General features: G+C 36.0%; 40 protein-coding genes and 1 pseudogene across 70 annotated transcripts in view; 17 read left to right on the forward strand and 24 right to left on the reverse strand.

Moving 5' to 3' along the window:
* LOC109712997 (vacuolar protein sorting-associated protein 62-like) lies at positions 915–4,153 on the forward strand. The gene is made up of 2 exons (XM_020236900.1): positions 915–1,223; positions 2,247–4,153. Exons 1-2 carry the CDS (start codon positions 1,112–1,114, stop codon positions 3,821–3,823), a joined length of 1,689 nt encoding a protein of 562 aa, XP_020092489.1. The 5' UTR covers positions 915–1,111; the 3' UTR covers positions 3,824–4,153.
* LOC109712462 (vicilin-like seed storage protein At2g18540) lies at positions 5,359–11,145 on the reverse strand. Its single transcript, XM_020236033.1, has 2 exons — positions 10,690–11,145; positions 5,359–6,304 (listed from the first exon to the last, which is right to left on the reverse strand). Exons 1-2 carry the CDS (start codon positions 11,132–11,134, stop codon positions 6,060–6,062), a joined length of 690 nt encoding a protein of 229 aa, XP_020091622.1. The 5' UTR covers positions 11,135–11,145; the 3' UTR covers positions 5,359–6,059.
* On the reverse strand, positions 19,023–29,390 carry LOC109712835. 3 transcript variants are annotated; one of them, XM_020236606.1, is made up of 16 exons: positions 29,136–29,390; positions 28,610–28,742; positions 26,862–27,011; positions 26,175–26,291; positions 26,024–26,108; positions 24,940–25,048; positions 24,722–24,789; positions 24,084–24,209; positions 23,835–24,000; positions 23,153–23,732; positions 21,810–22,013; positions 21,322–21,382; positions 20,663–20,776; positions 19,989–20,102; positions 19,812–19,901; positions 19,023–19,411 (listed from the first exon to the last, which is right to left on the reverse strand). In XM_020236606.1, the coding sequence occupies exons 2-16, from the start codon at positions 28,717–28,719 to the stop codon at positions 19,406–19,408; spliced, it is 2,100 nt and encodes a 699-aa protein (XP_020092195.1). In that variant the 5' UTR covers positions 28,720–28,742; positions 29,136–29,390; the 3' UTR covers positions 19,023–19,405. The 3 variants fall into 3 exon arrangements, with proteins under 3 accessions (XP_020092195.1, XP_020092194.1, XP_020092196.1); XM_020236605.1 differs by having other exon boundaries at positions 26,862–27,020; XM_020236607.1 differs by lacking the exons at positions 19,023–19,411; positions 19,812–19,901; positions 19,989–20,102 and having other exon boundaries at positions 21,851–22,013; positions 26,862–27,020.
* Positions 30,752–33,326, reverse strand: LOC109713411 (60S ribosomal protein L37-3-like). Its single transcript, XM_020237474.1, has 4 exons — positions 33,186–33,326; positions 32,942–33,077; positions 32,163–32,264; positions 30,752–31,007 (listed from the first exon to the last, which is right to left on the reverse strand). The coding sequence occupies exons 1-4, from the start codon at positions 33,186–33,188 to the stop codon at positions 30,943–30,945; spliced, it is 306 nt and encodes a 101-aa protein (XP_020093063.1). The 5' UTR covers positions 33,189–33,326; the 3' UTR covers positions 30,752–30,942.
* Positions 35,827–47,230, reverse strand: LOC109713479 (tuberculostearic acid methyltransferase UfaA1-like). Of its 2 annotated transcripts, XM_020237580.1 has the most exons (24): positions 46,843–47,230; positions 42,423–42,640; positions 41,489–41,594; positions 41,294–41,395; positions 41,035–41,094; positions 40,827–40,905; positions 40,461–40,608; positions 40,149–40,272; positions 39,732–39,912; positions 39,619–39,647; positions 39,290–39,438; positions 38,964–39,066; positions 38,782–38,877; positions 38,645–38,700; positions 38,421–38,544; positions 38,153–38,215; positions 38,001–38,060; positions 37,741–37,902; positions 37,546–37,619; positions 37,370–37,463; positions 37,139–37,275; positions 36,779–36,859; positions 36,419–36,524; positions 35,827–36,223 (listed from the first exon to the last, which is right to left on the reverse strand). In XM_020237580.1, the coding sequence occupies exons 1-24, from the start codon at positions 47,026–47,028 to the stop codon at positions 36,155–36,157; spliced, it is 2,607 nt and encodes an 868-aa protein (XP_020093169.1). In that variant the 5' UTR covers positions 47,029–47,230; the 3' UTR covers positions 35,827–36,154. The 2 variants fall into 2 exon arrangements, with proteins under 2 accessions (XP_020093169.1, XP_020093171.1); XM_020237582.1 differs by lacking the exons at positions 41,294–41,395; positions 41,489–41,594; positions 42,423–42,640; positions 46,843–47,230 and having other exon boundaries at positions 40,827–40,929; positions 41,035–41,084.
* LOC109713480 lies at positions 53,198–65,170 on the reverse strand. The gene is made up of 24 exons (XM_020237583.1): positions 64,971–65,170; positions 59,340–59,557; positions 59,007–59,112; positions 58,808–58,909; positions 58,589–58,648; positions 58,388–58,466; positions 57,993–58,140; positions 57,721–57,844; positions 57,297–57,477; positions 57,169–57,197; positions 56,837–56,985; positions 56,284–56,386; positions 56,070–56,165; positions 55,927–55,982; positions 55,709–55,832; positions 55,451–55,513; positions 55,302–55,361; positions 55,026–55,187; positions 54,824–54,897; positions 54,648–54,741; positions 54,424–54,560; positions 53,964–54,044; positions 53,565–53,670; positions 53,198–53,410 (listed from the first exon to the last, which is right to left on the reverse strand). The coding sequence occupies exons 1-24, from the start codon at positions 65,154–65,156 to the stop codon at positions 53,342–53,344; spliced, it is 2,607 nt and encodes an 868-aa protein (XP_020093172.1). The 5' UTR covers positions 65,157–65,170; the 3' UTR covers positions 53,198–53,341.
* LOC109713271 lies at positions 69,139–72,474 on the reverse strand (annotated as a pseudogene).
* LOC109713272 (pentatricopeptide repeat-containing protein At2g13600-like) lies at positions 72,372–75,006 on the reverse strand. The gene is made up of 2 exons (XM_020237273.1): positions 72,957–75,006; positions 72,372–72,463 (listed from the first exon to the last, which is right to left on the reverse strand). The coding sequence occupies exon 1, from the start codon at positions 75,004–75,006 to the stop codon at positions 73,027–73,029; it is 1,980 nt and encodes a 659-aa protein (XP_020092862.1). The 3' UTR covers positions 72,372–72,463; positions 72,957–73,026.
* LOC109713481 lies at positions 75,155–83,581 on the reverse strand. 4 transcript variants are annotated; one of them, XM_020237584.1, is made up of 17 exons: positions 83,385–83,578; positions 82,295–82,396; positions 81,175–81,282; positions 80,607–80,763; positions 80,386–80,524; positions 79,906–79,999; positions 79,221–79,358; positions 78,714–78,814; positions 78,111–78,224; positions 77,528–77,748; positions 77,220–77,278; positions 76,955–77,140; positions 76,749–76,872; positions 76,589–76,644; positions 76,138–76,283; positions 75,876–76,043; positions 75,155–75,674 (listed from the first exon to the last, which is right to left on the reverse strand). In XM_020237584.1, the coding sequence occupies exons 1-17, from the start codon at positions 83,446–83,448 to the stop codon at positions 75,384–75,386; spliced, it is 2,268 nt and encodes a 755-aa protein (XP_020093173.1). In that variant the 5' UTR covers positions 83,449–83,578; the 3' UTR covers positions 75,155–75,383. The 4 variants fall into 4 exon arrangements, with proteins under 4 accessions (XP_020093173.1, XP_020093174.1, XP_020093175.1 ...); XM_020237585.1 differs by having other exon boundaries at positions 81,175–81,272; positions 82,291–82,396; XM_020237586.1 differs by lacking the exon at positions 83,385–83,578 and having other exon boundaries at positions 82,291–82,396.
* LOC109712635 (syntaxin-132-like) lies at positions 93,415–96,951 on the reverse strand. Its single transcript, XM_020236322.1, has 13 exons — positions 96,840–96,951; positions 96,347–96,454; positions 95,687–95,743; positions 95,554–95,602; positions 95,360–95,448; positions 95,164–95,237; positions 94,882–94,924; positions 94,714–94,774; positions 94,593–94,618; positions 94,450–94,527; positions 94,286–94,366; positions 94,131–94,196; positions 93,415–93,706 (listed from the first exon to the last, which is right to left on the reverse strand). The coding sequence occupies exons 1-13, from the start codon at positions 96,855–96,857 to the stop codon at positions 93,539–93,541; spliced, it is 918 nt and encodes a 305-aa protein (XP_020091911.1). The 5' UTR covers positions 96,858–96,951; the 3' UTR covers positions 93,415–93,538.
* Positions 100,463–101,291, forward strand: LOC109712636 (basic blue protein-like). Its single transcript, XM_020236323.1, has 2 exons — positions 100,463–100,718; positions 100,847–101,291. The coding sequence occupies exons 1-2, from the start codon at positions 100,538–100,540 to the stop codon at positions 101,050–101,052; spliced, it is 387 nt and encodes a 128-aa protein (XP_020091912.1). The 5' UTR covers positions 100,463–100,537; the 3' UTR covers positions 101,053–101,291.
* On the forward strand, positions 102,543–108,932 carry LOC109712634 (serine/threonine-protein kinase tricorner-like). Of its 2 annotated transcripts, none has more exons than XM_020236321.1 (13): positions 102,543–103,183; positions 103,823–103,997; positions 104,427–104,510; positions 104,595–104,836; positions 105,209–105,386; positions 105,777–105,856; positions 105,975–106,059; positions 106,589–106,720; positions 106,814–106,927; positions 107,894–107,941; positions 108,246–108,330; positions 108,429–108,482; positions 108,583–108,932. In XM_020236321.1, exons 1-13 carry the CDS (start codon positions 102,972–102,974, stop codon positions 108,690–108,692), a joined length of 1,599 nt encoding a protein of 532 aa, XP_020091910.1. In that variant the 5' UTR covers positions 102,543–102,971; the 3' UTR covers positions 108,693–108,932. The 2 variants fall into 2 exon arrangements, with proteins under 2 accessions (XP_020091910.1, XP_020091909.1); XM_020236320.1 differs by having other exon boundaries at positions 102,545–103,183; positions 105,176–105,386.
* On the forward strand, positions 109,641–117,196 carry LOC109712633 (diphthine--ammonia ligase). 8 transcript variants are annotated; one of them, XM_020236311.1, is made up of 12 exons: positions 109,641–109,807; positions 109,917–109,988; positions 110,654–110,733; positions 111,355–111,580; positions 111,723–111,755; positions 111,828–111,910; positions 112,769–112,841; positions 114,074–114,404; positions 114,777–115,108; positions 115,230–115,558; positions 115,988–116,309; positions 116,834–117,196. In XM_020236311.1, the coding sequence occupies exons 1-12, from the start codon at positions 109,730–109,732 to the stop codon at positions 117,044–117,046; spliced, it is 2,172 nt and encodes a 723-aa protein (XP_020091900.1). In that variant the 5' UTR covers positions 109,641–109,729; the 3' UTR covers positions 117,047–117,196. The 8 variants fall into 8 exon arrangements, with proteins under 8 accessions (XP_020091900.1, XP_020091901.1, XP_020091907.1 ...); XM_020236312.1 differs by having other exon boundaries at positions 111,355–111,516; positions 111,698–111,755; XM_020236313.1 differs by having other exon boundaries at positions 109,654–109,818.
* LOC109713324 (lysine-specific demethylase JMJ703) lies at positions 119,016–127,641 on the forward strand. 3 transcript variants are annotated; one of them, XM_020237347.1, is made up of 12 exons: positions 119,016–119,169; positions 120,563–120,850; positions 121,300–121,371; positions 121,479–121,556; positions 121,668–122,141; positions 122,841–123,068; positions 123,229–123,390; positions 123,873–124,241; positions 124,715–125,873; positions 126,020–126,123; positions 126,612–126,809; positions 127,076–127,641. In XM_020237347.1, the coding sequence occupies exons 2-12, from the start codon at positions 120,569–120,571 to the stop codon at positions 127,388–127,390; spliced, it is 3,441 nt and encodes a 1,146-aa protein (XP_020092936.1). In that variant the 5' UTR covers positions 119,016–119,169; positions 120,563–120,568; the 3' UTR covers positions 127,391–127,641. The 3 variants fall into 3 exon arrangements, with proteins under 3 accessions (XP_020092936.1, XP_020092938.1, XP_020092937.1); XM_020237349.1 differs by lacking the exon at positions 119,016–119,169 and adding an exon at positions 119,260–119,478; XM_020237348.1 differs by lacking the exon at positions 119,016–119,169 and adding an exon at positions 119,818–119,995.
* LOC109713326 (protein tas) lies at positions 128,212–133,636 on the reverse strand. Of its 2 annotated transcripts, XM_020237351.1 has the most exons (9): positions 133,300–133,351; positions 132,749–132,832; positions 132,492–132,587; positions 132,113–132,196; positions 131,576–131,736; positions 130,832–130,949; positions 129,938–130,073; positions 129,177–129,355; positions 128,212–128,576 (listed from the first exon to the last, which is right to left on the reverse strand). In XM_020237351.1, exons 3-9 carry the CDS (start codon positions 132,585–132,587, stop codon positions 128,337–128,339), a joined length of 1,014 nt encoding a protein of 337 aa, XP_020092940.1. In that variant the 5' UTR covers positions 132,749–132,832; positions 133,300–133,351; the 3' UTR covers positions 128,212–128,336. The 2 variants fall into 2 exon arrangements, with proteins under 2 accessions (XP_020092940.1, XP_020092939.1); XM_020237350.1 differs by lacking the exon at positions 132,749–132,832 and having other exon boundaries at positions 133,300–133,636.
* LOC109712913 (glutamate--tRNA ligase, cytoplasmic-like) lies at positions 134,284–138,152 on the reverse strand. The gene is made up of 6 exons (XM_020236718.1): positions 137,887–138,152; positions 137,323–137,419; positions 137,014–137,167; positions 135,803–136,926; positions 135,265–135,729; positions 134,284–134,769 (listed from the first exon to the last, which is right to left on the reverse strand). Exons 1-6 carry the CDS (start codon positions 138,021–138,023, stop codon positions 134,551–134,553), a joined length of 2,196 nt encoding a protein of 731 aa, XP_020092307.1. The 5' UTR covers positions 138,024–138,152; the 3' UTR covers positions 134,284–134,550.
* Positions 138,811–141,498, reverse strand: LOC109712389. The gene is made up of 4 exons (XM_020235940.1): positions 141,256–141,498; positions 140,115–140,226; positions 139,469–139,519; positions 138,811–139,385 (listed from the first exon to the last, which is right to left on the reverse strand). The coding sequence occupies exons 1-4, from the start codon at positions 141,414–141,416 to the stop codon at positions 139,284–139,286; spliced, it is 426 nt and encodes a 141-aa protein (XP_020091529.1). The 5' UTR covers positions 141,417–141,498; the 3' UTR covers positions 138,811–139,283.
* LOC109712607 (serine/threonine-protein kinase GRIK1-like) lies at positions 142,057–150,231 on the reverse strand. Its single transcript, XM_020236258.1, has 13 exons — positions 150,067–150,231; positions 149,789–149,886; positions 149,322–149,658; positions 147,223–147,297; positions 147,106–147,150; positions 146,246–146,320; positions 144,883–144,970; positions 144,609–144,733; positions 143,871–143,966; positions 143,524–143,590; positions 142,892–143,007; positions 142,489–142,567; positions 142,057–142,396 (listed from the first exon to the last, which is right to left on the reverse strand). Exons 3-13 carry the CDS (start codon positions 149,649–149,651, stop codon positions 142,230–142,232), a joined length of 1,263 nt encoding a protein of 420 aa, XP_020091847.1. The 5' UTR covers positions 149,652–149,658; positions 149,789–149,886; positions 150,067–150,231; the 3' UTR covers positions 142,057–142,229.
* Positions 152,758–159,377, forward strand: LOC109712609 (rhomboid-like protein 19). 2 transcript variants are annotated; one of them, XR_002216917.1, is made up of 9 exons: positions 152,758–152,969; positions 154,527–154,648; positions 155,620–155,680; positions 156,565–156,731; positions 157,858–157,957; positions 158,055–158,257; positions 158,364–158,504; positions 158,802–158,960; positions 159,087–159,346. XR_002216917.1 is itself a non-coding variant. In XM_020236259.1 (8 exons), exons 1-8 carry the CDS (start codon positions 152,781–152,783, stop codon positions 158,905–158,907), a joined length of 1,089 nt encoding a protein of 362 aa, XP_020091848.1. In that variant the 5' UTR covers positions 152,758–152,780; the 3' UTR covers positions 158,908–159,377. The 2 variants fall into 2 exon arrangements, 1 of the variants encoding a protein (XP_020091848.1); XM_020236259.1 differs by having other exon boundaries at positions 158,802–159,377.
* On the forward strand, positions 160,868–165,547 carry LOC109713138. Its single transcript, XM_020237108.1, has 7 exons — positions 160,868–161,028; positions 161,124–161,302; positions 161,391–161,446; positions 162,672–162,786; positions 163,465–163,587; positions 164,367–164,538; positions 165,337–165,547. The coding sequence occupies exons 1-7, from the start codon at positions 160,936–160,938 to the stop codon at positions 165,520–165,522; spliced, it is 924 nt and encodes a 307-aa protein (XP_020092697.1). The 5' UTR covers positions 160,868–160,935; the 3' UTR covers positions 165,523–165,547.
* Positions 166,440–169,228, reverse strand: LOC109713139 (upstream activation factor subunit spp27-like). Its single transcript, XM_020237110.1, has 2 exons — positions 168,917–169,228; positions 166,440–166,772 (listed from the first exon to the last, which is right to left on the reverse strand). Exons 1-2 carry the CDS (start codon positions 169,151–169,153, stop codon positions 166,647–166,649), a joined length of 363 nt encoding a protein of 120 aa, XP_020092699.1. The 5' UTR covers positions 169,154–169,228; the 3' UTR covers positions 166,440–166,646.
* LOC109712697 lies at positions 173,503–174,311 on the reverse strand. Its single transcript, XM_020236431.1, has one exon. It carries the CDS (start codon positions 174,125–174,127, stop codon positions 173,807–173,809), a length of 321 nt encoding a protein of 106 aa, XP_020092020.1. The 5' UTR covers positions 174,128–174,311; the 3' UTR covers positions 173,503–173,806.
* LOC109712326 lies at positions 175,490–181,106 on the reverse strand. Its single transcript, XM_020235830.1, is given in 8 exon segments — positions 175,490–176,394; positions 177,061–177,154; positions 177,660–177,742; positions 178,230–178,281; positions 178,386–178,543; positions 178,683–178,773; positions 179,253–180,570; positions 180,572–181,106. Coding segments are annotated over 8 exon segments (2,991 nt in total). The 5' UTR covers positions 181,099–181,106; the 3' UTR covers positions 175,490–175,726.
* Positions 182,126–185,859, forward strand: LOC109713406 (peptidyl-prolyl cis-trans isomerase CYP20-1-like). The gene is made up of 7 exons (XM_020237467.1): positions 182,126–182,288; positions 183,302–183,380; positions 183,707–183,754; positions 183,908–183,931; positions 184,240–184,422; positions 184,773–184,848; positions 185,301–185,859. The coding sequence occupies exons 1-7, from the start codon at positions 182,202–182,204 to the stop codon at positions 185,437–185,439; spliced, it is 636 nt and encodes a 211-aa protein (XP_020093056.1). The 5' UTR covers positions 182,126–182,201; the 3' UTR covers positions 185,440–185,859.
* Positions 186,672–189,929, forward strand: LOC109712314. Its single transcript, XM_020235810.1, has 2 exons — positions 186,672–187,038; positions 189,280–189,929. The coding sequence occupies exons 1-2, from the start codon at positions 186,805–186,807 to the stop codon at positions 189,523–189,525; spliced, it is 480 nt and encodes a 159-aa protein (XP_020091399.1). The 5' UTR covers positions 186,672–186,804; the 3' UTR covers positions 189,526–189,929.
* On the reverse strand, positions 190,549–191,307 carry LOC109713387 (putative invertase inhibitor). The gene has a single exon (XM_020237446.1). It carries the CDS (start codon positions 191,298–191,300, stop codon positions 190,728–190,730), a length of 573 nt encoding a protein of 190 aa, XP_020093035.1. The 5' UTR covers positions 191,301–191,307; the 3' UTR covers positions 190,549–190,727.
* LOC109713341 (protein TRIGALACTOSYLDIACYLGLYCEROL 4, chloroplastic) lies at positions 192,141–195,570 on the forward strand. The gene is made up of 5 exons (XM_020237371.1): positions 192,141–192,498; positions 193,363–193,612; positions 193,771–194,152; positions 194,421–194,764; positions 195,219–195,570. Exons 1-5 carry the CDS (start codon positions 192,218–192,220, stop codon positions 195,414–195,416), a joined length of 1,455 nt encoding a protein of 484 aa, XP_020092960.1. The 5' UTR covers positions 192,141–192,217; the 3' UTR covers positions 195,417–195,570.
* On the reverse strand, positions 196,014–202,004 carry LOC109713273 (stomatin-like protein 2, mitochondrial). The gene is made up of 11 exons (XM_020237274.1): positions 201,995–202,004; positions 201,379–201,556; positions 201,076–201,316; positions 200,846–200,995; positions 199,843–199,900; positions 199,620–199,712; positions 199,252–199,350; positions 197,256–197,347; positions 196,719–196,778; positions 196,520–196,634; positions 196,014–196,444 (listed from the first exon to the last, which is right to left on the reverse strand). Exons 1-11 carry the CDS (start codon positions 202,002–202,004, stop codon positions 196,275–196,277), a joined length of 1,266 nt encoding a protein of 421 aa, XP_020092863.1. The 3' UTR covers positions 196,014–196,274.
* LOC109712639 (NAC domain-containing protein 14-like) lies at positions 206,682–212,456 on the forward strand. The gene is made up of 8 exons (XM_020236329.1): positions 206,682–206,760; positions 206,869–207,333; positions 208,067–208,344; positions 209,175–209,531; positions 209,994–210,350; positions 210,752–211,432; positions 211,703–211,793; positions 211,892–212,456. Exons 2-8 carry the CDS (start codon positions 207,165–207,167, stop codon positions 212,104–212,106), a joined length of 2,148 nt encoding a protein of 715 aa, XP_020091918.1. The 5' UTR covers positions 206,682–206,760; positions 206,869–207,164; the 3' UTR covers positions 212,107–212,456.
* Positions 213,157–216,425, reverse strand: LOC109712984 (zinc finger CCCH domain-containing protein 56). 2 transcript variants are annotated; one of them, XM_020236884.1, is made up of 2 exons: positions 214,949–216,425; positions 213,157–214,098 (listed from the first exon to the last, which is right to left on the reverse strand). In XM_020236884.1, the coding sequence occupies exons 1-2, from the start codon at positions 215,724–215,726 to the stop codon at positions 213,812–213,814; spliced, it is 1,065 nt and encodes a 354-aa protein (XP_020092473.1). In that variant the 5' UTR covers positions 215,727–216,425; the 3' UTR covers positions 213,157–213,811. The 2 variants fall into 2 exon arrangements, with proteins under 2 accessions (XP_020092473.1, XP_020092472.1); XM_020236883.1 differs by having other exon boundaries at positions 214,940–216,425.
* Positions 221,918–226,257, forward strand: LOC109713438. The gene is made up of 2 exons (XM_020237518.1): positions 221,918–222,124; positions 225,049–226,257. Exons 1-2 carry the CDS (start codon positions 221,994–221,996, stop codon positions 225,518–225,520), a joined length of 603 nt encoding a protein of 200 aa, XP_020093107.1. The 5' UTR covers positions 221,918–221,993; the 3' UTR covers positions 225,521–226,257.
* LOC109713274 (probable xyloglucan endotransglucosylase/hydrolase protein 30) lies at positions 226,766–229,047 on the reverse strand. The gene is made up of 4 exons (XM_020237275.1): positions 228,716–229,047; positions 228,489–228,589; positions 227,475–227,683; positions 226,766–227,321 (listed from the first exon to the last, which is right to left on the reverse strand). Exons 1-4 carry the CDS (start codon positions 228,897–228,899, stop codon positions 226,766–226,768), a joined length of 1,050 nt encoding a protein of 349 aa, XP_020092864.1. The 5' UTR covers positions 228,900–229,047.
* On the forward strand, positions 229,948–232,806 carry LOC109712400. The gene is made up of 4 exons (XM_020235949.1): positions 229,948–230,212; positions 230,348–230,417; positions 231,589–231,678; positions 232,389–232,806. Exons 1-4 carry the CDS (start codon positions 230,048–230,050, stop codon positions 232,451–232,453), a joined length of 390 nt encoding a protein of 129 aa, XP_020091538.1. The 5' UTR covers positions 229,948–230,047; the 3' UTR covers positions 232,454–232,806.
* On the forward strand, positions 237,151–245,800 carry LOC109712679 (cyclin-dependent kinase F-4-like). 5 transcript variants are annotated; one of them, XM_020236405.1, is made up of 19 exons: positions 237,151–237,275; positions 239,906–240,590; positions 240,700–240,748; positions 240,842–240,906; positions 240,996–241,086; positions 241,313–241,381; positions 241,464–241,553; positions 241,671–241,809; positions 242,581–242,683; positions 242,783–242,835; positions 242,928–242,994; positions 243,668–243,776; positions 243,897–243,962; positions 244,244–244,312; positions 244,403–244,472; positions 244,582–244,704; positions 244,894–244,925; positions 245,012–245,093; positions 245,365–245,800. In XM_020236405.1, the coding sequence occupies exons 4-19, from the start codon at positions 240,899–240,901 to the stop codon at positions 245,613–245,615; spliced, it is 1,422 nt and encodes a 473-aa protein (XP_020091994.1). In that variant the 5' UTR covers positions 237,151–237,275; positions 239,906–240,590; positions 240,700–240,748; positions 240,842–240,898; the 3' UTR covers positions 245,616–245,800. The 5 variants fall into 5 exon arrangements, with proteins under 5 accessions (XP_020091994.1, XP_020091991.1, XP_020091990.1 ...); XM_020236402.1 differs by having other exon boundaries at positions 239,906–240,314; positions 240,399–240,590; positions 240,700–240,906; XM_020236401.1 differs by having other exon boundaries at positions 240,700–240,906.
* LOC109713113 (MOB kinase activator-like 1A) lies at positions 247,397–254,970 on the forward strand. The gene is made up of 7 exons (XM_020237079.1): positions 247,397–247,581; positions 252,461–252,509; positions 252,883–252,991; positions 253,531–253,624; positions 253,872–254,005; positions 254,078–254,241; positions 254,678–254,970. The coding sequence occupies exons 1-7, from the start codon at positions 247,559–247,561 to the stop codon at positions 254,750–254,752; spliced, it is 648 nt and encodes a 215-aa protein (XP_020092668.1). The 5' UTR covers positions 247,397–247,558; the 3' UTR covers positions 254,753–254,970.
* Positions 255,470–259,014, reverse strand: LOC109713048. 6 transcript variants are annotated; one of them, XM_020236995.1, is made up of 5 exons: positions 258,791–259,014; positions 257,668–257,840; positions 257,474–257,578; positions 256,996–257,073; positions 255,470–256,670 (listed from the first exon to the last, which is right to left on the reverse strand). In XM_020236995.1, exons 1-5 carry the CDS (start codon positions 258,793–258,795, stop codon positions 256,030–256,032), a joined length of 1,002 nt encoding a protein of 333 aa, XP_020092584.1. In that variant the 5' UTR covers positions 258,796–259,014; the 3' UTR covers positions 255,470–256,029. The 6 variants fall into 6 exon arrangements, with proteins under 6 accessions (XP_020092584.1, XP_020092583.1, XP_020092585.1 ...); XM_020236994.1 differs by having other exon boundaries at positions 257,668–257,902; positions 258,759–259,014; XM_020236996.1 differs by having other exon boundaries at positions 255,470–256,661; positions 257,668–257,902; positions 258,791–259,013.
* LOC109712819 (multiple organellar RNA editing factor 2, chloroplastic-like) lies at positions 259,943–263,857 on the forward strand. The gene is made up of 4 exons (XM_020236586.1): positions 259,943–260,517; positions 261,027–261,124; positions 261,266–261,331; positions 263,287–263,857. The coding sequence occupies exons 1-4, from the start codon at positions 260,075–260,077 to the stop codon at positions 263,427–263,429; spliced, it is 750 nt and encodes a 249-aa protein (XP_020092175.1). The 5' UTR covers positions 259,943–260,074; the 3' UTR covers positions 263,430–263,857.
* Positions 263,952–267,182, reverse strand: LOC109712817 (protein LOW PSII ACCUMULATION 3, chloroplastic). The gene is made up of 9 exons (XM_020236585.1): positions 267,066–267,182; positions 266,762–266,950; positions 265,896–265,943; positions 265,779–265,818; positions 265,545–265,645; positions 265,204–265,396; positions 265,010–265,108; positions 264,608–264,725; positions 263,952–264,294 (listed from the first exon to the last, which is right to left on the reverse strand). Exons 1-9 carry the CDS (start codon positions 267,123–267,125, stop codon positions 264,168–264,170), a joined length of 975 nt encoding a protein of 324 aa, XP_020092174.1. The 5' UTR covers positions 267,126–267,182; the 3' UTR covers positions 263,952–264,167.
* On the forward strand, positions 268,317–271,170 carry LOC109713169 (protein C2-DOMAIN ABA-RELATED 5-like). Of its 2 annotated transcripts, XM_020237156.1 has the most exons (3): positions 268,320–268,517; positions 269,024–269,119; positions 270,768–271,170. In XM_020237156.1, the coding sequence occupies exons 1-3, from the start codon at positions 268,407–268,409 to the stop codon at positions 271,053–271,055; spliced, it is 495 nt and encodes a 164-aa protein (XP_020092745.1). In that variant the 5' UTR covers positions 268,320–268,406; the 3' UTR covers positions 271,056–271,170. The 2 variants fall into 2 exon arrangements, with proteins under 2 accessions (XP_020092746.1, XP_020092745.1); XM_020237157.1 differs by lacking the exon at positions 269,024–269,119 and having other exon boundaries at positions 268,317–268,517.
* Positions 271,226–274,481, reverse strand: LOC109713167 (elongation factor 1-gamma 2-like). The gene is made up of 8 exons (XM_020237155.1): positions 274,344–274,481; positions 274,172–274,214; positions 273,162–273,311; positions 273,001–273,061; positions 272,863–272,915; positions 272,684–272,785; positions 272,076–272,592; positions 271,226–271,822 (listed from the first exon to the last, which is right to left on the reverse strand). The coding sequence occupies exons 2-8, from the start codon at positions 274,178–274,180 to the stop codon at positions 271,443–271,445; spliced, it is 1,272 nt and encodes a 423-aa protein (XP_020092744.1). The 5' UTR covers positions 274,181–274,214; positions 274,344–274,481; the 3' UTR covers positions 271,226–271,442.
* LOC109712693 (glutamate--glyoxylate aminotransferase 2) overlaps positions 275,448–277,677 on the reverse strand; it is a 6,845-nt gene continuing 4,615 nt past the window's right edge. For both annotated transcript variants that reach the window (XM_020236425.1, XM_020236427.1), the window contains exons 10-14: positions 277,565–277,630; positions 277,418–277,482; positions 277,083–277,174; positions 276,232–276,388; positions 275,448–275,835 (exon numbers count right to left, since the gene is read on the reverse strand). In XM_020236425.1, the coding sequence (XP_020092014.1) occupies positions 275,706–275,835; positions 276,232–276,388; positions 277,083–277,174; positions 277,418–277,482; positions 277,565–277,630 (510 nt within the window). In that variant the 3' untranslated portion in view covers positions 275,448–275,705. The remainder of the gene's footprint in view (positions 275,836–276,231; positions 276,389–277,082; positions 277,175–277,417; positions 277,483–277,564; positions 277,631–277,677) is intronic.

The raw sequence follows: 277,677 nt of genomic DNA on the forward strand, positions 1-277,677 counted from the left end.
GATAAATAATATCGAAAAATCATAAAATTTATTTTCTAAATATTTCATATATACTAGATTAAGTTTATCGGAGCTGATTATCGATTTGAAAGCTCCATTATCGAAAACGGCTCAGGAGCACGAAGACCTCCGTACTCCTAATAACACACAAGACCTACTATATATATATATATATATATATATATATNGGAATTCACTGTCCCATCATAATTTTTTTTAAAAAATATTTTTATTATATTTCTCTTTTAAAAAAATATATGATTGGTATAATATTAGATGATTTAATGTGACTATTATATTGTAGACTTCCTTCTTATACGGGCATAGTTTACTATGCAGGTATTAATCCTCTAACTGCAGTTCCAAAAACTACTGTATTTTATAAATTATAGGGAAAACTTCAAAAACCCCCCTGTGGTTTCGTGCTTTCTCACTTTAGTACCCTGTAATTTAAAACGTATCAATTTGCCCCCCGGTGGTTTCGTTTTTCTCTTTTTGTTATCAATTTTATTATTATTTTTTTCTTAAATCAGTGACAAAGTTAAAAATTAAAGGATACTAAAGTGAATATTCGATAAATATAGATGGTTATCTGAAATTTTTTGTATATAATTTAATAAAATATTAACGAAAAAGCTTCTGAAAAGATAAAAATAAAACCACAGGGGGGCAAATTGATACGTTTTAAACCACAGGGTACTAAAGTGAGAATGCACGAAACCACAGGGGGGTTTTTTGAAGTTTTCCCATTATTATAACAAATCAAATAAAATTTTTAGATTTGTCCATACTTGTACTAGTAATTCAATCTAAGATCAAATATTCATATACATTATTATATAATACCCTTAAAATTTTTTTATCTAGATTTGGGTCGGATACAAATAAAATTCATATCCGAACCCAACACTTTGTATAAATCCAATCCGTAACCCACGTTAATAATTTAGTCCCTAATTAGTCCCTAATCCAATAACAACCACACAAATCCCATCGCCATCGCCATTAATGAAGCTCCGAATCCACGCGGCGTCGCCAATGTCGAAACCCTCGATCGGGGAGGGATCGAATCGGGGTTGCGCCGAGAAATTAGGGTTTCGATAGGGCGGAGATGGATTGGTGGAGGTGCTTATGGGAGGGGCGAGAAGGGCGCTCCTCGAATCCTCCGCTTCGCGAGCCCGAGCCCTTCTCCCTCCCCTCCCCGATCCCGCATTGGCCTCGAGGTGCGATTTTTCGATTCAAAATTTGAAGTAATTACTGCGAATTTTAATTAGTTTTTCTTTTGATTTGCTTTGTAGCTTAGTATTTGACCAATTTGCATTATATTTTTTGATGATCGCATGATTCTTTTGGTTCAATCGTGTAGAATTTCTTGGGCATATTTTTGGTTGTTTTTTAATATCTAATTTACTCTTTGGAGAGGTGAATGATTAGAGGATTAGATTTTAGATTTATAGGTATTGAAATCAAATGGTATTTATTGTAAAAAAATTTTTAAAAAAAACTTAAGCTACTAGAAAATAAAGCTTCGATCATTTGTACTTAGACACTTCCACTCGGTTATAGAGGGATTTTAATAACAAGCAAAAACATGCAAAATTTTTAAAATAATAATAATTAGAAGCATAAATTACAGTTTTGGTCCTCAAACTATGAGGCTCTTGACACTTTAGTTCTCGAACTTTAATTTGTTGCAAGTTCTAGTTTGAACTATGAGGTGCGTGACACTTCGGTCCTTAAACTTTAATTAGTTGCAATTTCTGGCTCAAACTATGACGAATGTGATATTTTAGTTCTCGAAACTTTCTAAATTGTAACAATATCTTACTTAATGATGCAAAGATAAGTAAAATTCTATATTACTTCGATATTAGTAATTTATCAATAATTGTTCAAAACAATTGAGTTGTGGGAGTTGATTGTAACAATTTAGAAAGTTCGAGAATTAAAATATCACGAGCCATATAATTCGAGTCAGAAATTACAACTAATTAAAGTTCGAGTACTAGAGTGTCACGAACCTCGTAGTTCGAATCATAAATTATAATTAATTAAAGTTTAAGGGCTAAAGTGTCACGCGCCTCATAGTTTGAGGACCAAAAGTGTATTCCCTAATTAGAAAGGAATTAAATGCTACTAAACATCTGGTTGGACATGTCTATGTATAAAATTTGCACATATTAAAATATTTGATATTAGAGAAATATAGAACTAGAAAGCTAAAAAAATCAATGCGCACATCTTAGATGGGGGCTTTGCGCAAGGAATTATATGCATTGGCGATCTTGAAGTTGTTAAAATAACGAAGTTTGAGCGCGTTTGGAGCTACCGCTCGTCGAAGCTGGAGAGCAAAGGAGCAGCATTGTACAAACCGATCGAAATACCCGAAGGATTCTTCGTCCTCGGTCATTACGGCCAACTAAATGATCGACTTTTGCATGGTTTCGTTCTTGTCGCGAGAGAAACTTTTTCCTCAAAAGAAGTAGATCTACCGGCGCTTCAGAGACCCCAGGACTACACGTTTGTTTGGAGTTCAAATGATTTGCAAGAAGATAACTATGAGGGAGAAAGCGGCTATTTTTGGCTCCCTTGTCCTCAAGAAGGCTATAAAGCCGTGGGCTTTTTGGTCACGAGAGAACCAAATAAGCCCTCGCTCGATGAAGTCAGATGTGTTCGATCTGATCTCACTGATAAATGTGAAGCTCACAGTTTGATCCTTAGTGTTCAATCGGAGTCTTCCGACCTCCCTTTTCGAGTATGGAGCACAAGACCTTCCGAAAGAGGAATGTGGGCGAAAGGTGTCCCGGTAGGATCATTCTCATGTAGTACTTCTGAAGAGGACCTAACAATTGCTTGCTTAAACAACATTCACTTGAATCTATCCGCGATGCCTAAACTCGACCAAATCAATTCATTGATCAAGCATTATGGTCCAACCGTGTTCTTCCACCCTAAAGAGCTTTACTTACCTTCGTCAGTTTCGTGGTTCTTCAAGAATGGAGCTACTCTTCATAAGAAAGGGGAAGATACAAAAGGAGAGGCCATCGAACAGGATGGCACAAACCTCCCACGAGGTGGGGATAATGATGGAGAATACTGGATAGATTTACCCAATGATGATCGGAGTACTTATCTTAAGCTCGGCAACCTCGAAAGTGCGGAGCTTTATGTTCATGTTAAGCCCGCTTTAGGCGGTACTTTTACCGATATCGCGATGTGGGTATTTTGCCCCTTCAATGGCCCTGCGACCCTAAAGATCGGCGTTATGAATTTTCCTTTAGGCAAGATTGGACAACATGTAGGTGATTGGGAACACTTCACTTTGAGAATAAGTAATTTCTCGGGCGAGCTATGGAGTTTATACTTCTCACAGCACAGTGGAGGGGCATGGGTGGATACCCCTAACTTGGAGTATGTTGAAGGAAACAAAGCTGTTGTGTATTCATCGAAGAGTGGGCATGCTAGTTTCCCGCACCGCGGCAACTACCTGCAAGGGTCTCGAAAGCTCGGAATCGGTATAAGGAATGATGCAGTTCGAAGTAATCTTACCGTGGATTCGAGTGTTAAGCATCGAATTGTCGCAGCTGAGTACCTTGGAGATGTTATAGATGAGCCTTGTTGGTTGCAGTTTATGCGAGAGTGGGGGCCGAAGATCGTGTACAATTCGAGGACGGAGCTTGAGAAGATACTTAGCTACTTTCCTTTCAATCTTAGGTACAAGATGGAGAGGATGTTTAATAAGCTTCCACCCGAGTTGTATGGGGAGGAAGGGCCAACAGGTCCTAAGGAGAAGAACAATTGGGTTGGTGATGAAAGAGGATAGATTTGTTGCTCTCTTTCTCACATTGATTTTTTGATGCATTTGAGTATTACATCAGCATCCCCATATTGGAGATGGGACATTAACCATTTTAGTGCATAGTAAGAGCTAGAACTGCTTCACATATCGGGATGGGAATCGGAGAATCGGAGATCGGTTTTCTCGAATGATATTGTATATAATTCTGATTTTCTTGTTGGCTGTGAAGCAGTGAATATAGATATTGTAAAACTGGATTTATGTACTTCCACATTCCATTAATTAGTTTTGTTATTGTACACTACAAAGAGATCTTCTGAATTATATTGAGAGGGTGACAAATTTAGGAATTTAGGATTTATTGTTGAGTAGATATAAAAATCAAGTCTCCTCATTGCTTTTGTACAATTGAGGATTTATAGGTGTCAATTTGTCTGAATAAAGTTGAACTCTTTAAGCAGCAGATGTTAGAATACAGGGGAGGACTTTTTTCTTTAAAACTTTTTGAGAAGAGAGGACAGATTGTTACTCTTTTAATTGTTATACTAGTTAAGCTGTATACTGTAATGAAATCAATTAGTGTTGAACTTAAATTTAGGGAGATTGTGTAAATAATTGAGTCCAGTTAAAGTACTTTCGGAAGCACGAAGGCTTTCGTTCTTCCAAATTATTTTTGGTGATACGGTATCTGAATTAATGATCGAGTCTGTAAAACATAATTTACACTATTGAGAGTATCTAGAAATCAAAATTTAAGATTTTTTTGGCATACTTAGCTAGTGGTTGAAAGGTTGTGACACGCTTATAAATTTAACAGTTTAAAACAATTTAAATCAGGTAAAAGTTTTATATTCCCAGTATTTAGAGCAAGATTAGTGCTTCTGTTTTGAAATTAAAGTCTTGTTTCATTATTTTTAATATATTTTTATTTTTAACTATTTATTTTGTGACTACTCATTCACTTAGTAAATGATGTAGAAAAATCATAATTTTGATTTTTACATATTTTCAATTATGTAAATTTTGTTTATAAAAGTAGATCATCAATTCGGACAACCCATCACCAAAAATAATATAAAAATAAGTAATTCTATTATTAGGTGTAATGGGCTGGGCCCCCAATCATAGTTTGAGGCCCAAAGAGAATAACACACCTTAATGGACCTTCCCAAGATGTTGTATCCATGTATGTTACCACAACTAATATTTAGTGATTCATTATGTCTTTAAATTAAGAAAAAAAAAAGGAGAAAAATCTAATCTGATATATGTAATCTATTATCTATACTATCTAAAATGCCTACGTACAAAAACATTATGAGGTGTTTAATAACCTACTTTTAAGGTATCAAGTAGTCTCAATAATAAACAGTAATGTAAGAGCCACATTGTTTTAAAACCATAGAACACATTAAATTACTGTGGGATTTGTAACCTATTAAACGTTTATAGTGATGATATAAACAAAGGCAAATAGGCTTAGCGCAGCTATGATACCATGTATGTGACCTTAAAGATCAATTTCTGAATTAATTTTTTCTTTTTTATTTGTTCTTTCCTTTGGCTCCATGAAACATATTTCTTGCATCATGATTAATCAATAAGAAAGTTTTTCTACTACACAGTGCCTGGGTCATAGCTTATTTGCTTCATTCTACAATATCAGGAAATGCTCAACCTTCCATATTCTTCTCTAATAATCTACAGAAATGTAGTGACCACACAAATACATATATAGTATTGATCTCTTAGGCCAAGTTCGGAAATTCGTTCCCCAAATTCAACTGATTTGATATTCTCAGAGCCTTCAAGAGAAATTCGAAAGTGCTTTAAAGCTCTGCTCCAACAATGTTACGAAATAAGGCGATAGTAGGACCAGAGAAACATCCCCCGATTATTCCTATTGCAATGTTCAGTTTTAAGTATTGTTATACAGCTCCCAAAATGCTGTACTTACGAACCACTGATAGTCTCGACAGCTTTGATTAGTTCGTGCATGCAGTTCAAAGTGTCAGATGGGATGATCGGCACACCAACAGCCTACGAAAGGCTGTATGCGGGGTGTCAAAAGCATTTTCGTTCTAGCATTCGATCGAGGAGCAGAGCTTCAAAACAATCGAATTTTTCAGAGACGCGACAGTATCCAAAACAGTTGCATCGGAAGAATGCGAACTCAAAACTAGGCCTCAGAAGCACTTCTTCCCTCTTCTTTTCGTTTCATTTCCGCGCCCGCCCCCCCCCCGCCCCCTTACTTTTCTTTTCACATGCGTAGGCCCCTGGAAAGAGACCTTCTAGTGCCTCTATGGTTCCTTTTACTGTAGCTGAGAATTCTCAGGCTCTGCCTGAGGATATCAATCTCCCTGTCCCTTCTCACCCCCTCTTTCTCCATTGATGATATCTTAAGCCTGAGAAATTCCACTGTCTCATCTCTGGCTTTTAGCTCCCTCTGCAGTGCTTCTATCACTCCTTGCTGTTGTTCTGCTGCACCCCAGCAGAATCTCTCCCCTGTCAAAGTTTAGTTATGCTTCAATGAATGAGGGAATGATTGCATGCACAAACACATGGAATCTAATCTGAAATGTAGTACACTTCATTGTACCTTTTGAAGTGGATGCATCAATTTGAAAAAGATTAAAAGTTTAATCGTATAATATTCCAACCTTTCATTACTGCTCTTGGCTCCTGATTTTTCTTTTTGTTTGTCAAAATTTTAGTTAGCTAAAGATTCGATGGTCGGTATCCGACATCTCATTTTCAAAGCCTAATTACTTCACAAGCAAGTGTCCAAGCAGAATTGAACCGACGAACTCTCCCTTACAAGGGAGGTGTTTTACGACCCATACCAACGAGACTATTAGCGGTACACTGTATGTTTTTATGGATACTTTTAATGAGAGTTATAAAAGTATATATGAAATAAACACCAAGTGGACTAAATGGTCCCCCAACTCTCTCTAAGTCCCAAAAACTTGAAAGAGAAAATAGTGAAATACCCAACATCTCTTACTTAATGAGTGAGGTTCACAAGTGACATTGTTGTTGGCCCACTAGTAGATTAGAATTTACCATTCACAAATCAGTTCATTGAATTCATAGTTTCTGTTTGCTTAGTAAATGTGATATAAAATTAGTAAAAATAAGGATAAACTTCAATTTGGTTTAGTTCATTTTTACTTTCATCTGTGGCTCAGAAAACTGCACTTAGGTTGTTTTGTGATTTTATCTTTATTTTTAAGTAATTCTTTTTTTCAATAGTTATATAATAGTTAAGTGCAAATTTTTAAACCACGGAATGGCAAAGCGAAATTGAGCTAAACCTCAGGGTATTTAAAGACAACTTTGCAAACCACTGGTTGAGAAAATGAAAATGAGCTAAAATACATGAGAGCAAATTGAAGTTTACCTAAAAATAACTCCAAATATTTAATACTAGATAACAGAAAGAATTTCAGCCTGTATATAACATGAAGGTATCTCCACGTATTAGCTTAAACTTTTGGATTAATTTCGACTCCTTTCAATGAGCCCCAGATCTCAATGATTCAAAATTATAATTGATTATGAATTAATAATTAAGATGTTATATCACATCACATCAGTGATATGCCAATATTTAGTCAACTAAATTAGATTGTGAAACTCTATTGTAATAATTCTGAAAGCTCGAGCCAAAATTTGAAAACCTAAGTGTCAAACGTACAATTTACCGTAAAGTAAATTAGTTAAAATTTGGTAGATCCATATGGTTAAAAGTTTTTAACAAATAACACACACTTCTCCTCAACTTGGTGGATAAGTTTAGTAAAAGCACTACAAGATAAGGACAAAGTCATATAAGGATAGTACTACTGAATACCATCTGGTCCCCAAGGATTGTACTAGCGAACACCATCTGGTCCCCCTATATATTAATGTTGTTGAAATCCTCTATATATATATATATATATAGTCCGGCTGTGATACTATCGATAGCACCAAGCGCTAGGTACTATCGAGTTTTCTGCCGTTAGATTTAACTCTTTGACTATTTTTATCCGTTATATTATACTATTCAATTAATAACTCACTCAACACTAGGAGGTCCGCATCATTTTAACCGTACATTTTTTCATTTAAGAGCTGAAAATCTAATAACATCAATAGCTTGGTGCTATTGACAGTATTCTAGTTTAGTTCTATTTAGAACAAGATCTATACTCTCGATCTTGATTATAAGATTCATATCATCACTTTTTATAGAATATTCATTCTCAGCCGTTCATTTTTGTGTCCACTTGATGGACAAGATAATAATATCGGAAAAATATGAAATTTGATTTCTAGATGATTCAAGTAGTATAGATCATATTCAACAGTGACGATCATCAATTTGGTGGCTTCATCATCGAAAACAAATGGATGGTAACGGAGCCCGTTTGCTACCGATAATATTCTAGCTCAACTCTCTCTCTCTCTCTCTCTCTCTCTCTCTCTCTCTCTCTCTATATATATATATATATATGACAAAGTAATTTTTTGACCATATATTCATCAATATATGGTCAGAGAAACAAACAATTTTTTTTGTCACGGTTAGAAACAGCATCATTGGATCGTCCGTAAAAGCCGTGTGCTTTTTCCTCGTTTTTTTTTCTTTTGGAATTTCGAGCACTCTTTGTTGGTCTATTATTGTAAATATGTAATGTAACTGTGAAAATGATTTAATTTAATTTAAATCCTATAGTTTGAGATATGTAGTTGGGCTCCTCTGTTTTGTGTTATTTACTAATTGTTTTTTTTTTTTTTAAGAATTACAATATTTTCCAACATTTGTCCAGGATTTTATTTTTAACCTAATCCTTTAAATTTTTACAATTTTATTTCTATTTTTTTTTTTNAACTTATAACCCACTATTTTATGGGCATTATATTTATACTAATTATAACTAAAATATGTTGATCAAATTTTTTTGAGAGAGAGATAGGTAGCACGGTACCTGCTTCGTTTATTTTATTTAGAAATAAACTTAGCTGAAAATGTGAATCAATTAGGATTCGAATTTAGGTCTCGGATACCAACCACTAAGTCCTTTGCCACTTGCTCTAGGGACGGTCGGTATTTTATTTCTAATATTTACTATTGGTTTTAAGCAAATAGATACCCAAAACAAATAACTAATATTCTTCTATTTTGACTAAATATGTAACACCCAATATTGGCAATTAACTGATATATGTATTTTTTTAAGAAAATCCTTCTATATTAATATTATCAAAAATTAATTATTAGCACTTTTAAATAAGCATAGAATGAAATGTTAAATTATCGTGCCCTTTGAAATAACAAATCAAATTTACAAAATTTTATTTTATTTTCGAAAATAAAAATTTATTAACATATTTTATTTTTATTCTATTTTTTATTTTTAAGTTTTATTCTATACAAAATATCAAAAAAAAAATTATCACTAAATTGTAGATTCATTTGTACATACTAAATCAAACAAACTATATAAGATTAAGTAGAAAAAATCGAACTTGCAAATTTTAAATACCTGTTTCAAAATGCAGAATAATTCAAATAATTTTGTTGCATTTTTACCTAAAATAATAAATAACTAAAAAAAAATCTCTTTATCGTGGTGATGAGGTCATCACCCTCGGCTTCAATGGCAACGTACTAAAGTCAAAATATCATTAAATTCTAATTTATAGGTACCAAAGCAATAAATTGTAATAGCAAGTACATAAATCAAAATGTGTAAAGTTTATGTACTTCTTTTCAAAATGGTATAGTTTTAATAATGTTAATGCATTTTTATCTTTTAAAAAAATAGTTAAATTACACCTTTTGGTACTTAAACTATAGGAAAAACTTCAAAAACCCTCCTTGTGGTCTTAATTTTTTTCACTTTAGTACCCTGTGGTTTAAAATGTATCAAGTTAGTACATTGTGGTTTCTCACTTTATCACTTTAGTACCCTGTGGTTTAAAGTGTATCAAGTTAGTACCCTGTGGTTTTGCATTTTATCACTTTAGTATCATGTGGTTTTGATTTTGTATCAAATTAGTACCCTGTGGTTTTTTAAACTATAGGGTACTAAAGTGATAAAGTGTGAAACCACAGGGTACTAAAGTGATAAAGTGCAAAACCACAGGGTACTAACTTGATACACTTTAAACCACAGGGTACTAAAATAAAAAAGTGTAGAACCACAGAGGGGGTTTTTGAAGTTTTCCCTAAACTATAATAAGGTGAGCGCGTAAATTTTTATTCAGTTTATATCACAAAATTTATAAAATATTGTAATTAAATCTCACATTTTATCTTAATTGATTGAATAATAACGTATTGCTGATACGATAAAAATATAATATTTTAATTATTATTAGGCCATCAATTAAGATATTATTTTATAAATAGTACATCACCTATTTAGTTAACTAAATTATACCAGGCCAATTCGAGTTTTAAATAAATTATAAAAAAAATAAAAAAAACATATAAAAATTATAGAAATAATGAATCATTTTGAGTTAGCTACTAAATGTTTCAAAACTTTAATTTTACGATCCAACATTTCTTTGTTTGATTTGAGTGCGTCACTTGAATGCGTCGTTTTTTTTTTACATGATTTTAGTTAATATATACTCCACATAATAATTTTTATAATGATTTAATTAATTTAAAATTTTAAAGTCAAAGTTCTGTCGAACCACTCCGACCAAACGAACTTAAAAAAAATGGAATTGCCAGATCAAAATAGTTCATAGTTTAGACAAGTTCGTTCTGTTTGAGGACCAAAAATTCCTAGATCTTCATTGTCAGAGAATCAGAAGAGAAATTCAGCAGCTCAAGAAGAAGAAGAAGAAGAAGAAGAAGAAGAAGAAGAGGTGAAGTAAGTTGATACCTTGGTGATGGGTTCTCTGGATGAGATCATCAAGCTCGGCTTTAATGGCGAGGTAGAGCTGCTTCCACTTCTCGACGGCCTCCTCCCTCCTCCGCTGCTCCTCCTTCATCCTCTCCACCATCGCCAGCTGCTCCTGCCGCTGCCGCAGCTGCCGCTGCTCTTCTTCCAATTCTCTCATCCTTTTTTCTCCTTCTACGACTACTACTACTGCTTCTCCTTCTTCTTGCACATTAGAACGAGTTGTTTTCTTCTTCTCCTCGCCCTGCAGCTCCTTGACGCGGCTGCGCAGCCGCGCCGCCTCCAGGAGGAGCCGCCGCCGCTCGCGCCGCCATTCCTCCTCCCGCCCCGCGAACGCCCGCGCCTCCGCCTCCCTCGCCTTCCTCTCCCCCTCCCTCTCCCCCTCCAATTCTCTCATCTTCGTCTCCAGCTCCCTACTCCTCCCCATCACCTGCCCCATGATCTCCCCCCCCCTCTCTCTCTCTCTCCTCTTCGTCTTCGTCTTCTTTGTAGGCGTAGGTTTTATGGAGGAGGGAGTGGAGGAGAGTACGGGGAATGTGGGAATGTGGGAGTGGGGAGAAGGGCGTAATAAATAAATGAGAGTCTCGTGTGGAGAAGGGAAATGCCCTCCAATGCTACGTGCTTTTGAGACCGAACTGTTTAATGACATACTCGCCGGACTTGGTCCGCCGAGTCCTACAAATATGTAAAAAATAAACAGCTTTCTCAACAAAAAAAAATCATTAAGCAGAATTATCTAAGACTAGAACTCTTAATCCGACTTAAGTATTTTGGGTGATGGCACGACCAAAAAAGTTAAGAGAGTTAAGAATGCTAAAACGAGAGTAGTCTTAGGACGGATGATCTCCTGAAAAATTGGGGCGTCACATACAATACATCATTATCTCTCTATTTCTAAGATCGGTCATAATCAGATTTGCTAGATATATAGTTGTTATTTTATTGTGAATATAAATAATTCATGGGGTTCATGGATGATGATGTGGTGGGAATGATCTAGTGGGTTCTCCTTGTGACTGCAAAGGATCCACCCTTTTTTTTGCCATTTAAGTTTGGTGATAAAATTTAGGTGGCAAGATGTGTGACTCCTCACACTTTCCATCCCAGGTCAGAGGAAAGAGAAACTCTCAAGAGTGAGAGAATTAAAAGAAAGGGGGTGGTGGGTGGGGCTGCAGACACACAAACATACATAACATAACATCTTTTTACAGGGGTGGGGGGAGTAAACTGTTGTTTTTCTTCTCCTTTGACTGCCAGTGGCAGTTACTGCTTTTCTGCTGTAAGATGATGTAGTAATGTTAGATAATAATAATGTATATTTTTTTTATTTAATTTATGTAATAATATTAACTAGGAAATAATCATGTTCCAATCTTGTTAAACAGAAATCAGAAATAGAATCTCTATGATCAAATATGAAAACGTATAGAAGATATCTGAACTATAAATAATTTTGATACGAGTATTCAGTCTTTAAAAATTTTGACTAGTTTTAGAATTTTCGTTCCTGCCAAAATCCTGCAAAAGTAAAAAAGTTTCTCCCTGTCCCCGCCGGGACCCCTATCTCCACCGGACCCCTCGGGTTTTAAAAAATACACAACATTAATTTTCCAAAAAAATTAATAAAATTAATTTTTAATTTAATTCAAATTTGCATAAATTTTATCTAATTAGTAAGTTTATTTTTTTTGGCAATATAAAGTTATTAAGTATGACTCATCAAATTACTAAAAATATATAGCAATTAAATATTATTTAACTACTACGTTGTGTTGTATAAAGAACTAAATTTATTCCAAATATTTAATTATATTTAAAATATAATAAAAATATAAAAAATTAGCTATCTATATTTATAAATGTTTTAATATTATATAATTATATATATTATATTTTGCGGGGATCAGGAATTTTGCAGAGCGGAGAGTAACATCCCCACCTGCACTCCCGCCCCTGCCTCGTCCCCGTTCCTACGAGCACGAAAAATTAAAATTTTCTCCCGTCGCCATCCCCGCAGGGACAAAATCCTTTCCATCAACATCAATTCCTAAAGAATCCGAAGCAATTGCTTGTATATCCATGTAAAGTTTTCCACTTTCATATTTATATTTATTCGTTAAAAATTAATTTTTTTTACAATATGCTCTTTTATTCTCAAATATGTCCTTTAAAAAACTCAAACTCTTTCCAACAAACCCTTAAAATAAGAACTCAAACTCTTTCCAATAAACCCTTAAAATAAGAATATGTAAGAAAGAAAAAGAATTTTTTTTTCAAGGGTACATGTGAAATGAAGGATAAATATAAAAATTTTGCAACTTTATAACAGTACAGGTGTAATTTGCTCTAAAAGTAAATATAACAATATATATATAATATTTTATTGGACCTCCCTTTGTATTAACCCTTGTTATAATAGTCAAGGACAGGAATTACTACAGACCAATCATTTTTAGTGATAACCCACTACATTAAAATTCCCAACGGCTCCTGCAGTTTATTATTATGGCTAGGGCTACTATACTCTTATGAGTATAGAACTCTTTATACTCATAAGTTCTCAATCGTTAGATGAAGAGATGTGCGTTTAGAATGATAGTAATTTCCGATTAGAATGATAGTAATCCTCTATAGTTGAGTGGATGGTTGGTTAAAAAGTATGATCTAATAGATGAAAATGATCAACGAGGTAGATCTAACGATCAAAAACTCATGAGTATAAAGAGATTTATACTCGGTCGGACTCTTATTATTATTATTATTATTGTTGTTGTTGTTGTTGTTGTTGTTATCCACAATCCGAGATAGTTTTTTACATTATTGTTATTCTTATCAGCAATTTCAGATATCAACCAATTGCGCTAGACATTCGTGTGTTGATTTGAGACAAGATTATATAAGTGTTTTCTTTCCTAATGAAATATTTTTATATGTGCAGAGCTACTATACTATCGGAAGCATAGAGAACTCGATACTTTCGACTTTTTAGTCCTTGAATTAAGAATTGTACCCCCTTAAGATTGAGCGGTTTCCATGGGGTAATAATATTAATCTAAATATTAGAAATGATTAAAAATATTGATCTAAAAACTAAAAAGTGAAAAGCACCATGTTCTCTATGCTTTTGATAGCATAGTAGCTCTACTCATCTTAATACTTGTTCTAATCTTATTAGAATTACAAGTCTTATATTGGATATTAATCATAATCAAATTATATTATTATTCTATTTATATATGAAATAACAAACTTTTTTTTTTATTACTGTTTATAGTTGACTTCAAACTATTCATAACTAATTAACACAACTAATCCATCTCCCATGGAAGGAATCCTAATCAACTATTTTAATGCCATCACAACACACATGGTTTCTAAGTCCACTCCTGAGACTTTTCATGTGATATTTGTGTAACCTTTTATGACAATCAACAGGGGAAAAAAAAAAAAGAAAAAAAAACTTCTAAATTCCCTTCTCTTTTCTGTGGATTTTGTTTTATTTTGGTGTCAACCATTAAACAGGTAACGAAATACTATATTTTACTACAAATCATGGCTTGATAAAATAGAGCACTTTATTACTCACCATATTTCCTTTTTTTTTTTTAATAGTTATACATCCTTATAATATATATATATAGAATTGAGCTAGAATACTCTCGATAGTAAACGGGGCGTTTTACTATCGAGTTGTTTTCGATGATAGAGCTTCCAAATTAACGATCAGCTCTGTTAAATATGATCTAAACCATTTAAACTATCTAGAAATCAAATTTCACACACTTTCGATATTGTTCTTTTATCCATCTAGTGAACAAAAAATGAATGGCTGAAAATGAATATTCTTTAAAAAATGATGATAGGAGTCTTGTAATCAAGATCAAAAGTATAGATCTTGTTTTAAATAGTTTGTAGAATTTTCTAACAAAAATTCAATTGATTTGGATATCTTTACACCGTTAAACGAGAAAACGTCTCTTATCCACCATTAAAATTATAAATTTTGAAACCCTTTGATCATTAAGCAAATGATGTCGGAAAGATTTTGAAATTTAATTTCTAAACACTTCAAGTGGTATAGAGCATAGTTCAACGGAGCGATCGTCAATTTGGAAGCTCTATCATCGAAACAATCGCTACGATAGTAAAACGCTCGTTTACTATCGAGGAGTATTCTAGCTCAACTCTATATATATATATATATATCTGAAACCACAAAGAAAAGTACACTATTTATACCACGGAAAAAAAACTGCTAAAATGTTCTACCACAGGAAAGCTTTTCTGTTATAGGAGGCTTAATTACACTATAATCCACTTTACTTTAGGTGTTTTTTTTTTCATTTTCTATCCTGTACTTTTTTTTTTTTTTCCAACAACACACTGAACTATCATTTTTTTTTTGGTTAATTTAAATGGAAACTAACCAATGCATCTTAATGGAGTTATATTCAGTTTCCTTTTAAAATAATAGATCTGTTGATAGTGGTGTAGATATTGGAACAAAAACTATAATATAACGACGTCTTCGAGAAAATACATAGAACAACAACAAACAAAAATAAATCTAAAATACAGTATAGAAATTCATAAGAAAATGGCAGTTTTTAGTAGTGTCTTTCAAAAAAGAAAAAAAAAAGAAGAGAGCAAAGTACAGTAATGCAATTAAGCCTTTACATAAATTTGTTAACTACCTGACCCTCATTCTCTGCCATAGACAATAACAAAACAGTCTAATGATATCAACAATTGAGCCTCAAAAGGACTGCATGCTGAGCTGATGCAACACCTCTCTGTCATGTCAAAAAATTAAGTTCCCAAGGAATGAGAAACTGGAACACTCCCCAACATGAATACAAAACAAATTTGTTGCACACTTTTCAATGCATTATTACCATGACCACCCTCCCTAAAGTCTATGATGTTTCCTTGATGTGTAGCATTTCAACCCCAGAAATGATAGATACCAAACCTGCTAATTTCCTTATTCATTTATCTTCTTTTTTTTCTTTTTTTTTTTTTGTTATTTTTGGGTGAGAAAGTCATAAGCAATTCTCTTAGACATGGACCCATTTGGTTCTTGTAATTTACCTCTCCCCCCTTTGGATTCCTTCAATGAAAGAGACTCATCCTTGTTTCTTATTTAAAAACCCAAACACAACTGTTTTTTTGGCAGGGTAGGAGCCCCCACAAACCCCTTTAGATGGGAGAATGGAAGTCTTAGGATAAGATGGCAATTTGGCTTCATATGGCTCTAGTTTCACCAAAGGCCCTTCTTTTCTCTTTCATTTCATTTTACTTTTTTCTTTATTTTTTGCCCTCTTTCTTTTTGCGTGACTGAAATGTCATGTCTGCAAAAATGCTGTTCGATAAGAACTATTGAAAGAATCACAAACAGCTATTTCGTCGAAATTTTCCGCAATACAGTTTCACGCTATAATAGAACCAAAAGTTTCTAATTAGAGTTCCTGTTTTCTAAATCCATACTCCGATTTTCGAGTATAGAAGAGGCTCTACATAACACCTATCTATTGAAAGAAATCCAACACTCTGTATCTCCCTCGCCACCCACCTCTCTTCGCGAGAAGCAGAAGCAGCAGCAGTGGCGGCAGCAACAACAACAACTATTAGTCTTTTCGAACTGATATAGAAAAAGCTTTATACAACACCGATCTATTGAAAGAAATCCCTCCCTCAATCGTCCACCTCTCTTCGCGAGAAGCAGAAGCAGCAGCAGTAGTAGCAGCAGCAACAACAATTACTAGTCTTCTCGAACTGATATATAAAAGGCTCTATATAACACCTATCTATTGAAAGAAATCCGACAGGCTCTGTCTCTCCCTCACCGTCCAGTCGTCCACCCCTCTTCACGAGAAGCAGAAGCAGTAGCAGTAGCAGCAGCAGCAGCAGCAGCGGCAACAACAGCAACTACCAGTCTATTCAAACCGACATGATCGGACTAACGCGACCTATCGTAATGGGTTGATGGATGGGACCAGTTGCTCAGATTCAATTTGGATCCAAGTTTGTGTTTGGCTCATGTCGAACAAAATACAAATTGCATCCCTACTGCCGAGAATAAATCGCTGTTGTTGCGATCTCAGCATAATGGTTGCCATGTGAGTAACTGTGTAAGAGGAGCTCTATTGTGAATGTGGTCCCTTCCCTACATTAATTAACTGGTCCCTCACAACCCCATGATGATGTGACAAAATAACAATCAATAAGGACTTAATTGTAGTCTTGCCTCACTAGCAACAAGGGAGAAATCAAGATAATAAATAATTGGAATTAGTCACCCGAAAAATTCGGTCTGTACCCGTAACTCACGGGTCAAATAGTAATAAATGTGACACAATTTTGCCATGTTACAATCTTTAATTCTATTTGGACAGCTAGATCGAATAAAAATGCAAGTTCAGAGCGATTGGAGCTTCTGCAAAAGTGCTTCTGGAGTACATGGGAGCGGTTTGGCTAAGAATGTTCATGCTACGATGAAATACAGAAAAATTACGACGGTACACTACTTTCAACAGTCCTGACCGAACAATCTACTTCTGCCGGAAGTGCAAGGGCATATGCAAAAGCTGGGCCAAAGAAGAGCTAAAATTGACATCTCACTCTAAAATCAAGTTAAAACTTCATTCCAGATCTCTCTCTCTCTCTCTCTCTCTCTCTCTCTTTTTCTCTCATATACTCATGATGTTTGCCGCCACCTACCACCCTCCTCACTACTCATATGGAGATGCACATTATGTACAGCCCCATGCACAAAATCTCTCTCGCTAGCCATCCAACACCATCCTCTCTGTACTCTACTCATCAAGAGCCCCACATTACTTAGAAACAAATCCCGTATGCAGAAAAATCTTGCACACAATCTTACAATAAGGCGCCAAATCTTGCAAACAATCTTGCAATAAGGCGCCAGTCCCATGCCGCCACCCTCTCCCTCTCTCCCCCCTCCCCCACAATACTCATGATGTTGCCACCACCTACCACCCTCTCTCTCTACTCATTAGGAGAGGCACATTTCGTACAACCCCATGTGTAGAATCTCTATCACTCTCTCTCTCTCTCTCTCTCTCTCTCTCTCTCTCTCTAGCCACCTAACACCTTCCTTTCTCTTCTCATAAAGACTCGCACGATATGTACAAACAGCTTCATGCGCAAAAAAATTTGGTGCACGATGCTGCAATAAGACGCTAGCCCATGCCAACACAGTTCTCTCTCTCTCTCTCTCTCTCTCTCTCTCCACCCATTATTATTCAACTTTTCTTCTACAAATGGAGACACACCAACAAAAAAAGCTATGCACTCATTCTAATCTATCATATATATGATAATAAAAAGCACAATAATGGAAGCGACTAATCTACTCATGATTCTAATTACAAACTAAATGTGCTAAAAAATCCAGCCATTCTTTTTTATCACTTCAAATCACTCTCCACTTAAAGAGATTTTACGATTGAAGGGATTATTCCGGGACAAAAGAAGAGCATATGAAATTCCAATAACAGATATTGTATCAAAGAACCTTTTGGGAATAAATCAAAATGCGCCTAAATTTAGTAATAAATTAATCACCATAATCAGAACAAGATAGGTTGGAGTGTGGGCATACACCATTATTGCATTCCTTTTATTTAGTAGTAACCTTTAGGAGTAAAGGACCACAAAAAGGAGAGGGGGTAAAATTAGAAAAAACAAAACGAAAATACGAATTGTCTCATGGCACACATGAGATCACACAGTAAACACATTCGAGTTTCCGTTGTCCCACGAACAAAAAGCCTACGAAAAAGTTAACACATAATCCTTGCTGGTCCTTTTCATGCACCCAATGAAAATTTCATCAATCCATCCCTTACGTACAATAATAAACTAAAATAAAACAAAATAGGTAATAATAATGCACTTTTTAAAAGCCGCTACAGCACATTCTGAATATAGACCCTCCACGTATAGGCCGTTTAGAAAATAACCAAATTTTAAACCCCCATGGGTGTTTAACAATAGGTTAATTTAGCCTCCTGCTTCTTAGGGACTCAAAATTAGTGACTAGTCTCGGGTTTTTTTCAAATGAGACCTAAAACTAGTCAAAAGAAAATTGTTATTACTAGCGCCTTCAGTTTCATTTATTTTCATTTAAATTATTTAAGCTAATTAAATTGTGAGGAATATATTAAAATTGATGGTAGCAATTAACTTAACGAAAATCCATACTTCCTTAAACTGAAATATAGTCAAAGCTATGAAATTTGACGGAGTTACTAAGAATTCAACAAAATTTAGAATTTAATTGACTGAAATAATTCAAATAAGAAAAGGTCTATTTCAAAATGGACCATAGTTGAGAGGGTCTCCATTAGTTTTTACATAAAACGTATTCAAAGCAACACTGCAGATCCTCAAATATGCAATTATTACCTATTGCAAACCTAAAACACAGCAGAAAAAAAATTATGGGAATTTCACTAACCACGTAAAAGAAAAGCGCAACAATGGGCATGCAAAGAGGCAGTGAATCATGATATTGCCAAGAACTAGTTGTAACTTAAATTTGATTTTAAAATACACTGTTCAATTGAGGCCACAGGTAATCAGATATAAAAGTTTTCTAAGGTTACAAATGAAGAAATTAAAACCTGGTCGATTGTCGACGAGCCTTCTCGGAAACTTTCTTCAATCTGGCTCAAACCTGTTGAAAATTTAACTAACCAAATATTATTATCTTCCGATCTTCCATAATAGAGAGAGAGAGAGAGAGAGAGAGAGAGAGAGAGCAAACATGATTACAATAAACTAAAAAAAAGCATGAGTCGTAAACAAGTCGAGATTATACCAACAACCACCTAAAATTTGGGCATACTCTTCTGAATATGCATTCAATATGTATTCCTAGAAGGGCCAGACCAACCAGGTCGACAAATCAGGGTCAAATTAGCACTTGGTTAGTATGTCGAACTATCAACTAATGTGTAGATTATGCCTAATTAAAAGGAATGAGACCTACCGATAGTAAAGAAAAAGAAAAGAACGCAAACTATAAAAACTTTAAGAACTACACAGTGAAAGGATAGAAAACCAGAGACAAATACCACGAGCATATTTTCCTCCACGGAAGAATTTGCCGTCGTGGGGGATCCATCCTGTGGGCCATCATACTGAAGAATTCTCAGCTTGCCTTCCTACATTTTATCATTGGAATATATATAAGAAGTTTATATAAAACATATAGGTCCGTAGGGAATGAGAACTCAATAGTAATTACTTGCCTTGGTTCCATATACAAGACCGCCTCCAGGTAAAGGATGAAAGCACGCAACGTTTACCTCATCTTCAGCACTTGGAAGAACTCCTACAAGCTCCATATCAGAAACTCTATAGACCTGGAATCAAACAAGATTTAGTGCCACGGATTTTAATTTTTTATGGTCATATAGGGGGAAAATTGGGAAGTAAAAGAGGGCATGGAGGACTTTATATATAATTTTAAGACAATCGTACTTAAGGCCTTAATTGTGATTATTGTCTAACCTTCAATTTAATGCCTTCTGTGAACATTATTGCATTTGCACCCACATTCCAAAAAGAATATAATATTTTTGTTTGTAAAAATACAAGCATCCTCGTCTCTAAAATTTTGGCGATCTAAGAGCACTGCTCCTTTTATTTAGGTAGTAAGTAAGCCCATCCTGAGTTTATTGTTTCCAACTAAAATCAAGATCGTGACACTAGCTAGGTAAATCAAGTTTTATGAATAGAAGATATTGCATAATATGGTAAACTCTATGTAAAATGACCATAAGATATACATAATTCGCAGTTGAAATCAATAGAACATAGAGAGACAAATATCAAACTAAAGAAAACGTGTTATTGCCCACAAAAATGACAAATATTAATTACATGATATAAACAAGTGAAAAAAGTAAGCAAATCCAGCTACCTCCAAAATTGTATATATAGGTATTGTCATCTCCCTGTCGATCACAATGCTTCTAAGAAGTGACTCATGCCGCCGACCATATGCTAATAGTATGTGTTCTGATGTGGAAGAGAACTGAGAGAGAACACGGAAAGGAGATTAAGAGAGAAGGGAATCAAAATAACACATAGAGCCAGTAATTAACAAACGCCACCAAATGCGTAATACTACTACCAAGACCCACTAGAATATACTACTGTTCTACACCTATTTACGCCTCAATAGATATTCAAACTTGCTATTGTAATCCTGAATAGCACAGGAGATTTTTCTAGTTCATTAGTACTGGCAGATTTTCGTGGAACTGGCAAATCTGGTCAACTTAATTCACCTGTACAAAAACATTGCTGGGCAAAGCCCTATCTTTTATTCTAAACTTTCTGCTGAATCTATGTGGGAGTATGATACTTACCATTTGTGGCGAGCAACAAAAAGTTAGTTTTCTGGAGCTTATTTTCATTCTGAGCAATGTACAAATTATCTAATGATTCCGAAAATGAACAAAAAGACACTAATATTGTTCAGTTGGAAAAGACACCAAAAGCAAATAATAGTGTAAGCTGCAGCCAAATTAGAGGCTCGAATTGGTTGGTATGTTTAGAACTATAGGAGTAGCCGACCTGAATAGAAGTCAAGCAATGAGCAGCTCTAATTGCTCTCGAAGCTAGCACATTTCCAAACCTGCAGTTGACCACAAATAAAAATCACATGGAACAATTTCCGCATAAAAATTCACTCTTTTTTAAACAAACAAATGAAATTTTACATGTGTCTCCATGTAACATTATCTATCATACATATGGTGTTGTAGAATCGGAATTTTTTCATGTATCCAACAAAAGTGCAGCTTTCTATGTAGTATTGTTGTCTCAAGTTAGAGAGTCATCCAATTCATAGGAAAAACTGATGTCATTTAACTAAAAAGTACTTTAGATGGGTTTTTTAAAAAAAACGTACAAGGACATACAAGCAAGAAATTACGACCTTGAAGAGCATATATCATATAAGAAAATTCGAATTTTACAAGGAGACATTTAAATAAATAATTTTTCAGGAGTGTATATGACTATATGTAAATATCTCTAACAAAATGCAGAAGTTAGCTTACGTTTCCTCTTCAAGAGAATAGATGCGAAGCTCATATATTACTTGGTGAGTGGAAAATGGGTGGCGTGTAGGAGATGTTGCAGCCCATGCAGCATCAAGTTGCATGCTTGATCGCGTTCCAGGATCAGATTCCGTATGAGGCAGCAAACAGGCAACACAAGCCACCAAATATCGGCCACATGGAGAAAAGTGGGCGCCCATTTCACTGTCCATATTGTAGACATTTATCATTCATCTTAGACTGTCACCAATAACCAAAAACAACACTGCTACATCATCTCAAAACATTTTTAGCAAACTATTCCATCACCTTGAAGAGATGATTCAATAACCGATTCTAGATTGGTAATCACGTCATGTCCATAGTTTAGTTAATTCGGATTCGGCAAAAATTCGGTACGGATATAATACACATAAAATTCATTTTCTAATTTTTAAATTCGTTTTCGGCTTAAAAAACGAATTCGGTATAAAGTATAAAATATAAATGAATTCGGTATAAAGTATAAAATATAAGATAATTTATATTTAAAAGTAAAAATTATAAGTTTTTTATTCATGTTTTCAATAATTTGGGAATAATTTGCGAATAATTCGGCTGGCCCAAAAATTCGCGAATAATTCTTTTTCTTTGGAAAAAATTCGTAAACAGACCGTTTCATTCGGATTTTCAATAATTCGCGAATAATTAACGAATTAACTAGCTAGGGTTATGTCTAAGATGACATGATAACTGAATTGCTGCTTTGTTGGCTTGTTTACTAAATTACACAAAGTTTAATAAAGTGATCCATTTGAAATAGAAATTGAAGCTCAATGTCTCAATTGAAACAAATTAAAGTTTTGTTTACTATTGTATTATTTGATTGTGTACTCGAATTCTGTTAGAACTTAACTATCTCTGATGGAATATTCCATAATTCATCAAATATTCTATTTTTTCGCTGGAATAGCCTGCAACTTTTTGTATCAAAACAACTAAATCTAATGGAAACTAACTAAAATCAAACAGTGGATTCAAGGGCTCAAGTTGAAACAATGAACACCATGAGCCTGTTCCCAAATCACCTATAATTGAGGGGATGTACATACAACTTAAGCGAACATCATCTATTAAACTGATTGTTTGTACTATGAAATTAATAGCAGAGTAAAATATCTACTAAAACAAGAAGACTTAAGTCGGGCTATATGTAAAATGAACTAAGCTCCAGCAAATCGCCAAAGTCGAGGAAGAATATATAATATTGCAAACCTTTTTCAGAAAATTACACGTAAAGTAAGCGTTGCAAAGCATGCAAGAAAGAAAGTGATAGCCTCTCTGATAGAATAGAGCGAGTGTACCTGCAAAGGACAGCATGTGATATAGTTAGCCGGCATGTGTCTGGGTCTAACGGGGCACATGGATCTTGTATATTGTGCGGCCATATTCTGAGCTTCACGGTACAAGGAATTTCAGTAACTCCTGCTGAAGCCAATGATGTGGGAAGTCCAGATTCAATACTGATAGAACGAAGATGATCTGATTCAGGTTGTCCGCTGGTAATGGAATTCCCAACAGCAGTTGCAACCAATGGGGGAGCCCCTTGTGCTTCCGCATTACGTCTGTAAAGTGATTCAGGTCTCAAGCTTTCTAATTCGGTTGCATGATGAGCATGGTTTTGACCCATCAACCAACCCTGCAAAAATGGATGGTCCCAGCATGATGGATCATTGAAAGAGATAAATTGATGAAGGTGCGGGGCCTCTGCATCTCTCAAAAGCATTTGAAGGTCATTACTGCCGTTAGTGGTAGGAAAACTCATAGAAGCACCAGCTACACCAGGCCTAGATTGGGTAAAAGGTATCATAAAAGACACTCCATTGTAGTGAAAATTGACAGTGGAGGTGGTTTGCTGCGACATCGACTGCCCTTCAGTTGTTTCTGTAATTCCAATAGCAGAAAAATAGGTAAACACTTTCATTCCCGTTTGTGACGAAGAAAGAGATGCATCTTTCACTATACTATTCGAAGCAGAAGGTTCACCTGTAGATATATCCATGGGAGAAGGCGTACGAGGTTCGTTAGACTCTGTGCATGATAGGAGACTTGGGTTTGTATTTGCAAAATAGTAAGTTGGAGGAGGGTAGTGCAGATAGCCAGAAGATGTTGCGAGTGTCAATGGGGGATCCGATGAATCAATACTATTAACCTGCAAAATAAGCTTCTACATGAGTTGCTAGCAATCAAAAGAGAGTATCTAGAGAAATTAGAAATGCCAAAAAAAGAGAATACCTCGGCCGTTAGTAGGAAAGGAGCAGCACAGGGATGAAAATGCACTGCTCGCAATGATCGTCGAGTTTTCAATACAATTGTTGGGGAAGAAGCCTCCCCTCTCTTGTTGTAGTTCCATATGAACAACTGGACCATAAATTTTTTTTAAGTAAGAGCATAACTACCAAATGAGGCAAATGAAGACAAATGATCAAACAGTTTCAACCAGGAATAAATACACTAGATCACTATGAACTATCATGCTTTTGCAAATGGCCATTGGAAGTTTCCAAAAGTTAAGAAAAGCAACTCGCCCATTTCTATCAACTGCCTATCCCTTCTCTCCATCATCTTTTCTTGTCAACTGTAAATCACATGAAATACAAATGACTCAAATGCCCCTAAAATCATAAAGACATAGAAAAAAAAAAGAGGGACAGGATATGAGAACTTTTAAGGGTTATCTGACTGTCACGTGCTAATGGTCAGTGCAGAGAATCGATAGATTAAGCACTGGTCGTTGATTGAAATACCAAATTGTTCAGGAACTTTATATTAACAGTCCAAAGTACAGATGGCCATCTGTAGAAGCTCACAAGTCAATGGATACCAGTGCATTTTTCCTTCGTCAAACATTGCGAGTCTCAGAAATAATTCACCTTGTGACCTGAAGCTACAGCAAGAATTTCTCCTTTTGCATGAAAAGCAATAGAGGCAATTGGACGATCTGCAAGTAGAAAAAAGGGGGAATGACGCGTGCATTGGACACTCCTAATGAAGGTCAGAAGTAACAAATTACTTAAAACAGCAAAAATCAGAACACTGTTTCTTCGAAATTGTTATTAAAAAACAAAATGAATTATGCAAGAAATATTACAGAAATTGCGTGACCCAATACAATCTGCAGTACGGGCATCCCAAAGACGAACTTCATGATCCAAGCTACCGCTAGCAAGTATTTCAGAACACAAAGGATGGAATCTAACCTGCACATAATCAGTCAGATAGTACATTTCTTCCAAAACAACAAAATGAAAGCAATTAAAAAGTTAAAATGTCACCTTTCTATGATATCCCAAGTCAGAAAGCCAATAAACAAACACAACGAAATGATATCAAATCATCATCAATAGCTTGACACTATTTTTGAGCTAGGTTAATAATTCAAAATCTCACCAGAAAGTCTCGAAACTCAGTTGAATCGATCTGACTACTTAGGTTTTAGAGTTAACACAGTTGTGACTTGGGGTGTATAAGACTGGTATCTAACTATGCCGAGTCAACGAAGTAGTTGGAAGCTTAGACAATCCAAGTCAATGAACTTGGTCGAATCGAGATCAATCAGGGAAAAACTCTATATAGTCCGCAAAAAATCAGAACTTGGAAACCAATGAAGCACTTCGAACGCTTATATATTTAAAAGTTAAAGGTGCTACGGTACGTTGCCGAAGAAAACTAAACAATATCAAGTATATGATCAATAATTACAATAGAGATAAAATAACAATTTGTGACATCTCTTTCTATAATTGTAGTTGCATCTATAAAATGTCTAAAAACTTTATTACAAATAGTATGAATCAACAACGTCGACTGATTCTGAAAGCACAATATATTCCACTTTTTAACTGATCAAACAACAACGTACTGCTCTTCACATAATATTAATAGCTCCAAGCCTCTTGAATCGAAATAATACAGGCTTCTATTACATCAGAAAGGTCAAACAAATCTACTCCATCAGCGAGTATAAAGAATAATGAAGTTAGTCATCTTGAACATGAATCTCAAGATCCACTCAATACAGTAATAAAGTTGAAATAACCTAATAATTACTGTTTTCCTACCCGAAAAAGAGAGACAAATAAAGTACATGTCTCATGCAAGAAACTAAATTTGAGCAATAAATCAAACAAAATCAATGACACAAATCCAAGAAGAAAATACAGATGCAGACATACCACCCAGGGTGTGCGCCGATGACCGCTCAACACCTTCAGACAGTTTCCAGTTTGGCAGTCAATTATCTTCACAGTGTGATCACCACTGAAAACATATTCAATTAGTCCAAAGATATATTACACAAAAGCTAGAGAAGGTGTATCAACTTACTGCGTTGAAGCAAGTGTCCTTCCATCAGAACTGAATGCAGCTGCAATTGTGGATCTAGGAGGTGGCAGAAGGGGACAGTATTTCGCTGTCAAATGGCGCAATGATTCTGATTCCACCCTACCAAAGTGATGCTTCAAAGAATCAGCACTTTATAATTAATGAAATATATTTACATTAATTATACTCCTGAAAATTAACTACTTAAAAATGTAACCAGCAAAATCTGAAATTTCATATGTCCCTTCAAAAAAATAATTTCTTGCTTATACACTTTGTACTAAGAAAATTCTCTTTTGAAGAAGCTTCCGACACAAAACTGAGTTTCCCCATGACAATGGATGACTAACTTATGGGTAGAGAAACTGCACTTTTCAGAAATACGAAAGAACTCCGTACTCTACAGGAGCATATAAGCAAATAAGTAATTTAGCAAGGATGTATATGTAGAAGCCACCTATAATTATCGTTAATATACAATCACAAAATTAAGCATATCTAACACGGCACACAAAACGAAGGGAGCCAATTCAGCAATATGAAAGAGAGGAAGTTGAGAAATTGAGCTTATTTTGTGCGCCCACCCCACCCCACCCCACCCCACCCCCCAAAATAATAATAATAATAAAAAAAATAAAAATAAAAATCAAAGACTGCAAATGTAACATGCAAAGAAGAAAAGTTCTTTACCAGGAATAAAGAGCATGTTTTGCGTCTATCACTCCAAATTTAAGCCTGGTAGAATCAACTCCACCATCTGAAGTTTTTCCCCACCGCCTTTTGGAATATCGTTTTGCACGAGGAGAAATCTCCCTCAAAGCTAACAAGCGGACAACATTCCTATCACCACTATAAAAAAAAATTACACTGTATTTCAACAAGTGATGATTAATAATAAAAAGACTTTATTTAAAAAATTACTGATCGTTCAACATGCAATGACACATTGAGTAAAAGTTAAATACAAGAATCTCATAATTGGCAAGTAAATTCTTCTGCACCAGAGCAGCAGATTAAACCAGAGGTTGACGTGCTATGCAAATGAGTTCATGAGAAGCATTTCAACAAACAAAGAAACCAACTGAACAACATTAATATTAATATAGGGTAATAATAGTAAGAAAGGTAACGCACAGCAAAAGTAGCCCGCTGTCCGCCGAAATTCAAAATTGAAGGGAATCAATAACTCAAATCTGATATTGTAGCTTAAGGTCTAAAACTAAGTGACTCCTTGATTCTCAGCTACATTTTGCAGATCATAAATATAGAAGGTCCTATCCATTTGGATTTCAAGTTATCAACTCATAAAATTTAAAAGTCTGTAACGCTTCCCCTGAATGTTGCAACTGCATTTATTGGCGTTCATACGACATACAAGGCATCACGCTTATAAAAGCTCTGTTGGTTTACTCTTCGTCAATCTATTCGCACAATCTACCCTTCTATGTACATGCATATATCTTTCACTCCGTTAGGAAGATGATTATGTATTGAAGTTTCTTTCTCTGCAAACTCATGACCACTGAAAAGACTCAGCTGATAAGTACGAGGCCTCTATAATCTTCAACTCATAAATCTCCAAGATTCTTTCATAATTGAAGCACTTGAACAAATTATGATGAACAACTTTGCCAATTTTGATTAAGCATCTCATTTGACTGGCCATAGGCCTAAAGGGAACTAGTCGTCAGAGAAGATTCATGCAGAAGACTGAAAATTTTTAAGTACTCCTATCACTACCGCACCATGAATAAAACGAAGCCATTCTTTCCTTCCTCAATTCAATCAACACAAAGATCTCTACATTAAACAACTAGAAGTGAGTGCTTTCATTTTCTTTAGCAGCAACCTCATGTATTAATGTCTAGCTTATCTAGACAATCATAATCCTCTTTTAATAAATGCAAAAAAGGCATCTTTCTTCTGGTCTTAAGATCCTAATTTGGTAAGTTGTCCTTATCATTTCCTTCTTTCTGGCAGTCCTTTAATAAGTTCCAGTAAACATCATTTTCATAACTAAACTGTCCCCATAAAATATCCTAAAGAAGAGGATTGATCTTCTATTATGTTCAGAAGATTAGAATGGAAAAGCATACACAGTGTCCTTGTTAATGCCAATGATCTCTACGATTTGGAAGTACAACCAAACTTTGACATGATCTTCTCAAGAACTAACAAAACAGAGGGATTATAATTTTTCTGTAGTTAATTTTCAACCTTCTACTCTTTGTTAAAGGAAAAAAAGCAAAATTTACATCCTTATTTTCCTGAAACCGACAACTCATCCCCAGCGACAATTAAATGTCGCCTTCAAGATAAGCAGCATTGCTTAGTTACACCAGAGAGAGAGAGAGAGAGAGAGAGAGAGGGGAAGTGGCACAACCAAACAAGTTATAATAACACCAAAATGATAGCAAGTGATATGATGGGAGTGACACCTGCATCTCAAGTTTGCACATTGCGAAGATTGCGGACACACGGGATGAGAACTAGATGGCAAACCGGACGCCGCGAATGATTTTGCATTATCCTCCCAGGATTGAGTCATCTCATACTTTTAACATGCTGCACCTGAAATATATTTTAAACAAAAAGAGAAAAAGAAAATAAAAGATCAAGGCGCATGTCCAAGAATCCATAAAGAACATAAATTTCCAAACTGTGAACCTATAATCCCAACCAAGATAACATCTTTCGACTTTATAATTCAAAAGAAATCATACAACTGATGATGCAATTGCTATCGGTTATTGCACATAACATGATTCGACATGAAAAATTCAATTTTGAAGCACGGAGATCAACGAACAGAGTAACAAAAGTGAGATCAACGCGACAATACCAAAAAAGATTCTACCTTTCCCAATAATTCGCGCGATTCCAATGGAAAATTCACAATAAACGACCATTAAAACCAATATTTAATCATAAAAATGGGGAAATTCGGGAAATTCGATGCATTACCCGAAGCAAACTGGATCATTGCCGCCGAATCGCGAGGAACGAGATCGGAATCCAAAGATTTCGCCCTAACTGATCGAATTACACGAGAGAGATCGACGTGATTGGTAGGGACATATATATATGTATATCTACACACGCACACGGGGAGGATCCGAGAGAAGCTACGGTTTCGGCTTCTCCGGGGCGAGAACGGCTTCTAGGGTTTCGACTGGTGTTACAGAGATGCTTTTGCGAAAAAAAAAAAAACAAAAAACAAAAAAAACGAGTGGTTTGTAAAGTTCAAAAATCTCTCCATTTTAAAAGGTTTGTTCGGAAAGAATCTGGGCCGTTAATGGGCTGGATATTAAAGGCCCATTGGGGCCCATTTTTGAATTGGTGTTTTGGTCCTGAAAAAAAAAAAAAGGAATTTTTGCATACATGCCCCTTGAAGTGTATTTTTAGGGCTTTTTTTGCGAATAGCCCCCCGAACAATTTTTATTTTAAAAATAGCCCTATTAAAATTAAAATTGCAAAAATGGCCCTGTCCATGCCACGCAGGCGCCACGTCAGCGCCACGCGAGCAAGTCTGGGACCAGGGTATTAAGTTGAACATGGTAAATCATTCACCGTGTCTAAACACGATGAATGGTTCACCGTGTTTCTTACGTATTTTTTGTATATTGAAAAGTGGAATAAGGAGTAGGGATGTCAATAGGTATGGATATCCGAAATATTATCCGAATCCAAACCCGAATAAATTATATATATATATATATATAATTTATTCAGGTTTGAATTCATATAATATTTCGGATATACATACCTATTGACATCCCTACTCCTTATTCCACTTTTCAATATACAAAAAATACGTAACTCCTTATTCCACTTTTCAATATACATAAAATACGTAACAAAAAATACGTACTAAACATGGTGAACCATTTACCGTGTTTGAACACGGTGAATGGTTCACCGTGTTCAACTTAACATACAGGCCCAGACCTGCCCGCGTGGTGCTGACGTGGCACCTGCGTGGCAGGTCCAGGGCCATTTTTGCAAATTAAATTTTGACAGGACTATTTTTAAAATAAAAATTTGTCGGGGGTCTAAATGCAAAAAAAGCCCGTATTTTTAACATTAATAATATTTTTGTTATTTATTTTACAACAAGTGTTTTGAAGGATAATAAAAAACTAAACTTATGGTGTAAGCTTGTTGAATTTGTACTTCCATTTGTAAAATCATGGTGTAAGTTTCAAAGAAAAAAATTATTTTCTTAGTGAGTCACAATTTGCGTTAAATCATACAATCGATTCAAATTTTATACTAGAAAAATTGTTCCAGAAGCCAAATAAGCTGCAGTAGAATTTCCTAAGTTAAAATTGTTGGTGGAATAAATTTTTTCAGGGTTTCTAGAAACTATAAAATTGAGATACCATTTATTGGACTCTATATAGTGCTATTTTCAAATAGTACATCAGTTCTCCAAATTTCAAAACAAATTTATCACTTAAGACAATATCTCTAACTTTTGATAGAAACCAACAATACATCCCAACATAACTTAAAAAAAATTGAAATCAAAAGCAATGAAAGCTGAAACACTAAAGAACAGGTATTTTTAAGATGATGAAAAAACTCAAATTGGGCTAGTCGTAATAGATAAAATCCAAAAACTGCAATAAATTGTAAAACAACAAAACCACAAAATAAGCTCTCCCTCAATCTTAATTTGGAAACACACAAACCAAGATGTTACAATAAAAAAAAAACACTACTAAATTGATTGATAGGTCCAAGCTAATAATTGCTTAAAAATCATCCATTAACTTGTAGCAGCAGCAGCAGCAGCAGCAGCTCCTCTCTTCTTCTTCGAAACAGCCTCAGCTCCTGAGCAAAATGTTAACAAAAATCGTTATAACCTCGCTACATTTAAAAAGGAAGAAATTGAGAGTTGCTAATAATCTTGATCAGAAATCGAGGCTAAGAAGCTAGATGGAATAATGCTCTTAAAAAAAAGTTCAGCCCTGGATAGAATAAAGTTGTCCAACAACTGGGGCCCAAAGATTAACTAAGGTTAAATAAAATATAGAGGCAAAAGCTAAAACCAGCAATTTAATAGAACAAGTACATGCAAAATTGGGGGAATTATCAAAAAAAAAAGAAAAAGAAAAAGAAAAAAGGAGATGACTATAGTAATACATAAGAATTTATGACTTAATCCACATAAAGAACTTATGATTTAATCCCATGATAGTTAATTTGAAGTAATGTTGCGATGCCTCAGACATCCAAGGAAGGAACAGTTAAGCAGCATAAGCTCTCAAGCCTGGCGAGGCGAAAGCACTCAGGCGGCCACTGCGAATGTTTTGAGAAACAAGCCTTAAGAGTTTCGCATCATTGGCATCAATCAATGCAGACCAGTACAAAACAAATCAAGCTTTTTTTAATAAATTAGGTAAAAGAGGCATTTCATACACAAATCCGAAAAGCAATCTCTAGCAAGAAAAACTGTTAAAAAGGACTGAAAAAGGGCAGTCTCAGACATCCAAGGAAGGAAGAGTTAAGCAGCATATGCTCTCAAGCCCGGCGAGGCGAAAGCTCTCAGGCAGCCACTGCGAATGTATTTTGAGAAACAAGCCTTAATGTTTTGCATCATTGACTGCATCAACATCTTGAAAGATTTGGAAAACACAAACTAAAGCAACAACATGTACATCACAAAGGAAAGAAAAATACCGCATTCCGCCCTACATCTGATTAACAGCCAAGAAGCTACTAAATACATGGGGAGAAGATAAAATTTGCACCAAGGTTGAGTTAGAAGACAAAAAGAAGAATTCATTTAAGCAGGCATTTCCCCAATCTTTTTTCAAAAGTTCAAATGATAGGTAGAGATAAATAGAATGTACAGAGTACCAAAAACTTGTCCAAACCTTACTTGCATATAAATAAGTAGTGCAGTAAACGAAAACTAACTACACGACTCTATTCGATGACCAATAATTTAGGGAAATTTAACAAGGAATAAGGAACAAGAGATACCTTCTCTGAAGTTGCTCTTGAATCTCTGAGGCACATGACGGAGGTACCTCATCCTCCCAGTGCCTGTTGTCTTCCTCCTGATTGCCTTCACACTCCAGTTATCTGTTTCATAGTTTGCAAAGAATGGTACCGATATAGAACAAACTATCACAAACAAGGTCATCATAATACAGGGAATAACATCAAGTGCATCAAGAAGTGTTTCAACTATCATAAATGAGTAATCATAGATTACTGTAATACCAAGAGCATGAAGAAACACATTTAGCTTCAAGAAGAATACACAATGACACCAACCTCCATACATCAGTAAGTGATCACACCACCCCAAAAAAAACCATTTTTCCAACATGTTAAGATCAACAACATAGTAAAAGGTGATGTCCAGGAAAAAATTGACTTCGTTAACCATATAAAGGTAAAGAGTTTTACTTAATCTTACAGAGGGAGGAGAACACCTATTACTACACTCATGATCAGAGCAAAAAATCATAAATTACTAAACCAAACAAGTACTTCGGCTATCAAAGAAGAGACGATAACTTAAAATTGCTCAATCAAACACATCAAGGAGCAAATTTCGCTTCCGCAAGAACATATACTGAGAAAAATCTCCATCCCAACAGTTAAAGAGATCACACCAAAAACCAATTTTTTTCAACAAATCAAGATCACCAGCAGAGTAAACGGTAAATGCTCAGAAAATCTTTGACATCAATGACCATATACAACAAAAAATTAAACTTTCTTTTTCTTAGTCTAGGATTTGGGGGGCATACACTTGCGGATGCGAGCGGCGGGGTATCCGCACGAGGCACAGGTGCTCTTCTGGATGTGGAAGCTCCTGCGCCCGCACCTCACGCAGAGGGTGTGGGTCTTGTTCCTCCGCTTCCCGAAGCTCCCCGTGCCCTTGCCCTACAACACGAGGACGACGAAACAGGGGGGTTAGGGTTAGGATTTCGAATCCGAAGAGCCACAGAAGAGGGTAAAAGGGCTAGGGTTTGGGGATCGGGGAGGGATTACCATCTCGGAGCGGCTCCTCTTCTCTGTAGAATCTCACGTTGCGGCGAGCGACGAAGAGGACGAAACCCTAGGGTTTATGAGGAGAGCATTTATAGGCGCATCGAAGGCATGTATCGAAATTACCAAATTGCCCTCACGTGCTGGACAAGTGCGGTGTAGGCGGTAAATTCACCTGATGCTGATGAGCGGCTGTGATCTACCGATCAAGATTCAGCGCTTGTTTCAGGAATTTTATATTTTTATTTTATTTCTCTCTTATTATAGTTGAGAGAACAAAAAAAAAAAAAAAAACTTTTAATACTATACATAATTTTTTTCTTTTTTCAAATAAAAATCTTGTCTATAACATACACGTGCAAGTAGAGACGTCAACAGGTCGGATTCGGAGCAAATTTTAAAAAATTCGAACTCAAACTCGAATTCGAATCCAAACCCGAACTCGAACCCAAAACCGGCGGATTTTAAAAATCCATATTCAAACCGAACCTGACCAAAAACCCAAAATCCGAACCCGAAAATGCAAACCCAAAATAATTATTTTTCTTTTCAATATTTCAAAATATCTATTATCTATTATCTGTTAACATATATGATTTCTCAATAATCTTGCTGAAGTGGCACAACCACATTACTTTAGAAGTTTTTTTTTTTTTAACTCAGCCCATATTCCCTTATCTTAACTCCCACCCCTCCATCTTCTCCTTGCAATGTATACTTTATCTTCATCTTCTCTTAATTAAGAATAAACTTCCACCCCTCCATCTTCTTCTTGCAATAAATCTAATAATTTCACAAACTTCTATTAATTAATTAACATATATGATTTCTTCCCCTTGGCTTAACTTCAACCTATCCATCTTCTCCTTGCAACGTGTACCTTACCTTCCCCCTCTCTTAAGCATAAACTTCCACCCCTCAATCTTCTTCTTGCATCAAATCTATTAATTTCACAAACTTATTACTTTATCAAGTTAGTGCATATCAACATAACCAGGGTTAGCAACTTCCTAATAAAATATTTTTAAAGAGTTAATTTTATATTAGAGGACCGGAGGGCAATGGGAGATGCGGCGCCGGGGAGGCGGGGCTGCATTGAGGCTGAGGGCGGTGCTACTGCCGACAATGACTATGGCGACAACGACCGCGTCCTCAGTGGTGGCAGTCCCCGTGGTGGTGATTTTATTTATTTATTTATTTACTTATTTATTTTGAGCTTTTTAGAATTTGATAGCTCTTTTCACTAGAATTTTCGTGCTCAAAATATGATAAGAATTGGATTATTTTTTTGGCCCATTATTTATAAGTGGCAATAGTTATTTACGGACTGATTAGAGCTAAAAAACAAATAATTGGAATAACTAATTATATATATATATTTTTAATTTGATATAAAATATATGTAAGATTCAAAATATATAAATATGAAAAAATATCAAGCTAGCCGAAATTGGATCGTGCTCTTCTCTTCCATTCTCTTTGTAGGTTCTGAGTATACATCTAATTTTTCTTATAAGAAAAAAAAAATATTAGAAGCAATTCCTAAGACTGATCTGACGCAACCTACTTACGCCTCTACTTTTTATTTATTTTATAATGTGAATATAGCATTTCATATAATTCACATTAACGTCTGTAGGTTTCCTAAGCCACAGAAGCTCAAACCCTTGAATCTGTGATTTCAAGTCAAGTATTTTATCCACCTATCCTAAGGTGTATTAGTAGCTCAATTAATTTGCTTAAAAATTAGATCGAAAGTGGTCATATTTCATGCTGTAACTTTACTTTCTTGATATGATAAAATTCTTTTCATTGTGTCTACTTCAGTTAATAAATTACCTGCTTTTTTTTAGGATACAGAAAAAAAAGTATAAACCACCTCACCAAGAAAGCAACGAGTCAGGTAATGGTTTGTTGGAAATGCTATTGCAGTAGTTATAGTAGCTTTGCGTTATTGTTGCTCTTTTACTAATTTGATTCTTGCTGATTATTTAAATTAATATTCTTCATTTTATAGTTAGAGTAATATTTTTTACATATTTGATGAATTGTATATTTCAGGTTTATTTTTTCAGGCTATCATCGATGATCAATGATAATAAATAAAATAATCATTTCAATAATATCTACCCGCTGCATCGCGCAGGTAACTACACTAGTATTTCATTAAATATAAAATTTTAAAATATAAATTCAAATATAATATCAAATTTAAATTCGGATTCAGGTTGGGTTCAGATCGAGTTCGGGTTCGGGTCAAGTACAATCAAAATTCACATCCGAATTCATATCTGTCGGGTTTTTATTTTCGATATTCATATTCAAAACCATATCCGTTTAGCATCGAATAAATCCACTCCGTTTGGATTTGGATTCAAATAAAATTTTGGGTATCCGTATCCACCGACATCTCTACATGTAGGAGATCCAATCTCATATTTTCATATGGCAATTCAAAAATCAATCACTACGCAAACTAGATACAGCTCTTTGTAGCTGGAATCGAGATTATCGACCTAATCAAAGATAGAATGATAATTTAAAATTTAGAAATAGGATAAAAAATGAGAATTAATTGTTTCCAAAAGTTCATTCACCTTAATTTGTATCACATTAGCGGTTCCATTACTTTAATTCGCCATGCTTCTCAAAATGAAATACAGTTATATAAAAAGTAAGGCCAAACAGGCACTTAATGATAAGAGTACATGAAATTTGAATAAGAAAAATCTTCCAAATGAGAAAAGTTATTATTCTAGAAATGATTTCACATTGCGACGAAGTTATTAGCACAACGCAATATAATGAATCGAAAGGAAAAGCAATCTCTCAAGGCAAATTTTAAAAAAATTACAGCAGTGATCCAAAAAATCAATCGAAAATTGCGTAGAGAATCGGCAAATTGTGGACTATACGAACCATTTGGATCAATTGAGGCTTCTTATTATCCAAAACTTGTGGAGATATCACCGCTAAGCTGATGGATAGCTCGCGTATGGATCGCTGAAGGCTTTCAGGTTAGCAGGGCGCGAGAACACCATCTGCATAAACCAGTGACACAATTCACACAGGTTTAAGTAAATGCCAATAATTGAACTATAAAACATGTGAAATGTAAGAAAACTAGACAGTAACACCAAGCAAATTGTTTAGACATCAAATTTTGAGTTGCATTTTAGCTGGCAGAAATGTTGATCAGAAAATGTAAAGTAGCGTAAACTTGTTTCAGATGTCACCTGATAGTTTCCCAGTGTACGCGATTTGAAACCGGCAGCACAGTAGAGAAAGTAGTACTCCCACATTCTGACGAACTTGTCGTCGAACCCCAGAGCGAGAATTATCCTAACAACCGAGGACGAAAACTTTAGACCGAAAAGTCACACAGTAGAACTTAAGATCTATGGGCCACACCACATTATTTTTATGCGACCAATCAAATTTGCTCTTGTCCCTTATTGTTTAAAATTCAAATCTGTCGAAACAACTGATACTGTTTAATGAGCCTGCCATTGCTGAAACTAAAAACAATTTCATGATGCTTATTTAGTTAGGAAAGATAATCATAAACATCTACAACAAGAAAAAGGGATTCGTACTGTTTATTCGCCGCAAAATTGCTCCTCCAGTATCGCAACGTCTGATAATAATGGATGCCGATGTTTTCAAGTTGCTCGACACTACAATAAAGAAAAACTTCAGTGAATTAAGTAAAAAGAATGAAGGTAAAAGTTATATCGAGATCCCCCGTGCTATAGGCCATTCAAAATAGTTGACAAACTGGATCATTTCTGCGTAACATCTCCTCAACTTATTTTGGTTTAGCTTATTTCTTTTGGTTTAATTGGCGATTGCATTAAAAGTAGTAGTTGTGGTAGCTTTCGCATCAGTAAAACAAAATCTCTGACTCTCTGATAGAAACTAAATTTTATGCTTGCAAATTTGATGTATGTAGTTACCATAATCTAGAAGCGGCGGCCATTGCCGATGTTATTCTACTCAAAGAAGGAAGACATCCTCCAGAGAAAATGTATTCCTTTATGAAGTCAGAGCTTCTCCTGTTCTCGTCGTATCTTTCATCCGGTATTGAAATGAACTGCATTCATTGCAATCAAAACATAAAATTTTTAAGATAAACCAACCAAAATGTTTACTATTAATGCAGTAATCAGATAAAAGTTAGTAACCACCTGGAGGACGAATACGCCATCTTCAGCAAGAACGGATTCGCAGCAGCCAAAGAATTCCTCCATGTATTCATGACCAACTCCTTCAATCATCTCACTGAAAGATACTAACATCAGAATTGTAGTTTATATACATATAATATTAGCGAGTCACTCGAAAATAGGGAGCTAACGAGTACCATGATATAATCCTGTCATATTTGCGCGAACGTGGGAGTTGGCGGTAATCGCATAACAAGAATGTAATGCGGTCCTAGAAATGGATTAAAACGAACCAAGTAACGTAAACCGAAGAAAGAGTTTGAAAATTACTGTTCGTACTGTGCGGTATTTTACTCGCTAAATTGAGTTTCAAGTTAGTTATAAACAAGGACCTGTAGACCAGCTTCTTTCACTTTTTTTGTCGCATACTTAAGTTGTTCTTCAGATAATGTGATTCCTGTGTATTTGCAACCGGTGCGCTTCACGACTTCTATTGCTAGGCTTCCCCATCCGCTACCAATCTCAAGAACGTCGTGCTTGCCATCGATTCTAGCCTTCATGTTTTACAAGACAAATAGCAGCGCAAAAGCATGAAAAAGGGAATGAAAATGAGAAAAGAGGTTAAGCTGCTAGCTAGTTGTAAAACTTTTACCTTTTCAATAAGAAGATGTATTTTTCGTAGCTGCGCAACTTTTAAGTCTTCGTTCGCTGACTGTAAGATAAATTTGATTTCAGAGAGATTTTAGATCTTGACAGTAGAAAGATTGACGGCAAAAGAGTGATAATACAGATTTAGTAATAAACCTTAAAAATTGCAGAAGAGTACGTCATCGTATCGTCCAAAAATAGCGAGAAAAAATCGTTGCTCTATATGCACAAAAGTACTTAAGTTAGCCAAATTTCCATCACAAATCAACAAAGAAGATTTGATTTTCAGCAGAGGTAAGAGTTTCAATAAATTAGTTTACAATTTGGAGTTCACCGCAACTCCATATGCACAGTGAAAAGAGAATAAAGATCGATACTATAAATATGCTGAAGCACACTAAAATTTAATTCCAATACTACTAACCAGATCATAGTGGCGGGAGATGTTTCGACGAGCTTGTGTTATAGTGTTCTGCCTAGAAATGTGGCGGAAAAAGTATCTGGCGGATGCGAGTCCAGCTGACAGAAGTAATGGCGTCCACCAACCCCTTTCCATTGTAAAAGAAACCAAAGCTAGTGAGGAACTACCTTCGATTCGTAGATATGAATGGACATGAATATTAAATTAGCAATAAATATTAAACATACCTTTTAACAATTACATTGTGAGAAGTACTCCTCAGATCGCGGTTAGCAATCAGAATCTGCAACAGAAGTGCGGCAAATGTTATGAATTAAAACATATAAATCATGTCTTGTGTAAAAATTGTTAAATTTTTGCTTACTAGGAAAAGATTCTGAAGGCCTTCTTGCTCATCAACAAAGGAGAAATACCCATTTATATATGCATCTGCTAAGCCTAAATCAGCTTCTGTCGCAATCTGGCAGCGAGAAAAAGAGAAAAAAAAAAAGAATTTGAGCTAATTGGTAAAATAAGCAAAAATGATTTGATAGTAATTGGAAGAACCTTCCAGTAGAATAAGGGATTGTGTATTCTCAAAACGGAATTCGCATGACACTTCTTTTCGGCTTGTCCGAAACTGAAAATAGTGCCTCCTTCTTCAAGCAACCTGAATTTCATAACATGGCAAAATAAATTTAATGTTGATGCCAGACACTACATTGTACAATGATGCACATAACTTAAATCTAAAACAAAATGGAAACTGAGATTCAAATTATATATATATATATATATATATATATTTTGTTAGAGAAAATTTGATATTTCAAAAAAAGAGTTTTATGTAAGGCGCAGTTTCTAACACCGACATTTCGAGACATGTAACTTACGTTAGATTACCGGTAGAGATGAACCGATTGAGAAATCTTGTAACTAGAAACCGTGCTCCAGTTTCCGTCAGTGAAGGCACCATATGTTTTGGGTTCTCCAGGAGAGCACACTCCTTTCCGAGCAACCCGTACGCAGCGGCTAGTCCGGCCTGCAAAATATCGTAAAATTTCAGTAGTAATCCCTGATGTGATTTATTTTTTAGGAGAAAATATATAACTAGGCAAATACAAAATTATGAACTTCCATAAGAAACTATAAACTTTGTGAAATGTAATACTAAAAATGTGATAGGTAAGTAGAACTGAAATTTATTTGGTTCTAATCTGACCTTGAGTCCATCCTCGTGGAAACCGTAACCTGTAAATATTCACACAAATGGAATTCATACTTCAAATTAAACTATTGATACTAAATTTGATACTAAATTTAAGTGAAATTTACCTTGATATGCCCCACAAAACCATATTCCTCTTTTGCCCTGAATTTGATTCAGCTCAAGAGAAGCTTTTGAGGCCGCAACTGATGGAACAGGATGTCCAGTGCGCCATTTAAGTAAGATGTTATCCGGAAGGTGAGGAGGATTCAATGTCACCAAAAAAGGTTGGGTGGTGGAACCAAGATTCTACAGAAACATACGGCAATGATGATTAACATTATTCAAGATAAAAAAGAAATCAAAGGATTGGAATATTTACAAATGTATACCGCTTTTATACACGCCCTTCACGTCCTAAATCTCTTATGCATCCGTAGAGATAAATTAGAAGATTTATAGCATAGACACTTTGTAAAACAAATCATGTTAAAATAGGTAATAACACTACATACCTGGTTAAAATAGGTAATAACACTACATACCTGAAGCACATTCAACCAATACGTAACGCATACGCCATTTTTTGTGGTTCCAAGAAAATTCCAGGCACTCCATGCTGATGGATTTTGCGGCATTAGAGTTTTGTCACAATGAAGATATATGTCACTGCACATTAAGAAACACAATACGAAGTTTCAACTAATACGTTATTTGAGATACTAAAATAGAATTGCAGCACATGTTTACGCTTAAGCTTAAGCTTCATCACTAAATAAGATTAGCTACTTAGTAGCAGTAGTTATTACTTGAGAGGGTCCTATCAAATTTTTAGGAGAAAATGCAACAAAGAGTACCTGTTTACATATTGAAAAGCGCCAAGTACTCTCAATTCCTCATATGTTGCTTGCGTTCCCAAAATCTTTAAAGCATCCGGTGCATGTGCACAAATTATGCAACTGTCGTATGTCTCGTCTGAATCGTCTATCCCCAACACACGACAGCCTATCATAAACTATTATTTTAGCAAACACAATCTATGTAAATTACTAAAAACATAGACTTCAAAACAGTGTGCAAAATAAAGGATGCTTGTAGATTTATGCAATGTTTGTTTCAGTTATTGTAGATTTCTCTACTTTGCGGCCGTCGAAATAGTTAATGTTGTGTTCGACATTTACTCGAAGAAAAACTAACTAAAATTTACTAGAGAGAGTGCATACCTCCGTCAATACTTACGACTGATTCAACTGCACAGCTTGTTTTAATTTGACAGCCCATGTTTTCTAGTTCTTTTGTTATCTATAAACACACACACATATATCACTAAAGACATAGCGTCAGAAAACGAAAAAAAAAAGTGGCAAATTACTACTAGATTATCGAAGATCACTACTCTCTTCTGAGGGAACAAAGCGAAGTATTGTTTACCTTATTCACGTATGAATGTGATCGGCATTTGACAGTGAGCCATTGCGGACGGCCGAAGAGCTAAAACAAATTGGAAGGCAAATGCAGCATATATATTAGCGTCAGCTTTACAACAGCGTTGGTTGATAACAGCGAAGAAAGAGCAAACAAAATGGAGTTAAGCTTATCTAAAATAAATTTTTGCATAAACAATAAAATTAAGTAGAAAATGTTGTCCATCATATCATCTGGGAGGAAGCATAACTAAGTGCAGAAGTACCTGCAGAATATGATGGTTGCGGCAGAATGAAAGCACAGAAAATGCTGAGAAGCTCATCACTCCTTCCGAAGGACACGACCATACACAAGCGCAGATTGGAATCTGCAACATTTCAAGATTTCTAAATTAGCACAGAGCATAAGCTTTCTGAAAGACTTGAAGATGATAGTTGATTAAATGCAGGAAAAATCTCACAAGATAAGCTTTCTGAAATAATTGAGAGTATCCATGTGATGTAATGAATTGCTCCAAAGTCTCGTTGCGATCGAGATCAGGATTATTCTCATGTTCCTCAAGGTACCTTTCAAAGAAACAACATATGTCTCAGTTCCTAATGTTGAGTAGAAACCATAGAATCAAAAAATAAAGAGCAAATGCATGCATTGAATTGTTTCCTTCACTTTTCCAAACATTCAGCTGCTCTTATACTTGGTCAATGATGAGAGCAAATTCAAGCATGTAACTTCACTGGTACATAAAATTAACATGCAAAACTATTCAAATTCCATTTCCCTTTAGTCTTTTACTAGATCACAAGTTGGTTATTTATACAAAATTGAAAATAAACATAATTGTGCACTCCAATCAGAGATGAGGACAAAAGCATATCACATACTATTTGTCAAGCAACAAAATCAAATGGTCTCTAAAACTAAGATTAGACTCAGTTAAGGCATAACAAAATGGTCTATAAATCGAATATAACTACATGTTCTTCCTCGAGCAGCATAAACAATTCACAACAAATAGTCTCTAAATTAAGTAACATGACTCACTAAGATTCTGCCTATATGCATGAACAACTTATTCAACGTATCTTTTTCATTTACTTAAGAAGCATGAAGTACTTAGGAGACGAGGAGTGTGATACAATATCTAGAATGAATATCATATTCGACCTTTAAACTATTTATTCAAAGTAAGATAAATCTCCATGAAGGGGATTGTCCCTAAACTTGATAGTCTCTCTAAGCATACATAACAATGGTTTTGAAATTTAGTAAAAAGTAAAACTATATATATACTCTTTCTCAATTGGCCTAAAAACTAGCAAATGGTCTATATAAACCAGCTAACACTACAACAATTCACAACAAATGATCACTGAACAAAGTAAGAAAAGACTCACTTGAGAACATCCTCCTTAAACTTGATAATCTCTTTGAGCATTCTCCAGAAGTAAGGATTGAATGCATTGCTTTTCTGAGCAAACAAGCCGGAGAAGCCGCTTCGGCTCCCCCATTCACAGCCTTTGCCACCATCCAAGCTCACAGAGAAGGACATGTCTGACCTCTCCATCTCAACTCCCAAACTCTCAAACAATTCCATCATGTTGGGGTATGTTACCTGCATATATATGCATGAGAACATGTAGTTTGGAAACATGCAGCACTGCTAGACCAAATTATAGAGAGATGATCATATCTAGAAATTTGATGTTACATGTTTAAGAATGTAAATGATCATTTATCTTTTTAAACTTAAGTCGCCGCAAAACGATATTTATAATACTTATATTCAATACTCTTCCTTGTGTCTGGCCTAGCGACTTTCTGATTGGCCCATATTAAATAATGTGAAATAATATATTATCTCTAAAAGCTTAGATCATTAGAAAATTATATTTTTAATTCTTATATGTAACAAAGTAAGAACTCATCTCCCATCGAGGTACAAAGACAATGATTCCTCAGGTTACTTTTACATCAAGTGCTTATTTGGGTTGCCTTGTGTGCTGTGCGTTTAGTATGCTATCTCCTTCAAACATTATAAATTTAATATTTTTTAATTATTTTTTATAAACAAAATTGAAATAATTACTGGCTAGTAGTGAGGAAGGTCACTTTGGGCTTCACTCAGGTTCAATTCGAGCTCGAGCACATTTCGATCTTGCTCGACCTAACTTCGAGCTAGCTCGAGTTTGACTCGTTAGATCCGATGCAGACCGAGTGGGACCGTCGGCAAGATCAAATCAGTTTGCCTAGTTAGTCATCTTCGACGGAAATAGAGATGGTTGACGTGCTAAAATTTTTATAAACAACACTTTTATAGACATAAAATATCCTTCTTAAGTCCGCAAAAATAAACGACATATTTACATTTTAAAGTTAATTAGTCATTAATTGGTTTAAATTAGATAAATTAAAGATTAGACAATAAAATTAGAAGTTTAAAGATTATATAGTTAAAAATGGGCAGTATTTGAGATAAGTTATGAGTAAAAACGTGCAGAATTTATCTAAATTACAGACCATTTTAAGTTGAGCATCCAATTTTTCAAAATTTTAATTTTATCATTTAATATTTCAATTCATTTGATTTGAGTCAATCTATAATTCTTTGACTTTAAAATTTAAGTTAATTACTAACAACAGTACTATATTTAAAGTTGAGAAGTGCATTAAAGTATTCTAACTAAATCCATAGAGATAAATAAATGAAGTCAAAACACTGATGACTAACTCAAATTAGATAAACTGACAAACTGAATAATAACATAAAAATTTTAAAAAATTAAAAAATCAACTCAAAATAATTAAATAAATCTCTACGTTTTCACTTAGGTTGTGTACATACTATATAGTACTCCGTAAAACCATACGATTTTTTTTTTTTCACTTAAACAATTACTTTTTGATGTTTGATTGCTCGTATAACAATTATCGCAAAAACCAAATTTTACGGATTCTAAAAAAACTGAAAGTTTCGAGCGGAAAACAAAATCTTCTTATATATATATTATATATATATTATTATAAAACATTTTTATATGTAAAAATATGTTATTATAAAATATTTTATGTATACATATTATTTATAAATATGTAGTAATTTCTTTTATAGTATTAAATATATATATACTATCATATATCATATTACGTATTTATTATATAATATATTTAAAATATATTTTATTTATAGATATGTTATAATAATAATATATATAGTATGATAATTATTATATAATAATAATATATAATATATAGGGATAAGACTACTATACTCTTATGAGTATATATCTTTTTATACTCAGAAATTTTCAACTGTTTGATGAAGGAACGTGCGGTTAGAATTATAGTAGCCTGTTTCCTTAGGTTGAGTGGGTGGTTGGTTGAATAATATGATCTAACGGATAGAAATAATTATAAGAATAGATTTAACGGCTGAAAATTTATGAATATAAAAGGATATGTACTAATAAGAGTACAATAGCGAGACTCAATATATAGAATAAATAGTTACATATAATAATTTTCTATCTGTATCTTTTTCTTTGAATCAGATAACCTTAACGAAAAAGTATTTTTTTCCTACACGTCAAATACTAAAAAGCGTAAAACTTATGTTTTACCAACTTTTTCTTTTTTTGGGACAATTGCTTTTATACCCATGAAAAGTTCCTGACTTTCCGATTTACCCCTCTTAGAAGGCTAATATTAAAAATATCATTTCTACGTTCCAACCTATTTCTAATATACCCCTAGAGTTACTGACCGTCCTTAGAACAAGTGGCAAAGGATTTGGTGGTTGGTACTCGAGACCCAAGTTCGAATCCTAGTTGATTCACATTTCTAGCTAAGTTTATTTCTAAATAAAATAAACGAAGTGGGTAGCGTACTATCTATCTCTCTCAAAAAAAAATATATCCCTAGAGTTAAAATATGTTAATTAACTCTGTTATCTCTGTAAAATTATTATTTTGCCCTTTCAAATATGCCCTTCCATCATCATTGACTTTCTTATTTGCCCTTAAAGTCAGAGGCACAAAAAGTATTTTGACTTTTGGTCTTTTCCAATATACCTCTCTACCGTTGACAACATTTCTTATTTGACCTTAAGTTAAGGACAAAATTGGTATTTTATTTATTTTAACTGTGGTATATATTTAACTCATATTTAATCCAAGTTAACTTAATAGGCGATAATTGTAAGGGTATTTTGTAATAATGGTGGAACATATAGGAAATATTTTAGAAAAAAAAAGAAGAAAAATAAATCGAATATTTTCAAACATAGGAGAGATATATAGGTAAATTTTTTTTTTATAGTTTTACATGAAAACAAACACATCCTTAACGAACTGCTATAAATACTGACATGTGAGCTACCAAAAAAGGATTAGAACGAGCACGTGACTATCGTGTACGAAGATGGTATTGTGGACCCCACCCAACAAGACATGATCAAACCAAAATATCTAGTCTAGTACATTAAGGTCAAAATATATATTGCATAAGTTTAAATGTGATTTGAAACATGCACTTTTCGACTTTGGGGGGTTAAAAAGCCTATGAACAAATTTTTTTTAAAAAAAAAAGAAAAAAAAAAAAGAAATGCATGAGACTTCTCTTTTTCGAAATGAATATTATTTTTAGAATTAAGTGATTTCAGCCAGGTAAATTAAAATCTTGATAAAATATATTAGCGTTTACTTCATTATATAGTTTTTTTTATTCAAATAAAAAATTTTGAATTTCTAAACTTAGGAGATACGACAAAATTTGTTCATTTCCGATCAAATGTAATTGTTACGTAATTTCAAACAGACCATTAATACTGATTTAGAAGTAAAAGTCGAATTAGACCGGCGCTAATTACCCTTGATTTTTTTTAAAAAAAAAAGTGTAAATAACATTCATCAAAATATAAAATTGATGGGGCCCAAATATATAAAGAAGAAGTGTGGTCATTGTACCTGTCAATTAATGGGCCAGATCCAACCATTATTAATCATTGGACCTTTCTCTAGATACATCTAGAGATTTTTTTTTTTTTTTTTTTGTACTTTTGAACTTTTATTTGGAGGATGTATACAATTTTTTTGATCTATGGCTATAAGAAGTGGCTGTGGAGATAAGCTGGTTAGAGAGTGACTACACTACACCACACAATCAAGTTTATATTATAGATTTTGAGTAGGTACGTAGTGGTTGTATAAAAATACGTGCTCACATTATATATATATATATATATATATATATATATATATATATATATACATACATACATACATATATATAGAGTTAAACTTATGTAACTTTTAAAAATTCAGGAGTAGTTGTACTTATGATTTTTTAGCCCTCGCATCGCTTTAAGATCTGTGCAGCACTATTAATGATTTATCATGTTAAATCTCTTTTATTAGTACTATATGGATCTTGTAACAATCCGACAAATAAAAAAATCACAAATATGTTGAATTTGTGTGCTTATAAACACATATAAACTCAATTTATATGTATATATATATAGAGAGAGAGAGAGAGAGAGTACAGCTAGCTACTATACTATCAATAGTACTGATTACTTGGTGTTAACAAGTTTTTCACTGTTAAATCTACCCCATCGGTTATTTTCATCTCTTAAATTATACTATTCCACCAATCACTGACTAAATCCTATAAAACCACAATCATCCTAACTGTATAATCCTCATCCAAAGATAAAAAATCTAATAACACCAATGACTTAGTACTATTAATAGTACAGTGATACAATTACACATATACAATATATAGATATATATACACACACGTACACGTACTAACCCGATTGAAGACCATGAAGCCAAGGTCGACGTCGACGCCGTCGACGGCGACGGTCTTCGCGTGGCCGCCCAAGTAATCCTCCTTCTCGTAAACCACGACCTCCGCGCCGGCCTTGGCAAGCGCATACGCCGCCGCCATTCCGCTTATCCCCGCCCCGACCACCGCCACCCGCTGCCGCCGCCGCATTCTCTCCCTCTCTCTCTCTCTCTCAAAAGAGAAAAAAAAAAGTAACAAACAACTAAAAAAAGACCAACTATATATATATAAAAATAACTAGATGAATCTAAACATAAATGATTTAGAAAATGGAGAATAATAGAAATATTTATTATATAAAAAATGTTTACAGGGGGAGGGGGAGGGGGAGGGGGTTTTGAGAGAGTAGAGGCAAAGTGATCGATAGGAGAGGAATTGAAGCTACTACCACTTCCCGGGCTCTTGAGCGTTTTAAAAGGATAAGATATCATTGTTAACAAAATTAAATAAATAAATAAATATGCATTAATTTATTAGCTCTCCGTGGTTTTGCACTTTCTTACTTTAGTACATTGTGGTTTAAAGTGTATCAAGTTAGTATTCTGTGGTTTCACTTTTAACTTTTCGTCAGCTTTTTCGTTAATATTTCGTTAAATTATATACAAAAAAACTTTAGATACCCTACCTAGGCTTATTGAATATTTTACTTTACTACCTTCTAGTTTTAACTTTGTCACTGATTTAACAAAAAAATTAGTGGCCAATAATAAAAAAATAAAAATAAAATTACAGGACACTAAATTAATACACTTTAAATTATAGAATACTAAAGTTAGAAAGTGTGAAATCATAGGATGATGTTTAAAGGTTTTTCATAATAATAATAATAATAATAATAATAATAATAGCAATGTTAATGTTACATACATGGTTACGTGTACACAAAGGGGCCACGATTGAAAGGGCAAACAATTGGTACAAATTGGATGAGATCCCCTCGACTATAGAAGGGTTTAAAAGTGGCCCCTCGAGCTTTTTGGAATTGAATCATTATAGTTAGTTTAGTTCCTCCTAAAAAAAATTATAGTATATTTTGTTGGAAATCCATTAGCTTTTATTAGTTAATAAGTGATTAAAATTATTAAATTTGGTGAAATTTACAATTTTATATTAAAAGTTTATTGGATCCCAATCAGAAAACTCAAAGTTGAGGGGCCTATTTCAAAGTAGCCTATTGTTGAGTTTGAGTTGATGAATAATAATTAGAAGTAATAAATCAAATCCATCACCGCTAAATTTGTATCACTTAATAATATTTTTCTAATTAAAATATCGTAAATTAAGTTTTATCATTTGTATTTTTTTATAAAACTAATTTGTAAAGTTCGGGTAGCTACGTGCAATTAAGCATTATTTACAAATTGAAATGATGGTTGTGTTAATCAAGGTAAATTTACCATTCTACCCTCCATAATTAAAAAACAGGCTAACACTTTGGTACACTTTTGTGGCAGTGTGGTAATAAAAAGCAACTTCATTATAAAAATCACAAATTGCACCTTATGAAAATTACAAATTGCAGTTTGTTTATGTACACTCATTATTTTAAGTATTTTAAAAGGTCACCCAAACATATAAATATTAGAAGGGTGAAAATGTATGGAGACCCCCTCAACTGTAGGCCATTTCGAAATAGATCTCTCAGCTCTAAACCTTTTTGTTAAACCCTGATCTTTAGCTTCTAATTTTTCTAAATCAAAATTTTACAGTAATTAGCTTAATTTTTTTTAAAAAAATTTACGGCTTAATTAGCTATTACTGTTTAATTAATCCAGTCTCGCCCACTGTGAAGTAGTTTAAACGATTAAATTTGGTAAAATTTCCATGGCTAGAATCACTGGATTTCAAAAAGTAAAACATATAAGGGGCGTCGACATATTTTTACCTTAAAAAAGTTTATAATAATTAGTAAAAATTAATTACTAAAAATAAGGGTTAATTACATACAGCTTTCTGTAAAAATATCAAATAGTAAATATATCTCTACAAAGTTAAACTTTTTCATATTTATTCCTACAAAAGTTCAAATATTTTTAATACACTTATTATTGTTAGAATCCGTAGAAAAATATACTTAACCATAGGTAAAATACCTAATCTTGATCAGCGAATGAGGTAAATTGACCTTTTTACCCCTCTTATATTATTTGTAATGGTAAAAAGAAGAAGATGACCGTCGAAATTTTTTTTATAGGACATTTTTGTATAATTCTAACAATTGAGACTCTAGAAAGAATATATTTATTATGATAAAAATATTATTTAAAAAATAAGTATTATTTTAACAGTAACAAAATAGAAGGGCAAATGTGAATATCACTGGACTTTTATAAGGATAAATATGAAAAGTTGAACTTTGTGGGGATGTATTTGCTATTCGATATATTTATAGAAAGCTACATGCAATTAACTCTAAAAATAAAATTTGTTGGGTGGAGGGGACAGGGGACATCGTGGGTACGCTTAGATCCACAGGATGGGTTTTTGGTACATAGTGCATGTACCATTGGGACACGTGGCACGATTCCCATCATGCGTAGCTGTAAAGGTCCCAGACACTGCACGATTCCAATCACATTGTTTACTGCAAAAAGTTCTAACAATTTCGTAACCCCGTTTGGGGGCTATCACCCCTTTAACCCCAAAGAAAAAATTTATGGGGCAAAAGAACTATTCCGGAATAGCTCATTTGGGATAATATTAGCTAATTCCATTCCATTTCAGAAATTGGGATGGGACAAAGTTAATTCTAATCCTATTTAATTTTTTAATATAAATTTAAATTTAAATTTTAAAATTTAAAATTTAAAAATTTATATATTTAAATTTTAAAATTAACATTTATTTTTTAAAATTTAAAATTTAAAATTTAAAATTATTATTTTTAATTATTTAAAATTTAAATTTGATAATTTATATTTGTAACTTTAAATTTTTAAATTTGAGATTTAAAAATATAGATTTTAATTTTAAATTTTAAATTTTAAATTTAGATTTATTATTTTTAATTATTTAAATTTTAAATTTAAATTAAAATATAAAAATTAGGGCAAAATTATTATTTTTTATTTATAATAACCCACTATCCTTCTTATCCCACCCACTCCAACCAAACACTATTTTACTTATACCTGAACTAAACTCAATTCTCAACCAAACACAAAATTACTCTAACCCCACCTTAACCCTGAACTTAACCCTATTTCTGGAATAGCTAGTTTTTACTTAACCCCGAACCAAATGAAGTCTTAAAAAATTTTCGCCTTTCTAATTTATTCCTCCTAGAAGGTTAATATTGAAAATACTTTTTTTTTACGTTCCAACCGATTTCAAAAAATGAAAAGGTGACTTTTTTTTAATGAATTGAAATCTCAAAAAAATTCTCCAAAAACTATTTTTTTTTTAGAAATTAAACGTTCTAAAAATACTTTTCTGGTTTCTAAATATTTTCAAAAGAAAGAAAAAGTATTAATAATAGTGTGTCTTCCTTTAATGCTCTTTTTTTTTTTTTTTTTTTTTTTTTGAAGAAAATGGTTGTTTCGTACTATTTTTAACATTCTTTTCTCTTCTTTAATGTTTGTTTATAAAATATTTTTGTTCATCCCACCGAATTGCATCACAAGGTATCAAATAGAAACATGGCATATAGTTGAGGGATACATTTTTTGCATTTCTTTTTTTTTTTTTAATATGAACACAATATTGAATTTACAAATGCTCATTGGCCAATTTTTTTCTCAATTATTATATACTTAATGCAGAAGCTCCAAAATAAAAGATGCTTCAAAATCAAAATATTATTTTATATGGGTTGAAAAGCTAGAAGGTATCTTTCTATGGACCCGTTTGGCCTAGTTTCTGAAAAAGTGATTTAGGTTAAAAGCTGTAGAGCGTTTGGCTGAATTTAGATAGAAGCGATTTTTCTGAAGTGATTTTGAAAAATTGTTTGGCAAAATTTTTTTATATTTGCATAAATTAATTATTTTATTAAATTTTATTTTAAAATAATTTTTGAGATACTTTTACCAAACACTTTATTGAGCCTAAAAGTAATTTTCAGCCGAAAATCACTTTGAAATAGCTAAGCCAAACAGTGCGGCTATTTCACCATTTTGTCACTTTGTCCTGATCCAAAATGGTGAAATAGCCGCACTGTTCGGATCCACTTTTTTGGATCAGAACAAAATGGTGTTTCTGTTTTTTGGATCACTTTGAAATAGCTATCCACTTTATTCTGTTTGGTTCGCCACCTGAATCGGAATGGGAATGAGCCATTCCCATTGTCGATGTTTGGTTCAGATAGATATTTAGAAATATAATTAAATTAATATGCCAATTTTATCTTTATAATATATTAGTCTAAATTCAAATTGAAAATTAAATATTAAAGATTTGCGTGAAAATTTTAAAACGATGTCAAAATTTTTAATATATTTTTTAAAAAAATTAAAATTTGAAATTGAACGGATAATTCAAAATATAAAACTAAATTTTGATTTATTCAAATCCAAACTTAAAAATATAATTTAAATTTTAATTTGAATTCATAAATTAAATTTAAATTTTAAATAATATTTGAATAAAACTTTAGATTTTAAATTAAACTCAAATTTAAATTCAAATTTATAAATTAGATTCGAAATGGTTGATTGAATTTTAATTTTTAATTTAAGTTCAAATTAAAATTAAAATTTATAAATATAAATTTTAAGTTAAATTTATATTTTAATTAAAAAATAGGATTAAAAAATTAAATTTAATCCAAACAAATTCATTCCGCCCGGATTGAAAAAAGGTGTAATTAGGGAGATTCTCATTCATCCGGGAATCGGAATCAGAATGAAAATTTCGCATGCCAAACATGAACAAATGGGTTTGTCCATTCCGATTCCGATTTCAGGGTGAAAAATGGGCGAACCAAACACGCCCTAAGAACATATCCGCTAGGTATATATACTAATTATTTATACAAGTACATAGAGCAGTTGGTTGATATCCTCTGTGATTTCATGTGGGCCAATGGGTTTACTCCACATCACCGCGTAAGTAAAGATTTGTGGGCCTGATGAATAGGAGTTGGGCCTGGACCGTAGCCCAAATAGCCCGAGAGAGTGTGTCGAATGAGAACAACTTCACCCGCTCCGTTTCGGTGAAATAAACATACCCTAAGTCAAGAACCAATTTCTGTGTGTTGTCTCGTGCTGAGAAGTATGTACATTCGCAGGCGAAAGCATCTCTCTATAAGTCGATATGGTTTTCACTAATGTAGTTCGTAGTAGGGGTGTCAACAAGCCGAACACAAGCGAGCTGGGGCTGGCTCGTGTTCGGCTCGTTTATAAACAAGCCGAACATGAGCCGGCTCGTTAAAGTATCGACCCGAAAAGTTCAACTCGATAATAGCTCACGAGCTGGCCAACGAACAATAAGTTAAAAAAATTATATTAGATATATATAAACAATAAAAGCTAAAATACATAAAACTTTCCTGTCAAAACCCGATTTTTCACTTTCCTCACCTGTCATTTAAAAACCTACACTTTGCCCCTTTATAAAATGAAAAATAAAAAATAATCACTTCACCCCCTGCCGTTAGTAATCCATTAGGGTTCCATTTATAAAATATTATTTTTTTTATGCCAAAAATGCACTCAGCCTTCTCTCCTGTGAACATGATGAGGGGTAAAATGATGAGAGGCTAAATGGTCATTTTATCATCACAGTTCACACCGTACTCCCCTGTGAACATTTTTTATTTTACAAGGGGACAAAGTGTAGGTTTTTAAATGACATGGGAGAAAGTGAAAAATTAGGTTTTGACAGAAGGATTTTCTGTAATTTAGCCAAAAATAAATTTATAAAATCTTATCGATTCGACTTTGATCTAATAATTGAAACTTTACATATAAATGAGTCTTTTTATAATTGAGCTGGTCTTTATTATTATTATTTTTTGCTAAAAATCAAATAATAAAAATATATATTATATATATAATTATTTATTTATATATAAATATAAATTAAATAAATTATATAAATATAAAATATATGTATTCGAGCTGTTATCGAGCCGAACACGAACGAGCNTGAGCCCAACACGAGTTGGCTCGCGAACAGCGAGCTGAATTGCCACCCCTAGTTCATAGTACATAAAATAATAATGTTGCGATTTCTCTTACTTTGGCCAAAATGTAATAACTGAAAGAAACCAACCAACCAACCATCGATTTATCCGAAATGAAAATCTAATCAAAGTCAAAATGATAATTTGAAAAATGAAATATACGAAAATATTGGGGCAAAGTGAGAGCCAAACAAGCACTTAACAGTTCCAAATGAAAAATTATATTCTTCTAGAAATGATTTCAGATTGCGCTGCATATTCAACAGCATAGTTTAGAAAAACAAAAGGAAACTCATGTCTCAAGCAATAGTAGTACACTAACAAACCAATCGAAAGTTACCACTAAGCCGACGGATAACTCGTGAACGGATCGTTGAAGACTTTTAGGTTACCAGGCCGCGAGAATACCATCTACAAATATCAGTAACACAATTGTTACGAAACATACGAAATGTAAGAAACACTGAGCAAATTGTTCGGAAATTAAACTTTGAGATGCATTTTAGCTGGAAAAAAGCATTGATCAGAAAATGCAAAGAAGCATAGACTTGTTTCAGATGTTTACCTGATAGTCGGCCAGTGTGCGGGATTTAAAACCGGCCGCACAGTAAATAAAGTAGTACTCCCACATTCGGATAAACTTTTCATCGAATCCCAGAGAGAGAATTTTTCTGAAAACCAAGACAAAAAGTTTAGATCAAAAAGCCTCAATGTAGAACTTCAGATGACCTGTCGACGAACTGTTAGTTTCTTTCTCATATACCTTGTTATTTTACCGAAAGATGTTGTGAATTTTGTTTTTTCTTCATTTGTTATCGTCTCTTAATTTCTGCTTAAATTTCTAATCTGCTGGAACTACTGATAGTGTTCGAATTGAAACTCTAGTTTTATATAAGCTCTCATGATGGTTATCTAGTTAGGAAAGATGATCATAAACATCTAAAATAAGAAAAGGGATGCGTACTGTTTATTTGCCAGCAAATTGCTCCTCCAGCATTGCAATGTCTGATAATAATGAATGCCAATATTTTCCAGGTGCTCAACACTACATTAGAGAAAAACTACAATGAACTTACATAAATAGAGATGAAGGTAAGATTAATTCAACTGGATCATTTTTGAATTACACCTCCTAAACTTGTTTTGATTTAACTCATTTCTTTCAGTTTCATTGGTAATTGCAGTAAAATTAACACAGCTCTGGCAGTTTTAATGTTAACTAAAAATTGGGCAGAACCATTAATAAAACAAGATCTCTGATTCTCTGACAGAACTTAAGTCGAAACGAGCAAAAGTTGAGATAATTAGCAACAGTTGAGAATAAAAAGAACAAGAAAAATAAGTTTGTGGCCCTAGTTGCAAAGGCACTAGCTGAGGGGCACTTTTAACAGAAATCAATAGATATTGCACCATAAGTTTATTACCATAATCTAGAAGTGGCGGCCATTGCTGATGTTATTCTACTCAAAGAAGGAAGACATCCTCCAGGGAAAATGTATTCCTTTATGAAGTCAGAGCTTCTCCTGTACTCGTCGTATCTTTCTTCTGGTATTGACATGAACTGCATTCATTGCAACCAAAATATATAATTTTCTAAATAAACTAACCAAAATGTTTAATAAGTAATTAGATGATTGTTAATAGGCACCTGGAGGATTAATATGCCATCTTCAGCGAGAACAGATTCACAACAGCCAAAAAATTCCTCCATGTATTCATGGCCGACTCCTTCAATCATCCCACTGAACAATAGTATCATCATCACAATTATAGTGCGTATGCAAATAAGTATGACAGAGTCACTGGAAATTGAGTTAACAATACCATGATATAATCCTGTCATATTTGTGTGATTTTGGGAGTTGGCGGTAATCGCATAACAAGAACGTAATGCGGTCCTGGAAACAGATTAAAATGAGTAACATAAACTGAAGAAAGAGAATTCGTTTAAAATTTATTGTTCATATTGCGCAGTATTTTAGTTGCTGAATTGAGTTTCAAGTGAGTTAAAGTAGAAAAAAGGGACCTGTAAACCAGCTTCTTTCACTTTTTTTGTAGCATACTTAAGTTGTTGTTCAGACAAGGTGATTCCTGTGTATTTGCAACTGGTGCGCTTCGCGACTTCTATTGCTAGGCTTCCCCATCCACAACCAATGTCGAGAACTTCCTGCTTGCCATCGATTCTAGCCTTGATTTTTCAGAGGACGAATAACATTGTAAGAACACAAGAAAAGAAAATGTTAACAAAAAAAAAGAAAAAAAGAAAGAAAGAGATTAAGCTACTACTTTGAAAAACTTTTACCTTTTCAATAAGGAGATGTAATTTCCGTAACTGCGCAACTTTTAAGTCCTCTTTCTTTGTCTGTAAATTTTAAATTCAGAGTGATTTTCAGATCCTTTGTGTATGAAGATAAACGGTGAGGGGATGCTAATAAAGTTACAGTAATGAACCTTAAAAATTGCACAAGAGTATGTCATCGTCTCGTCCAAAAAGAGAGAGAACAAATCATTGCTCTATACATACAAAAACAAAAATATAAGGTAGCGAATAGTTCCTTAACTGATCAACACAGAAGATTAGTCAGCATCATTTGGTTTAAACTTTAAACAACAATAGCCATACTAATTACTATAACAAGAGTGTGCTTCGCGAAAACTGAATAAAGATCGATCATATAAAGTACACTAAAAATTAACTCCAATGCTAACCAGATCATAGTGGCGAGATATGTTTCGACGAGCTTGCGTTACAGTATTCTGCCTCAAAATGTGCCGGAAAAAGTATCCGGCAGATGCGGGTCCAGCTGTCAGAAGTAACGGCGTCCACCAACCCCTATCCATTATAGAAGTAAATAAAAGCTAGTAAGGAAATGCTTTTGATTTGGAGATGTGAATGGATATGTACATTAAACTAGCATTAAACATACCTCTTAATAATTGCGGTGTTAGAAGTACTCCTCAGATCCCTGTTAGCAATCAGAATCTGCAGCAGAAGTGTGACAAATAATACGAACTTAAACATATGAATCAAGTTGGCTTGAAATTAAGATCACTGAATCTGTTTTCTTACCAGAAAAAAATCCAGGAGGCCTTCTTGCTCATTAACGAAGGAAATATAACCATTTATATATGCATCTGCGAACCCCAAATCAACTTCTGTCGCAATCTAGACTCAGGAAAAAGAAAACAAAAGAAAAAGAATACGAGTTAATCAATAAACTATACCAGAACCCTGAAGGAAGTCATGTAGAATGGCAAAAATGATTGACAGTAATTAGAAGAACCTTCCAGTAGAACAAGGGATCGCGTATTCTCAAAACAGATTTTAAGGAACATTTCTCATTGGTTTGTCCAAAACTGAAGATAGTGCCTCCTTCTTCCAGCAGCCTGCATTTCAAAGCAACGCAAGATGAATTTAACGTAGACGTAGGACACCGCATTGTACAACGACGAATGTCATGTAGTCTGGAACATAATGAAAATGGCATAAGCTACATATCTTTCACGAAAGCGAAAATTTGACCATGACTTTGCTAAAGAAGATTCACTATTTTGTTAGAGCCCGTCAGGTATTGATGCCCATAGGTCATAGGTAAACAATGGAGTTGGAGCGAAAGCATATAGGAGTATGCTTGTACCGAGGACTAAGCCTAGAACATCCCACAATAGAGTGCGTGATATCATTGTTTCGTAAGAAGCGAGAACACATACGGGTATATATTTACCATATATGTTGGACTGTCTAAGACTATATAAGCAAGCATAACTACAAGACACAAATAGGACAATAAGTTTTGCATAAGACACAGTATCTGATCAAGAAATCATGTAACTTACGTTAAATTACCAATAGAGATAAACCGATCAAGAAATCTTGTAACTAGAAATCTTGCGCCTCTTTCCATCAACGAAGGTGCAAAATGTTTTGGGTTCTCCAAAAGAGCACACTCTTTTCCGAGTAGCCCAGATGCAGCAGCTAGTCCAGCCTACAAGATATCCCAAAATTTCAGTAGTGATCCCCTATTCGTCAGAAGAACATGCATAACTAGGCAGATACAAAAGTATGAACTTTCATAAGAAACTATAAACTTTGTGAAGTATAATACTGAAATCATGATAGATATTTGCTGACGTAAGTAGAATTGAAATTTATTTGGTTCTAATCTGACCTTTAGTCCATCCTCGTGGAAACCGTGACCTATAAATATTTCACACAAATGGATATCATACTTCAAATTAAGAAACTGTTATTAAACTATTTATACTAAATTTTCAAATTAATACCAGTGAAATTTACCTTGATATGCTCCGCAAAACCATATTCCTCTTTTGCCTTGAATTTGATTAAGCTCAAGAGAAGCTTTTGAGGCTGCTACTGATGGAACAGAATGTCCAGTGCGCCATTTAAGTAAGGTGTGATCTGGAACGCGAGGAGGATTCAGGGTCACAAGAAAGGGGAGACCGGTTGAGCCAAGATTCTACAGAAACATATGGCAATGTTGATTGATAACCCATTTCATACATGTTGTTCAAGAAGTCAATTTACTTACAATCCTCTTATACAAAGACAACCTCCTTTCATAATTTGGATGATTGCTCAGCTTAAGATTAGACAATTTCATAAGAAATTGTACATTAGAAGGGTATATTAAATAGAGAATTTTGCAGGGATATATGTATGCAAAATCTCAAAGAAGTTTTGCATAGAGAATACGACATGCCTGAAGCACATTCAGCCAATATGTGACACAAACACCATTTTGTGTGGTTCCGAGAAAATTCAGAGCACTCCATGCTGATAGATTTTGCGGCATTAGAGTTTTGTCGTGATGAAGATATATGTCACTGCACATTAAGAAACACAACAAAAGTTTCAATGAATATGTTGTACTGAAATATAACTCATCAGATGATATAGAACTTCTAAAGGGGATCAAATAACTACCTCAATATGATGTCTAAAATTTCTACAAGAAAAGGCGACCAAAAATACCTGTTTACAAACTGAAATGCACCGAGTATTCTTATTTCGTCGTATGTTGCTTGAGTTCCCAAAATCTTTATAGCATCTGGTGCATGTATACAGATTACGCAACTGTCGTATATCTCATCCGAATGGTCTATCGTCAGCACATGACAACCTGTCAAAAACTCTTTTTTCAGTAAGGACGATGGGCGCAAATTTCTAAAAACATAGCCTTCAAAATGATAGAGCAAAATGAAAAAATACTTGTTGCATTACTTATTTAATTCTAGTTATTACATTGATGATGACAAACTTAGAGACCACAAACTGTTCTCCATTTTGCAGCCATTGAAATTTTTAATGATGTATTCAACATTTTTTCGAGTAAGCGCTAACTAAAATTTTCTAGAGAGATCGCGCACCTCCGTCAATACTTGTGACTGACTCAACTGCACAACTGGTTCTAATTTGACAGCCCATTCTTTTCAGCTCTTCTCTCATCTGTAAATTCACATAAATGTCACTAAAAGCATAGCATCTGAAAAGAAAGGGAAAAAGAAGGAAAATTAATACTAGATTAACAAAGATCACTACTCTACTATGAGTAGACAAAGCTTGTTTACCTTATTCACATAAGATTGTGATCGGCATTTGACGGTAAGCCATTGCGAATGGCCAAAAAGCTAAAACATATTGAAAGGCAAATAAGAGCAACCATCAATTGATAATGGCGAAGAATCGGCTAAAGCTTATCTAAAGGAAATATTGCATAAAAAGTCATAAAGAAGAATATAATCTTGTCCCATATCACCTAGTAGAAAGCATAATTAAAGGCAAAATACCTGAAGAAAATGATAATTACGACAAAACGAAAGCACGGCAAAAGCCGAGAAGCTCATCACTCCTTCCAAAGGACACGGCCATATACAAGCGCAGATCGGAATCTGCAAAGTTTCAAGATTTCTAAATTAGCACAGGGCATAAGCTTTCTGAAAGACTTGAGGATGATAATTGATTAAATGCAGAGAAAAAAAATCTCACAAGATAAGCTTTCTGAAATAATTGAGAGTATCCATGCGATGTAATGAATTGCTCCAAAGTCTCGTCGCGATCGAGATCAGGATTGTTCTCATGCTCCTCAAGGTACCTTTCAAAGAAACAACATATGTCTCAGTTCCGAATGCCGAGTAGAAACCGCAAAATCAAAAAATAAAGAGCAAATGCATGTATTGAACTGTTTCCTTCACTTTTCCAAACATTCAACTGCTCTTATACAGTTATAATCGGTCAATGAGAGCAAATGCAAGCATGTAACTACACTGGTACGTAAAATTAACAGCAAATGATCACTGAACAAAGTAAGAAAAGACTCACTTGAGAACATCCTCCTTGAACTTGATAATCTCTTTGAGCATTCTCCAGAAGTGAGGATTGAATGCATTGCTTTTCTGAGCAAACAAGCCGGAGAAGCCGCTTCGGCTCCCCCATTCACAGCCTTTGCCACCATCCAAGCTCACAGAGAAGGACATGTCTGACCTCTCCATCTCAACACCCAAACTCTCAAACAATTCCATCATGTTGGGGTATGTTACCTGCATATATATGCATGAGAACATGTAGTTTGGAAACATGCAGTATCACGTGAAACATTCGCTGTACTCTAAGAACTTAATCTGATAGAGAATGATGTTTAAATATTTTTATATTTAATACTTTTCCTCACGTCTGAGCTCGAGACTTTTTGTAGGTCCATGACATGGACTTGAATTTAATAGAAGGAAATTAATAATATTAGGACCCTAACATGACTCGAACTTAGAATCTCCTGCTCTAATACCAGGTGAAACAATTGCTGTACTCTAAAAGCTTAAGACGATAGAAAACGATGTTTAAATATTTTTATACTTAATATATTAGACCGGATTATAAAAAGATGATCGTTGATATCTGAAAACTTAAGCTGCTACAAAATAGTATTTTTGATACTTATATTCAGTACTCTTCCTCATATGTAGCCTCACGTCTTTCTGATTGGCCCACATTAAATAATGTGAACTAATCATTTATCTCTACGTACAAGCTTGGACCATTAGAGAAATTATATTTTTAGTATTTAAATTTAACAAAATAAGAACTCGTCTCCTATCAAGTACAAAGACAAATGATTCCCCAGGTTACTTGTAAGTCAAGTGCTTATTTGGCCGGACTTTTCTGCTCTATGTTTGGTATATGTTCCCCTTCAAACATTATAAATTTAATTATTTTTAATTATTTTTTATAAATAAAATTGAAATACTTAGTGGCTGGTAGTGAGGAAGGCCACTTTGAGCTTCACTCAAGTTCAATTCGAGCTCGGGCACATTTCGATATTACTTAATCTAATTTCGATCAAAGCGGTTTGCGGAGTTAGTCGTCTTTGACGAAAATGGAGATGGTTGACGTGCTAAAATTCTTATATAAACAACACTTTTATGAAAACTCCCGTTGAACTAAACGATACATATTAAAAATACATGGAAAACAGATGGGGTTTATTTGGAGGTAAAAATATATAAAACTTGCTCGAACTATAGACCATTTGAATTCGACTGACTATTCAATTTTTAAAAATTTTAATTTTAAAAGAAAATTCTTCTAATTTGTCTAAGGTAAGTCATTTGATTGGTTCTTCCACTGCAAAATTTAAGGCAACTGCTCATTAATAAATTTATAACTGCATAAATAACATAAAATATGCTACTTAAGTCGGTCTACGATACTTTGACTTCAAAAATTTATCTTCCAGCTTTGACCATTTGGACCATTAATATTTGAGTTGAACTTATCATCCAACTGTTCAATTTTATTTGATTTGAGCCGGTCTACGATACTTTGACTTTAAATTTAAGTTAATTGCTAACATCAGTAAAAATATTGTTGCGAGAAGTACATAAAATATGCTAAACAACCGACATATTCAAATCAAATTCAAAATACTGCTGATCAACTCAAATTACACAGATTGACAAATCGGTTAGTAAAATAAAATTTCAAAAAAAATTAAATAGCCCACTCAAAATAATTAATAATTTTAAAAACATTTGTATGTTTTTACGTGACCTACTACTACAACCTAGTCCTACAAATAGTGTCATGTGTGCTTCCAAAAAGGTTAAAACGACCACATGAATGTTGTGTACGAAGATGGTCCTGTGGACCTAGGGATGTAAAACGGGCCGGGCCGCACGTGGGCCACCCGGCCTGACACAGCCTTGGGCCGGGCTACAGCATGGCACGAATACTGTAGTACTATTGCCTGGCCAGCCCGGTCCAATCCTCTGGGCCGTGCTGGGCCCATCCCTTTGGCCGAACAGTTCGGCACGGCACGGGCATAGCCCGAGACAGGCCTAGGCCGTGCCGAAGTGAGGAGAGGGGGGTGGCTCGACACAGCACGGCCTACTTGGGCCGAGCCAGCTAGGCCGGCACGGTCCGGACCCTAAGGCCCGAGGCAAGTTACTGCCCGCTTGGACCAAAGAATTTTGGTCTATTGGACCAAAAACCCATCTTACTTTTTTTTCAAAAAAATAATATAATTTTTTTTTATTTTTTTAAAAACTAAATATTTATTTTATTATAATTTTTTTATAAATTTTTAATAATTTTATCAAAATATAAATTTATTATTTATATTTTAAATTTTATACTAAAAATGTTTAAAAAAATTTTAAAAATAAATATTTTAAAAGGCCGGTTCGAAGCACGGCTCGTGCCTTCCAGGCCGAAGGGCCGTGCTGGGCCATAGGCTAGGCAGCTTGGGCCCAGCACGGCATGACCCCAAAATGAAGTTGGGTCGGGCCAACCCCTAGCCCGTTTCGGCCTGGCTAATGTGGGCTGTGCCGGCCGGGCACGGCCCGCATTACACCTTCATATATATATATAATATATATATATATATATATATAATATATATATATGAAGAGAGGAAATAAAAAATTATATATATATTTTATATTTTTATTATATAGTGTTCAGTATGATAATTATTATTATTATAATATATGATATATGGAATATTAAAAAAAATATATAATTTTTATTATTTTTTTACTTTTTTCCTTCAAACCAAACAATTGTGCGGAAAACTACTTTTCATTTTCTACCAACCAAATACTAAATAGCGAAAATTTTTTTCTATCACAAAAATTTTTCCACAAAAGTATTTTCATTTTACGTAGAATCAAACAACTTAAAAGTTTCGTGCTATTAATAATATAGTAACAGACGCTAAGTATATATATATTAATATATATAATAGGAAGAGAGAGAGAGAGAGAGAGAGAGAGTCCGGCTATGGTGCTTGTACAAGCCAAGCAGTTGGTGCTTATAAATTTTTCACCGTTAGATTTATGTCTTTGATCATTTTTATTCGTTAGATTATAGCTATTCAACAACCACCCAGTCAACCCTGGGGGACCCAAATCATCCTAACACACATCCCTTAATCCAAGGGCCAAAAACTAAAGCATCAATGACTTGATACTTTAAAAGTTAGGAGCTTAAGTGTGGGTCGGCGCACCCTAGCCCGTTCGGCTTGCTAATGTGGGGGCTGTGTTCGGCTTCGCGGCACGGCCCGCATTTACACCGCTATATATATATATCATATAATATATATATATTATATAAATATATATATATAATATTGAGAGAGCAGGAGAATAAAAAATTATTATATATTCTTTATATTCTTTAATTAATGTTAGTGTTACAGTATGAAATTATTATATATTAATTAATATATGATATAGATATTAAAAAAAAATTAATTTTTATTTAATTGTTACTTATTTTTCCTTCCAACAAACAATTGTGACCGGAAAACTACTTTTCCATTTTCCAGACAATACTAAATAGCGCTAAAATTTGTTTCATCACTAAAAATTTTTTCCCAAAAAGTATTTTTCACAATTTTACGTAGAAGTTCAAACAATTAAAAGTTTTCTGTGACTATTAATAAGATATAGTTAACAGCGCTAAGTAATAATATATACTATATATAGTAAGAGAGAAGAAGACGGAGAGATGAGACGAGACGAGAGACGAGAGCAGGCAGTCCGGCTATGGGCTGGTGGGATTGTACAAGCACCAAGCGTTCGGTGCCTTATAAATTTTTCACCGTTAGATTATGTCTTTGATCATTTTTATTCGTATAGATTTATACTATTCAACAACACCATGTCACCCTGTGAGACCGACCCAAATCATCTACACACATCCTTTATCAAGTTGCGCCAAAAAACTTAACAGCATCAATGACTTGATACTTTTAAAAGTTATAGGAGCTCTTCTCTCTCTCTTCTCTCTCTCTCTACTTTCTCTCTCTCTCTCTCTCTCTCTCGTATACTAATATATAATATATAGATATATTGTTCTGAGTATATGGCTCTTTGTATTTATAAGAATTTACTCACCGCTCTAGAATTTATCATCTGATCATTTTTCTTGTCTAAATCAATATTCAATTAACACCTCACTCAATCATGGAATCATATTATCCTAACCACACATTACTTCAACTCAGAATGACTTCGAAAACTTACCGAGTACAAAGGAATCTATAGTCATGAAGAATATAATTAACTACTCGGCCTATATATAAAGATGCGACTACTTATATATATTTTTTTTTTTAAGAGATAAGATTTAGCATGCTATCCTCTTCATATTTTTTAATAGAAAATAAAATCTAGGGCTTGATGTTTGGTTCCGACCTGTAACTATGGCAAAAAAAATTTTGGTAAAAAAAAATTTTACAGTCAGTTTTATGTTTGGTTTTTAATTTAATATTATAAATAAATTTATATATATTTATAAATAAACATTAGTATAATAATATATTTTATAAAAAATAAATAAAATAAAATTATATAAGATATACTATATAATAAATATATATATTATACTAGCGAGTCCGGCTACTATACTATTATGAGTACGATCGCCCTCGCTACTATAAGTTGTTTTCGATGATAGAGCTTCGATCGACGATCACCCACGGTTAAACGGTTATTTACGAGATTAAAACTCTAGAAAGCAAATTTATAATTTTCGAACATCATTTACTTACGATCAAGAGGTCAGCAAATTTCGACAATTTTTACGGCCGGCGTACGGAGATACTTTGCTTAGTTTTAACGGTGTGTAAAAGAATCGGAAATTTGTGTATTTTTGATAGAATTATTCACTACATAGAATAAATATCAATAATCTGATCTTGAATTGAAGATTCCGATCATCTTTTTAGTACGCTCGCTTCAGATTTGACGTTAATTTTTATGCCATTGATGGACGTTATTCATGATTATCGAAATTTACGAATTTATTTTTTCTAAAAATTGGTCTAATACTTAGATCATATTGTACGGGAGTGATCGTCGATTCGGAAGCCGTCCATCATTGAAAACAATTATGAGGACCGAAGCGTCTCCAATACTCATAATATAGGTATGCTATATATATATATATATTATAATATATATATATATATATATATATATATATATATATATATATATATATATATTATAATTAAAAAGGGAGAGAGAGCTAGGTTCACTGCTCTCTCTCTCTCTCTCTCTCTCGGTCCACGAGGTGAAGAACACCTCGTGGATCGCGTACAAAAGGCAGCACATCAGCCACGCCATGTGAGCCCCGTGTTTTTCACTATAGCTTTTCGTTTTCCGCTTCGTCGGAGCGAAAAACAAAAACGCTAGTTTTCTGCATTTTCGTAAAAAAAAATTTTTGAGAAAATTTTTTTACACAAAACCAAACAATGGAAAAAAATTTTCAACTGAAAAAAATTTTCGGACTGCTTTTACATGGATCCAAACACGTCCTTAGCTGAAAATGTGAATCACCTAGGATTTAAATTTGGGACCTCGGGTACCAACCACGAAACCTTTTAGCACTTGCGCCGGGGACAGTCTGTACTATATATAAAATTTTCCCTTGAGGGATTGATGGACCAACCCGATTGAAGAGCATGAAGCCAAGGTCGACGTCGACGCTGTCGACGGCGACGGTCTTCGCGTGGCCGCCCAAGAAATCCTCCTTCTCGTAAACCACGACCTCCGCGCCGGCCTTGGCAAGCGCATACGCCGCAGCCATTCCGCTTATCCCCGCCCCGACCACCGCCACCCGCTGCCGCCGCCGCATTCTCTCTCTCTCTCTCTCTCTCTCTCTCTCTCTCACACACACACACTCAAAAGAGAGAGAAAAAAAAAAAAGAGTAACAAACAACTAAAAACAGACCAGCTAAACAACTAGATGAATGTTTTAGAAAATGGAGACTAATAGAAAGAGATCTATAAAAGAAAAAATTTTGAAAAAAAAAAAGTTTGTAGTGGAGAGAGAGGGGGTTTTGAGAGAGAGGCAACGTGATAGGAGAGGAAGCTGCCCCTTCCCGGGCTCTTGGGCGTTTTAAATTTAAAAGGAAAAAAAATCATTAATTGTTAGCAGAAATAAATAAATAAATAAATATGTATTAACCCAACCCTACAATAATAATAACAATAATAATAATAATAATAATAATAATAATTGTATTAATGTTACAACCAGTGAATGCACTAATGCGTTGCTATTGGTCGGTTCCATAAAAATAAATAAATAAATAAAAATAAAAAATAAAAAAAAAGATTTAAAGGAAAAAGAAAAGAATATAAATAAAAGAAATTGAAGAATAAGCAGTAGTTGTTACAGTAAAAATATAAGAATAAAAATATAAGAATGATAAAAAATATTATAAAAATAATAAATTATGTTTATAGTAGTAGTAAAAATTGAGGTTTAAAATATCATATATCTCATAATTCGAGTCAAAAACTGCGATTAATAAAGTTTTGGAGATTAAAGTATTACGTTCCTCATACTTTAAGTAAGAAAATGTAACACATTGAATTTCGAGGACTATAATGCTGTCAAGGGTACATCTTATAATTTGAAAGCGAAAATTATTATTATTCCAGATGAAGACAAAGTTGAGTATTAATCAGTTTCGCTCAATTAATTTCATTCGAGAAAATAATATGTTAAACTATCTAATAAATTTTAGAATATCTAATTGTTAAAATTAAAAGTCGATTAATTATATTTTCGACATTCTAAAAAATTTTAAACTTGAAATTGATCGTTCATCAGACTATAAATATGAAATTAAAAATTGATATTAAAATTAAAATAAAATCATATAAAATTTTTCAGAACTAGTAACCATTTCGAGACATTTATCCAACCTTTCAAAATTTCGTTTTTTACCATCCAACCACTCTATATGTTAGATTTGAGTTAGTCAATAATATTTGACTTCAAAATTTGAATGCGTCGTTTAGCTTACAGATTTACTTTATATAATTCTCGCAACTAAATTTATTAAAATAAATAGTTAATTTAAACTCTAATCTATCTTTTATTTTTATTGTGCAATCTATATTCAAGTGATTAATAGTATAGCATAAAAATTTATATTTAATATATACAATCTAAATTATCTAAAATTTATCTGTAAAAAAGTATACATTTTAAATTCTTATAATGAAGAATTAAATTAAATTTAAAAAAAAGCACAATCTCTCATATCTAAATTGGTGAAGGAAAAAAATAAAATAAAAAAATAAAAATGCTGGGCCCACCTCCTTCCGACTGGGCTCCCCACTAGGTACAATCTAAATTATTTAAAATTCACCTGTAAAAAATTATATAATTTAAAGTGTTAATTACATATAGATCCCTGCAAATATAATGAATTATAGATATATTTCTACAAAGTTTAACTTTCATATATTTTTTCTACAAAAGTCTTGATGTTTTCAAATTTATATCTTTGCCGCTAGAATCCGTTAGAAAAATTTAGTTAACCATAAAATAAATAGTTGATCCTGGTTAGTTAATAACGTGAATTGACCTTCTTATCTATGTTCAATTAACTTTTGAAAGAACAAATATATGATGACAAAAAAGTCAATTCACTTATAAAATAGATATTATTTTAATGGTAACAAACCAAAAAGAGATATTTGAAAATATTAAAACTTTTGTGGGAATAATATATGAAAATTAAACTTTAGAGAAATATATTTACAGTTTATTATGTTTGCATCGACCTATATAAAACTAATCCTATTTTAAATTTTTATAATAAAAGGCTGGGCTCACGCCCACCTGCAACTCCCACACCCCGTCCTTCGTCCGTCACGTTGGCCGACAGGACTGGAAGGATAGAAAATTCATTATATAAAATAGATATATTTGAAAACATTAAGGCTTTTATACAAATAATATATAAAAGTTGAACTTTAGAGAGATATATTTACAATTTACTATATTTGCAGTGATGTGTGTAAAATTAACTTTATTTTAAATTTTTGGAAAAACTTCAAATATCCTCCTCGTGGTTCCACACTTTCTCACTTTAGTACCCATGTAGTTTAAAGTGCATCAAGTTAGTACCATGTGGTTTCGCACTTTCTCACTTTAGTACTCTGTGGTTTCAAGTGCATCAAGTTAGTACCCTGTGGTTTCGCACTTTCTCACTTTAGTACCATGTGGTTTAATATTTTGTTAAATTATATACCCCGAAATGGATAATAAAAAAAAAAAAAGAAACCGTAGGATACTAACTTGACACACTTGAAACCACAGAATACTAAAGTAAGAAAGTGCGAAACTACAAGATATTAATTTGATACATTTGAAATTAAAGAGTACTAAAATGAAAAGTTACGAAACCATAAGGGGGTATTTGAAGTTTTTCCTAAATTTTTATAATAAAAGGCTGGACTCACACCCACCTGCAACCCCCACACCCCGTCCCCAGTCCGCCACGTTGGGCCTGTCAGGACTGGGAATCCATTGTGTACTTCATTATGTGCAATAGACAATACAGCCAGGGTTGCGTGTACATCAAAAGTGGCAGCGTGATTCCATCTGCGGTTACTGTACATTCTTTATTTTATGTTCTGACATAAATTAAAGTGCTGACATAAAAAGATTCATCCAACAATTTTATATCCATATACAGAGGCGTCAACTAGACGAAAACGAGCAAGCGGGTGCCAGCTCGTGTCCGATTCGTTTTATAAACAAGTCGAATACGATCCAACTTGTTAAAATATTAAATTAAAAAATTTAATTCGTGTTCGACTCGTTAACAAAAAGCAAGCTCACGAGTTGGACAACGAATAATAAATTAAAACGATTAGATTGGGTATATATAAAAAATATATTTATAAAATCTTACCCATTAGGTTTTATTTAATGATTGAAACTTTACATATAACCGAGTCTTCTTATAATTCAGTTTGACTTTATATTTTGATTTTGCTAAAAATTAAATAATAAAAATGTATATCACATATAAAATTATTCATATATATATAAAAGTATATTATAAAATATATATTTTCGAGTTGGTATCAAGTCGAACACGAGCGTACTACTGATCCAAGCTCGTGTTTGGTTAGTTTATTAAACGAGTTGAAAAACTCGACTCCCTAGCCAGATCTGGCAGCGGCGAGGATCGTGCCGCGAATCCCGGCTGGAGGTCGGAGAGACCGCGGATCCCGGCAGGGAGATCGGACGGCGGATCGCGGAGAGAGAAAAAGAGGGGGGGACAGCGCGGAGGGGAAAAAACAAAAGCGAAAGATCGCGCCGCGTATCCCGGCGAATCGGCGTGGGGAGATCGGAGAGAGAGAGCGAGAGGCGGGGAGCCAGGTCACCCGTGCCGGCGCCGGCTCGCGCCCGGCCCGCGCCGACTCGCGCCAGCACCGGCGCCCGCTCGCGCCCCGGCTCGCGCCCGCGCCCGTCCGCGCCGGCGCCTCCGCTCCTCGCTGGTGGGCCCCACCGGAACCCCCGAAACGCGGGGAGTCTCCGTACACTCCCCTTTCATTATTTGTATAGATATAGATAGATGGTTCGTTGTCCAGAATATAATGATGTAACAATTTTTCTTACTTTAGCCAAAATATAATAAGTGAAAGAGACCAAACAATCACCGATTTATCGGAGTATTTCACATGTGATTTACGCCCAATGAGCGACGTGGGAATAGAAATCTAATAAAAAGCGAAATGATAATTTGAAAAATAAAATATAGGAAACAAGAAAAAAGAAAAAGAAAAAGAAAAAAACATTTATGCACATTTAGACGAGATAGAAATATTTGGTTGGATAGTGCTATTCCATTGGTTCACTGCCCGGGATGTATTAAACAAAATGTAGCATTATTTATACACACAAAGTGAGGCCAAACAAGCACTTAATATATATACTTGTGTAGCATTACTTCCCCTTATTTATCTAAAGCCTATGGGAATATCACCACTAAGCCGATGGATAACTCGCGAAGGGATCGTTGAAGAATTTTAGGTTACCAGGCCGCGAGAATACCATCTACAAATACCAGTAACACAATTAAACATAGTTTTGAGTCAATGACTTTGTATCAAGGATAAATATCTATTCTTTTAACTGCGAAACATACGAAATGTAAGAAACAGTGAGCAAATTGTTCGGAAATTAAATTTCGAGTCGCATTATAGCTGGAGAAAACATTGATCAGAAAATGCAAAGAAGCATAGACTTGTTTCAGCTGTTTAACCTGATAGTCGGTCACTGTGCGCGATTTGAAACCGGCCGCACAGTAGATTAAGTAGTACTCCCACATTCGCACAAACTTTTCATCAAACCCCAGAGAGAGAATTTTTCTGAAAATCGGACAAAAAGTTTAGATCAAAAAGCCTCATTGTAGAACTTTAATGACCTATCGATGAACTGTTAACTTTTTTCTTATGTACCTTGTCTTTTACTATTTAAATTTCTAATCTGTTAGAACTACTGATAGTGTTTAAATCGAAACTCTATAACTAATATATGTATAAGCTCTCATGATGCTTATCTAGTTAGGAAAGATGATCATAAACATCTAAAATAAGAAAAGGGATGCATACTGTTTATTCGCCGTAAAATTGCTCCTCCAGCATTGCAATGTCTGATAATAATGAATGCCAATATTTTCCAGGTGCTCAACACTACATTAGAGAAAAACTACAATGAAGTTACAAAAATAAAGATGAAGGTAAGATTAATTCAACTGGATCATTTTTGAATTACACCTCCTAAACTTGTTTTGACATAACTCTTTTTTTTTTTTAGTTTCATTGGCAACTGCAGTAAAATTAACGGCTCTGGCAGTTTTAAGGTCAGCTAAAAATTGGACAGAACCGTTAAATAAAACAAGATCTCTGATGCTCTGATGAAAATTAAGTCGAAATGAGCAGAAGTTGAGAAAAAAAAGAGCAGGAAAAAGAAGTTTGTGGCCCTATTTGCAATGACGCTAGTCGAGGGGGTCTTCATACACTTTAAAAGAAATGAATAGATATTGCCCCAAAAGTTTGATGCATATTATTACCATAATCTAGATGCAGTGGCCATTGCCGATGTTATTCTACTCAAAGAAGGAACACATGCTCCAGGGAAAATGTATTCCTTTATGAAGTCAGAGCTCCTCCTGTACTCGTCGTATCTTTTATCTGGTACGGACGAGAACTGCATTCATCGCAACCAAAATATATAAATTTCTAGATAAACTAACTAACATGTTAATTCAGTAATTGGATGAATGTAAATAAGCACCTGGAGGATTAATACACCGTCTTCAGAGAGAATAGATTCACCGATTCACGACAGCCAAAAAATTTCTCCATGTATTCATGGCCGACTCCTTCAAACATCCCACTGAAAAATAGTATCAACATCACAATTATAGCACGTATGCAAATAAGTATGAGACAGTCACTAGAAAATTGAGTTAACAGTACCATGATATAATCCTGCCATATTTGTGTGATTTTGGGAGTTGGCAGTAATCGCATAACAAGAATGTAATGCAGTCCTGAAAATAGATTAAAATGAACCAAGTAACATAAACTGAAGAAAGAGAATTTTTTAAAAAATTTATTGTTCATACTGTGCTGTATTTTAGTCGCTGAATTGAGTTTCAAGTGAGTTAAAGAAAAAAAAAGGACCTGTAAACCAGCTTCTTTCACTTTTTTTGTCGCATACTTAAGTTGTTCTTCAGACAAGGTGATTCCTGTGTATTTGCAATTGGTGCGCTCGCGACTTCTATTGCTAGGCTTCCCTATCCACAACCAATGTCGAGAACTTCCTGCTTTCCATCGATCCTAGCCTTGATCTTTTAGAGAACGAATAACATTGTAAGAACACAAGAAAAGAAAATGTTAACAAAAAAAAAAAGAAAAAAAGAAAGAAAGAGATTAAGCTACTACTTTGAAAAACTTTTACCTTTTCAAGAAGGAGATGTAATTTCCGTAACTGCGCAACTTTAAGTCCTCTTTCTCTGTCTGTAAATTTTAAATTCAGAGTGATTTTCAGATTTTTTGTGTGAGAAGATAAATGGTGAGGGGGTGATAATAAAGTTACAGTATTGAACCTTAAAAATTGCACAAGAGTATGTCGTCATCTCGTCCAAAAAGAGAGAAAAAATCGTTGCTCTATACATACAAAAACAAAAATATAAGGTACTGAAGAGTTCCATAACTAATCAACACAGAAGATTAGTCTTTGAGCAGAGGTAAGAGTTTTCAAAAGGTTAGTTAACAAATTGGAGTTTGCCACAACCCTGTATGCATTTAGTAAACTTGCAGCATCATTTGGTTTAAACTTTAAACAACAATAGCCATACTAATTACTATAACAAGCAAGTGCTTGGCGAAAAGAGAATAAAGATCGATCATATAAAGTACACTAAAAATTAACTCCAATCCTAACCAGATCATAGTGGCGAGATATGTTCTGAAGAGCTTGTGTTACAGTATTCTGCCTCAAAAATGTGCCAGAAAAAGTATCTGGCAGATGCGGGTCCAGCTGTCAGAAGTAACGGGGTCCACCAACCCCTATCCATTATAAAAGTAAATAAAAGCTAGTAAGGAAATACCTTTGATTTGGAGATGTGAATGGATATGTACATTAAACTAGCATTAAACATACCTCTTAATAATTGCACTGTTAGAAGTACTCCTCAGATCCCTGTTAGCAATCAGAATCTGCAGCAGAAGTGTGGCAAATAATATGAACTAAAACATATGAATCAAGTTGGCTTGAAAGATCACTAAACATGTTTTCTTACCAGAAAAAAGATATCCTGAAGTCCTTGCTCGTTAACGAAGGAAATATAACCATGTATATATGCATCTGCTAACCCTAAATGAGCTTCTGTCGCAATCTGGCCTCAGGGAAAAAAAAGAGAAAAGAAAAGTAAAAGAATATGAGCTAATCAATAAACTATACCAGAACCCCGAAGGAAGTCATGTAGAATGGCAAAAATGATTGATAGTAATTAGAAGAACCTTCCAGTAGAACAAGGGATCGTGTATTCTCAAAACAGATTTAAAGAACATTTCTCATTGGCTTGTCCAAAACTGAAGATACCTCCTTCTTCCAGCAGCCTGCATTTCATAGCAATGCAAGATGAATTTAACGTAGACATAAGACACCGCATGCATTGTACAACGACGAATGTAATGTAGTCTGGAACATAATGAAAATGGCATAAGCTACATATCTTTCACAAAAGCGAAAATTTGACCATGATTTTGCTAAAGAAGATTCACTGTTTTGTTAGGCCCCGTCAGGTATTGATGCCCATCTAACGGTAATAGGCAAACAATGGAGTTGGAGCGAAAGCATATAGGGGTATGCTTGTATCGAGGAGTAAGCCTAGAACATCCCACAATAGAGTGGGTGGTATCAATGTTGTTTCGTAAGAAGAGAGAACGCATACAGATATATATTTACATATATGTTGGACTGTCTAGACTATATAAGCAAGCATAACTACAAACGCCGCAACAGTTGTAGAAGCGTAAAATTAGAGCTTATACATTTGGAATTTGAAAGTCGTTAGGAAAAGTTCCCAACATTTTGCTAGCTAATACTTACTACAGCTGAAAGAAGAGAAGTTGTTCGTAAAGCCCAGTCCTCCTAGCACAAAATATCTTTCCTAATTACATCAACTAGTTTGAACTTGGCTTTGGCCAGGCCCTTGGACTCCACTATGCTTCCTCCACTCCTCCCTAACTTTATAGACCTCGTCCCACATTTCGGCGGCCGCATAGAGATTCGATACCGCGACATACGTATCAGAAGTCTGCTGCTTTTTCTCTATCATCTTTACAGCTACCTTTCTTCCAATTTCCACATTCTCATGTAATTTACAACCCCCGAGCAACGCACCAAAAATAGAATCACCCTCTTGAGAGTTTTTCTCTTTGTTATAGTTCTCCACAAACTTCCAACCCTCTTCGAGCCTCCCTGCTCGCCCTAACATATCAACCATGCAAGTGTAGTGATCAATAGTTGGATTAATACCATATCTCTCCCTCATCAAGTCAAAATACTGCATTCCTTGCTCAACAAACCCACAATGGCTACAAGCACTAAGAACAGCAATAAAAGTAACCTCATTTGGTTCGTAGCCTGCATTTATCATTTTCTCTAACAAATCAATTGCTTCTAGCCCTAATCCATGAGATGAATAGCCGGTAATCATCGAAGTCCAAGAAACCACATTCTTATCTCTCATCTGATCAAATACTCTCCTTGCGTAGTTCAAATTTCCTGACTTTGAATACATATCAACAAGAGCAGTTTCCACAACCAACTCATTGGATTGGCCGCCAAGTAGCGTTCTAAGCGCCTGAGTATGAATTTGTTTACCAAAATCTAACGCGGCCATACAACTACAGGCATCGAGAGCAGTAGCAAAAGTGACACTGTTAGCTTGAACCGACCCATCTTCACTATACAATCTTCTTAATAATGTCAACCCCTCATGCGGCAATCCATGCTGAATATAACCCGAAATCATCGACGTCCATGAGATAACGTTTTTCTCGGGCATCTCGTCAAACATACGGCGCGCATCGTCGACCAAACCATTATAGATAAATCCTGTGATCATCGAGTTCCAATGTGAGACATGCTTTTGCTCTAAACTACTGAAAATTAACCAGGCTTTGTTTATGCTCCGGCACTTGCAATACATGTCAATCAAAGCACTGCCGAGAATAGCACTATCTCCATTAGAACCATTCCGATTCCAATAAATACCAAGTGTGAGAGCGAGACCGTGGACTCGCTTCCCAAGCCCCAGCGACCCGAGACGAGCACAAGCTGATAAGATCAAAACAACTACACTTGTATCCATCAACGCGAGCTCCACGAGACTGCAAACATGACGACGTAAACAATTTAAGGCATCAATATACCTCTCATTAAAGATGTAACCTTTAATCATCATAAGAGCAGAGCCCACACTCCTACATTCGGCCTTCCCCTCCATCGCTCTCTCCGCCGAGCTCACGCCTCCGCACCTGAAATACAAGTTGGCGGTGGCATTCGCAATTGCGTTGTCCGAATCAAACCCGACAACTACAAAGAATCCGTGAATTTGCGCGCCCGATCTCAAATCGCCGAGCCCGGCGCATGCTGCCAAAGCGCTCGAGATCGAGAACTCGTCAACTCCGACAACAAGGTGACACCTCATACGGTAGAAGAGATCGAGCGCGGGGGCGAACGACCCCGCGTTCGAGTATGCGGCGAGCATGGCGTTGTAAGTGACGGTGTTTCTGAGGGGCATTTCGTCGAACACCTTGCGGGAGGGGACGAGGGCGCCACATTTGGAGTACATGTGGAGGAGGGAGGTGGCGACGACGACGTTGGTGAGGAGGCCGCGGCGGAGGGCCTGGGCGTGGATGGAGGGGGCGGCGGCGAGGTCGCCGGAGGAGGCGGCGGCGGCGGCGGCGGCGGAGAAGAGGAGCGCAGTGAGGAGGATGGGGTCGCGGGAGCGCGGGGGCACGCGGGAGAAGAGGTGGTCGGCGTAGGATAGCGAGGGAGGGGCGCGGAGGCTAGCGTACGCCGCGAGGAGCTTCGTGGCGACGACGGGATCCCCGTCCAAGCCCAGCTTCAGGAGCCGCGCGTGCGAATTCATAATCCACAAAAACCGGCGCCGTATTCTCACACTGCCATTTGTAGTCGCCGCCGACTTCTATAGAAAGCTCTCGGTTGCACAGAAAAGCACGAAAATCATGAAAAAAAAATATTCCCTAACAAAAAAGAAAAAATAAATAAAATTACTATTTCTCTACCAAATTTGGAAAATACTTTATTGCCATCTAAGTTTCTCTATGATACAGACTTTTCCCCCAAAAAAAAAAAAAAAAAAAACTGAAAAGAAGATGTTACTACTAGTTGCTAAACTTCTGCCACCATATCAAGGAATGAACTTCACCCAGAATGATAGTCTAAAAAATGCAAACCATAATAAACCAACAATGTTTTACAACAACGAAACATAGAATGCACAATTCATTCGAGAGCTACATTAATATGAACGCCGGAGTTCGTAAAAACCGTCTCCTTATTCGTCTCGGCGGCTGGGTGGTCGCCACACTCGAGTCTCAGTCTGAGGTGCAGCGGTTTCATGAAGATTATATCGCTCGCATCCCCACAGGTTTCCGCGAGCAATTCCACGATCGCACGCTCTAGTTTCCCGCTTGGATTCGGTTGATCGAGAATCCTCATAGCTAATGCTTTGTGATCTTCTTTGTTTTCTTGCAGCTTCTTTATTTTGAGATAGAGAACAGCTGAGACAACAACCTACACAAATATTTGTTGTATTAGTGATAACTTGTTTGTGTTTTGTTGCATATTAGAACCAATCCATCCGTATCAAGGATCGAATTTGCGAGTTTGCTCAGAAGCTTGAAGCAAGAGAGGTAGTGAGATGTCAACTATGTAGAAACAAACCAGAAAATCCCATACACAATATCTCGACAAAATACGTAATGAAGAACATACCTCACTTGTCCCCGGACTGATGTTGACGGCACAATCGACATGAACTCTGTTCTTATCCCGGAAGTTTCTATCTGAAAGTTCCTCCTCGCCTTGAACCTCAGATTCCTCCTCAGGGCGTGTAAAAGCAAGATTATCTAACTCATCAAACCACTGTTGCGCGATCCCAACCTTATTTGCGAGCGAAGAAACTAGTATTAGTATAAGCGGCAAAGATTAGCGAAATGGGCAAAATGGAAAATGATTTATTTTGATAGGATGACACCTTTTCTTTATCATCGGCTGGCCCCTCTAGTCCAGCGAGTAAAGAAACGGATCCTCTAGCTTGGCGCCACACACTACTCTCCTCCAAGGGTGCTGCTAATTCAGTACTAACTGGGATGTCTATATGTACTCTTATGTCACATCTTCCTGTTTCATAATGTAGAATGCGTTAAGAAAAAAAAATTTAGAATAAAGAGTGGCTAAGATTACCGAGTTCGGCGGTTCTATTAATAGAATGGCCGGTATCTGAGGGTGCATTTTTACAATGCTACCAATGATAAATATAGGGAAACGGTTAGAAAGCCCGAAGAGCAATCGTATCATTTTCAATGATAAGTTAAGATTGAAATATAATGGGCTTCATTCATGTTGGTGCAAAAACATGATTAAATATTCGAATTAGTATAAAGAACTTTTGAATTGATAAAAATGAGTAGGATGTTATCAAGTACCAGGAAGCACATTTACAGAATGGATATGCTCTTTCCACGGTCTAGTAGCATACCCGCTGCAAAAACCATAGAAAGTTGTCAACGAACGAAGAGTTTTAAAAGCAACAAAACTCATGCTCGATGTTAAAACTGAAGACTATGGAAAAGCAGGCCATCTCACCTGTTGAAAACTCTCTCAAGAGGACAAACTAACCAATATGGTAAACCAATAACGCCAAAGTTCGAAAACCTAATGCACGATACGTCCATAGTGTTCCCATGCTGCTTCAAAACCCTTTGACCAGCTTGAAAAGAAGGAAAACGTAAGTCAAAAGAAGAGTCGGTCTTATATCCTACTTCTGTACCAATAATAGCTAGCATACTAACCAGCATCACAAAATATGATGTTATCCTGAAATCTTGCAATTGATGAGACAAAACCAGCACAAGGAACACCCTCTAGAGAAAGGCGGTCCTCCACTGTCTTCAATGGCCATTTCTTGTTCATATCCTTTAGTAGAGAGAGTTTCTCCATTATTGTTTGCCGAGACAACTCAATAACATTTCGGGCACCTATGCAGAATCCTCATGCTTTAGTACAGGTCACTGTTGCTATATATGCAGCAAATGCAAGAGGAATTAAAAAACAAACCTCTTACAACTTCTCTTATCTCACCAGTTTCCATACTTATGATCCATGATGTTTCAAAACTGCAGAATTCCACAACAGAAAAAGATATAAAGATCATTTTTTCTGTTCATTATCATTTGTATATATAATATATATAAAAAGGTCTGACCATACAATAAAAGCATTTAAGACAAATAATAAGAACAAAAGAGTTCAGGAAGGTTAGAGATTATAGCAGAAATAGGGGAAAGAGAAAGTGGCATGGATATACCTCTCTTTAAAAAGAAAAAGGAAGAAAGGAGCATAAAAAGAGTGAGAGGCAGAAGTACCTGCGGTTTATAACCATCAGGTCATTCTCCCCCATCTTTATCAAATGCCATGGAAATGTAAAAGAGTCTGCATCGAACTCCTTAGATTTAGGACCCTTTTCTCTCGCAACTCCAAGCTTATCCAAGATCCAGCTCCATATACCATGGGCTTCAGGAACACAAACTGGATAAATTGTCTCTACGACCCTCCGTTCCAAATCAGCCCTCCTAATAGCATGATTCTATCAAGTTCGCAAACAAAACAAGCGAGAAACATAAGATGGCAATCCACTTGAAAGTATGAAGGTAAGAGCATGTGCATGTGTTGTGATTGCTTGTTAGCAGTTCAATTTCAATTTGCAAGTTCAAATTAAAAAATTCTTGGATTGACAGAGTGGCCATTACTTTATTGAGATATTTACAGATATATACCAAAAACCCCATCCTAAAAACTTGTTCTAGTACAGAACCAAACGCCCCGTGAATTGGATGATTCCCCAACTTACATGTATTTTTGTAAGAAACTACATTTAGAGGGAAATATAGTAAAATTGAGATTTTATTAAGCAATATATAGATAGACTAAATCAAAACAATACTGTACCTCAGAGTCCACAATGTATAAGCAATCTTCAGCAGCATCATAATATGATGCAGCAGGACGCAATAACTTAGTGTATTCAAATTCACCATCCTCAAAACCAGGGGAAGAACCAATCTGCAAAAAAGTATGCAGTTTAGTACTATTTGATCATGAATGATAACAGTTATTCCACAATTATTACAAGGATCAATTCAATAGAAACAAAACAAGACTAGCCGGATGTTACATACATGATCATAAAACACTTCACCATTTACTTACCATAAAGTACATAACTTCTCACTGCAATATTGGAATACGGATACATAAAATTATATTGAACACTCAATCAGAAAAGGTAGAAAATTTAAAGGTAAAATAAAATGAAAGCTACTCTATGGATTTTGCTGGATATCTACAAAGGTAACCAGCAAATACATTTTTAATCACTAAAAGGTACTGGGAAAAGTAAACCAAATTACTAAGGGCAACTTGTAGAGCTACTTCAACCAGACGGCAAACCAACTTAATGGAAGGTTCCATCTGTCACTATACAAAAGGCTCATATAAATAAAGCTTAAAAAAGAAGTTGATTCATCATGCTATAGGAAACAGCATACTTACGCAATCTAATATCTTCCCGTCACCATCAATTATAATGATCCGATGGTGATTACTGTCGGATATGAATATGCGGTTTCCATTTTCATCTACAGAAACACACCCTGGTATAGTAGAATAGAAGTATTTTAATTCTCAATGACCAATCTTCAGTAGCGGAAAAAAAAAAATCACAGTACAACTTACAGTTAGTGCATAAACAACAACGCAAGTGTCAGATAATTTTCCTTGGGTACAATTTTTAATCATTACATTTTACTATTAATAAGCTAAAAAATGGGCATTGCTCGTATAGTCATATAATAGAAAACCCCAAAAAGATATAGAACGCAACTTTGAAGTTAATTAACATTCAAAAACTACATAATAGATTAAAAAAAAACCTTAAGCTTCTTTTCATATCCAGAAATGGTGAAATGATTGTCGCTTCTGCCACTCTAACAAAGCCAAACATCTACATATCCAGATATACTAATGGTTCATTACAAATGTACTAGAAATAACAAGTACCTGGATAATTAAGAAATAAATTTCTGAAAGAACCAACATCTGGTTCCTTTATAGCCTCATGTTGTCTCTGCCAACCTGATTTCGAATCTTGAACAGTACCAGAACTATCTGCTCCCAACACATTAAATGTCTCGATCACTGCATACAAATTATGAACAAACTAATATAATTACTAACTTGAATGAATGCATTTTAGTTGAGTACATACTTCCAGCAGACAACTGGAGAATATACAAGATGAAAGGCAAATTATCACACAATAATATAAAATCTTAAATGAGATATCCAACAAAGAAAATGAAGTATGAATCTAAATAATCAGACACCCATGACTAGACCCATTCATATCACATGCAGATATATGTTTTCAGCACCCTGTTCGCCTGCACATTAAATTTTCCAATCACTTCAAGCATTCCAGACTTGATTAGGAACTATTGCTGAGGTTCTGTCAGATACAGTAGCTTTGATGCCAAAATACAAAGCCTCAAGTTCCAAACTCTTGTTCATTTGTGTTTACTATTATTATTATATTTTTAAACTTTTATTCATCTCTACCAAGGGACTCGAAGGAGTTGAATGCAGTCAACAGAGTCTTGGCAAATTTATTGTTTGAAACACAACTACACGAGTGCTCCATGTGTGTTGAGTGTGCCCATGCACCGGTCTATGTGTTTTGTTTTACCTTTGACTATGGCTTCAGGCTCCTTGTCCCACCTTAAACAGCGCAAGTGATTTGTAGAACTTTCGAATAGGAAGTAGCAAGAACCATTTGTCATCTGAAAACAGACAGAAGAAAGGCAATATAACAAGTCACATATAAAATAGAGTTTAGATCGAGAAATATTATACACTTTCAATGAACTTCGTAGAATTGAATGAGTTATAATATACGGTTGGACATGGTAGGGTCCTTCATGTAAACGGATAGATAAATTAATTAATTAGTATGAATAAAGCAATCTTAACTTCTTAAGTAAGAACAGAATAAATTAAGCGTCATACAGGATTACAGCAAACAAAATACCCAAGAATAATTGATTTTGTAATTGGTCTTAATGTTAATAAATAAACATTATAGAGGTTCGCTTGCAACTACATGCAATAAAAGCAAAACAATTAATAACTGCAAGAAATCACTAATTATAACGGTGGTGTGCCTTACATCCATAAAATCATTGTCTGATATTAATATAGGGTATGTGATGTACTCGTCCATGATTGTCTGAAGCAACCGAGCACCAGTAGCAACTGAATTGGCTGAACATCCACAGTGTACAGCAAAAACATTCAGTTCTGGGAACCTGCAGTGAAAATCTGAATAAAATAATTACCTCCAATGTCAAAACTGTTTTACTTCAAAAAGCGATCCATAAACACAACAACCTTTGCTGAAGCAATTTTAGCCTTTCAAACTGAATTGAAAGTTCGCGATATCTAGCAGAATATTCAGCCGCCGAATACATAAGCGATAAGAATAGTCCTTCTTGATTGAAATATTTTCTACTGCCGTTAGTGTTGTTCAACCAACAATAATTTGGTCCTGCAAGGCAAAGGCAAAGTAAGGATATAGAAATTGCTGTAAACAAAATTATGACTTCTTTTTCCTCAAACTTTCCAGCAACATGTTACTAAGCTGACCTGATAAATAACATGACAAAGTGAATAAAAAAATTTTGTTTTTAAATAATTGCATCATAAAGTAAAGTAATTCATTGAGCAATGATCCATCAAATCAAAAATCATAATAAAAGAAAGAAAAAAGGTGCAATTGACACGTAAAAGACACAACCTACTTTGGTAACTGACAACCATCATTCTGCAGGAAAAGAATTCAATAGATGATAATCAATCATTCAAAGGGGAAGAACAAAGATGATCAAACTCTCATAAATTCAAATTAGCAAGAGAACGCCTGGTGAGAGATTTTGACAGAGAAACCTGATATAATTACCTTCAAGTTCATTAAATGTTGACTTGATAAAGGCCAAAGTCTCAGCCTGTAAAGCCAAATTATCATTTGCTTCTGTTGTCACTGTTGCCGTTGAGCTCCTGAAAGCAACTGTTATTTGTAATTCAGGATTTAGAACAATTATTATGAAAAGATCAGTGGAACAAGAGAGTAACTATGCACATAGAAACTGCTCCATGTGGCATGCATGTACATCGAAACCTCAAAACTTATAGAAAATGCTCCATGGAGTAGTTTGAGTATGAATGAATGTAAAGACAAGCATGCATGTCACAAGTTTGCAGTTAAAATTTTAAACTGAGTACCGTTTTACAAGGCAGTAGTAACAAAACTTCAATGTCATTTTTCAAAGAAAAATGAAACAACAGATGCTGTATCTTTCATGCTGAGTCTATGACAATTAAATATTAGTCAAACTTGCATACATTGGAGAACACCAGTATTTCTCTATATTATAGGTAGCATGCTTAAGTAATGTTGATAGACAAGAAATTGTTGCTATGTAGAAATCACTATGATTATCTATCATCCTAAACCACACAGTCAATCTGACTTGAAAACAGTCAACATTAGGCAAATTATGGATCTAGTAAGACAGCATTGCACAAAATACTGAAAGTTGCTCCACCAGTCAACTGCAGTCGATATGAGATGGTCTGTCTAAAAGAATAAAGCTGCCTACTAAATGAATTATGTCATAATTCTATACGTGTATTCTTTATAATGTTGAATACATCACAATTAAGTATAAAATTATTCACAACGTTGGCAAGAAAAACTTATTTGAGGCTTATAGCTCTACAATATGAGGCTCTCATAAAACTGACGATAAGATGCCTAGAGGTTTTAAGCTCATGAATTGTTTCAAAATAGCATTACAAATCAAAAAAAAAAAAACCCATCATTTTTAACTTTTAGCGTCACTTTGCAAAACTAAGTGAAGCTACTAATGTGCCTATCAACTTATGCACCAAAGTATGCGAAATGCTTACATGGTAATGGTAGTCAAAATTCTCAAGGAGACATTAATAATATGCATGCACAATGCAATCTTGACCTCCGAATTCACGGTCATGGAAAGTAATAACTTTAGATTACCTACGAAAATGATCTAAAAACACCGGACATTTGTTTCTCTTTCTTAGCCATTCGCGTAACATAGAAGTTGGAAGATGATCCTGGAGCATTCTCCTCGATCCTGAACCTGTTCACAGAACAAATAAGCAGATTAGAACTATTAGACTGAATCTCCCAAAACTAGGTCACAGTTATTGCATAATCCAGATAAGCAATAATGCTTCTTACAGGCATTATTGGACAAATTTTTGAGAAGGAACCATTGGACAATTAGTCAGTTAAATGTGAATCAATCATGAATGTACAAGGCCTGTTGATACAAGGAATGATCATAGTGTTGATGGAGCAAATATTTCTGGTCTTAGAATACAATCGCGGCAGAGAAAATCCCGCTTTCAAAAAGCCCAACAACAATATACCATTTCCAGCAAGAATCAACCAAGAAGTACCATGCTGTTGTAACGCAACAATCAGGTATGCATATTTTCCCATCTAACACAAGAATCAACCAAGAAGTACCATGCTGTTGCCTTGTTGGGTCAACGAGTGTATATTCTGAGCATGCAGCTTGAACTTACGAATTATGACGATTATGGTAAGGAAAAGAACATAATAACAATATAACTTTGTTTTTGGTGCTTCTATTTTCCTATCAGTAGCAAGAAGCTCCCAAGAAGCCGAAATTTTGGGCCTATTTGACTCAGGCTAGAATTTCTAAAAGTAAACGTTGCTTTATTAGAGCTATTCGAATTCGAAGAAGCCACCCAACCGCTTTTTGTTAATATCCCCGAACAGCTTCTCTTGGGCCTCAGAAGCCTATTTCTGTTTCCCACTTCATCCATAAGCTCCAAAATCCCCTTTTTTCTGTTTCCCAACCACCTAGCTTCTGCTTCTTAAGTAGAGAAGCCATTGCAAAATCAACTCCACACAAGCACTTAGAACTACAGCAATCAATCAATTTATCATTACCTACAATCCTATACTCTTGAAACAACGACAAACAAGCTCAAACAGTACGATAAACCCTAATTTTCCAGATCAAATTCTAGCACAAGATTTTGGGGTATTCAATTCCAATAAAAAATTGCGATAAACAAGAAGAGTTGGGGAATTACCTGAATAAAAGTTCCGGAAAAAAACCAAAGAAATCCCTCTGAAACGATGAAATCTACATGCCATTGATCCGTTTGGGATTTGAGGAGATTAAACGGTGGAACCCTAATTTCGCCGAGGAAGAGGGGGGTTTAGGGTTTAACGAGGGAGAGGGGGGGAGTCGTCGGGGCCACGACGAGGCGGAGGCGGGGAGGAAAAGAACCGAGGCGCCCTTCCGGTTCGGACCAGCTTTAAGTGAAACGGAAACGAACCCGACCGGTTTTTTTTTCTCTAAAAAAACAGTGCTTTTTTTTGGGATAAACTTTAAAGTTCAAATACCACCTCTTTGATTTCACACTTTCTCACTTTAGTACAATATCATTTTTATCTTTTCGTCGACTTTTTCATTTATATTTTATTAAATTATATACCAAAAACTTCAGATATCCACCTAGGTTTATCAAATATTCACTTTAGTATTCTTTAATTTTAACTTTATCACAGAATGAAGAAAAAGATTAGTGAAATCGATAATAAAAAGATAAAAATAAAACCACAAGGCACTAAATTAATATATTTTAAATCATATGGTATTGAAATAAGAAAGTGTGAAACTACAGTGGTGATTTTTAAAGTTTTTTGTTTTTTTAATGAAAATTTTTATCTGGGTTCCGGGATTTTACTACAAACTTAAACATTTTGGAAAAAAGTTTCTGCTAAGCAACTTTCAGTAAGATTTAGAAATATTTTGTTACTACAATTTATTTTATTTATTTATTTGGTAAAATGTGTGGAAACGTACTCAATTACGTCGGATATAGAAAAATTCTACACACTGAATAAACTCACCGTTCGTTTGTTCGTAAGTACAAAATTGTAAAGATTGAAACTGTGCCTCATTCGAGCTTCTCTCCACAGCAAATTTCATATTGTAGCGCACACCTAACTCAAATCGGAGCTTCAATTGAGCGCAACTAAAAAATAGTATCCCAAGGTTTCAAGTTCAAATCCTAGTTGATTCACATTTTCAGCTAAGTTTATTTCTAAATAAAATAAACGAAACGAGTAGCGTGCTACCTATTTCTCTCTCTCAAAAAAAGAATAGTATCCCAATATTATGTGCTATATCCGAGTTGAAACTTTTGATTAGTTCAAGATATGCCCTTTAATTTAAGCCGATCATGTTCAGAATCTTCTCATCTAATTTTCACAGAATGATTTTCTTATATTGTATACTCAACAAAAACTAGAGAGAGAGAGAGAGAGAGAGAGAGAGAGAGAGAGAGTATGGAATTGTGTTAATCTTTTCTAGATTTTTTTTTTTTTTGGTAGAAAGTTTCAGGAAAACACCAGGCAATTAATGCAACTATTGGCTTTTTTTTTAACTTGTGAAACAACCGTTGTACTCTAAAAGTTTAAGCTGTTAGAGAACGGTGTTTAAACATTTTTAGGCTCGAGACTTTTTAATTGGCCCATGACGTGGGCTTGAATTAAATGGGAGGAAATTAATATGCTAAGAGCCTAACGTGACTCGAACTCAGGACCTCCTGCTCTGATACCATGTGAAACAATCGTTGTACTCTAAAAGTTTAAGCTGTTAGAGAACGGTGTTTAAACATTTTTATATTTAACATAACTCTTTTTCTTTTTCTTTTTTTTTCAGGATGAATAAGTTTACATACACTCAAGAACTCAGATTCCATTATGTTGGCAATGATTATGCTGGCATCCAAATCCTAGGATTCTAATTAGCTCACTGTGATTCCATATTCCATATGGAAGATTAAAGAGCACATAAATATGTTATATCACCCTCTGTGTTTCTAATATCCAATAGGCCAAATTGCACTGTTGGTGCTCAAACTATGAGATGCGCGACACTCGAGTTCTCAAACTTTAATTTATTACAATTTTAATTTTGCTTAATCTTTTTGAATAGTTGTAAGCAAATGAGATAATGTGACAGCAAAATAGAAGTATTATGATTCATAATGTAAGAAAATATAAGATGCCATGCATATTATTACCATGTTTTTACAAATCAGCGGCACATCATCATTCAGCTAAAAAAGTTGGTGCTGTGAGACTTGATTGCGATATATAATATAGAAAATTTAAATCAAAAATTATAATAAATTAAAGTTTGAGAATTAAAATGTCACACACGACGTATAGTTCGAGGACCAAAAGTGCAAACTACATGCATGCATGTACATACATGCTCACAATATTCTTTTTGAATGTCAAATAATTGAGTACATATGATTCTATGGCTTGAGTTTATAGCTTAAGATGGGTCCCTTATCATCATTTCCATCTATCAAAACCCCTAACTATTATCCTACACACATTTAGAACATTAGGGGCATTGCAAAATTCTCCACATGTATGATTAATTATTCAATCATCGATCCTGGTGGGATTCAAACTCAGAAATATCCCTTTTTTTGTACCACGTGAAATAATCGATTACTCTAAAAGCAAATTAATTGCTTGAGATGGTGTTTTTGACCGTTCACATACACCGAGCAACACGTACACGGAAAAAAAAGAAAGAAATTGAATGAGGACCACCTCATTTTTCACAGGGTATACGAGATTACTAAATAGCCCGTCACGCCATCTGAGCGAGATCTCGTTAAGGCGCTCCTCAGAGAAGTCGTGCTCCGAGTGTAGAACTATTACTCCCGTCATATATCATGACTACAGTACATGTACGATTAATTATCCAATCATCAAGTGAGATTCAAACTCGGAAATATCCCCTATTTTTGTACCACGTGAAATAATCGATTACTCTAAAAGCAAATTAATTGCTTGAGATGGTGTTTTTGATCGTTCACATACACCGAGCAACATGTACACGGGAAAAAAAGAAAGAAATTGAATGAGGACCACCTCATTTTTCACAGGGTATACAAGATTACTGAATAGCCCGTCACACCATCTGAGCGAGATCTCGTTAAGACGCTCCTCAGCGAAGTCGCGCTCCCATCATATATGGATACAGTACATAACCAGGTGCCTTGGATCCTCTTTTAACAAAGAGAAGGGCAGACAGTACTAGTGGCTTGCTAAAAGTGATGCTATTCTGGTCTGTCATCTCTGAAACAAGGCTGGACAGATTAGGGCCCTGCTCAAGGAATATAACTACTCATGCATGCCATGGGTCCCCATCTTTTCAATTATTACAATTCGGTCCCTAACCTTCGCTTTTTTATTAAATGGAAATGGCCTTATATTATACATACATGAAAATAGTGTTTTTATGTTATGTTTACTGTCTCTCTCATGTTTGGACTCAAAACTTGTCACAATAAGCATAAGACGCGGGCTTAAATTGAAATGAGAGAAAATTAAATTAGATCAGAAGTTTTTAACTCTATCGTACGAAATAATTATTTTTAGCATTTTAATCTGTTTAAATAAAAAATTAATTCGCTTCAAAAAAGAGAGGGAGAAAATTCTCATCCTTTCTTAGCATCTGATAATAATAGAAGATGCTGCATATATATCTTATTATTAATTTCTATAAAAGATTGTGAACATTTGAAGATGACAATTTCCTTTCTTATTCTTTCAATCCAAAACAATCAAAAAGATCAGAGAATTTTACTGTTATGGAGGCTTCTTACACATTCAGTGAAATGAAACCTTATTTAATCCTGCATGTTTTTCTCCATGTATGAAGCTTCAAACATGATGTAAAAGAAAACAAAAAGAAATATTCATTGTTTGCTGCTTTTTATAGGGGGGAAAAATGGTCAAAAAAACTTCACAGTTTGAGCAATTGGGACTTGGTTATAATTTTGAAAGATATAATTCCCAGATCCTCATATGTGTATGAACACTTAAAATTACAAATCTATTTTTTTTAAGAAAAAGAAGGGGAAAAAAAAAAGCCATTGAGTTGGTGGTTTCAGAGTCCACCAAGTACCAACTACCCTCATTTATTATGCATTTACACAACAACACAAATAGTGAAACAGTGAATTAAAACACAAGCACACACTTTTCCTACTTCCTTATTAAATTCTTTCTTTAGATCTCTCAAATAATAAAAAAAATAAAAAAAAAAGTTGACTATCCATATTCACATCTACAAAAGTGAATGATCACAAGTACTACAACATCAAAATAAAAAAAAAAAACCCACAAAAACAAATAATAATACAAGCAATCAAAATGCTACACGTACATCCCAAATAGGGGTGTACAGCTTACACTCTTGCATCTAAGGATTTATAAAACTCTTTTAAATTTTTAGCAAAATAACAATAATAATAAGACTAGCGGATGAATCCTAGCCATTGAAACCCCAGGGTGCACATCTTACACCTAAGTTATAGGTGTACATGTAGCATTACTCTTTACAAAATATATTTAATTAGGTTTTTGCATTTGACTACCTATTGGAATCTGGGTTTGGGCCACTTGGAACTTCATGCTTGCTTGCATTGAACTTGGTTGAAGAGTTTGATACCTTCTTTGGAGCCAACTTCATGGATTGTGATGTAGAAGATGAAGAAGAAGAAGAAGAAGAAGATGATGATGATGATGATGATGATGGAGTTGAGAACACAAGTTGTTGGGATTTATGAGCAAATGGGAGCAAAATGAGGCAAAGGAGAACACCATGAAGCAGCACATTTGCCATGAACTCTATTTTGTAGTGCAAAAGGGTTTAGTCAATGTCCATGAAAGAGTATTGAGGAGAAAAGAGGGGTTGCTTGGGAAAAATGTTAGGGCACATGATATTGGATAGGGGAGAGGTAAAAGGCCAATACTTTGATGACTAGGGTGTTGTCATGTGGTAAAGAGGACATTGAATAGGGGTGGAGGAAGTTACATGAGTGCCCTCCCATTGGATAGGAGCTTGGTTGTTAAGGCTCATTAATTATGTCCACATTAATTTGTACTCTTTCATGGATTGGTGGTGTAGTAATTGTGAGAGAGATTTTTTTGGGGTAAAACATGGTGAAACCCTCACTACCATTGGAATTTCCACAATGACCCTTTAAAACAATTATAAAAAGCACGGCAGAAATGATTAGCTTGTACAGTACAAATAAGCACATCAGCAGTAACAGTTAGGAGGCAGCGTAAAAGATTAACCTAATTTTTACCATGTTTAGTCACGATTGAAGTGATAGATTCTACTTATGGAGGAACAATAATATTGAAGAAGATAGGCGAATCAGACGTAGGCTCTAAAATTTTGAGAGGGGCAAAGTGGAAATCATGATACCAATAGAGGTTTCTTGCAATATATACTTTTGAAATTAAGATCATCATCATCATACAATGTGTCAGGGATTAATGATTACTTTCTTTAGTAAATCTTAGATACTTTTTAAGTAGTTTTTGAGTGCTTGAGAAGTTTGACTCATCATATATTCCTCCTCTTACTCTAGCATGAGGGTCACTCATTTAATATTGCTTCCTAAAAGTTGAGAACCATATCTATCCAAAAAAAAGCATTCAAATCTCTCTGAATCAGAGCTCAACTCCAAGATATATATATATGCACTTTTCTCTAGTTGTCTCAGCCTTTTTTATATAGAATATAAGCTTGTTTAGTTGTTTAAGTCTTAAAGTATGATAAAGGGCAAAAAATACCAACTTAATTATTATTTAACTATGTTCACAAAACAAAAATGGATGTAGATATTATTTATCACTAGCTATATATTGTTCTTTGAATGCTTTGTTAGTATTAGCATTGCAAATTTACTACTTATGTACTCTAATGCAAATTATGAAAGAATTACTCTATTTAATTATTCTCATGTCCCTCTCTTTTAATTATAGTGGCAATGCATGGATTGGATTGAGACTGATAATATGGCACCTAAAAGCATCATTTTTATATTATAAAAAGCTCAAAACTAGGCTTGAATATGCTTTAGATTCGGTTGAGGTGGTGCAGTAAAACCACTTAAGGTTGAATGGAACTCGATCCAAACCATAAGTGGGTTAATGTGACTTGACCCAAACTTGACCCGTTTAGTAAACGGGCCACCTCGAACCATTTATCTTGAGTTGGTTGAGACTCGAATTGAGACTAAGTAGAATAACAACAAATTTTCTCTTTTTTAATTAAAATCTTAGTCACTTTATTTAGTTTTTATTTAACATATTCGGTTTGATAGGAATAGATCAGATTCATTAAATTTATATAGATTCAATCAAATATGTGTAACTTTGAAGAGAGAGAGAGAGAGAGAGAGAGAGAGAGAGAGAGAGAGAGAGAGACTTAAACATAATACAACTATACTATGGCTTTTTCTTGCTTGTAAGGTTGTGCTAAAGAGAGAAGTGCTTTATACTTTTGTGGGAGAAAAGAGGGGGAGGCTTAATAAGCAAGTGCTTTTCCCAAAAGCAAAGAGAGAATCTCATTTGGAGAAGTGCTTCTCTAAAAATCTCTATCTCAATACCTGTGGAGTTGCAGAGGTTGTCCACTCACTAGGGTGCAAAATGACCATGCATTCACACTTTGGTATGTGCATGTGGTATCTAAAGATAGAATTCTACTTTTAACAAATAATGCCAGGTGAAAACAATGAGCCCAATAATTTTGGCTTTCTCATTCTACAAGGTGACCTAATTGATTCCTCTTCTAAAATAATTTTATAATAATTAAGTGTAAAATAATATTAAAATAATCGTAAAATAATTGTTGCCGTCGTTAAAAGCTCTAAACGGATTTGGATTTTGAGGCTTGCTGATAGGCTCAGGACGTGAACTTATATTAGGAGTCAGTTTATCAATATAACTTATACATATGAGCCTGTCTGTAGCCGTCGCTTTCTGTAATTGTGACACTAGCTTGTTTCTGATGTGGTAGAAGCACTTTGGGCTTTTCAAAATGCAGAGTCGAACATGCACTCTAAAATAAAAGGAAACTAAATTAAACGAAATTAACTATGAGCCTAATGAGATTTAGATTGCTCTCATTCCATGTTAAAATAATGTCAAAATAAGTTTTTGTCTCTAAAAGCTTAAACTATCGAGAGTTGTGTTTTTGATGCTTTATATTCAACAATGAGAATTATTGGCTTATCACCAAAAATAAATATCTATTATTAAAAATGGTAAAACATAAAAAGTTGTTGCTGTAGCAAAGCGCAAGGACATATTACTACCATGTAATTTGAAGAACAATATTTTATCCTCCCACAACTTCTAATTTAATTTTCTATCAATGTTGTTGCTAAAAAGACTATAGTGCTAGCTATTTTAGAGAAATTAACCATAAAATTGTGAAGTGTACGTAATTAAAGGATGATATTGCCGCATTTTTACCATCCTTTATAAAGTATAACAGTTTATTATTTCTTTAGCATTAGATCAATTGCAAAAACCAAAACAAAAAATCATGAGAGAGTACCATGCTATACTTTAAATGCAATAGATAAAGCCTTTTTAATAGGAAAAACTTTAAATACCACCTCTGTGATTTCACATATTTTCACTTTAATATCATGTAGTTTAAAGTATATCAATTTAGTCCCATGTGGCTTCATTTTTATTTTTTTATTATCGATTCTACTAATTTTTTTATTAAATCGGTGACAAAATTAAAACTAAAGGGTACTAAAGTGAATATTTGATAACATAGGTGGGATATCTGAAGTTTTTTGTATATATATAATTTAACGAAATATTAATGAAGAAGCTGACAAAAAGATAAAAATAAAATCACAAAATACTAACTTTTTACACTTTAAACCACAGAATATTAAAGTGAGAAAGTGCGAAACTACATGGGTGGTATTTGAAGTTTATCATTTTTAATATGACAATTTTTTATACAAATTTCAATGGATTTATTCTGAAAATAATTTTACAAAAGTAATAATGTAATATCATTCTCTATTTACTAACTATAGTAGATTAGATGGTTGGGTACAACAACCAGCTAAGAAGAACATAGAGACTACATCAAATCATGGTCAAAAAAAAAAAGAGGCATCTTAGATAAGTAAAAAAAAGAAATTTCTCAGGGAAAAAAAAAAAAGCTGGTTTGTGAGATGACCAGTGATAAGGACAACCCCTTTTACTTTAATTCAATCATAGCAGAGTGATGAACCTGCACTTTGGAGTGTGCATGCTCTGAAAAAAAATAAAATAAAATAAAATCATCTTCTTATATATTAAATTCAGGGTTTTTGGCAAGCATTTTAAGAAAATTTTCTTCTTAATTTAAGCAAGCAGTTGGAAACAATCAACACTTAAATATTAAAAAAACTCTACCTTAAAAGCTTAGATTTTTCAAAGAAAAATAATCATTTCACTGACATATAATATTAGAGTATGAGACCCTAAGTCCCTAAGTTCGAGTTTCGTCAGACTCCTATATAAGTTATTTAATTTTTTTATTTAATTCAAATTCATATTTTGGATCTATTAAAAAATATCAATGTCATACCTAAGTGTTTGATATAAGCATTAAAAATACCGCTCTCTAGAAACTTAAGTTTTTAGATAAAAAATGGTTGTATAACATAATTTAGTACTTGCAATTTGATTTTCTATAAATTCTTTCAATTTAGGAACTCAAAGAAGCTTGTGAATTTCCATTATGACCTTGTCCATTTGCACTAATAACTTTAAAAGTTTGAGGAAGGTCATTTTATAATCAATTAAATTTAGGGCAGTGCTCTGAAATTAGGGATGCCAATGGGTATGGATACCCGAAATTTTATCCGAACCCGAACCCGAATGAAATGGATATATCCGATGGACATGGATTTGGATATGGATATCAAAAATAGAAACCCGACGGATATGGATTCGGATATGGATTTTGATTGTACCTGACCCGAACCTGAACCCGAATTTATTTTGTATTATACAAATTGATGTTATATATATAAATTGATGTTATATTTGAATTTGTATTTTAAAAATTTAGATTTAATATAATATATTTTGAAATATTGAAAAAAGAAATAATTGTTTCGGGTTCAAATTTTCCGGTTCGGGTTCGGATTCGGGTTTCGGATTTTTGGTCGGATTCGGGTTTGGATATGGATTTTTAAAATCCGTCGGGTTCGGGTCTCGGGTCTCGGGTTCGGAGTCGGATTCGGGTTCGGGTTTTTAAAAATTCACCCTGAATCCGACCCGTTGACATCTCTATCTGAAATCATGTGAAACAACTGATTACTTTAAAAACTTAAGTTGTGAGAGAACAACAATTTTATATTCTACATTCTACCACATAACATACATACCAGAAGATCAGTGGATATTGCACATATCCATATAAGGCATCAAAGACATTTCCTTCAAGTTTCATTATATATTTATATCAGTTGAAGTAAAATTAGGCATTACGAACACAGACACGGCACATATAACACGACACAATTCGGATACGCCAACTTGACAGTTTCGAAAAAATTAGAACATGGACATGGCATGGATACCGCTAATAAAATATAATATTATTAATATAATAGTATACATTTATTATATATAAAATATTAATTTTGCTAAAATATTATTATATTTCTCGTACGAAAGTTAATAAAATTTTTATCGATAGTTCATATATTTTTTTTAAAAAAATTCTCATCATACATAATTTTTTATATTATCCAAAAAAAATTATGTGCATTTATTAAAAGGTCAAAATATCTATCATTTTATATTATCTATGCATAAAAAAAAAATTATATATATATATTTATATATTAATGGGATGCGCCATGGACCCGCATCGAACTCGCGTCCATGGTGTGTCTCCGTCAACCATGCTTGTGTCCAATACAGACACACGAATTTTATAAAAATGTCTGTGATACATGGAAGTAAAATCACTATCTAATTTTGTTTATGTTTATATGGAAAGGGTTACTCATGCAAATATTTATGTTTTTATGGAGTAATACTTGTATGCAAAGGTTGTTTTTTTTTTTTTTCAAGTTGGTTAAAATGTATTGGTGTTTCTTGTTCTCTCCCAATAATTGTGACTGCATCCCTGTACAATCAACAAGAATACATTAGACCATGAAATTTTATCAATCAAAATTGTGTAGTAATGCAAATTATTGATATTATAACACTTTGATGTATATTACAATTACAATGTTGTATTCTGATACTTGATACAGATTACAAGATCTCGCCACGCAATTTCGAACAATTCGTATCCATCATACATGTTCATGTGCTAAATTGAAATATTGGCCCCTTTAAGAATCGCGGCGAGCGCGACAATTATGACAACAAGAAGGATTATGATGGCAAAGCACATATGCTTCCTTGTGTTCCTCTGTATCTTCTTGGCTACTTTCAGAGTCTCAGTTGCCTTCTGGACATGATCAATTGAATTGGAGACCTAAAAACAAGTCAGACTAAATGTCAGAGTAGAACATAGTGAGAAAGAAAAAAAGACAGCAATCTAGGGCTCGTTTGATGTCGTCGTCATTTTCGTTAACCACAAATATTTTGTAATTATATGCGCTGACAGATAGGCTTTTCTAATATCGACATCGTCGCTTTTCTTGATATAGAATGATACTTTAGAAAGTTTGAGCCAGAAATTGTAGTAGATTAAAGTTTAAGGACCAAAGTATCAAGGATTTTAAAGCTCGAGAACCAAAAAGTGCTAAATATATAGATTATGCGCAATCGAGCATATGTCTACGCACTTCATAGCTAGAATCTGTGTCTCAAAAAAAAAAAAAAAAAAAAAAAAAAAAACAGCAACGATACCAAATGAGGCCTTAATTTGTCAATTCTAAGAGGAGGGTGAGCTGGACCTGAGCTTCAATATCATTCAGCATGTCTCCTTGTGCATCAACCAACACAGCCATGTCCAAGAACATCTGACACAGTTGCAAATTTTCATGAGGTAAGAAAATGTTCATGAAAAATAAATTTTCGCGTTGCGCGAATTCGATCTGCAGTGACATACTTGCTGCAAATCATGAAGCTTCTTCTCTAGCTCGAGGACGGCGTCGTGCCGCTCTTGAATCTCTGCTACTGTGTCAATAATCTGCACAACTTATACTGTAAAAAGTCAGCATCTTCAATAGAGTTTCGACAAGGAGATTTGGCGAGGATATACACAAATCATACCTGCCCTCGACCGTAACCTTGGATTGCGTTCTCGAATATATGCTCGCTATTTCCGGTCTCTATCAGCTGATCGATCGTCTGTTCCACAATTTTCATGATTAGTAGTATAAGAGATCTAAACTTAAACTTAAGTCTAATCTTACCTCCTCGTCAGGTCGGGTTCCAGTTACTGCAAAAGTAGGAATAGGGCGGAGAATTTTGTTACATGTTAATGATTAAAATAAGTTCATTTGATGATTATTTGTGGAGATAAAATGTGGTTACCTGTGAATACCCTCCGCTCGACTAATTCACGGTATTCATCTTGAATGTTTTGCCTAAAAGTCTGCGAGAATGAGATCGAGTGTACATGAAGAATCAAAATTATTATATGCCCATAAAAGGAAACTCTATTCCCCCTTGCAAAGTTAGTGATTTATAAACCTACTTTACCTGAAATTGCGACATACGCTCTTTCAATTTCTTTTTCAAAGCACTGCGCGGAAAAAAGGGAGATAAATAGAAGAGAAATTGCAAGGCTAATTTACCGAAAACTGCATAAATTTCTTTTTGCAGAATTACTTATGTCAGTTATGTGTTAAATGAGCAGAGCCTTTCAGATTAATCAGAGATTTGTATTCGCATAATTACATGTGTGTAAGATGTTCTATGATCAATCCTTTTTCTTCCTTTTTCTTTTTTCTTTTTTCACACAAGCAATAGCAACTTACTTACACAGTCATTGCCATTCTGGAACGGTCGATCGCAGTTCCCTTTTCGCATCCTGATTTCTGCTGATTGGCTAAATTCTGCATCCATTAATTTCATGTAAGGAATTTTTCATTAATGCATTACGAATAATTTAAGTGACATCTTTCACAATTTCAAGATCCAGTAGTTGACGACACGACAGGTTAAACATTCAACTCACATCTTTATCGAGCTGTTCGAGGCTTGTTTTCACTTTCAGCGCAATTTTCGCGACTTCTTCGACATCCTTCTCCATTCTTTCTTTGATTGCTGAATCAAAACAAGGATGAAATATGTACGCGATCAATGCCATAATAGTCGAATATTACATCGCAACATATGGGGGAAAAAGGATTTATAAATTCGAAGGCCCACCTTTCATTGCCGAGGCCTTTGTCACATGCTGGGACTCCTCATTTTCAGCCTAATTCAATTGATAATGAGTTCCACGAGATCGAAGCTTTTAAGATGTTCGTATAATGTAATCAAACTCTTTTACGTATGATACCTGAAGCTTATGCAGTTGAGTGGTGATCCTCTCTATTAATTTCTCTATTTCTCCAACCTGCGAGGCGAAAATACATATCAATGGGTTGTAAAATACAGAAAAAAGAAAGAGAAATTGAAATTATCAAAATCGATGGAAATAAATTTCTTGACCTCTGAAATCTAATTCCATTCTGCAGCGAAATGACGGAAATAATTTGCGAAAACCAAATCTATACTTGTCCTAAACATACTGACAATACTATAGCTAGTGCTGTGAATTGTATTTATAGTTCACAAAAAAGGATCAATATGCGAATAAATTAGTGACACATTCTATTCTAAGGGCTTGTTTAGCTGCACTGAAGGTTCTGCAAAAATGTTGTTTCGTAAGAGCTGATTAACTAAGCTCTGTCACATATTTTTTCTTTAAGAAACTCCTGAAACTTTTTAAGTAGGACTTTTCATTTTCAATGCTCATAAGCTCATTTTTTGCTTTGTACAGTAGAGAATCTATTTTAGAAGCAAGATGAAAAGGGCAATAGGGAATCTGAAACTTTTCGATACAAAAACTATGCTATCGTATCGCTGAATTTCTCTGCTTAGAAAGATCAATTAATGAAGGGAAAGTACTGTAAACTTGACTGAAAAACTATCTTAAAATACAGAAAAATTATGTAACCTGTTTAAAAAACCCTTCCATTCCCATATCTCTTGCGTCGGACGAAAACCTCCCCGAATCGAACCCTCCTTCTCCAGGGTAACGGCCGATCACCCTTTCAAATGATTCCTATTAGCACAAATCAAAATATAATTCCAACATTTAATTATTAATACTCATGTTTCCTTTAAAAAAAATCTGTTTATTCTGATATCTGTTATGACAGAGAAAAATACAGCAGCTATTACAGACAAAATTTGATGGAAATTGATGCTATAATTATCCAAATTGATAAGTCTATGAATAAATTTGCATTAAAAAAACAAAAATATAGAGATTTTTCAGGTAATATTATATAATTTGCCAAAGAAAACGCACAAATTCGTACGAACCGAAGCTCAAACACATTAATTTTCTGAAAATTTTATTGCTAATTCGAGAAATTAACCTAATTCACAAAAAAATCAACAAATAAAAAGAAATTAGGAACTAAAAAAGACGAATTGGGAGATACCGTCATAAGATTGTTCATCTTGATCGGAAATTTTGCGTTGTTATTTGAGAGGATTAAAGAGTTTAGGGTTTTCCGACCCTGTTTTTTGCAAGAGGAGGGAATGGGTAAGGAGAATAATAATAATAATAATAATATAATAAATAAAAACAATAAAATTGTTTTCTTTTTTATGTCTAAGTAATTTCGCGCCAAGGGCGGAGAGGTGATCTGGCGCTTCCCCGCCAAAAATAACGGCTATAACGGTCGATATGTGAATTTCCGAAATTGCCCCTGTCGTTGTACCCGATTCATAGGGTCCACACGTTTGCTACAAATGTTTGTTGCAAATGGTTACATGGACCCGGTCCACCACGTCATCCATGAACCATTTCTTTTTTTTTTTTTAACTAGAGAGGTTTAAAAATCAGAGGTTCCGTTTGGTTACTTATGGTTATAAATACAATATAATTAGAGACATGTACAATTAAAAATATGTCAGATATTATTTTTAACCTTCTTAATAAGATACCTAAATTGCTGCAACTATATTTTTTTAGGTTAATTACGATTAGAGCTGCATTTACATATTTTACTACATCAAAAGAAGAGAAATTTAGCTAACATTATTCCTACGGCAAATATTGGATAGTCAATTTAAAATAGTTTATAGGTCAGATAAGTATCGTATATTTTTACCATAAAATATTAAAACATCGTACTATAGTAGCTAGCATATGTAAGGATTTAGAATTTAGATAGTTGTCGATTAACTATAAAATGACATTAGTAGAGCTGGATTTTCTGAGTTCAAGTTTTGTCGGGCTCTCGATGGTGTCAAATATATCTTTTTATTTACTTCAAGTCCACAACTCAGTCCCTTTGAATCTATCGAAAGTTCTGAGTCAGACATATTAAATTACCATTATCTAGGGTGGTATTATGGCTCATCTTATAAAAGTATCAAAAATCTACATTTTGCTTCTTTATAATTTCATAAACATTTTCAAGAGGGTACGATGTTAATGGAAAGGATAAAATGACCAAATTGTCCCAACTTCTTATATAAGAAAAAAATAATTTTTTAATATATTTTTATTATTTTGAAAGATATTTTCAGTATAAATTATAAGAAACAGACATAATAGTGATGGACCCTGATGGAGGGGGGATTAAATGCAACAGTGTGAAATATTAAGGGGGTAAAATATAGGTTTTGAAAGTAATGGAGGAAAAGTGAAAAAGCAAATATTTATAAAAAAAGTTTTCTGATTTAGCTATAAAAATATATTGAAATGTATTTCTCTATTTTTCGATGAAATTATAAATAATATATCATAATTGACTCATTGCGGTATACGGAACATAATTAATACTATATATGAAAAATAAATAAATATTTTCTCATCATATTTTTTTACTGCACGTAGTGCATTGCATTATCTACACCAATCTCAAAAACTATTGGCATGAGTGCTTAATTCAATAATAAAAAAAAAAAAACACTTTTTATCCCCGCGCATGCAAAGGTGGCCAAATCACACAAATGGAGTTCTCCTCTGTAAAGCAATTGCAAGAGATTTCACATCCAAAAAAATAGAGGTAAAAATGCATGGAGACCCCTCACCTATAGGGAATTTCGATTTAGCCTACTCAATTACCTTAATTTTTTTTGAATTGACACCCCCTCTGACTCCTGATTTTAATCAAAAACAAATTGAGAGGTTTAAAATAAAACTAGGCTAATTAACTGTTAATTACTTACTAACAGAGTCGTTATATTTGATAAAATTTTTTACCTAACTGAGTATAAAAACTCAAATAATAAAAAAAAAAAGTTGAGGGGTTTATTTCAAAATCTCCTATAGTTGAGGGGTTTTCCATACATGTCTTATCTTTTTCTAAATAAATATGTGCAGAACTTTTATACATGCTAACCAAAAATTAAATAAAAATAAAAATAAAAATAAAAAATCTAGTTACAACTCAGGCTTTAACATGCGTGCAAACCTTTCTTTCTAAAACATTTTCTAATTAATACTTTATCATGTAGTGGGATATTGCATATGGTGGTTTCATTTCAAAAATATTAATTATTATTATTATGTATATGTATATGGTGGTTTCAACGTAGATTTTGCACCATTAATTGATCTCCACAATTATGCAACTTGGTGAAATCTTAAGTGACAAAAACTTTATCTTCTTATCTTAATAATAACTACTTGCGATTTTCCTAAACATGTCACCTTCGTAAGATTCGAAATCTAGCGCAAAAAACTCTTACACATTATCTATTTGATATTATATATATATATATATCTATATATTATAATATATATATATCATATATATATATATATATATATATATAATATATGAGTGAGGCTACTATGCTATCGAAGCGCACGGAGCCTTCCGTGCTTCCAGCTTGTTTTCGATGTGCGACTTCGAATCTCTCGATCGGCTCGTTAATTTGATCTGAGTATTTGAGGTACCTAGAGAATTAAATTTTTAATTTCACGATATCATTTGCCTAGTGAACGAAGGGGCTCAAATCAACGGCTGAAAATAAAATTTACAAAATGTAATAATATGACATTAAAATTTTAAATCAAGATATTGGTGCTTGTTTTATATAGTATAAAGAATTTTCTATCAAAATTTCACGTGATTTGGATATTCTCTACACCGTTAAACTTACAAACGGCTCATACGCCATTGAAAATTGTTGATTTGAGCCCATTCGATCACTAGGCCAAATGATGATCGAAAATAATAAAATTTATTTTCTAGGTACTCCAAATACTCTAGATCAAGTTTAACGAGACGATCGACGATTTGAAAGTCGCAACATCGAAACGCAGCCGGAAGCACCGAAGGCTCCGTGCTTCGATAGCATAGTACAGCCTCTAATATTTATATATCAATATATATATATATATATATATATATATATATATATATATGAGATCTCGAAATAATCATTTGTTCTGCTAAGAACGGTGTTTATAATATTTGTATTCAACACTCTACTAGACTCGAACTCTGAATCTCCTATTCCGATACTATATTAACTATGTAAAATAATTATTATTTTTCAAGAGTTTAAGTTGTAAGAGAATAGTATTTTCGATACTATTATATACAACATGATAGATATATTACATGGTTTTGAAAATCGTTCCACACAATTTCCAATCAACCAATAAAAACATATTTGTTAAATTTTAACAAAATGCTGAATAAAATGTTCATGCATGTAAACAATAATTAATATGGGTAATCACTCTCTGATTTTGCGCACTTAATGTAAATCATAAGTACAAGAAACTATCAAAAAGATAGTCTTTATAAACAAGTAAACCTAAGTACTTGAATAGTTCTCTTTTTAGTTCAATTTTCCTTATTAGTTACTCTAAGGATCTTTCTATGCTTTCCACTAAAAAGTTATTATTAAAGTAAGTATGAATAATATATTTATTATTGTTATTGTTATCATCATCAATCCACCAACTTTAGAAAACAACAAAGGGGACAGTTATTAACACAAAGTGGGATATATATATATATAAATATGTATATGTATGTATTTATGATTGTGTCCACTCAAATGGTGCCCTATAAATAGGACCATAGTGTAATGTGTATGCAATGTACAAGAGAAGCTAACATACATAGTCTACTTGAAGAATATATAGTAGTGTGTGAGGTTTGAGAAAATGGCCATGGGAAGAGGCAGTGTTAATCTTGTTCTCCTCTCCTTTTTGCTCGTCATGATATGCGCGCCGCGTCGCACACTCGCCGACACCCACATCGTCGGAGGTTCGCAGGGATGGGGATTCTCCGTCTCGTACGACAGCTGGGCTGGCGGGCAGAGCTTCGCTACTGGCGACACCCTCGGTCTCTCTCTCTCTCCCGCAAACACGAGCTTATAATTAGAACTGAACAGTTGCTTTTCTGTACAAAGTTTAAACTGTCAAAGAACAGAACTTTAATATGTTATTCTTTTCTTTTTATGAATATGACAGTATTCAAATACCAAGCGGGGCTCCACAACGTCGTGCCCGTGGGCGCGGCGGGTTACCGAAGCTGCAAGGCTTCGTCGTCGGAGGCCTCGCGGGCGGCGACGACAGGCGACGACAAGTTCACTCTGAAGAAAGGGTCCAACTACTTCATCTGCAGCATCCCGGGGCACTGCGCCGCCGGCATGAAGATCCAAGTCCTCGCCCAGTGAGCAGCCGATCCCGGCCCGGCCCGGCTCGACCCGACCCGAAAAGAAATATCTTGGGCTTTTATAATATAAATAATGAGCACAACATGGGCCATATATGAACTACTACTAGTATTGCTAATAACTTTTCATTTCACTGTTTATTATAATCAGGTGTGAAACTACATAATGTAATAGCACTGTGAGTGGTGGTAATAAATGTATTTCCTAGTTGCAAGTAAAATGCAACTCTACTAACTATATGGGGCTTCTTAATTTCAAAAATAATCCCCTCTACAAACATGTTTAATTATGGATTAAGACGAACGAGCTAAACACAGCCCATCCCCGATGCCTGTTTTCGCTTGCCAATGACACATCAAATAATTCTAAATTAGATGAGAATGAATTAGATGGTTTTTTTTATAATCAAATTTCTAATGTTTATTAGTTATTTTAATTAAATTTGCATGCAAGATGTGGATCTGAGGTAGTAAATTTTATTTGGTGCTAGTGACAGCAAAAACTAAACTCCAATAACCAAATAATTTTAAATCATTTAATAATAAAGATTCAAAAGTTAAGAACTAAAGTAAAAAAACTGGATAAACACGGGACTAAAATGCAATTAACACGAATTTTCAGTTTTTCGTCCGGTTGGTTTTAAGAAATATTAGACTTTTTGAAAACTTTTCTTCACATTTTATAGAAATTAGTCTTTTCGTTTTCCTAAAAAAATTTGAAAACGAAAACACTATTTTTTTTTTAATGAAATTTGAATTTTTTTAAAAAAATAATTTTGTTGAAATCAAACGGGCCAAAACTGAAAAAAAAAAAAATTTATAAAAAAAAAGAAAAAACTTCAAAAACCGACCCTGTCGTTTTACACTTTTTCACTTTAGTATCATATGGTTTAAAATATATCTATTTTGTACTCTTTGGACTGTGGTTTCGCACTTTCTCGCTTTAGTATCCTGTGGTTTAAAGTGCATCAATTTAGTACCCCGTCGTTTCATTTTTCTCTTTTCGTCGGCTCCTTTTCGTTAAATTATATACAAAAAACATCAGATATCCTACTTAGGTTTATTGAATATTTACTTTAATATCCTTTAATTTTAACTTTGTTACTATTTTTTTTCTCCGTTAATATTTTGTTAAATTATATACAAAAAACTTCAAATATCCTATCTAGATTTATCAAATATTCACTTTAGTATTCTTTAATTTTAATTTTGTCACTGATTCAACGAAAAAAAAATAGTGAAATGGATAATAAAAATAAAAAAAATGAAACCACAGAGTACAAATTTGATACACTTTAAACCATTGGGTATTAAAGTAAAAAAGTGCGAAACCACAGGGGCCAACTTGATACACTTTAGGATACTAAAGTGAGAAACTGTGAAACCACAAGGGGGTATTTGAAGTTTACCCAAAAAAAAAATTTTCTTTAAACCGATCAATCCCCCAAATTCTCCAAATCTCCTTTATTAGTCGGCGCCGAGACATTCTCATTTTGCCGAATCCCATATTTTACAGAATTGGCGCCGATGCATTTAACTTGGCCGACTCCTGTAATGTACATTTTCTCTCTAAATTTTCCATTAGTCGGCGCCGAAACCACCCTTTTCGCCGACTTCAACGACGTATTCCCTTACCCGCTTCGTTCTCGCTGTGGGTAGTTCCTCTGCTTCTTCTTCTATCTGTTAGAGAGAGAGAGAGAGAGAGAGAGAGAGGGGGGGTAGGTGCGACGCTACTCGTTCCCATTCCGTTCCCAACGATCCCCACGGTTCCCCTACCTCGAATTAGCCCTAAACCCCATCAAATCCCACTCCCAATCCGTTGCGGCGAGTTCGTTCCCCTCCTTTTTAGGGCAATGGCGCCGTTCCCAAACCCTAGATCTCGATCCTCTTCGACACCTCTCGATCCCTTCCCTGGCGACGATGGATTCGGCGAGGAGCTGGTTTCAGAGGAGGAAGAAGGGGAAATCGATGCTGATCGCGAAAAGGGGCGATTTGGAGAGGACGGAGAAGAGATCGAGCCCGGCGGGGCCGGAGCCCTCCATGATTACGCAGCAGAGGGTTGCGGCGGCGAAGCAGTATATAGAGAATCACTACAGGGAGCAGTTGAGGATCCTCCACGAGCGTAAGGAGAGGTGAATCTCAAACAAAAAATGAAGTTTTTTCTTTTTTAAAGAAGAATGTATTAATTTAGTAATATAACACTCGTTTAGTGATTAGGATTAGCATGCTTTTGGCTTGGGAACAAATTGTTCCATAACATTTAAGATAGTAGGGTTACAAATGTTAGTTCAGTAATATAATTCTTGCTGAGTAATTTGGATTAAGTTGCATTTGTGTAGGACTATTTACTAGCATTTGGTTTGAGGTCGAATTGCGCTGGAATAACATTTATGTCCCTACTGATATCACTATCCAGGGTAACAGAGAAAAAGGGCATTTTTGATGATTGCAGGGTTAGCTGTACTTGATAAAATATAACTTCAAATGGATTACCGCAATAACTTGAGATAACTTGCGTGATAGCACATTTCTGTAGTTTTACCAGAATAATAAATTATTGGTTATCCTAGAATTACTAACTTTGATCTGAAGTACACGCTCTAAGTGTTCCCCTCCCTGTTCAACTACATTTTGGTGGAATAATGGTAATGAAGTCGAGTAATCCCCTATTTTCTATGATCGGTCAATGTCAGTCAATGAGCAGCTAGAAAGCTTCATCTTTGATATCAGCATGCTTTCTTTTAACTTAACTGGTTATGTTCTCCAAACAGGCGTTCGATTTTAGAGCAGAAGTTAGCAGACGATCATGTGTCTAAAGAAGAGCAAAATAGGCTACTAAAGTACTTAGAGAGAAAGGAGTCAGAGTACATGCGCCTCCAACGGCATAAGATGGGGGTTGCCGATTTCGAGGTGTTGACAAAGATAGGAAAGGGTGCTTTTGGGGAGGTGAAAAATTTCTACCAACTCTTATTGTTCTTTTTATTATTTACTATATTGTTTAACTTTCTCTAATTCTTGCTATGGTGCTAAGATGTTTTATCTGAGTTTCTTTTGTACAGTTCCTACAACTGTTCATTTTTATCTGTTTACAATTAGCCGACTAAATAGGTTATCTTTATTTCAATATTTAAGAAATTGCTATTGGTAGTCCAATTGTAGAAGTTTTAACCAAGTATGAGTGAAGGAATGTATTATGTTTGCCAAAAGGTCAACGTGTCAGGAATGGGCACAAAGCATGGCTATTCATTTATATCAGAGCTTAAAAGCATTATACAACTGTATTAAACCATCTTCAGATAGGAATCAATTTTTCTCTAAAAATCAGAATTTATGAACTTTACTTCTATTGTTAAGTTTATTCATTTTATTGCACAGGTTATGATCTGTAGAGAGAAGACAACCAGCCATGTATATGCGATGAAAAAACTTAAGAAGTCTGATATGCTACGTCGAGGCCAGGCATGTAATTGCAAATTTGCAAACATGTTAGTCTTGGTCTTGTTTCTTTTTTAGCTTGAACTCACATATTAAAATTTCATCCAGGTTGAGCATGTTAGGGCAGAAAGGAATTTCCTTGCTGAGATTGATAGTGATTTCATCGTTAAACTCTACTGTTCTTTCCAAGACAGTGAGTATTTATATCTCATAATGGAATATTTACCGGGTGGGGACATGATGACCTTACTGACAAACAAGGAGGCTTTAAGCGAGAATGAAGCTAAATTTTACATTGCTGAGGCAGTTCTTGCAATTGAATCAATCCACAAACACAATTATATACACAGGTTCGTCAAAAAGTTAGAGAAAAGCTCTAGTTCTTTGCTTTTGTGTCTCTTTGGCTTGGCTCCTAGAATAGTCTCTCTACTCTGAAAGTAGCAAGATATTCAGAAAACAAAAGGTCTGGAGCTTTTTCTGTGGGAGAAAAGCTGAAATGAGCTTCTGGATCAAAAGAGCAGAAGCTTCTATTTGAACCTTCTGCTTATGCTGCAGCTGCAAGCTATTGATCTTCATGCAAAAACTGTCAGTGCTTTCTCAAGCAGCACTTCTGCAGAAGCTCTGGTTGGAGCAAACAGGCCCTATGCAAGCTGTTAGAAGTGGTAAACCCTCTTTATTTTATGTTACAGAGATATCAAGCCTGATAATATTTTACTAGACAGAGATGGCCACATGAAACTGTCGGACTTCGGTTTATGCAAATCTTTGGACTGCAATTCGTTACCTGACCTACATGATTTAACTGATGGAATGACTATACATGTCGATGGGCAGCCATTCTTATCTAAACGCTCACAGAAGGAACAACTACAATGCTGGCGACAGAACAGGCGTAGCCTGGTAAACAGCTTATCGAAGTTTGTTAGATTTATGCTACCTTTGCAGGCATTATAGTATCTTCGGGGTGACTTCTGCACGTGTTTATTCAATGTAATACTGAGGATAGTATTGAGGAGACTGGAAGCACTTCTCTACTTGAGAAACAGAAGCTAGGCATTTGGCTAAAAACATCGAGCTTCTAGCTAGAATAGAGAAGCCAAATGAGCTCTTAAAGACTCTGAGCTTCAAAAGCAGAAGCTCCACGTTGGGGCTTCTGCTTCATGTAAAGCCTTGGACAGAATTTAATGAATAAAAGGACTACTCAAGCAACACTGCTGCAGAAGCTGCAAACCTTAATCTTCTCTATTTCTCCATTTTCAAGTTTGTCTGAAGCTATTTTAAAATCTGCAGGCTTACTCTACTGTTGGTACCCCGGACTATATCGCTCCAGAAGTTTTACTGAAGAAAGGATATGGAATGGAATGTGACTGGTACTGTTATACCGTGGGCTGTTTCTCTATTATTTCGTTTTTTGGGTTAAATGTCATTTCTGCTTTCATTGACATGACTTGTTATTCATACATGAAGTATATCTCTCTCCACTTGCAGGTGGTCTCTTGGCATTATTATGTATGAAATGCTGGTGGGATATCCTCCATTTCATGCTGATACACCTATGGCAACCTGCAGGAAGGTGAATACTAATTGTAACTTATGTGGTTGTTGTATGGTTGTTATATGGTGTTTTCGAGTTCTTGATACTTCGGATTGTATGATATGTTTGAAGTTTGGATGTTCTATTAAGTTTTTAGGATTTATATTCGAAGCAATCATATAACCATTTCGTTCCTTCATCTTGATGAATGCGGTTAAAAATTGTTTCACCTTAGTCATATTCACATAGAGATGGAAAATTCAATTGCAAATCTTTTGCTGAAACAAGAATTAGAGCAGTTCCTATGATTTTGCATGGAAGCTGGACTAAATTGTTGTACAGCTATACATTATGAGACCTTAACCTACAAATTTGCCTTCGAAATGGAACTTTGAGGCCTTTTTGAATGGGCAAGCGTAGTATGCCTTGTATTAATGATAATTTAAGTATAAAATTCATGGTTTTCTTGGTTTCCTATCTATGACATGAAACTTGTGTTAATTTGTAAAGATATCAATTTTCATTTATAACTTAAAAGCCATATCTGATACTTATGGATATTTTGCAGATAGTAAATTGGAAAACATATCTAAAATTTCCTGAAGAAGCAAAAGTATCTGCAAAGGCAAAAGATCTCATTTGTCAGCTCTTGTGCAATCCTGACCGGAGGCTCGGTAGGCAAGGGGCCGGTGAAATAAAGGTTGCTTTGTTTGCTTGGACTAAGTAATGTATTTCAGTAATAATTATATAGCACATATTAAACTTCTTGTTCTTTTGCCATGTCAAATTTCAGACTCATCCTTGGTTTAAGGGCGTGCAGTGGAACAGATTGTATCAGATGGAGGCCACATTTGTACCTGAGGTTAAAAATGATTTGGACACCCGAAACTTTGATAAGTTTGAGGAGGTTAGTTATTTCTAAGTAGTTACTGTGGTTCTTTTTCGGCGTTTTTACATTATTACATAGATGTCCCTGCAAAATCTAAATTTTCATGTATACCTCTCAAGAATGCAGTTCCTTACAAAAATACTCTGTGTTTAAGTTGGCTTTGATTCATGGGAGAGGCATTTTTCTTACCACAAAGGTTTACATGTAAAGCAAGTGTTTGAAATTGCATAAGCAGCAATCAGATTCCTCAGATATACATACATACATACATATATATATAGAGTTGAGCTAGAATACTATCGATAGCAAACGGGCTCCGTTGCCATCCATTTGTTTTCAATGATGGAGCCTCCGAATCCACGATTGGCACCGTTGACCATGATCTATACCACTTGAAGTGTTTAGAAATCAATTTTCATACATTTCTAATATTGTTCTCTTATCCATCGAGTGGACACAAAAATTAACGGTTGAAAATGAATATTCTTTAAAAAATGATGATAGGAGTCTTGTAATCAAGATCAAGGGTATAGATCTTGTTTTAAATAGTTTAAAAAATTTTCTAACAAAAATTCAATTGATTTGGATATCTTTACGCCGTTAAACGAGAAAATGCCTCATATCGACTATTAAAATTACAAATTTTGAAACCTTTGATCATTAGGCAAATGATTTCGAAAAGATTTGAAATTTGATTTCTAAACATTTCAAGTGGTATAAATCATGTTTAACAGTGCCGATCGTCGATTTGGAGGTTCTATCATCGAAAACAAATGGGTGGCAACGGAGCCCGTTTGCTATCGATAGTATTCTAGCTCAACTATATATATATATATATATATATATATATGGATGTATGTATGTATGTATGTATAAATAGATAGTTTTGCAGGGTATCTATGTATATGCCCTCACAATCCTTTCTTTCTCTCAAGAAACATCAACTTATTTAGAATATATTCTTGCAAATGTTTGTGATTACAGAGTGATAACCAGATTCAAACTTCACTTAGATCAGGGCTTTGGAAAAAGGTATGCATTCTTGGTACTACAGTATATTTTCTATTCTATGTGTTATGCAGTTAACTTGCTTTGTATTTGTCTCCGTGGATCTTTGTTCACATGTATTTAACTTTTAACTCGATTTATCATTCATCAACTTATCCTTTTGTGGAACGTCCATTTAGTATAGACAATAATTTTCCTTCGTCAACTTGCTCATTTGAGTATTCAAATGTGGAGTTCCTCACCTGTTGTGTGTCCTGCAGAATTTTAGATCCTTATATATTTTGTGATTAATCTATTTCTTTTGTGGCTTCTTTTTGTCATTTCACAGATTCTTTCCTCCAATGATTTGAGCTTCGTGGGTTACACGTACAAGAACTTCGACATTGTAGATGATCATCAAGTTCCCGAATTAGGTTACTTACCTGTCTCTTCCATTCTTATAACTTCTTTGTAAATCTCGCCGCCTTATGTTATATCAGTAACAAAGTGACTTTTGCCTTTTTTTTCACAGCCGAGCTGAAAAGAAAGAGCAAAACAAAACCGCCATCTGTAAAATCTCTCTTCGGTACGTTTCTCTCCTTTTTCCTTCGAGTCGGCATATTGGGACCTTTGATAAATTTCAATCATTTTGTTCATTTTTCTCCCCCACTTTACCCTTATTTCAGGAACTTCAGATGCGGAGCAGCATACAGAGCAAGAGAGCCCACTTTACCAGTTACCTTCTCCAGTAGATTTGCCGAAAAGCCGCAGTGTGTCTTTTTTATACACCCACTGAGCAAAAACACTAGTAATTTGTCATAGATAGTGGTTGATAAGTTGATGATAGAATAGTTTTTCCTTGACAAGCTTCTCTGCACAGTTTTTTCTCCATTTTGTAATACACACTAACTTTTTTTTTCTTTTTTTTTTTATCATATGCTTTTTGTACATGTAATATGTGTGGATCGTAAGCGCTAACAAATTATTCCAAAAGCATGTGCTGATAGAAAGGGTGCACCTATTGTTCTTAAGGGCTCAACAATAGCGCTTGCGGGGTTTTATTTGACTCAACTCATCTGGATGTTGGATCTATTGTTAAGCCGCTTGCCGTTAGGTCTTTTATTAACCACACCTTCACTCAATTTATTAGGTTCATCCAACATAATTTATTCATTTTCTAAGCTTATTGTTACAGGGCAGGATGTTCGACCTATTTTAGTCCAATAATAAGTGGCCAACAATATGTCTATGGTATCAACTTATCTCACATCCCTTGCTATGTCTACCCTTGTTATCCAAAATGAGTATTGTTTGAATAGAATTTATTTATATAAAAATTTTAAAAATATTTTCGTATAAATACACCGCCATTTGGATTTAGAAACGCATATTATATTTGTCAGAGAACCAATATTATTTTTTCTTAAAAAGCTTTTAATTTATCATGTAATGAATAAAACTTTTGGAGGTAAAAAAAAGCCAAATTATATGCTCGACAAGTCATCTTTTATTTATCCAATATGTGCTAATACATATAATCATGTCTATAAATTTTTTTTATTGAAAGTTACTTTAATAATTTCATGTGGAAAAGAAGAAGTATTTAAACCCCCAATATTGCGGATCGGGTGGTCGGGAGAACTAAACCCGCTCTGCTAAGCATGAAAGCAACCAAAAGATGCTTCAGAGCCCAGTCCATGATCCCACATAGACACTTTAAATAGAAAAAGGCCCACTTGGGTTTTACTTTTACCCTAGTTCTCTACAAAGCCCCAGCTCCCGCACGAGAGCGAGCGAAGAGCGAGAGAGAGAGAGAGAGAGAGAGAGAGATAGATGAAGGTGGTGGCGTTGGTGAGCGGCGGCAAGGATAGCTGCTTCGCCATGATGCGATGCATCGATTACGGCCACGAGGTCGATTCTTTGTAATCTGGATTCTGAATCCTCTTTTTCTTTCTTGTTTTTTTTTTCCCTTCGATTATTCGTTGATTTATGAGCTTAAATTGGGTGTGGTTGTTTGTAGATTGTTGCTTTGGCTAATCTTATGCCGATGGATGATTCCGTGGATGAATTGGATAGCTATATGTATCAAACTGTAAGATTTTTCTTTGTTTTTGTTTTTGTTTTTTTGTTTTTGTTGAAAATGTATAGAATTTGCCTGAAACTATAACGCGCTTGGCATAGACACGTGAAATGATGAAATTTAAAAGTTTTAATTTAAAAATGCAAGCATGCGTGTTTTGAAATAGATTCATGAACTTCGAAAGTTTCAATTTTTGAAATGCAAGAATGCGTGATCCGGGTGGTGGTTGGGTCGGGATATGACCTAACATCGTGTACTTAACTTTTCTTGTCAATTGAATTGCACCGGGAATCATATCGTGTCTTATAGGTTAAAAAAATAAAAAAGAGCAAGCATGTGTGTATGCGGGAATGGCATGCGCTTCACATATATTCGTATTCATAAACATGCATCTTATATTTCTTTATGTTCGTTTCATTTGAACTCCGCGAATTTCTCGTTTCACTACAATATTTGGTTCACTCGAATCAGCAAAGAAAATTTTCTTGCGAGATTTGAAACTGTTTAGAGATATAGTTTCGCACAGTAACTTTATGAGAAAATGGGAAATCTTTACTCTTATCGGGAACAAAGCTTTTCAAGATTCAATAGTTAAACTTGTTAGGATTTGTATCTCTCTGAATGAAGGTCATTCTTTTTAAAATGTAATAATAATTACATTTTTATCATCTAACTAGGTTGGCCACCAAATTATAGTTAGCTATGCGGAATGTATGGGGTTGCCCCTGTTTCGAAGGCGGATTCGAGGAACGTCAAGGTATGCTACTTGAGTTCTTTTTTTGTTGCGTGAGGCGCTTAGGGACATTATGTGTAACTTAGATTTTCCAAATCTTTATTTGTGTTATATTTTGCAATCACGCTGCTCCTATTTTAGTTGCCTTTTTCATTTCTTCAACATGTCTCGTTGTAATTTTTCTCATTAAGATATTGGGTGCATTCGGGTTGTAATTATCTCAGTCCTTTGATGCCTAAAAGGATGCTTATGAAATTCTTTCAAAAGTTATGCAACTTACTAGCTAACCTTATTGTATTTGACACATTTTTGATGGAATATTATCTTAAGAACCAAATGTTCTGTTAAATGATGAGATATTCAGTAGAAAATGTTATTGTTATAAGGTATAGAATAAAAACTACTATAAGGTTAGGTGGTTAACTAAGAAGCATTTAAACTTCAGGTGCTTATTTGAGAATGCGCTATATTTCAGCTTAAGGCTCTATGTTCTTACCAAAATTTTATCCATGTAAAGATGTCTTATCTAAGAGGTACTTCGCTATCCATTACTACTAAACATTTGAAATTACTAAAAGATTTCCACGATTTCTGTTTTATAGGCTGTGTTTTTCTTCTTACAATTCATGAATTATACCATGATAGGGATCAGCGTCTTAATTATGCCATCACTCCTGGAGATGAAGTAGAGGATTTGTTTATTCTGTTGAATGAAGTTAAACAACAGATCCCTTCTATTACTGCAGTATCTTCTGGTGCAATTGCATCTGATTACCAGCGGCTACGAGTTGAGAGTGTGTGCTCGAGGTTAGGCCTTGTTTCTCTGGCTTATTTATGGAAACAAGATCAAACTTTCCTCCTTACAGAAATGGTAATCTTTAAATTTATTTTCTTAAATCCATATTTGGTTAAGCTTCTTGTTATTGCTTCTGTTGATGATGATGGTGGTGATGCTCATTTAAATTCCTATGATGTTGATGATAACTAGATTTCATATTGCTGATTCTTACCAGATAAGAAGGGGTATTTTAGCAATCACTGTTAAGGTATGAGGTGTTCTTTCAATTCTATGTCTAGCTCTATCCTTTTAAGTAGTACTGATCTCTAGGATTTTGTAGGTCGCGGCAATAGGGTTGAGCCCTGCAAAGCACTTAGGCAGAGAACTTGCTGATCTGGAGGTCCCACTTCTTGAACTAAAAGAGTATGGAGACATACATTAATATAGTAAATTTCCTTACTTCTTGTTAACTGTGTCTCCATAAGTGCTTCATTCTCTAGAAGTTAAATTATACCCTCAACCTGGAAAGGATAGGATTTGTAGAATAGGGGAAGTATAAAAATAATTTTTTTATAAAAAACTCTATCCATGTAGCTGGTCATATCCACTTCCTTCAAGACGGTAGGATATATGTTGCCTTTCCCTGTTATGAATGAGCTTTTTCATCAATCAAACCGCAATGCAAGGCCACATGCTACTTTAACAGTTTAACTTGTAAGGCATGTGGCTCTCTTGCTTTGAATTTAATGACATGTTATATAATCTTCAACAAAATACTAGAATCTGAAGTGATGAATGGAATGAAATATTTAGGATAAGCAGCCCAGATCTATTAGACAGTACTTCTGTTGAGATTTTTTTTTTTTTGTTGCACTTACATTTTCCTGTAGAAGTCTGCATGTTTGTGCTTTTTGGTTCTTCTTAGCAATGATGCTGCATGCTCTCTTACGTGCTTCTCATTATGCACATATTAATATAATATGGATTCACCGATATGCATTCTAGATCTTTAGCTTATGGCTACTTCAGCTCGTTTATAAGAACCTATCACATTTCTTAAGGATTTGATAGACTTAATCATTATTCTTCATTCCAGATATAGACTTCCATTAATTTTTCTTTTCATTTATTTCTTTCTGGTTAATGATGACCTAGTTTCTTCTTTTCATTGTATATAAGAACCAAACATTTTTTCTTAAGGATTTGATTGACTAGGTTCTTTTTTTCCCTACTTTTTACTTGGCTGTGATAAGTGATGACTTGATGTCTTCTTTGAGGTAGGCGTTATGGGATAAATGTGTGCGGGGAAGGAGGAGAATATGAGACATTAACTCTCGATTGTCCTTTATTTAGTGTGAGTTGTTGCTTCCATTTCTATTTTTCTTATCATATTTTTCTAATGCTTGCTTTTGCTTGAGGTATTATAATTATTATTCATAAACCTTTCATCATGTTTCATATGCATAATTTGTCTTTTTCTCCTTGTAGAGATATCACTGGCCAGTTGATTTTGAGATGAACTATTAGTGTTTGAAAGTACGACTTTTGAATTCGCATGCCTATATGCCTGCATGGACAAATTTTATGTTCCTTCATTCCTTGAGGTTGTATCTGATTCATGTGTCGTTCGCCCAATTTATCCTGTTAGTTACCCCCATTTTTCTGCATTGGTTTTAGGTCAGCTCTGGACACAAATATAAACGTCAAACAAACACTAAATGTGAAAATATATTTGGTAAAAATGGGCGCAGATATGAGCAAGATACGACATAATTAGTTTAAGAATACGCAAAAAGATTCAGATGCAAATCGGGCGCAAATGCACATATGCACATGATGGTTGGTTGTTTGTTAAAAAATCTAGTAAAAATTTATGACTAAGATGAAAAATTGTTTTGTGGCTTTCTATTAGGATTTAGAATAGGAAGGGCCGAAATGGGACTTACAGGTAGGAAGAGGATCTAACGTATTAGATATAACTACTTGAATACTTGGATATCCATTATCCAAATTGGGATCCAAAAAGTTTTTAATCATGGATCCGTATCTGGATATGATTGTGGTTTCTAGATCTGGATGCATAAGATCTTAAAGTGGGAATCCTAGGAATCCTTATCCTTGATTCGGCATATTATTTGGGCAGGGGAAAAGCTGTCCAACAGTCCACATCAAACAGTTTTTAATAATACTGGTGTATCTCTTATTGCATTTTAATTAGACCTGTTTACCATCATCTCTCTCTCCCCATGCAAATGTACAGTTTTCTTCTCCTATGTCTTTTGTTTGCTGGGGACTAACTTAATGCTGCAAATAGCATGTATGTAAGTAGTACACCTGCAGCAATTATAGCTATATTCAATTTTAGTGTTACTATGGTTACACAGTGACTAATTTCATGGAGAACCAAACTTTGTTCAATACTTGCACGATTTCCCTCAATAGTAACCTCATAGGTGATAAGTACAATGTCAGCTCCAGTAGATAGATGATCTCTCTTTCTATTGAGTGTGATCTTTGGTGCTTCATCAGATATAGTAGGTTATTTTTGGTCCTAAACATTTTAAAACTGTTATTTCTGATTTTCAGAATGCAAGAATTGTTCTGGATAAATATGATGTTGTACTGCACTCCGCCGATTCCATTGCGCCGGTTGGCATTATTCACCCTTTGGCTTTCCATCCGGAATACAAAAACGAAAATTCATCTCGTAGCAGTTCCAATGACAATGTTGTTTCAAACGGATTGCACAAGGTACATGAAGTTGAAGGAGATTTTGTATTACCTGATATTGTTAAATGTCAGTCCTCAGATTTGCCATCTGATGCTGAGAAGAAACTAGAATTGTGTATTTCAAACATGGGGGGAGAATTGTTTTCACTTGGTTGCTGGATTCAAAATCCTTCCAGAACATCGAAGGGTAAGCTCTTGGTGCTCCTATAAAGAGTTGTGGGGTGTGTGTGTGTATGTGTGTCATATATGAATTATCACTATTCTGATGTAATGCTTTTACTTTGGAGATGTTGATAGAAAATTTTCTTTTTACATATATGTCACTGCAAAATCAATTTTCATCTGTGACCTTAGAAAGTTATTTCTTCACATATACCTTTGTACTTAGAAAAGCTCTCTCCTTAAAGAAACCTTGTTAATACTAAATCAACTACCTGATGACTCCCGAACTTTAGATTTTACTGGTGTACATATGTAAACAGATGATTTGACAGGGAGAACATATTGGAGAGTTCCTTTTCTTTTCTTAACGAACCTAAATCTGAGTTTGTATTGCTAGGCCTTCAGGATGATTTGGCATCAGTTCTTAGGAGAATTGAGTTGCAACTCAGTGAAAATGGTTTTGATTGGTCGAACGTTCTATATGTCCACCTTTACATTTCAAATATGGAAGGATTTGCATTGGCCAACGAAGTGTATGTGAAGTTCATTACTGAAAAGAAGTGCCACTTGGGTGTTCCATCACGCAGTACGATCGAACTGCCTCTGTTGGAGGTTGGCCTTGGTAGTGGGTATGTTGAGGTTTTAGTAGCCAAAGAACAGAGCAAAAGAGTTCTTCATGTACAGAGTATATCATCTTGGGCGCCTAGTTGCATCGGACCGTACAGCCAGGTATGAGCTATCTTTTATTGTCATTTTTAACCAATATTACCTTTTTGCGGTAATATTTGATGGTTTCATACCTTTGCACAGAATTTTCTAACTAATAGACTCATTTAAATGTCTGCAATAGGCAACTTTATTCAAAGAAGTTCTTTATATGGCTGGTCAGTTAGGGCTTGATCCGCCTACGATGATGCTTTCCCCTGGCGGTGCCACCGCCGAACTAGAACAGGCACTAATAAATTGCGAGGCAGTGGCCAACTGCTTCAACAGCTTTATCTCCTCGTCGACCATTCTTTTTGTTATATACTGTTCTTCGTGTCTGACATCTACTGAGAGGGTTGAAATCCAGCACAAAATGGCACATTACATTCAACAAGAAGCCTCTAATGTGCATCAGACGAGGAGAATGCCCAATCCCATTTTCTTATATATCCTTGCACCAGATCTTCCAAAAGGGTATGGCCTTTTAATTTGTTATATAGCACAAGATTTCGGTGCTTAATAATCCATAAAAGTTGTCACCATGAGTGTGACGCTGTTTTCCATCTTGGATCTTTTACATATATACCCCTGCAAAATTATTGTTTTACATATATATACCTGTGATATTTCTCATCTGTCCATTTAAGAGCAATTTCTTACAAAATTACCCATAAGCCGGGGAGTCATTTAATTTAGGAGGAATGTTGGTTTTGTTTAAGAAATGTTTCTTTCGAAAGAGTGGACATGTTAATAATGTAAGAGGGGAAATCATGTATGAATGCATTAATTTTGCAATGATATGTATTCTATCTAATAGTTTATTTTTCTGGGGTACACATGTTATTATATGCCTTCAATTTCTGATTCTTCCTAATAACACCATAATAACTGCCTTTATTTCAGAGCAAGTGTCGAAATAAAACCTGTCCTTTACGTCCCAGAAAATGCTGAGGATGAAGTTCAGATCAGAGAATCACGGCCAGCATCGAAGATATCAAAGCAATTGAACGATTCCGCTTTACAGGTTTACGCCATCAGTGGAAAGATATGCACAGTATTAGTTTCGGTAACTAACGACTTCGTGAAAAAGAGTTGCTCCGAAACTGATGTGAAAAGCGGGAACTGGCATAGATCTGAAAGGAACCTGCAAACTATGGCGACGTTCTGCGTTGTGTTTCTCAATAAAATCCTCTCGGAGAACGACTTCTCGTGGGGAGACTTGATAGTAAGTTTCTTTTCTTTTTCATGATAATTTCTTTTGCATAGCCGACTTATATGACCTTCTTTTTGCAATATTCGTTTTAGTGTGATAAATTGATATTTAAACGCGACTGGTTGTGTCAAGAAAGAATGAAAAATGGATAGTCAATTATGTATATTCTAAATGGTCGTGCAAAATATTTCGCAAAAAAGATGGATTTCCATAGTCAAGAGGCAAATATTATGGGGTGGTGCAAGTTGTGACATGCGATTTGTTTATGTATGAATTTATTATGGTCGCGAATGATAAATGTTTTTTATCATGCGCCAATGAATTATTTTGTTACAGTAAAATAACATATCGATCATCGGAAGGAGAAAAAAAAACAACTCTTTCATCATCAATTTGAGATGATCAGGAAGTGAAGAATTTAAACTGGATGCATTCAAACTATTGTTTGATGTTTAGTAGTTTGAATAATATTTTGTTCTTTCTCCCATGATTACTGTGTTTGTGCTTTTACTCACCACTTTGCCTTGTGCTTGCAGAATCTGAGGTTCTACTACACAACTAATCTTTTCGGATCCGCGGACACACTAGATAAGATATTCACCGAGGCTTTCGCCGAACTCTCTTTGGTTAACAATTGCATCAAGATCGGCGAAACGCCGAGATATAACCTCGTGCCGGTCTTAGGCTCGGGACGATCTGCGTCGATGGACGACATAATCACCTGTGAATTATTTGCATCAAAACTTTGAGATTGTTGATTCCTTGTTGTACTGCAAGAAAGAAATAGCATTTGTAAGTGTAAAATATTGTTAATTGTTCAGTAATTTAAGCTGTAATCCTTAGGCGAATCACCACCTTATTTTTAAATAAAAATCCCTCCAAATCCTTAGTTATCATCATTGTTTGTTTCTTTTATTAAAAATATTTACATAATTTTATATAAGAGATAAAAAAAAAAATTATAAATGAATTTAACTCGGAAAAAAATAAATAATTAAATTAAATATATTTACGGTCGAAAATAAATTCACTCATTCATTACGATCGAACGGTCATGAAATCCGTAACACGGGCGACAGGTTTTCCGTGTACCGTGTTCCACGATCAGGACCACCCAAAAAATATTAAGAGGTTTGATGCCCATTGGACGGCTCTGATCTACGCAATGGAGACACGTGTGTGCTTAACTCTTTCCCTTGTTATCATCATTTTGCACCGTTAAATTTCTACGTCTCATCGTGAATTCAAGGACTTTTTTCGAAAATAATCTTGTGAAATTTCGTATTTGCAAAATTAATCCTGTGAAATTTTTATTTGTGAAACTAACCTTCCTCTCGCCACGTGGGCGCCACGTCAGGAATTCCTCAAAAAGACGGTGAATCGTTCACGGTCTTTGATATTTATTGTGAAAGTGGTGAATGGTTCACCGTACCGTCTTCATAAGACGGTGAACCATTTACCGTCTTTAGTACAAATCGCTATTCTGCGCAAATCTTTCCAAGTCCATAATATGGTGTCCTTAATAAGACGGTGAATCGTTTCCCGTCTTCTCGAGGGCACAGAAACAGCGGACTTGAAAGGGCGGAAAGGAGAATTTTGCATTAAAGACGGTGAATGGTTCACCGCCTTCTTTTACAATAAAAATTACAAAGACGGTGAACGATTCACCGTTTATTGAGAAATCTCTGACGTGGCGCCCACGTGGCGAAAGGAGGGTTAGTTTTACAAATAAAAATTTCACAGGATTAATTTGGCAAATACAAAATTTTACAGAGTTATTTTCGAAAAAAGTCCTGAATTCAATTGGCCCTTTCTTTTACTCGACCCTGATTCGTCCCTTTACGATCTAAAAAATGTCTCTTTTTTTGGTTAACTTTTTGCCTCACTTAATTCACCAATATTTACATTTTTTAGTAAATCAAATTAAAATTAGAAAAACCAATTTAATATATTCGAATTTATACTTTTGTTAATATTAGTATCCTCCCCTTCAATAAATTCTTTTAAATTACTATATTTTGTAAAATAAAAAAATCCTAGGTCATAGTCCCTAATTATTGGATCCACATCCTTATCTCCCTATTTTGCATGTACCAAGTTATTTTATGAGATAATTTCATATGCATCCTTAGATTTAAAAGTGCAAATTAATTTTTATAAAATTTTGCTTATGTTAAATTTTTAGTGTTAAGACTATTTTACCTTTATAAAAGAAAATAGTTTCTTTTAAGAATTTTTAGGATAAGTTACGATTCACCTAAAATGACAAAAATGTCAAAATAAAAATATTAGAACTGATAAATAATGTTAAATATAATTTTAAAAATATTTATGGTTATTTGCAAATTATTTATTTTTGGAGGTATATATTGATAGTTAAGGCCCTATTTGAATGTCGAAATAAATAATTTACTGATAACTTATTTAATATGAATTTTTTTTTAATTTGATCGAAAATTGAGAAATTTGATTTTTGCTCATTAAAAAATCTCAGCATTCATAATTTTGTAGAAAATATATTTTACGTATGAGTTAATTTATTTTTTTCTCAAAAAATGATTTGCGGGGACAAACATACAATTCCATTGATTTGACAGGACATAAATGCAATTAAACACCTTATTAATAATTAATAATAATTATTAATTTAATTATTATATAATAATAATATTAATATATCAATATCATAGGTGGGTGGTGGGTTGGGAAAAGGGGTGGTGGTTTTGTGAAACCACTCATGGGTTTGTGGGGAGCCGACAAAACCACTTTTCCTCGTACCAGTTGTTTTTGCCCGGTGCGGTATCTTTTCAGGGGTCGGATTAGGGTTAGGGTTTGGAGATTGGTTAGATCGGCATTTGTAGAAAAAGAATCGGTAATCCACTCCCCCCCGGTGCTCTGATCCATGGATTGGGGTTCTCTGATCTCCATTTTTACCCCTTCTTTCTTTCACCTTTTTTTTTTTTTTCACCCCTGTTATTGATCTTAAAATTTGATTAATTTGGTCTAAATCAAGGAATGGGATCGTCTAGGGTTTGTAATTTGATGATCTGAAAACAAAAATTGTCCCTAAATTTGGATCTGGTTCTTGGATCCTTTTGTCCCCTCTCTCGTAAATTTTGTTGTAAAAAGGATAATAAATATTTGGTGGATAACGATCTACGGATTTATGCCACAAAATTAGGTAAATGGTCGAGGAGATGAATCAAATAATTAAATATTTTAAATTTTTTTGTTAATATTTGTAGCCTCAAATCTTATTTGTCGAATTATGTGGTATGAATCAGGTAGGATGTTGTTTTTTAAAATCTAGAAAATAGGGATTTTTTTTTAAACAAAATGTTTTTGGGAAGCCACTGGGTTGCTGTTTAATTGATTTGGATCGCTTTATCCTAAAAGGATGAGAGGCTACAGGTTGCCCTAATTTTCTGAGAGATGATGTAGAAGTTGATGCCTTCAAGATCTAGAGAGCTGAATAGGGCTTCAGATTTTGGAATCTAGCTGATAGAGAAGGAGAGATTTGTTTGTTATACGTTCTGTGATTGTAATTTTGCTGTTTGTAAGAAGCATAAGCTTCAGATCTGAGTTTCCGTCACGACATCATCTCGTTTAGATTATAGATTTTGGTGTTACATTAGATTGGGGAGTTGTGGAAATGAAGTTGCATCATTTCTTTGCTAGTTGCTGCATGAAACAGCTGGGTTTGAATCTTCCATTCATATGAAAACTTTATTTATGCTTGATATTAGAATGCAAGAAAAATCCAAGAAGTTTACGAGCCATATTTACCATGCTGAATATTATAAAACTCTGTTTGTGTATCATTCCTGAACCGATCCGTTATCTTTTATTAGCTTGATTTATAATGATCTTCATACACATGTTTCTTTCTCTCTAAACATTCTGTGGTGTGCTTTTTGCATGATATCTTTACCATCTAGGAGAGCCCAAATTCTTGATAACTACCAGTTTTTTATGATGCTTCGGGGTAGTAGTGTGCATTACGACTCTTAGATGGTGGTATCTTGTAGCTAAGAGATGGGTGTATTGCAACTCCTGGTGTAGCAAAGGAGTGCTTATCTGTTCTTTCAATTATGTTGGCTAGATGCTTTATTCAGTTAATTACCCTTTTAGACCAGAGTGTCGTAATATATCGTGATTCATGATGATATTTGCTTGCAAAATTTGAATTTTGTCTAATCGAAGAAAATGGGTAAATGAATATCCTGACACGTCCTTATATGGGTCTTTCTTTTTATTTCTTGCAGTAATTTATGGGTACAGAGTGCATCTTTAAAGATGAAACTGATGTAATGCCTGCAGTTCCGCCGGGTTTTGCACCACTTACATCATTCACGTTGCAAAGAGTCCAAGAAGATGTTAAGGTTTCTGCATGTTCTTCCTCTAATTTCGCACAGAGCCAACGAGAAGACTGTGGTGACACAAGTAGTAGTGAGAAGTTGAAGAAGTCACTTCGACATAGGCCTTGGGTGAACTATAGTAAGTTTGATAATAGTTCAGATGAAGAAGAGAATGGGAGTAAGCCTTATGAGCGGGTTAGTACTCGAAATCGTGTGTATATCAATCTCCGGATTTTTAATGATCACATTGATCACTATATGATGCAAAGACATTGATTACTACACTCACTTGACATTTATAATTTATTTATACTTTTTGAGATATTTACATATGTCGCCTTGCAAAATTGTCTTTTACATGGATGCCCATCAAAATAGTCCCTTGAACAAATACCCTTCTTAGGAATGCTTTTCTTTTGCTACAGGGTCAACTTTCCCCTACAAATTTGGATGGCTCAACTTAACAAGTTATTTGTAAAAAACTGTTCTTTCAACACATTTATATGAAAATTCAGAATTTTCAGGGCTAATACATAATTAGATAATTTTGCTGGGTTATATATGTGAAACTCCTTGCTTGTTTTCTGCTGGGGTTTCTTAATGCTTGGATGTTGTTTAATAATTGATCAGCTGATCTTTTGCAGAGTGCTCCTGCCTATCGTCCCCTACCAAAAGGGGTTATTCGAGGGTGTGCTGAATGTGCCACTTGTCAAAAGGTCGTTTTTCTCGTGCACGTTGTTTTCCTTTTTCTTTTTCTTTTCTTTTTTTTTTTTTAGGATTTGCGAGTGCTCTTTATTTGATTGCCAGCTAATTACCGTCACAGGTTGTGTCGAGATGGAATCCATATGCAGCATGCAGACCTGTTCTTGATGAAGCTCCTGTGTTTTATCCAACCGAGGAGGTAATTCGTTAAAAGACCACTTAGAGCTTGTTTTAACATTTAGGTCCTTAACACCTTTATAGATGTGAGAATTTAGAAAAACTCTTGAGGATGAATTGTGATTGGCATCAGGAATTCAGAGATACTCTACAATATATCGAAAGTCTACGGCCAATTGCAGAACCTTATGGAATTTGCCGCATAGTTCCACCTCAATCGTGGAAACCTCCCTGTCTTCTCAAAGAGAAGAATCTGTGGGAAAATTTAAAATTTGCCACTCGGGTTCAGCAGATTAACAAGCTTCAAAATCGTCCAAGCGCGAAAAAAGCCTTTCAAAGTAATATTTTGAGAAGGAAAAGGCCAAAGATTTTGAAAACGGAATTAAGTAGTAGTGAAATAGCTGAAGCTAATCAAGTTGGACAGAATCAAAGCACCTACAGGTTTGGGTTTGAACCTGGTCCGGAATTTGCACTTGAATCGTTTCAGAAATATGCAGATGATTTTAAGGAGCAGTACTTTCAGATGGGTATGAGTCAGGATCTCTCTTTGGATAATATTGAAGGAGAATATTGGCGGATAGTCGAGAAGCCAACTGAAGAGATTGAGGTATTTCAATGGATTTCCTTAAGCACTAATAAGGCATATCAAAATCATTCTTTTCTCAGGCAGTAAAATGCATGTGTTCATTATACTTTATACATAAATTTGTTAATAATTATGGCACTCACTTTCTGTTTATCGGCCTTTCGTTATTACAAATTTACAACAGCAGCTAAATGTTTTTCTAATTTACTATCTAATGTTGCATTTGCGTCGAGGTAAACACAGGGGTAACTCGAATCCTTCCCCATGTTTTGCCAAATACAACGAAAATGTCTGAGGATAGTTGTCCGGTCAAATTAAGTTATTGTACGACAACCCTGGAACAACTTTTCCAGCTCCCCGCAGAATAGTGTTCTCTTGCACTCCATCCCCGCTTGTCCTTGTAGTCATTAGAGTTATCCCTGCGTATACTATACTTGCAGCTATTCTTCTGTTTCAAGCCAGACATAAACTGACACCAAGAGCTAATTTCAACTGTCTCAAAAACATCAAAATGTTGCACATATCACTCAAAAGTTTGATGTATCCTGTAAAGAAGTGCTTATTCAGCGGCTATTCTGAGTGTTTCTGAAATAAAGATGGGCATTTATGATATTCTTATCTTTTGGAGGGCTACATATGTAAATTTGCCTGGTGTTGTATTATTCTTAACTTGAAGAAATTTACCCCAAACCTAGCTGTCTCTAAGATATGCTTTTGCAGGTCCTCTATGGTGCTGATTTGGATACGGGAGCTGTTGGCAGTGGCTTCCCTAAAGCATCTCCATCTATGACAGATTCTGAACTTGAAAATCAGTATGTGAAATCCGGTTGGAATTTAAATAATCTTCCAAGGCTTCAGGGTTCGGTCCTCTGCTTCGAAAGTGGCGACATTTCTGGGGTTCTTGTTCCATGGCTGTATGTAGGGATGTGCTTTTCGTCATTTTGTTGGGTAATTTCTGATACTTTTATTATATTTTGTTATGTCTAATGGATGCCAGTTTAAAGGATGCCATTTTTCTTAGTTTGTGAAATTTTGCTGCTATTCTTTCTTCCTATTATAACAAGTTTTTTGAGATAAAATTTATAGGATCTTTTTTTTTCCCTAACAGCATGTTGAGGACCACCATCTATACTCATTGAATTACTTGCACATGGGTGCTCCCAAAATGTGGTATGGAGTGCCAGGAAAAGATGCCTTCAAGCTGGAGGCTGCCATGAAGAAGTATTTGCCAGATTTATTTGAAGAGCAACCCGATTTGCTTCACAATCTTGTGGGTATTTCTGCATAAAAAATGGGCCTTTTATGTTATGTATATATGTATATACCTGCAAAATCATATATTTACGTATATAGCGCCATTAAATCAGAATTTTCATATACATAACACTCAAAAGTGCAGTTTCTTGTTTATAAAAAGAAACCCTTTCTTAACTTGCGTAGTCATTTGATTTGGGGGCGTAAATTGGCTTTGTTAGGAAAATTAGGTAAGGCAGGTTTTAGCATAAGTACATAAGGAGGTCTTAGTGTAAGTATGGGAATACATATGCAAGATTTTACGTTTTTGAATGGGTGTATGAAAATTGAGATTCTGTAGCGATATATATGTAGTAGACAACTCTGCAGGCATGGATTCTTGAAAAATGGTTGTAGTTTCTTTCGCCCTTTACTGCAGGATTTCTTTGTTGCCTTACAAATAATTTGCAAGAAGTTCAAGTTTACAATAATTTTTTGGTTTCTCGGCCGTTGCTGCAGGTGACACAATTCTCGCCATCATTGTTAAAACAAGAGGGAGTACCTGTTTATCGATGTGTTCAGCGTGAAGGAGAGTTTGTTCTTACCTTCCCACGAGCATACCATTCTGGTTTTAACTGTGGGTTCAATTGCGCGGAGGCCGTAAATGTGGCGCCCTTTGATTGGTTGCCTCACGGGCAGAATGCTGTAGAGCTCTACCGTGAGCAGGGTAGGAAGATAACTGTATCCCAAGATAAGTTATTGCTGGGAGCTGCAAGGGAAGCAGTAAGGGCCCAGTGGAATATCTTATTCCTAAGGAGGAATACCATGGATAACTTGAGGTGGAAAAATGTTTGTGGCTCGGATGGTCTCCTAACAAGAGCACTCAAGGTAAGTAAATTCTCTGCAACTGAAACTTGTATATAACACATGGGCTTTTGCGTAATACTCTTGAGATGCATTTGTTTGCTTGTATACCCCTGTAAAACTAAAATTTGTGCCTACTCTTATAAGTGGATTGTTTTTGCTAAATTTAAACATGCTGCTTATCAAATTTCTATCGTAAGAACTTAGAAAATTAGCTAATTCTGAAATGACCATTATAATCTAATATCCATTTGAGCCGCTCCTGTTTCAATAGAGGCAAAAATTTTAGAACCTTATGATGGATTCCTAGTACCTGAAAGGATATCGATACGGTCTTATTTTTTAAGCTTACCCAGGGTTTGACTCTGGTCAAGCACACGCCGTATGTCGGAAGGGGTTATATACTCAGATATGCTTATTTTGAGTTGCGTATATGCAAAGCTTCTTTACACAATTTTGTTCATGTCGATGAAAACGACCTTTTGCTGTTTGACCAGGCACGTATTGAGATGGAAAACACACGAAGAGAATACCTATGCTGCTCATCACAATCAAGGAAAACTGATGCTTTATTTGACGCTAATGATAGGGAATGCGCTATATGCCACTATGATTTGTACCTTTCTGCTGCTGGTTGTCCATGTAGTCCAGATAAGTTTGCTTGCCTAATTCATGCAAAGCAGCTATGTTCATGTGATTGGAGCACAAGGTTTTTCTTGTTCCGCTATGATATTAGTGAATTGAATGTCCTAGTCGATGCTTTAGGAGGAAAGTTGAGTGCAGTACATCGTTGGGGGATTTCGAATCTTGGATTGACCTTGAGTTCCATTGTCGGAAAAGAAAAAATGCAAGAAAACAAGCCTGTGATTGTATCTAATAAAGATGGAAAAAAAGAGGAAGTGAGTGGGCAACTTAATAATTTAGGAAATTTAATTAATACTGTTAGGAGGCCCAGCACACATAACGAATCAGAGAGATCTCAAAGTAAAAATGTCGAGTGCTTTTCTCTACAGCAAAGCAAATCAGCAAACTTATTGTCTGGATCGGGTGATTCTAGATCGTCAAGTGATGTTAAGCTAAAAGGGTCAAGCAAATTGCTTCCTGATAAAGCTAACGAAGAGCTTTCCTCAGAAAGCTCAAGAAGTCCTTCAAGGTTGATTGATTGTGATGATAAGGCAACTTCTTCCAATTTGAACAAGGATTTAGTTATTGTAACCCCGGAAACTAATGCGTCCGCAATAAATGAAAAAGACAGCAAAATGCTGCCTATTATTGAAAAGTCTCGTAATAATTTAGATTTGGCAAAGGCGGAGGTGAAAAACCAAGCATCTGCCACTGTACCCATAGCAAAACCAATTTCAAAATTTTTGGCTGAAAAAGAACCATGTAGTAGTAGTACTCCAAATATTTCTGGTAGAGGAAAAACACCTAGTGATGAAAGAATGGAAGAGAAGACAGAATCAGTTTCTGGTTGTGAAGTGGGGGATAGAGGGAATTCAGTTTCGGCGAGTCCATTTTGTACACAAAATCGTCCCCAAAAAGGCCCTCGTATCGCCAAAGTTGTGCGGAGGATTAACTGCACTGTCGAGCCTCTTGAGTATGGTGGTGTATTGTCTAGAAAGCAATGGTCTACAAGCCAAGCGATATTCCCAAAAGGTACTTTTGTGGGTTCAAATTGAATTCGAACTATACATCCTTTGTCACTTGTTTTATTATTTGTAGTTGATTTCTTTTCCTTTTCGACTATGTGATACATGATAAGAAGTTATATAATTCTATTTTATTTTACTTTGTGAATGCAGGATATAAAAGTCGAGTCAGGTACTTGAGCGTTCTTGATCCGACGCTGATGTGCTACTACACATCCGAAATTCTTGATGCTGGGTTGCCAGGGCCTTTATTTATGGTGAATAAACTCAGAACTCCATTGCACGCTTACTTTACAAAATGATTTATCATCTTGCATTTGTTACTTTTCTCTTGTTGGCAATAACGATGAATTTATACAAAATTGATTGGCGAAAAAAAAAACAGCAAAAAAATGCTCTTGATCAGCTTTATGGCTAAATATGGACATTTTACTAACCTGATGGTCACATGATTTTCTCTTGTAAATTACAAAGCAGCATTTAATAGAGCATCTGGTACTGGTTTTCATCTTTCGTTATGCATTAGCAACATATCATCTGAGCATGTGAACTAGTTCAAATTTAGGTATATTACTCTTGTATTACATAATCAAGCTTTGAGAACAGCCATTCTAGCACATTATGAAAATTCAATATGAATTTTCAGTGATATGGATCAAAATAAAGTTAAATTGAATCCATCTTCCTTTCTGCTGTCCCGTGGAAAGAATGCAAAGGTGTGTTATTCATTTTTCTTAATTTTCAGGTTTCAGTAGAACAATGCCCAAGTGAAGTATTCATCAACGTCTATCCGACTAGATGCTGGGATATGGTTAGAGAGAGGGTGAACCACGAAATCAGGAGACTTCACAGTGTAGGAAGGTCCGATCTTCCCGCATTGCAGCTCCCAGGATCCCTCGACGGTCTCGAAATGTTCGGTTTAACATCCCCGGCCATTATTCAGGTAATAAATTCTGTGGAAGAATTAAAAACCCGCAATTTCACTTTTCTGACATCATAAAATGACTTAAAAAGTTTGAATTCCTGAGTTCTTTGATCATGCGCCGCAACTTCTCCATGACTCTTATCTCATATTAGTGACTTTTTCTACATAATATGTTTTTAAGAAATTTTAAGCAATCTCTTTCTCATCCCTTTCGAGCAAAATTTTCATTTTGGGATCATTATTCGACGGGTCCTATTCTTCTTACAATCTATTGTCCCTAACAGGCCATCGAGGCGCGCGATCCTCACCGCGCATGTACAGAATACTGGCGATCACGACCTCATCCACAAATAACACCAAGTACTTCTGCTGCTGTAATAAAGGATCATGGATCAAACCCTAATGGTAGGGGAGGCGGTCGACCAAGGTCGTCGCCTGTCGACGCTCTAATCGCTCTTCGTGGCCTCTTCAAGAAGGCCAATCCGGAGGAGCTCCAAGCCTTGCAAAGTGTACTTAGCAACGAAAGCTCTTCTAACGACTCAAGGCAAGACGCCATTCGCCTTCTTGATGAAGAAATTGCGAGCCGGAATATTCAATGAATTATTATCCAACCCTGGGAAAATGGCTCCAGCTCATGGCGGAGATTCGACCACGACGTTATCGTTTCTTTTTCTTTTGTGTGCAAAATTTTAACACGGATTGCTTCCACGAAGTTGTCACACGCGCAATTCATCGATGGAAACCACTGTATGTTTTTATCAGAAATCGATTTTTTCATTAATAGGATTCAGCAGAATTTGTTCAAAAGTGAGTTATACCATTATAAGAAGCTTTTATTGCCTAAGTTAAAGAGTTTCCACACTACTATAATACTAATGCAGCACCATTTTAGGAGAATCCTTTTGAGTCTAGTTCTTTGTCAAATATGGTTTTCGGAGTCGAAATTTACATGTCAGTCCTCCACTTAGACAATTTTTTCAAAAAGGTCCTAACTCGGTTATTAAAGTCCATTTCTGTTTGTTTTATTAATTATTTTCGATAAAAATTCCCAATACGCATCTTTCAAGGGAACAAAGGGGGTGTTTGGTTTCTTACAATAGTGTGGGAAACTATGTTCCGGATTTTTTTTTTATTTTACAGAAGACTAATATTTCCACAGTATTTATTTTCTGGATAAAAAATCTGGAAAACAAAAACAGTAGTTTTCCATAAAAATTCGAAAAAACTTTTTTTATGAGAACTACTTTTTCTAGAAACCAAACGGAGGGTAAAGTGCTTTTGTTGTAGTTCAGTATTACTCTCATAAAAATTAAATTTCATGTATATGAAGCTTACAATGGTAGGGTGTTGAGTGTAAATTATCTGCAAAGAGTTTGATTCTGTGACAAAGGTACTTTGATATGAAGTTAACAAAGGTAAGTAGTGCAAAGGGGGGAACAATAAGTTAAGATTGTTGGTAAAGCACTTGTTGTATAACTTGTTCTCATACAGTTAATACTTCTCAAAGTGGAATTTGTATAGCAGAATCAAAGACGACTACATCTGTTAAAGGATTGATGGGTCTTTGTATCTCTTGAAGATGTCCTCAATGCCTTCGGCAACTTCCGGCGGCAAAGGTCGCGCGGATGTGATAAATGCATCGATATCCTCTTTGAGCTGATCCACTGATGTGGCGCCGATTATAGTGCTGGTCACGAATGGGCGATCGCGCACGAATCTGAGCGCAAGTTGGACTGGAGTTAGGCCATTCTCCTTTGCCAGCTGAATGTAGAGATCAGTTGCCTCCTGATAAATGAAAACAGCATTAGCACTTGTTTTGATATGATAAAGAAATGTTAACCATTACTTTCAATATTTCAGCATATTATATGCTTAGGAAGATTAATATATTCCAGCAGTCATCTTAAAATTACTTGCACACTACTTTTCTTTTCAATATTCATGTTTCCCGCCTCTTCTTAAAGTGATACGATTTATTAAACAGGTGAAGGGTGCAGATTGCCAAAATATGCACAGGAAAATTCAGGGATCAAAGAGTTTCATTAGTAAAAGATACAACTGAATGGAACTTGATCTGTGAATCAAATAAATTGTGCGGAAATTTGATCTCAAGTTGTAACTTTCTCGATCACAGTATCCAGGCATAAAATTGAATAGAAATATGCCGCATGCATGAGCAAAGTATTGGCCATCAAATGCGCCAAAAAAAAAAGGAACGAGTTCTAACATGTTACTTCTATGAATTCTATTTAATGAGATTTAGCTGCATAAAAAGATGAATATGGCCGCTATTGTCTTGATCAAATAACAAGGGATATGATAGAAAACGCATGTTCTTCTTGACTTAGTGTTTAACAGCTTTTAGTAGGTGCTGTACGAATATACCTTAGCTAGTGATTGGTTGTATCTGTCCATGTACCCTGGGAAAATGCTTAACCTGCTTCTTCTTGCAACTTCAGAATTCGAATCGAGATACTTCCCTGTGAGTACCCCGCTAGCTAATGGTGAATATGCAAGGAGCCCAATGTTGCAGTTATTTGGATGACATACTTCAACAAGATCGACTGCAACATATGAAAATATGATGGCATATTCAGCACAAGTGTTGCACAGGGCGAAGTAATGTTAATCAATGGTCTGCGAATGTTCAATAAGTACTGTGACCACACTTAATAAACTAATCTTCGAACTTATCTAATTTCTTGCAATATTATCCCTAAGTTTAGTTTATTGTCGAAATCTCTATCATTAGTTAGTTTATATACTCAGCTCTAGCAGATGCTGAAGATTTTGGTCATAAATGCACACACTGAAGATGACATTGCAAGATATCAGGTTAGTCTGGTCCTTTGGGGACTAACCTGTTGAAGCAAAAGATACAACCAAAATGCAATTCGTTAAATGTTCAGGGACTAACCATTCATTTTATGTTTCACCCTCTTTATATTAATCTTAAGTTAATCATTTACTGTTAGTCATTCAGAATTGAAACAAGTGTTATCGAATATAAGGATTTAGAAACACTCCAAACAGTAAATTTAAGTGTTATTAAAGAAGCATCACCTGACATTCTGACTATTAGCCAAAACATTTTCTTTACACGCCCACGAACACCCCCCCCCCCCCACTCCGAAAAAAGGATTTACCTTCACTTCGACATCTAGCAAGCAGACTATAGCAATTCTGAATGCTGACAATCTTCGGAAGCCCTTCGACCTTTGCAGCATGTACAAATTCCATTACTCCATAGGAAGTTTCATTAGAAACTCCAATGTAGCGTACCTAGAACATAAAAAATAATAATAATAATAAAATAAAATAAAAATTCACGCAGCAAATATATAATGTATGATTGAGAACCAGTGTCATGAATATTGTAATTAACAAAATACATATTCGATAACTAACTTAAAGAAAAGCATCAATATCCAGCTCAAACCAAAAGGTTTCCACTAGGAGATGTATCAAATAATTAAGTCCATACTTTTTGAACAGTATGGTAAACCCCATTATTCAGATTGTAAGTCTTTGTCGCTAAATTTAAGGAAAGGTTCGGTGTTATGCTAACTTATGCTCAAATAGGACCTCATTTTGTGATCAATTTACTCTTCTCGTCCCATTGGATTTATGCATCTTTGTTTTGGATTATATAGCGGCTTCTCTAGTTTGAAAGCAAATGCCCGGTGTTTGACAACAATATGGGCAACAATATGGCTAAGGGCTTCTAGCTTAAGCCGTAAGTTAAAATGGTCTTCTGGACCTTCAAAGCAGGAGCATAAATCTAAAGGCTTCAACTTCTAGTTTCACCGAAAAGCTGCTTAGATATTAGTGAAAAGCTGTTGCAGCTTCTTAAACACCTACAGGCTTCATGTTATGCTTAACATGTTTCGAAGACCCAAGAAATGAATGAGGGGATGACATCAATCATTGCACGGCAGTGATCATATTCTTTATAAATAGCAGTTTTTTTAATATAATTGCAATGATTCGACCATTTGCAAAATTTGCTTATTTAACAAGAAAGCTCAGTTAGGCATTACCTTCCCTTCATCGATGAGCTCCTGAAAAGCCCTAAGTTGTTCAGCAAATGGCACACTTGGCCTCCATTTTGCTGGATTATATGCAAATTCACCAAACAATGGTACATAACGATCTGGCCTAAAAAAGAGAGCACACAATCAGAAATCCATTTTGTTCAAATGACTGGTAAATTTTTTAGGAATAAATTCACTATGTAGGAACAGACAAGGATTGCTCATCTACAACATTATATTGGACTACCAGTTCAAAATAGGAATTCAACAGCTATGAGAAAGAATTAATTTTTAGAAGACACACAATGAGTCAGAAGACTGGGAACTAAGAGTGGAAAACTATACAGAAGAGCATATCAGTTGATGTGCAACTAGACAGAAACAGTAAGAATTGCATATTATATCCAAAGGTTTACGTCGATTGTTAAGAGAGTTTAAACTCTTTATCTGAAGCGTTATGTTTTAGAGCTCTTTATCATTTGAGGATAGGCAAATATGCCAGAAATATCAGGAAATATAAATTTGCAAAGTGACAAAAAAACAAAGAAAATAGAAAATAGGTTGGCTCCTATAAAAGATTCATGTCTATCATCTTCTAAGTGATGTGTGCCAAACCAACATCACAAGTTTCCTATCAGTTTAAGTGACTGATTCAGAAAAGAAACTTGAGATGATAATAGGCTGATCAAGATAAACATGTAAATAGTTGTGACTAAACAGCAATCAAAATATGAATGACAAAGCACTGACCAGTGTATCTGAAGTAAATCAATATAGTCCGTGGATAGGCGCAAAAGGCTCTTTTCTACACTCTCTCTTATGTTGGTAGCGTCAACTCGCAGAACCTTTGCATTTTCACGGATATAACTGAATCGCTCAGAGTAGCCACAAACTTTCGTAGCCAAAATAATCTGCAGTAAAAATAATGTAATTATGTATATGAATAAAGGCTCTTCAAGTCCAAATCTCCTCCTAAAGGGTAACTCTTTCATGAATTCATGCCTTAAATCTTGCTTATCAAATGACTGAAACAGCGAAGGTCATGAAAAACAAAAGCATGTTTGAAAAGAAACTTTCGACTGCCACCAGCCCTCAGCCCTTAATTCTATCAAGAGATTAACATTGACCAACTTCAAAAAGTTGCATATTTCATTCAAATGGGAACCCCACAAGTTCCATTTGCTGCTTCATTAGAACCTTAAATTTAATTTAACTGCAAGCAAATTTCCTAAAGTGTAGGAAGTGTTCCGTGAATAGAAAAATCACCATGGTTTCGTACAAGCATACCTTATCACGTGGTTTGGACCTCATCCAGCTTCCTATATAACGATCAGTGTTTCCTTGAGTCTCCTTTTTCATCGGAACTGGGTACTTCAAAAATGGAAAAAACAGACCAAAAGTTCTTAAATTTAAATAAGGCATTGATTGAATAGCAAGTATCTTGAATAAAAGTGCAGAGCTATTGTGGGCAGAACATGCGCGTGGCAAAGCAAACTGTAAGCCGATTCACACTCTAAACCATATGATGAATTTGTGTATCAATAATTATTGCAGATATAGGATTGATGTTATTTGATGCCTAGAATGAAACTCTGATTGCATTGCCATATACGACAAATAAGTGCAAAGGAACTACAGTAATATTTAGAAAGAGAAAAATACTCACTGCTTCTGCAGTATCGATGATGTTAATGCCGTTCTCGAATGCATAGCTGAGCATATCATGAGCTTCCTTCTCTGTGTTCTGTTGCCCAAATGTCATCTACAAAGGTAACCAAACAAAATCTCACTTGGGTTATAATTGACTCACAAACATGACACTTTAATCTCTTCTAAAATTGAAAATATCATTGCCGAAAAGTATAGACCCCCCCAAAACGACAATATCATTCGAAAGTTGGAAGTTTTCTCATTTAATCGCACCTGAATAAATTACCGATAGCTCTTATTTCGTCAAGAAGTAAGAATCTTCCATTAAGCAAGAGCCATGCTTAGCTGAAGGGCGCACTGACAAATTAAAAGTTGAACGCTCTGATCACTTCATTTGCATCGTGTTTCAAAATAAGGAGTGATGAATGCTGAGATTGAGCCTCGAAGATTAAACTTTTTGCATGAAGATCACCTGAGCCAATCTTAATTATTGATAAATTAGAGTTGGCTTGTGATTCTATAACAACAAATGACACGCAGGTGCCGTAACTCTATTTTGTGCCCATACATGTATTCTGAGTTGGTTTCCAACGCCTATCCGTATTTTGAGTTGGTTTATGAACGCAATTATTTAATCTCTTCATCAGTAAAAGATCCTTGTCCTTAGGGTGTACTATACTACACAGAACAGTACCCATAATGCTGAATAACACAAATTAGTACACTGCAGATGCGCAAAACTACACAGGCTTATTCAAAACTTTTCCCTTCAAACGCCCAAATAAAAAAAGGAAAAAGGAAAATAGATAGGGTTGGATTCGTACGGTTCCGAGGGTGACTTCGCTTATGAGAAGATCGGAGTCCCCGAGCTTCCGATACTGGAGCGGGTCGCCTCCGAGCTCGGCTCTGATCGGAGAAGACGCCAATAGGAGGCGCCGCCGCCCCCTCCGCCGCACGGCCATGGCCGGAGTGAGTAGGGGTCGGAGCCGAGGCGGAGGAAGGAGGAGGAGGAGGAGATGAGCCCAGTCGACGCCATTGCTGTGGTTCGAGGAGGAAGAGGAGAGAGGCGTTTGAGGGCGCTACTTTGCTCTGCTTCAAAGGATTCTTCATAATTCTTATCCTCTTGTTACGAGGCTTAGGAAGAGAGAGAGAGAGAGAGAGAGAGAGAGAGAGAGAGAGAAGGGGAGACGCACATACGAATCACTCACGATCTTCGTGATCTCTTGGCCTCATGTATCTAATGATTTACAACACAGTTCGCGACCCAGATTTAGTCTTTAAAATTAAGCGATTCAACTTAATCATTTGAATTCAGATAAGTTAACACAGATTAATCTTATAAAAAGTGAGACTTACAAGTTACAACCTTCTATATAATTAATTTAATCTAAAAATCAGTATTTTATAATTAAATATATGTATATCTTTCCGTATAATAAAATTAAAAATAATGGTTAAATATTTAAGACCTCTGTTGATCCAGTAATATTTTCAGATCATTGTTCAATCTAATTTTTAAAATATGGCCTGTAAAGCTTGAGATCTTACTCCTCCCGCGCAATGTCGAATTTCACGAGCTCATGAGTTTGCAGTGCCTGAGAATTAAACTAACAAATACAACCCAAATGCATTTAAGAGAGTGCAGGTACAGAGGTACTATCCATAAACTTAACCTGTAAAAACATCTCTGCTGTTTTTGTATGCTCACTAACAAACCCCGAACTTCCGAGCAGGTCATGCAAGAGTTGCAGATTGTGTTTGTTTCGCGCTAACGAAGAACTTCGTCAGCTCCACGAAATGCGAGAACATAACAGTTGAGTGTTCACATATCATAACAAGTATGCATTAAACACTGCCTTACCGTCAGCAAAGCGAAAAAGACGACGACTGTACGACAAATTCTCTGTACTCTATTCAACAATTAACTTTCAAATCTGAAAAATAAGAATTTATATTAAAAAAAAAAACACATCCAATTCCAGAAAAATGATATGTCAAAATTTTACTGCAGATCAGATTAGTAGTATCAGATGCCGGAGACTGCCTGATATGATCATAACATTACAGAACTGCCCTCAATTGAGAGATGCTTGTTGCCTCCCATCGGGGATTGCGAACAGAACGATCGGCTTCGACGGTCGGAGGAACGGGACGTCGCATCTGAAATAGCCTTTCCTTTCGAGCTGCACGATCTCCCCGCGCTTCAGATTCCGCATGTTGGAATCTCCGAGGGCCGCAGTCTCTCGCCGCGTGCACGGGTTGAGGTTGTCGAGGAAGTCCTCCCCTTCTTCAAGCTGTGTTTCATTTTCATTTTCAGAAATTCAATTATCAATTCAAAACGCAGGTGTAAAGCACGCCAATAAGATTGCCTTAAAAAACTCAGGGTTTGTGATCATCGTAAAAGAAATTCTTTTCCGCCCCACTAAGCACAAATATTGTTGCGACTCTCGAGGAAAAGCAAGAGAAACTCTTCTTCTTCTTTTTTAGTTCTTAACGATTAATCCCCTCAAACTTCCGATACTGAACCCTACCAAACTCGTCTCCCAAACATCTGCAAACCCTTTCAATAACTCAAAAGGATCGTAAGAAGTTCCAGTCACCAGTACCCTCTACACTAATTTATGCAATTATTGATATGCTAATAACAAGAAATTTAGGAAGCTACACATATTCCAAGAAAGGGAAATATAGTCAAGCTAAAAGCAAATCAATTCAGCCTAAAGAAACGATAAAGCATACTGCATTGCGCGATAGTGGATAACTGTAACTTGTAATTGCCACCAACTTACCTTTTTCTTCCTTATTAAGTAGTCGAATTCGACCAATGAAAGACGGACTAGCTCCTCCGAATCTGGAAGCCATGTTAGCTTCAACTTTGTTGTTTTGACTGAGCCTTCAAGATTTAACTCGCCAATTAGCTGAATGATTTTTCCATTTTCCTTTTTGATTTCTTTTATGATGGCATTGCCCCAGTCCATCAAAGTGACTTCCTCACCCTCTGAGATAGATGAAGCGTCACCATAGTCTAACCAAATTCTATTTGTAAAAGTTGTGGCCTTCTTTCCAGCACCCTCATATTTTTTATGCCTGGGTATGATCCGGACAAATGGTTTCTCAGGACCATTTGTAAGGATCAAAATAACACGCTGTTCTTCGAGCACGGCGGTATGCCTCGGACATATTGGATCGATTATCTTCTTGTTGATTGTCCACAACTTGTCCCACTCCATGAGATTCAGATTTTTCGAAGCGCCCTGAGAATTAGAGGAGACATGTCAGCCAATGGGCATTGTTACACGGCAAATAGTAAAGCACTAGCAAGATCACCTGCTGAAGAATGAATTGAATCAACGCCTCAATTTTCAAGCCTCTCCGTACAATGCCTTGTACGGTTGGAAAACGAGGATCATCCCATCCGTCAACTTTCCCGTTCTGAACAAACCAAAGAAGCTTGCGCTTGCTCAAAAGGGTGTAAACCATATTCAATCTACTGAACTCATATATTTGCACCTTCCGCAACCCCATATCTTCAAGTATCCTATGGTATTGGGCATTGCGATCATGATATTCGCTCGAGCGAAGGGCATGAGTCACGCCCTCAATGGCATCAACGAAGGGGCAAGCAAAGTCATACGTAGGATACACCTTGTACTTCGAACCAATACGATGATGAGGATCAAGATTGCACCGATAATAAACAGGATCTCTTAGTGATTTGTTAGGATCTTGCATGTCTAATTTACCCCGCAAACAGCACTGCTTGCCTCTTTCAGATCCTGCAACCATCTCTTTCCACAACGATAAATTCTCCTCGACAGTATTATTTCTACATTTCGACTCAATACCATCCATCCTCTCCTTCTGCATCTGCTCCCTAGGCGTATCATCTACATAGGCTTTTCCTTTCCTAATCAAATTTTCAGCCATTTCCATCAACTGTGGGAAGTAATCTGACGTGTAAGTGACGGCATCATACTTGATTCCCAAGGTCTCAATATCTTTCAAGAGATTCTCCACAAACTCATTGCTTTCTTTCGAAGGATTTGTATCATCAAATCGAATGATAAGACGGCCTTGATACCTCTGAGCAAAGTATTGGTTTAGAAGCGCGGCCTTTGAATGGCCAATGTGCAAGTATCCACTAGGCTCCGGTGCGAATCGGAGGCAAACCTCTCCGACTTTTGCACCCGGAAGGTCTACTTCAAAAGAAGAAGCACTCTCTTTCGAGTTGACCACCTTATTCACCTCCGTATCTTTCGAAACTTGAGACGGACCCTGATCTGCACCTCTATGATTAGCAGCAGGTAACTTTCCTAACCCTCTTTTCCCAACATATGCAGCCGTAACTTCATTCAGAATATCCCCATATTCAGATGCTACAGAGTTGTACCAACGAACGAGGTTTCGATATTTCTTCGATTTCCTCAAACTTTCCCATCTCTGCCCAGTTCCTGCAGCCAGAGAACGTTAATTTCCAGGTGAAAAAGGAAAACATGCTGAAGCACTGGGAAAGAAAGGCATTCAATTTAAGATAGTACCTGCGAGACCTGACCATATTGCAATGTCGGCAATTGACAAACTATAACCAACCAAAAAGGTCCGCAGAGCTAAGAAACTATCCACGTAGGCGCAGGCACTCTCAAATTCGGAGCCAGTAAGAAATATAGGGGAAAATTCAAGCCATTCATCAATCTGAAAGTAAATTGAGAGATCAGTATCTATCTTATAACTATGGAGGAAAAAAGATTTAGAAGTCTAAGGAGCTTCATCTTTCCAAGCAACAAAATGGAGTGGAATCGATGATTCGATTCAATTCCAGTTAAAATTCTGAAACAAAAATTTTCTACCTGCCCTGATTCACGGGCATCCCGCTTATAGAAGTTAGGAATCGCTGCACATCGTCCAAAGTAGCGAAGTGTCGTGTTGGATCCACGCAACTCTTCTCTGTAGTGTTCGAAAATTACACAACAAATTGTAAAAACACTTCCAATTCGGCAATTACCAACCAATTTCACATGTCTTAGAGCATATAACTATTCAAACTATCACATAACAACAGATATAGAAAGAACATATTCATTTATTTCATAATCAAAGTTTTGCTTCCTTTAGGTTTTAGCAATTTTCATGATCTAATTACAGTAGAAACAAGATTCAAATTCGAAAGTAACATAGAGAAAAATAGAACCCTAAAAAACAGCTCAAAATTGTTCTTTTACCACCAATAACGCATCAAAAGTGATCCTTTATTAAAAAAACAGAAAAAACGAATTATTTTGGGGCAATTTTTTCTAGGAACCACACAACAACACAACAGGAGATCTCTAGAGCCTCTAAATAAGAGAATTAGAAGAGAGATCATGTTCTAACAACAAATATCATAGATCAAAGCGCCAAAACCCTACGATTACCCCGAATCGAAGCGAAGCACGGGGGCGGAGCCGGGAGGAAGGGCGGGATCGGCGGAGAGGGCGGCACCACCGATCCTCGCGGCGGCGATGACCGAGAGAGGGGGGTTCTCGGGGGAGAACGACAACGTCGCCTCCATTTCCGCCGCCGAGGGAGCTCTTCGCGGTGCCGATTAGGGTTAGGGTTTTACGAAGTGGACAGTGAGGGGAATCGATCCCCCACGTAGAAGGGGTGCGACGGGACCGGCTCTCGACCGGGGATCGGTTCAAATTCGGTTCGATTCTTTATCCTTTTAACGTTACAACAAACATTTATAATCGTGCAATGCACCGGGTGTATGGAAAGAGTGTGCACCGTTTGATTGATTTTTTATAAATGTAATTTATAACATCTATGGAGATTATATATAAAAATTATATATACTTTACCTGGCTAAATTTGATGTAACAGTATTTCGATGATAACGCAATAATGTAACACGTAAATATTTAGTTAACCAAATTAGATTATAAAATTTAATTATAATAATTCGTGCTAAAATTTATAACAAATCAAGGTTTAAGAATCAAAAGAGTAATATAGCGAAATATTTAGTGGGATGATACTAATTCGTGCTTCAAATATCTATGGCAGAGAATGAATCTTTCCCCTTTTGCAGTTCACTTCGAGGTATGATTTTAATTTTTATGCTTTATTACTTGGATTAAACATTTATAGGATCTTAAAGCTAAGAATTGCTATCATGCACAATCACATTCAATTCCAATTTTCAATGCATTCAATTCCAATTTTCAATACATGATTTGATGCCATGCACAATCACCAATCTTAAAGCTAAGAATTGCACACAACAGACCATTTTCAACATCATTTGAAGTTTATGGTCATTTTATAAGAGGGGGGGAAGATTTAAGAAAGTCAAGAACTAAGATGCAATTTATGTGGAAATTTAACAAACAAAATGTACAAGGATCAAGTCAAAATATCGGGTTAGCACAGGACTAAACTAAAAGTTAAGCATCTTCTGTTTCGCAATAAAAAAAAAAAGTGCTAAATTCTCAAAACTAGAAGATTACAAATTTAACTGGCTCAGATAAGCAAGCATGAACTGCTGAAACAGATTCAGAATCTTTAAATGCGCTACTTCTAACACTTGCAATTTTCTGCTAATTTATCCATTTTTCACCCGAAAATGAAACTATGTATATCTACAGAAGAATCTGGCAACAAGGCAATTTAACTGCAGCACTCCTGCGTGTGACTTCAAATCTTTATAAAAGGCTTCTTTTGTAAGCTAGCTTTCAAATCCCTTTTTCAAGTCACCAAAACTTCTCTCCTAGATCACCATCACCAATCTCTCTCCCTCTGTTTGTTGCAAAAGTTGTTTCCGTTCCAATTGTCATCGATGGTGAATTTGTGATTGATTGCAGTTGCAAATTTGATCCTCAGCTTCGACTTGTTGCTTCAAGGACACCACCTGCTTGCGCAGGCTAGAATTATCCTGTAAAGAAGCATCAATTTCTCAGAAAAGAAGCTAATAATTAATGGAGTATTAAGAAGCAGTAGAGCTCCTAAGTTTAACACCTCTTGAAGCATGGAGAACCTCCTGGTCGAACTCGCTAACGACGCCTTGACCTGTTGAATGAAAGCTCATCATCCTCAATAAACAAAAGGGTGAAGTTTCAGGATAGTCTATGTACTATCCCAACATAGCAATTTAAGTCCCTGTACTTGTTACTCGAAAGCTTCAATCTTGAACTTTCACGTATATCGTACTTTAGTCCCTACTAATTCATAAAAATGACCAATTTTATTCCTTCACCGGTAAAATGACTCGCTTATTTCAATTTAGCTACAACAGGGTTAAAGGTCAATTTACAAGAAAAGATACAATTTCCATTAAATTGTCTGAGACTAAAGTGCACGAGTAAAAATTCAGGAAGTACTAAATTGCCCCTCAATGGAAAGCATAGGGACTACACATACATTTTACCCTAAACAAAAAACATAAATGAAAATCTTTTCACTCACGCATCCCCGCAAAATCATCTATTTACATATGTTCCGTCATAAAGTCTGAATTTGCTTTCACATTAGAAGTTTGTCAAAGAGGGTCATGCCTTTAAGTAACATTAAGTTGAAAGGCACATACCAAAATTCAGATTTACCATGCAGTGGTGCAACGTAATAATATGAAATTAAAAAAAGAAAGATTAGATCATAAGAGTACCTTTAAGAGTTCATCTTGCAACTGCCTACTCCTCTCCACTTCGCTGTCGTACTTCATTCTCCACTCAGCAGATTCATCCATTGCTTCCAGATTCGCACGCTCGAATTGTCTCCTGCACAGATTAAACAAGATGTCATAAGTTGCTTTAGTTTTCCTCAAATTGTCTCCTTCGCAGGTTAAACCGAATATCATTAGTCGCTTCAAATATTTCTAGCACTGAATCATCCTTTGAACTGCTCTCTTTGTGAAGGGAAATATTAAATTCCCACCATCATCAACAAATGTCTTAATACTTGCAAAGAATAGGAATTCAAGTTCCCTGATTAGGATCATATGCAGAACCTGCCCCCAATACAACATTAAAGTATTCAATACACCATCACTCATCTCAGCTGCTGCTAAGGTTGTCTCATTGATGGTGTAACAAAGCCAGATTATTGAACTGAAACAAGATGTTTCAGTTAATCTCCTTGATTTCGGACGAAAATTCGATTCAGTTCTATTTCTAAGATCAAATAAAAATTTTGTTTCTTTTTTTTTTTCCAGTTTTGGTTCAGCTTCAAATTACAAGAAACAAATAAACCAATTACTAAATAGCATTTGCTAATTATTTCAAAGATATTTATGTTAAAAAGTTGATTTCCACTTCATTTTCAATAATGGGAGATTTAAATTAACCATGTTTTTCGACATCATTTACCCACTGATCATATTCTTCTATTGAAATGTGGTTAAAAGCCGTTAATTTTAACGGAATCGTCATTAAATTTAACAAAATTTTTAATTCGATTCACTGCAATAACTCAAGTACAATAAAAATCAAAAGTTAAACAGGGTGGAACTAAAAAAACTGATAAATCTATTTGGATCTCCATACATTGTTTACCTGATAATAATAATAATAATAATAATAATAATAATAACTATAACTACAAGGCTAGATCGAAATCAAAGCCTCTTAAGGTTTCCTCATCACACAATTCGACTCAACTTGAATTTCAAATCAAAAAAAAAGGAAAGAGAACAATTCGACTCAAGCAATGTAGGAAACCTAGCGCGATTAATCCGAGCGACAAAAACAATCGGGGGTAGGAAAAAAAAATTGAAAGATCGGGCGGAGAGGATAGGAGGGCAAACGAACCGGAGGATCTCGCGATCGTCGGCGGAGAAGGAGTCGTCGTCGATGGACCAGATGCGGAGGTAGACGACGACGCCGAGGAGGAGGGCGAGGAGGAACCCGAAAACTAGGGTTTGTCGCCTCGGTCCCATCGTCTTCGTCCTCTTCCCCGCCACCAACACCATAGACCTTTTTGTTATTATTATTATTTTTTCTTCTTTTATGGCCGGAGGAAAAGGAAGGGAAAGGTATTTAATTAAGAATTTGTATGCACAGAGATAGAATAAGATGGAACAAAGAGAATAAAAAGGGGTTTTTATTATTATTATTATTTTTGTTTACTTGGATAAACTACAATTTGCCTCTTTATTAGGATTTTTTTTAGAAATGACTTTATAAAATTTTTTAATTAGAAAAATAGTCCTATAAAAAATAAAATTAGAAAAGTAACCCTCCAAAAATAACCCTGCTTTTACCATGTCTAAAGAAAAAATATATAGTTGAAAAATATTGCATTATTTTATTATTTATTTTATAATTAAAAAATTATATTTAATACATCTATAATCACAGTTTATCGTTTTTTAAACAACAGATTTTTTTTTATAGTGTTTTTTTTTTTGCTTTTCCTTCTCTCTACTTTCCTGAAACATTTTCTGAATAATACAATTTTCTTTGAACAGAGTGGAAGTCAAGTTCCATCTCGAGCTAACAATTTTAGCAAGCGAATATATAATTTGTCCCTTTTCGAAAAAATTATTGAACTTAGACACTTATGTTAAAACAAAAAACCCCCCAAAAAAAACAATAACAATAACAACGCAATTGAAGTCACCAAAAGCTTGTTTTATGTCATAATAAGTTAACTGGACCAAATTCACAAACTCCTCCAGCAGAAACTTATTGAAGCAGCTCATATCCACACAAAAAGAAAAACAAAAAAAAAAAGAAGCACCACTCTCAATTACATCCTAATGCTATCCATATAATCAGATACATTAGCTAAGTGATTGCTGGTCAGATGATGTTGTTGTTGCTGCTGCTGCTGCAGCAGCAGAAGACTTGTCGCGCCTGCACCAGCATTCGTATTCGGGGATCGGCCCCTCCTCTTGAACCACCCAGGGATGCTCGGCGACGGCGCGCAACTTGATGCGCTGCTCGGGGTCTAAATACATAAAGCAAAATTACGGGGTAGAAACACTCACTAGGTAAAATTTCAACCAAAAAAGAAAGCCGAAAAAGCGGAATCGAACTTACCCTTCCAGAGGAGCCCTTCCAACAAGTCTTTCAATTGGGGGTTGATGTCGTCGGGTAAATACAATGGGTTATTTACAATCTGTCGATAAGACACAAAAAGTCTTTACCACGAAAAGTAGCACTTAAGTGTTTGGAATGTAAAGTATGGAGTGTCTGCGGCGGCTATTAGCAGAAACGAGCTTTCTAGGCTCGAAATGATGAGAAAAGCATTAACTTCAAACAGAAGCTTTTGCTTACGCAGCAGCGAGAAGTCGCTAGGAGGTCTTAGTGAAATAACAGTTAGTGTTTTTTCTATCCGCTCTGCTCAAATGAAACTTACTGGAAAAGCTGCTCTAGCCAGACTAAGCACACTCAGAGAGTCGAAGCCAGTAAAAAAAAAAAAAAAAAACTCATAATTTGGTACCTTCTCGTAAGTATCCTCCCAGTTTTCACCAACAAATGGATACTGGCCCAAAATCATGCAATATAATGTGACACCAACAGCCCATACATCAGCACCTATGCCATGGTGGGTTGATCCTGCAAGGAGATGAATACCGTGAATCTTAAATCTCGTTAGTGAATGCTGCAATCATTAGGGTAAAATGAATCGATGGTCCCCTTTTTTCTTTCATTTTTTAAATTTTAAATTAAACAGATAACCCCTGTGCTATACCGGCATTGCAACACATCCTCGAACTTTTCACATAAACTCTTTAGTCCCAAACTTTCAGACTGAAGTTACACACCCAACAATCAAATAATCTAAGTTTTCCTGCACAATGACTCCCTTGTTCCAGCTTAAGTGAAATAGGGTTAATAAACTGTTTATTTCATTTTCTTTTTTTTTGGTGGGGGGGCACAAATTAGAGTTTCGTAGTTTTGAAGGATGAAATAGCAATATATGACAAAACATTCAGGGAATAAAGCTTCCAGTGAAAAGTTCAGGAACAATGTCGCATTATTGGGATAGTACAGGAACTACTGACACATTTTACCCTAGTTGTTTTCAGCATGCAACTAGATCCTCAGGAACTAGGAATTTTGAGGTCTCACCCAAATAGCACTCAGGCGCACTGAAAACAGGAGTACCCGGAGATCTTCTTAGTACATCATTATCATCCTGCATATCTTAAATGAATTCAGGGAGGGAGAAAAAAGACTAAACATAAACTGACCAATCGACACTTCGACATTACATAAAACAAATGCATTGGTAAACCAATGCGTCTAGTTATGTTTCTTTTTGAGAATTATAAATTCCTTCCTGGTTACTAAAAATCCATCCTATTACTGCCCACTGACTATAGGAGGATAAAATCCATCCTATTACCTTAAGAAATTGATTAATACACAAAGCAGCAATACAAATATAAAGATTTTATTAGCAAGCGACCAAATACCTCAAAAACCTGGCTGACGCTGAAATCACATATTTTCACCATCCCACTGCTTGTTACCAAGAGGTTGTCAGGTTTGATATCTCGGTGAATAATATTCTGTGTATGGGAAATAGAGAGAAAATGTCACCACAACAACAAAATTACATAATACAACAAGATCACCAGACCGTAGATAGTAGGTAACAGACGAAATTTCTTAGAAGGAGAAACGTGCCTAAACAACGATTTCATCTAAGTATTTCTATCATTATTAGAGCACCCATGGATCACATCAATAAGAACTCACCTATATTAAATTTTAAATTAGCTTTAATACTTGTAACAACAGATTGCGTTGACAAGCTGGATTGGTATTAAGATTTTGAACTATAATGATTCACAACCATTCAATGACAATGTTAGCAAAAGAAGAAGCAATGCATGCCCCACCTTAAAGAAGCAGGATGTCCCTCCAATAGACAATGTTTCTTATAGTACTGGAAATAATAACCACAGAATAAGTCATTCAAGAAAAACATCATAGTTGACAAGTATAATAGGCAAGAAAAGCCAAGAACATCGCAGATCCCTTGTGCTGTTCACCTAATAAGGTGATCGAATTGTGATACAGATCAAAGTGTGCAGTAAACTAACATGATCAGCAACAGGCAGCAATGACTATCAGCACAAATATAATATCCTCTTCCAAAAAGCTACGAAACAGAACATAATGGAAATTAAAAAATACTAACATCTTACATGAGCATGAAGATACATGAGACCAGCAACTATGTCTCGCAAGTATCTTCTAGAAGTACTTTCTCCTATACCACCAGGCGGACCACAGCCCTCACAAACAGATTTGCCTTCCACATATTCTAGAACTGTGACAGAAGAAGAAAGGTAAATAACTGAATGCATACAACGTCACTGTCTTATGAAGAAACACTTTACACAAACCAACTAGTGATCTGCAAAAACAGTCCTAGCATTCGGTAGACTGAAAACCTCTAGTTAAGGTGTAAATAGGTACCCATGTAGATGTTATCTGTGTTTGGGTCATCAATCACCTCGATGAGATTAACTATATTGGGGTGATCCAACAGTTTCATAATGGATATCTGCCAAAAGGGAAAGAAATTATATTATTTCTACAATCAGATACTTATAAAAGAGTGGCAAATAGATTTCTGTGTTGAGCATCAATCTACAAAAAAGGAAAAAAAAAAAAAAACGTTGTGTGACCATAACTCAAAATATAAGGTGTACATTAATATTCTCCTCACATCTTACCAGTAAAGGGCCTAAAGGCAGCATTATCCAGCTGAATTCTCCATGATGTTGGTACTAACAGTTTGCATGTCCGTCCTATATTGTTAACCAGCTGAATTCTCCATGATGTTGGTTTTAACTTTATGGCTTGACAAACTTTATATGAGTTTGCAACAGGCAAAATTTGTTTTCTATGTTCTTTTGAAGTTACTATTGACTTTATTATACGAACCTGTTCTCAACTTTGATGTACTCTCCATTTCATATCAATCAATTGTTTAATGATGCAATCCCAGCCATAAAAGAAACGCCTACTCGAGCATCAATAGTCTTTCCTTCTGTTTAGACCTTTTACTGACAAGAATAGTAGGGGTATTTCCAATGTTGCTTCGGTTGAATCTTCGTACCCTCTAGAACAACAGAACTGCGGATGCCCTTGCTAGATTGGCTAAAGAGCTAGCTGATCCCAATCTTGACGAAGTCCATGTGACTATCAAGAATAGAAAGATCTTGTCGCCTACGGACTTAGATCTCGAAGAAGAATCAAGAGAAATTCAGAAAGCGAATACACTAAAAATTGAAATGGAAAATGACTGAGGGAGGCTTTCATTAATTATTTCAAACACAACGAACTTCCAGAAGAAAAGCCGAAACAAATTCAGTTGAAGAAAAGGGCGCTGCGGTACGCTTTCGTGAACGATACCCTCTATAGGAGGTCTTATGATCAGTTATGGTTGAGATGTATATCACCAGAAGAAATCAAACAAGTTATGCATGAAGTTCATTCGGGTGTATGCGGTGCCCACCAGTCTGGTCCCAAGATGCGCCTCAAGATTAAACACTTGGGCTACTATTGGCCCACAATGGTTCAAAACAAATGATCATGTACAACCAGTCGATTAAATAAACCACCAAAGATGGTTTATAAACCAAAAATCTTCCAAGGAGAGACCCAGAGAACAAGCAATCAATGTGAAACCTACTCATGAATAGCATAGCGTCGCTATTGTAACAATTCAAACTTCTCCAAACGAATAGGTATCAAATTATTCAAGTAGATAGAGAAATCTAGCATTTATTTGTTATATTTAGCAAGCCAAAACCAAATGAAAAAATGTGCTCACCTCCCGAAGAACATCACCCAAGGCAGTTTCAGAACCTCCCACTCGTATCCTCGATAAGTATGACCGATGGTAAACCTATAAGAAGAACAAGAACTACATTTTAACCAAAAATGAGGAGAAGATCGTACAATGGCAATGAATACAACCATGTTATTCTGAAACCTATAAGAACTTAATCTCATTGGTCGTCCAAGACAATTTTGTCAAACAAAATTGCTGATTGAAACAGATTTAATGCCATCAAAGTGATCCAATAAATCAGGAGCATGTCACTCAATGAAGTATGCCTTGATTTATACATGGTCGTGTGTGTTAGTTTAAACGATGTTGGCTTTGAAAATTTTATATTGAGAATTGCACTAAAGATAGAGTTAGCTTTTGAATGTTTAAATAACTGATGGTTGGTGAAGAAGCAAAACTGAGAGTGATCTAGGAGCTGGGTAGTGTGTAGGAAGTATGTATGGAGTGGTGTTGAAGAGGTGAAGGACCTGGAGGTCAATGATCATTGGCAATCTATGAGAGTACTTAACAGAGTAGCCTGAAGAAAGATTAAAATTGGCATTTCATAAGTTAGCCAGCATTAAACCATCCTCGAACCCAGGTTAGCATGAAGTTGGACAATTCAGTCAGAGCATCAATGATATAGCATGCTAAATTACTATAACAAACGTGATATTTCCTGTAAAGGGGTATTTACAAAATTTTCAAGATTTTGAGGGGTATGTATGAAACTTTATATGATGCCCAATGTTATATACAGAGCATTTACTGACTGATCATCATGGCATATCATTTCAAGAGATAAATACCAATCATCATTAACAAAAAGGTGGACATGCAATGATAAGTAATATTAATACCTTTATTGCGTACAATTTCCCGTCTTTAGTGTTGCGATACAAAACCTGTTTCATAGAAAGGAATTATTCATTATTATAGAAAAACTAAATAACAATTTCTACTAGTAGCAGCCTTACCACTTTTCCGTAGCTACCAGATCCAATCTTGTACTGGCGAACATATTCGTTAATCATCTTATTTCCGTTTTCATCCTGAAATGAACAAAAATAGAGTTGGCATGACTGCTAAATACGACATATAAGATACAATACAGTGAATTCTTTCAGCTTTTCTGTCAAAGATTTCAACAACAAATAAATAAAAAAAAATTGTAGATTGGAGATATCTATTGGGCACAAAGTAATTTTCTTTAAGCACATCTAGTTTATATTGAGACATGAATCTACAATTGAGACCTAATTCTACAATTAACAGTGTTATAATAGTAAAATATTATGCCAACAAGCTTGTTCATGCCACCTGATTACGAGCAAGCCAAGCTCAAGCAGCAGGCTAAAGATCACTTGAAGATCAATTAAAATGGCCCAGAAAATAGAAGCTCAATTTTGGCTAGGACCCACTTGAGTGACTGACAAAGTGACAAGAAATCCAAAGCTGCCGATAGTTTGAATTTGGCTATTATTATAGCCAGGCCAAAGCATGTAAGGTTAAATGTTGATCCGCAATTTGATCTCCGTAGTAGCATCATGATTATATCACATCAAGAAAGTTGAAGAGCGGCAGCATATAGGCTACAATATAACAGTTATCATTCTATTGAAAGCGGACCTATGATAGCAAATAGGAAACTCTGTTGTCCATTTGTGCCCTAATAAAGAGAAACAATAAATTGTAATATCCCCGGACGATCCGCAACCACCGATGATGAAATTGCTCTGAGGTCGGATGGCGGAGAGGATGATGGGTGCTTCTCGCGGATCCGAGGTAAGAAGAAGGTAAGAGATAGAGTTGGGGGTAGAGATTAGAGATAGTTAAAGAGATAGAGAGGGATAAGGAGTTGGGATAGAGATTTGAAGTGGAGAATTAGAGGTAGAGAAGAATGGGGAGAAGAAGGGTTTAGAGGAGTAGTGGAGAAGAAGAGGATAATTGGGGAAGAAGACAAGCTAATTCATTTCATTCATACCCTGTAATGCTTAACATTCTCGTACTTATACTACTTTTGGTTCTATACTGAAATGAAAATTACATATTCTCTGAGGGTTAAACAACAAAGTGACAAAATAAGATGCTGTCGGGTTGGGCTGCCATTCGGGGTAGTTGGGCCTTCTTCTGGGCCTTCCGGTTCATAGCTGCTTGTAACGGGCAAGTGGGCGTCAGGCTCGACCTTATCCGCACCATCCGCTACCCGGCGGGCCTTGGGTTCGCTAATTGCACCCGATCCAAGGTTCGGCCCACCCGATCCGCCTATAAACGGGCAAGCGGGCGTCGGACTCCTTCTCCGCATCATCCGTGACCTTGCGGGTACTGGGTTCATGTTTTGCCTCCGCTCCGAGATCCTGAAGCTTCGATCCGCCAGTCCTCTTCTTCGCCCCAACTCCATGGACTCCGTCGGACATCCCAGCGCCCTCTCCGAGCTTTGAGGATGCCCTAGCTCCGTCGTCCCCACCAGAGCTCCGCCCGGACCACCTCTCGCCCCACTGCTCCGTCAAGCTCGCCTGAGCCCTTCGAACACGCTTCTCGTCGGCCCACCTGCCGCACCTCCTCCTCTCCACCTGCTGCTGCCACTTATTCTTCTTCTAGCTAGTAAAGCTGCTACCTTTACTCCTCTTCTACATCTAACTACTAATACTACTACTACTTCTACCATTTATTCTTCACGGTTGTTACATAAATAAAAAGAATAGGCATGACTAGATTAGAATTTAGTATTTATGTTTCATTAAAAAGACATCACCAACAACACTGAGGGGACGTAATGTTCTATTTGGATGAAGGAAATTGAAGAGAAGAGAAAAGAAGAGGCATCAGGAAACCAAATCAAAAGAGAAGGAAATAGCATTCGCCTTTGTTGTTCGGATATACTCTCCACTTACGGACTAAATGACAAATAATCTTTGAAGGGTTTTATTTACTGTCCTATTTCTCTTACCTTCTCCTCTCTCTTTTCGACAAATTTCAACCCACACAGGAATCATAATTCCCACAATCTAGGAGGCAGTTATCAATGCAGCATACAAAATGAACAAACAAGAAAAAAGCTTTAGTCTTGGTTCACCTTGGAAATGGTAAGTTTCCGAGTTTCCTTTACCGGAACGTCCCTACATATCAATCCATTCTGAATCCTCGCCAAGATGATCTCTTCAGATCGTTTGACGGATTGTTGGGAACCGCTTTCACTATCATGCGGATCATCATCAGGATTTTCCCCGTTGTAAAAGCTGCGATCGACATCTTCGGGGTTGTGCGGCAGCAAGTAGTCGCTAGAGAAGGCAGCGCTGGAACCCCGGAACGGCATTACGGACCTGTGTTGCTTCCGCAAGAAGCCGAAGCAACCGCAGCATCCGGCGTCGGTGAGGTCCGACATGGAAAATCGATTCCCACCCATTTAGAACCTACAAGATCAGACAACAAATTCGGTGACAGCAACCAATTTAAACCACAAATTCTTCTCCCAATTTTCCGAAGAATTTGCAGGCAAAAATCAAATGTGTGTTTGATTCAAACCACCATCACCATACATACCTAAACAATTGATTTGGAATATGTTCAAAGGAAATCAAAAGAACCCTAAAAATCCGACACTTTCCTATGAAATAATCAACTTAATCTTCTTGCTTCAACTGCATTGAAACAAATTTCACATAAATCAACTTAAATTAATCAAAAAAATGAAGAAAAAAAGAGAAAAAAAAAGGAAGTTAATAGATCAATAAAATTACCAAAAAAAAGAGGGGGAAAAACAGAAAAAAGAAAAAGAAAGAACAGAGATCGGAGAAAATAAGAAGAGTAGAAGAAATCACCGATTCCAAATCGAGCAAAAAAGATGCAGAGATTGGAGAATTGGGAGAGACGAAGAAGCTCAAAGAGGAAGAAGAGGTGGGGAAACGAGAGGGATCGAAGAAGACAAATGGAGTTGGTTAGGGTTTGCGTTTCTCGGCTTTTTTGTTGGCTTCGAACCGGATCACTTTTTTTTTTCTTTTTTTTTCATAACTTATTCTTCTATAAATAAAATTTGAGGGGTGATTGCTTAAATATTTTTAAAAAATTTGCGACTACCTAATTTATCCCTCTTAGGAGATTAATATTAAAAATACTATTTTTATATTTCAACCTATTTCAAATATACCTCTAAAATTAAAATCTGTTAATAAATTTTGTTATCTGTATAAAATTAGTATTTTGTTCTTTTAAATATACTCCTCCGTTATTACCTACTTTTCTTATTTGCCTTTAAGTTAGGGACAAAAAAATTATTTTAACTTTTGATCTTCTCAAATATACTCCTCTACCATCACCAACATTTCTTATTTATACAAACCGTCCCTAGAGCAAATAGTAAAGGGCTTAGTGGTTGGTACCCGAGACCCAAGTTCGAATTCTAGTTGATTCATATTTCCAGCTAAGTTTATTTCTAAATGAAATAAACGAAGCAGGTAGCATGCTATCTATCTCTCAAAAAAAAAAAAAACATTTCTTATTTATTCTTAAGTTAAGGACAAAATTGGTATTTAATTTTTTTAGCTGTGATAGATATTTAACTTACGTTTAATCCAAATTAACTTAACGGATAGTAACTGTAGGGGTATTTTAGAATAATAGAGGAACATACGAGGGGTATATTAGAAAGGAAAAAAAAAATAGAGATAAATAAGATATTTTTGAAGTTTTGAGAGATATATTGGCAATTATCCTAAAATTTAACATCTTAGAAATATTATTCTATATTAGGATTATTCATTTCATATGGAAACCCCAACCAAGTATCAACATGAAGTATATTCTCCCTATTTATATAAACCATCATAAATACTCATACAAACAATAATTTATTTAAAAAATAAATATATATTTTTAAGACATATAATTTATTATAAAAAAAAATTGACTGTTCCTAGCGTAAGTGGCAAAAAGCTTAGTGGTTGATACTCGATGTCCCAAGTTCGAATTTTAGTTGATTCACATTTTCAACTAAATTTATTTTATAAAATAAAATAAACGAAGCGAGTAGTATACTATCTATCTTTAAAAAAAATTATTATAAAAAAGTTAAATAAATAAGCAATAAACAAAAGGGACCTGAGAGGGGACTTGAATCTTACACCCCACGTGTCAAAATCTAATCCAAACCCCAGATGTTAGGTTCGGGATGAATTTTTAAAATCCGCATGCATCCAAAATCTAATCTGTTCAAAATTTTGAAATTTAAACCTGAACCTGAAAATTTTAATCCAAACATTTATTGCTCTTTGCCATATTTCAAATATAGTATATTAAAATTTAATTTTTAAAATATAAATTCAATTATAACATCTAATATTTATATATGTACAGAGAGAGAGAGAGTCCGACTGCTATATTTTTATGAGTACAATCACATTCGTCTTCATAAATTATTTTCAATGATATAATTTCTGAATCAACAATCCATACCGTTAAACATTATTTAATGAGTGAAAATGATTAAAGGAATAGATTTAATGGCAAAAAAACTTACAAATACGAAATGCTTAATGCTTTTAAAAACACCATAGTGGGACTTTTTATAAATATATATATATATAGCTAGGGCTACCATGTCCTTATAAGTATAGGTATTTTTGTATTTATAAATTTTCGGCCGTTGGATAAGAGATGTATGGTTATGATGGTAGCCGGACTCTTTAATTCATTTTCATTTACTATAAAGTAATTCAAATTATTAAATTTTGTAAAAAATTATAATTTATTTGGTTGAAATTTTTTGGTTCTTAAATAGGCAATAGTTGCGATATTTTCTTGAAGTTTTATCTGAAAAATAAAGTAATACTATTTGTACACTCCAACTGTGATAAATTCAAGGATCAATTATTTTCTATAATATTAAAAAGTTAAAAGGGTTTCTAACTTATAGGACAGAGACAGAAAACACCAATAATGTTAGTAGCAACTCTATATATTTCTCCACACTTTTTGACTTTTTACTTTATAATCATAAAAAATATTATTTTTTTTATAAAATAATTTATTTTGTTTCTTCTACTTATCCAGCAAAATTTTAAAAATTATTTTATGCTGGAATTAAAATTATTTTGTTAATATTTAGAGGTTAAGTATAGTAAATATTAATTAAGAAGCTAAAGCATTTCAGGGCATGCTTATTTCACTTAAAAATGAAAAGAGATGAAATTAATTTTATTAAAATAAAATTCACTTTTGTTGTTTAACTCATTTTATTTTTTAAAATAGTGAAAAATATAAAAAAAGATTAAGACTATAATTTTTTCACTTGCTTATATATTAAATTAAAAATTTACGACTAAATAAATAAAAAATATTAGATAATTTAATTTCCAAGCTACTGGCTTTTTATCAACAAAACAAGGTAAATAAATAAATGATTTTTACTTACAATTTAGTCCAACAAAAAATTAAATTAAATTTAGAAATTAATTATGACAAACAAATAGTTCATAATTGACACATAGTGAAAAGTACGAGCACTATTTTGCAAAATTGAACAGTAGAGGGACTGTTCATGCATTTCGCCCACTTCAGAATCCCTGTTAAACTCCTCTTCTTGCTCTCTTCAAGAGAATCGCCAACTCTTCTCCTCTCATCACCACCATCGTCGTCGTCGTCGGAGGAGGAGGTGGAGGAGATCGGCGGAGGAGGAGGAGTCGGAGTCGGAGAGGAAGCAATGCTTGGCGGCGGCGGCGTGTCGGCGGTGAGTACGGTGATCTGTGTGTGTGTGTGTGTGTGGAACCCTAGATCGTCCCTTCGGCCATTGTTCCCATGAACTATCTGTGTGGAGATCTAGAGATCGATGATGGTAGATCGGTGGCGTCTGCATCGCCTTCGATCGTTTCGGATCTTCGGCTTCTTTGTTCGCTCGCTCGATCAATTGATCGGTTTCCTTGTTTTCTCTCTGTATTGATCCACCGCGCTGCATCGGAAGATCCTCGATCGTGTCGATCTGGTTAACTTCGAGATCCGATGAGCTGATTCCCAATTTCTACTCACTATGCCACTGAGACCAGAGATCTGAGGTCCTTGATTGAGAGAAAACTGTTCATTCATAGGTTCCTAGATGATGTAGGCTATTAACTTGGTTACTTGTGGTGAGAGAAGAACATTGATGTGATCATGAGATTGATCATTTCGCACATGCAGATCTGTGTGTTTGGTTGCGCGATGATGCATTATAGTTCTCACTTTGAATTGGAAGTGATGATTGTCCTGTCACTTTGTTTTAGCTCCATTTTTAAATGCCGAGTATTAGAATTTTTTGTACTTGTGATACACATGTTCATGTTCATTTTGTATTTTTGGTGCTAAATTGGGTTGCGACTGAGATTCTGTCGTGAATGAGTGATTTTACTAGAAACACGCGCAAAGAATTGCACCGATGCATTCTTTTTAATGCATTGATATTGTGATATTGTCGGGTCACAAACAACTAGGTGAGTAATTTGTGTCAGATCTAAGTTGCTTCAAAAAGGCGAGGAGAAACAATAAAAGCTTGTATGTGCAAGAATTATAGCTTGTAATGTCCCTGTTTAAGTGTTTATTGATGCTAAACATGATTTCAGACAGCAGAAAAAGTGAAAACAAAAGGTTGGGCTCAGCACAATCCCAATTGAGGATAGAATGATAGCATGTCGATGCTCTTGTGGTGTTCTATCCTCTTGAGTCAATAATTTTTCATTTTCAAGATATCGAGTTAACAAAAATATTAATGTGCTAAAATTTGATGATGAAATGATGTTTACTTTTAAATCACATTAGCTGAGAAGATAAATATGTATAAAATCGGCGTTTCCTATTAGAATGTACTCTCTACGTCTATGCAGTCAGGAACTCTTATAAACTTTTAGGGATCTCCAGTCACCTATAGCATTTCTTAGCTCGTAATATTATCCATGTGCAGCTATGGTTTTTAGATCTTATATTGCTAGTGGACTTTGGAGAATCCTTTATATTGACTTGGGAGTTTGTTTCTTTGTTAACTTGCCTAGAATGCTGGAACATTATCTTAAAATATTATTAAATTGACATGTCAACCTGAAATTTTCCAAGCTAGATTCTGTTGTGCACTTGGAATATGAAGTAAAGACAATTTTATTTTACATTTTCTTTGCAAACTATACCTTGTGGTATTCCTTATGCTGTCTGTCACAGAAGAACTAGTGAACCTCAAACTAATCTCTAGATGTCTGCAAAGTGCGTTGTATTTGTTGAAATCTTCGTTGTGATAATTGAACCTTCCATTCCTTCATTGCAGGGAAGTACTTTTCCAGGATTTACCAGATTGTGCAAAGGTCTTGCTGTTATACTTATTGCTGGATTTGTCTTGCTGCAAGTTTTGCCTTCAGCTCTCGCTTATCTTGCACTTATTCCTGCAAGGTAAAGTTTACTGTTTAAGATGGAAACAGAATGTAAATGTTCAATCTATTTTATTTTTAATAATGGCTGGTAAATATCTCCCTCTGCTGTTTGTGCTCCAAAATGCTCTTTTTTAGGTGGGTTGATGTAGTTTCTGCCAGTTATGGTTATGCTGGTAGTGGAAATTGCCAAGAGTGGTTTCATTGAAATGAAAAATAAAAAATTCCAATAGAGTAGCATTTGAAGTTAGTTGTTATAAAAAGTTCTTTTTATAACTGTTAGATGCATTGCGTTGTTTGCTTTTTAGAAATTTCATTATCTCTAGAAAATGGTGAATCATGTCAATTATTTTTACAAGAAGAAGAGAGTAAGGGGCAGGGTTTTGACAGGAGAAATAGGTTATTGATAGTTCTCTCTCTTTTGTTGGTATAATTATTTTTTGTGTGTTTACTATATCCTTATATTTTACAAGCACCATCGCATTTCCATGAACTTTATATTGTTAGTTTGTGATTTTTAAGAATTAATTAATCATTTTCACTCATAATCCCACCATCTTTATTGGAGAACATTGAAGGGGAAGTCACTCTTAGCAAAATCCAAGATAGTGAACTATTGTTGTGAAATGATTTGTTTGTTTGCTTGTGGGCGGCTGGTGTTGTCAAATGTATTTGTAAGATCTCTTCTGCCTTCAAATGCATGCCTTGCATTTATTACCAAAATTCAGAACTCACTTTTTGATGATGCTGATCCACAGTTAAGGTCGCTGATTGTATCCTAAAATTTAATTCTAAATGAGCAAGTCCTTTATGATTGGAACTGGATTAAAAGTCTCTTTTTCTGAACTAAGCAATGGGATTTTCTGACCTTGATCTTCCTTACACGGTGTAGTTATTGCCTAAGAGCAAGATATATGTGATGCTAATGCACCTGAGTTTTCTACCTTCATAAGCTGCTGTCGTCAATGTCTTATTTTCTTCTGGTACTCTTAGGACCATCCCATTTGCATGGAACCTGATCACTGCTGGCTATATTGAGCAATCGCTTCCAGGGGTATGCTTTTCTTTACTTTTGGGCTTTCCTCTTATGTACTTTTTTTTGGCATTCTGGTATCTGACTAAATAAGATTCAACTTATGCGGGTATTCAGCGAACCAATTAATGCATTATAGCGCTTCATTCAAATGATCTTACATGAACAAGAAGGTCAACCAAATATGAGAATGTGTTTCATAAACTATCTAAAAGTTTGCTGGTTGATCTTGTGTTCATGTGTTATTATAAACTATCCAAAAAGTTTGCTGGTTGATCAGTGTTCATGTGCAACTTTTGCTATGAACTTAAATTGTAAGTCCATCCATATAGTTTATTTGTAAATGGAAATGAGATTTTTCTCTCTAGCTAGCTTTAGGCCTTTCTGATAATATTCATTATAACAACCAAATCTCTTTTGTTCTTTTCTCGCTACATTTAATGCTCTTGGGAAGAACAAAAAAACTTTGACACAGCATTTATAAACTTAAAGAATCTTCTTCGCCTTTTGTTTCAACTATAATGCTGACCAGACTATTTAGACCCCTTTAGAGGGGTTATGTTCTTACTACATTTGTAAGTCAGATAGCCGCCGAATCTCGATTTCATTTAGTTATATTAATCTCTGCTAATTATTATTGTTATGATGATTGAATTTCTTAATCCTTATAAGAAGACGTAATGTGTTTGTTCATTCACTGAGTTCTTGGCTCATAATTGAAGATTTTACTTGCGTTGAATATAGATTTTTTATATGGTTATATAGCATATATCCTAATTTATTGGGTTAAACTACATGTCTTTTTTCTTCATTCAGGTCCTGTCTGGAAGAATCTTGATGTGATGGTTCTATGTTATAGAGTCCATCTATTGAGTAATTAAATGGTAAAATTACTTACAATGCAGGTGGTTGTTAGCACAATAGGTCTTCTTTTCTGTGGAAAGTTTTTGGAACCGTTATGGGGTGCAAAGGAGTTTGTGAAGTTCATATTTGTGGTGAACCTCTTAACTTCAGTTGCTGTCTTTGTTACTGCTATTGCATTGTACTACATCACCACGGAAGAAAGATACCTGTAAGTGTATAAGACTACTAACAGATAATGCTTCATTTTTTATGTAGTTGCAAGTTTGCAACTTCCAAACTAGAGTATTTTCGGTCACATTGTAAGTGTATGATTTTCCATCATAACTGTCTGTTATGGCATCTTTAAATATGGGTTTTCTTTATAATAATCTTTTAAATTTTTATATTTAATTATCCTAACCTCTGAAAATTTCTTTTGGGGATTTAAGCTTATTTTTTGCTACATCAGCACCAAAGAGGCACTAGATTGGATTTATGTGGAATGGGAAGGGGAAGAAAGCGGTGAATCGTTCGCCATTTTTTTTCTATAAAGCAGTAAACAATTCAACGTTTTATCAATGTTTCTATTTTTTATACAATCTGAAAACAGTGAATCGTTCACCGCTTTTAGCATTCCAAAAATTAGGACATAGTCGGTAAATTGTTCACCACTTTTAATGTTCCTCTTTTTCTCTGCCAAAGGTCGTGAATGAGAACGAGGGACCGCTTTTCCTTTCTCTCTACTTTTATATTGGACATTATGATAAAGGCGGTAAATCGTTCGCCGCTTTTATAAAAGAGTTAAACAATTCACCGTCTTAATAACCTACCCATGTGGCGGTTATGTGGTGAGCAGAGGATTATATCCCCAGATAAATTTTTTGGAGGGTTGTATTCCCAAATTTAAATTTTTGAAGGCCTGCTTTGTAAAAAAGAGCCCTTAATTATTGATGCACTCCTTAGAACTAATTCCCATTGTAAATTATGTGCCTATTGAAAGGATGCCTTGTTCAATGTTGATGGTAAAGAGAGGGTGATAAACTGATCTCCTATCATTCATTTGCATCTATTCACAGAAGATTTTTGCAGTAGTAGATCACTTGTGGCTGATGCATATATATTTGTGGCTGATGCAAATTAACTCTGCCAATCGAGTCTTCTGATCCTCGTGTTAGGCCTAAAACAGAACTAGTGCCAATATGCTTTAAGATTGATAAAAATGTCTTCTCTTCCTCAAATCTTTGCTATAATCTGATACTCGATTCCACTTTTATTTTCTAATCTTAGTCTTCTCATTTTTCTACTCTTGTATGCACATTAATTATCTGATGTCATCTTATCCTTCCATTCTGCAGTTACACGCCTATTTCGGGCTTCTACGGGGTCCTTGCAGGATTCCTAGTTGGCATTAAGCAAATAATGCCTGATCAAGAATTACTAAAGATCAAAGCGAAGGTAAACCATTTAAGGTGAATTATTCTGCACATAAGTAATAAAAAGATCTAGTAAAGGTTATGCTGATCGAATTACTTCTATGCTATGATAATCCCAGTGGGTACCATCTCTTGTCATACTGTTCGCAGTGGCCATAAGCTTCTTCGTAGCAGAATCTCTATCTTACCTGCCAACACTGTTGTCTGGCTTTTACATGAGTTGGATCTACCTTCGTTACTTCCAAAAGTACCCAGAAACGAGCCTTAAGGGAGACCCAAGTGATGAGTTCTCCTTCTCAAGCTTCTTCCCTGAGTTTTTGCGGTAAAGTTATCGTACTGACATATTGTTGCATGGTGAATATCTTATATTATATACACATGGTATGATTTTTTTTTTTTTTCCTATTTGTTTTTGCATCAATTTGCAGGCCAATCATTGATCCAATTGCTTCAATATTCGATAAGATTTTTTGTGGAAGAAGATCTGAAGGTTCTGTCGAATCGAGAGGTTACACCATGGGTGATACGCCTCTTCCTGGTTCGGATCCTATTGAAGCAACCAGGAGAAGGTGCAATTCTTGTTTATTGACCACAATATCTATCATTCGCTACCTTTTAAAAAACAAGATCCAATTTATTATGGATTTTGTAAGTTGAAAATTAGTCAAGTTTTATATAAGATGGTTTGGATTGTGTGGAATCACCGACGGTACGGACTAAAATTGTCAATTGTGAGACCATGGAGATGTCTAAAGTCCATTAGTCATGGTTATAAAAGCATCCTAGTTTCCCTCCTTCCCTCCCTAGCTCCCTCTCTAGTAATACTATGCTAAAACTGTGATCACCTTTTCTTATTCGAATTGCAGAGAACGAGGTGCGAGGGCATTGGAGCAGAGATTAGCTGCTGAGAAGTTATCCGGAGCCAGAAGCTCGGAAGGAGTATTGGGCGAAGATGCCACCGCGAACGTCTGAAGCTGATATCTCTTTTGTGGATCTGTTCATTCTGCACCCGCGTATCTCGTGAGGTAGTTCTTTTCGTCTGTAATTTTTTTCATCCTTTTTGAAGGACTAGAAATACATGGAATTACAGATGATCATTCAGTCTCAGCTTAGTGGAATTACTAAAAATGCAACCTTGTTCTTTTATGCAGACCTTCCTTGTGACAACTTGAGCCTTCTTCTATGTGTTGTTTTAGTTGCATTTTTTTTCTTTTCTTTTTTTTGTAGGTAAAAACATGTTTACCTTACTTGAGCTATTATTGTGTATTTTGAAATAGGCATCAGAACTTTTACAATTTTGATCCTTTGAACATTAGAACTTCAGTTCTCTCAACTTTTTGGTTTTGATTTAAGTACCTCTCAAGTCTCCATCAGAACTTGGATGCTATTTTTGAGAAGTTCAATTCTTAAACAAGTTCAAATGATGAATGAATTGTATTCAAGATGTAGTAGCATTCCATTATTTGATCGAATTCAAATTTCTAGTTCTCTAGTAGTTGCATGCCTCCTTACCTATCTTAAAATCGTGGTTTAATTCTTGATGCCTTCGTAAATTTGGGACTTAAAAATGGTTCCTTTGTAAATGTTCTAGGTTTGATGGTTGGTACTTGCGATTTCAAGTTTTATATTTATAGTTTAGTTCGTTTTTTAAAAAAAATCAAGGAAGTCTCAGAAGAAAAAAAAAAAGATTGAAAATAACTTTTAGTTGAACTGAAGTTTAGGTAAAATTTATATTTATATTTTGTTTGTTTAAATAAAAAGTGAATAATTTTGGAATCATAGTTGTTTTATTTTTTTTGTTTATTTAATCAACTTTTTTATACTAACACGAAAGAGGATATGAAAGACATGTCATGTAAGTTATTTTTCTATTATGTTTTGTCTTTTTTAATTTCATAATTGACTTCACCACAGTCTAGGGCAAAGTTAATTTTGATATTTTGGAAAAGCGAAGTTATGTGTAAAAAATTTAATTTAAGACTAATTAAACAATGAAAAAATATTTTTATGATCGAAAATAATTTCATTCCATACAATGCGGAGGGTTGTGAATAGGTTATTCATACATCTAATTAGTCATATAAATTTATCAACGTATCAACTAAAGGGGGAAAAAGTGTCTATTCGGAAATAATATCTTTAAGCATCAAATTTTTGGCACTTATAAATTTTACACTTTTTTGGTTATTAAATTAAAAAAACATTAAAGAAAAAGAAATAAGAAAAAAAGATGATCGTTGAAAATTTTTTAGAGAGACGTTCCTATATGATTATAGCAGTTGGAATTTTTTTTTGCATTTAGCCTTTAACAATCTATTTTTATAAATAATCTCATAAAATTTATATTTATAAAATTGATCATATCTCTGCCACGTTAGCGTCATACAAGCGCCATATTAAAAAAAAAGTTTAAGTTGAATATAATAAATAATTCACTGTGTCTGACACGGTGAGTTATTCATCATGTTTTCATTTCTACTTTTTTACTAACAAATCATCGTCGAGGTGTGGTGATAGTAGAATCCTCTATGAGACCTCCAAGGTCGTGTGAGAAACCACTGTGGAGGACTGCAAAGATGGCATATTCGAGTCGGAGGAGGAGAAGGGTTGTGCCAGGCGGCGAGCTGCAGCGGCGGTAGAGAGCTTGCCGAGGGGCGAGAGAGAGAGATGGAGAAAAGCTGAGAGAGAGAGCGAGGGGGAGAGAGATATAAATAAGTAATTTAGTTATCGTGTTTAACTTAAAAATATCGATACGACACTTGGGGAAGAGAGATATGAACAAGTAGTTCAAGTACCATATTCAACTTAAAAATATAGATATGACACTCGCGTGACAAGAAAATGACTATATATATGCAAATATAATTTTGCTGTGATCATTTGTAAAAAAGTTTTTGTAGAGGGGTCTAAATGCAAAAAAAAGCCATCTTTTATTTGAGTTGTAAAAAAAAAAAAATCATTATTTATTATTATCGTTCCCGCTTCAACGACTACAAAGGGATGAGCTCCCTCTCCAATCTCACCTCCTCCCCCGTTCCCATTCCCATTCCCATTCCCACCACCTCTCCTCCTCGCCCCGTCGCGATTCTCCCCGTAACCACTACTCCTCCTCAATCCCATTATCCTTGTTTCCGATTCCACCCCGAATAACCTCTCCTTCTTCTTCTTCGTCTTCGTTTTGTGGTTAGGGTTTGGGGAACAACAGGGGCGACTACGGGGCGCTCGCCGCGGCGCTGCGGGAGAAGCACGGCGTCGCCGCCGCGGTCGTCGCCGAGGTCTCCCGCATCGACTGGCTCCGCAACGCCGCGGGGCTCCTCGACCCCAACTACTGGAGCGGAACCCTGCGCCCCCGCCCCGTCCTCGATTGGTGAGAACCCTCCCGATCGCCTTTTTGTTGGTTACTAATGGTGGAATTAGGGTTTTGGGTGCTCACGCGGTTCGGATTCTTTTTTCAGGTACTTGGAGAGAGTCGACCGCGCCGTGGCGCACGCGAAGTCGCTCGCCTCCCCAGGTGAGATATGAGCTTGGGCATTTTCTTCGAATTTAGTTGATTTGAGTTTAAGCAAGAGAAATTGTAGTTGAATTCGCTTAGAATTAACTTAGTTTGTGGGGAAAACAAATTGGAGTTGGTTGGATTGCATTTTACGTTGCTCTTTGGAACTGAAGTGATGATATTATATGAGAGCAATTCAATGTGTTTATTTCTAGGGCCCGCTTAATTTACGGCTTGTAATATTTTAATAATTTTCTATTCAACTCAAAAGATGTTAATAAAATAGTCGAATCATTATAAATTTTTATAGATTTTTATGTGGTAGAAAAACTAAATTATTATGCCATACAAGGTATTCTTATTTTTTTGTTTGATGGGAATCATTAGTAGGAGTCCATTAATTAGAATATACTAAGTGACATGATAAGTTGGTAATAAAAACATAGTTCCAAATATAAAATATATGATATTTTTTAAATATTACAAATCTTAAACTAACCGGAGTCCTAGCGTAATCTATTCATGGTTAAGGCTTCGTTTGGGATTGAAGGGAGATTGCGTTACGTGCGGTGAGAAAGTACGTTGGAAAAATATTCTGTTTGTTTCCGTACGTAATATTGCATTCCGCTTATCGCGATGAGTCGATTACGATATATTTTCTGCGGTCCCACTGAAGAACGCAGAAACATATCCCTATATGCTTTTTCCTCAACTTTATTTTATCTAATAGCGTTTGATAGGCTTCAATACCAAATTAAGCCTAAGTGGTTGGTCCTTGTGCGTGAATCATACTAGGCCCACTCTTGGTAGAATCTAAGCTGAAGTGATTGATACTTAAGTCGATTGGTGTGAGGCCATTGCATAGTAATTTATGCAAATCAGTTGATAATATAGATGGCAACATTTCAATTTTTACTTCTGTTTACTTCTAAGAGTGGACATGACATTACTTAAACAGGGTGCAATGGAGATTATTTGTTTCATTAGACTAGTTCTCTGCTTAGAGAGATTGAATCATTTGCCTGTGCTAATAGTTTCGGCTTATTTGGTATATAATCAGTAATAGCATATCAATTTTCACCCAATCTGATGTGGAATAATTAGAATTGGTTGTTCTATAAGAGAACCCAACAAATCATTTTAATCAAATCGAAATATTACAATACAATGGTTCCAAACAATGGATTTGAGGAAACTTGAATTCCAACTCTTTTAGATTCTAACATTTGGGGTGTTTGTGCAGGTCAGGGTATATCATTGATAGGGCATTCGGCAGGAGGATGGCTTGCACGGGTCTACATGGAAGAATTTGGGTTCGACGGCATAGCGTTGCTGCTCACTCTTGGATCCCCACACTCGTATACTTTCCCTCTCATTTCATGTGTGGTGTATCCTTTAATTGCATCTTTGCTTGGCCCCAGTGAAATTCGTAGAAATGCTCTTTGAAAAGAGCTTTTCAAAGAAGGCGCTATTAGTCTTTTCATTTGAAATCTCCTTTATAGCTTCAAATCAGAACTTCTGTTTTGGGGCTTAGAAGCTCAAAACTTCATGTTACTTGTTATCCAAAATGTTGGTTTCTGAAAAGTTTCTGCTTAGCGGAGTGTATTCCACCAAACAAGCACTTAATATAAATGTAAAACTAGTGGCACTTATGCTACATTTCATCTCAAGCAATAGGTCACCAAAGCCGCGAAAGTTTCTTATAGTGACCACAAAGATTTTCGTAGATAAGTTGGCTTAATTTATATCAATTTCAGATAAAACAGATATATTCGGGCATTTTGTGCAACAAAGTGGATATCACCTCTTTGTTTCATATTTTTCAATCATATTGTTTGTTTATTGTTTTTTATTAACTTTGCTATACAGTTATAAACTATCAATTGTGGAAAGTACTATCAAGGATTCTTTTTCCTTAATAAAAATGGTTGTGAATTTTTGTGTTCTCCAGAAAATCTAAATCGAGAATGCTTTGCAGTATTTCTTAGATCTTATTAACCAAAATATCTACCAACTGACAGTTGATTCTTGCTCAGGCCACCTCCAAAGAATGTACCTGGAGTCATAGATCAAACTAGAGGTTTATTGGATTATGTCGAAAAGAACTGTGCTCCAGCTGTTTATACGCCGGAGCTACGATACGTATGCATTGCCGGAAGGTACTTTCTTTTTGGAGACTCGAAACGTGTACAATGTTTACTATGAACTTTATCAGGTATTTTCAATTATGTAGTAGATGATGAAAATTTGAGTTTATTGTAATGAATATTGGTGTAAAACTAGAACACTTAGGGCTACGTGATGGGGCATCCGAATTGACAATCGACACCATAAGTGCGATCAATTTTCACAATTTTATGACATTATTTATCTAGCGATCAAGTGGCCTCTCATCCACCTTATATTAGCCATTAAAAATTGTCAACTTTAAAATCACTGGAATATAGGCAAATAATATTGAAGAATTATGATATTTTTAGTTTATAAATGTTCAAATAGCCCAGATTATTTCTAACAATGCTTGCTGTCAATTCGGATGCCCATCATCGGAAACTCCGCGGAAGTAAAAGTAGTCTAGCTTTACTCAAGAGTATCATAGATGACAAATTACAAAAGACATTGCATGGAACTATTAAATACTTTAGTAAGTAGGCCCTTTTTTTTCATATATTCTTCACCACTCAATCGTCGGTTGTGACATGAAGAGGCATTTTCGATTTGATTATTCACCTACTGCTAAAAATTGATCACCACTATGTGACTCTTGAATCCTTTTCTTTTCAATTATGTCAAAGCGTATGCCTTCTTTTGCTCGAAACTACAGAGTCATCCTAAGGAAGCAAATTGTAGGAACACTATCACTTTGATAGCTTGGCGAACTCATGAAACAGCTAGTTTGAATCGTGTGTATGCTTAAAACTTCAAATTTGTTCAACAGGTACATCCAAGGAGCTCGTTTGATAGGGAACTCGAAATCTGCTTCTGAGGAGACACTAGAAATCGGCAAAGATTCGGGTCAAGATGAATCCATTGTGAACGGTAGAAACAATAAGCCCGCGCCCACTGCGCCGACTTTACGTGCCCGATTCGTCGGCCAAGGTTATAAACAGGTAAAAATTATAATAAGGTTCTTCAAATCTTTGAAAACCGGTAGGTGGCAAATGCTGTTATTAAAAAAAAGAAGAAGAAAAAAAAACCGATCCTACTCAGAAATGGATAACATTTCCTCATCTTGGGTTTTGATAACATAGTATTAATGAACGAACAACGAGAAAAGAACCACAAGCATTAGTATAATGTGGCTCTGAATATGGATTATAGGTGTTGGCACCAGGTTCAAGTTGTTTTCACCAAAGAGTTAGTAAATGTAAAATAATATCCCTGCAAAATCATCTACCTACATACATATAAAGACCTGTCAAATTAGAATTTTCATTTATGCCCTCAAATGCGCAGTTTATTACACGAATACTCACATGAGCTTTAATTCAAGGATCATGAGTGACACTTTAGAGGGTGGTTAGCTACTCCGTAACAATCATGGAACATTGTTTTCCGGAGAAAGATAAAAAGGATTTTCATGGAAAACGCCTTTTTCTCATGATTTTTGTTTTCGAACAAAACCCTTTTTGTTTTAGAAAAACAAAAATGAGACTTTTTCGTAAAACCTTTAAATAAAGCTTCCCTGGAAAAACAATTTTTTCTGGAAAGTAAACCGACGAAAAATGCCTTTTCAACTAGAAAACTGTTTTTTGATTATTATTATTATTTTTTCCGTTCATGTTTAGCAAGGACTATAAAGTATAAATTGATAATAATCCACAGGGGCAACACATAACTCCTTTATCTAAATTTGAGAACAATCACTCACTCGTGTGTATTCAAATAGCTTTTTGCAAAATCTGCAGGTTTGCGGGCGAGCAGATGTGTGGGGAGACGGCGTCGTTCCAGAAATGTCGGCGCATCTAGAAGGCGCCCTCAACATAAGCTTGGACGGCGTTTATCATTCGCCTGTCGGCTCCGATGATAACCTAAGGCCTTGGTACGGCTCTCCCTCAGTGCTGGAGAAATGGGTGCATCACCTTCTCACCTAGTTAGTTATATCCTCCCACCCCCCCCCCTTTCAGGATCAGGGGTCAAAGGAAAGTGTGTATATGATTGCTAGAACTAAACTAGATGTCTTTTTCGTTTGAAGAATGGTTCAGATGTGCATGCCTCTGACATACACGTCTGCTGCTTCAATATTTTTTGTGCTAAATCATCTCATTATCTGTGTGTATACAAGTTGGGATAATCTTCCAAACTGAAAATAATTTTTTTTTTTAATATAGTGAATAATCTCACCATCTCAGACATAAAATACTAAAATTTTGTAAATACGCTTGTCAAATGTACATAACAAAACAAAATATTTGTAACTGCTGCATTTTTACTAGCATCCAACTGAACAAGATCTATGTAATTACCAACCAAACGGGCCCCCAATGTTAATAACTTGTTTTAAGCCATTAGGCCCAACAAGTTATTAGTACTAATAGATTGGATTGTTGCAATAAAGATAGGCATATGTGATAGATTATGTAAATAAATAAATTTTAAAGAGTTACACATAGTTCATGAACAGTAATTTTTACTACTAAATCATTTTAATCGAGGATAATCTCATTATCCCAATATATAAAATGGGCAAAATTAGAAATAACTGTTCCTAACTACATGCAATCAAATAAAATATTTTTAGTTGCAACACTTTTAACCATAATTCAAGGTTGGAAAAAGGATCCGTATGAAATCAACCCTATATTTAAAATTACATCCAATTGCACGACTCGTTGTATGAAATAAGGAGTTCATATCATATGATTACTTCGCACACTAATCACTCCTATTTAGCCATGCAGTATGGGTTCAATGAAGTGCTACTTCAGGGCGAAACATGTACAATTTTTTTTTTTTAAAAAAAAGGGACCAAAATTGCAAAATCAGGGTTAGAAAAGAAAGATGAAATATGTTAGCACAAGCAGTAAAATGATCACTTCCCACATGTGATAAAAGGACTACCACATTTCTTCTTCTTTTTTTTTTTTTACAAGTCCACCTAAAATCCTGATCATAGTAAGTATAACTTTAATCAACATCACATCAACATTCATCACATGAACTAGGAATCCCTAAAACCGAGTTAACAACAATACATCAAGTGCTTACCTTAATCAGTTTACTTAGATTTCAGGAAATGCGATGAGATCAATTTGGCGATTTCCAGCATACCAACCGTCTCCTTTCCACCGAATATGGCCTTCAGCTTCTCATCGCAGTGTATCAGCTTCTTATTTGCTGGATCCTGCATGTGAAAGAATCATCACTGAAACAGAGGAAAGGCAGCAAAACTCATAATATAAAGCATTCTAGTAATTACATTTAAGGCCTATTTCGCCTCAGTAAATATGTTTGAGTAAAGGTGTTCAATAAGCCCTAACTGTTTTAGAGGCTGGGTCAAATAGAGACTCATTATTGTGAACAAAATTAAAACTGATTAGGGTTGTCTGTTATCTTCATCCTAACCATAAAATAAACCTACGGCCACAAGATTGCTAACAGTAAAATAATAAGGAAAGAGAGGAGAGCTGATAATAAAGCTTTATACAAGGACCAAGAGAGATGCATAGTAGTTAAATAAGAATGATACTTCCAACAACAACAATGTCGGGAAAGTAAGAAATCAATAACAAGAATAAATAAAGCGAGTGTATCCCTAGAGAAAGCAACTTCAACATGTCTACTAATACTGGTTTCAGGGGAGAATAAAACATCAGCTAATGTTCCACACAAGCACGTCACATGTGTATGCACACACACAGACACACACAAACAAATATGTAGACTACCTCCGCAGAAAAACATACGCAGGAAACCATGACAGTTCAAACATTGAAGTCATTATGGAACAAGGCGAACTTACTGTGAGTAATCATTTGTTTTTAGGAATAAGAAATTTGGTGCCTGAGAACAGAAAGAACAGCTACTGAAATTAAATGTATAGAACGAATTATACGATTAGATGGCATTTCAATTCAAGAGATGTCAAATAAAAAAAAAAACGTAGTCCTGAGGCAGATCAACTACCAAAGACAAACAAAACCTACTTTCTTTCAACCAAACTCTCTCAAAAAATTACAGTAGAGGTCATGACTCACACTTTCTGCCTTTGTCCACGAACAAACACATCTTCTTCCCATCCATTGGAAATGGCGCACTTCAATATATATCCCAAGATTGACAAAAACAAGAATAGGTATATACATATAAAATATTCAAAAGAGTAAGATCTCTATGTTCGTCATACTTCTTCCTAATTTGCTCTCTTTAGCCCCTGATCTCACTAATAACCATCCACTCATAAGTTACTCAAACCTAACCTCGTACTAACATCTTTGTCTTAACACTAACCAATTGTCCCACCTAACCCTCCAACCCTCTAATTCACATCTCCGGGATTATCTCAAGCCTTTCTACTTTAATGATATCAGCAATGCAATTTATAATGCCGTGACATACTTAGCGTTCGAAACAGTGAAAATATATTATGTAACATGAACATCAATTTGCCTCTTCTTCTTTCTTACTAACACTAACTCCAAAGAAAAGACTGATATACTTAACTAGTGTGTCCTGTTCCATTGACCTCTAAAAACTAATATACATAGAACACAATCTGTGCATTTCCATATCAGTTAATCAACAAAAAGGAAAAATAATAGACGGAAAAAGAAGGGAAAAAAAAAAACAACTCTTCTCTCCCTCCAACAACATGTAAAGCTTGTCAATGCACTACTACAGTTCAATACATACATGCGCATATCTACACTGAAAATACCACAAGAAATAAGCAGAAAACCACAGTAGATTAACACACCCATAGAAGATTTAAGAACTAATATTACGAATGCCCTAGAATTCATCTTAGGAGCCATTGATGGGGACAAAGTACTAAGAATGCCCTAGAATCCATACACACGGAAAAAACTAAGTGTTAAGTGTTAACAGTACCCTAAAATGCCTCTTAGAAGGATCCATTGATGGAGACAAAGTACTAAGAATGCTCTAGAATCCCTCAAAGAAGAAACCAAAAATGCCCTAGAATCCATATCCCCAGAGAAGACTAAGCACTAAGAAACCCTAGAATCCATACATCAAGAGAAGCGAAAGTACTAAGAGATGCCCTAGAATCCATAAACCCAGAGTAACCAAGTACTGAGAAAGCCCTAGAATCCACACTCCCAGAGAACACTAACTACTAAAAAATCCCTAGAATCCATATACCCAGAGAAGACCAAGTATTAAGAATGCCCTATAATCCCTACGCAGAGAGAACACCAAGTGCTAAGAAAATCCACACACGAAGATAACACTAACTACTAAGAATGCCCTAGAATCGCTCTTAAAAGATGGAGGAGCCATTGATGGAGCATGATGAGGAGATCACACCTGCAGATTGTGGGCCTTGATGTGCTCCCACACCTTCTTCACCGCCTCGGGGCGCGAGATCTCGGGGACGCCGACGAACTTGCGCATCGCCGGCGACAGCGGCATGGGCTTCGTGAAGGCCGAGCTCTTCGGCTTCGCCACCGCCGCCGCCGCCTCTGCCGGCGCCGGAGAGGACGAGGCGGCGGAGGCCTTCGCCGCCGCCATGAGAGCCCTAGCGCCCCCCAAAACCCTAGACATCGTAAGGGATCGAAGGGAAATGAACGGAGAGGACGCGGGACTCAGGGAGTGCGAGGGTTTTTGTTGTTTTACTCTCGCTTCTCGAGCACTTAAAAGGGCGGCCCAAAAAAAAAAAAAAAAAAAAAAAAAAATCCTTTCCAAACGACGAGTTAGAGTTAGTTGAGGGGTCCCTTTTTTTTTCTTTTTTTTTTAGGGTTAATTCTATAGAAATTCCTACAAATATAGTAAAAAAAATATATATTTTTATAAAACTTAATTTTTATATATTATTTTTTAAAAATTTTAATATTTTCAAATATATTTTTCTGACTTGTTATCGTTAGAGAACCGTTTATATTTTTAATTTTATCATCACAAATATGACTCTCCAAAAATCATAACAATATAATAAGAGAAATAAAAATTTCAAAAATTAACCATGATTAAGTATTTAACATATGATTAACTAAATTTTTCTAACGGATTCTAACGGTAGAGATATATTTGAAAACATCAGAACTTTTACAGAAATAATATACAAAAGTTGAACTTTATGAAAATATATTTGTCATTCACTATATTTGCAGAAACCTGTATGAATTAACTTTTTTTTATGTTTATTTCTTTTGATTTAAATTATTTTAATTTAAATCAAAAGACATTAACAGGGTAAAAAATATTTAAAATTCATAGGGACCGAATTACCATTTGGTGCATGCACCAAATTGGTTATTACCCCTAAAAACTTGGAAAACCAAGAAAAAAGGAAATTAAAATATTTTATGCAGTAAAAATTTGAGTTCCTAAACAATCACAGGGCAATCTATAAAAACCAATAACTAAAAAAAAAAAAAACAGAGGTGAAGTGTTACACATTTTCAGAACATGCATCATAAAATTTAAAAAGATTAAAACCACTCAAAATATTATCAAGAACCACACTCAACTATATGAGCCAAAAAAAAAAAAAATACAATCACACCACTTTGGGTTAGGGATGTCAGCAGGTTGGATTTGCAAAAACCCAAACCCGAACCCGACAACAAACCTGAAACCCAGAACCCGGAATTTGAACCTGACAGATTTTAAACATCTATATCCAAACCCATTTTAAAAATCTATATCCGAACCCGGATCTGACCAAAAATTTGAAACCCAAACCCGAACCGAAAAATCCAAACCCGAAACAATTATTTCCCTTTTCAATATTTCTAAATTATATTACATTAAATTTAAATTTTTAAAATACAAATTCAAATATACCATCAAATTTTATATGCATATTATATACAATGTAAAATAAATTCGGATTTGAGTCAAATTCGGATCGGGTACAGTCAAAATCCATATCCGTCAGATTTATTTTTAATATTCATATCCGAAATCATATCCGTTTAGCATCAAATAATCCGTTCAGTTCGGTTTCAGATAAAATTTCGGGTTTCCGTATTCATTGACATCCCTACTTTGGGTTCAACTGGATGAGAGCATACATGCAGAGAAAAACATACTGAAATTGTTTCTCAGAATTTTTTTTTATTCCATCTTTTTTTTTTTAATTTAACAATTTATCACTTAACACTGCATCACACAACTAACAACTGCATTAGCTAGAGAACAGAAGCTAGAAACTAAACTGAGAAATGAAGCATTGAATAATATGTTACAAAATATTTGATATTAAGTTCTAGATCTCAAAATACATGCTAATATCAGGAAACATCTACAGAAGATATTTGTTTCTTAACAAAAAAGATACAATAATTAGCACTTACAAAATCTTCTTTTAGCCCAAAAAACATACGAAGAATTATACTCAGATAACCCTTTTCGTTCTTCAAACAGCGAATACACCAACCAATCTCTCCTAACCTCCAGAAAGGAGAACTGGCAGTCCTGATCTTATACTTTCAGCTTATCCGACAAACTAATACTTTGACTTCAGCTCTGCAGATCTATAAATCCATGTAGAAAAGTCATTAGAGTTTCGTAATTGATCTCGTATCTAAGCAAACAAGAATCATTGAACAAACACACAGTGCTTAATAGACATGAGAATACATGGGAATGTCACCACATAAATGCATGAGTTTGAATCAAGCATTATAGGTCTCAATCATCTCAATCATTTTGATGACGTCAAATTAAAGCATTCAATGAGGAAAATAACCACATAACAAACTTCTTCAACAAGATTTTGAGGAAACAACATGGCACTTACAGCAATTATAGTGTGGTTCCGCAAGTCCATTGTCCTAGATCTCATACTTGGAAATATATACATATAAAAAAAATTGTAACTCCACTGATTTCTTTAAGCTCAAAAGGTGAACATTGATCCCGATCAGATGCTTTCAATTGCATAAGAAGTGCTTTTTGAAAGGCCCAAAGCCGATCACATGTTAATATTTCGCTTAAGTCCAACAAAATTGACGCGACAGATGCTTAAGCTTTAGCTGTAAGAAGTGCAATGTTAGCTCGAAGCTACTAAATGATGTGAATTCTCCTAATGATTATGAAACACTAGAGCTCTTATCATGCTGTTCAGGAGAGAAGTAATAAAAAAAGGTTAAGACTCAATCAGAAGAAACTATGCAGCATGAACTATCTATAATTACAGGAACTGTAGGCATAGTCCACACTTATGATATAAGGAAATAAGTTTATGGCCATTTGCCATAGTTTTAGTGTTGTTTCATAATAGAACAGAAGTTGCCGAAACAGAGGGTAGTAAAGGAAGCTAATTAAAAGTAAAGTAATTCCAGTAATGTGTCTTACATATTGGTTCAATCACTATGAGAAAAGAAGTCAAGTTGCGACCTGCATGGTACCAGGGGACAATAAAGCACAAGAGCACAGCTCATCATTCACCAAACGTTCTATTTTTGTGGCGTAGACAGACTTGCCTGCAATATCTCATTACAAAGAACTAGTTTGTCCAGATAAAATGACACAAACCTTGCCAAATAGCAGAAACTTCTTTACCATAGTATATATAACAAGATAATTCCGCCAGAAAACACAACACCATGTAATCTCAATTCAGTGATTCTTTACAACGAGTCCCTAATATCTCTTTAAGTCTAATTTCATAGCTCACGACGAAATCATTAACACAACACAGGGATAATGGCTAAAAGAAAGAAGATAGTACAAGACATTATCTTCACCACAACATCCCAAAGCATTAAGCATCTGATTTATTTAAAACTAGCTGTAGTAAAAATATGAGAGATGCCATAGTCACAAGAGCACTGCAGAAATTGAGAACATTAGAGGACACTTAGTGATGCCCGGGTGCCCAACGTACAAAGCCATGTATGCTCGAACAGGCTTCAGGAACTGGAATTAACAAAACAATGCATTAGCAGCGACATAACCAGTAAAAGCAGGAATATAAGTACCACAGCTTTATGCTTGCCAAACCATCGGAAGCATTTATTCTAGATACCTAACATTAAGAGATGCATGAGACACACAATAGTCACGTGATAATCACAGAAAATAATAAAGAAATCGAGCACACATGACGACAGCATAGCGACGCAAGGCAATTTATAGTAAAAGCAATCTATGTGCAGATAAGATTCAAGAACTACAACAATTAACAGAAGGCAGCACGACAAAACCACTAAAAGCAGGATATAGTCACAAAAGCAACCCAAGCATACATAAAGCTGTAGCATATACATGAGAGACGCAATAATCGCATGATTATCACCAAATGGAAAGGAATCAAGCATGCAATATGATAAGATAGCGAATTAAAGGCATTTATAGTATAAAACCCTGCGCGTCCAACAGGACTCAAGGAGTATAATTAATAACATGTCGCGGCACGGCAAAACAGCTACTAACAGCAGGAACAATACACAATACCTTTACGCTCAACAAAGCATCTTAAGCATCCTAAGTAAATACATGACAAACATAACAGCCGCACAATAACCGCAGAAGTCGGCCGTACAACAGAACAAGATAGCGCACAAAGCTGATTCGCAGTATGAATCCATGCACGTCCAAACAGGATTCAAGAGCTAGAACTACCAAATCATCGAGCATGGCGCAACCACTAAAAGCAAGAAAACAAAGTACAGTATCTTTACGTTTACCAAACAAGGATTTATGCGTTAGTAAGTAGTTACCTCAATAAAGTTCAAAAATTAATATAGATATATAATAATAAAGAATTAGAATAAGGAAAATAAGTATTTTACGCTGTTATGTGACCTACGCGAATCGGCACGGCAAATCACACACCGGTCGTTTGGCACGACCCCGTGCCACAGCACTTAAACCCTTATCACCAAAGCACCCAAATTATCTAATAAATAAATAGCTAAATACATGATTAGCAACGAAATCAAGGATACAGTACAAACAAGATAACAAAATATAGGTAATTTATACTATAAATCCATGCATGCGCAAACACGATCCAAGAACTATAATTAATAGCACAGCGCAGAAGCGTAGGCACTGAGCTCAAGAGGGTGACACAGAAACGTTCCAAGCATCCGATATTGTATATATCGCTACCGATACCGATACTAAGTACATGCGAGACATAAGAGCCACACAGATAACCGCGGAAACTACTAGATCACACACAACCGAGGAGCGACGGAATATATAACGATTTAGGAGCTGCTGCAGCGAGAATCAGAGCTTCTGCTACTTCTTGAAGCTGCCGCGGATCCCGGGCTTGGGCTTGGAGGAGGAGGTTTCGGGGGCGAGGGAGGCGTGGAGGTTGATGAGCTTGGATTCGTCGTAGGGGAGCTTGGGGTGCCGCGCTTCGTGGTGAATCTGCATGGATTTGGCGTCGGGGGCGGTGGTTTTGCAGTGCGGGCACTCGAACTTCGCGTGGCCGCCCTTGACCTGGCCGAGCCGATCCGCTTGCCCCGCTTTGCCCCCGCCGCGGTTCGTCGTCGCCGCGTCGACCTTCGCCGCGATCTCCTTCGCGGTGTGCTTCTTCGGCTTCGCCTTCCCCGTCATCTTCCTCCCCCCACGATCGGAAACCCTAACCCTAACCCTAACCCTAATGGCGATCCCAATCCGGGGGCGAGGGCGGGTTCTCTCTTTTTCTTTTTCTTTTTCTTTTTTTTTTTTGGGTTAATTTATTACTCTCGCTTCCGCACGGAGGAAAAAAGAATTTGGATAGGACTGGTAGGGAGGGTTTTTCCGCAACGCTATGGACGTACTTATAGAGGGAAAATTGTACGGAGACCCCTCTATTATAGGTAATTTTGAATTAGACTCCCCCCTCAAATGATTTGAATTATTCTACAAATTTTGTCCTTTGCTATTAATTATTTAGTTTATTTTGTTTAAACAAAAATGTTAAAGTACTATTATTATTAATTTTTTGCAAATTCCATCTTATGTAAACTTTTACATTTAGTACTATACTATTTTTGGTGGGCCCCGCATGTAATCAATGATTAGATTTTATTATTTTATTATTATTATTTTGTTATAGTCTGATTTTTTTTTTTTTTCTAATCTAGTGATTTTGATGGTTGTGTTTTCTTGCGCGACCTAGTTTTGGCAAATTAGCGTGGCTCATATTCGACTAGCGTTCGACTCGATATTCAGCTCACTGGAGTTCTACTCAAAATTAAATAAGTTGAGATTGAATATTAAAAAATTAAAATTTATTTTAGTTCAAATTTGAGTATTATTGGGCTCATTCGAATTGGGCTCAAAAAACTCGAATATATATATATATAAATATATATAACATATATTTTAATTATATTTAATAATATATATTATTTATTTTAATTATATGTGTATAGAGTTTAAGTTATTAAGCCATATTTGCTAAACCAACAAAACATTCTTTTAATTTGTATGTTGAACTATTAGACATATTTTTTTATTAAATTCTAGATAATGTTTATGAAAATTAAACTTTAGATTATATGATGTTAAGAATTTCAAGTAGCTCATTTAGGGCTCGAGCTCGCTTGACTGGAAATTAGGCTCGCTCGAGCTCGGTTTAATTAATTTTAAGCCGAATTTGAGTCTAAATTTAGGTTCGAAATTAATTTCAAACCAAACTTGAGCTCAGATACTTTTCCACCCGAAAATGAAATATGCAACAATTATTCATCTTGTATAAAAACTTACAAATTCCCTAGAGGTTAAAACCTGCTATATGGGAGACATAAAATAAAATTCTTTAAAAAGAAATTAATATAGAAAAAAACACAAAAAAAGAAAAGAAAAGAGAGATAGATGTTCAATTTACTAAATAAGAATCACACAAATTCTTAAAAAAGAAATTAATATAGAGAAAAAAGAAGAAGAAGAAGAAGAAGAGAGAGATAGATGTTTCAGCTTACTACATAAGAATCTCACAAAAAGTTAGCAATTGCATAATTGAATTGATTCCACTTTCAAAAGTATACAAGCCAACATGTATGCGGCAGATTTATAACACTTGCAATCAATCAAAACCCGCTAACAAAATCTCGCAATCCATCACAGCAAACCGTTATATTATAACCACTAAAACTAACGAAAAATCGAGAATTTACTGAATAAATCAATAGGAGGGAAAAAAGGGGGGAGAACATTCAAAATTTTTACTTAGTAGAATAGATTGGTTTGCCGACTGAGTCGAAGCGGCAACCCGAAATTTTGGTATATCCTGATATCCCCTCCCAGGCCGGCCGTTACTACGACCAAGCCCCACGCACTCGCAGCCTCGGGGCTGTTGCTGCCGCTGTTCTTACTGCTACTGCTGCCTCCCCACGTCGAGGATGAATTCGAAATGTTGGCGGAGTCGGAAATGGAGGAGCAAATCGCACTTGAACGAATCGAAGAAGAAGCCGAGACGAAGGACTCGCTACAGACTCCTGATCTCGAGTGCAGTATGCTGCTGCATGGCTCGTCAGAGGAGCAGGGCAGAGTCCGTTCTGAGAAGCTCTTCTCGGGGAGAGGCGGGAGATGGCTTCTGCTGCTAGGGAAAGAGTCTAGGAGGTTAGAAATAGATCTTTCGGGAAAGGCAGACAGAGATGGCGAAAATGCACAGTTAGTCCCGCAGCCGGGCCAAGGGATCGCGACCGACACGTCTTTACAATAGAAGTGCTCGTGGGATCGGGTGGTGGTCCAGCTTTTGCTTTTTACTCCAGCGCTTGCGCTGCGAGAGGCTTCTCGCTTCCAGATGTATACGTGAGAGTCCTCGCTCGCGCATACAACGTATTTCCCATCTGAGGTGTATGATGCCGATATTTGACTGCTGGTATTTCGAAAACCTAATAGGAGAAATTATACAGTGAGTAATAAGTGAAGTTGGATCTTAGTACTTAACAAGAAAAAACACCTTTTTCTTTCCAATCTTTATATATATATATATAGATAATTGGTAGTTGAAACTTGAAAGTCATTACTAATTTCTCCGAGTGACATGAAGAGTACTGCTGACAACAATTGGTTCTTTACATATATAAATTTGCAAATTAATCTGCTTACATACATAAGCATGCGAAGTCTGCATTTCATATAATCCCTCAAAATTGCAAACTTCTGTTTAACTGGTATTTGAAGGGCATGCATGAAAATCTTTTGATTGTTTGCAAAGTGCAGTAATATCATCTCGCACAGTAATATCATCTCTACATGCCTTCAATCGCATAAAACTTCAACTTAAAAAAAAAAAAACACAATACAAAACTGAAAACAAGAACTAGGCCAAACGTGCTTTAAGTGATAATTCGTGATGTGATATGTGAAGTTAAAAGGATGTAACGATATAACGTGCTTTAAGTGATAATCTTCGTGATGTGATATGAGCAGTTAAAAGGATGTCTCGAGTTCACATACGGACATATAAAAATGAAAAACATTAGCAGTGTGATAGTTTTTAAATTCAGAATGGTTATATTATGCTCACATATAATTCCTCTTTCTTTCACATATACCTCTGAATTTGTTAACCATCTTTACGCCGTCGAAGACCCGAATCTGTGAATCAGCCGAAGTGATCATTACTTCAGAAGGATTGCCTGGACCAAACTGTTCAAACATGAATAAGTTATCTGGTACCCTATTTGATTATCTGTAAAACTGACATAAAACAGAGAGGGTTCTTAACATTTATATATTCTGACAAAATCATCACTTTAACATATTTACCCGTGCAAAATCATATTTTCAAATTGCATATATACCCCTTCAAAATGCAATTTCTTGCAATAATAATGCCATTTTTGGTAGGTGAGTCATCAAATCCATAACGGGGAAGTTGGTATTTCTATGAAGTTCCTTTCAAAGAGGCGCATTTCCATAGTTTCAAGGGCTTATTCAAAGTCACCAAGTTGGCGTATAAAAAGATGCAGATTTTGCAGGTGTCCGTATGTTAATAGATAAATTTTGTAGGGGTACATATTCAAATATCTCAACCAAAGGAAACAAATGCAAATCCTAAATAAAAAACAAAATAAATTTTAGAAATGTATTCATTGGAAGAGGACCAAACAAGCAGTGCATTGCTTTCCAAGTATTCAAGGCGAACAAGTACCTGGAATCCAGTAACTTTTTTGGCATGAGATTTTTTCTTCTTACTCCGAATATCAATTTGGGCTTCCTGATGAAGTTTGCAATCTGTCGCATAATACAAACATAAAAGGAAGTCATTCAACTGTCCAAATTGCCATAGAAATAAGCCATATGCCCAAGTACAAATGGGCTACACAAAACTATTCCTGTGTATACGAGTTTGGGATGAAATAATCTTGTGGCATTAAGACCCTTGAGGCCTGCAGTCCATGTTTTATTAAATCCGTGGACAAAAAAGAGAAGCGGACGCTATCTCTTCTTATGTGGTAGAAAATGGATAAGATTAGATCCATGGGACCTCCCACTACCCTCCAAAAATATAAGTAAATAAAAAAACCATTCATTACGGTAGAAGATCAATTGAAGAAGAGAATTAGGAAAAATAGAGATAGGCACTACTACAAGCTCGAAAGTGTTCCAAATGATGTTCCAGCAAGCGCGAAGAATGGCAGTCTTAACAACTTAAGCATGACATACAATGTGATATAATATACATTAGAAAAAAAAGGGAAAAAAGGAGAAAAGTTCATACCAGTTGTCTTGTAAATACGGCAGCTCCCTTTATGTGAACCAACTAAAGCACCCTTCCAAAAATGCATTAAAAAACCATCACTAATTAAAAGAACAAAAGGATACCGGCCTCGAAACAGACAAAAAAAAAAATTGCCCGAAATTCACATAGTTGCACCTGTCCATCAGGAGTGTAGCATGTAGCTGTGACCATTTCATGGAGATCAGTCCAGTCAACAACTTGGCGATCTGGTATGCTCCATATGCGGACCTTAGCATCAAGAGAGCCACTGATGAAGTAACTATCATCTACTGGATTGAACTGGATACAAGTCACTGTTCAACCAGTGCAGTAATAAAGTCCATGATTAATTAGCACGAAATAAATACTATGAGACGAAGAAGCAACATACTATCTGATAGATATCGACCAAAAGGAAACAAAGAACAAGAACAGCAAGTAAAATTTACTGACCGTAATCATTGTGAGCAAATAACTTTAGGCAAGATTTGGTTTCTATGTCCCATAATCTGACGGTTTTGTCCATTGAAGATGACAACAAATGCTGCAAAGTAGTGACATAGTTATTGTAACTTAAAATAGACATTCACAACTTCAATTATATGTTGTATTTAACATGCAAATTAAAGAAAGAGAGAAAGAAAGAAGAAAACTTCACTGACAAATAACCGGCCATAGATGCCAGATATTATTATCTTGATAAACTGAAGTTGTTGTAATTTACTACATTGTTCCACTCATCATGATGTTTGCACTCTAAAACCTATTTTACGATAAGGTAATACTTATGCTACATTTCCATGGAAATTGAATATGAAGGCAATACAAAATAATGGTAGTTGAGAAGAACCTTAAGAACTTAGAAATAATAAGTAGAGAAACCAAGTACAAGAAAACAGATTGGAATGCATTTAGTCGACTTGGAATGACATGTTCTTCTTCTTGTTCAGCTTACCAAGGCAATAAGCAAAGCCAAACAACAAAGCCAGATATTATAGACGCGAGCTATTATTGCATACCAACCTGAGATTTTGACCAAGAGAGATCAAGGACATCATCTAGGTGGCCTTCCAAGGAGCAAATGGGCTTCTCGGAGAGCGAGAAGATGGTCTCCGGAATTACAATGTGATCGGGTATAGCTTTCTTTCTGCTCTTGCCCCTTTTAGTCCGCTTCGACGGCTGGCTCCTGAGGGAAGCTGACCGGTTGTCTAGCGATCCATTGGGGACAGGAAGAGGAACTAAAGGAGGCGAGGATCGAACTGCTGCCTCTTGCTCTTGAAAGGAGGAGAAATTGCATTCGAGGACCTGCCACACACGAACGATCCGATCCTCGCCCGCACTGGCCAAGTAACGGGAATCCGAGCTGAATTTCATGCACCAAATGGAACCCTGATGGGCATGGATCTCCTGGCTCATGTAGAGGCCTGTGAGCTCCTTGTAGGACTTACCATGCTGATGAACTTTCAACCTCTCCGAGGAATTGGAGGAGGAGGAGGAGGAGGAACTTAGGGCCGAAGTGGCCGACGACTTTGCAATCGTCGTATCCTTCTCCGAAATGAGTCCGGTGACAGAGCTGGCCACAAACTTGATATTTTTGAGCCATCCCCCCTTCTTCCTACCACTATGTTTCGAGCTCTTGCCGCCGCCGCGGAATGCCTGGCGAACGGAGTTATCGGTATTCTTCACCCGACGCATCAATTCCTTCACAATGGGGGAATATCCGAGGAACTTCTCGAATTCTTCTAAGCTCAATTGCAATCCAGTTTGCGTATCATTGAGGCGGCCCCAGGTCCCGTCCTTGCCGAGCTCACTGACCACGAATTCCTTTCCGGTGTCCAGGTTCTTGATCCGGCACATCCCCAACATCAAATCGCCATCTCCAGCGCCAGATGATCCGGCGTGCCCTGTGATTCGGGGATCGGGTAGAGATGGTGATCTGAGGGGGTCGAGCAACGAGGGCGGGGCGGAGGAGGAGCGGGAGACGGCGGTGGGGAAGGGTTTGGTCGAGGGTTTTGCGAGGTGAGTGTCGGATCTGCAGCGCGCGATCGCGGGGTTCGGCGAGGGCGTCGGCGTAGAAGACGACGCCGATGCTGCGGCCACCGCCGTCGCCGTCGTCGCCGCCGCCGCGGCGCCATGGGCGTCGCCGGAAACGGCGTTTCGGGACGCGATCGAGAGGAGGCGGCGTGACGCGGCGCGATCGGGGGCATTCCCCCCCGCGCCACTGCGGCTGCGGCTGAGGCTGAGGAGGGAGAGGCCCTTCCCGCTCGCGAGGCCCATGCCCTGAAGGAGGCGGCGGCGCCGCTCCTTGATGGAGAAGGGCTCCGCCCTGACCACCACCGCCTCGCCCCCCGCCCTCGCCCTGACCACCACCGCGGCCCCCATCCTCCTCCATCGCCATGGCGCGCATCCGGAACTCGGAAGGAGCGCCCACGGCGGAGACGAAGGAGAAGCGCACATCGTCCTCCTCGTCCTCTTCGTCGTCGGATCCCGAGGAGGGGAACTCGAAGTCGAAGGAGATCCCGGAGGGGACCCGATCTAACGACTCGAAGAAGCAATCACCATCGTCTTCATCTTCGTCGTCGCCGGAGCCCTCCTCCTCCTCCGCCACCGCCACCGCCTCCCCCTCCGCCTCCGCCTCCGCCTCCGCGGCATCGTCTCCTCCTACCTCGTCTCCTCCATGTTCGTGGGGCTGCTTCTTCTTCGCCATTGATGGAGCTTGGGAGCGGGGAGAGAGGTAGAGCCACCAACGCTCGCATAATGCGGGGTGTTGGGGGGTGAGAGGAGGAGGGGAGGAGGGGTTTGGTGGGGCGCTACGCGCTCCGCGGAGGGGAGGGAGCGAGGGGAGATCGGAGAGTTTTGAAACGGTCATCGTGCGCCCGTTCTACAATCCCACTTTGGATTCCATGCGCCTGATGTGTTTATATACCAACGCGAGGATCGCAACCGTTGGAGGGAAATAATGCGCGGTGCATAAAACTATTGCTTGCACCCAGTGTAGGAGGCCCTCTTGTGCACCGCATCCAATCAAAAATTTCCTTATTACATGTAGGCATACGAATTAAAAAAATAATAAAATTGGTTAGGCAAAATATACAAATTGTACTTGTTGGTCACATATTATAGAAAAAATTATCTCCACCTAAATAAAAAGATATTATTTATATTCTCATACCCGATGTATATGTGTAATCTCGAATTATTTATTTTGATCTTTCATTACGATACATATATTAAATTTGTACTATCTAGCGAATTATAACTTTTTTTTATTTGAGCTTGATTTTTAACCACACTAGTCACTTTATTCAATTAATCATATATTGTATTATAAGACACAAAAATTAAATTGAATGTTAAAAAAAAATAAAAAATGTATATATATAATGCATTGGAGTAGATGGTCAATATTTTCTCTTGTAACCTAGAAGATATAATATTACCTAAAATTTTAAATTTTTAGCTGAGATTTAAGATACCAACTAACTGTACTAAAAAAAAATTAAAAGAATTATAAATTATTTCTATATATAATTTTATAACATTATAAGATAAAATTGGTTTTAAGATTTTCATCACGAAAAAAAGTCTCAAACGCGACCACGTTACTATATTCCCAAGTCCTAAATGATTTATTATTATTATTATTTTTCAAAGAAAAAAAATTTGATTGGCTTAAAATAACTCGCGTTCCTTCCTCACATATTTTAGGAGTTGATGTGTATTGAAACGCTGCTATAGACCTGGTGCACCGAATAATTTCGGTACCGGGTCGAAACCCGAGTCTCGGCCCAAAACCGGCCAAGGTTCTCATCTTGGGCCCCACTAATCCAACCGAATGCCACGTGCAACTCACGTGACCCCTGCTAACTGTCTAGGGTTTATAAGCGACCGAGGCGGCGTCGCCAAATCGCGCACATTAGATCCCATCGCATTCTCAGGGGGGAGAGAGAGAGAGAGAGAGAGAGAGTGAAAATGGTGGGTGCTCGGAATCGATCGATCCCGATCTCGAAGCCCGTGCTATGGCTTCTGGTGTTCTTCGCCACGATCGCGTTAATCCAGGTTATCTTATACGTACATACTCAAATCTTACTCTTAATCTTACTATTTTTGCTCGGATCGCACTCATCATTTCGATTTTTCTCCGATTTTTTGATCATTTTTTTGAGATTTATTGTTAATTACTTCGTCTAAGTAAGGCCGTGCGTAGATCCGTGTTTGTGGCAACAATTTTTCCCGCTCAATTTTGTTTTCTCGATCGAGGAATAGATATAAGCACCATCTTGATCCTTATTTGTCAGGAAATTAGCAGCTGTTTTAAATGAGTATGTAGTGTTTGTTCACCGATCCGATCACTATACGTATCAGATCACATGAAATTCACTTCCGCAGCATCAACATATTGGATTTTTTTTTTTTTTACCCTTTAGTCTTTTGATTTCAGTAGAAAACCAGCTATTAAATTTTCTTGCTACACTATATTGGTTTGAATGGTGGATCAGCAAAAGATCTTAATTTGGTTGGAGTTTGGTAATTTGATTTTTACAACTTGTTCTATTTGGATGTAGCACAATTTTCGTATGTGTTATGAATCTTTGGAAATTGGCCAAGTTTTTAATAGATTCCTACCTGCTACAGACACCTAAAACTCTAGTTTGGGTTGGGGGAATTATAATTGGACTATCATAGGCAGGTCTCTTGTTTTACAAGTAGAGTTTCTTTGACTATATTTTAGTCACAGTTACAATCTGAACTTGGCCATATAGCAAGTGATTGACGACATGATCTATCTTGGAGTGTTCAAACCTTCCATTGCATCATCGATCTTTGTTCCTAGACATGATCACTTCAACTTACAGTTTCCACTAAACACCCAAGTGTGATTGGGTATCCAAACTCTAGATTTGGAAGTGTGACCGGCATGTTCTGCAACCTTTAAAAGCAATCGATATTCAAATTGTTTGTTGCATTTCTGATCTTTGCTATCCGACCTTATCACATTAGTCCAGTTTTGTTTTAGTACTATTATGTGATATCAATTTTGGGTCGTTTTCTTTTGTTTAATGATGTTTCAGGCTAAAAGTTCGAAGGAAAGTTTGAAGGAAGTAACACACAAGGTTTTCTTTGATATTGAGATTGGTGGGAAACCAGCAGGTGTGTGCATCAGCATTCCTTCAGCATCCTTCTGTATACATCCATAAGAAATGAAATCTAAAACTTGTAGAAGAGTAACTTGCTTGTCTTTTCTAAACAATACCTTTGTCTCATCCTCTAAATGTTTTTGTATGTTGAATTTATCTAGTAGAACTAAATGGATTTTTTCTTACTATCATCAACAATTAATCTAGTTAATCGTAAGACCTATTTGAAACTTTGAATACAAAAAGAGATTGGAATTGGTATTTGGGAAGTAGTAATGGCTTCAATAATGGTTGTAGGAATACTAACTTCCTTTAAATTGTTGATGTTATTATTACCAGGTCGAATTGAGATGGGCCTATTTGGGAAGACCGTTCCTAAAACAGCCGGTATGTATGTACTAAATAGGACTGTAATTTTCTGCTCATTTGGCTTTTCTTTATGATTTTTATTTTTTTTCCTGTAGTTAATTGTTAATAAATGTTCTCTTGAAATCAAGGTGAATCTATCTAATTGTTTTTTGTACTTTGTTCATCTTGCAGAAAACTTCCGAGCTCTTTGCACGGGTACTTGTCTCTTCCGCCTTAACAGTAGATACAACTTCTGATTTCACGGATCAAACACAAAAAATTGCTCTTCTATAGTCTACCTGTTTGGATACAAACTGCAATTTCGATTATTCTGTACATTTTTCGCTATGTTGTGCTGCCGTGATACGTATCCCTCTGATTATTCCAGAAAATACAATAAACTATGAAGACTGGCTGTTGAACATTTCAAACTGTGTGAAGATTGAATGTGTTTACTGCTATTGGAAATTTCTATTTCAGACTGCTTGCCATAAATGCATTCTCTTTTTAATATTATTATGTAGGTGAGAAAGGTATTGGCAAAAGTGGGAAGCCACTTCACTACAAGGGAAGCTCATTCCACAGAATCATACCCAGCTTTATGCTCCAAGGGGGCGACTTTACACTCGGCGACGGGAGGGGTGGAGAGTCTATTTATGGTACAAAATTTGCTGATGAGAACTTCAAAATCAAACACACTGGACCAGGTAATGATGAAGAATTTGCCATTTTAATTGGCCGTTGTAGTGGGTTTACTGCCTGTTTTGACTGGGTGGAGCTTCTAGAGAAGCACTACTTAACTAGAGCTGTTTGAAGAAGCATGAGCTACACTTTTGATAAAATCCCCGTAACAGCTTCCTGTTGTAGCAGAAGAAAAAGCTTCAATTGGAGCTTTTAATTTCAGGCCTGCTATGCCTTAGAAAAAGTTCAACACGTTTTGTTTGCTAAATGTCTAGTTATTACTTCTCGGAATAGGGGATTCATTTCAAAAACCATCCGTGATAGACATGTCTCTTTTGTCAAGTGTTAAACTAAACATTTTGCTTCCTTTGTATAGGGCTTCTATCGATGGCAAATGCCGGTCAGGATACTAATGGATCTCAGTTCTTCATAACCACTGTAACAACCAGCTGGTAATTGCTAGACGTACTCGAGTTCTTTATGAGCATAATCGTGTCCATTACTTTGTATAGTTAGATGCAATGAATGAAAAGATGCGTGTGTGCCCCCTGTCAACTATTACTCTTTTGGAAACAGGACCCCTTAAATTCATTTGTAGTTTAATTTTAGGAAACCTCATTTGCTCAATCAGATGTTAACGAGTTCTATTAAATGAAGTCACGAAATATGTTATTAAACGTAATAAAATATTCAGTCGAAAGCAACTGTTAAGCTCTGACGGAATTCTCCAAATTATAAACAGCATTTTAGCTGAGGGGTTCAACTTCAGAAAGTTAATATTTGGAGACCTGTTCGAAAGGACTCCATTGATTTTTGCCTAATAATCATTATGATATGATGGCCATTAACTAGTTGAATCATTTATGATTATTCGGAGATGTTAATCGTTTTTTCGTCATTTCAGGTTGGACGGTAAACACGTCGTGTTCGGCAAGGTATTATCTGGCATGGACGTGGTGTATAAGATCGAAGCGGAAGGCCGGCAAAACGGAACGCCCAAAAGCAATGTCGTAATCGCCGACAGCGGGGAACTTCCTCTGTGATACCATTTTACTTGACATTCATAAAGTCAGAAAATCTGCATGTTATTAGTCATCTTTATTTATCTCGGATTCGCGCTCGAACTATAACTCCCAACGAAGCGAACCTTTCTCTATCTAGTGTCTTTGTGTATGAGTGGTACTCCAATCTATTTTCCTATTTAGGTATTCCACTTATCAAGCTTTTGCAAAAATTCAAATCCTTGGTATCACCGAAATCATATGCAGATCCGCATTATGCAACCATGCAGCGTTTGCTGCGTACAAAAGGATGCGTGGTAACGCATATGGCTACTTTTTCTGAATTTCTCAGTTCAGCGTGTTTGAATGCGTGAATATCTTGTATTTGATGGATCTTTGTTTAGTTGAACCCATTTGGTTTGGGAACAAATATTTAGGGAATAACAATTTTTTTTTTTTTTCCTTTGGATGGTAACAATTTTTTAAAACAATGATGATTTATCCAAACATGAAGATTGCGTTTGGAGATTGTCTTTGGGGAACAATTATATATTTTTGAGTTTAAGTTCTTTTGTAAATATTCTATGCATTTTCAATCTTTACACTTGGTTATTATAATTTTATCACTTACTCTATTGGCCCTTTATTTTTCTTTTTTTTTTCTTTGTGTATTTTGAGAGGCACCTTCTTATCAAAAAAACGTGAAGTTACAAATTGGACAATTGTTTTAATCTCATGTTTTATAAAATTTTCAGGATAATATTTAATATATTATTTTAAAATATTTTATTCATCCTGAAGAATCAAAATATCTTATTTATTACAGGAGAACTAAAATATTTTTATTAATTTTTAAAAAATTAAATATTTTTATCTTTCGTAGGGTTTACTAATGCATTGATTTCAGAGAAAATTTTTTGATAATTTTATTAATAAAATTAAAATTTTTGAACAGTAGGAAGAGGTAAATAAGTAAAAGTTCCAAAATTTTATACCATGATTGTTATTATCTCGACACTACATAAAGCAACATTTTTATAAGATTTATTACAGTACTCCTTTAAAACCAAAAAAAAAAAAAAAAACAAACAAACACACTCTCTAGATTTATTACAAGATTCCAGAATTATACTGTGGGGATCCATTCCACCAAACCCAAATAAATCAGGAAAAAATCTTATCCAAAATAGAACTTCCACATCTCCGAAAGATAAAAAAAGTAAAAAGAAAAAAAAGTAAAGAAAAGAAGAAGAAGAAGAAGAGAGAACTGAATACAAGAAACCACCTCTGTCTCTCTCTCTCTCTCTCTCCTCCATTGGGTTTCTCTTCTCTCTCTCCCCCTCTCCCTCTCCCTCTCCCTCTCCCTCTTCGTATTATACTCCGGTGCGTGATCCTCAGATCCACAAAATGCGTTTCCTACGAAGGATCGCGGGGATCTTCGGGCTCGGGAGGGACGACGCCGCCCACAACGAGGGATCGGACGGCGCGGGCGAAGGGGGCGGCGACGATCGGGCGGCGGAGGGCGCCGCCAGGAGGCGAGGCTTCAGCGTCCAGGTCCCCGTCGCCGTCGATCGCTCCGCCGCCGCGGGCGGCGGCGGCCCCGTCCTCGTCCCCAGCGACCTCGGCGATGGCGGAGTCCAGGTACTAGAGCTCATCCTTGCAATTATGCGCTTAATCGACGATATTAGTTGATCTGTACTTGTTGATGTGTAGTTGAACCCTAACGCGTTCGATTTGAGTGATATGTGGTAGGATTTCGTGGTTTATAATCGTAACCTGAATCATATTGATAGGTTCTTCTTGGGCGTGTAATCGTTCAAGTTTATTTGAGTCTTTTCCATTAAATTACAAATTTAAGTCCCTGAAGTTTAGCGCGGATTTATCAATTACATCCTCCGAGTTTCAATTAGGTTTATATTTAACAAAGCAAATACTAAAAATGGTGCGGAGACTAAAGCAGGGGCTTAATTAAGTTTTATACGGAACGGATTGTTGCATACCATATACACGAATATCTTGACGTGAACAATGAATAGGTTTTGTTTTTCAGATCTATCTTGTGGTTCTGTTACATAAATTCCTGATTGTTCTCACGGTGTACACTGAAATGAATATTTTGACTCTCTAAATGATTAATGTAAGCAAACAATACTTGATTTTATGCGAAAGCTTAACAGAACGAGAAGAGAATAAATTGTTGGCAGATAAAAATCTTATCGTTAGTTTTTCTTGGAATGAAAGAGTTAATAGATATGAATCATATGATGCAGGGTTGGAGCCTAGGTCTCAGGGTTTAGTCATAATATTTTCGGTCTTTCTTAGTTAATTATTGGTCTAGTTGAGCCGTACGTATGCCTAATCATGTTCAGAATCCAAACTGAGATGTAAAATGGGTCAATAACTCGGTAATTCGTTCAATTTGACTTGTTAGGATTCACTTGATTTAGATAAGGGCTCAGGTGTAAAGTAGGACCATTGGTCTCCTCATTTTGTTTGATGGGTTTAAAGTTTAGCGATTCTAGTTAGATTAAGATTTGAGATGGAATTTTGTAAATAAAGACCAATGAATTGAAATCTGGTGAAGTTAGGGTTTTACTCTAGCATATTCTTTTTCTCCTCTTTTTTGTCAGGAGCAGTTCCTCTCTATTCTCTTCTTATCTTTGCTTTAACCTCCTACAGAAGCAAAATCTGATTGGGTTCTTCTATAATATGATGTGCTCACTTTTTACCTGAAGAGAGCAGGAGAAGAGATGAATGGGATTGATTTTCTTCAATTTTAAACATGAAAGAGTAGGCAAACGCTGTGAGTTGTTTAATTTTGTAAGATCTGAAGTATAATGGTGAATTTCTTGTTTTTATTGAAAGTGAATGTGTAGCACTACGAAGAAATGCAACGGGAAGAGAGGCAACAAACCAGTCCATCATGACACTAAAAGTAGTGTTTTAATACATTAACCTTGTTTGATATTGGACGTTGTTTGTTTGGTGCCGCTTTTACTTCTATTTTCTGCTCAAGAGAAGCCACATCCAATAGCTTGTTCTGCAAATAAAGCTAGTCTACTCCTTTTGTCTCAACAAGTACACCTTATAACAGGGCCAAACAGGCCCCAAAACCCACAATAGATTGCCTATAGTATACCTAGAAATATATGAGAGCACTTTTACACTAACACATATTAATCTAAATAAGATTAATGATATGCCCTAAATTTTGACGCCTTCCTATTGTATCTATAGTGCCTGTAAACTTGTTCAGCAAGTAATTCATACTATCTAGTTGGAAAGAGGGGGAAAAAACTAAAGCATTGTTGCCTGGATCCGGGTAACGTGATCATCTGTAGACCGCCCATCCCATCTTCCTCCACCCCATCTTTGCTTTGAATCCCTCATTGAACGACTAGCAGATTTTCTTGATTTGAATTTTTTTTTATTTTTATATGGAAGTGACTTCGGTGGTTAGGTGGTTAGGTGGTTAGGTTCGATCTATGAGATGAGATGCAGGGAGATGAATGTGATGATCACGACTCACAAGTTGGCATTAGGTCCAGCTAAGGGATAAACCACCGTGTTTGCTTTGGTTCAGAAAGTAAAATTTGTACCTACATTTTGGTAAAAATATGGATAACCCTTTGTTCAAACTAGTAGTTTAAAAAAAAGTAGACTTGTCCATCAAAGTTATTGCCTTCAATACTTCTTCCAACTAAAGTCCATGCTTTTCTAACTATTGCATCTTATATTTCTTGTGTTACTGAACCTGTCGAAATCTTTACCATTGCCGTGTTTGTAGCCGTAAAATTGGGAATGTTTGTCCAATTCGTTGCATGTTTTGAATTTAGTTAGCAGCGCTGCTCATATCCTGCGTCTTAACCTTTCTTGAATCAGGGGTTCAAGTGGTACACGAGAAGACTAAGAATCGACGAGGATGGCGATGTGGCGGATGAGTTCTTGGATGAGATTTTGCCGGAGATCTCCAGCGACAGCAGCAGGACGCAGATAGCAGCGGCGCCTAAATTCCAGGTGAAGTATAACACCAGACCCATCGCCCTGGCGGTGAGAAAACAGACAGTCGCGCCTAACGGGAATATTTACCAAAGTTTGGAGCACCAAGGTCAGCTAAAATGGGTATGAAAAAAGAAAAAGGAAAAAATTGCCCTAATTCCGTTAGTTTTAGCCTTCACGTGGAGAATTTGGAGTTTTGGACGACGCCGACTGTATGGGGCAAAAAGGGCAGTGAAATTCTAATCAGTGGTTGTTCTCGGAGTTCGATCAATGTGTGAAGCGAAAAACTGATACTACTGCTCCGCGAAACTAGCGGATTGTTTTACTGATATGCGATTGAAATTGATTCGGGGGATTTGATCGGATAGAAGTGTATTTGGGAAAATTCGGTCATTGTAGACTTTCCGATACTTTGGAGCTTCGACATCGTCGGAGCTTTTCGTGTTTGTATTATTGATTAATGATGTGACAGAACCTTTATTCAAAAAAGGATGCTCATAAAGATTGTCATTTCAGTACAGTTGTTTTCTGTAGAACCTGAATTTTTTATTACTTTGTTTGGTTGTCGGGGCAAGTTATCTCGCGATATAATGAGGTTTCTTTTGAGCAGGAACGAAGTCAGAAATTAAAATTCGGAGGATGGGCAAAATTTAGACTTGATAGAAAAAAAATTCAATCTCAGATAATAAGAAAAGAAATTTGTCAGATTCATCGAACAATTATTACTGACAATAATAATGACAATATATTTAAAGAGGAGCAAGACAGTAAGAGTTGAAGAAAAATGACCAACAAATTTGAAAAAAAAAAAAAATTGAAACACAAATTTTATTAAAAAAATTAATTTGGCCCCCTAAAATTAAAATTTATAATATTTTAATTTTTATTACAAAGAATTTTTATATAATTTTTAAAAAGTTTGGGAGGGTCATGGTCACTGTGGGCCCCTTAATGGCTTCGCCCCGCTAGTTTTGAGTAACTCCATGCAACACAAGTTATCGCTGAATAACTTTTTTTTCGATAACCAAACGTAATCGGATCGAAGTTTTTGAATGTTTATGATTATGATATAAATGTTGTTTGGCCTTGTGATTAAGAACTATGAAGTGTAACAAATTTTATTGATAACTTTTGAAAAATTCAACTACTACATTTTTTTTTTTTTTTTAAACCCTACTTGCTCTAACCAAATTTATCTTCTCTGCTGACTCAAAACAAAACATGCATGCAAAGAACCTTCTCCTTTTCAGAAACACTACGAAAAAGAGAAACCGAAAGACGAAAACGGAGATTGGATGAACCGACATGAGCTGCAGGAACAAGAACTAACATCACTCCACCGACGCCGTGATCCCGAGCGCGATCGACGCGAGCTTCCCGTAGTCCCGGTCGTCGGCCACCACCGACGACAGCCCCTTCGCCCCCTCCAGCACCTTCTCGCAGCTCTCCGCGGCCGTGAGCGAAGAGGTGAGCAGATTCGTGGCCTTGTCGTAGAGCCTGGCATTCAGGTTGTCGAGCGCGTTGCGGAGGCTGTCGACGGCGTCGGAGTAGACCTCCAGGCAGGAGCTGAGCCTCTCCTTTACGGAGGGGGTCGGCTCCAGGTCGATCAGGTCGTCGATCTTCGACTCGGTGCTCGTCGCGTGGTCGATGGCGAGCTTGACCGCCACGGCCGCGAGGCCGTGGAGGTCGGCGGAGTGGCTGCGGGGGTCGGAGCCGAGCGCGGAGATGCAGTGCTGGAGGGAGACTGCCGAGTGCTTGTCTGCGGCCGACTTGCAGGCCTCCTCGACGCTGGCGGGTGTCGCGCAGGTCTGGCGGAACGTCGGAGTGGCGCGCCGGAGCGGGAGCGAGACGAGGAGGATGAGGATGAGAGAGAGAGGGACGTAGAGAGAGAAGAGATTCTTCATTTTTTTTTTTTTGATTGAGTAGAGAGAGAGAGAGAGAAAGTGTGTGTGTGTAGGAGAGAAGTGTAAGCTCGTTGGTGTGTATTTATACATTGAGTAGGGTGGAGGGGACTTGTTCCCTTTGAATAGCTCCTGAACTCGGCGCGAGAGGCGCCGAGTTTAACAGCGAGAGGTGGCGTTGGCCACTCGTTAGCTACAAATCAGGGAGTGTAGGAAACGTTTTAGTACATACGTAGCTGAGGCGTGTAAAATGGGCCGAATTGGGCCCAATATCTTGGCCCACTTATTCTAGGCGTCGAAAATCTGTAGACCCAACTAAGCCCATTAAAAATTTGATCTTTGTACTGTTTGTAGATACCGGATAGAGTCATCTTAAATATGAAAACTTTTATATTTGATATCTTAAAAATAGTATATGTAACCCCCGAAAAAAAAAAAAATAAAAAAATTCAAAAGTTCATCATCACTTATTATAGCAAGGAAAAGGTGTAATAGAGGCTTCTATAAAAAGGAGGCACAAAAAAAAAAGGATTTTTGTTGCCGAAGAATTAATATGTCACAATTTTGCTATTTTTATGTACAAATTTTAACTTTAAATACATCTACCGTGCATGCGAAGAAGATAATATATATATATTATTAATTGTACTGGGGAAAAATCTGATGGAATTTATGAAATAATAATTGAGCAAATCCTGTACCAGTAGAGAAAAGCTAAAATTAAATTTAAATTTGAGGGGGTCATTTCTAAAATCCTACAGATGAGGGGCCTTAATGCATTTGTCCCTCGTCCCCCCTCTAAACCCTCTTTCGTTTTTTTTTTGAAAAGCACAACATTACATTACAAAGGATAAGAGAGGGGAGAGGGAGGGGGGGAGGAGCACTACACATTCCTCCTACTGAAGAAGAAGGAGTCGGCGATGGGGAGCCTTCGCACGGCGATGGACGCCGACTTCTACGACCTGGACGTGGCGTCGCCGCAAACCCTAGAGGGCTCGGCCCGGTTCGTCCCGGGCGAACCGGCCCCGCCCGGCCTGGCCCGGTCGAGCCGGACCGTGCGGGCGCAGCAGCTCTCCTTCCTCCGCAACGCGTTCCCCCTCGGCGTCGTCCCCTCCCTCGCCCCCCCCACCACCGCCTCCCACAACGAGCTCGGATCCCTCGCCCTCCACTCCCTCTTGCTCGGCCCCTCCGCCTTCAACTGGTAAGGGTTCGTGTGCATGGATGAGGCCCGTGAGGGTTCTTGGGGGTTTTCTTTTTTTTTTTTTTAGCGAGAGAGATTGGGGGATTTGGTGCGGATTTGGGGGTTTTTTGTGGCGTTTTGGGGTGTTTGATATTTGGGGAAAATTTTTTTTTTCCTTTCCCCTTCAATCTCTCTTCAATTTGGTGCGTTTTCGAAGGGTATGTGCGATGAAAATTGTGGAAACATCTTGTGATTTTGTTCAAATTTGGGCTTTTTTGTTTCGAAATGTTCGGTTGATTTTATTGATAGTATTATGGGAATCTGGGAATTTTGCTTTATGGCTTTTTAGATTTTGAAATAAATAGATCAGTTTTTTGCCTGGTTCGAAATGTGTGTGTTTAGTGATGGAATTGTGGGGATTTGGGATATTAGGGTTTATGGGTTTTGGTTCTCTTGTTGTTTGCTTAAATGAGTGTGTGAGAGATTGAATTTTTGTAGTTTTTATCTTATATATAGAGAGAGAGCTCAATGTTGGAATTCCCATTTAATTTTGATTAATGGTGCAATTGAGACTAATTAAGTGTTTGGTATCACAAGCAATGTAATTTTTTATAATTTGTTATTGCTGGTTCGCCATTTTTTAGATGCTAATTCCTTGTTGGTTTTTGTTATCTTGTTGTTTGATGATGTAAGTGTGAGAAAAGATAAAATTTTTCATCTATTTATTTTTTGGAACATGAACTAAATATATGTATCTGCATTAATAAGAAGCCAAATTTGATTCATAACTTTGACTTATGAGCCTTTGATTGGATTAAATGAATGTGGCCCAACCCCTAGAATGCTAATGAATGCTTTGATAATTGTTTCTTAAACTGCTTTTAGGTGGACTGCATTAGTAGGGCAATTTCGGCCGAGAAAATTGATATCTAGTATCAAGAAAGAAGTGACGATAGGTGACGAGCTCGAACTACCATCGTTCAAAGATGTCGCGAAGCACTTCCTGGATAAGTCGCTCTATGCGGTCGGTTTGTTCTCGCAACTCGCTCTCACGCCCGATACGTCCTTGCTTTTTAATGTGGAAAAGCACGGTGAGAAGAAGAGGCGGCGGTCGAAAGTAATGCTCCTTCATAAGGTAAGTTACTAAATATGCGTGACATGCTTTTTATTGCATTGCGATGTATTAGCTTACTCTTTTTTTCTTTTCCGAACATTACGATTTGTTGGAATACATAGAGGATATTTGTCATACCCGTAGCGATCATTATCGTATTTTACTTGTTTATTACGCAGCTTCCTAATCATGATGTCACAGTAGAAGCAGTAACGCCGGAGCTATTCCTGGACAGTGAAGGGACTTATTGGGAAGTTCCAACATCATTATCACTAAACATATCGTCTCTGATATCTGATTCCGGATTCAGATACCGTTTTGGCTTACAAAAGAATGAGGGGCAACCGGAAGCTCTTAATTCGCCTTCCCAAGATGTACCCTTATCTCTGTTGCCCGGAATTTGTGCTAAAGCCGCCTTTTCCATTGAGAGGAGCAGAGACATTTGGCGAGAAAAGGAGAAAAAGAAAGTTAGAGGGAGAATGATGGAGAAGGAACCTGGTTGGGTGTCTTCATATGACGTACGACTTAGCGAACCTCATGCAGCAATATCGGGAATTGTCGGTACGAACGCATCCTTTGACATTCTTTTTCTTAAAAAGTGATGTTGCTTTGCCAACTTGACAATGTATTAAAGGAATTTTTTTAAGCTTATATTTACTCGGCAATTGTTTTGTTCGAAAAGTTGGGGACCAAACACGAATTCTCCTAGCAAATTCGCCCTATAAAGTATAACAAACTGTTTCAAATTCGATGATATGTGTTCATTCATGCTTATGCTTGATTCGCTCTTTCCTAAATAGCCATCTTACTCTTACACACATACTATTAGGTGGCACGTGTACGGCATGGTTCGGAGGAAATGGGAACTCAGATCCTAGTTTGCCAACTCAATCGGGAGAAGTTGAATCCGATCGCCGTATAACTACCAGTACTAAAAAGAGGAACCCATTTAGTGCTGATTTATTCGGTTCTTTATGCTACACAATTCAGCGCGGAAAATTCAAGAATGATTTCAATGACCTCACGCGAATTGATGCTCGCTTGGACATTTCTTCAGCTTCGGCATTCATCAGGGACGCCGCTCATCTAATATCTGATATTACCAGGGGCCGGGTTGTACGAGAAGTGGATCCTCTTGCTTCCCCAAGGCTTCATGTTGTTCTTCAGCAACAGGTACTTTCACCTTGTACTTATTCTGATATAAGCTCGTCGAGCTATGACAATTTGATGAGAAGTACGTGATGAACAGGGCCGAAATGAAATTATACTGCAAAACATAAATACTACCACTGAAAAGTTTTTCTCAATAAAATTTATATTTCTGCAAGATTTCTTAGGCATAATTGGTCTACGGCCTGGTTTGGATGCTGGAGCAAGTGTTGTGATAATAAATTGTATACTGTAGAAGTTAATCTTCGGAAAATATTGTGTCAAACACGCTTTCCTCATAATATGCGCGGTTCAACGTTTATGAAAATTACAAGCTAAATTTTAGCGGCATATATGGGATGTATTTGATACAAACACAAGGGCGTCTAGGATTTTTCGAAATTACAATAACTTGGGAGTGAGGTTTTCCTTGAATTGTGCGAATTATTTGTATCAAATGAGTTCTTCATTTCGGCAGGTGGCGGGGCCTATCGTCTTTCGGGTGGATTCGAGGATTGCAGCAACTTCCCCTTCTGGGAGGCATGCTCCGTGCGTTGAAGATGTAATCTGCGGCTTGAGCTACTCTTTTAGGATGCTGCAATCTGGGAAGATCTTAGCTTGGTTTTCGCCCAAGAGGAAAGAGGCGATGATCGAGCTCCGGCTCTTCGAGTTCTAAGCCGCGCATTTTTGTTTTCGTTGTCGCCGTATTTATCTTGTTGTAGTTTCTTGTTGATTTTCTATTGAGAAAACTGCAGGCTTAGATGCCTAGTGCCTAATATATCTCAAATGTTTGCTTGGTATGGTCACTAGTTTGGTTTTTTCGCTTTGAAGGAGTGTTTTTCGTGAAAATGAAAATCAAAAATCAAAAGAGCGAATAATCGTATGGCTTCACCTTATAATGAATTCAGAAACATGGGTATTTGAAAAATTGGGGTCCAAGTTTTAAAAGTTTTAATTCAGTACCTAATCTAACAAAATATTCCATTTCTTAACAGTTTATTTCCAGCAAAAGAAAGAATGTTACGAACGTAGAATTGCAAAATTTTGAAGTTGAGATACCTTTCTCAAAAAACTGTGAGCGCAAGCAGTAGAGTTACTACTATTTTTTAAATCACATATACCAAATACAAGATGAGTTACAATTGAGGTAAAAGCAAGAACATCTTAAGCCATCACAAATTGACAACAAATGCATAATAATAAAAGAAAATGTGCTGCGATTTTAGAACAAGACAATACCACCAAAAAAAGAAAAAAGAAAAAAAAAAAGGCAACCATGAAAATGTTATAAGTGCTGTATTTTAAAAACGTAGATTTAAAGATGTTTCATCTTGTATACAAACTTGTTATTTTTTCCGACGAAAATAAAACTCAGTCCACTCTGATCACATGTGAACAAGATGTAAACATTCGAATACACCAAAAATGCCAAAAATCTCTTCAATCCGCTTCGCAGGACGAAGTGCACGCTTACATCATTTGTCACGGGAAAAGGAAAAAAAAAAAAAAGAATCACCAAATTCTGTCCTGTAAGCTAGCTATTACCTTTCAGTGGACTCTGAAGAGAGAACACGCTTCCGGCCGAATGAGGGCCTGGAGAAGGCGCCGTAATTGGTTCGAAAGAAGGAATTTCGGCCCCACTCGGTTCTTCGGTGTCATCGTTTTTCCTCTCATTTGCACCTTCCCTTGGGTGAGTACCGCCTGCTGAATATAAAATATTAAAACGTCGTTATGTAACAGCTTAAGCTTTTTGAGAAATTCACTTAGCTTACAAATCACCTTGGGATGGTGCGGCATTAGGGTTATGGAAACCAAGTTGCTTGTATATAGTTAGGGCTTGAGCAATCATGGAGGAAGGGTTTCCGGTGGCACTAGGAAGCAACATTGTGGTTCCCTGCATAAGATAGACAAATAGGGAGATCAGCGGCTCGCTATACTTGAGCTTCGGTTAATGGTTACTTCAAAATTTGGAGTTCACCTCCTTAGCGATGGAACCAAATGCTTTTATGTATTGCTCGGCAATTCTTAGACTCGCTGCCTAGTGACAGGAAAGAAAACACATGAACTTCAGAAGTACAGAAACAAAGCCAATACGAACAGGAAAAGAGATTGATAGAAGGCAAGCATTAAATCTTTGGTAAATACGGATTATGGGTAGTGGCTAAAACATACTGTATACAATTTCCTGACCTGAATATCAACGTGGATAATAAATGTATGGTTCTTTTGGAAGCCCTTTGGCTTAATATATGTCTCCGGCAATAAATGTTTAAACATAACCAAATAAAACCATATAATGGAAAAATATAGGACAAAATAAAGCACTTACCTAGCCGGGAAAAAAAAAAGAAAAAAGAAAATATGCATATTAGTGAACTATGTAATCTTATCATTCAATACTCTAGTATGCGGATACTCAGATTATCTGCTATCAAGTTAGCATTCTGTCCATACACACTTTTGGCGAACCAAAATGAATTGCAGGAACAACATGAGCCAAGAAGAGAAACCAAACCTCAGCACCTCCCTCAGCTTTCATGGACTCGGATAACAATCTAAGCCCATCAGCAGTTGCTCGTGATCTAGCAAGAATAGCTTCAGCTTCACCTGGTGTATTTATATCAGAGTGCAAGTTAAGAAAGTTGTAACCTTAAATTAAATAGAAAGTGTGTAGCCTTAAATTGGACAGAAGCACCAGTCAGCTTCCAATGAGTGAAAAATAATCAGATAAGAATGAGTCCATCAATAAAACATAGAGATATTTTTTTTTTCCACCATCATAAAAGAAGTATGCATAGGTTTGCATGTGCAAGAGCAAAAATTGAATTTGTATATATGCAACTTCAAAGAGAAAAAAGATAAAAAGTAACAACTAGAAGAACATAATATGTAAGCTTTTCATGATGGGTGAGGTATCTCATTTGCTTGTTAATTACAAATGTTGGTGATATAATTTAGACATGCATAGCTGGAACTGTCACCTGCAGCGCCATTGAATGGAGCAAGCAGACGATTTCAAATGCATATATGACCAAAAGATAAGATTCATATCACTGCATAGGTAGGCAATTCAGCAGCCAGATAAAGAAGTAGGAAGATAACTCATGGCAGAGAAAAAAGTTTATAGCCAAAAAAAAAAAAAAAAACTTAATTGCATGATGTGTTATCAAGTGTCAATGGAATTCGCCAAAAGGAGTCCAATTTGTCCATCTTTTGCTAGATGGATTTGGCGCCGTGAAAGAGGAGGGTTCAGATTGGGAATTTCTACTGGGCCCTATAGGATGCTATGAAAGAAAGGGCCAAGAACGAGATTGAGATGGTCCTGGCAGACAACAGACCCTTTGCGGTTAACGCAAATCTGGCAGAAGCGCAGCTTAGTTTTTGTACCCGCTGTTCTCTCCCGCATCATGGAATGACTTTCTTCGCTCAGGTGGTGCACCCCACCCAGGCCTTTCTAACTTGTGACTGTTCGATGAATTCCATGAAGCGACAGATGAGAACAGTTCCATTATTGGGGCAATTGAGGGAAACCACTCTTTCTCCATCCGCTCAAACGTACCTTGATGCCTTTGCTCTAGCGGAATGAATATCCATACCAGGCTTTCTCTATCATTTGAAATTGAAGACTGAATATATGCCCATCCATGCCGAAAATGTATTTAATGGGAGGTCAAAATGTACGCACAAAAAATGGCTCATAATATCAAAAAAAATACTAACAACAGTTGTATATTAGTTTTATCTTCAATCTTCTGTTGTCTAGATAGTCATTTGTCCACATTTTTCTCAACTGTTTGAGAGCTGGAGAATCAACACATTCTATTTCAACTGACTGATTTTGCTCGAAGGCCAAATAAGTTTCAAAGTCTTAAAGCCAAAAAAGGCTGCTTAGAAGCTTCTGATTGTAGCTGTAGTGGGAACAATAGAGGAGATTTTAATGAAAAAAGAGGTTGGGGCTTGCTAAAGCAGCAGTTGTACTCATATGGCACCTCGGCAGAAGCTCCAGCCAGACCATAACCAACCCTCAAGAAAAATTTCAGTTCAGAACCCAACAATTAATTACACTGAAAAGTCATTTTTGATGCTTAACTCGAACAGCCATTTAACTAAATAAATAAACATGCATTGAAGTTTTCTTTTCCATGTATCTGAAGGAAACAAGGTATTATCTGGAATTGGACACAACAAACCTGCAAATTCACACATGCTATACATCTACTATAGTAAAGGGCTTATATGAATTCAAAAAGTTCCCGAGTCAATTCAAAGAACAGAAAGATCAAAACAAAATGAATATATGATAACAACCAAATCAAAATAATTCAATTAATCAACACTTTAGAATAAGAGTACCGCCATGATAGCACTTCAGTTAATAGCATAACATACAAAGATTCTCTGTATTTTAACCTAAATTTTACAGCCAGAAGAAATAGAGTAGACATCATTTCTGGTTACATATAAAAGAAGATTTAACAATGCTGAAAATTTGAACAAAATTAAAAACATACCTTTAGCCCTATTCACCTGATCCATCATTGCAGCTTCTGATGCCAAAATCACAGAACTCTTCTTGCCATCAGCAATGTTAATGTGAGCTTGCCTCTCTCCTGGTAGAATCAAATGACATAAAAACAGTTCTTAGTTGTTTACATTTACACTTTTATAAATTCCACATACAGCATATAGCATGTAGTACTGCATTGATCACCAATATTAACAATCCAAGACATCTACCATGGTCACAATTATAAGGAAAGAGAAAAACATTCCTCGGAAAAGATATTAAGCGAAAGCAAGAAGCATAATATGGTTCATTTGAGTAATATAGCAATATAGCAATATTAGGGGAAAAAACTCCTAATTTCACGAAAATTACCTTCTGACTCGAGAATTTGAGCACGCTTTCTTCTTTCTGCTTCAGCTTGCATCTCCATAGCTGCCTTCACCCCAGGTGGAGGAGATATATCCCCTGCATGAAGAAAAGACGAAAAAAGTAAGGAAATTTAATCCTAAGCAGTGGCAGTTTACAAAAGGAACAGCTCAACATGAGGGGCGGAGGGGCCGGGGTTGGGGGNGGGGGGGTGTGGTGTGGGACTTACTTATTTCATAACGCAGACACTTCAGACCCCAATCTGTAGCTGCTTCATTAATTGCTCTCTGTTACAGAAAATCAATACTTACTAACCAATTGCTTATAATACAGATGAACCAGAAAATTCTGGATTAATTCACGCCAACCAAATGCATCAATTGCTCACTGATTCCTCAAAGGTGTCATGAGACTGAGTATCAGATCTCAGATGGTTGGAAGTAAGGAGGGAATGTCATTGTTCACAAGATTAACATTATGAAATTTTTCATAAATTCTGGTTAACAACATGAAACCATCACTTTTTAATGCAAGTTTTGAGTCATATATGCCAACCTAAAAAGAGTGCAGAGCATCAACCCTGTGAGGTATGCATGCTCAATATTCAAATCATTGGCATAACAAACTTTCAAGAACCAAAAGCAGTCTTCTAACTTCCACAACATCAAGAAAACGGCCAATTAGCAGAACTATCAACATAAGATCACAAGAGACAAAACTGAAAAGCAGCCATTGTATAAGATAAGCGCATATGTTGATATCAATCAAACATTTGCTCGCGACTGACATTTCTCTCATCTAACTCACAAATAATCTAAATGTAACCTCCTACGTGCCAACTAGCCAAGCAATACTGTACTACAAAATTTTATCTGCAATATTTTTTCTTGCGACCAATATTATCCTTTCCACTTTTTTTCTGCTTCCTGACAATCTTTTGAATATGATGCACATAAACCCTACAAGATTGTGGCAAATATCCCCACAATCCAACAAAATATTACCTCATGGGTAGCTCTATCCCAAGGGATAGCAATCCCACACCATTCAGTGAAATAGCACCATTCCCATTGGCAAATCATTGTCCTTCACTATCCACTAACCACATACAATGGGAGTAACATATTGAACTAGGTGGCCTCATTTAGTTAGTTCATCTATGAAGGTTTGACACTTTTGGTGTGTTGGTGGAGCCGCGTACAGAGAACAATTCAGAGAGAATGAAATTGTACCACAATATTCTCATTAAGCATGTCCCTTTCTTCGAATGTCTTGTCCAGTGTAATCTTCCCCAGCTCGCTCCTCATCGTAGTCTGCGCCAGCTGAATCACCGCGAATATCGGGTTCTCCACACCGTAAGAGGCGAGGATTGGGTCAACAATCTGCAAAAGCTCAATCCAATCCAAATCATCGAACAATTCCATATTAATCGAACTCAAGCAAGAAAGAAACAAGTAGAGACCTTGACGTAGAGCACCCCGTCGATGAGGATGCTAACATTGTCCTTGGTAATGGCGGATTGATCCGGGATGGGTATCGCCTCCTCCTTAAGCGAGTGACGTACGCGATCCGATCGCGAGCGGACAAGGAGATGGATCCCGGAGTCTAGGGTTCGCAGGTACTTCCCAATCTCTCGACGACGAACGCCTTCTTCTCCGGCACGATCCGATCCCCCAGTTGGTCGCGTCGGCGGCTGCTCATACCTAAACCCCCACTCACCAGATCAAGAAGAGAACGAGAAGAGATCTCGGGTAGGGTTTTGTACCTGGAGGAGGAGAAATCGTCGCGGGAGCGGCCGCTGCGGTAGAGGCGGATGGGATGAGGGAGGAGGGGGAGGGGGAGGGGAGGGGGGGAGATGGTGGGGGGAGAGGGGGGCGAGAGGAGGAGCGGAGGAATAGGAGAGATTTGGCTCGCCACATCGCCATTGTTGTGAGGTGGGTTGGCTTGAGGAAGGGGAAAAACCAAAACCTCGCAAAAAACCTCTCGAGGAGACGATGAACGAAGAGAGAGAGAGGAGGGTTTCTGTTACTGTACCCTACAATGGGACTAAATTGCAATTTAGTCCTCACCTTATGATGTGTGATTTTTTAGTCCTTAAATTTTAATTTATTATAAAGATAAAATCTAAGTAACTAGTCTTAATTATTGATCATTTTGAATCAATTATCTAATAATTTAAAATTTTAATTTTGCTATCCAAATTTTGAGTTTTTTTTTTTTTTCAGTCGGTGGCACTTTAATTTTAAAATTTAAGTAATTATTGATAGTAATGAATTTATATTTGCAACAATTAATAAAACATATTAATTAAAATGGTAAAGGTGATAATAATGTATTTAAATGTTGAATCAAAATGCTAAGCTTTGTAAAAATTTATTTACTATTCGACATTTTTACAGAAAGCACGTGTGGTATTGGGCCCGTTTGGTTCAAGTTATGTAATATTACAAAATATCTCGACATATTCAGGTATCTTAGATTTCGGTGTGAGATTACTACTGATGCTGCATTAGAGCGTTTGGTTTAATACAGTAATGTAATACTAGATTATAGTGTTTATAGTATTAATATGTTTGGTTCAGTTTATAAATTTAGTAATTCTGACATAAAAGTATAATTTTTTACAAAATTGCCCTTGTTGTGGTCATTTGAATATTATTTTTTTGCGGAAATGACGAATGGAGGGAAGGAAATCGTGATGATTACTTGGAAGGACGACGCAATAGAAGATAGGTGTTCGTGCGAGAGAGAGAGACGTCGAGAGAGAGAGAGCGAGAGAAAGAGGAGTGCGAGAGAGAGAGCCGGGGGAAGGCGAGAGAGAGATGAAAATAATGTTGTTAATTAGATTTGGGGCTGTTAGAGGGTAAAATTGTCATTTTACGTAATATATAGTATTAACGGATTTCAGTAATGCAAGATACACGACCCCCTTCCGTTAATATTTTTGTGTAATCCTGCTCGATTTGTAATGCTACTAGATTATATAGCAAATTAACCAAACACAGTTATCCTGGCATGATTGCCCGTAATCCTGACAGGATAACTCGAACCAAATGCACCCAAAAGGAATAAAAAAAAAAAAAAGAAAAAAGAAAGGGCTAAATGTGAACAAAAGCCAGATTTTTCTTTTTATTTTCTTCCTCCAAATAAATTAATGGAACACCTCCAATTAACAATCAATTAATAAAATTACTAGTTAAGAAACCCGCCTGATGTAGCGGACAGTATTGAACAATTAAGGTTTTTGTTTTGTGTTGAGATCTATCTAACGCAATTAGATAGAATGGAGTTGGAAAAAAACATATAGAGATATACTTTTACATTCTCCGATGGGACCGCAGAAAATATGTTGTAACCGATTAACCGCAATATACGAAACGCAATATTACATACGGAAACAAACAGAGTATTTTTCCATCGTCGTTTCTTACCGTACGTAACGCAATCTTTCTACAATCCCAAACGAAACCTAAATATTAAACAATAAAATTAAAGCATATTTCTTTCTAAAAAATCTATACTAAGTAACTAAAATAAATAAATCAGTTTAAAATAAAAGAAAAGCTTATTATCTTATAAATAAAACCATCAGTTTATAAAAAACGTCATTTATTTTATAGATAAAGTTTAAAATTTATAGAAAATTAATTAAGTGAAAGCAACTATCTTTATAGCATTGGCAATATCATCCTCATCATTGTTGCTTACGATGAAAGAAATCTCATCAGTTAACTTTTATCACTATAAATACAACTAATAAATATTTGATTCCTAAATTTCATATTAATGAAGGAATCAATAAACAATTATCAGCATCACTTAAATAAGACTAATTAAAAGATATTTAAAATTGAAATAGATATTTATTTACGCAAAAAATATTTGACTACCAAATAAATATTCTAATATATATATATTAGAAAAATATAATCCTCTAGCTCATGATTAAGATTAAAATATACGAATTAGCAAATATCACTCACATTAACCAAAAATATTATTTAATTGGAGAAAAAAAATCATATCAAAAAATCTTCAAAAAAAAAACAAAAGTTGAAAAAAATATTATGGACTAAAATATAAAATAATAGAAAGGTTAGGGACAATATGCAATTAATCCCTAAAGTTAGATGTGGTCCCACAATTCCAAAATAAAGAAAGATCTTCTTTGATTCTCATTATCTGTATTAATAAAATATAAAATAAATTATTTGACTCCAAACAAATCAAATTCTCAAAATGCACCTAATCTATCTCTATCGTGTTATATCTAATCACCTCATACTTTATATCTATTCACCTCTAAAGCATGTATAACATAATTCACATATTTCATTTACGATTTAGGGGCTGTTTGGTTCTACGTAAAACTGCGAAAAAAAATTTTCGGTAGAAAAAAAATTTTTGGAGGAAAATAAATTTTACGGTCTTTAGTGTTTGGTTTGTAGGAAAAAAAAATAGTTTTCCGTTACGGTTGTTTGGTTGAAAGGAAAAGAAAGAAAAAGTTATAAATAAAAAACTATTATATATATATATATATATTTATTTATTTTATATATTATATATTATTAATATATATTAATTATCATATCACATATATTAATATTATAATTTATATTTATAAATAAAATATATTATATAATAATATATAAATATAAATAAAATACTGTCTAGAGAATATATATATATATATATATATATAGCTAGGCTCCTATACTTTCGAAAGTACGGGAGGCCCGTGCTTGTAAGTTGTTTTCGATGATGGGACATCCGATTCGGTGATTGGTTCCGTTAAACTTGATCTACGCTATTGGAACTATCTAGAAACCAAATTTCATAATTTTTTGATTTCGTTTGTCTAATGAACGAGTAGCCTCAAAATGAACGGCTGAAAATGAAAATCTCATAAAAAACAGTGATAAAGGATTCAAATTTTAAATCGGAAGTATTGATCTCGCTACTGATGTTAAGTAGAATTTTTTATTAAATTTTCATGTAATTTGGATACTTTTACACCGTTGAACTTTAAAATGTGCCACATCGATCGTTAAAATAGTCATTTTTTAGACATTTTGATCGCTTAGTAAATGATGTCAAAAAAATTTAAAATTTGGTTTCTAGATAGTTCCAATAAGGTAGATCATACCTAACGGAGCCGATCGTCGAATCGAACGTCCTATCATCGGAAACAACTTACAAGCACAGGACCTCCCGTACTTTCGAAAGTACAGAAGACGGACTCATATATATATATATAGAATTATGCTACTATACTATCAATAGTACCAAGCCCTTGGTACTATTGAGTTTTCGGCCGTTGGATGAAAGGATGTGCGGTTAGGATGATAGTGGTCCTCGGTTAAATTGATAGTGGTCCCCTAGGGTTGAGTGGGTGGTTGGTTTAATAGTATAATCTAACAGGTGAAAATGATCAAAGGGTAGATCTAATGGTAGAAAATTCAATAGTACCAAGGGCTTGGTACTATCAATAGTACAGTAGCCGGACTCTATATATATATATATATATATATATATATATATAAAAGAGAAAAAAAAGAAGGGAGAGAGGTCCATCGTCCATCTCCGCGGTCCATGAGGTGTTGTGGACCGCGTGCCCGCTGCCACCCGCCCCCTGCAACGCCGTGTTTTTTGCAGCCATAGTTTTCGTTTCCCGCTTGCTTCGAGCGGAAAACGAAAACACAACTTTTCCCTACCATTCGTAAAAAAAAATTTTCTACGAGCAAACAAACGCCGGATTCCTACTTTTCCACCGAAAAATAATTTTCAAAGTGCTTTTACGGCTAACCAAACACGAACTTGCGTAATGGCACAAATCTCAAAGTCGCCTGAATGGATGATGAGATTTTCTCATATTGAGAACGGTGGGATCATTTTTGTTTTTTTTTTTTTTTGGTCTATCCCCACATGTGCCGAAATTATTATTGCTTGCACCGAGTGTATAAAAAGCAACTCCTATATTTTGCCATAGAGATCTCACAACCATAATCAAAATCATTTGGTGCATTTTCCAACATTCAAAACGCCGGTACATAAAAAATAATAAATTTTTAACACTTTTTTTTTATTATAAATCAGTAAGGATTTGTTTGGTGCAACGTAAAATCGTAAAATATATTTTTTTTGCAAAAAAAAAATCGGTGGAACTTTTTTTATATTTTGCAGTATTTAGGAACCGCTTGGTTAGATGGAATTATAAATGCAGTATAGTTAAAAATACATATAGTTGAAAATGCAGCAATTATAACTACATGCATCCTGTCCTGTTTGGTTGGATGCAGTAGAAAATGCTGCAAGCATAAATAATTTGTTTGGTTGCATGTAGTTGAGAAATAATTTTTAAATTTTATCATTTTATATATATGGTGGTGAGATTACCTCCAATGTAAAAAATAAAAAAATGTTTAAAGAATAATTGAGTAGGTAAGCATACTTTTTATTTAAAGTTATTATCACGAACTGCTACAATTGAAATTGCGGTCAATTTGGGCGTAGTTCGAATCACTACAATTGGGCCTCCTCCTGCAGTTCTTACTATAACAGCTGAAATTAAATATATCAAATCAAACACCGAATTTGTATTTACATACAATTATAATTACAGTGCAGTTGCAACTATATGCAACTAAATGGCCCTTTAGTTTGTAAGAAAAAAAAAATTTCGTTAATATTTATTTGGTTGAAAGAAAAAATATTTATATTTGTTTTGTTCGGTGAAAAAATAAATAAAAAAATATTATGCAGCTTCAGTTGTCGCTTTCCGCCAAAAAATAACGGAAAAATAAATACTTTAAATTTTTTTTTCAAATTCGTAATATTGAACCAAACAAATAAAAAAATATTTTTATAGTGAAAATAATTTTTCGCTTCGTTTATGCGGAACCAAACCAAAAGTCTCCTATGTAAGGTGCATCGTGTGCACGGATAAACCCGGTGCATAGAATAGTCCGAGAGGGTATATTTGTGGCAATCTCGTAATTATCTCTCAATTCCATGCCCACTCTTTATACGCGGTATATCCGAGGAAATACCCCTCCACTCCACGCGGTGCACCGTATCCCCCACTACCCCCACCCCTCCTTTGCTTTTTCCACAACGTGGAAACGAAGACGAAAAGAAACAAACGGTGGTGAGCTCTCTCTCTCTCTCTCTCTCTCTCTCTCTCTCTCCGATTCCAAAACCCTAGAGCTGCAAAAAATCGCTCACAAAACCTAATCAACTAGGGTTTTCCTTCTAGGGTTTCGATCACGGCGAAGCAGGCGATCGCGGAGACGAGCTCTACGGTTTGGAGTGCGGCGGTGGAGCTGGGTAATCGAGGGTTCGAGCTCGCGAAAAGGGACGGAGGGGGGTGGCGCTGGGTGATCCTCACGGGGTATCCTCCCACGGTGGTTTTCTCGAGCTCCGTCGATCTTAACCCTCCTAGGTGTTCGATCGCGGGGGGAAAGAGGCGTCTCGGAGGCGGTCTCTTCGGTTTGGAGTGCGGCGGTGGCGCTGGGGGGGCCGAGGGCTCGGGCTCGCGAGAGGGGAGCGGCGATGACGGTGGTGCCGCTAGAATCGCTCCCGCTAGGGTTCCGGTTCCACCCTACCGATGAGGAGCTGGTCAACCACTACCTCAAGCGCAAGATCACGGGGCGGATCAGGGCCGAGATCGAGGTGATCCCCGAGATTGATGTGTGCAAGTGCGAGCCCTGGGATCTCCCAGGTATCAATCCCTCTATCTCTCTTCAATTCATCCTTTTATTTCGATGTATTAAGATGATTGAGAAAAAGGAGATACTGTGCGAATTTAGTCTTTCTAGTTCATTGCTTGTATCATGCTTTTATCTAAATCAGGAAGTCCTAAGTATCTTCTCATCACTGCCTATGCATGTGTATCTATTTCACATTGGAAGGTAGTGAGATTTGGAATTATTTTTTACCATCTTACTGCACCTTCTTTTATTTCTTGCTCATAGAGTAAACGAATTCCTAAGTTCCTTAGTTAAAGCAAGAAGTAGAGAGAGGTATTAGTTGTTGACTAACCTTATACTGTAGGTCTTAGAGAAGAGTAAGTGGTTTCTTAGGTAGCCAAGTACTAAGCTTATAGGTATAATTACCTAATCAAAATGTCCTGTGTAATGCTGCAACTGAGGTGAGCTTACGGTGCCATGCCGTGCCACACATAAAACTTCATGGAAGTGATCTGGCAAATGGCGTTGATTATAGTTAGTAATAGATAATCACATAGACTGAATAAATTGTTCGATCGAATGCTAATCTGGGTAGCTATTGTAAAATAGAAAAGAAAAGGATGTCTTTTGTTTTTCGTTATACTTTCCCTGCATGGTTTTGTATTTTATTTCTTTTCCTTGTTGGTTTTGCCATTAATCATTTTCTTTGGGTATTAGATTTTCTTTTTTCCTCACATTGTTCTGATGGTTTTTCTGGATTCTCAGATAAGTCTCTGATCAAGTCAGATGATCGGGAGTGGTTTTTCTTTGCACCCAAGGACCGGAAATACCCTAATGGGCAACGGTCTAACCGGGCGACAGAAGCCGGGTACTGGAAGGCAACGGGAAAGGACCGTACTATCCGGTCCAAGAAGAATCCGGCTACTATTGGGATGAAGAAGACTTTAGTTTTCCATAAAGGGAGAGCACCCAAGGGCGAGCGTACCCAGTGGATTATGCATGAGTATCGGACTACCGAACCTGAGTACGAGTCTGGTGATCAGGTTTGAGTTTAAAACATTTTCATGATTCCTTAGAAGCTGATTCTTTGGGATGTTCTTTTGTTGAACTGAGTGTTGAGCTGTTGTAGTAGATATTATTGTTTTCAGATATAGGTTTTATGGCATAAGCAGCAAATGAAGTGGCTTCACTTGTAGCATCTAAGTCATCTTTGCATCATTTTGAGTTCCTTTTATTTTTCCTTTAGTAATTTAACATGTTGCAGCCATGCAGGGAGAAAGCAAGTTTGGACCCAGAATGTCAGAGATAATTGTTGTTTTCTGTGTATTGCCTATATCTAGTGCAGCCTATCTCTAGTGCCCTTCTGGATGACCTGGAAGGTTACTTGTAGACCGTCAGATAATGTAAATCCTTTCAAAGCTAAAAGTTTAGGTGGGATGAGAAACAGTAGGAGATCTTTCTTTTGTTGCCACAGCCACCCTATAAATATCGGTTATTTGATTCATTTTGTATTTAAGTATATCTCAACAATATTTTCTGTTTTTTTGGTCATATTGTTACAAGAAGCACTTATAGATGTGAAGGCCAGAGAAATTTTTAGATGATGGTAGAATTTAGCAGGTGTAATTTTTACTCCATATACTTAATCTATTTGCATTCCAATGTGCATGTGATTTCTTCCATATACTTAATTCTTATACATTCTACTATCTGCACGATTGTTACCTCTAATGTACTATGAAAGAAGATATGTACTTTTTTTCCTTTTTCAACAAAGTTCCACCAACTCTTGTACAATGTTTAACATGCCATAGGATATATTTTTTAGAAGTATTCTCATGCAGTTTTCAGTTTCTATTGCATTTTGTAACAGGGTGGTTTTGTTCTTTACCGCTTATTTAACAAGCAAGAAGAGAAGAGTCCAAGCTCCAATGCTGATGAAGTGGAGAGAAGTGGCTTTTCACCTACACCATCCAGGTCCTCTCCTGGTGATACACAACATGATGCAGATGCTATGGAGGAAACTGCGAACACATCAAACAAGGAATCTCCAGCATCAGATTTGCAAGAAGATCCTCTGAGTATACCCAATTCTGTTGAAAATCAGCCTGCAGGTATCAAAAGATGGCTGGCAGATAAAGCTGATTGCTCAACAGCTTACACTGTTAAAGCAGACGAGAACTTTCACAATATAAATCCTGAAAATTGTGTGGGAGAAGCAAGAGCAAAGGTAAGGTTTGCTGGGCAGTTTATTTTGTTTCCATCATGTTTTTCAGAAACTATTGTGCTTCATGTTTATATTTGTAGATTCTTACTATATTATATTAGAACATTGCCAATGATTCAAGATAGAGATATCTATCTATATCCTGGAAAATTATCTATATATGATGAATTCTTGCAAAATCTGAGTTTTCATATATGCTCTCAAAAAACTTAATATCTTACTTGTAAACTCCTGTACTTACAGAACACCTCTCTTCATAGAACTCCAAACTGCCCCTCTTGAATGCTAGTACTTTTAGCAAGAAATTCCATTTTTGAGGCTAATGTGTAGAAATTCAGATTTTACTGGGGGGTCATTTTGCATGGATATAGAAGAGATGAATTTTCAGGGATGTACATTGTTAAATCTCCTTCAAAAAAAAAAAGAAGTCTAGATACTAAAGCATCAGTACTAACCAAAATGCAGGCCGATCCTCTGCACAATTCTTTTGCTCAGATTTCTGAACAGCAGAATGAAAAAATTGATCCCAATGAATTTCCGAACATCAGTTCCCCAATGCTTCCATACACAGACCATCGTTTCTTTGGTAATATAAACCAAGAGCCGGACATGGGGTTCAATTCGGATAATATTCAGAATGACGAGATGAATGAGCTCTTGATCCAACTTCTTTCCGGACCAGATGAGTACCCGTTTGCTGCTACAGATTTTCCGAAAGATTCAGTTGCTGAAACAGCCCCACAGCATATCATCTGTGATGCAGCTTCATGGAAGGACAGTGGTGCAAGCAGTGATTTAGAAATGGAGGGAGGTATAAATCAGGTGAGATTTCTGGGTTTGTCAATTATAAAGCAAAGAATACGACTTTACATATACTGTAACACATTTTGAAGAGATAATGGGTACCCGCATTTCAAAAAAACCTTGATTTTACTACAGCATGTTGATTAAACTACCTTTCTGTCAGAACTTAATGGTGGTAACTGTAAGCTACTGGAAAGTGGTTTAGTTTTTAACAGATTTTGACGGTACTTTTTGAAATCGAAGGTAATGAAAGGTTAGGTAGTATAATTGACACTTTTTGAAGTACAGGTACCCATTTCAAAATGCGGTATGCTTCAGGTAACCTCTTCAAGTTCTTACCATTTATAAATACCTAAATATTAAAATTGAAACTAATATTATCTCCTTTCCCATTTTTTTTCCTCTGTCTTGCAATTCAGGGAGCTAGTGTGGATACTTCTGATTTGTTTAATGCTGCATACTTGCAAGAGCTACAGATGGATGCGTGTGATGAAATGAATCTCAGCGCACTCTATGAAAATGCAAGTCTGCTTCCTTACACCAGCACCCAAGATGTATACTCAGTGGATTCTACTGCAGAATCTTTGCAAGAAATGTACCATAGCGTGGAAGAATCAAGTAATCCAAACAATATAATGGGCGGTGGGGGTAATCTTACGAGTAGTGGTATTAGGATCATTGCTCGACAATCTCAGCAGCCAGTGGATCCAAACTTTGTATTTCAGCAGCAGGGCACTGCAAATAGAAGGATCCTGCTACAGAATTCAATTCAAAACCCGTTATATCCCAAAGCTGACAGTGAAACAAGCTGTACCAAACAAGACTGCGAAGAACGTGAGACGATCTCAAAACCTGTAAAAGAGTCATCAGTGGAGGAAACATCGACAGCCGAGAAGGATATTCCTACAACTGGAATTACTATCAGAGCTCGGCAACCACGCCACTCTCTGAACTCAAATAATGTGGTAACTCAACAGGGCACGGCAGTAAGAAGGTTGCGCTTGCAATGTAAGCTTCAGGCTGGACCATCTTTTTGCACGGATAATGAATCAAGCAGAACTAAAGAAGATGGCCATCAAAACAAGGTGGCTGAAACTGAGGTGAGAAATGTTTCATTTGTTGATTAGAAAAGTTTCAGTTTTATTTGAAAAAAGAAGATTAAAAAAAAATGTATAGTTTCTTTTTTCTTTTCTTTCTTCAGAAAAGATGAGTTTGCAGAGTAACCAACAATAACAAGAATACAGATTTCTGTATTTAGGCACTTTTGATCATACAGAACTTTATGGGGGAAAACCAATGCCAAACACTTCTTATTACAAAGTTTGGAGTACAGTTTTTCACAAACTGATGGACAATAAATTGGTGTTCAGGTTATGGAGCATGTGGATGAAAACACGCCGAATACTAGTGATGTTCCAGGTGTCGATCTTGTCGACAAGCTTGCTGAGCTGTCTGTGCATGGTAATGAACAACTTTAATTGTTCTTGTACGTCATCGGACTAATATGCTTAAACTTTGGTCTTAATATTGCTGACTGTGCTTTACTCTTTCTCCTTAAGATGCGGATGATACGCCGCAGCCTCTGAAGACCTATCAAGAAGCTAAACCTAATCTGCGGCTGAGGGCAAAACGGACAGGCGAGCACGAAAACGAAGTACAGGGCCCAATTTCACCAAAGAGAGCACCGGGTTCAATCATTTACGTAACCTGCTTGGTTCTCTCCATGTTCCTTCTGCTGCTGTGTGTCGGAATATGGAAGTCCCTTCACTCTTAGTTTGTTTAGAGGGGTTTGTTGTAATACATAGTGCTTGAATAGGGCTTTTATGTTGTGTTTATGTAGATATACACTATGCGCTGATGATGCTCGTGCTGATGTATTTAGGGCGTGTAATATACGTCTAGGGTAGCCGCAGAATTGTAATAGATGGATCAGCTTTTTTTTCCCCTGTATCTTTGTCAGCTTTATCGTATCTTCGCCATGTAGTTTGTACTCTGAAGCGAAGTTTGTTATATTGGAGGGATTATGTAGTTAGTGTACTCCTCGTAGCTGTCAAATAGATCTAATTATGTATTATTAATAATCATGGAGCAAATAAAATGGCAACTGCTGCTTTTTAATTGTTATTGTTGATTGTTTTATTGTAGTCTCTTGTATTCATTAATATCAGCATCTATTTGGTAGGGTTTAGCTCGAATTCCTCGGTTGATCGTATAACTCCAATTCTGTTTAGGTAATATTCACTTCAAAATGTTACGTGGAGTTTACTTATAATCTCCATTGACTGAGTGCTAGGTTAGCATCGGGGGTCATCAAATGTTATGAGGTATAACGGAGGTAGAATAAAAGCATGTATGGTTTCCCCTTTTTCAATGGGATTATTATAGAAAAATGTTTCGTAAGTTACTCATTGCAATTACTTGTGATATGCTTGGAAACAAACGTGGACCATGCCAAACAGAGCCCAAGGGGTGTTTGATTCGTCGAAAAATCACGAAAATCTTACAGAAGCAAAAAAGTTTTCATGTAAAGCACCAATCCCTTCCCTTCCGCACAAATCTCTTATTCATGTGTAGATGAAACCCTAAACCCAAAACTCGCGCAAAAACATTCACAGTTATGCTGCACACATCACTTCAGAGAAAATATAAACAATTTCTTTTTTTTTTCTTTCAATTTTTTGAGCAGATATAGGCATTTTTATAAGTATTGTTAATTTAATCTTCCACCTGTATCAGCAAAGCAAATCTCCCTTGCTATAACCCTAAAAGTGGCAATGCCTCATCTAGCCGTAAACAAAACATAACAGATTATGGCATCATGGACTTCATGTAACAAATTTGCTCAGATCATGTGATATATAGCAATTTAAGTTCTTCATAGTCATGTTAAATGTGCGAAAAACAACATGCAAACAAAATAGACACCATTATTGGACCAAAAAAAAACAGAAACCGGCTATGAGGGTAGCTAGATAAAACTCTGCAACAAGCTTCCGTAGGATAAATGAAGTTTCACTAATCCTACCACTAAAATTTAATAAGAGGGTGAAATGTTCCAGGGATAAGCCACCTAGAAATTTCTACACTTTGGTCCCTACCGGTTGCGCCCCATTGGAAGCTTACCTTTCTCATTAAAATCCTCCATTTAGTTTGCACCAAAATGCTCATATACTGACCAGCATACAATAAATCCGAAAGTAATTTACTGTGTAGTTGGCAATGGCATGGATATTTCTGTCCAACTTGATGGAGCAATTTAATCGAAAGGATGAGATTGCATCCGAATTTTCAAAGTAGAGGGACTCAATTGCAATGTCTGAAAGGTTTGGCGTACCAATAAAACTACACTTAAGTGGCTTGTGTTTTGGTGCAATTCACCGAGAAGTCTGCCAGGATTGACAAGCACCAATGGAAGTTTGCGATTTCCGTCCAGTTCTTGAAAAAAGTAGAACTACTAACTTTTTAGCTCTTGTTGGTCCCTATTCAATTTCATCGATCCAATCGCCATAAATCCTGCTAATCTTGTCGGGGCCTTTCCACTTCTGAAGAGGCCTTTGTCCTTGGGCTTGCCTCTGGTTGACAACAGCCGGCCTCTGCGAAGGAACGCCGATATGATAAACGTCTGCATGAGGAACTACTGTCGTAGAAGCAGCAGCAGCCTCTGCAGGAGCTTTTGTTGATACCACAGCCTGCTTCGAGTCTGGAGTTGCTGAAGCAGCATCTCTGCTGTCCATCTCCACAAGTCCCCCACCATATCTGTGAAGTTCTGCACGCAGTGCCGAACAAAAAGGTGGATTTAAAAGGTAAAATCGTGCTCATGGGGTCTAAATTGTTAAAATTGGAACTCAGATGAGACATGATTAATGATAAGAAGCATTTAGCTCCAAGCATGCTCATTGGTGAAACACAAGTAACATTTCAAAGCAAATACAAAAGCAAGCATTTTTTAGGTAGGGCAGAAAATAGTATACACTGATTACTTATCTGGAGGTGGCTAAAGTATACAGTGATTAATAAAAACAACACTCCAGAACATCTCGATCATGATAATTTGAAAATGCATCCATATACGATAAGCTAGACAACTATATCTGTCTATATGTATTGAGTCTAGCCTATTGGGTGCACACACACACTAACACGCAGACACACATATTATAGTCAAGCTACAATTGTATGCCTAAAACCCGACATCTGCATGCTCAGTAGTTTTGTCCCCTCGCCCAGTGTTACTCGTGCTCTTGAGGGACTAACAACGTACTCTGACACTAGAGATCACTTAGCAAACTCGTCAGGTTTTGTAAGGAACTTAGAGACATCCTATGAGTTTGGAGTCCAGTTAAACAATCAAGATCCGCTACGACATTAATCAAAAGCAATCAGAACTACAAAAACAAAATTATACCAGGTCCAATAGAACATGTACTGCAAACTATGCCACCATAGATTCATGAATAAATTATCGTTATTAACTAAAACAAGAATTGAGATGCATGTCGAATTCACAAAAATCAAAACCAACATGAGAAGACTAGCACCGCATTCATTTCACATGACTAAGAATACACTTATATATCAACTGTTAAGAAGAACAGATCATATCAAACCTGCCGCACCATGGGCAAAGTGGCACTTGCTTCCGAACGGGCAGTAGCCGGTCATCTCCCACTTGTTACAAATCCTTGTCTTCCAATTTGAAGGCTTCTGAGCCAATCCATTGGGCCCAGGCCCAAAGTTACTGGTGCCCCCAACCGTCGGTGACAAACTGATTGCGACGCTCTCTCTCGCCTTTGACTGCTCATCGTGCAAGAAAGTACACATGTCTCCATAGGGGCAACCCTCCTCAGTATAAAACTTCTTACAATGCCTTCCTTTATATGACCTCTGACCATCCCCGCCAACATTAGCTGAGGTAATTATAGGTATCTGATTCTCCTCTCTCACCTCCGCCCCTTCTTCCTGAGCCGCCACTATCTCCTGCCAATTGGGAGGCGGCTTTCGTAACTCCTCCATCCCATGCGCGAAATTACAATTGGTCACGTACGGGCAGGTCCCTGCACGGAATTTACAGCAAAGTTTCGTTTTGAAGAACATTTTCCCAATAGCCCTAGATTTGCTCGTGCTATTACTCCCTTCCCCTTGGGAAGAAGAACCGCGGGGCTTCTTGGTGGGAGGCTGCTCGCTACCGGCACGGGACTGCGATTGGGAATGGGATTGAGATTGGCGGTCGGTAAAGTAATTCGGATTGGGATCTGTGGAAGGGTCCGGATTCCAATTCCGGTAATCATCGTCAGTCGCCCACATGGCCTGATCGTTTTGGGCTGCTGCCGCAGCCCAAGATTCAGGACCAGAAGCATCTGGAATGATCTCAATAGCACTACTGTTGTAATCCATGCAGTTTATAATAGTGCAAAAAAAAAAAGGCACCAATAGAAGGTAACAATGTACTAACTTCTTGGATCTTTTAACCTCTCCAGGCACAATTTCATCAAGAAAAGTACCAAAATTAGATTTTTTTGAGCTGGAAAGATTCAGTAAGCACAGAAAAAACCCTAGCTAATGCCCCAAATCACCAAAATCTCACTCCAGCAAACTAATTAACCTGCAACCCAATCAATTCTCACACATCTTTGCTAACTAATAGGAACTCAAACAAAAGAGGATTAAAGATCACAAAAGGGGCAAAATAGGTACAATTTGAGCTCAATAAAAAAAAAAAAGAACTCTTGAAACCCTAGCTATTGCTTGGTACCCACCAAAGTGCCCCAAATAACCAAACCCTCTCTCTAGACACCCAATCAAACCCCGTACCGATCAATTCTCATACATTTTAGCAAACTAATGACACGGCCTCAAACAACAGCAAGATTAAAGATCTCAAAGCGCGAAAAATAAGTAAATATACACGAATCTGAGCTCAAAAACAAGTGGGAGAAAGGGGGAGGAGAGAGGGAAAACCGAGGAGGAGCGCGGGGGATAGAAACCCTAGAAGCGCGTTTGAGCTTCGGGTCGAAGCGGCGGCGGAGGAGAGCGCGGTGGGAAATGGTGAGGTTGCTGTATTGCGTTGTTTTTTTTTTTTAATTTTTTCCTCGATCTCGGTAAAAAAAAAGGAAAAAAAAAGAAGGGTTTATATTAGCAGTTTAGGACGTGCGTTGAAAAAAAAAAAAAAAAAATCTCTTCTCGCACGAGCTCACCGAAAATGTTTTTTCGTGCACCGGGTCTACCACGTCAGCTTCTTCTTTTTTAAAAATCACTATGGGCCGTATTGTTTTTTTTTTTAAAATAAAAATGTATATAACTTATCCTAATATAATCTATTTTCGTTCGGCTAACAAAGCTTTCAAAACTAATATGGAACCGTCCCTAGAGCAAGTGTGATTGGTACCCGAGGATTCAAGTTTGAATCCTAATTAATTCACATTTTTAGCTAAGTTTATTTCTAAATAAAATAAACGAAACGAATAGCGTGTTACCTATTTCTCAAAAAAAAAAAAAAAAAAAACTTTCAAAACTTATTTTTACTAATTATTTTTTCGATTTGTGTGATTTGGATTAATTAATAATATTTTCATCTTAAAATTTAATCTAATTATCTATTTTAACGAATTTATAATTGCGAGAATTTTATGAAGTACGGTAATCGAATCTTTCAAAATTTTTTATTTTACTATATAACTTTTTGGTTTACCTAATTTGAACGAGTTAACGGCATTTAAAAATTTAAAATAATTATTTATTTTAACAAATTTATATCTATCAGAATCAATGCGAAGTATACTAACTAAAACTATAAATATAAATAAATTCAAAATTTGAATTCGAAATGTTGAAGACCGATTCAAATCAAATAAATTTAAAAATTAAATAGTAAAATAAAAATTTTGAAAGATTAAATAGTTGACTAGAAATGATATAAATTCAGATACATATAGTCGGATTTTACCCTTTTTTTTTTTCCCCTAAAATGAGCCACATGTAAATATACTTTTTTCCTTTTTTTTTTTTAATAAGATGGCATGGGGACCAAGCAACCAATTTTTTAATTAGCCAACCAAGATACTAACCAAATGCATTAGATAGATTTTACACAAACAAGAATAAAAAAAAATTTCTATTTATTACATGCAAAAAAATTTATTAAAAATTATGAATTTTAGTTTATAAATATATAGAAATTATAAATCACATGACATGATTTATAGTTTGTAAAAATTCCTCCAACATTTTAAACCTAGAGCTTGCTTGGTTTTGCTTTTGTTATTTTGCTCCATCTTTTATAGAGTATTTGGTGAAAGAAATGCTAAAACAACTATAGCAAAAGTTGCGCGAAAGCAAAAAAAAATTATATTTTTCATTATGTGTCGGGACGATAAAACTTATATCTTAATCAGTTTAGTACAATATGCGTATAGTGATGTTATTTACTAAAAATATATAAAATATTTTTCTATCAATTTCTCACAATACATAATGCATTTTATCCATAATTCCAAACAAAACTACAGTGTTTTATCTAAAGCACAACTCATATAGCATTTTTTATCGTGAATACATGGGCCAAACACACAAAAAAAAAAGACGAATTGCATGTTTGATCCTAAAACTATGATGCATGTGACACTTTAATATTCAAAAGTTTAATTTATTGTAACTCTGTCTTGAATTTTTAGAACTATTATAATTAAGTCTCGCAATCGAATTTAATTGATTGAGACGGACAGCTGATGCAAAAGTGATGTGACATATTAAGTATCGGTACATCACCAATCACGGCACTACTATATTACTTCCATATTAACAATATATTAATATTTAATCAACTAAATTGGTTTACATAATATTGCTGTAATAATTTATAAAATTTAAGTGAAAAATTTACCCCACAAATAAAATACCTATGGTTTGGTGTAGGAGATTGGTTTCTTGATCTAAACCGAGTGGTTGGGCCCAGCCCATTTGTCAAAATGGGCTTAATTTTTAATTTGGTTGGGTCCAGTCCATTTGTCAAAATGGACTAAGCTTCTTTTTTTTTTGAGAGAGAGATAGGTAATACGCTACCCGCTTCGCTTTTATTTCATTTAGAAATAAACTTAGTTAGAAATGTGAATCAACTAGGATTCGAACTTGAAACCTCGGGTACCAACCACCAAGTCCTTTGCTCTAATGGACCAGACTTTTGAGAGCGTAAAGTGTAAGATTTACATGAGTTGAGCTCATGCACTTTTAAAAGCAGGTGAACTCAATGTGTTTGTGATTTTTTAACTATCGGATTGCCTCAAGAGGTGTACAATACTAGTAAAAAGAACTTAATAGGCCACATCATTAATAGTGTACCACGAATTTTGAGCAGATTCGACAATTAAAAAGTCACAAACACAAGTACTCACGCGAGCTCAATTTAGATTTACACTTATATTATTAGGCTCTTTTGGTGAAGAAAAAGACTAAATTCAATTTTTTTGTCTTTCAACTATAAAAAGAGCGACACACCTATCTCTCAAACTTTAACTTGTTGTAATTAAATCTCACAGTCCAATTTAGTTGATCATATGTTAATACGTTATTGATGTAGTAGTAATGTAATATCTTNATTTTTAATAAATTTTTTTGCATGTAAATATATTTTTTTCCTTTTTTTTTTTTAATAAGATGGCATGGGGACCAAGCAACCAATTTTAATTAGCCAACCAAGATACTAATCAAATGCATTAGATAGATTTTACACAAACAAGAAAAAAAAAAATTCTATTTATTACATGCAAAAAAATTTATTAAAAATTATGAATTTTAGTATATAAATATATAGAAATTATAAATCACATGACATGATTTATAGTTTGTAAAAATTCCTCCAAAATTTTAAACCTAGAGCTTGCTTGGTTTTTCTTTTGTTATTTTGCTCCATCTTTTATAGAGTATTTGGTGAAAGAAATGCTAAAATAACTATAGCAAAAGTTGCACGAAAGCCCAAAAATATTATATTTTTCATTATGTGTGATAAAAATTATATCTTAATCAGTTTAGTACAATATGCGTTTAGTGATGTTATTTACTAAAAACATATAAAATACTTTTCTATCGTAATTTCTCACAATACATAATGCATTCTATCCATAATTTCTAAAGCACAACTCATATAGCATTTTTGATTGTGAATACATGGGCTAAACACAAAAATAACAAATGAATTGCATATTTGGTCCTCAAACTAAGAGGCAGGTGACACTTTAATATTCAAACTTTAATTTATGCTCTGCCTCAAATATTTAGAACTATTACAATTAAGTCCCGCAACCGAATTTAATTGACTAAGACGGATAGCTGATGCAAAAGTGATGTGACATCTTAAGTATCGATACATCACCAATCACAACACTATTAAATTACTTATATATTAACAATATATTAATATTTAATCAAGTACATTTGCCAAAATGGGCTTCATTTTTAATATGGTTGGGTCCAGCCCATTTGTCAAAATGGACCAGACTTTTGAGAGCGTAAAGTGTAAGATTTACATGAGTTGAGCTCATGCACTTTTAAAAGCGGGCGAACTCAATGTGTTTGTGATTTTTTAACTGTCGGATTGTCTCAAGAGGTGTACAATACTAGTAAAAAGAGCTTAACAGGGCACACCATTAATAGTGCACCATGAATTTTGAGCAGATTCGGCGGTTAAAAAGTCACAAACACAAATAGTCACATGAGCTCAATTTAGATTTACACTTTTATTATTAGGCTCTTCTGGTGAAGAAAAAGACTAAATTCAATTTTTTTTGTCTTTCAACTATAAAGAATAAAAAGAGCGACACCCCTATCTCTCAAACTTTCACTTGTTGTAATTAAATCTCACAGTCCAATTTAGTTGATCATATGTTAATACGTTATTGATGTAGTAGTAATGTAATATCTTAATTGTTGCTGTGTTATTGACCGTAATACCGTTATATTATTGTCGCATTAGCAATACATTATCATTTAGTTAACTTAATTGAACTATGAGTCTTAATTGCAGCAATCTAAAATGTTTAGGTAGGAAATTACACCAAATGAAAGCTTGAGAGCTATTTTTGTTTTTTAAAAATTTGAGTTAAAAAATTATAGTAAAGTAAACTTTGAGGACTAAAATGTAATGTGGCTCAAACTTTGAAAACTATTTTTTTTTCTCTCTCATATCCTTTTATCCAAATGAAGCCAAAAAAATTGTTGAATATGCTTATCTCAATTTTTATTTTTATTTTTTAAGGGTCAATTGCCTATATACCCCTTACAAAGATTTTGGCATTCTTTTTTCATTCTTTAAAATATCTAATCCTTAAATATATCTTTTAATAAATCTTCAAAATAAGAGTGTATAAGAAAGAAAAATTTTTGGAATATATTTGAAATGAAATGTGAATAAAATGATAAATACGTACAAAACTTTGTTGAACAATGAATCATTTTGAATCGACTTCCAATTTTTTAAAAATTTTAATTTACTATCCAATATTTCAGTTTGTTTCGTTTGAATTAATCAATGACATTTTAACTAGAATTACATGAAATATATTAATTAAACGTGTATTGCTTACTGACTTAAAATCATACAAATTAATATATTGGATAGTAAATAAATTTTTTTGAAAGGTCGAGTAATAGATTTAAAATTATTCATAATTTACATAAATTCTACAGGTTATTACAAATAAAAAAACGCAATTTTCTCTTTTTTATTGAANAATGAATCATTTTGAATCGACTTCCAATTTTTTAAAAATTTTAATTTACTATCCAATATTTCAGTTTGTTTCGTTTGAATTAATCAATGACATTTTAAATAAAGAAAAAGAAAAGGTCGAGTAATAGATTTAAAATTATTCATAATTTACATAAATTCTACAGGTTATTACAAATAAAAAAACGCAATTTTCTCTTTTTTATTGAAATTTTCATTTTGCTTAGCTCAGTTACTGCGTAATGTCTCCCTTTTCTTTTTCTTTTCTTTTTTTTTCCCCTTAATGTCTCCCTTTTCTCCCGCACCCACTTATATTGATTATACAAATCCTAAATAAAATATAAAAATAAAAAGAGTGCGACAAGGGATGTGAACGCGTCGGATTCGAGGCGGACCCGGACCTGACTCTGAAATCCGAATCTAAACCTGAATCCAACGAATTTTAAAACTCTATATCCAAATTTAAATCCAACCAAAAATTCAGTAGCGGAATCCAACAATTCGTACCCGAAACAACTATGTTTATTTTAATATTTTTAAAATATATTACATTAAATTTAAAATTTTAAAATATAATTTTAAATATAAAATCAAATTTTTATATGCATATTATGTATATAATGTAAAATAAATTCGAATTCGAATAAAAATTCATATCTGTCAAGTTTTTATTTTTAATATTTATATTTAAAATTATATTAGTTTAGTATAAAATAAATTTGCTTATTTCAGATTAAAATTCAGATAAAATTTTCGTATCCATTGACATAATAATCACATCCCTCTATGCGACTAAGACTAGTAGCATCTTAAAACCCCTTCTCCAAGCATCTTCTCCACTGATACTCTCTCTCTATATATATAGGCACCACCGCTTACACCTCCTCCTCCTCCTACACCCCCGATTAGAGAGAGAGAGAGAGAGAGAGAGAGAGAGGAGGGAGATGGTGTTGTGGGAGATAACGGCGATAACGGCGTACTTCCTGGGGCTGAGGAGGACGTACAGGCTCGCGCTGCGGATCCAACGCCGTTTGATCGGACCCAGCCACCCCAGGATCGGGCACTTCCTCCAGAGGTATCGATCGATCGATCTCTCTTCAAAACCCTAGTGTTTATTGCCTTTCGTGGATGATTGGTAGGGTTGCTTTGATGATCTCGCTGTAGTTGAAGCGAATTAGGTGTTTGATTTGGTAATTGTAGTGTGTTTCTGTGGAATATGGTTGCGGAGGCGTTTGGTGATTGGTTCGTTGATAAATCCGGTGATGAAATTGCAAGGATTGGTTTGTATTTAAAATTTTTGAAGTAAATAATAATAATGTGATGCAGTTCCGTCCACTGATCACGCAGCTTTGAGATCCGTGCCGTTCACGTGATGAACGGCGGATGAGATGGTCATCTCAGATTGGGGACAATCCCCAACTAAATATTTGTTCAAGGAATCAGGGTTCAGGGGCTAATGTATCTAATGAAAAATTAGGGATCAAAATAATACCCATACATAATACATTTTTAACCCTTATGAATTTTCAAACATCATTTATAACATGTCTGTGGCAATTCAGTGTGCTTTGATTGTTTTTGGTTTTTCTAGTTATTTTTGGTTATTTTCAAATTAAATCGCCTTTCTATCTGAGATCATCAATGGGATTTAAGATGGTTAATTTGCTCGTCGATTGATCATACCTTATTATTGGGTAGTAATTGGTTGAGGATAATGCTGAGAGTATATTGTTGGAGATTATTTCGATGAGATACTATCCTTGCAGAGAAGGATTTGGTTGGAAAACTCGATTTCCCTTTGTCCTACAAATGGGGAAAAACTTATGAACTTTGATTATCTTAGATTTCTTAAGGGTAATCATTTTAATCCTTATGGATTATTTCGTATCGAATTGAAATTTTTATGATGGGAAATATTGGAGGCTCATTTTGGTTTTGATTAAGCTCGGAAATTTACTATGATTAATTGAATATGTCGACGTTAGAAGCATGTGCTGATGCCTCACTGTTCATGCGATCAATTTCAACTTTAGATACTGTCTCCATCAAGGTTAAGCCTTTATCTCTTTTTTTTTTTTTATTCTTTTTTTCCCTGAAGTATAGAGTATAATGTAGAGGCAGCAAATTTTTGTCTTAAACCTATTTTGTATTGTTTTCTTTCTTCTTTTTTCACCATTATTCATTCGAGGCATTCATAATGTCACTCTTTATTCCTTTAAAGGAGCTCTTCTCCTATCTAATCAAGAGAGAAGCAAATTACACTTGACAATGCACTCTGAGAACATACTCCTTTTTATAAAGTCTTTGCACCCTGGAACCACATTACTCTATAAAATTACACTTAAAAAGAAAATGCCTGGAGTTCATGAAAAGAGAAATAATATGCAATCTGCATATTAGCACGTTATACCTTGCAAAGAGCGAAATTAGCACATTATACCTTGCAAAGAGCGAAATTCGTTTGAAATGCTGTGCCTTTTTAACAAATCCCTTTAATTTGGTTCTTTTTCTCTTTCTTTTTGTATGTTTACCCCACATGCTCTTCAAAATGCTAGTTATTAAGCAAGTTTAGTTTATTGTTGCATGATTTTGTATCACATTGTAAGTGCTTTTATCCTTTCTAGTTACACTAAGAGGACTTTTATCCATGCATCAAGCTGTCACAAATATGAACAGTACATGAGGCACTAGTGTTGCGAGAAACATATTTTGGGGCTTTGTATGCATGCATGCATGTCCAAATAAACTAACGTGCGGATAAAAAACACACTTCACACTTCACACTTCACACTTCACACATGTGCAAGCACGTGCGTGCACACTAAAATGCATAAACACACAACGGACACTACCTACCTACATATATAGGTTAATATATATTTAGGAGACACTACATATTAAATGTTTTAAGTTTCCAAAGTCTTTTTTAGACCTTCAAATTAGAGAATGTTTATTTTGATATATATATATATATAATATTATATATATATATATATAGATACATATATAGTATATATAAATTATTATATATATAGAATTAAACTACTACTAGCTATCTATAGTAACGAGCTCCGTACTTAAGTCCTGTTTTTCGATCCTGTAGTTTGATCAAAATTAACGGATCCACACCGTAAAATATGATTTAGGGTATATGAAGTTCTTAGGAATAAAATTTTAGTTTTTTTCGACATCGTTTACTTAGTAAATAAATTATGTCAAAATGGATTGTGGAAATTGAATAATCTTTACAATTTGAGCATAGGGCTTTTAAATTCAAGATCAAGAATATTAACCTTAATTTAGATAGTTTAAAGTATTTTCTATCAAAATTTGAAGAAATTTAGATTCTTCTACACCGTTAAACTCCAAACTCGCCATAGTAGCCATTGAAAATTGCCAATTTTGAAATGGTTTGGTCATAAAGTAAACTATGTTGAAAAAATATAAAATTTTATTTCTAAAAACTTTAAATACCGTAGATCAATTTTAACGGTGTGGATCGTTGATTTGAATACCCTAAGATTGAAAACGAGACTATAGTACCGGAGCCCCGGTACTATAGATAGTATAGGAGACTAGCTCTATGTATATATATATATATATATATATATATCTAGAAACAAAAAGGCTATTATATTTACATGTCCATTTATGTCATTACAGAAACAAACTGCTAATAATGCGCTAGTTTTTAAACACAAACAAAGGGGCTTCCAATGTAAAGATCTACAAAGATCATAATATTCTATACTATTCAAAATCATCACGCAGAATTTTGTAAAATTTCGACAATTCTAGTTGGAATCTTACCAAATTTTGTACTGCACAATTTGCATCAGTGAATTTCTTGGCTTTAGATGATAAGAACAATGTGAACAGTAAATAATGTTGTTCTTCTTATGGTTTGTGCTGCATCGTACTTTTTAAGAGTGATTTCATTCTTTTTCATATCAACTCCCAACAGTGATTTCATTCTTTTTCATATCAACTCCCAAACAGGCGCACCCGTGCTGTTTTTGATGTGGCTCTTAAAGTTCACAAGAACATCCAACAGAGAGATATAGCAGTAGGTCGGAATCTTGGGAACTCGATCCTTCGTTGGCTCGACCGCTTAAAACCATCGGCGCAGATCCGACCCCACCCTTCTAGTACACCAACCAATGGCTCTTTTTCCTCACGGAATGTTTCAGCTCATAACCAGTCTCTTAAAATGCAGAAGCCGAATACAAAAGCAGCTAAAGATCAAGAATCCAGCAGCCAGTTACATTTCACCTCTTGGAATGTTCGGCCAAAGTCCTTCCCGACCATAGCCATGATGACTCAGCCAGCAAGACCGTCAGGCATGAACAGCCAGTATAGACGCTTTTCCTTCTTGCCATCTTATGGTTCTTATTGTTCGGTTTCGGAGCGAAGAAGAGATCTGTTGGCAGGTGTTTTCCGAAAGGACATTGCGCAATTGATGCTTCAATGATGAAGGAATCTCTTCAAACACTGGCTTAACAAAGAAATTCTAGGTCGATGTTCGGTAACTTCCATGTTTTTGTCTTTTGCTTTTTCTTGAATTTCTATGCAAATTGATGGCAAACACTACTTTTACGGCTTTTTTTTTTGACAGCAAAAAACAAAAATGCAATACCAACTTCTTTTTTGTTTTTTCTTATTTTTCATTTTAGAAAGGGATTAGTTTGCAGATAACCAACAATATAGTTGTCTTGAAGTTCATTCTTGGTGCCTTCAATTGCATAGAATTCGAGAAAACGAAAACAAGAAATGAGCACAGCTGATATCAATAAAATCCACATGTTGTTACCTTATGGTTAGTGTTCGCATTATGTTCTGTTTAGGGCCAAATACAAAGCTGCTCCCCTGTTACTCTTATGCAGTTACCTATGACAGGACACAAGTAGCATCATAAATGGAGGGGATTGGACACTTTAAAAAAGCCCTAATGTAGTCCTTCTCATGGGTTTTCTCTGATTAGTTACTTGCTATTCACTGTTTCTTTCCAATTGCTAATCCCGAAATATTCGACAAATTGGGACCACTTCTTCTACATGCTTTACTTGCTTTGTTTCGGCATTAGTCTCTGTAACTGTTGCCACATTTATCGCCGACCCGATCAAACTGTTTGTTCATGCTGTAACTCTATTATAACTCACTTGATAAACTGATTATTCTTACTAAAAGGTTCACTCTTCTTGTGTCGTATGATGACATAATTATTTGTTTGATGCTGCTGCTTTTCGGATGACATATAGCTTAAGTTGTTTGTGTTTAATGTCATAAAGAGAAGAGCACCTTTTTTTCATTTCCTTTTTCTTCTGAAAATATCTAGCATTTTGATGCTAATCATGTTCTGTGATTTATGGCCGTGTCAAAATCTGATACATCTTGTAGGCGGATTTTGTATTCATTCCAGTAACTAAAGTTAATTAGAAATTGTTTGGAGTACCAAATCTTTGATATTTTCACGTCGTTTTAGATGATGGGGCTGATCAATGCCGGTAAATATGATCTACAAAGAAGAACCAAGAATGATCAGCCCCATTATTTTTATACATACATAATTTAGTCACATTATATTTATATGTATACTATATCAGCAATATCTATACCACACGAGCCTTTCCCTTATTTACTAGAATTATCATTGTGTGCGAGCATTACAGTGCACACATTAGCTTAGCTCCCTTTCATGCAGTTTCATTCCCCCTCCTCACATTGCGGCCTGTTTCTCGGCGTCGGCGGCCACCGGAACCCGAGCCCGTCTCCTCCCATACCGGCGGCGATGGCGACCGCCGCTGCTGCTGCCGCTGCCACTGCCGCTGAACCTCAAATGCCCGGTCTCCTTAAATCGACTCTTCTCGGACTCCACGATGTCGCAGTCGGAAAACGTTTCGGGGTACCGCAGCGTGTCGTAGCAGAAGGAGTAGGTCATGTACCGCTCCCGGAACTGGCGCATCGCACGGCGCCTCTCCGGCGTCATCACGGCCAGGCCGGTGGCCGCGAGCTCCGCGTCGGAGGCAGTGCAGTTCCGGGAAGTCGACGGCGGCGCCTGGAGAGGGTCGACGCGGCAGCCGAGGAGGGCGAGGTCGGAGAATTCGGAGACGAAGGGGCCGTACTTGTAGTTGACCTTGTAGCGGCCGCCGGCCGTGGCCCAGTTCGAGGCGTCCCAGATGGTGGCGTAGAGCGACATCGGCTTCGACGGGTAGTCGCCGCCCACGACCTCCGACCGACGAACCTCCCGGATCGGAATGTCGTCAATGTAGAAACTGAACCAACCAAAAAAATATACATAGTTCCAAATGAATAGTCGGTAATTTATCTGACACAGAACGCTACACTCACATAGGGTCGGGAAATGTTTATTGGTTAAGAAATACGCATGCACGAAAGAGATTCAGAAAGAGAGATCGTAGTAGTACATGATGTTTTGGGCGGTCCAGAGGATGGAGTATAGGTGGAAGTCGGCAGTGGGGTCGAACGGGAGGAGGTAGCGCTCCTCGCGGCCGCGCGAGGTGCTGCCGTTGCCGTACATGTTGGTCTGCACCCTCCACTCCTTCCCTCTGATGTTGCCCAGAAACTCGAAGTCCAGCTCGTCGTGCGTCTTTTCAAACACGTCTCCGTTCGAGGTCTGCGCACATGTTTTCAAATCAAATCAAATCAAATTAAATCAAATCAAATTAAATTATAAGACACAGAAGTTCTTTTAAATATGCGTCAAACTCGTAAGATTATGTCACTCGTCATTAAATTTTTTATGAAATTTTAGTCAGATTATCTTTTTTTTAATAATTAGGACTCAAATTTTTTTCCCGCGGAATAGACACTTTTGGTATCTCTGGACTACTTATCTTTAGCTATTATAAAGTTATAATATTTATTATTATTATTAATTAGATTATCATGATCCCAAATTTCTCTCCAAAAAAGGTGCATTTGAGGAGAATATTTGGATTGGAAGCTGCTTAATTACGAAAATGCCCCTGGTTTTTTGGCTAAAATTATGTAAATGACCCCTATCTTGGTCAACCTATGGATTTAAAGGAAAATTGACCCGAAGATAACGGCGAGATTCACGCTTTAACATACGATGTTAGAAAATTACAAATTTTAAACAAAATATTAAATTTTCATTTTTCAAATTTTCAAAATGTACTAGGACCCCCTCAAATATTAATTAAATTGCAGATTTAGCAAAATCCAACGTGCTCAGCTAACAAATAATAAATTTGCATTAGCAATTAGTTTAATTAAATAGTAACCAGAAAAAATTCTAATACAATAATGTTATGCTTGAAAAAATATGTGAAAAAGAATGTTAATTAATCTAAATACATTTTTTAATCAAAAAGAGAATTTGTAATAATACAATAGTGTTACAATATTAAATGGACTAATAGAGATAAATAATAATAAGTTTTTTAAAAAATACTTACATAAAATGCAACAACAATTCCTGCGGTGTAATCAGAGGGGAGCTTAATAGAAGCACTAAAGAAGCCATGGAGGTACATATCAGATGATATAAATCCAGACCCTACAACAATAGAAAAAATATTTCCATTAAAGGGAAAAAAAGCTAATTTTATGCATTTATGAGCACTTATAAATTGAAAAAAAGAAATTGATCCAAAATTTATATATGAAAAGAAATGGCGATCACCGTAGGATCGGTCGAGAATGAGGCGGACGCTGCGGTCGTCGGCCGACCGCACGATGTTGTTGAAACCGAAGAGCGGCGCGTAGGCGTCGTTGAACGACAGCGTTGTCACGTTAAATGCAGCGATGCAAGGGACGACAAGGAGGAGGACCAGAATAAAAGGATTTACTAGAGTTTTACGAGCCATTTTATTCTATTTGTATTTATTTTTTCTTTCTTTCTCCTCTTTATTTTTTTTTTCTATGATTGTATGAGGAGAGAAAGAGAGAGAGAGAGATGAAAGGAAATGGTTTTGTGTGGTTTTGTTGAGTTTACATGGAGAGAAGAGGGGAGGTTGAGAGGACGAGGGTGAACATGCATGCACAAATTTAGGATGCCCTTGTTCTTGCCTAAAATTACGGATTTGCCCTCCCCCAAACCTATTTTAGGTGGCAACTTAAAAAAACCTTCAAATACCATTTATATGGTTTCACACTTTCTCATTTTAATACTGTATGATTTAAAATATATCAATTTATTATTCTGTAGTTTCACTTTTTTTTTTCGTCAGCACCTCCGTTAACTTTTTGTTAAATCATATACAAAAAATTTCAGATACCCCATCTATAGTTTATCGAATATTTATTTTAGTACCCTTTAGTTTTAGCTTTGTTACTAATTTAACGAAAAAATTAGTGAAGAGAATAACAAAAAGAAAAAATAAAATCATAAAGTACGAAAGTGATACACTTTAAACCATAAGGTACTAAAGTAAGAAAGTACAAAATTATAAGGGTGGTATTTGAAGTTTTTCAAAAAAAAGCACCAATATTCATGAATTCTTAGTTTTGTTTAAGCCAAATCTAATTTACTAAATTTGTCCATTGTAATAAACTTTAAATATTTAAAATTTAGGTAAAACTAAGTAAACTATATTGCAGGGAGAGATTTTGATCTCTCACTTTTATTATGCAGGTGTGAGTGATCTAATTCTCGACCTACTAAATAGCATTTTAAATAAAAACTTTATTATCAAAATTTTTTGTAATTATATTTTTGTCTTTTATGTATATTGTACTCCATGTTAGAAGGTGTTAATTTTTTATAAAAAAAAAACTTGAGGGACCAATTTGAAAATATTCTCTAGTTATGGGTTTTGTTTGCATTTTTAAGCAATAATTAGGGGATTTGGTGCACCACCCTACGTGGTACACCAAGTGCAGGGAATATTAAATATATCCCAAAATAGACCCTCGCGTTCGCGGATTACTCTACCCCGACCCAACAACATCCGAGAGCTAGGGTTTTTCTAGGGTTTCTCTTCTTCTTCTTCGTCTCCTTCGATCGGGGTCCCCCATGGCGAAGTTCAACGTGGTACAAAAGGCGCGGCGAGAGCGGAGCCACGAGAAGAAGCGTGCGCTCCACGGCGACCCCGCGTCGGGGAAGCTCACGCAGCGCCGCGGCCCACCCGTCTCCCTCTCCGGGAAGCGCAAGCGCAAGCTCCTCAAGAAATGGCGAAGGGTGTGTTGCCCCAAAACCCTAGACCTACGATTCTTTCTCGCGTCTATAATGATCAGTTATGTTGTTTTGGATTCGATTTATAAGGGGTGTTGTTAAACATTGGATTTTTTTTTTTTTTTTTTTTGGGTGGTTTAGGATCAAAAACAGGCGTTAGAGAAGGGATTGGTTACAATGGAAGATGTGGAGATGGCGATAGCTGATGAAGGTGTGTGTGTTTTTTAGATGAATTTGAGATCCTCTACTATGTTATTATATTCTAAATCTTGGATTTATCAGTAACTAATTCAACTAATAATGTGTGTAATAATGGTACTTTGAGTTATTTTAGTTATTTGAGTTATATAACCTTTTCACATTGTAGAAAAGTTTGTGTTATTCAAAATATATATTAAATTTTCACATTGGATAATTAGAACTTGTCTACGCTCTGATCGGTCGGTAAGTGGCGTTTATCTAATCTGGATAAATAAAATCGTGGTAGATTATGTTCACATTTAGTTTGATTTGCATCCAGATCAAGGTACTTAGTAAGTTTGATTAATTCATGTACGTAATAAGTTAAAACCAATAAATGTTTATCAGTATATTTCTCTTAAATGCTTGTGAATTATTGATTTAGTTGTGTTAGATTTTAGATTAGTTTGCATTAAGTTCATAAATTAGGCCGTTAGGAGCTAACTAGATGAGTTAGTTAGTGCTCATGAACTCATAATAGCTTGCTTGCCAATGCCCTACTTTAGGTAATTCTACTTGAGTTTTGATTCTAAATATTATAACTATCAAGTTATCGAGCTTATCCTTCTGTAACATCAATACTCAACCCATGGAAAATTATTGCCTTTTCTCCATGCTAGATTCTTATTGAGTATTTTATGCAGTTGGACAACTATGTTTCACAAGTTGATAATCAAAGTAGTGATGAATGAGCCGCTGGTAGTCTTAAATACTTACTATTCTTGAGCTAAGGGTCTGGCCCTTGGCGTACTGTCTTTTCTTATTCTCATTGTGCCAAATGTGTTATTTGCTAAACAGTTCTCATTTTTCTGCTGTATTAACTGCTAATTGTAGAAATTAAACACTAAAGCTATGTTGAGATGAAAGCACCCTAAATGTAATACTGGATATAGATCTGAAACTTGCAGTATACTCCATTTTAATTAGTTTGCATTTTTTAGGCTGTACCATGGCCTTCTTATGGTGGTCGTAGAAATGTTCTTCTCTTTATAGGAGTTCGAGTGCTGAAGAGATAATGTTTTTCCCATTTTATTAATATGTCTTGTAGAGATTCGGATATAGAGTTATGATGTGCTGTTAGATTGCTGTATAGCTCTTGTCCTCATAGGTTTCGTGCTGAGTTTTGGAATATTTGTTTGTAGGGTCTTCTCAAGGCACTAGTGAGAAGCCACATATGAAGGTTCACTTGAAGAAGAAATCGAGGCTTCAGATCAAAAGATTGAGAGGCAAAGGCAAGCTCTCTCTCTCTCTCTCTCTCTCTCTTAATTTCAATCTTAGAAAAGTTACCTTGTTGATTTCTTCTTTCTGTTCAGAGGCTATAATGCGCCTGCCCAACCATCATTCGTAAATTTAAGGACAATGGTTCATTGAGACTTCCCAAATGTTAACGATTGCTGATTCTTACGGAACTTGGTTATAGTAAACGATTAGGCTATGTCGTAAATTGTATGCCTGCCATTAAGCATCTTCATTGATCATATTAATTTCAAGCAGTATGTTTGGAGGAGTTTTAGTAAACTACTTGTCATACCAACTCTTCTTTGTTGAGATGTATTATGTTTCTTCCTTTCATGTGAACCACAGAAAATTATAAATAGATTTCCAATATGGTCATGTAAATTGGGACATAATCGTCCTCATATTCATATTAGTGGCGTCAAGGTCAAAGTATTAAAACATTAGCTCTGATGCAAGGAAATTAAGCTATACATTATTATGAGATACTTCACCTGTACTCTGATTGATTTTCTGTTAATTGTGTTCAATTTGAATGCCTTTCTCCAAGTTTAATCATGAGTATTGTGGATATGCAGCCTTTATTTCATTTTTATTTTGAATCATGACATATTTTGTATCATTATTTTGATGTTCTGCCTTTCTTTAACTATCTCTTGGAAAGAATGTTCTTATAATACCAGGAATCGTTTATGTTTTCTTGCAGGTAAGAAGAAAGGGAAAAGCACTAATCAACCTGCGAATGAGAAAATAGATGCGATGGTAGAATGAGTAGAACAGGATACTTCTAAAACTCCCCGTCTCCGACCATGGAACTTAACTGATGCGAAGTGCTTTCTCCAGATGAAATCTAAATGAATGCTCATTAAAATTTTGTCGAATTAATCCTACTTGATCATCAAAGTGTGATGACTTAAGGGTGCATATGTAGTTTTAGAAACATACGTGGTTTGAAGCCATCGCTCCATTTCTCTTCTGATTCATCAATTTGGACTCTTTTTTGTATGTGATGAACTTCAGCTGTCGCAACGTTTATTCGAGCAAATTTCTTTCAATCAGTAACGGAGGTCAAAAACATTGTTGTTGATTTTTCAACTTAAGGAAAGAAAAGGTGCAGGTATAAACCAAAGTGTTTTGCTAGTCGACCAGAGTTTCTGTAGTAGTGTTGTTCGATCTGTGCTGTCGGAGGAAGTGCTATTAACCTTTTCACTAAAATCCCTCCACCGCGCTCTGTGAGAGCTTCTCCTGAGGCTTAAAAGCTTTAGTTTTATCTTCTTGTTGCAGTTCTTGTCATTTTTCAGAGTAGATAAGATGTGCTCATGCTTCAGGTTACTAATTATCTTATGTTTCACATAATTTCTTCCCAGGATGGACCTTTCCCAGCTAAACCTACACTATGCTTTGTTATGGTCAATGGATCCAGCTCTTTGCCATGTAACATGGTGGCTTCCACCTATTGGGATTGTTGGATAGCATACAATAAGTATAATCAAATACCAACAGGATAGAAACTTTTCCTACCATTAAACATCCTAATTGGTTATGCTTTTACCCCTGCTTTTTGACAAAGCCTCCAAAGATGAGCTTCAAATTAGGTTACATGGGGCCAGAGCTCCTAAATTACATATGCTTATTGGGTTTATTAGGTCATTAAGATTGTGCTTGGGATTGTGGAGGGAGAGTATAAAAGAATATTAAGTTTTCTTTTTTTTCCTTTTTTTGTTTATTTTCTCAAGTAATGTCACATTGCACATATCCTTAGAAGTCGGTAACTTCTATGGTTCCACCAGAGAATGAAAAAACATACCTTGGAACCAGAGAATGAAAAAGCATATCTTACGTTGCACATATCCTTAGAAGTCGGTAACTTCTATGGTTTCAATAGAGAATGAAAAATCATATCTTGAAATCAGAGAATGAAAAAGCATATCTTATGGGATTCGACCGAATTTTGTAAACCTACTATACAATTTGAGAATATTATAACATTAATATCACTTCCCAATATATGAAACCAATTTAAAAAAAAGGGAATTTGCAACCACATTGGGTAATTGGTGGAGTAGTTTGGTCATCAAAGCAATAATTGTTTTTGTTGATTAATTGAGTGCTCATCTTCAACACTAACCCAACATTTTGAAGGGAAAAGTGAATGCATATCTCCAACAAAATCTTATTAAAGTTTATTTAATCATATTATGTACTCTTAAACATTAAGTAATTGTACATCATGTTTGACTTGGGTTACTTGGTTGTTAACATTTTTTACTTTTCTTATTTTTAAATGATCAATTATGAATTTCTAAGCATGTTTTTAAAGATAATTTGTAAGTTGGACTCTGTCGTATGAAAATATAGTGTTACTTAAACAGTGATGAATCCTCTGAATAACTTCTTTTACAATTGAATTAAAATACCTAATTAGATCTCCTGCTTTTGAAACTTGTAATCATATATATATTTCGTTTACTTTATATTAAAATATAAATATCACACAAATTTATTGAAATAGCTGTAGTTGAAAGCAAAAGTAAAACACAGTGTGTAACAAGCACTTAAAATGCTTTTTCTCTTCTAAAAGATGTTTTGCAGGATCATATTTAAAATATATTAAAAGTAATTTAGATGAAAAATATTAAATTTTAGTTGTTAACTTCAAAAGTCTCAAACGCTAGGGACATGAATGCAAAATATTAACGAAAATTTTAAGGGATAAATATGAAATTGAACGTGGTTTGGGTTGAACTGGTCAACGATTCCGGTTCAAACGAACCGGTTCAATAAAACCCGGTCGAAGAATCAGTTGACCTGGGTTTTTGCGGAGGAAACTTCGTGCCACGTACGATACCAATCCATACAGAAACTACATACGAACTCTCGCATAAAAATATTTATACGATTTCCAAATCGGCCGTTCATTGATCTCATCTCATACCACCAACGGATGGGAGAAACTTTTTTTTGCCTGCACCTGGTGTATGAATGCATTATACACCGAGCTCACAATCAAAATATAATTCATCAAGGGTGCTTTTGGTTCAAAATTTTTTTGCCAAATATGATTAAGGGTAATTTTAGAATAGATTACACTTTATTGTCAAAATTACTTAATTTTATAAATCGAATCAAATGTAGTAATATTATATACACTGTAATCCAGCATTATATTACTGTATTAAACCAAATGCGCTAATGCAGCATCAGTATTAATCTCATTCAGAAATTCAAGATATCTAGATATGTCGAACTAACCTGTAATGTTACATAACGCGAACCAAACACGCCCTAAATATATTCTATATCATTCAACCGACCTATATATTTATTGAAAAAATCATAAATTTAGATAAATATTTATTTTTTTACTATTAATTTTTGAGACTGATTGATGTCTTAGTAAAATTTAAATTTATGATAAAAATTTAAAAAAAGTAGTGGGGAGCTCTCCAATAAAATTTCTTTAAGTAGTCCCATTATAATCCTCCTCTTTAGAGTTGTTTTTTTTAAAATTTTAATATTACAAAACATATAATGCACTTTCGAGTGGAGATTAAATTGATATATAACAGTAAATTAAAAACTCTTTAATAAGTCATTGTTGTGAGCTCACCACTAAAATGTTATCGGATAAAGACAATTTTATTGACTTGTATTAATAGATGAGAATTAATAAAAGTTTTTTTGTTTCATAGTTAGATTCTATTAAACTCCATTTTCTTCCATCTCATATATTTCTTTTATTTTTAAAGCTAATAAAACTAATAGATTTTCTTTAGATTTTTCAAAACTGAAGTTTATTTAAACTAGCAGCTGACACAAATATTTTGTTGGTTTTTTTTTTTTTTTTAACTCATCATTTTTGTGATCTCTTTATCGATCATCTTTTTATTTAAGTAAAAATCACACTTTTCATTCACATTGCCAAGAAAAACTATTTAGTAAAATTGACCCGAACTTTTAAATAAGAAGGTTGATCAGTTCAGTACAATCTTAATTTTGAATATATTTTTTTACGAAGTGTTAAAATAGAGCTGACAAAGTGATAAAATCTTTTATACATATACTCTTTGGATAATTGGATTTTAATTTTAAAATAAAATATTTATTATACAAAAAAAAAAAGAGATATGGTGCATGAAAAGCACGTATACGCCTGGTGTAGCAATAAGTTTTTTTATGGGAGAGAGCACTAACGGATCTGTTACGGGAAACGGAGCGTCCGTTACGGGAAACGATAGAATAACCGCAATTATTGTATAGGGGAAACGTACGCCGTCGCCGCCCCCCACGAAGCTTATCCGGACACCGCATGTGGCATTAAATAATCCCAAAAAATTAATTAATAAAATTGTAGCGGATATTTGGCGGTGGGTAAAATGCAGCGATAGTCCCTGTACTATCTACGTTTTTAAAGTTAGTCTCTAATTTTTTTTTTGTAAACATTTTGATTCTAAATATTTATACTAGACAAAATCCAATAAAGAGCTATTTATATAAGATTTAAAAACAATGAAGTGGTATTTTTAATGTCACATATCAAATTATTTTTAAAAATTTAATTTTTAATTATTGGTGGGTAGGGATAAAACTCCTTAATTTGATAAAAAAAATTGTCCCATTTTTATATAATATAATTTTGTTTTTAATAGATAGAGAAATTTTATCATTATCTGAGTTATTCGTAAAATTAACTATTATAATAAAATTATATTATAAAAAATAAATTTATACTCACTAATATAAAATTATTGAGTCTCGTCATTATTTACTGATAGAATTTGATTAAATTCAATATTTTTTATTTATTCTATGACTTCATTAGTATTTGATATTATTTTTCCTATTATTATTATTATATAAGGATGCGGCTTTATTTAATATTATTGTTCCTATTTTATTATTATAACTATTATAAGACTATTATCTTTGGTACAAATTATTCAATATTTTTATTGTATATATACAAAAATTCTTTTAGTACATAATTTTTTTTTGTAAAATTTGCTATTGTAAGAATAATTTTGTAAAAAATAATTTTTATACCGACTAAAAAAATGACCGACTCTTCTTATTATTTAACTAACTGAATTTTGACTGGATTCGATAAATTTTATCTTATTTATAAAAAAAAATGACTTTGTTAATATTTAATATTCTTTTTCCTATTCTAACTATAACTAAGAAAAATAAAAAGTTATTTTATAGAAATGTATTCAAAAAAGAATTTGATAACCGCAGGGACGAAATTGCAATATGTAGAGAAGTTTAAGGGAGTAGTTGGCCTTAAATGGATAATACAGGGACTATCGTCAAATTTTACCTTTTAAAGCTACTCCGTGACGTCATAAGAGTACCTGATTCTTTAATTATTATATTGCGCTCGGAGGAACACTTTAATAGTTATAATAATACTCTTGCGGAACATTATACCGCATCTTTTATATATAACTATAAATTGGGCTTCGTCGTATTCGACGGGGTCTTCTTTATTTCGTCTCGGATTCTTCGTTACGGCATCGGCGCTGGAGACGGTCGACGATCGCGGCGGCGGCGGCGGCGGGTGGAGCGGGAGGTTATGCCGAGAGGCATTGAGGTATGCGATGGATCTCGAATCTGGATGTAGTATGCAGAGTTTCGGATCTTGGGGATCGATTAGGGTTTTGATGTGAATTTAGGGTTTCTTTGGTTCGATGATCGGTTTGGGGGGTTTGAATCGTATAGGGGGTGTGGTCAAGATGATGGGGGGAATTTTGGGGGTTTTGGGAGATACTTGCGATCGAGAAGCCGAGAGGCATTGAGGTATGCGATCGATCTCGATCTAGATGTAGTAGACGTAGTGTTTCGGATCTTTGCGATCGATTAGGGTTTTGATTCGAATTTGCGGTTTCTTTGGTTCGATGATCGATTTTGGGGGTTTGAATTGTATGGGGGATTCTATGTTTTGGTTGCGGTGATGAGAACTGGGGGGAAGGGTTTTGGTGGATAATTGTGATCAAGAATCTTCGAAATTTTGCCGAGAGGCATTGTTGTATGCAATCAATCGATATTGTATGTGGTGTTTCTGATCTGATTAGGGGTTGGTTTGCTCGAAGCTTGGTTTGGGTATTTGGATTTGTGGGAACTTCGAGGGTTTGGGTGTGCTGAGGAGAACAGGGGGATTTTTAGGGGTTTTGGTGGCTAATTATAGGGTTTGGATATGATTTTTTTAAAAAAAATTTGGTGATCTTTTGAGGGGTTCTGTTCTTATGGGAGATGGTAGGGTTGGGTGTGATGAGGGAGATGGGGGCGTTTTTGGGGTTTTGGTGGATAATTGTGATCAAGAATCGTCAGAGGTTGTGCTGAGAGTCATCAAGGTATGCTGATTGGTTGCGATTTGACTTTTGCGGGAGCTTGTAGGGTTTCTGTGTGGTGAGGTCAATGGGGAGATTTTGTGGGGTTTTGGCAGATTACTGTGATAAAGAATCTTCAGAGGTTATGCCAAATAGTCACTGAGGTATGCAATCGATTAATCAGAGTGTGTAATGTTTTGGATCCTTGGGATCGATTAGGGTATAGATGTGAATTTAGGGTTTTTGGGTATATAATTGGTTTTGGGGATTTAAATCTTGTTGGAGCTTCTATGGTTTTGATGTAATAAGGTAAAACAGGGGAATTTTGGGGGTTTCGGTGGATAATTGTGATCAAGGATCTTTCTAGGTTATGCCGAGAGGCATTGAGGTATGTAATTGATTAATCTAGTATGTAGTGATTGAGGTCTGGATGTGAATATTACTCATAATTTGCGAGTCTGATATGTTGATATAGTCTAGCAAGTTCACTAATAATTGCTGAATATCTTTCGAATCCGGCATAGATTTTGGTGCTTTACTTACTCTTAAAGTACGGGAAGGTGCTCCAATCTCTCTCACATGACAATGGGTGGTCGAAAGAGTGAGCACGAACACCAATTTCCGAACAGTTTGGTCACATAATAGCTTCTAATTATTCCGTTTTTTATCTAAATTTATTGGATCTTTAAATATGGTGGAATTTTATCTTGAAGCCTTCCTCAAGAAGAGAATTAACAACCTAGTCGTGCTAGGCTTGTGAATGAAGTTAGAGTAAGATACGAGTTTGAGAGTTAGGGATTCGACAATCAGAAGTCAGAAAGTGATTTGAACGAAGGAAGTTTGCCCATCTGCATGTTTGAGAAAAGGACATAGCCATGAGAAACTTGATAAGATGACCATTGTTTCTAATAACTAATTAGGGAAAGCTTCAAACTACTTATTTTATAGCCTGATTCTGCGTTACCATCTTGTCATTTCATGGTTGTTATTTTTGTTTCTGTAAACCAAACGATCCCTCCACCTGTGTCTTAATATTCAGCACGTGGCAATCATGCCCCTCAAAACACTGTAAATATAAAGAACCTCTAAACAATCCTACCCCTGCCCCTGTAATATGCCCCTTTCTTGCTATGCTGTTTTAAGATTTTGCTCTTTGCTGCTCTATTAACAATCTAAAGGTAGGTTATCACAGTAAATCGGAAAATAATAGCCAAGTCGCAAAATGCTTCACTTTGAACCACAAGATGATAAAGTAGAATCGTACATATTAGGGGGGAAGGTTGAAGTCTTCCTTAGTAATGTCAACTACCATTTATGCTCAACCAAGCTTCACTGGGACTAGCTTGGTTGAAAAATGCCCAAGCCCATGCTACATCTTGTCAAGATCCTAGGTCTCAGCATGGCATGGATAAATAAAACTTGCTTCTCAACCTGTAGGGGTTTGCACTAACTTGGTCACATCAACCCTGATTTGTTGTCTTAGAACTCGTGTGATTAAGTTTATTTGAGCTGTTGGCGTTTGATTAGGCATGCAATTGTTCTTTCATTATGCCTTCTCATGAATGGTCAGATATATGACTTTCGAAGCTAAGCAACCTTGACATTTCTTGTAGGCAATAACTTGTATTTGAGGCAGGAATATTTTGTTGCTATTTGAAATTTGGTTGTTTCCACAGATATGGGAAGTACCAATAATTATGCACTTGTCAAGTAACTATATTTAACAGTAATAAGATTGTATTCATTGTATCTCCAAAGTTATTCCAGGATCTTTGCTTTAGAATCTGGGTTATAGAATCGTTTTTTGTTTCTATATACAATTGCTGCAATTCTTGCTATTCTTTAACAGTAATACTCATTTTAGTGAAGCTGAACATACACACTTGTTCTGCAGGCGACGCCATTGTGTATTGCTGGGGGTCTAGAACTTACGGCAGGATATGGAGCATGTGCTCTTTTGCTCAAGCTGCTTCCAGTGCCGAGTCTTACTTCTCCAGGAAGTTCTTGGATGGCGCTTCTTTGTTTTCGGAGACTTCCTTCTTAGTTCATTTATTAACTGTACTTGAGAGGCCAGCTGAACTTTTATGATCATCAAGGGTGGTCTGATGCAACTTTTTACTGAAGTTGACGTTGAATCTACGCTTCATTCTCCACCAGCCAACTTCATGCACCCTATTGAACATGTGCAGTAGCTTTTACTATTCTTCAGCAAACTTCAGTTTTGGCAGTGATACATCAACATTGCTTCTGCCTGGAGTTTGTTTGAGGTCTTAGGAGCTTGCCACCAAAAAAATCATACGTTGGTATGGTTCTACTCAAATTAGTGTCATGATTCTGTGATTCCTTTCCTTCTTGGATATTGGAGTAAATTGGGTTTTCTGGGACAGTTTTCAGATCTTGTAGGTTTCATCCGTATCTCCTCTATCATTTCCGCTAAACTTTTAGCTCAAAAGTCATTTAGTGGTTGTTTGTCACAATTCACTAGTCCGCTAGCTTTTAAAGTTTCGAGACAAAATTCTTGGGCTATATAAGATCTCCTGTGCAAGCTTTTGTGAGGAAAATGATCGTGGTCGAAATAGGTATGCTGGTGCTCTATTATTATTATCTCTTCCTACAAATTATTCGTCATCATTTTTTTTATTGTTCTATTGTTTTCCAGTAGATAACATTTGGATTTCTATGTTCCAGAGCTTGCCGGAAGACGAGGCTTTCAGATGCATTGCTTGCCTTGTCTCTAGTAAGAAAACTCGGAAGTTTCTTTTTTGAATAACGTGCTTATGCGGATACAACATATTCTTGGCATCAGCATCTTGTCTCTTAAATAAACTAGTTGAAGCTGGCGCGGGAACAGTAGGAGCTCCACTACTGTACACCTTCAGCTGGAAAAATGGAAAGGTAAATTTTATTTATTCCTTCTGTGCTGAAACCCTCTTTGGTATATCATTATGTAGGACACTTGAAAGACTATTTGCTCCCCTTGACAGGTACAAGGTAATTAAGGAAGTTGGTGATGGAACATTTGGGACTGTTTGGCGTGCAATAAATAAACAAAGCGGTGAAGTTGTATGTGCTACCGTAATTCGCGCTCTTCAGCCTTTTTTTTGGGGGATTTAATATGGTTTGGGGCCCAGTAGTCTATAAAGCAATACATTTTCAACTGTTGGCCATTGCTTTAAAAGCAGTCAAATGTCCCCTTTACATCCATATCAGTTGGAGATGAGGATAGTTACAGGGGGATTGGGGCATGATATACTAATGAAAACAACAAATTTTACTTTGCTAATATACTTTCTTTTCTTAGGTTGCAATTAAGAAAATGAAGAAAAAGTATTGCTCTTGGGAGGAGTGCGTGAACCTTCGTGAAGTGAAGGTAACTATGAAGATATTACTGTAACATGTTCTTCATCTTCCTTTCCAATTTTATCTTCTCAAAGAACACTTTGATTTCCCAGTCTCTCCGGAGGATGAACCATCCGAACATTGTGAAGTTGAAGGAAGTCATCAGGGAGAACGACATGTTATTCTTTGTCTTTGAGTACATGGTATGTTTTTTTTTTTTTTGCTAGTTTCGTCAGTAGCTGCTTCATCAGTTGTGCAATACTAGCACGGAGCAGCATCCTTTGTAACTGACTAGTTCTATACTTGCTTTATGATATCAGGAATGCAACCTTTATGAGCTGATGAAAAGCAGGGGCCAGCCTTTTCCAGAATCTGAAGTCCGGAATTGGTGCTTTCAGATATTCCAAGCTTTGGTTCACATGCATCAGCGTGGCTATTTCCATCGTGACCTTAAGCCTGGTACTTATGATCTGACCTTTAGAAATTGCAGTGTGAAAGTGTTGCATTCTCACTGTTAATGTGTACCTCAGCTTCTGCTTATTGTTGTACGTAGTCAGACAGATCAGGACCAAGATCTCTTTTCATAATTGTATTGAAAAATCATAAATCGTGTTTATATTTTGTCGGTGGAAAATCTTTTTATGTATTGATCAATACAGCCATCAAATGGTGCTATTGCCTATCAGTTTATGTTTAGTCACCCTTCATGGTCAGCTAAAACCTTTTCTCGTTGGTTTTTATTTTTCACTTCTTTTTTGTGGTCCTTCTCCCCGACGATCGCATCATACCCTCTTCAGCTTCTGTTTTCCTATATGCATTTTCTTTTTCTAGGTTGCTGTTATGGTTCATTTTGGACTTAATCTGGCATGTAGTGTATGAGTTGATGGTATGTTATGATTCTGTTGATTCCTTTCTCTTTCAAAAAGCTTTTCTAGTGTTGTGATCTCACAAGTTCATGATATCTAATTGTTTGTTAACTTTTCTTAGTGCGTCTTGTGGTTTTCAAGGATTTCCGGAGGTGTTTACATTCGCATATTATTCTTTCGTAAACTCTAGATTATTTATTGTAACAGGAGCATGATGGCTAGATTTTGTTTGAGTAGATTCTGCATTAGCATAACAGGAACCGGCTTTCTTTGTCTGAATATTTCATTGCCATTGTAGGCATGATGCCTTGAATTAGGACATCAAGCTGAAATTTGTTAACCATTGCCGTTGTAATCCTTCCAGAAAATCTATTAATCACAAAAGATGTCATCAAGTTAGCAGATTTTGGGCTTGCTCGTGAGATTTCTTCAGAACCACCCTATACAGAATACGTCTCCACCCGGTGGTTAGTTCTCATACTTTGAACCATTGTTATTTGACATACATCAGAATAGCAGATTAGTTGGTTGCTTATTTTTGTTCTCAATATATGTGGTTTCCATAGGTATCGAGCACCTGAAGTTTTGCTTCAAGCTTCTATTTATAACTCTGCAGTTGGTAAGAAGATTGACGATTGTTTTCAACATTTCTACACATGCAACCATGACATGGTAGATTTCCTTACGATGCTTTTCTTTTCTGACTTATAGATATGTGGGCGATGGGTGCTATAATTGCTGAGCTTTTCACACTCCGTCCACTTTTTCCTGGCAAAAGGTATCATTTATGATATTATGTTATTTAATAATGTGTTAAGGTGGTAAGGGCTATGCAGATAACATATCTTTTAATCTACATTTTTTCCTATCCTTAGCCTGTCGTATATGTATAGATATATTTGGTTTTTTCAGCAAATTGTGCCAGTTTTTTACTTAAGAATTGGAGAAGATTGTGGAGTTGAAGTCTTTTCTTTTAGGGTTAATTGCATATAGGTTTCTGTAAACATAGTAAATTGCAAATAGATTCCTACAAGTTCACCTTTCATATGTTGTTCCTACAAAAGTCATAATATTTTCAAATATGTCTCTGCCGTTAGAATCCAGTAGAAAAAATAGTTAACCATAGGTTAAATACTTAACCATAGTTTGTTTATGAGATTATTTGACATTTCTACTCTTATATTATATTTCTATAAAGTTGAACTTTGTAGAAATATATTTGCAATTCACTATATTTGTAGGAACCTATATGCACTTATCCCTTTCTTTTATTCTTTAACCATCAGTATATGGTTTGTGATGTGTGCTCTACCCTTGGGTTTTAAGTGGCCAAGATTCTACTTACTATTCTTTAACTGTTGATCATAATTATGTCATCCTCCTTGTTATTCACCCATGCGATTGATTCCTATTTGCATCATGTTTACCTACATATTCTTCTGTTTTCTCAGTGAAGCAGATGAGATATACAAAATATGCAGTATTCTCGGTACTCCCAATAAAAACATTTGGGCTGAAGGATTACAGCTTGCTGATGGCATCAGCTATCAGTTTCCACAGGTAACCTGTTGCTAGCCGAGTGCCATTTCTGTTTTTGCTGCAAATTTAACTTTTTGATGTAGTTGGAAGTGATAAAACCATTTACTGAAGATGTTATTCTCTCTTCTTCTAATATTCCAGCTTCCAAGCATCCATCTGTCAACATTACTCCCAACCGCCAGCGATGATGCAATCAGCCTTATCTCGGTAATTCCTGTTCTGGTGATATTGGAGTTGTGACAACTTCTCCTGTTTTCTTTTCTTCTACATTGATCTCTACATTATTGTACATTATTGGAATGGCAATCCTCTTTTGTTCTTTTCCTCTCTGGACTGATCTTTATAGGAAAATCACAGATTAAAATCTACGGCCCTGTAAAATCTGAGTTTTCTTTCCGAGACCCCCAGCCACCTTAAACTTAAACTTAGGGTGGAATGAAATATAGAATAGAGTTTCTAACATGATTTATTGAAATTTACAATTTCAGTTGCTCTGTTCCTGGGATCCTAGTAAAAGGCCCACCGCAGCAGAGGCCCTTCAGCATCCTTTCTTTCAGGTGATATGTCTAATAGTCGCACATTCTAAATGGATGTAATTGTCTTGGATTGCTAATAATACTCTTTTTTCCTTGCCTATCATTATGCAGTCATGCTTTTACATCCCGCCGTCACTTCGCTCTAGCAGATTAACAGGATATGCAGCAACTCCACCGTCTGGTCTGCTCTAACCCTTCAAGAGCATTTCAATTTCTTTTTTCGTTGTTCTTCTTCTTTCATGCTATTGCTTTTACAAATTAGAGCTGACTCAAGTTGCTTGAACTTTTAGTTGGGACAAAAGCAGCATTGGAGCAGAAGAATACCCGAAGATATTCTTCCATTGGGGCTTTTCCCAATACCAAACCAGCCATCAATTTCCCATCCTCAAATGCCAATGCTCCTGTTAGAGCAGGTACACTCCTGTGGTATTTTGTTAGCATTTAGAGCGCTTTCTTAAGCTGGTTGTTCGTCACCGTATGGAGTCTTTTCTTTTTTTACATCATTTCTTGAGTTTGTTACAACAAAATTTTTTTCCATTTTGTGGATATAACATTGAGCTCTTCTTTTTTCTAATTTTTTTTCCCCCTTGTCGTCATCACAGGCGTCCAGAGGAAACTAGAGATGGATTATCAGGTAAGTAACACGTCTTAATAAACTGTTGAATTGCTATTTTCTGGTTTCCCGTTGCTTGTCCTCATCAATGCCTTCTAAATGGGTAGGACATGGTGAATATTCAGAAACCTACGCAAAACTATCATCCAAAGGAACCTCGATACCAACCCCCTGCACGACAGTACTTAGGTATAACATTTCTTCTAGATTTTACTGATGAACATTTCTTTACTGTCATGCAATTCCGTTGGAGAAATTCTTGTGCTCACCTGGTGCACCACACCAGCCCCTACGCCACTTTCCTTGCCGGGTGGTTGGAATCGAAGTATGAACCGGTGCTTCGGATAATGTGGTGCACTAGGTGCAGGCAATCATAGTTTCTTGTCCCAGCAACCTCTTTAAGTCTGCTTTTCTTAGTTCAATCAGTTACTGATGATTTCTTTTTTTCCCTACTCGGAAGGACATAAAATGGGCGGCGACTTTCAAAGGGTTTCGGACGTGTCTGATAAACTCTCTCGGCTGTCTGTGAACACCAACAGCAGCAACATGGCTTGGAACGCCAGCGAGAACCCTGCACGCTTTGCAAAGCAGTCGCCATCACCTACTGTTGCTATTATGAAATCCGGAGGAGGCGGGTGGCACAATGATAATAGGCACCCCGATTTTCGGACGGCCCTGAGGAATCCCATCTCCAAGAAGTACCTTTCCTAGAAAGCTGAAGTTCGGCGAAAGTGGTATGTGTGCCGTGTGCGCATCTTTGTCTGTAATAAGTGTCATCGATCCACACACCGGAGTTTGCTGCGTGGCTTTGCTTGTTTGCTAGACAATTTGGGACATCTTAAAACACTACTTTTCTTTGGTAAATATCTATATGGCTCCGTTTGGTTCGGGAATTAGTAGGAACTAGTTATACCGGGGATAGGTACAAGTATGGATTTTTGTAGGAACAAGAGTATTTTTTTGTTTGGGTATAAAGGGGGGGATATCCCCCTTATCCCCCCCTTTATACCCGAACCAAACGGGGTGATAGGGAATAATCCTGCTTGCTATGGTTTTATCTTTTCTAGTTATCATTGCAAGTTACGATGTGTTACAGCGTGTCGTGTCGTGGCAGCTGGTTATTGGTTCAGCTTTAGGGATGTGGTATTTGGCATAGCCAACCAGTGTTTGTGGTGGTGGTGCCCTGGCGTCTAATATGAACACTATTGGTATTGTTGCTTTTTTGTTATAAATAAATTTTCTGAATAGTGTTCTTATTATACAAAAGTTTGTGTTAGATTAGATGGCAGATTGTTTGTAATTCTATCATCCAAGTTTTTCAGTTGACAACAGAAAGTGTTTATTAACAAAATTAAAATTAAATGCAATGATGTCAAATTCGCTGAAAAATTGTGAATTGTGAAACCTTGTTTCTCATTTGACTAATTATTACATTTCCTTCCTCCTCGCCATATAATTTATTAGGGTCGGTAGACAACTAGGAAGCGGGTTCCATATAAAAGTGTGTGATTTTTGGTATGCGGGTGTTTTAGATGGCTCTATGTTGATGAGATGGACCAGTTCCAGTAAATATATATTGCTAGGAGTCCCGAAATTATATTTGGATTTTTGATCAAAACTTTGGAGTCTAAATTTTAATTTATTATATTATTATGGCTGTTAAGCCTTCAAACTATTTTGTTGAGTCGTAATTAAGGTTCACCATTTCACAAAAAACTATAGTTTGAATTGTAATTAAGTTTCACCATTTTATTAAAAAAAAGAAAGGAATTGATCTCTCCCCACTAAAGGACCGTTTGGTTGCATGTAATTACAATTGTATTGCATTTATAATTATATATAAATACAAATTCAGTATTTGGCTTGATATATTTAACTCCAACTGCTATAATAGGAACTGCAGACGGAGGTCCAACTACAGCAATTGAAACTACGCCCAAATTGACTGTAGTTCCAACTACAGCAGCTGGAGAGAGTAACTTTAAGCAGCTTATCTCTCTAATTAATTTTAAGCAAAAAATATATATATTTTTTAAATTGGAGGTAATCTCATCATCATGTATATAAAATAATAAATCTTAAAAATCAGTTCTTAACTATATACAACTAAATAAATTATTTATAATTATAGCACTTTCTATTACATAAAGCCAAACAGAAAAACGGTAGGGCGCAACTGCTGCAGTTCCCAATCCGGTGAGAGCCGCATTAGGTCTGCAGTTCAAAACGAGTTGTAAGGCTACAACACTTCATTCGAGTATTACTTTTTTCCCACTTATTTTATTATTATTTTTTAATTATTATAAAATAAAAAAAATTAGCAAATCGTAAGTATTCTTAAATGAGGAGGTAAAAAATTACAGCCTCTTTTTACTTAAATGAGGAACTAAAAGAGCAAGTACTATGATTTCGCGGATGTCGATGCAGGGACTGACTTTACGTTGTACCAAAAACATATATTTATTAGTTTTTATTAATTTAATTGGGTTGGATGATTGGATCAAAAGTGGAATTTAATTCCGAGTCTGCGTCCGCGAAGCTGTAGAGAGAGAGCGAGAGAGCGAGAGAGAGAGAGAGAGAGAGAGTGAGTGTGTGTGTGTGTGTGTGAGCGAACGCAGCGTCGAAGCCGCGAAGCAACCCCACACCCATCCGCGATGAGCCTCTTCGGTCTCGGAAGGTACGATGCCCTAATCTCTCTCTCTCTCTCTCTCTCTCTATTGCGGATTCCCCCGATCGGATCAAAAAATCTCGTGAATCCTCGCTATCTCTTCTTCGATTTCGATCCCTTTCTCGTTCGATCCTCCGTTTTTGATCTGATCTGTTTGCTCGAAAACGCCATAATCTTATGTATTTGTTTGTTAGCTAATCACCTAAGATCCGCTCAAAACCGAGCTGTTGTTGATCGGATATTAGGTCAAATGGTGTGATTTTGTGAGTCGGAGTGTGTGATTGTGCATTACGAGTGTTGGTATGAGAAATTGATGCTGGATCGCGAAATATGTGAAAACGTATTGCTTCAGAGTTGGTGTTTAACTAGTAAGATCTTGTTTAAGTAACAGATTCAGTTCACGGCGATGAACTGGAAGTGTGGGAATTGTAGATGTTTACGTAACAAGATCTTGTTCAACTACTCCATCTGTTCTTCGATATCTTAGGTGTTTTTTAGCTAATAATATAAAAGATCCACTCGAAAATGAGTTGCTGATTGGCCATTTGGTTAAAATGATGCGGTTTGCGAGCCATAGTGTATGTGATTTACTGCAATTTCATGTACCAGAAGTGGGGTATTAAAAATGAGGCTGAATCTACACGAAATATTTGATGTTTGTCCTCTGAATTAAATGTTTCGGTAACACAATCTTGTTTAAGTAGCAGATCTAGTGTGCCGGTGTCTCAGAATGAAGGACAGTTTAATAGTATGGAGAGTTGTTAAGAAAAGTTTCAGCCATTGAGTAGAGGTAGATATGGTTACTTTTATTTTCAACACCTGACTATGTTTGTCAAGAGTAGTGCTAGTGGTACAACCCTACATGGGTTATATATCCTACAACTGTTATATCCAAAGGCTGGGATTAATTTGTTTTAGAAAAAAGAAATATATGATGAGTTCGCTCCCTTTTTTTTCTCCCTCACACTTTCCCTCTTTCTTTCTTCTATACCTTCACATTTTTCCTCTACCTCCCTCTGTGCCCTGCGAGCGAGAGAGGAGAGTGCGAGCGAGAGAGAGGCGAGGGCGCGAGTACGAGAGAACGAGCTGTGCTTTCCGAAAACAGAGAGCGAGATACAGAGAAACTGGATTCTACCACTGTGCCCTCACACTTTCCCTTTTTGTTGCCTATGTGCCCTGCGAGAGAGAGAGAGGAGAGCGCAAGCTAGAGAGAGGCGAGGGCGCAAGAGAGAGAGAGCTGTGCTTTCCGAAAACAGAGAGCGAGAGACAGAGAAACTGGATTCTACCAGCTTTGATGCTTAGTCCTATCTACGCGAGAGAAAGCAGATAGGGCACACCTATATACCTCCCTCCTCTAAATGTCCATTTTTATAGGGTAGACTTTAGTTTTACAATTATGGTTTAGAATGGGACAGTTTTAGAGGGGCCCGGTACATCTGTCGTTTTGAAGGGCACCCATATACATCCCTCCTCTAAATGTCTACTTTTATAGGGTAGGTTTTACTTTTGCAATTATGATTTATAAAGGGATAGTTTTAGAGTGGCCCGGTACATCAGTCGTTTTGAAGGGCACGCCCATATACCTCCCTCTTTTAAATGTCCATTTTTATAGGGTAGGCTTTACTTTTGTAATTATGGCTTAGAATGGGACTGTTTTAGAGGGGCTCGGTACATTTGTCGTTTTGAAGGACACCCATATACCTCCCTCCTCTAAATGTCCACATTTATACGGTAGGCTTTACTTTAGCAATTATGGTTTCTTATGGGACAGTTTTAGAGGGGCCCGGTACATCTGTCGTGTTGAAGGGCACAACCATATACTTTCCTCCTCTAAGTGTCCACTTTTATAGGGTAGGTTTTGCTTTTGCAATTTTGGCTTAGAATGGGACAGCTTTAGAGGGGTCCGGTACATCTGTCGTGTTGAAAGACACAGCCATATACTTTCCTCTAAGTGTTCACTTTTATAGGGTAGGCTTTGCTTTTGCAATTTTGGCTTAGAATGGGACAACTTTAGAGGGGTCCGATACATTTGTCATGTTGAAGGGCACAGCTATATACTTCTCTAAGTATCCACTTTTATAGGGTAGGCTTTGCTTTTGCAATTTTGGCTTAAAATGAGACATCTTTAGTGGGGTTCGGTACATCTGTCGTGTTAAAGGGCACACCCATATACCAAACACCAATAAATCCATTGTATAAAAAAGAAGCTCCAGTTATAGCTTAACTGAGGTGCATCTATTATGCTTTAGGGCACACCCATATATCTAGTAGTGGCGCTTTGGCTGTACCCAACTGTTGTACAGGTGTTCCAAGATACATTTATACCTGTACAATTTATTAGTTTAAGTGTTCATCATATAGGTCGATTCAAATCTAGTGTACGTACTTCCAAAGTCAGCAATCTGAAATTAAATCAGAAAGCACACCGGAACAGTTATAGAGGCCGTAGGTACATCTGTAGTGTTAAATGGCACTACCGTCATAACGTTACAACAGATGTATCTTGGAACACCTGTACAACAGTTGGGTACAGCCAAAGCGCCATTACAGATGTTACCTGCGACCTCTATAACTGTTCCGGTGTGCTTTCTGATTTAATTTCAGATTGCTGACTTTGGAAGTACGTAAAGTAAATTTGAATCGACCTATATGATGAACACTTAAACTAATGCATTGTACATGTATAAATATATCTTGGAACACCTGTACAACAGTTGGGTACAGCCAAAGCGCCACTACTAGATATCCGCATAATAGATGCACCTCAGTTAAGCTATAGCTGGAGCTGCTTTTTTATACGATGGACTTATCGGTGTCTGATATATGGGTGTGCTCTTTAACACGACAGATGTACCAGGCCTCACTAAAGATGTCCTATTTTAAGCCAAAATTGCAAAAGTAAAGCCTACCCCATAAAAATAGACACTTAGAGGAGGAAAGTATATGGCTGTGCCCTTCAACACGACAGATGTACCGGGCCCCTCTAAAGTTGTTCCATTCTAAGCCAAAATTGCAAAAGCAAAGCCTATCCTATAAAAGTGGATACTTAGAGCAGAGAAGTATATGGCTTTGCCCTTCAACACGACAGATGTACCGGGCCCCTCTAAAGCTCTCCCATTCTAAGCCAAAATTGCAAAAGCAAAGCCTACCCTATAAAAGTGGATACTTAGAGGAGGGAAGTATATGGTTGTGCCCTTCAACACGACAGATGTACCGGGCCCCTCTAAAACTGTCCCATAAGAAACCATAATTGCTAAAGTAAAGCCTACCCTATAGATGTGGACATTTAGAGGAAGGAGGTATATGGGTGTGTCCTTCAAAACGACAGATGTACCGGGCCCCTCTAAAACTGTCCCATTCTAAGCCACAATTACAAAAGTAAAGCCTACCCTATAAAAATAGACATTTAAAGGAGGGAGGTATATGGGTGTTCCCTTCAAAACAACTGATGTACCGGGCCACTCTAAAACTGTCCCAAGCCATAATTGCAAAAGTAAAGCCTACCCTATAAAAGTAGACATTTAGAGGAGGGAGGTATATGGGTGTGCCCTTCAAAATGACAGATGTACCGGACCCCTCTAAACTGTCCCATTCTAAACCATAATTGCAAAACTAAAGCCTACCCTATAAAAGTGGACATTTAGAGGAGGGAGGTATATGGGTGTGCCCTATCCGCTCTCTCTCTCGCGGATAGGGCTAAGCATCAAAGCTGGTAGAATCCAGTTTCTCTGTCTCTCGCTCTCTCTCTGGTTTCGGAAAGCACAACTCTCTCTCTCTCTCGCCCTCGCCTCTCTCTAGCTTGCGCTCTCCTCTCTCTCTCTCTCGCTCGCAGGGCACAGAAGCAACAAAGAGGTGTGAGGGCACAGTGGTAGAATCCAGTTTCTCTGTCTCTCGCTCTCTCTCTGTTTTCGGAAAGCACATCTCACTCTCTCGACCTCTCTCGCGCCATCGCCTCTCTCTCGCTCGCAGGGCACAGAGGGAGGTAGAGGGAAAATGTGAAGGTACAGAAGAAAGAAAAAGAGGAAGTGTGAGGGAGAAAAAAAGGGGAGTGAACTTATCATTTTTTTTTTTTTTTCTAAAATAAATTAATCTCAGCCTTTGGATATAAAAGTTGTAGGATATACAACCCATGTAGGGTTGTACCACTAGCACTACTCGTTTGTCAAAGGGTAAACGCATGTATCTTCCCTGTGCTCTTCTGATATTGCAACTTAGTCCTTGGATTTTTTATTTTAATGTTAAAGTCCTTGCACTTTCAGCCGTGATTCTAGAAAATTCCATGTTTTTCCCATAAATAGTTTACCCATCAAGTAAGATGACTCTCATTTCATTGGTGCATTGACATAGGGTTAAAAAGGTCGCTTTATAGGAAAATTCGTCTTTTCTTTAGTATCTTGGGATGGTTGTAATATATGAGAAAATCCAGGGACTAAAGTGTTCAAATGAAACTCAAGGAACGATGTTGCAATATCAGGATACTACAGGGACTATCAATACAATTTATCCTTTGTGAAATTACCAGAGAGTTGGTGGACAAATTGGCATGTGATTCCAGAGGATTATACAACCTATTGCTGTTGGTAGTCAGATTTTTTACGTGTCAAATAGATCCTCACAAAGTTAATTGAGAGAAGATATAGATGAGAACAATGTGACTTTTCTTGCTAAAGTTAAATCCTTTACGGCTTGTCTTTGTCCCCTTTTATCTTGTTGAGTGGGTATGTGCTCAACCTTATTTTGCTGAAACTGTAAATCTTGTTGTATGTAGTTAATTAGGTTGGATCAACAACTGTGCTTTGAAGTTACTTACCCGTAACTTAGTTAAACTTTATTTTTTTTTCCTCTTTTGTTTTTCGAAGCAGTTTTAAATTGCTTTGATTTATTTCAGGAATCAAAAGACATTTCGACCAAAGAAGAGTGCTCCATCCGGTAGCAAGGTAGATTTCCTAATTGCATTAGCAGTATTTATTTGAACTTTTTCTCATACAACCATTATAAGTAACAATATCATACTCTACACTCTACAGTCTTTTTCTTTTCCAACTGCTGATATGGCATAGTTTACAATCTCATTTCTGGGGTTCAATGCATTATCTTTGATGGACATGCCAGAGCCATTTTGAATACGTTATTGCATTTTATTTTCTGCTGATTTTACTTTCATTAGACAAGTTTAGTCTACTCTTATTACTTCACATGCTGAAAGTTTTCTTGTTGAGGTACTGGTAATATATGAATGGATGAAAAAACAGAAACATGGCATGCCTTTACTAGTGCATATTTCATACTGTTTATCTTTCTTAACTGCAGGGTGCACAGCTCCGTAAGCACATTGATGCCACTCTGGGTAGTGGAAATCTCAGGGAAGCAGTAAGGCTTCCCCCTGGCGAGGATATTAATGAGTGGCTCGCTGTCAATAGTAATATGCTGTCTCCTACTCTTCTTTTTAATTCGGTGTTCCTTACCACCTGTAACATTTATGTTGCAGTCGTTTTTGTTTCAAGGTTACGTGATGTTTACTTCCGAACTTCAAATGTTAATTGCAAATTACTTGCTGAAGTTTGACCTTGATTTCAATTTTGCCCTTTTAGTTTAGTTGTAACAATTCAGTCTTTTTGTTTTGCATGATACTTATTCTATGTTATCACCTAAAAAGGGGTTCCGCTCAGCTTTATAGTTGGACTTTGCTTTGCTGAATTTGAAGCTCCAAGGATGAACAGAAGTTGCAGCGAAACTTCAAAGATCAAATTGTTTAAAATAGGCGAACCTGAAATCAAATCAAAGTTTAGGGACTAAATTGTAATAATTATGAAATTGAAATCTGGACTAAACTAACAGGAACTAAATTTGTAACCCATAATTAGTATGTTCATTCTATTCCTAATTAATATTGTTTACATTATTCAAACCCTGAAATCTGGTCCTGCTGCTAGATTCTAATGGAGCTTTTGCTTTCAGCTGTTGATTTCTTCAATCAGGTTAATCTGCTGTATGGAACTCTCGCAGAATTCTGTACACCCGAGAGCTGTCCTACAATGACTGCAGGGCCTAAGTATGTCTAACAGTATGCTTATATGATGCACTCTTTAATGTTCTAAAGTTGTTAGAGAATTTAGCAGAGCAACAGTGCTTTTTATATGCTTTATCATCAACATCTCAATACAATCCGCTAAACTTTAGGACCTATTAGGCCCAGCTATAGGGTGTCCGATAAAGTGCTGCTTGAGTTGTGCGGTTCGGAGAAGCACTCCCAATTAAAGAAAATGTGCTAATATTAAAAGAATGTGGATTTTGTGCAGGTACGAATATAGGTGGGCAGATGGTGTACAAATAAAGAAACCGATCGAAGTTTCTGCACCAAAATATGTCGAGTATCTGATGGACTGGATTGAAGTTCAGCTTGATGATGAATCCATATTTCCTCAGAAACTTGGTAAACTTCAATTCTAAATGTCCTTACCTATCTTTCAAAGATATTTACTCATCCAACTCGTGTTTTTCTTAGGAACACCATTTCCCCCAAATTTTAAAGAAGTTGTTAAGACGATATTCAAACGTCTGTTCCGCGTTTATGCCCACATATACCACTCGCATTTCCAGAAGATTGTCAATCTCAAGGAAGAGGCGCATCTTAACACCTGCTTCAAGCATTTCATTCTTTTTACATGCGTAAGTTATTTTTCTTCTTTACATTGCTTATTTTAACTCTTTAAATCATCAATTACTAAATTGTGAGCAACCCTGAGCAACCTTCGGAGATGAGTGAAATGTTTGCATTAGTCCTCCTGGTGAATACTTTCCAAATTACTTTGTATACCCTAACACAATCTCATGTCATGTGTACAAAATATTTAGTCACATTGTTCAATGATGACCACCGGATTCGTCGGCTTGGTAGGAATACTACCAAAATTTGGCTTCGAGGTTTAAATCAGGCTTTGGTTTATGGAAATTAGTTTTCAACTGTTTAGGATATATTTCCTTCCCTTCTTTTCATGATAAGGTCCGGTACCACTGTTATATGCATTTAACATAAGCAGAAGCGTGACCGCACAATAATCGACGTTTTCGCATGGCTAATGTTTATCGTGTGATTGTGATGCAGGAGTTCGGTTTGATCGACAAGAAGGAACTCGCGCCGCTACAGGAGCTTATAGAGTCCATCATAGTTCCTTATTAAGAGTAAACTTGTATATCTGCGGACTAAAATGCCTACTGTTTATCGCTAATTCTTGGAACAATGTGTGATGTGCGATCTACTCCGATATTTATTAACTGTGTTAGTGTGTCGAACTAATTGGTAATGCTGGTGCCGTTGCAGCGATGCAAAAGAGGTGAAGCGGTAGTTTCAATACATTTTAAATCAACTTCTAATATCCGTTTTAACCTCTTCGTAAATTGCATATTGTAGGGACTCCTGAGACACCTGTTGTGTGTGAATTTCATTTTTCTTATTCTTTTTTTCTCTTAAAAATAAAAAACCCCTGTGCGTGCATCAAAATTACTTAAGCTTGAAAAAAAAAACGAGAAGTACAATACTTTTGCAGACAAATTGGCGGAAGCTACAGCTTTCGTCTTTAAATTAGGAGGAAAATAATAATGAGAGATTCCTCTCCAAGATGCCGGGGCTAATATCATCATATTTCGTTATTTATCATATATCACTATTAATAACACTCTTCCTAACATACGACGATATAGGGGTAAAAACATATCGACTATTTAGCCATTCACCAGTAAAATTAAAATATGTAATTACAACCAAGCAGTTAGTTTGTTAAGAACTTATGTTTGATATTCAATACTTCAAATTTAAAATCTAGTTACTTCATATTTCTTGCTTTGTCATTTGTCACAAAAAATAAACGAACTAAATAGTATGCTACATTTCCCAAAAAAAGAAAAAAGCAATTGCAAGCCATTTACGTATAAACCAGGACAAACTAGACAAACGGCAAGCCGGAAAACTATACAAGTATTGAAATACACCGCAAAGTGGAGCAAGATGAAGAATTAACAACAACACCTGACGAGGAAAGCCAGTAAAAATACCAAAAAAAAGAAAAAAAAATTTGTGATCTAACTCTCCTGAAACCCAACAAAAGTACGGGCAAAAATGTATGAAGACCCCAGTAACAATACAGCATTTTATCATTGTTATATTTTTCATCTGCGCCGCATTAGCTTCTATTTGTTTTGATTTGATTAGTTTAAGTCGGCTGAATTGGGGACTCCATTAAAATTAGCTACCTCATTAAAGCTAAAAACCACGACGCGGGCATAGCCATTGAATTCAACAGAACTGGCGTTACAATTCCCGGAATCCCCGATTCAACCGACAGAAATAACTCGAGTCCAAACGAGCAGAAGTAGAGGGAGTGTCGATTAACGAAGAAGGTTAAGTTATCTTTTTCAGAATGACCAATAGCTGAGGGGGGTGTCTCCATACATGTTTACCTACAATATGTTCGGTACTTGTGATTCGAGTCTCAACTGCAGCTCTTTCATCTTTGACCACAGCTCCACCTTCTGCTCCTTGTAGCTCTGAAGCAAGAAATCTTTCCCTTCAATCACTTCCTTGAGCTCTCCAACTTCTTTCCTCAGGATCTCTGTGTTGGCCCCATCCCCTTTCCTCCTCTCCGCAGCGACGCACCGCAATTCGGCATGATCATCCACACTATCGGTGTAAAATCCGTTTACCCGCCCATTTACAGCCACACGATGGTCGGCGATGACTTTCCTCAACTGTTGGATCTCCCTCTCGGAATCGAACAAGTCCCGGTTAGCAGAATCGAGTTGTGCCTGCAGATTGGCCGATTCTGAAACCTGAATGCGGAGAGAAGTTTGGAGGTCCGTGATTTGGGCTTGCATTTCCATAATCATCTCGTCGCGCCTCTTTAGCTGTTGTCTTAGTTTATGTATTACTTCTCTTTTGGCATAAATATCGGATGATCCAGATTCTGAGGCATGGGGCGATGATGCCCACATCACGCCGCCGTTCTCGTTGTTCGATTCTGATCCCGTGAACTTTACGAGTGGAAGGGAGGGATCGGCTTCTTTTGATATTGCCCTAGTATCCACTCCGCCTCCTGCAAGCTCTGTTATCAACATATTGACCAGCAAAGCGGTGGGGAGTTTAAATTTTAAAATTTCAAACATGTTGCATCAGTGACACTGAATAATAATACATATGTATGAAAAAAGAACAAATATGTCCTTGAATATCTTGTATAGTCATCTAGGTCTTTAATTATTGTATCTGACAAAATTTGATTTTAACCTAACAAAGGAAAATTATAGACACTTGATTTAACAATAACAGCCAAGATCAGCTCACGAGTACTGAGGAAAAGGAAATCAACTTAGCTGTTAAAATTCCAAACTTGATAATAAATAACCTGAATATAATAGTTATAAGCCTACCTACAAAGCTTAGAGGAAAATAAGTAGCGCCCAGCTGATCCAAACACTTCAGACAAACTTCTCCAATTTGCTTAATATCTGTACCCTCAATTTCATAATGTAAACAGCAATTACATATATGAAGTTTTCCACTGCATCAATAAGCAGTCTTCGCTTACAAAAGCCTAGCAGATGTGCTTTTGCATTTCCACCCAAATCACAAGTAATCACAGACCTAAACATGCAATTTCGAATTCATATATGAGCTTTTAACTAGCATTTACCATGAGGCTTTAATGATAGCTGCGAGAGGGTTGCTTTACCTAAAAGGGGACGCAGAACATCTTGTCCATAAAACTATTCCTCAACCGTCAACAATGCCTCACGGCAAATGTACTAAATGAATCTCTTTGTAAATATGAAAAACTGAAAAGTATGCAACGATATTTTTTTCAGAAACCATCAAACTATCATCCTAAAGTATGTTCAGACAAAATACCGGAAAGACAATAGTAGCAGCTGTCCTCTTCGAGGTTAAAGCGATTGAGATTTGAATGCAGTCTGCATTTTCTTGATCTTCTTGTAGATGGGCTTTTTCCATTTCCTGGGAGTTAGAGGCCAACTTCTAGAAGTTTTGAAGATGAGATCAATGTAGAATAGCTCAATAGAAAGTTAGAAAAAAAAAATCATAACCTTTAATGGTATTATCTTGCCGCTTTCTCTCAAAGGCCTGCTTCAGCTTGCACCCGAGCCTGATAGTAAGCATGCTCAGAAGTGCACCTCCTGCAACAAGAACCCAATTTGGTCCGTGCCCTTGAATATTGTTCAGCTTCCCAGTTCTTTGTATAGCCCCATTTGTCTTAGATCTCATGTTAAGAGCAAACAAAGCGTTGTTGAAGAGAAAACAATAGACTGATTGGAGCTTGACCTAGACAAGTATCCATATATAACAGGATAAGAACCTAGTTTTGATGACTAGTGAAAAACAAGAACTAAGATATCAAGCATCTAACAAATATACCTGCTTTCATATATTGCAAAGATAGTGAATTAATCATCAAGCAAGACGGAAATGCGCAACAAGAAAAATTATCGCTTGCATCTGGTGTTCCAGTGAAGCACACCATTTGAATATTGACTTGTTTATCCGACATGTTATACGCATGTCATACCGAAAATTTCAACCACCTATGATAGCCTTTCTGGCTAAATTCTTCGAGGGCAAACATATATTCTTCGGTTAAGTTCATCGAGATTAAAATGCTTCCGTTAAGCCCCTAGATTTAGGTTCCATTCACCAGATTGACTTGATTGCATACAAAGTAATTACTTGGTAAATACTCAACATAACAGACCAAATCAAAGAATATACATCATTTCACGCATTGAGTCGCCAATCCGGCAGTGCACTTATAAAAGTTCCATTTCCATAGTCTTATAGCCCAAATTTTCCAATACTCCCTAATATTGTTTTTTTACCTGCATCTGAGGCATTACTAGACACACAGTCACTAAATTATCCTACCAAGTAGTTAATTGAAGTGAAAAATCTACGAAAAAAGAAAATCCTAAACATTTACAAACAATTCCTATATTTTCTCTTCTAATGATCAAAATAACGACTCACCCCAGATTCTCTCGTCGTTTATGAATCTCCTACCATTCTCAACAGTTGATCAGAAGCATTAAATACATCAGAAAAGCAATTTCTCATAACCAATCCAATCAATCCACAATCGAATAAGAGGAAATCAGAAATAGAGATCCAAATTTGGAAAACTAACAAAGATTCGGCGAATGAGAACTCGATATCAACCTCATTCAACTCCGAAATCGGCGCCGACGCGTCTCGTCTTCGATCTCTCAACCCTATATCGCTCCGATTCGAGAGTACGAGGGAGGGGGCGATCGAAAATGGCGGCGTTCGCGGGGTGTGTGTGTGTATACGGAGATATTCGGAGAGGGAGGAGAGGGGAAGGGAACGAAGCGGTCGTGTATTAGAGGGGAGAGGAGCGAGAAAAAGTGCGTCGCCACCGCGCGGCTGCGGAAACGCGGCTTCTTAAAAAAGCGCTTCGCGTCGCGGTGCTGTGCCCCCGTGCGGACCGTGCGGACGCTCGCATACAATGCTTCAGCGGATGATCACTTTTTTTTTTTTTTTTTGTCGGGAGAAATCGCGGCCGTCCATTGAATTTTGCACCACGGATTATTATTATTTTTCCATATTAGTCCCTGAAACCATTCAATATTGCGTATTAGTTCCTCAACACTTTCTCTTTTAGAAAAATATTTGTAAAATGGAGAGAAGAGTAGAATAAAATAGAAAAATATTTGAAAAAGGGAAAATAAATTGGGGAGAAACAAAAATATTGGAAATCGGCCAAATTATTAGTATCTAATCTGGATGGAATTTATAAGGAGACCGTGGGTTCGAGTCTTAAGAGATTCTTTTGCTTGAATTTTGTAGGTACAGATTACAGAAACTGAACCACAATAGATAGGACTGGTACTATTTTTTGAGAGATAGGTAGCACGCTACCCGCTTCGTTTATTTCATTTAGAAATAAACAAGCTAGAAATGTGAATCAACTAGGATTTGAACTTGGGTCTCGGGTACCAACCACTAAGCCCTTTGCCACTTGGACTGGTACTATTATTATTCATAAACTCTAAATTTATATTTATTTATTTTTTTTAACAATTTTAACTACTCAACAAAGTTTGATAGAATAATTGTATTTCCATGGAGAATGATTCTAAAAGAGTAATGAAAAAAATAGCAATTACAATGGGGTTAATGCTTAATATGAAAATTGTAAGGGCTAAATATGCCAAAAAAGAGGATCTTATATTGGGCCGTCTCATTTTTAATCTTAGCCCGGCCCAATAAGTTTCTCCTAACAATATACATTAAACCAACGGTGGAGGATCAGCTAAATTCATAAACCCCCCTGCTTTAAGATTCGTTTTCGGGACTCGATCGATCACTCTACGCGATTTATTGCGCCTCTCCAAAAACCCTCGTCCTCTCCACTCTTCGATCATCTCCTTCTCCGTGCGACGCTAGGGTTTTCATCTCCTCGCTGTGTGTAGTGTAGCTCCCATGGCGATCGCCTCCACGGTCCGATCCCTCCTCTCCTCCCCCTCGCGCTCCCCCTTCCTCTTCGTCCTCTCCAATCGCTTCTCCTCCTCTTCCTCGTCCGCGTCCTCGTCCGTCGCCGGGCTCTTCCGCTTCCGCGCGTCGCCCATCGCCGCGCCGCACCCGGGGCTCGCCCTCCGCCTCACCGCGGCGCGGCTCGTCCCGGTGCGCTTCGCCGTTCGCCGGCCTGGCGGCGACGCTTACTCGCCCCTGAAATCCGGCGGCGGCGGCGGCGGCGGCGGAGGGTCGGGGTTCAGCGATCGGCCCCCGACGGAGATGGCGCCGCTGTTCCCCGGGTGCGACTACGAGCACTGGCTCATCGTCATGGACAAGCCCGGGGGCGAGGGCGCCACCAAGCAGCAGATGATCGATTGCTACGTCCAAACCCTAGCCAAAGTCCTCGGAAGGTATCATCTCTGTTTTCTTCTTATTCAATAGCTGATTCCATTTCTGAGTAACATATTTTTCTGACAAAAATGTATGAAGACCCCCTCTGCTATTGACCATTTCGAAATAAGTTCCTTTACTTTTCTTGATTTGTTCTCCCTTAGCCCCTTTTTTTTTTTTGAATTTGAGTTATTCTAGCCGTCTTTGTATGTTTAGAAGTAATTCAGATCATTAGATTTGACGAAATTTTATTAATTTGAAAAAAAATATGACAAAATCCCTAATTTGTTTGACTAAAATCACTTGATTCCATGAAGAAATCGGAAGTTACGAGGGTGTCAATCCAATTAAATAAAGTTGAGGGGGGCCATTTTGAAATGCCTGTAGTTGAAATGGTCTCTCCGGTTTTCCATACATTTTTACCTTCTTTATTTTTCGTAATTTAGATTGCTGAATAATTTTTTTTTCCATCTTAGTACTGTTTTGATAAATTTGTTTCCTTTTGCCTTCTCTTATCGGAAAAATTCAGTGAGGAGGAAGCTAAGAAGAAGATATATAATGTATCTTGCGAGCGCTACTTTGGCTTCGGATGTGAGATTGATGAGGAGACATCAAACAAACTTGAAGGTTCCTTTTGTAGATTTTAAATGTTTTAGCTAGTTTCTATCTATAATATTGTAGATTTTTGTGATAAATTTTTATTAGATAGTTTTTTAGGAATTAGTTGGTGTTTTTGTGGTATGTCGACTGATCATTTTGCTGTTACAGGTCTTCCTGGTGTTCTCTTTGTGCTTCCGGATTCCTATGTTGATGCAGAGTACAAGGACTATGGAGGTGCGATTTTTTTAATCTGGAGTTTATGATTATTTGTTCATTTTCTTGTATCTAAATCTTTATTGCTTTGAATTCTTAGTGCCAATTTATTTTTCTGATTGTCTTTAGGTAGATATGACTAGCTCTTATCTGAATAGGTCTAAGCCTTGCACATTGTTCAGTCCATCTTGGCAAAGCGGGCGAGCTTATATGTCTTGCTTTGAATGCTAATGGACTAATATTGACATCTCCATTACCGGTTCTGCACTTCATTCAATGAAGCTGTAGATGAGTTAAACTGAGACATAATAAATATCGAAAACATAAGACCATCACTTGAATTTAATCAAAATCTCCTTTCAGAAAGTTCTAAGCTTTACACATTGTTCAGTCCATCTTGGCAAAGCGGACGAGCTTATATGTCTTGCTTTGAATGCTAATGGACTAATATTGACATCTCCATTACCGGTTCTGCACTTCATTCAATGAAGCTGTAGATGAGTTAAACTGAGACATAATAAATATCGAAAACATAAGACCATCACTTAAATTTGATCAAAATCTCTCCTTTCAGAAAGTTCTAAGCTTTACACATTGTTCAGTCCATCTTGGCAAAGCGGACGAGCTTATATGTCTTGCTTTGAATGCTAATGGACTAATATTGACATCTCCATTACCGGTTCTGCACTTCATTCAATGAAGCTGTAGATGAGTTAAACTGAGACATAATAAATATCGAAAACATAAGACCATCACTTAAATTTGATCAAAATCTCTCCTTTCAGAAAGTTCTAAGCTTTACACATTGTTCAGTCCATCTTGGCAAAGCGGACGAGCTTATATGTCTTGCTTTGAATGCTAATGGACTAATATTGACATCTCCATTACCGGTTCTGCACTTCATTCAATGAAGCTGTAGATGAGTTAAACTGAGACATAATAAATATCGAAAACATAAGACCGTCACTTGAATTTGATCAAAATCTCCTTTCAGAAAGTATAATGTTTACCAAAGAGAGAAATATCTCTGCTCACCATTGAATAACCATGACCACCCTAAGTAATTGCATAGTCCTAGCAAAAGCTCAGTCGGACCCCAGATAGATGCGGGATGCAGACAACTCTTGCACCATGAGAAATTGATTCTTACAACAAAATAAACTCTAATCTAACTTTAGGCTGCATCAGAAACCAAAAGAGGAAAGTGACTAAGGGGAAAAGGTGTGAGGAAAGGGAGGAATATTGAGCTATCGCTGCTCTAGCTGCTGCAATGCGTAAAACGGTATATAACAAAATTCGCTTTGCTACATGCTAGCCTGCTAGTTCTTTGTTTTTGTAATTTGTAAGGTAAGAGTAGGACTAATTTTTCTACCGTTCTACTAAAAGGAGTACTTTTGTAAATGTCGTTTCATTTGTTTTTCTTTTGGGTTAAAAGTGTGAGTAGTGCCTGAACATTGCAGGAGTAGTGATCTGGTCTCTCAAACATACGGAGTCCTAGTTGCATTTTCTATCCAAAATTCGTAATGTTTAAACGGTGCCCAACTTGTCGTATGGAGTGATCTTTTTATCCCACATTTGTCCAAAATGAATTGCCAGATAATTTAGGGATAGAATCATAAGATGGTATCAATTACATTTATAGGAGTTGGCATCGAGAAATTTTGATGGAGAGTGCATCCAGGGATGATTAGTATGAACTAGACCTAAACTTAATGCCCAAATTTGACTCACTAGACCTAATCACAACTCAATTATGGACTATTGCCTGCACTCCTTTCGGAAACAATAAAAAAACTCGATTACAGGCTGCATTTACTTCCATTTGATTTGTGTAGTAACTAATCTAATTAAATTGTACTGTGTCGAAGAACTAAATTGTTTTGAAACAACCATTTGTGTTTTCTGACTTTGTAGCCAAATTACTTCAAGTGCTCATAATTATTGGGCCATTTGTTATATTTTTCTGTTTCATGCAGCGGAGTTGTTTGTAAACGGTGAGGTTGTTCAAAGACCTCTGGAGAGGCAAAGGAGGATCGACAGTGTGCTGCAGAGATCTCAAGAAAGGACCAGACACAATGACCGGACTCGTTACGTGCGACGGAGGGAGAACCAGCGGTGAGCAAGAAATCACTGCCTGGGACTGGTGTGGCACATCATCCATGCATCATCTTCCTCACTTCAGTGCCCACTGTCCAATTCTTGGTCTAAAATTAGAGTGAGTTGGACGGTCAGATTGAAAGTATGAGATGGCATCGACGGCTGGATGGGGGGGGGCGATGTGCGAGCCGACGTGGTGCGCCAGTTGCAGTTAAATGTTCAGGCTTTTATACATTCCATCGGTAACTTATGCAGCTAGGTCTTATTTTCCCTTCACATCTAATTGCCTACGCTAATATCCTAATTTTGATGGACTCTCTCGGATTCGTTGTGTTATCACTTCAACAAAAAAAAACTTGTGCTCTTAGCTGTCTTTGTTCAGACATATATATGGGCAGTTCTTATATATAATTCGATCATCCGGATTGTGATCGGTTGTCTTTTACTCCATGATTACTCTCTTGTATTGTTAAAAGAGCGGTTTTTAGCGGTGCATTTTAACCAATTGTGCTGTACCGAAATCGACAAATCTGAACACCAGAAGAACCAAATAACAGTTGTGAGATATATAAGGGGATTTTTTTCTTTTTTGTTTTTCAAATATAGAAGCTCCAAATAAAAATACATGATGAGTTTAAACCCTATACAGTGTGACCAAATTTTGTTGATTTATAAATACTTGTATCAACATTAAATGCAAAACAAGAACACCATAGAAACTCCCTTGGAACTTGTTGGCAACTTGTTGGGGGAGAGGAGGCTAAGCAGATGGAAGAATCTTGAGGGCAACCTCCTTCAGTGAGGGCATTTCTTCTTGCTGATGCAAACAAACATATCTGCCACCTCTTCTTGCTTTTCTCATCACCTTCCAAGGGCCAGGATAAGACCTGCAAATCAAATATGATATAATCATATATGGTTAAATGGATTGATGAATGGATAATTTACTCACAAAGGGGGAGGAAAAAAAAAAAAAAAAGAAACATTACTCTCAGACTCTGCATAATCAAGGAGACACCTAAAACACCCATGAGAGATACATATACCCTCATTGACAAAAAGGTGTATATTTTCCTCATTTCTCAACACTCATTAACAGGTGGTGTTCAATGAGTTTTAGAAATTTTAAAGACCCCAGCTAACTACAATGTGAGGAACTTCAAAGAATCAAATTTTGAGTTGAAAAATGAAGATTAGTACCTGAAAAGTGTTCCTCCATTTCGCCCTTTGAAGTTGTGAACGTAATACACCGTCTCCAACTTGGGAAGGAAGGTCTTCGAAAGCGCGCCCAATTTCGGGTAGAAGAAAGGCGGATAATCTTTTAATTTACTTCACTAAAGAATCAACAAATTAAGATAATAGAAACCTCACCACTACTTAGTGCAGTTGTTTTCATTCAGCGCATATTCTTATTCGAGGTTTTAGATTCTTGGAAAAATAATATCTTATCCCTGAAGAACTTCGAATGACTCACCAACTTAAATGATAATGGTCCTTTTCATCTGCGCTTTCATGGGTATACATACATGAAAATTGAGAATTCACATGGTAGTTAAGATGTAAATAGTGCAGTAATGCATGTGTGCAAAGAGAAAAGGATACATCCACTTCTTATCCTATCAAGCTCTCCATTGAATATAATCAGCTTTCGATTAGTATTCGCAACTGCTTCTTTGTAAAGCTCTTCCACCACAAGCATCTCTACATTTGATTAAAAAAAAAAAAAATCCTATAAATTTACTTAAAATTGAATGAATGATTAGAATGCTCGGCATAAAATCAGTGCAAAACACTACCATTAACATTGAAATATGGATAAGCAACCAGAAATATTTCGTCTTCGGGCTTCACGCGATCCGCCATTCTGATCTTCGTTACGAAACCGAAATCTTCGAATAAGGATGGCTTCGTCAGATAATCTAGCTTTAGTGATGATCCTCCGAAGGCCGATTGGCGGGCGAAATCAACCTCATTCGCCTCTGGAAAGAACTACCATATGTGGAAAGAGAACATTAAGAAGAAGTAACTAAATCATCTACCAAAGAATATAACAACTTATAAATGTCTAGTGCAGAATCATCCTATGAAATCAAAAAACAAAAAACAAAAAAAGATCTGTCAAATTCCGAGGACCTACTATTCGAGTTCGTGTAGCTTTCTCTGGAGCGACGAAGCGATCGCAGAATCCTCGGATTAGAAGCATGCACTCTGTCATCTCAATCCCTCCTTCACCATCACCTAATGCCGATATCCGCGGCGATTCGTGAATTCAAATTCGCCCGAAACAAAAGGAGAAATTTGAGTTCATGAGGCATCTGATGATAGAACTGTGATGTTACAAGGAAAAAGAGAGTGAGAACTTTGAACTAACCTGGAACAGATTCTAGACCTGCAGTGGGGAACTCAATTTCCTGTATCAGTATTTGATACCATCAAAATTTTGACTTAAAAGGATTCATAAGATAAGTTTAGCATATTTCTGACTCACCAACAACTGCTTCCCATCCTTTAATGCTAACTCGGTTGCTTCTTTCGCCTGCGATTACTAAAACTACTCGAATTAGTCGATCATTTGCCGAAATCTAAAACTTTACTTTTGATACGAAAGTACTCAAAATTACGAAATCTAAAACTTTACTTTTGATACGAAAGTACTCAAAATTACGAAATTTAAAAGACCATATTGATCAAACACTCAACCAAATTAATTGAAAATATATAAATAGCACTTGATCAAAGGTCTTAGGACTACTTAAGAGAACCACAAGATATGAAAGGTTCAAAGTGTAAACAAGCTCTCTCAAAATATTTGTTGTGCTTCTCCTATGATCAACAACTTAAGCTGAGATAGAAAAATTCTGCACATTATAATACACAGAAAAACACTCTAATTCATATCAAATATGAGACTAATATTCTAAACATAACTAGTTTGATTCTGATCAAATTAGTATAAATATTACATCAAGTTACAAAATAATCCAAATTAAGTTTGAGGACCACTTTGCTATCACCTATAATTATGGGGGTTTTTTTATTCTTTTTTGACAATGCTACCTGCATATCGCATTTGGGAATTGGGATGTACATCTTATACCTTTAAATCTAAAAATTTAATTATTTTAATATCAAAAATTTGAAAAAAGTTTAAATTCTAAAATAGAGAGCGTAAGATGTACACCTTTTTTTTAGATATACCCCTATCATTTTTCTTTTTTTTTTTTAAAAAAAAAGTCATAGAAATAGTCAAGACCTAAATTGATTTCCTTTGTTCTACCTTTACCACATTAAAAGTCAAAAATACATATATATAACCAAATTACACAGAAATAACAAAGAATGAGTTAAAAATACCTGCTCAAGGAGCTCAGAGTAATCAGTGGGGAAGCTCACATCAAACTCACTGTGTGTGCCCTGGTCTCCAGAAACTCTAATTTCCTTTAATTTTTGCTTTGTTTGGAGATGATTATTTGAGACTCCCCTGTACTGGGGAAAAGTGTGGGGTGTGCAAATGGGTGGGAATTGGATTCTCCATTCTGAAACCTGGCTTGGGTATTTAATTTTTATTCACTTATTAAATTACTCAGGTGAGAGAAATGCTTTTCTATTATTATTGGTGTGTGATGAAAATGTTAAATTTTGAGGAATTGGTTTTCACCTGTTTCCTGAGTAGTAGGGATGTAGAGAGAGAAGCAAATGGTATTGTTATCCTCATCATGCTATGTGAGAGAGAGAGAGAGAGAGATTATTATGTTCTTTCATTTGTGGTAGTTGAAGTGTGCTGTGCTGTACTACCTTGGATGGGGAAATTGTTGGCTGGACCTGGTCCTCCACATCAGCTGTGAGCCATATAATAATTTATTCTTGGATGTGTCCCTATTTTCAATCTTATCCATTGAATACATTTAAGAAAAAAAAAAAAAAAAAAAAGGTAAACTTCAAATATCATTCGCATGGTTTTATACTTTTTCACTTTAGTATTTTATAGTTTAAAATATATCAATTTAGTACTCTATGATTTTATTTTTTTCTTTTCGTTGGCCCATCTGTTATTTTTTTTAAAAATCATATATAAAAAATTTCAGATACTCTACCTATATTTTATCGAATATTCACTTTAGTACTCCTTAGTTTTAACTTTGTCACTGATTTAACGAAAAATATTAGTGGGGAGATAACAGAAAGAAAAAAATAAAATCACATGGCACGAAAGTGATACACTTTAAACCACATGATACTAAAATGAGAAAATATGAAACCATAGGTAACAGTTATATTATATAAGATAGATTTTGAACTAATTATATTGTGCGGGATAAGATGGAGAAAAATCCAATGAGAAAACTAATGTTATAAGAAAGTATTTCTTTTTCCGTACTTTTACGCAATGTGAAAATATTTGTGATTAGATATTACAAATTTTACGTGGAATGATATTTGAAGTAATACCAACCAATATTTATCCTCTTTTTGTGATCTTGTTACCAAGCTAATATCTTTTACTCCTAATGATAGTGAAATATAAACTCGTGATCTATAATCCACGCAGGTCTATATACAATTTTTTCGGATTGATATTGTAAAAGAAATATGAATAATTTCGTTCAACTAATGTTTTTTACTTCTCGATTAACAAAAACTTGAATTCAGTTCAATTTTAGGTAAATATAATTTCTATTTCTATTTTTGAAAAATTGACAATCTCTTCTCAAAAAGTGAATCAAATCAAACCCTAACCCTAACATTTCTACATAGTTTCCAAAATAGGAAAGTGCGATTTGGTCCACAAAGGACACGGTCAACTCCTATTGTTTTGGTCCCTTAATTAAACCCATTTCCCCCTGAAAAAACGGAAACAACGTATAAAAGAGGAGGAGATTACATAGAACTAGGAAGGGAACGTAAAACAACGTCCCTTTTATTCCTTTTATTAATTCATCCATTTTTTTAAATTTAAATTTTGAATTTGAATTTTGAATCAAAATAAAATAAAAAGAAAATGGAGAGTCTCTTGGGGCTTATCAAAGTCCGTGTGGTGCGAGGGGTGAACCTCGCGTACCGCGATGCGAGGGGGAGCGACCCCTACGTTGTCCTCAGGATGGGCAATCAGGTAATTTCACATCTACTTTTTCTCTTTTTTATTTTTTATTCCTATTTTTATTTTTATGTTTATGGTGAAATTTGAATTGGGATTTGCAATTTGATGAATTCAAGCTAATTCTTCTTTTTTTTTTAAACCAGGTGGAGATTGTTTATTGTTTGTATATTACATGATTGGATGTGATAGATAGATTTTTTTTTTTTTTTTTTTTATCGTCATCATTGTTAGTTAGCTTGTGATACAGTTTGTCGAAAAATAAAAAATGTTATCTTTCCTACTTACTTCAAATAGAAAAAAAAAAAGAAAAGAAAATGCTATTGCAATTTTTTATTTTTGATTAGCCGATAAGTTAAACAGTTGTATAGATTACAAACAATCCGTCATCTTACTAAACACGCTTATTACATAAATGCAAACTGCAAAAACACCATCTGGGGCCTAAATTTTTCCATTATTTTTCCATCAAAAATATCCTGATACAATTTCTTTCTTTCTTTCTTTTAATTATGGGACAGAAATTAAAGACAAGTGTGAAAAAGAAGAGTGTTAATCCAGTGTGGCAAGAAGATCTCACACTGTCCATTTCGGATCCTTCTATACCAATCAGGCTTGTAAGTGAGCAGTCTCTTTTTTTAAAAGGCTAAATTACAGAAACCCCCCCTGTAATAACCCGCTTTTTCACTTTCCCCCCCTGACATTTAAAAACCTACACTTTGCCCCCTTATAAAATGAAAAATGTTCACAGGGGGGTTACGGTGTGTAAAATGACCATTTTGCCCCTCGCCATTGTTGTCTTCTTCCTGAGCTTCCGCAGCAGCCCTTTTGATCCGCCGCTATTTCCACCTCAATCGGCCATGATTCCTCTCCAATTTCTTCTCCACCTGCTCCCCTTCGCCTACACCGTCGCCGCCCATCGATTTCGGCGACAGTAGGGAGGATACTAAGATGGGTGTTGATGGAGAGGTAGGTAAGGACAACGAGGGCAAAGGCGAAGCGACGGAGGAGGACGAAGGGGATGTGGGCGAGGGAGAAGCAGTGGAGGATGGCGAGGCGGCGAGGCGGCGAAGCGGCGAGCCGGAGGGAGCGAAGCATCAGAGAAGAGGCAGAGGGGTATTTTCGGTATAAAAAAATATTTTTTAACAGAATCCCTAACGGAACCCTAACGGTGGGGGTAAAGTGCACATTTTTCATTTTACAAGGGGGCAAAGTGTAGGTTTTTAAATGTCAGGGGAGGAAAGTGAAAAAGCGGGTTATTACAGGGGGGTTTTCTGTAATTTAGCCTTTTTAAAAATTTTTATTTGTATTGAAACTCTTATTAGAGGGCATTTGGTTCCTCAAAAAACTCTGGAAAACTATTTTTTTTGAAAAAAAATAGTAATTTCAAAGCAACATATCATTTCTCTAGAGCTTTGATCAAAATATTAGTTTTTCATAAAATTCAAAAAAAAGTTTTCCCAAAACTAAAAAAGGATTCTTCTTCCATAATATGTAAGTGTTAACGCAACTCCGAGAAAAGCGTCTTTTTTTTTTTTTCCTCCAAAAGTAACGGTATGCAAGAAATTTGAGTTTCTGAAGGTCTCACCACACACCACACACCACACACACACACACACACACACATATATATATATATATATATATATATATATATATATATATATAAGAGTTTGGCTACTATACCATCGATAATACCAAGTCCTTGGTACTATTGAGTTTTCTACCGTTAAATCTATCCTTTGATCATTTCCATCCGTTAAATTATACTATTAAACCAACCACCCACTCAACCCTAGAAGATCACTATCAATTAATCGGGGATCACTATCATTCTAACCGCACATTCTTTCATCCAATGGCCGAAAACTCAATAATACCAAGGGCTTTGTACTATCGATAGTATAGTAGCATAATTCTATATAGAATAGAATTATGCTACTATACTATCGATAGTGCTAACCGCTTGGCGCTATCGAGTTTTCGGCCGTTAGATAAAGGATGTGCAGTTAAAATAATAATGATCTCATAAGGTTGAGTGGGTGGTTAGTTGAATAATATAATTTAACGGATAAAAATGATCAAATGATACACCTAACGGTAGAAAATTTAATAATACGAAAAGTTTGATATTATCGATAGTATAATAGCCATGGCTACTATGCTATTAGGAGCACAGCAATTTTTGTGCTCCTAACTTTGAATACTGCATAAATACTAAAGTTAAAAGAGATGATCACACGAAAGTGAAACGAACGCGCGCAGGAGGTTTACGACAAGGACACGTTCAGCAAGGACGACGACATGGGGGACGCGGACCTGGACGTGCAGCCGTTCGTGCAGGTGGCGAAGATGGACCTGGCAGACATCCCGAGCGGGACGGTGGTGCGGACGGTGCGGCCGTGCAAGCAGAACTGCCTGGCCGACGAGAGCCACATTGTGTGGAAGAACGGCCGGCTGGTGCAGGACACCATCCTCAGGCTCAGGAATGTCGAGAGTGGCGAGGTCCAGCTGCAGCTGCAGTGGGTTAACATCCCAGGTGTTGCCCTCTAGGCCCCTTTTCCCACAAAGCACTTTGAAAGGAAACAAACTACTAATAGCATCCATATGGATGATATATTTTTGTATTCCGTGTTTTGTTCCTCAAATTTGAAATATTTTAAATTAATTTGAATTACTTACCATTAACTTAATAGAAGACCTAAATAATTACCTAAATGAAATTAAATTAACCACCATTATTATAAACTCTCAAAGTTGCAAAACTTTGGTAACTAATGTTATCTAATATGAGCACCACGTTAACCCTATAATAACAAGTGCGAATAATGAGACAACTAACTAAAGACTTTTTAGATAAGAGTCCAATATCAATCAAAATGAGACCGCAGAGAGGTACAACGGTTACGGCGAGTTTCGAGCTTCAAAATTGATTCTTTCTCACTTGAAGCACTTGGCGTCCAACAAGGCCTCGCCCTCGAACGGCTCCTGATCCTCGATCATGGCATTGACCCGCTCCTTCTGCGCCTCGTCGCTTATGTCCACCTTGCTCCACTCGTACAGCTCCGTGTCGTAGCACTCGTCGAGCACGAACTGAGGGATCTCCGTCCCGCGGAACAGCCACAGCCCCTTCACCTTGTAGGGCGGCTCGGACCCGATCACGAGCATCTTGCCGAAAGCGTACTTGCGAGCCAGGTCCATTCGCTGCAGGAACCCGCTCACCTTGTTTAAAGTGACAAAGGAAACGGTGTTCTCGTCGTTGTATTTGTAGTCGCAGAACCATAAAGAGTATCCCTCAGGGTCGTACATGTCCCAGAAACCTGAAAAGAAAAACGGAAAGATACATAACCCAAAGACAATGGACAAGTAACAAGATCAGTGGCAAAAATTTGTGGAATTCGGAGATCATCTTAAATGATTACAAGAATACTACAGTGGAATTGGAGAAGTAAGTAAGTTGCATTATTAATCAGAAAAAGAGTTCCTTGTTTCCCATCAAAACAACTCAGTTTTGCAGTTGGAAAGCATAAATTACAAGAATGAGAAAAACTAGGATGAAGCACAAGATGTTACCTTTAATGGCAACCTCACGAAAGTTGGTTTTTGTGTTCGAGTACAGCCGCTTCCACTCATCCAATATCATCTTACTAGGGGGCAGCAGATCGAGCGGATTCTTCGGTTTGGGCTTAGGCGCCTCCTCTTCCTCCTCTACAGTCTCCTGTACTTTGGGCTTTGGTGCTGCTTCTTTCTTAGGTTCCTTCTTCGCCTCCTTCGGCTTAGCTGGCTCCTTAGGCTGCTGAGACGGTTTCTTCTGCGACTGAACAGGTGGGACCGTCTCCGCCTGCTTAACATCGTCCAATACCTTGGCGAAGTTCGGTTGGTTGACCAAAGTCCAAAAGTACCTCTCAACATGAGGGAATTCCGAAGTGAAACTCTTGGTCAGGATTCTAGCAAAACCGAAGTATAGGTTGCATGTCATTATGATGTCAGCGAGAGTCACGGAATGCCCAACAAGGTAAGTGTTCGAGGCGAGATGGGTGTTTAGGGCATTTAGTGCCCTCTTCAAAGAGGATATAGCAAATTCCTCAGCCTATACAACGTAAAAGCACTTGGTTACTAACTTACCACAGCAAATAATTTAAAAAAGAGACTAATAAACGAGTTTAGAGAATTGAACCTACTGAAGGAACATAGGGAGCAAAGCCAAGCCTCGGAATAAGCCACCTTCCAATATTTGCATCAATTTCCATCGATGAAAAGTCAATCCATTGCTCAATACGAGCCTACACAACCATTCACCGATTCGCAATAATAAGGCATAAAGCCGGAATGCTTATAATCTACTCAGCACAATACTTACATATTCAATTAGGGAAGAACCATAAAGAGGGCTGTCGTCCTTCAAGCGAGCGACTACAGAAGAAAATTCATATATCATAGAGTCAAAACCAAATTAAAATTTACTAAAAGATATTGCTAGTAGAAGATCCTTCGGTACCATAGCGTGCTATCGCATTACTCTCAAAAATGGCACCATCAGGTGTCTCCAATACAGGAACCTGCAACAACATCAAAACAGTTTATCATTATATTTCTACAAGATGTTTACAAATCGACACATTCGCATAAACATAGAGACACCAGCTAAACATCATATACCTTCCCAATAGGGTTCATCTTCAGAAACTCTGGAGTTTTATTCGAAACACCCATTTCAAAGTTTTTTGCTAGCTCAATCTTGACCCCATTGTACTCGGCAGCAATAAGCGCCTTGAACCCATTTTTGTTTGTATTCCCAGCATGCAAAACCTATAATGACGGATACCGATTTGTAACAGAAATCAACTTTATATTAAAATGACAAGTAGACAATATGTAAGCACAGAAGAAGGCTTGGGTTAAATACAGCGACAAAGGGCACAGAAAAGTAGATTCTTTTTGCAAACTCTCCTTTAAATATAACTATATCAACGTGTAAATACAATTAAAATAAGTTATGTATCATAAACATCTTTCGATATTAATCATTTGACTGCAGGAACTAAGCATTCTAGCTAATTAACTTATCCCAAAGTCCTTTAACCAATGCCTCAAAACGTTCAAATCTTTGAATCTTTGAATAGAACCAAACCAAATCAGAAACTACAGTTCAATTCACATCAGTTAGTAAGGTTATGTAGCTCAATTACGTTACCGAAATCCAAAAATGGAATTACAGAAAATGACAATATCATTTCGTTCTGCTTTGCCCACAAAACCAACCAAGCCAACTCGGTAGATAACAAGCATTTATTTACATCAAAGAATTAAACCATCTATACCGAAATAGCACAGATACCAACCACAAACCTCTCATAAACAAAATTGAGATGCGTCAAGGACTATCCCAGAAGATCCAAAAACTAAACTATATAAGAGTTCTTAATGTGAAAAGGATAACATCATGGACCGAATAAAATTTAAAAAACCGAGAATTGAAGCACATAGACACACGAATCCGGAACTCGAATGCAAACCACTGATTCAAATTCGAATTTTAAATATAATCCTAATTATTTCATTTCTACATCGAATCCAAAACCCTAAACCCTTAATCTAACTAGTCCAACTACGACGAACGAGCAAAATAAATGCAATAAAAGAGAAACAGCAATCATTCATGAACTCACCAGCGCCATGGAATCGACGATATCCTTCCCCGTGACCTCAGATCTACATAAAACACATAAAAAATCAGAAAAAAAGGGGAAAAAAGGAACTTGAAATAGTAAATACCAAAAACCTAGAAAATCGAGGGTTTTAAACACGAAATTGAGATCGGTTTCTTGGATCGGAGATCACCTTCGACGATGAATTAAGGGGACGGCGCCGAGGAACCTTCCACAGATTAGCGGCGAGGGAAATGGGAACGGTGCGATGCTCTCCGCTTCTTCGCTTGTGTATTATATAGGGGAAAAAACAGTTTTTTTTTTTTTTTTTTTTTTTTTTTTTTTTTTTTTTTTTTTTTTTTTTTTTTTTTTTTTAGGACTAATGCTTTAACTTTCGTGAACGGGTAATTTGCATCATTGCCCCTAAACTTTTTTTTTTCCCCTGAGTTTTAATTTAAATCATTATGTTTTCACCTTTTAATTACTAAGGTAACGTAGTTGACACAAAATAGCCGATAGTTTAAATATATATTCTGTACGTTTTCATTTTTTCATTATTAAGATGGTGCTTGGTTCCCCTCAACCCCATTTTGATTGTTTTGGTATAAATTTTATGATTATCGAATAACATACTAGTAACTGATGGGTACGACACAGAAAAATAACTTAGGATAAACTTCAAATATCACTTCCGTGGTTTCACACTTTTTCACTTTAATACCTTGTGATTTAAAGTATATCAATTTAGTATCATATGGTTTCATTTTTTTTCTTTTCGCCAGTTCCTTCGTTAACATTTCATTAAATTATATACAAAAAACTTCAGATACCTCACCTAAATTTATCGAATATTCATTTTAATACTTTTTACTTTTTACTTTTTACTTTTAACTTTATCATTGATTTAATGAAAAAAATTAGTAAAGAGGATAATAAAAAAAGAAAAATAAAACTATGAGACACCTTCCTTAGCAGATTCAACGAATCTACTAATCTGTGCATAATAAAAAGTAGCTCAATTAATAACACCTGCCATAATATTAATGTCGAATGTATATTGAAAGAAAATGGCTCGAACAAAATCCAGCCCAACAACATCCAACCAGGTCTAGCCGATCGATTTGGATCGGATTGGGCCAGAGTTTTTAGGCCCAACCCATATTTTTAACTGCAAAATAATACTCATTAAGACAATAATAAGACATAACATAGCATCACTAAAAAAAACAAAAAAACAAAAATCATGTGCCCTAAAACATTTGGAGAGATAAGCAATAGGAAAATCTAAATGGAGAGATCACAGAAAATAAAAAAGAAATAGCAGAATATAATGTGTTGGCATGAATTGCCTTCATGGCAATTTCTATTACATGAAAAGATGGGGTTCTCTTACAAATTTTCCCTGTACAAACAGTTACTGTAGATATGTGATTAAAAAGTGAAACACCAAAGTGATAATGTCTTTGAGAAATTAAACATCATGTAGAAGAGTGAATAGGCTCTTCTTTCTTTTGCCTTCCAGTTGAAGTACTTTTCTTCGGCGCCATCACTAAATCTACATCCTCGAGTAGCCTCGGTAGTCCTCGTATTGTTCCATGAACGCGTCGTTGAATTTCTTGAAACTCGCCATTATCGCCGGCATCTCTTCCTCCGCCGGTAAAATGGTAGTCCTTAGGTGGAAAACCCTACAAAAAAGGGAGTCATTTTATTAGTTTCCTTACTCTAATGCATCAAACAAATCAAGCAAAAGAAATTTTTTTAAACAAAAACACAATAGATCACTAGTCGGATATGATGTTTTGATGCGATTCATTCATTAAATGCAATAGTTTCTCTAATCAAAAAACCAGAAACCAAATGTTTTACGAACAAAAAATCTCTAACAAAAACTTTTGGGACTTAAGAGCAGAAGTGCCAATGTGAAGCTTCGGCTTTATGTTGGGGGGTTTCATGAAAATTTGGGACTTGTTGGTGCTTTGCCAAACATCACATGAGTTAATGCAAGTATTTGGTATAAATTTCCAAGAAACTTAATACAACCACAACCATAATAAATCATAAAGAGCTCTCAGAGGAAATACCCTTCTTTCTGACCAAAACCGGAGCCTGGAACTGTAGAAATGCCAGTTGCTTCCAAGAGCTTGAGGCAATAGAAAACATCAGGAGCTTTTCCAGCCTTTTTAGCAGCTTCGATTGCTTTCAGTGGTAACCGTATTTGAGGGAACGAGTACATAGCTCCTGAAGTAATTTTTCAATTAGTTACATGTGCATTTCATAAGCGAGAGAAGTATTGTAAGCAAGTGGATAGTAGCTAAACCATATTCTTTATGAATTTTTGTTTCCTACATACAAAGCGGATATGGCTATGAAATGGAAAACAAATACAACTGTATTCTTTTAAACTGTTAAATTATATGAAATAGCCGTTCATCTCCAAAAGCTTAAGCTATCAAAGAATGATGTTTTGAATATTTGTATTTAACACTCCCTTCACGTCTCGGCTCGAGACATTTTGATAGGCCCAACAAATAAATTTGAATTGAATGATAGAAAATTAAATAATGCTAAGAACCTCGCAGGATTCGAACTCAAGACCTCCTACCTTGATATCATGTTAAACAACCATCATTAAAGCTTAAGGTGTCAAAGAACAGTGATTCTAATTTATACTCCCCCTCACATATGGAATTTTCCAAGATTACCCAGGCCTATTGGCCGAGGCTAAGTACTCTAATTAGCCATATAAATTTGGGATTTTACCTAAAAAAATGCATGAAGAATATTATGCATATGAACCCATGTGTATCTGAACAAGTGTACGAAAATGCGGATAAAAGCTCAAATTCAAACTTGATAAGCAAATCTAAATCCAAATCCGGTAAAACAGGTGTTGTGAAGCCAGATTGGTGACATAATAAACTGCTTATATTACCTTCAGTAAAGTTGCAAACTACATTTCTGCAACTATTGAAACCATCAGTCATTATGTGTGCTCTTTTCCTTAGAGACTCGAGGATTGCCTTGCTGCAGAATCATATAAAGCCCCATTTTAGTATTTTACGACACGATAAACAACAACCAGGAAATACAGAAACTTGGTCGACTTCAACATTATTGGAACATTATCCTTAATTGATCGAGCCATTACAAGTCTTCTCTTAGATTAAGTTCATATATTAACAAAAAGCGGAGACTTCCCAAAAAAAAAAAAAAAAAAAAAAAAAAAAGGAGGGAACTTTACTTAATGTAGTTTTTATCTGTTCAAACCTTTCTGTAGCAAACTTCAAATATGAGATATCGCCAGGTTTGAGAGGATTAACCATCAACCCCAACTGAAAAGAAAATGAATTCTTCATTTTATATGATATTCTCAGATGATTTTATTAATGTTTTAAGCATGACTTGTTCACTTACAAAGATCTGCCCTGGGACGTTTGGACTGAGTGATATAGATGCAACTTTGTAGATCTCATCTACGGTCTATACCAAATCAAGCAAATGAGAATCAGTTAAGCATGAGGAAGATG

The sequence above is a fragment of the Ananas comosus genome, linkage group 7, assembly GCF_001540865.1.
Source record: "Ananas comosus cultivar F153 linkage group 7, ASM154086v1, whole genome shotgun sequence".
NCBI classification, from domain to species: Eukaryota; Viridiplantae; Streptophyta; class Magnoliopsida; order Poales; family Bromeliaceae; genus Ananas; species Ananas comosus.

Excerpts from the sequence above, each read along its gene's own strand:
- LOC109713438 (XM_020237518.1), top strand. The coding sequence starts at position 221,994 with ATGGTGTTGTGGGAGATAACGGCGATAACGGCGTACTTCCTGGGGCTG. Across the intron at positions 222,125-225,048 it reads ATCGGGCACTTCCTCCAGAG|GCGCACCCGTGCTGTTTTTG; the intron begins GTATCGATCGAT and ends ACTCCCAAACAG.
- LOC109713341 (XM_020237371.1), top strand. The coding sequence starts at position 192,218 with ATGGGGAGCCTTCGCACGGCGATGGACGCCGACTTCTACGACCTGGAC. Across the intron at positions 193,613-193,770 it reads AAGTAATGCTCCTTCATAAG|CTTCCTAATCATGATGTCAC; the intron begins GTAAGTTACTAA and ends TTTATTACGCAG. Across the intron at positions 194,765-195,218 it reads ATGTTGTTCTTCAGCAACAG|GTGGCGGGGCCTATCGTCTT; the intron begins GTACTTTCACCT and ends TCATTTCGGCAG.
- LOC109712634 (XM_020236320.1), top strand. The coding sequence starts at position 102,972 with ATGGATTCGGCGAGGAGCTGGTTTCAGAGGAGGAAGAAGGGGAAATCG. Across the intron at positions 107,942-108,245 it reads GATCAGGGCTTTGGAAAAAG|ATTCTTTCCTCCAATGATTT; the intron begins GTATGCATTCTT and ends GTCATTTCACAG. Across the intron at positions 108,331-108,428 it reads TCATCAAGTTCCCGAATTAG|CCGAGCTGAAAAGAAAGAGC; the intron begins GTTACTTACCTG and ends TTTTTTTCACAG.
- LOC109713167 (XM_020237155.1), bottom strand. Across the intron at positions 273,062-273,161 it reads AGATGAACCCTATTGGGAAG|GTTCCTGTATTGGAGACACC; the intron begins GTATATGATGTT and ends ATGTTGTTGCAG. Across the intron at positions 272,916-273,000 it reads TAATGCGATAGCACGCTATG|TCGCTCGCTTGAAGGACGAC; the intron begins GTACCGAAGGAT and ends TTTCTTCTGTAG.
- LOC109713139 (XM_020237110.1), bottom strand. The coding sequence starts at position 169,153 with ATGTCTAGGGTTTTGGGGGGCGCTAGGGCTCTCATGGCGGCGGCGAAG. Across the intron at positions 166,773-168,916 it reads TCAAGGCCCACAATCTGCAG|GATCCAGCAAATAAGAAGCT; the intron begins GTGTGATCTCCT and ends TTTCACATGCAG.
- LOC109713272 (XM_020237273.1), bottom strand. The coding sequence starts at position 75,006 with ATGAATTCGCACGCGCGGCTCCTGAAGCTGGGCTTGGACGGGGATCCC.
- LOC109712997 (XM_020236900.1), top strand. The coding sequence starts at position 1,112 with ATGGATTGGTGGAGGTGCTTATGGGAGGGGCGAGAAGGGCGCTCCTCG. Across the intron at positions 1,224-2,246 it reads GATCCCGCATTGGCCTCGAG|ATGGGGGCTTTGCGCAAGGA; the intron begins GTGCGATTTTTC and ends CGCACATCTTAG.
- LOC109713326 (XM_020237350.1), bottom strand. The coding sequence starts at position 133,437 with ATGGCCGTGCGGCGGAGGGGGCGGCGGCGCCTCCTATTGGCGTCTTCT. Across the intron at positions 132,197-132,491 it reads TCATCGATACTGCAGAAGCA|TACCCAGTTCCGATGAAAAA; the intron begins GTGAGTATTTTT and ends CCATTTTTGAAG. Across the intron at positions 131,737-132,112 it reads GGTCCAAACCACGTGATAAG|ATTATTTTGGCTACGAAAGT; the intron begins GTATGCTTGTAC and ends TTTTTACTGCAG.
- LOC109713274 (XM_020237275.1), bottom strand. The coding sequence starts at position 228,899 with ATGGCTCGTAAAACTCTAGTAAATCCTTTTATTCTGGTCCTCCTCCTT. Across the intron at positions 228,590-228,715 it reads CATTCTCGACCGATCCTACG|GGTCTGGATTTATATCATCT; the intron begins GTGATCGCCATT and ends CTATTGTTGTAG. Across the intron at positions 227,684-228,488 it reads GAATTGTTGTTGCATTTTAT|ACCTCGAACGGAGACGTGTT; the intron begins GTAAGTATTTTT and ends ACATGTGCGCAG.
- LOC109712819 (XM_020236586.1), top strand. The coding sequence starts at position 260,075 with ATGGCGATCGCCTCCACGGTCCGATCCCTCCTCTCCTCCCCCTCGCGC. Across the intron at positions 260,518-261,026 it reads CTAGCCAAAGTCCTCGGAAG|TGAGGAGGAAGCTAAGAAGA; the intron begins GTATCATCTCTG and ends GGAAAAATTCAG. Across the intron at positions 261,125-261,265 it reads GACATCAAACAAACTTGAAG|GTCTTCCTGGTGTTCTCTTT; the intron begins GTTCCTTTTGTA and ends TTGCTGTTACAG.
- LOC109712636 (XM_020236323.1), top strand. The coding sequence starts at position 100,538 with ATGGCCATGGGAAGAGGCAGTGTTAATCTTGTTCTCCTCTCCTTTTTG. Across the intron at positions 100,719-100,846 it reads CGCTACTGGCGACACCCTCG|TATTCAAATACCAAGCGGGG; the intron begins GTCTCTCTCTCT and ends TGAATATGACAG.
- LOC109712817 (XM_020236585.1), bottom strand. The coding sequence starts at position 267,125 with ATGATGAGGATAACAATACCATTTGCTTCTCTCTCTACATCCCTACTA. Across the intron at positions 265,397-265,544 it reads AAGCTACACGAACTCGAATA|TTCTTTCCAGAGGCGAATGA; the intron begins GTAGGTCCTCGG and ends CACATATGGTAG. Across the intron at positions 264,726-265,009 it reads TGATAGGATAAGAAGTGGAT|ATTATCCGCCTTTCTTCTAC; the intron begins GTATCCTTTTCT and ends GTAAATTAAAAG.
- LOC109712697 (XM_020236431.1), bottom strand. The coding sequence starts at position 174,127 with ATGACGGGGAAGGCGAAGCCGAAGAAGCACACCGCGAAGGAGATCGCG.
- LOC109713324 (XM_020237347.1), top strand. The coding sequence starts at position 120,569 with ATGGGTACAGAGTGCATCTTTAAAGATGAAACTGATGTAATGCCTGCA. Across the intron at positions 122,142-122,840 it reads AGCCAACTGAAGAGATTGAG|GTCCTCTATGGTGCTGATTT; the intron begins GTATTTCAATGG and ends ATGCTTTTGCAG. Across the intron at positions 123,069-123,228 it reads GCTTTTCGTCATTTTGTTGG|CATGTTGAGGACCACCATCT; the intron begins GTAATTTCTGAT and ends TTTCCCTAACAG.
- LOC109713480 (XM_020237583.1), bottom strand. The coding sequence starts at position 65,156 with ATGCGGCGGCGGCAGCGGGTGGCGGTGGTCGGGGCGGGGATAAGCGGA. Across the intron at positions 55,514-55,708 it reads TATCTCGCCACTATGATCTG|AGCAATGATTTGTTCTCTCT; the intron begins GTTAGCATTGGA and ends TTGTATGTATAG. Across the intron at positions 54,045-54,423 it reads GCCGCCACTTCTAGATTATG|TGTTGAGCACCTGGAAAATA; the intron begins GTAATAAACTTA and ends TCTCTAATGTAG.
- LOC109712389 (XM_020235940.1), bottom strand. The coding sequence starts at position 141,416 with ATGGTGTTGGTGGCGGGGAAGAGGACGAAGACGATGGGACCGAGGCGA. Across the intron at positions 140,227-141,255 it reads GACGATCGCGAGATCCTCCG|GAGACAATTCGAGCGTGCGA; the intron begins GTTCGTTTGCCC and ends TAATCTGTGCAG. Across the intron at positions 139,520-140,114 it reads TGCAAGATGAACTCTTAAAG|GTCAAGGCGTCGTTAGCGAG; the intron begins GTACTCTTATGA and ends TTCATTCAACAG.
- LOC109713138 (XM_020237108.1), top strand. The coding sequence starts at position 160,936 with ATGAGCTCCCTCTCCAATCTCACCTCCTCCCCCGTTCCCATTCCCATT. Across the intron at positions 161,029-161,123 it reads GCCCCGTCGCGATTCTCCCC|GGTTTGGGGAACAACAGGGG; the intron begins GTAACCACTACT and ends TTTTGTGGTTAG. Across the intron at positions 162,787-163,464 it reads ACTCTTGGATCCCCACACTC|GCCACCTCCAAAGAATGTAC; the intron begins GTATACTTTCCC and ends ATTCTTGCTCAG.
- LOC109712400 (XM_020235949.1), top strand. The coding sequence starts at position 230,048 with ATGGCGAAGTTCAACGTGGTACAAAAGGCGCGGCGAGAGCGGAGCCAC. Across the intron at positions 230,418-231,588 it reads GATGGCGATAGCTGATGAAG|GGTCTTCTCAAGGCACTAGT; the intron begins GTGTGTGTGTTT and ends ATTTGTTTGTAG. Across the intron at positions 231,679-232,388 it reads CAAAAGATTGAGAGGCAAAG|GTAAGAAGAAAGGGAAAAGC; the intron begins GCAAGCTCTCTC and ends GTTTTCTTGCAG.
- LOC109712679 (XM_020236401.1), top strand. Across the intron at positions 241,382-241,463 it reads TGAACCTTCGTGAAGTGAAG|TCTCTCCGGAGGATGAACCA; the intron begins GTAACTATGAAG and ends TTGATTTCCCAG. Across the intron at positions 243,777-243,896 it reads TCAGCTATCAGTTTCCACAG|CTTCCAAGCATCCATCTGTC; the intron begins GTAACCTGTTGC and ends CTAATATTCCAG.
- LOC109713406 (XM_020237467.1), top strand. The coding sequence starts at position 182,202 with ATGGTGGGTGCTCGGAATCGATCGATCCCGATCTCGAAGCCCGTGCTA. Across the intron at positions 182,289-183,301 it reads CCACGATCGCGTTAATCCAG|GCTAAAAGTTCGAAGGAAAG; the intron begins GTTATCTTATAC and ends ATGATGTTTCAG. Across the intron at positions 183,755-183,907 it reads GACCGTTCCTAAAACAGCCG|AAAACTTCCGAGCTCTTTGC; the intron begins GTATGTATGTAC and ends TTCATCTTGCAG.
- LOC109712462 (XM_020236033.1), bottom strand. The coding sequence starts at position 11,134 with ATGGGGAGGAGTAGGGAGCTGGAGACGAAGATGAGAGAATTGGAGGGG. Across the intron at positions 6,305-10,689 it reads CCAGAGAACCCATCACCAAG|GGGAGAGATTCTGCTGGGGT; the intron begins GTATCAACTTAC and ends AAACTTTGACAG.
- LOC109713273 (XM_020237274.1), bottom strand. Across the intron at positions 201,317-201,378 it reads GACGATTTCTCCTCCTCCAG|GTATGAGCAGCCGCCGACGC; the intron begins GTACAAAACCCT and ends GTGGGGGTTTAG. Across the intron at positions 196,445-196,519 it reads TAATGCCGCACCATCCCAAG|CAGGCGGTACTCACCCAAGG; the intron begins GTGATTTGTAAG and ends TTTTATATTCAG.
- LOC109713411 (XM_020237474.1), bottom strand. Across the intron at positions 32,265-32,941 it reads CGCCGCTCGCATCCGCAAGT|ATAACTGGAGTGTGAAGGCA; the intron begins GTATGCCCCCCA and ends ACTATGAAACAG. Across the intron at positions 31,008-32,162 it reads CAAGAGCAACTTCAGAGAAG|GAGCTGAGGCTGTTTCGAAG; the intron begins GTATCTCTTGTT and ends CATTTTGCTCAG.
- LOC109712314 (XM_020235810.1), top strand. The coding sequence starts at position 186,805 with ATGCGTTTCCTACGAAGGATCGCGGGGATCTTCGGGCTCGGGAGGGAC. Across the intron at positions 187,039-189,279 it reads TCGGCGATGGCGGAGTCCAG|GGGTTCAAGTGGTACACGAG; the intron begins GTACTAGAGCTC and ends TTCTTGAATCAG.
- LOC109713169 (XM_020237156.1), top strand. The coding sequence starts at position 268,407 with ATGGAGAGTCTCTTGGGGCTTATCAAAGTCCGTGTGGTGCGAGGGGTG. Across the intron at positions 268,518-269,023 it reads TCCTCAGGATGGGCAATCAG|AAATTAAAGACAAGTGTGAA; the intron begins GTAATTTCACAT and ends ATTATGGGACAG. Across the intron at positions 269,120-270,767 it reads CTTCTATACCAATCAGGCTT|GAGGTTTACGACAAGGACAC; the intron begins GTAAGTGAGCAG and ends GAACGCGCGCAG.
- LOC109712984 (XM_020236883.1), bottom strand. The coding sequence starts at position 215,726 with ATGGATTACAACAGTAGTGCTATTGAGATCATTCCAGATGCTTCTGGT. Across the intron at positions 214,099-214,939 it reads CTTTGCCCATGGTGCGGCAG|AACTTCACAGATATGGTGGG; the intron begins GTTTGATATGAT and ends CACTGCGTGCAG.
- LOC109713479 (XM_020237580.1), bottom strand. The coding sequence starts at position 47,028 with ATGCGGCGGCGGCAGCGGGTGGCGGTGGTCGGGGCGGGGATAAGCGGA. Across the intron at positions 41,595-42,422 it reads TTTAAGGAGGATGTTCTCAA|GTACCTTGAGGAACATGAGA; the intron begins GTGAGTCTTTTC and ends TTTCTTTGAAAG. Across the intron at positions 38,545-38,644 it reads CACAATGTAATTGTTAAAAG|GGGTTGGTGGACGCCATTAC; the intron begins GTATGTTTAATA and ends TACAATGGAAAG.
- LOC109712835 (XM_020236605.1), bottom strand. The coding sequence starts at position 28,719 with ATGACTCAATCCTGGGAGGATAATGCAAAATCATTCGCGGCGTCCGGT. Across the intron at positions 24,790-24,939 it reads TATTGGGTCACGCAATTTCT|ATCGTCCAATTGCCTCTATT; the intron begins GTAATATTTCTT and ends TTCTACTTGCAG. Across the intron at positions 24,210-24,721 it reads CTGTAGCTTCAGGTCACAAG|TTGTTCATATGGAACTACAA; the intron begins GTGAATTATTTC and ends TTTATGGTCCAG.
- LOC109713113 (XM_020237079.1), top strand. The coding sequence starts at position 247,559 with ATGAGCCTCTTCGGTCTCGGAAG. Across the intron at positions 252,510-252,882 it reads GTGCTCCATCCGGTAGCAAG|GGTGCACAGCTCCGTAAGCA; the intron begins GTAGATTTCCTA and ends TCTTAACTGCAG. Across the intron at positions 253,625-253,871 it reads ACAATGACTGCAGGGCCTAA|GTACGAATATAGGTGGGCAG; the intron begins GTATGTCTAACA and ends GATTTTGTGCAG.
- LOC109712607 (XM_020236258.1), bottom strand. The coding sequence starts at position 149,651 with ATGGGTGGGAATCGATTTTCCATGTCGGACCTCACCGACGCCGGATGC. Across the intron at positions 147,298-149,321 it reads GGAAACTTACCATTTCCAAG|GATGAAAACGGAAATAAGAT; the intron begins GTGAACCAAGAC and ends TGTTCATTTCAG. Across the intron at positions 147,151-147,222 it reads CTGGTAGCTACGGAAAAGTG|GTTTTGTATCGCAACACTAA; the intron begins GTAAGGCTGCTA and ends TCTATGAAACAG.
- LOC109713481 (XM_020237584.1), bottom strand. The coding sequence starts at position 83,448 with ATGGCATGTAGATTTCATCGTTTCAGAGGGATTTCTTTGGTTTTTTTC. Across the intron at positions 82,397-83,384 it reads TTTCCGGAACTTTTATTCAG|GTTCAGGATCGAGGAGAATG; the intron begins GTAATTCCCCAA and ends TTCTGTGAACAG. Across the intron at positions 80,525-80,606 it reads CTAAAATTGCTTCAGCAAAG|GTTCCCAGAACTGAATGTTT; the intron begins GTTGTTGTGTTT and ends TTTTCACTGCAG.
- LOC109712609 (XM_020236259.1), top strand. The coding sequence starts at position 152,781 with ATGCATTTCGCCCACTTCAGAATCCCTGTTAAACTCCTCTTCTTGCTC. Across the intron at positions 157,958-158,054 it reads TACTAAAGATCAAAGCGAAG|TGGGTACCATCTCTTGTCAT; the intron begins GTAAACCATTTA and ends TGATAATCCCAG. Across the intron at positions 158,505-158,801 it reads ATTGAAGCAACCAGGAGAAG|AGAACGAGGTGCGAGGGCAT; the intron begins GTGCAATTCTTG and ends TTCGAATTGCAG.
- LOC109713387 (XM_020237446.1), bottom strand. The coding sequence starts at position 191,300 with ATGAAGAATCTCTTCTCTCTCTACGTCCCTCTCTCTCTCATCCTCATC.
- LOC109713048 (XM_020236995.1), bottom strand. Across the intron at positions 257,074-257,473 it reads CTGCTACTATTGTCTTTCCG|ATATTAAGCAAATTGGAGAA; the intron begins GTATTTTGTCTG and ends TTGAGGGTACAG. Across the intron at positions 256,671-256,995 it reads TTTTCCTCTAAGCTTTGTAG|AGCTTGCAGGAGGCGGAGTG; the intron begins GTAGGCTTATAA and ends TGTTGATAACAG.
- LOC109712635 (XM_020236322.1), bottom strand. Across the intron at positions 95,744-96,346 it reads TGGAAGGGTTTTTTAAACAG|GTTGGAGAAATAGAGAAATT; the intron begins GTTACATAATTT and ends TTCGCCTCGCAG. Across the intron at positions 93,707-94,130 it reads TGAATGATATTGAAGCTCAG|GTCTCCAATTCAATTGATCA; the intron begins GTCCAGCTCACC and ends ACTTGTTTTTAG.
- LOC109712913 (XM_020236718.1), bottom strand. The coding sequence starts at position 138,023 with ATGGAGGCGACGTTGTCGTTCTCCCCCGAGAACCCCCCTCTCTCGGTC. Across the intron at positions 137,420-137,886 it reads GTGCTTCGCTTCGATTCGGG|AGAAGAGTTGCGTGGATCCA; the intron begins GTAATCGTAGGG and ends CGAACACTACAG. Across the intron at positions 135,730-135,802 it reads TTCAATTCATTCTTCAGCAG|GGCGCTTCGAAAAATCTGAA; the intron begins GTGATCTTGCTA and ends TCTAATTCTCAG.
- LOC109712639 (XM_020236329.1), top strand. The coding sequence starts at position 207,165 with ATGACGGTGGTGCCGCTAGAATCGCTCCCGCTAGGGTTCCGGTTCCAC. Across the intron at positions 210,351-210,751 it reads TGGAGGGAGGTATAAATCAG|GGAGCTAGTGTGGATACTTC; the intron begins GTGAGATTTCTG and ends CTTGCAATTCAG. Across the intron at positions 211,433-211,702 it reads ACAAGGTGGCTGAAACTGAG|GTTATGGAGCATGTGGATGA; the intron begins GTGAGAAATGTT and ends ATTGGTGTTCAG.
- LOC109712633 (XM_020236311.1), top strand. The coding sequence starts at position 109,730 with ATGAAGGTGGTGGCGTTGGTGAGCGGCGGCAAGGATAGCTGCTTCGCC. Across the intron at positions 109,808-109,916 it reads GCATCGATTACGGCCACGAG|ATTGTTGCTTTGGCTAATCT; the intron begins GTCGATTCTTTG and ends GGTTGTTTGTAG. Across the intron at positions 110,734-111,354 it reads CGGATTCGAGGAACGTCAAG|GGATCAGCGTCTTAATTATG; the intron begins GTATGCTACTTG and ends ATACCATGATAG.